Source organism: Trichosurus vulpecula, chromosome 1 (assembly GCF_011100635.1).
Source record: "Trichosurus vulpecula isolate mTriVul1 chromosome 1, mTriVul1.pri, whole genome shotgun sequence".
Lineage (NCBI taxonomy): Eukaryota > Metazoa > Chordata > Mammalia > Diprotodontia > Phalangeridae > Trichosurus > Trichosurus vulpecula.
The window spans coordinates 539,406,609-539,667,675 of record NC_050573.1 but is presented as its reverse complement, the minus strand read 5'-3'; the positions used below and the strand labels follow the sequence as shown (position 1 = coordinate 539,667,675).

Below are 261,067 nucleotides of genomic sequence, written 5' to 3'. Positions count from 1 at the left end.
GGAGGCAATAGAGGGCCACTGACTATTTTTGAGCATAGTGTTTCAACAATTTGACTAATAGCTACTTTGGGAGTGAAAGACCAACACAAGCTCAACAACAAGAATGCTGCCAGCACAGGATCTTTTGATCTGCTTTACCAGGGAAAGTAGCATTAGGGGGTTAACAATCTTATTTAAACCAACATACAAATATCATTCACTTAGTTCAGGGGAAAAAGCCAGCACCTTGAACTTCAGAGCCAAAACAAACAAATTAGAAAGATACATTATAAACAGACCAAATACAATTCATAGTTACCAAGAAACCATCAACATCTGAGTTCAGGAGCCGGGGGGCTCATAACAACAGCTGGCCCAGAGTCACTCACCACTCCTCCTGTGGCTCAGAGCCCCAGCAAATAGCTCTGCTCTCTTTTTTTATACACTCTTTAGCCATCATCAAATGTCATCTGAGTGACCAGAACTTAGGCTCCTACTATTGGCTCCGGTCTTAGCCACTGCCCTATAGGACCCTGAGGGCTTCATGACCACATAGGCTTAGCACCTAGTAGATAGGGGTTTGGGCCTGGGGCCTTGCACCTAGTAAGGCTCAATCAAAGACAATTAATTTTTTTATATATTTTTTATTTTTTTCTCTTTCTTTTTTTTCCTTTTTTAAAAAATTTATTTAGTTTTCAGCATTGATTTTCACAAGAGTTTGAATTACAAATTTTCTCCCCATTTCTACCCTCCCCCCCACTCCAAGATGGTGTATATTCTGGTTGCCCCGTTCCCCAGTCAGCCCTCCCTTCTGTCACCCCACTCCCCTCAAATCCCCTTTTCCCTTCCTTTCTTGTAGGGCAAGATAAATTTCTACACCCCATTGCCTGTGTATCTTATTTCCTAGTTGCATGCAAAAACTTTTTTTTGTTTGTTTTTTGAACATTTGTTTTTAAAACTTTGAGTTCCAAATTCTCTCCCTTCTTCCCTCCCCACCCACCCTCCCTAAGAAGGCAAGCATAGGCCACATGCATATCATTATGTAAAACCCTTCCACAATACTCATGGTGTGAAAGACTAACTATATTTTGCTCCTTCCTAACCTATCCCCCTTTATTAAATTTTCTCCCTTGACCCTGTCCCTTTTCGAAAGGGTTTGTTTTTTGATTACCTCCTCCCCCTATCTGCCCTCTCTTTTATCATCCCCCCCTTTTTTATCTTCTTCCTCCTTCTTTCCTGTGGGGTAAGATACCCAGTTGAGTGTGTATGGTATTCCCTCCTCAGGTCAAATCTGATGAGAACAAGATTCACTCATTCCCCCTCACCTGCCTTCTCTTCTCTTCCTACAGAACTGCTTTTTCTTGCCACTTTTATGAGAGATAATTTACCCCATTCTATCTCTCCCTTTCTCCCTCTCTCAATATATTCCTCTCTCATCCCTTAATTTGATTTTATTTTTTTAGATATCATCCCTTCATATTCAACTCGCCCTGTGCCCTCTGTCTAAATATATATACACATATATACATACATACATACATACATGCATACACACACACACACACACATACATATATATATATATATATATACACACATATATATGCATATTCCCTTCAGCTACCCTAATACTGAGGTCTCATGAATCATACACATCATCTTTCCAAGTAGGAATGTAAACAAAACAGTTCAACTTTAGTAAGTCCCTTGGGATTTCTCTTTCTTGTTTACCTTTTCATGCTTCTCTTGAATCTTGTATTTGAAAGTCAAATTTTCTGTTTAGCTCTGGTCTTTTCACTGAGAAAGCTTGAAAGTCCTCTATTTTGTTGAAAATCCATATTTTGCCTTGGAACATGATACTCAGTTTTGCTGGGTAGGTGATTCTTGGTTTTAATCCTAGCTCCATTGACCTCTGGAATATCGTATTCCAAGCCCTTCGATGCCTTAAGTTAGAAGCTGCTAGATCTTGTATTATTCTGATTGTGTTGTCACAATACTCAAAATGTTTCTTTCTGGCTGCTTGCAGTATTTTCTCCTTGATCTGGGAGCTCTGGAATTTGGCAACAATATTCCTAGGAGTTTTCTTTTTGGGATCTATTTGAGGAGGCAATCTGTGGATTCTTTCCATTTCTATTTTACCCTCTGGCTCTAGAATATCAGGGCAGTTCTCCTTGATAATTTCTTGAAAGATGATGTCTAGGCTCTGTTTTTGATCATGGCTTTCAGGTAGTCCAATAATTTTTAAATTATTTCTCCTGGATCTATTTTCCAGGTCAGCGGTTTTTCCAATGAGATATTTCACATTGTCTTCCACTTTTTTATTCCTTTGGTTCTGTTTTATAATGTCTTGATTTCTCATCAACTCACTAGCTTCCACTTGCTCCAATCTAATTTTTACGGTAGTATTTTCTTCAGTGGTCTTTTGGACCTCCTTTTCCATTTGGCTAATTCTGCCTTTCAAGGCATTCTTCTCCTCATTGGCTTTTTGCAGCTCTTTTGCCATTTGAGTTAGTCTGTTTTTTAAGTTGTTGTTTTCTTCAGTATTTTTTTCAGTATTTTTTGATTCTCCTTCAGCAAGTCATTGACTTGTTTTTCATGGTTTCCTTGCATCCTTCTCATTTCTCTTCCCAATTTTTCCTCTACTTCTCTAACTTGCTTTTCCAAATCCTTTTTGAGCTCTTCCATGGCCTGAGACCAGTTCATGTTTTTCTTGGAGGCTTTTGATATAGGCTCTTTGACTTTGTTGACTTCTTTTGGCTGTATGTTTAGGTCTTCTTTGTCACCAAAGAAAGATTCCAAAGTCTGAGACTGAATCTCAGTGCGTTTTCACTGCCTGTTCTTGTTCCCAGCCAACTACTTGATCCTTGAGGTTTTTGTCAGGTATGACTGCTTGTAGAGTAGAGAGTACTTTGCTCCAAGCTTGAGAGGATGCGCTGTTGTCTTCAGAGTTATTTCTACACAGCCAGCTCTGCCACACCAGCACTCCTCCTTCCCCAAGAACTGCCAACCCAGACCTGACAAAAATCTTAAGCAGGCTCTGCACTCCTGCCCTGATCTGCCATTTTATTCCTCCCACCAGGTGGGCCTGGGACTGGAAGCAACTGCAGCTGTAGTTCTGTAGCTGCACCACCTCTGCTACCCCAGGGGCAGTGGCCCGACCACGAACTCCTTCCACTCTGTCCCCACAGCTTTTCCCACTAACCTTCTCTGTTGTCTTTGGTGTTTGTGGGTTGAGAAGTCTGGTAACTGCCACAGTTCACTGATTCAGGGAGCTAGGGCTTATTCGGCCCAGCTCCTGGTCTGGTTGGTCTGCGGGGCCCACGCTGGGCTCTGCTCCCCTCCACTCCCCTCCACTCCCAGCTCTGTGCATGATAGACCTCATCCAGCGACCATCCAGGTTGTCCTGGGCTGGAGCCCTGCCTCCCTCTGCTATTTTGTGGGTTCTGCAGTTCTAGAATTTGTTCATAGCCATTTTTTGTAGGTTTTTGGAGGGACCTGGCAGGGAGCTCACGCAAGTCCCTACTTTCCCACCGCCATCTTCCAAAGACAATTAATTTATCATTCTAAAACAGTAAAAAAGTCCCAACTTAATTGATATTACACACAGTAATGACAGGACTAGATACAGGCATAAGAAGTATTGTTCTAGTAGCAGTACGAAGGATAAGTTTTAGAGGAGCAAAGAGTAGAATTTGGAGAACCTGTGAGCAATATATTGCAATAGAAAGGGGATGGGGGAGCGGCATGGAGAGGCAACGAAGGCCTAAGTATGAATGATGTCAGTGGGAGTGGAGAGAAAGGGAAGAATTCAGAAAATGTTGCAGAAGATAAATAAGCAGTTTGGGATACTGGCTGGACATCCATGTGGTAATGTCCTGTAGGCAGTCAAATATTAGAATCTGGAGCTCAAAGGAGAGGCCAGTACAGAAGAAGTCATCTGCCCAGAGTTGGTATTTAAAGCTGCAGGAATGAATAAGGCTCCCAAGGCCGAAAGTGTGGAAAAATAGCAGGCCAAGGACAGATCCTTGGTAAGCACTCACCTTTTCAAAGGTGGGAAGAAGGTGAGAAAAGCCAGTGAAGGAAGAAACACACAAAATGTTAAGGTGCCAAAGCCTAGACTAAACCAAGCAGCATCGTTTACATGGAAAAGCTGAGAGAAATGTTTAGAAGTGTTATAAACAGGGGCAGCTAGGTGGCACAGTGAGTAGAGCAGTGACCCTGCAGTTCAAATCTGGCCTCAGACACTTGACACACTTATTAGCTGTGTGACCTTGGGCAAGTCCCTTAACCCCAATTGCCCTGCCTTCTCCCCTCCAAAAGAGAGAAGTGTTATAAGCCTGGGATGAATTTATTGGTTGGCTGACTACATGTTCTGTAGTGAATCTGAAGGTTCCAAGAAGGAGATCCACATAATGGAAAGACCTCTGGATTTAGCATCGGAAAACATGGATCCAAACTCTGGGTGACTTTGTGTAAGTGGTTTCATCTCTCCTTGACTCAGCTACTGAGTTTCCTCTACTATGTAAAAGGAGGGTATGATCTTTGAGGTCTTGTCCAGCTCGAAACTCTGATTTATCTCAAGTTATGAGATGTAAACAGGCCAAGTCTTGACAAATTTTAAATTGTCAAAAACATTTTTTCTCTATCATGACAATTTCAAGTTCTTGAAATTTTGGCTTCGCAGTTTCAAAATAGGGGGTTTGAAAAGTTGTCTCACTTATTTTTAGGGAGATAATCTAGTAACTTCCTGGGGATGAGGAGAACAGAGAAGATTTGTCTGAATTTTAGAATACAGTTGAAAAGATTCAATGTTCTGAACTGATTTTTTGAGAACTGTTATGGCATACTATCTTTTTTTCCTTTTTTAAAATAATAGGCTTCCGGAGAGAGTATAACTCAGTAGGAATGAGTCAGATAGAGTCAGAAGGGCAGTTGCCCAAGAAGAAGCAGGAATATGGAAGAGGGGGAGAGAGATTAGTTGATGGGCCTTCATGCCTCTCCTGACTGATCTCTAAGGATCATTTCCAAGGGAACCAGGAAGTGTTGATAAGTCAGTTACACTCAGCAGCTGATTGTTGTTATTCAGTCATGTCTGACTCTTTGTGACCCCATTTGGGGTTTTCTTGGCAAACATTGAAGTGGTTTGTTATTTCCTTCTCCAGCTCATTTTACAAATGAGGAAACAGAGGCAAACAGGGCTAAGGGACATAGCTAGTGAGTGTCTGAGACTGCATTTGAATTCAGGTCTTCCTGGCTCCAGGCCCGGTAATTTATCAACTGTGCCACCCAGGTGGATGATGATAGATGGAGGGGGAGGAGGAAAAGAAGGAAATGAAGGAGTAGGAGAAGAATAATCAGAAGAAGAATAAAAGAAGATGTTAGATAGAACAGGGTGTAGGGGGAGTGATTGTGATGGTGTTGTCTGCTTATGTTCGTGAGCATATGTACACTGGTGGAGTCCAAAGTCCTAGTACGCTTCTCCGAAGTAATAGTCACTATCCTATATCTTATTCATTTGCCAAAAACACTCTGTTCCTCAAGAGGCAAAACCATGTACATGTGAATACTTCTTCATATGAACCAATGGCTGGGTTGAGGAGGCAGTCGCTATATATGTCAAAGCCAAGTTATTTTAAGAATAGGGACTTTTAGGTTTCTCTGTTTTACTGTTAGTTTCCAAGAATCCTCAGGTTGACAACAAAGAATTTTCAGGTTCAGTTAGATTATGAGGCAGCATTCTATGCACTACAGTCCCTGCTGGCCCCTCTCCCAACCTCTCCTTAGTCCCTCATCTGCCATGGGCTTCTCACTAGTTCTCTAATTTACTGCTTTTGCTTCTGACCTTCATATATGTCACAGCCTGCCTTCTGCTGGATCTTGAGGGCGCTTTTCACAATAGCATCCTTTTGTTGCTTTCCACAGCGGATAAGAGTCACATCTGAAGTTACAAATGTCCACAGTACAAGCATCAGGTAAGCTTGGTGTTTCAACAATCCAGCTAGCAGCTTCTGTGGGGGTGTAAGATCCACCCACAACCAGCACCCAGAAGGCTGCCAACACACTGCAAAAGTACAGGTTCTTTTGATCTGCTTAACTAAGGAAAGCTACGTTAAGGGGCTTGACAAGCTTACTTTAATTCAGCATACAAATATCATTCATTTAGTTCAGGGGAAAAAGCCAGCACACTAAACTTCAGAACAAATACAAACAAATTACAAACATCGACAGACAGACCCAATACAATTCATAGTTACCAACATCTAGGTTCAGCCTGGGAGCTCAGAACAAGGGCTGGCCCAGAGTCACACGTGCCACCACTGCTGTGGGTAAGCTCCAAAGAAGAGAAGGCCAACCCCTGGTTTTATATCTTTTTCAGGGTCAGGGGTGAGTCACACATGCGACTCAACCACGTGACCTGGAATGGTCACAAAGAAGCGACTTAAACCCACGTGGTCTAAAAGCCTCTGCTGTCCCAGACATGTAAACTAGGCCCTCCCTGGAGTTAGCCCCACCTTAGTTGCCAATCCACACCCACATACGTTTTACACCTAATAGGGGTTTGGGTCTGGGGCTTAGCACTTAGTAAGACTCAACGGAATACACTGAATTACTCAAAGCAAACAAAAGCCAAATTCTTCAAGGGCACTTGGTTGAACTAAGTGCTAAGGAGCCCATTTTGCTTACCAACACACTTGGAAAGAGAGAAGAGATGAAGAGAAGGAGATTGAGGGCCCAAAAAAAGTTTTTAAGGAACTTGGAATAGGAGAAGGAAATTAGGGAAGGAGAAAATTAGAGCTGATAATGACCATTCTGGGAGGATAGAGCAGTATAGACAAGAGTAAATTCGGAAGTTTCCAGTGTCCTACTCGTTTTCTAGTTCTCTCAATCCCTTGCTCTCTTTGTTATCCTGCTTCCTTCTTTTTTCAGGTTATTTTCCCTGAAGGCTCTCCCCATATTTCTACTCCAACCCTAGTTCCAAGCTTTTTGAACTATTCATAAAATAAAAGTGTGATAAGATCGGGTCATTGTTCATTTTTTGATGTTGGGGTCAAAGTACAGTGTGTTCACTGTGGTTTATCAGTCCAAAATGAGCTAGGAAGACTAATAGACTGTGCACAAATAGTCTGTTTGAACATTTGGGATGGAGATGTCTCTAGATTTGCACATCACACTTTTCCTTTGTGCACAGCAATTCTGCTTTGGTCATAGAGCACAGAGCTGTCTTTGATGCTAGCATGCCATTCTGGGTGGCGCTGTGCAGTTGCCTCCCATGTTTCACAATCAATATTAAAGTTCTTCATTGAGACCTTGAGAGTGTCTTTGTCTTCTTCTGATCTTGTGTGAGCACTTATCTTGTGCAATTTCTCCTAAAATAGTCTTGTAGGTAAATGTACATTTGGCATTGCAGCTACAGGGTCAGCCCATTGGAGTTGTGCTCTCTCTGCAGTAGAGTTTGAATGCTTGGCAATTCAGCTCAAGAAAGGACCTCAGTGTCTGGTACCTTATCTTGCCAGGTAATCTACAGAATCTTCCTAAGACAATTCAAATGGAAGCAGTTCAATCTTCTGGCATGGCACTGGTGGCTGTTCAGGCTTCACAGGCATATAACAATGAAATCAGACACAATGGCTCTGTAAACCTTCAGTTTAGTGGGCAGCCTAATACCTCTTATCTTGAACACTTTCTTTTGGAGCCTCTCAAATGCAGAGTTAACTGTCAATGATTTTGTCAACCTCATCATGTGTGTGTACAGCTCTGGAAAGTAAGATGCCAAAGTAAATGAACTTATCCACAGTATTCAAGATTTCTCCATTTGCTGTAACCATTGGTTATAGGTATGGATGCTGTGGTGCTAGCTGGTAGAGAACTTCTATTTTCTTGGTGTTGATTGTCAGGCCAAAATTAACACAAGTGGCAGAGAATTGATCCATACTTTGTTACATCTCAGCCTCAGAGACTCCGTTGAGTGCATCTTTGAATTAAAAAGTTGCGCATCAACTCTCCCTTCACTTTAGTCTTGGCATGTAGCCTTTTTCAAGTTAAATAATTTACCATTAGTGTAGTAGCTGATCTTGATGCCATTTTCATCCTCACTGAAGGCATCTGACAACATTGAGGAAAACACCATTCTTAAAAGCATGGGAGTAAGCACACAGTCCTCCTTCACTCCATTGATGACTTGGAAAGTGTGAGAACATCATCTATTATCCAGAACTCATGCAAGCATACCATCATGGAGCTGGCATGAACTTCTGATGAACTTCTCCGGGCAACCAAATTTTGCCATGATCTTCCACAAGTCCTCAGGGCTGACAGTATCAAAGGCTTTGGTCAGGTCCTCAAAAGCTATATACAGACCTCTGTTCTGCTTCTGGCATTTCTCCTGGAGTTGTGAAACAGCAAACCCCATGTTGGCTGTTCCTCAGCCTTTTCTGAAGTTACACTGGCTTTCCGGTAGATGACCATCTTCCAGTTGAAGGATCAGCATATTAAGGAGGACTCTGGCCAGAATGTTGCCAGCAATGACTAAGAGAGAGGCCCCCATTTCCTGTTTCCTTTTTAGAAATGGACAATGGAGGCATTCTTGATAACCTCCTTTCACCATATAACCTATAGTGGACAGTCTGCCTTGTAGATCTCAGCTGGGATGAAATCAGTGCCAGGCTCACAGATAAAGAGCTAGAAAGGACCTTTGAGATCATCTAATCCACCCTTCGCATTTTGTTTTTATAGATAAGAAAATTAAGGCCCAATCTAACCTGCCCAAGTTTGTTCAAGCAGGCCTTCATGAAATAATTTAACCAAAAAGGCTCTAAGTTTCTATTGTCTCACATTGCTACATGAACTGCTTGAGGCAAATCCTAAATATTATTGTTACAAATGAACACCCTGAAAAGAAAGGAAATAGAAAACACTGGATATAAAAATACATGTTATATTGTCTAACAAAATTACAAAAGTACTTTATTAAACCAAAGGGAGTGAATTCTCTTTCTTTTTGGCATTTTACTTGGGTCTAGCTCCCCCTGAAAATTTCATAAAAACTTTGGAAGCTCACTAATAAAAGGTTTCAAATTAGAGTATCTTCTGTAATTTAAATAAATTTCAATGAAATTCTATCCGTGGGTAGAATTTACAGAGGTGTAAGAATGATGGTATTAATGAGGCCTTTAGTTCATAGAACCACTAGCTAAATCTGTGGACCTTTCCTCCCACATACAGAGATTCAGCCTTTCAATTTAAATAAAGCCTTAGATGCATACATAGATCATATTGATTTCATCAGGATTTTTTTCCTCCTGTGATAGTTTAGGGGTATTTTAAATCCAAAGATAGAAACATACATTACATGATCACTTTGTTTCAATTCCATGAGTCTTTGATTCTGGGACTGGGTGGGGGATGAGGGAATGGAGAGAAGGGGAAGGGATGTGTTGTCTCCGAAAGAAGAGTTATCTTAGAGTTTCCTTTCCATTTACATTTCCTTCTTTATAATCTCAAGAGTCTAGAGAGCTAGTGCCGCATGCGATGGGAGGTCTTTCTGAGATAACACGACCGAAGTATTTAGAAATGAGGAGCATAGTTAAAATATACTATTCTACTCAGGATTACCACAAAGACCACTTATTTCCCTGGTTCAACATACTGAGTTGAGGGAAATTGGTACATCTACTATCATTGGAGTAAGCTTTTAAGATGGAGACAGTGCAGCTGCTTGAAAGTATATTTGGCTAGCAACTTAGTATTCAAAGACTTTGTTCTGAGAATTGCTGTGTGATGGAAAATGTTGGCTAAGATTGATGCTTACTGTGTTGTAGTATGGGTAAATGTGGTTGCGTAAATGCTTTATAGCTTATATAGGCAGAAGTTGTTTCGTTCATGCCTTGGATAGCGAGTGTTGCATTTTGAATAATATGGATAAAAAAAGAAACGTACAAAGCAAAACACAAGTCATGATTGATAAGGTTTATCACGTATCTATTCCACTTGGCATAAAGACAGATATTTCCTTTGTATGCATATGACCAAGTAACAAAAAATTTTTCCATAATAGACGCCTAATAAATACATCGTTGTTCGATCATTTTAATTGTGTCCAACTCTACATAACCCCATTTGGGGTTTTCTTGGCAAAGATACTGGAGTGCTTTGCCATTTCCTTCTCCAAATCATTTTGCAGATGAGGAAACTGAGGCAAACAAGGTTGTGACTTGTCCAGGGTCACATGGCTTGTAATTGTGTGAGGCCATATTTGAACTCAGGAAGATGTCTTCCTGACCTTAGGTCCTGGCACTCTATCCATTGGGTTACCATAGAAGTCAGTAGTATCAAAAATGAACAATAACTACATTAACATTTGTATGTGTAAAGCAGAGTCTGAGGGAGCCTCTGTGCCATTTGGAATGATGCAAATAATACCTCTATCTCATAAAACAAAAGTGCCTTGTGTAATAACCATAATTTAGTCATAGCCTTAGATTTTGATACAGTGGAAATAGCACTGATTTGGGAGTCAGAGGACCTGAGTTCAAATCCAATTTCTGTTATTACTTGTGTGAGCTGGTGCAAATCATTTAACTTCTCTGGGCCTCAGTTTTCTCATCTATAAAAGGAAGGAGGTTAGACCACACGTGGCCTCCAAACTCTAGATCCTGTGATTCTAGATTATATTTCCTCTGCAGCAAATACAATCACAATCATGTGATGCTAACTTCTTGATTTGTGCCCAAGAAACTCACATGATGGGTCACCAGCAATTCACAGAAGTAGGCAAAAGAAGAAATGATCCCTTTTACTTTCCCTTGGCTGAACCTAAGAAGATTCAGAACCAGTTAATATTATCTAGGGCTTGAGAATAATATCAACCTATTTCCCCATAGTTTTCGTAGCTTGAATGCAAATTGGCTGAATTTGACCAATATCAAAATTCACTATAATACCCTTATCAGCCTCACTATTGCTGGGACTTACATATAAGTGTTTCTCACACTCCTTCCTCTCCTCTCTTGCCCTTGAAGGTAATGGTTATGGTTTTCAGAGCCAGCTAAACTAGAAAGACGGCGGAATAGAAAGTAAACAAAAGCTGAACATTCTATAGGGTTTTAAATTGAAAAAGGGCGGGGGGGGGGGGGAAGAAAAGGAAATGTAACGTTATGTAGATAAAGAAATGCTAGCTTTCTAAAAAGGGAACATTTAGTAAGAAATTTAAAGTCTGCAAAACTTAGAATGGGAATGGGTCCATGACTGAAAATATTTGGGTAGCGCTGGAAAATTGGAAAAAATTAAAAAGAGCCTCTCTAAGTGGGGGTAGATAAGATAGACCTTAGGCCCCAACTCCTTAGCTTGTCAGTGAAGTGGAAACCTCAAGCACCTCCGTGACCAGTCTGTTTCCTACTGTCCCACCCTTTGAATTCTTACATTGTTAGTTCATGGAATTACATAGATTCAGACCTATTCATTTTACAAATGAGAAAACTGGAGCCCAGAGAAGTTCAGTAAATTGCCTTAAAAGAGTAAGCTGTAGTGGAAGGGGTGTGTGTGTGTTCACTGACTTCAAATGCCACATTCTTTCCATTATACTTTTGTAACAACAATGTTGCTAGCCGCTGTGGTGGAGGTGAAAGACCAATAACAACAGCACACAGGATGGCTGCTAGCACAGGTTCTTTGATCTGCTTTTCTAAGGAAAGCAACTTTAAGGGGATAACGATATTACTTTAATTAAACACACATATATCATTCACTTAGTCCAGGGGGAAAAGCCAGCACCCTGAACTTCAGAAAAAACACAAACAGAAATTACAAGCAGAAATTATGTAATTTAAAAAAATAAATTTTTTAATAAAAAAAATAAACAGCAAAATAACACAAATCAGCAGACAGGCTACTATCTGTCTGTCTAAGCAGTACATAAACAGTTACCAGAGAGAGAAACACCAATATCTAGGTTTTCAAAGCTGGGGCGGGGAGTGGTGGTTGAGGTGGGGAGGCTCCAATAGCTACTCAGAACCTTGTCTGGCCAAATCACCAACACTCTTCCAATGAGTGTGCCCCCAAAGGCAAAGCACTAACCTCTGAGTATATATACATTTCTTTGGGGTCTGAGGGCATCTCAACCGTTCCACTCAAACCCATGTGAACTAGGCCTTCCCTTGACATAAGCAGGTCACCAAAGACTCCCTATTCAATCAAAGATTCCTTAGGGCTGAGAAGCACTCCAAAACAAAGACAACAAAAAGTCCACTTTGCTTGCAATTACATTTGAAAGGCAAGACCCATCAAAGGTACTTGATTACCTGTGCTGAGAAGCACTCCAAAACAAAAAGGTCCCACTTTACTTTCCCCATTCAAAGGAAAGCAAGACTCATTAAAGGCATTACAAAAGAGAAGAGCAGCAAAAAAGCTCCACCCTAATTACCATAACAACTGTCAACCCATGATCAAGCATCAATCATTTATTAATCACTGTGGTACTGGAAAAATCAGTTATCACTAAGGAGACCCCTGAGAAACCCCAGTTTGCGTAATAAAGAATGGACTTAGACCTTTTGGCATTTAGCAAATGTCCCTGGGGCTCCGTGACTCCACTTCAGTGACTCTACCAAGGAATGTCAATAAGATTATCTCACTTAACTGATAACCTGTCAGAATCCTTGATCTATCCCTGTGTCACCCCCCACCCTGTGACCTGGCCTGTAAGTTCCAAGAGATAATTAACCTCTGTACCCTGTATTTTCTATTTAAACTACTCCACCACACCAACTCGGGGCCATTTTGATTTGGGTGGAACCCCGAATGGTCCCTGGCTAATAAATTCTCCATTTAAAACTTATACCCTGTGGCGTGTCTCACTCGCTTTTGGTACAACATCACCTAGCATGTGCCGGCCACTGGGCTAGGAGCTGGAGAGAGAAAAACTCAAATGAAACAGTTCTGGCTCTCAAAAAGCTTCAGTCTAACAGAGAAGACAATATGTATGTATATACACATACACACATACACATACATATATGTGTGTGTGTGGTAGTGGTGGGGAGGGCACTAAAACTTGGGGAAGATCAAGAATAGCTTCATGTCAAAAGAGGCACTCCAGCAGGGTTTTGAAGGAATCATAGTATTCTTAAGAGAGAGAAGAGAAGTGGGAGTGCATGCATGGCCAGTGTAAAATGGGAGATAAAAAGTGAGAAATAGGAAGAAGTCTGGTTTGGTTGGACTATAGAGTATGGGAAAGGGAATGATGAATAATGAAGTTGGAAAGGTGTGCTGGAGTGAGGTGGTGGAGGGCTTTATAAGCCAAACAGAGAAACTTATATTTGATCCTAGAGGCAATAGGGAGCCATTGGGATTTACTGAGCAGAGGAGTAACAGTCAAATTTGTACTTTAGGAAAATTATGGGTAGATCTCTGTAGGATGGATTGGAGAGGGGAGACACTTGAGGCAGAAACACTGTGATCTTGAGGCCGAATGTGGCCTTCTAGGTCCTTGGGTGAGGCCTTTTGACCGAGTCCAAGTTTTACAGAACAAATCCTCTTATTAAGGGGATTTGTTCTGTGAAGTTTGGATTCAGTCAACTGCTCTTTTGACAACTGCTGAGATATGTATCAGGAGAGTGAAGAGTCAAGAATAATGCTTGAGGTCATGAACCTGGGTGTTTAGAGGGACAGTAGTGCTCTTTTTTATGGAAATCCTTAGTGTCCCAGGTTTTAGCTTTGGCTCGTCTGTTACCATAATTCTGGGCATTTTGTAAAAAGCATCAAAACGCCAGGGGAGAAATTTTGGTATAGCAGAAAGTACATTAGCTCTGGATTCAGAGAAGCCCAGTTCAAGTCATTCCTGTGATACTGCCTGTGTGACCTTGGGCAAGTCACTTAACTTCCTTGGGTCTTACTCCTCTCATCTGTAAAAAGAGGGAGTTGGACTAGATGACCTTAGCAAAAATCAACATGCAAAAAAAGGGAAAGTGGCTGGCATAGGTCCTGAGATTTAGTGACAGAAGGAATGTTAGGATTCATCTAGTCTAACCTCCTCATTTTATAGAGGAGTATAATTGGAGAGGTTAAATTACAATTTCCCATTTAGGGTTGGAAATGCTAGGTGACAAACAACTACCCTGCAAAGGGACAAACCTGTCTCCATGAGCATGATGATGAATTTTCTTCATAGCTTATATCAGGCTAAGACTCTTTTGGGGGCAGCTCCAGAGGAAGTCCCTTCCATCTCCAGCGGTAAGTCAGTGAAGCTTTGTTGTTATTCAGTCATTTTAGTCATGTCCAGCTCTTTGTAACCCCCTTTGGGGTTTTCTTGGACAGATACTAGAATGGTTTGTCTTTCTCCAGCTCATTTATCAGATGAGGAACTGAAGCAAATAGGGTTAAATGACTTGACCAAAGTCACATAGCTGGTAATTGTCTGAGGCCAGATTTGAACTTAAGTCTTCCTGACACCAGGCCCAGCACTCTATCCACTGTACCACCTAGGTACCCAATGTCACTGGAGCTACTGGTGTACAAATCAATCAATTGATAAGCATTTATTAGGTACCCCACTATGTGTTTAATAAATGTGCTAGGTCGTGGGCAGATCAATAGCAAGAATAAAACAGTCCCTCCTCTCAAGTAGCTTATGTTCTAAATGGGATGTGGACAAGGACATATATAAGCACATACAGAATAAATATAAAGAGACTAAATACAAAGTAGTTAAATGCAAAGTACTTTGGGAGAGAGGGCACTTGAATTTGGGAGGCTTCTGGGAAGACTTCCAGTAAAAGGTAGTGTTCAAGCTGCTTCTTGTGAGGAACATAGAACAGGACAGTTTGGAGTGAGGGACAGTGTGTAGAATTCAGCAATGTTCCAAAGATAGGCTGGGGCCAGGTTGTGAAAGGCTTTAAAAAACTAAACAGAAGATAAACCCTGAGGACTGGACAGAGCCTGGGGGTAGGGGTGAGGGTGCGGGATTGCAGGGAAGGAAACACACTTGGTGTCCAGCATCAGCAACTTTTCACCCAGCTGCTTGTCTCTCTGTTCAGGCCTCAGTGGGGGGAGGGGGGGGCGGAGCCTGCCAATTCTTGAAGCCGGGGAAGAGTGCTGCCCCCACCTCCAACCTGGAAACCAGAGACCTTCCTTCCCTCCTCTCAGCTAGAGTTTAATTTTCCTTTTGGACTAGGAGGGGTTGTTTCTTTCAAAGCTTTGGAGCCCCTGGGGCTCACAGTAATTGGGCCCAGATCCTTCCAGGTTTACCTCTACCCTCACCTATTTATCCCTATCCCAGGGATGAGGGTGATTGTATGTCTTTGTGTTCCAGTTTGTATGGGAGAGTGGAGACCCTAAAACAAGGAGTCTTTACCCAGTCTATGGAGTGGGATGTGTGCACCAGTGTAGGTGCATGGACATTGGATTGTGTATACCTATTTACATGTGGCCCTGGGGCCCATGGTGAGATTGCTTATGGAGGGGGTGTGTGTGTGTGTGTGTGTGTGTGTGTGTGTGTGTGTGTGTGTGTACATTTGTGGGGTTATTTAGTATTGTATGAATCATAGACATAGAGCTGGAAGAGACCTCAGGACCCATCTCATTCAGCCCCTTCATTTTCACAGGTGATGCAATTGAGGCCCAGGCAGGTGAAATTATTTGCCCAAGGTCACACATTTAAGGGCATCTAGGGGGATTTGAACCAAGATCCTTTGAGTAGAGCTAGTAGTCTTAACACTGTATATGAGATGGAGTGTCCTAGAGAAGATAGACTTGATGCAGGTCCAGGCTCATGGTTTGGTGTTTATGGGGTGTGGGATGTACAGGAATGGAGTCAGACTCACCACAAGTCAGGGGCTGCAATGTGTTGGGTGTGTGTGTGACCTTTGCTGGGAGCCAGCCTCCCTACTGGGTGGGTACCTGCGAGCAGCCAGAATGGAGACCCTTTGAAAGGCAGCCACCACAGGAGGAGTATATGGGTGGAGGTTTCAAGCTTGCCACAGCCCTGGAGTGGGGTGTGGGGGTGTGGTTGTGTTTGTCCTTCGTTTTTGAAGAGGACCATGACATCAGGGAAATGATGACATGACTTGCAGTTGACTGATTTGAGTGAGGGAGGGCTGTACAAAGAAAGTGTACATTTGTGGGGTTACTTAGTATTGTATGAATCATAGACATAGAGCTGGAAGAGACCTCAGGACCCATCTCATTCAGCCCCTTCATTTTCACAGGTGATGCAATTGAGGCCCAGGCAGGTGAAATTATTTGCCCAAGGTCACACATTTAAGGGCATCTAGGGCCTCACTTTCTTCTCTAGAGCCATCTGGGTCCAGTGGCCTGATATTTACCAGGATGACTGGAGATGGCCCAAGATGCATTATGTAATTATGTAACTGTGTGTATATCGCGTTTGGGGTGGAATTCTTTCTATAGGAGTGAGAGGTGGCAGGTGTGTTTGAAGTATATGTACCCGGGAAACGTGGACTTTCTAGGAGTCAGCCTCAACACAGCCCTGGGGTTGTGTGAAGCATGTATTTGTACTAACCCATGTGTGGGGAGAACGAAAATGTGAACCTCCAGAGAGATAGCCTCATGGGCTTTGGGCATATTATGTGTGGGGTGGGTGGGAATGGAGATTGGGGAAGGGGTGACCGCAAAGTTTAATTGTGGGTGTAAGGTGGAGGGATTGGAGAGGGAATGGTTATTGGGAGTCAGCCACCTATTTTTTTTTGTGTGTACTTGTAAGATGTAAGAATGGAGACTCTGCGGTATGTGTGTGTGGTTTTGTGTATTGTAGTTTGTAGTGTGTGTTTAGGTCTTGTGGGTATGGGGACCTTCAGGCAGCTTCCCCCCCACCCCCCCAGTCTAGGAATGTGATTGTTCCTGGGGAGGGAATAGATTCCCACTGAGAGTCAGCCACCACGTGGGGTGTTTCTATGTGTATGTATATGGAGGGGAGACTGGGGCCTCTCAGACATCCTCTGCTCTGGCCTGGGAATGTGATTCTGTGTGTGTCTAGGTCGGGTGTGGTTGGGGGTGGGGTGCGAGTACGGGGCCCCCGAGAGAGGCAGCCTCACCCCAGGATGTCATTGTGTATGTGTGGGGAGAGAAAGGAAAGGACCCCTCTAGGAGTGGGGCCCCACGCGGGGTGCATGGGGTGCAGAATGTGGAGACAGCCTCCGCTGGCCTGGGGGTGCCCCGGACTGGGTGCAGTATTTGCTGCCACTATATGGGGGTAGCTGGAGAGGCGTGCCTGAGGACAACCGCCCCCCCCCCCCCGCCCCGGCCAGGGATCACTCAAGAAGGAAAAGGGGAGGACGGGACGGTAATCTGGGGTTTGAACTGAATGAAGGGCTCCGTGGGTCCCGCGGGAGAAGGCGAGTGAGGGTGCCTTCCCAGTGGTCTGGGTCAGGGACCTTTGGTCCCGAGGGAGAGTAGGGAGAAGACGAACCCAACCCCAGCACCCTCACTCCTATTACAGGCCGACCCAACAGGTGGAGAGAAAGAAGAGCAAGGGGCCGGCCGAGGGCGCGGCTCCTTTAAGACTCTTCTGCTTTGCTCCCGCCCCCTTTCCCCCTCCCCCGCTTCGGCGGGCGAGCCGCCGCGCCGGGGAGCAGCGCCACGTGACCCCCAGTCTTGTGACCCGCCTGGGAAGCGGGAGCTGTAGAGGCTGCCCGAGCACTTCGACTCGGGGGTGGGAGGGGTGGGAGCGAGGACCTCGCGCGCGCTCCAGCTCTGCTCTGCCCAGCCCGGCTCGCGAGGGAGAGCACGCGCTCGCGCGCGCCACTCCCCCTACTCTCCGAACCCCCTCACCCCCCGCTTCTGGAGTTCGAAGGGCTCGGGTCCTCCCCGTCCGCTCCTCCCCAGCCTCCGCGCGCCACGCCTGCCCCTGCGCGCGTGCCTGCCTAGCCGCTCGGCTTTGCCTCTGGCAGCGCCGCTTCGCTGCGGGGAGGGCGACGGGAGAGCTGGTGGAGGGAATCCCCCTTCTGGCCCGGGGGCAGGGGGCGGGGGGAGTGGCATTCGGGCTTTCCCTTTGCTCTAGCCTCTGGCCGCCGCGAAGTTGAGAGGTTCGAACCCCGGAGGAGGAAGAGGAGGAGGAGGAAGCAGCAGCGGCTGAGGGGCTAGCTGTGGGCTCCTGCACTTTCTTTTGCCGCCCCCCCTTTCATTGCTCTCCTTCCGCACCCCCTCCCCTTGCACCACCATGGATAATAAGCCTCTGCTGCAGGAGCGACCACCTGCCTACAACCTGGAGGCCGGCCAGGGCGACTACGCTTACGGGCGGCACAACTACGGGGCCATCCCGGTCGCCCCTGCCCAGCCCGGGCTCCAGCCGAGCTTCCAACCCGGCTTCCAGCCCCCGCCGCCCTACCCTTACAGCGTTGCAGGTGGGTCCTCTTTCCTACAATGCTAGCTAGGGATGCAGCCCCGGGCTCTGGGTGCAGGGCAGCAAAGTTTGCGATCCACGAATCCCCTCCCTCCCCCACTGCTCTAGAGTGGGTGGGGTCCCAGTTGGGTGTCGGGGATGAGGGTGGAGGGGGCCTTGGGAGAAGGATGGGATTTATTTTATACTGGGGTTGGGAGGCGTCTGCTGAGCTCCACAAGGACGCAGGAAAAGTCGGAAACTTTTTTTTTTTCCAGGCTAACTTCAACCCCCCACTTCTTTTCTTCCTCCCTTCGGAAATACTCAGGCTTCAAAGTTTCCTCTTTTGATGCCTCTGGAGTTGCTAGTCCTCTCTGCCTCCGAGCTGCATTTGTCCCTTCTGTCTGCAAGAACTGCAGGCATCCTGGGCGCCTGAGGCCAGAACTCCTTGCCTGGTAGCTTTCCAGGACGCCAGGGGACAGGCTGTTTAGGGAAGAAACTTTGAAACCTTTGGGGATGGTACTAACCCTTGGACTTATGACCCTTATTACTGGGTAGCTAGCTGCTGCCCAGTCTCCAGTGCCTAGAATGCACTCTAATCTCACCAAAGCTATCTTACTTTTGATTTGTAGTGTGTCCGCTCCTTTATTATGAGGTGGCAAGACAGTTTAAGGTGGTTAAGGATTGCAGACCTTATTCTGGGTTAGTAACAAGACTTCTGGGTTGCTGAAGCCACTTGTTTCAAGTGGGAATTATTTATTAGGAAGTGTGAATAACACTACTGGCTTGTAGAATATCAGCTTTTGTTGCCAGTGAAGGAATTATTCATAACAGTCCTAAAAGAAATATTGAGAAACCAATCTGGGTACTTGGGCCTAGGGTGAGGTGTTTCACTTTTGAAACACTTGGAGTAAGATTAGAGTTAACAAGTATTTCCTTAGTGTGGCTTTGGCCTTCCTTTGCCTTCTGTTTTGTTTCCCTCTTTGTCTCTGGGACTGGGAGTTAATATTCTCCGGAGCCCTTGGAAAAAAGAACTCCTGTATGGTGAACTCTCTGAGGGACAGATCCAGGTTGTGACTTATCCTTATTATTTGTTCTCACTGCTACCAATTTACTCCCACGTTGCTGCTTAGAAAAGGAGGGAAGCCCAAATCAATTTTTTGCAACTCATCTTCCTTTTCAACTCCAGAAGTCTGGTGGAGAGGAGGATGAAAATGTTTGGAGTAAGTTTTACTGGCTTCTGGGGATTTTAGTTAGCATTTGTATTGCTTCTGATCTGTGTGGTTCATTGAGAGCTGGCATTCACCAAGTACAAGGATCCCTAATATCTTTCATGAGGGTACTTGCTCCACTAACAGCAGATTTCATTATGCCCTCTTGTAGTTGATGGCCTTTATAAGTTGTTGTGGCTGGAAAAAAAAATTCACCTGGTGGCCAACCTTCGGGTGACAAGTCTTTCCAAACTTAGCTGGGCTGTTCCTTCGAGGACAGCCTGTTAACCCAGCCTTTCCAGCTTGGAAGGACCTGCCAGACAGAACTTGTGCTCTCCTGGCAGCCTTAGACAACCCAAGGTCACTACCCATGCCACACTCAGAGTAGGGCTTTAGTAGAAGCTTTGCTTAATATGGTAACTATTTGAAAGGATTAGAAAACGTACTAATTTTATTTGAGAATTGGGTTTGTAATTTCAGTATAGTTGTATCACTGAATCCAGGGTTTCTAAATTTTGATTCTGTTTCTCTGCTTGGTGATGAGGAAATAAATACTGGTCCATTTCTGGCATATACTCTCTGTAAGACTGTTTAACTTTCTACCTCTCTTTACTCTGCCTGGAGATTTTAGTTGTTTTTATGGTTCCCTTTCAAGTCCTCTAAGGAGAGAGCTAGACAGTGAAATATTAGTGTTGTCTCAGTCCATGGCTTGAAAGAGTGCTTTTTTCGAGGTGGCTGTCTTCCTCTTTCTTCACCTTGTTTTTACTACTTGGGTTACTGTTTAACTTGAAAAGTGAACCCGGAGTCACACTGCTAAGAGCTACTGACACATCCTGTCACCATTTGAATGCAAATGTAAGATAAACACTAGGCTACTGGTTAAAATAGTGATAAATTGTCTTCGAATCTAGTTAAAGTGAACCCTTTAAAACTAGTTCCTAGGGAGTCAGTTGTACTGCTGCGCTAACCTGGATACACTTTAAAAAGTAAGTTAGCCAGCTCAAATGAAGCCTATTACTGGGCAAATGCACGTGCTGGAGTGCACCTGAAACTTAGGTAATACTTATTTTGCTCATAGGCGCTAATTAGTGTTAGGATTTTTGTGCCATCTACCCCAGAATGTGAGGAAAGCTACCTCATATCTCCTAAAGGAAGATACAAATCTAAATTATTACCATCATGTTTTAAGTACTTTGCCTTGAAATTAAGTGTTGATTATCACAGACTTAAACTCTAAATCTTTAGGGTGGTGATGAATATTATACAAAGCCAGGTGATTTCCACCTCTTGTTTGTGGGCTTTTTTTTTTTTGTTATTAATGAATACAGTATGCATATTGTGAGACATCTTTCTTTAGAAACGGCCATTTTAACTTTTTTTTTTCCCTCAGATAAGTGTAAGCAGATTTATTTTTTTGGTCCTTTACAATTAAGTTTTATGAAATTTTTTTTCCCTCTTCTCTTTGCTTGGACATCATGCTTGTTCCTGACAGGTCAGTCTGCATATGCACCTGGATCCTACAGATTTCCAGCACAAACTGTGTTCCAGCCCTCCAGTGCCATAGTAGTTGTTGGAGGCTGTCCAGCCTGCAGGTATGGTAGTTCTATCTACATTGAATTGTTATTATTTTTTCAAGAGAGTGACTATCATATTTTACATAAATCTGCCCCTTCCTATTGTTCCAGTTTTCTTACACATTGCTTCCTTCTGTGTACCCTTGTGATCCAATGACACTGGCTGCCGTGTTGTTCTTTGAAAATGTTGCCCCATCTCCAGATTCCAGGTTGTCCTCCATGCCTGAAATGCTTTTCCTGCCTACCTCCAACTCTTAATTTCCTTCAGAACTCTGCTTAAGTCCCACCTTCTTCAGGACACATCCCAGTGTTGTTTTCCTACCTTTTCCCCGAGATTCCCTATCATAAATATCATATGTATCTTCATTTCGTGTGTGTGTGTGTGTGTGTGTGTGTGTGTGTTTTCTTCCCTCCCCCCTCCAACTGTGAACTCTTTGAGGGCAGAGACCACGATTTTGCCTTTATATTCTCAGTGCTTGGTATAGTGCCTGGCACATAGTTTACACTTAATAATAAATGTTTATTGACTGTTGACTGAAACCAATTTAAACACATTCACACAAAACCTAACAGGACAAATTATTTGGGGCATAGGGAGACAAAAGTATAACTGCAAATAGATATGTCTTAATTTTTGGGAAAATTATTAGTAGGAGAGGTTGATATAAGTGATTTGCAGTAATAGGAACAGTTGAGAGAGTTACTTTCCTCCATGCCTAGGCCTCTTCTCTCAATTTCAGTTGATAGATGATTTGGCCTCTTTATTTTGAGAAGATGCAGACCATCTAATGTGAGCTCCTTCAACTTCTTTCTCTCCATTTCAACGTTACATTTTCTCCACCCATCTTCTTAGAGTCACTCTTCCTTTCCAAGGTTTACTTATTTGCATGTGGTTGTAAATCCATCTTTTCTCCTCTCCTGTGGAACTTCAGTACGTTAATTTATCCCTCTTCTTTCTTGCAAAATGACTCGCCCTCACTGACTCAGCCTGACAGCTCAGGTGACCCTTATTTTCTTCCTTCTCCAAGCCTTCTTGACTTGTACACTTCCTGCTGCTGCTTCCTCAACACCCACTCAAGCAGTGGAAGGGAGTGGGTGTTGAGGAAGCAGCAGCAGGAAGTGTAGGGAGTGGGTGTTGAGGAAGCAGCAGCAGGAAGTGTACATAAGCTAAGCAATAAATGGAAAGAGAGTCAAGACCAGAGCTGAATAGATGGGGCAGATGAGGGGAAATGAGTGAATCTTGCTGACTTGAGGAGGTAATAACATACACACTCAATTGGGTATCTTACCCCATCTTCCCTTCCAATGAACTGCTTTTTTTTTTGCCACTTTTATGTGAGATAATTTACCCCCGTTCTATCTCTCCCTTTCTCCCTCTCTCATTATATTCCTCTGTCATCCCTTAATTTGATTTTATTTTTTTAGATATCAGCCCTTCATATTCAACTCACCCTGGGCCCTCTGTCTATGTATATTCCCTTCAACTACCCTAATACTGAGAAAGGTCTCATGAATTACATACATCATCTTTCCATGTAGGAATGTAAGCAAAATAGTTCCACTGTAGTAAGTCCCTTATGATTTCTCTTTCTTGTTTACCTTTTCGTGCTTCTCTTGATTCTTGTGTTTGAAAGTGAAATTTTCTATTCAGCTCTGGTCTTTTCACTGAGAAAGCTTGAAAGTCCTCTATTTTATTGAAAGTCCATATTTTGCCTTGGAGCATGATACTCAGTTTTGCTGGGTAGGGGGTTTTTTGGTTTTAATCCTAGCTCCTTTGACCTCCAGAATATCATATTCCAAGGTCTTTGATCCCTTAATGTGGAAGCTGCTAGATCTTGTGTTATCCTGATTGCGTTTCCACAATACCCAAATTGTTTCTTTCTGGCTGCTTGCAGTATTTTCTTTTTGACCTGGGAGCTCTGGAATTTGGAGACAATGTTCCTAGGAGTTTTCTTTTTGGGATCTTTTTCAAGAGGCTATCAGTGGATTCTTTCAATTTCTATTTTACTGTCTGGATCTAGAATATCAGGGCAGTTCTCCTTGATAATTTCTTGAAAGATGATATCTAGGCTCTTTTTTTTGATCATGGCTTTCAGTTAGTCCAATAATTTTTAAATTATCTCTCCTGGATCTATTCTCCAGGTCAGTGGTTTTTCCAATGATATATTTCACATTGTCTTCCATTTTTTCATTCCTTTGGTTCTGTTTGATAATATCTTGATTTCTCCTAAAGTCACTAGCTTCCACTTGCTCCAATCTAATTTTTAAGGTAGTATTTTCTTTAGTGGTCTTTTGTACCTCCTTTTCCATTTGGCTAATTCTGCCTTTCAAGGCATTCTTCTCCTCGTTGCTTTTTGGAACTCTTTTGCCATTGAGTTAGTCTATTTTTTTAAGGTGTTATTTTCTTCAGTATTTTTTTGGGTCTCCTTTAGCCAGTCATTGACTTGTTTTTCATGATTTTCTTGCATCACTCTCATTTCTCTTCCCAATTTTTCCTCTACTTCTCTAATTTGCTTTTCCAAATCCTTTTTGAGCTCTTCCATGGCCTGAGACCAGTTCATGTTTTTCTTGGAGGCTTTTGATGTAGGCTCTTTGACTTTGTTGACTTCTTCTGGCTGTATGTTTTGGTCTTCTTTGTCACCAAAGAAAGATTCCAAAGTCTGAGACTGAATATGAGTGTGTTTTCGCTGCCTGTTCTTGTTCCCAGCCAACCACTTGACCCTTGAACTTTTTGTCAAGGTATGACTGCTTGTAGAGTAGAGAGTACTTTGTCCCAAGCGTTAGGGGCTATGCTGCTGTTTTCAGAGCTACTTCTACACAGCAAGCTCTGTCACAGCAGTGCTCCTCCTCCCCCAAGAACTGCCAACCAGGATTGGGACCCAGATCCAAGCAGGCTCTGCACTCCTGCTCTGATCCGCCCCTTAATTCTTCCCACCAGGTGGTCCTGGGGCAGGAAGCAACCACAGCTAGAGCTCTGGAGGCAGCCCCAGAGCTGCACCACTTCCGCGCCTCTGGAGCTGGGGCCAACCACACATTCCTTTCCTTCCCATCCAGCAGTTTTTCCCACTAACCTTCTCTGTTGTATTTGGAGTTTGTGGGTTGAGAAGTCAGGTAACTGCCACAGCTCACTGATTCAGGGCAGTAGGGCTTGTCCTGCCCCTGGGCTCTGCTCCGCTCCCAGCTCCATGTGATAGACCCTTCCCAGTGACCATCCAGGCTTTCCTGGGTTGGAGCCCTGCTTTCCTCTGCTATTTTGTGGGTTCTGCAGGTCTAGAACTTGTCCAGAGCCATTTTTCACAGGTGTTTGGAGGGAGCTGGGGGAGAGCTTAAGCAAATTCCCGTTTTCCAGCCACCATTTTGGCTCTGCCCCCCACAGTTTGCCTGTTTTTATGCAGCTTCTCTTAACATTTATCATTTTTCTTTTATGTTACCTTTGCCAATCAGATGGGTATGTTAAGATTTTTTTCTGAATTGCTTTATATTTATTTGTGTATATATCTTGTTTCTCCCCCCCATTCTTGAAGTCAGGAACCATTGTTCCCATCTCTTATTTTTTGGTTAAGCTCAGAAAGCTTCTTAGTTCGGAATTATCGGTGTGATTCTAGTTATTTGTACTTTGTCTCAGAGAAGTTGAGAATTGTAAATATTTTAGTCAGGACTGCATCTTTCTCCCATTTTTTGGTTCACCTAGACATCTCAGAAAGCTCTAGAAAACTCTCTGGGAGTGTTTTCTCACATTATCTTAAAAACATTAGTACTTTTTTTTAATTGAAATGTTCATTCTTAGATAAAAATGAGAAAACATATTCAGGTGAGATTTGTTTAGGAAATATTCCTGACCCATTTTCAACTTAATGCAGAGGGAGAACTAAATGTGGTGGTTGTTGAAAGTTACCTGTCCATCATAATAGGTGTCAACTTTTGGAAACTGTTCCATTCATTTGGAGAAAAGGAGGAAACCCCACATCACTCTGTATTGTTACCTGTGATGTGTTTCATTGCCTTGAACAAAATCCTAAAATATATATTTGTGATTAGAAATATATATCTGGCTCTTTTTTGTAGTACTAATGATAGGTAATATTCTCCACCAGAAATCAGATGCAACACTGTATGTCAGTGAGGTTATATTAGTAAACATAGATATAGAGGTTTAAAAAAAAGTTTGTGGTAGCACCCACTGTTGAAGGGAAGTAGGTCGATTGCTTTTGATTAAAGTGATTGTATAGGTTAAGAACTTGGCTTTGTGGACCCAGAAGACTTGGTGCAGGGGATGGGTGAAATAAGGTGGACCACAGTGTGGTTCTGTTATGTGAAAAGATGTTCAACTCTTTGAGTTTTCTATATGAAAAGTGAAAAGGAGTGGAAAGGAGGCATTGAATTATTGGCAATTATATTTTAATAGACCTGTGGTCCATCAACTCAGTTACTCTCTATTGGTGCAGATCCACACCCGTCTACACCTATGTGGGTTTCGAAGCAACTGGTAGCACAGTGGGTAGAGCTCTGGGCCTGGAGTCAGGAAGACCTGAGTTCAAATTCAGCCTCAGACACTTAGAAGCTTGTTACCCTGGGCAAATTACTTAACCTCTCTCTGTTGTTGTTCTCGACCCCTCCCTGTCTCCCTCCTGCCAACCCCCCCAATATCCAGTCTGTTGCCAAGGTCTGTCAGTCTCACCTTTGCAATATCTCTCCAATTCTCTCTCTCCCATATCCTCCACACTAACACCACCTCACAGCCCAGCTGTCGCCGTACTCTGCTGGTGGGTCTGCTTGCCTCAGGTCTCTCCCCACTCCATTCCTGTCCTTCATTCAGCCACCAGAGTGATTTTCCTAAAATGCAGGTCCAACCATGTCATCCCTCCTACTAAATAAACTCCAGAGGCTCCCTTTTACCTCCAGGATCAAATACAGTATCTTCTGTATGGCATTTAAACCCTAGCCCCTTCCTACCTTGACAGCCTTATATCTTACTCCCCCACCCCCCCCAGTTCCCCCCAATATATTCTTCAGACCGGTGACTCTGGCCTTCTTGCTGTTTCATGAATGAGACCTCTATGTCTCTCAGCTCTGGGCATTTTCTCTGGCTGTCCCACATTCTTGTCATGCTCCTTATTCCTGCTTACTGGCTTCCTTTATTTGTTTTTCAGTTGTGTCTGACTCTTTCCATTTGGGGGTTTCTTGGCAAAGATACTGGAGTGGTTTATCAGTGTCCTTCTCCAGCTCATTTAACAGATGAGGAAACTGAGGCAAACAGGGTTAAGTGACTTGCCCAGGGTCACATACATAGCTGTCTGAGGTCAGATTTGAACTCAGGAAGGTCAGTCTCCCTGACTCCAGTCACTGAAGTCTCAGTTGAAATCATATCTTCTGTAGGAAGCATTTCCCAACCCCTCTTAATTCTATTGCATTCACTCTCTTACTTATTTCCTATTTTTCTTACGTTTAGCTTGTTTGTATATGCGGTATTTGTTGTGTCCTCTATTAGATTGTGAGCTGCTTGAGGGCAGGGACTGACTTTTGTCTCTGTTAGTATCGCTAGCACTTAGAATCCTGCCTAGCACATGGTAGGCACATAAATGCTTATTGACTGATAGCTACTCTTAGGGTTGTTGTGAGGATCAAATGAGATGATAATTGTAAAATGCTTAACACAGTACTTGGCACATAGTTTAATATGGTAATTTAACAAAATAAAAATAATAATTTAATGATAATGGTTTAATAAATGATTGTTCCTTTTCTCATATAAGTCTTTCAGAGATGACCTGCCTAATGTTCTGGAAATCATTCTCTAGGATTTTTAATATGTGGAGGCATAGATAGCAGTCTGACCATCTGTTCACTATAAGATTGTGCTACCTCCTTTTCCAAACCTTCATTTCCAGTATTATATCTCATATGAGTCAGTATAATTGGGAACTATACCTTTGCATTATCTAGTTACAGGTTAGTTCTGACTGTTCTTATATTATAGAGACTTTAGAAAAGTTTGAAATTGGGGTCAAGAGGAAGAGAAATACTCAGGTAAATGGGTAGTAACTGGGGAAATGGCATCTCTTGTTCTGGAAAATTTTCTGGGGAATATTTACTGTATGCTTTTAGGAGGTATGACCTTGAATGAATTGAGGGTTTATGTTAAAGACCTAGCATTTTCCCTAAGGGGGAGTACATTTACTATAAAGTACTATAAAGTTGATTGGGTATGTATGATTACATTGTGATTGTCACATCATTTATACAATAATGGAGGTGATCTGAGGTGAGGATAATTTGAAATTGCATAATCCAATTAAATTCTTGTGGCTTTGAAACTCATAGACCTTCTAGGACTCACCCATTTTTAATTTAGAGCTAGCCTGAGTTTAGTACTGGTGAGGAATCTAGGGATAGCTGAGATTGGGGGGTTGGTGATAACCTTCCATAATAAGTTTGGGAAGTTCAGAAGAGGGGATGGGGAACATCATGAACTGTTTTGGATACATTGAATTTGTGATGTCTATGGTACATTCAGTTCAAGAGATCTAAGAGGCAGTTAGTTATATGAGATTATACCTCAGGAGAGAGCCTAGGGCTGGATATATAGATCTGGGAATCATCTGCAGAGATGGTAATTGAATCCAAGGGAGCTGATGAGGTAACCAAGTGTCATAGTATAAAGTGAAAAGAGAATTGGGCTCAGGATGGGCCGGGGGTAGGGGGGGGGACGGGACGGGATGGGATGACAGCCATTGTTAGTGGGACTGATCTAGATGACGAACTGGGCAAGGAGCCTTGCTAGAGTCTGGAATAACTGGGTTCAAGTTCAGCCTTTGACATATACTCCTTTTGTAATCCTGGGCAAGTCACTTTTTGTGGAAACTAAAATTAAAACTCTTTTATATACTTGAACAGAAAATCTTTATAAATAAATATTTTTCTAACCTAAAGGCCTTTATAGATGTTTCCTTTTAGGAGGAAATATGTCAGAAGTCAAGAACCAAAGCTAAGGTCTCTGAGTAACCAGTTGCTTGTTTAGTTAAAAACATGAGAGTTCTGATCCGCCTAAGATTGTATAGTGAGTGACTAATTGAACCTTTTTCCTCATTCTATAGGGATTAGTGTATTGATCACTGGGACTGATTACTCCTGGAACTTGTTGGGAGTGGCATGAGAAGGAATTCTTAGTGCTTTATGAGATTTTCTATTAAGAGTTGAATGTCAATGCAAAACTTTGTTTTTAACTTATTTTGCTTTTTTCCTTATTTAAGATTCCTGGAGTTCAAACTATAGCTTTCAAAGTTGCCCTGTTGTCTGTGTTTCTTTCTGGCCCTCCTGTTCTCTTTTCTTCATTAAAAAAACAAAACAAAACAGATGCCTTAATGCCCCCTCCCTTCTTTTTTCTTACCTTATCCCCCTCTTCTTCCTACCCTCTTCCCTCTTTGGAGAGAAAAGAAAAAGAATGCCCTTGAAACAAATATGCATAGTCCAGCAGAACAGATCCCCACATTGGCTGTGACCAAAAGTGCATGTCTTGTTCTGCATCTTGAGTCCATCACCTCTCTGTGAAGAGGTGAGGAAGCATGCTTCTTAATTATCCTCTGCTATTGTTGACGGTCATTCCATTGATCAGAGTTCTGAAGTCTTTCCAAGTTGTTTTTCGTTATGTTGTTACTATTGTACAAAGCATTTTATTGGTTCTGCTCACTCTGCATCGGTTCATATGTCTTCTCATGTTTCTCTGAAACGGTCCCTTTTGCTATTTTGTATGATGCAGTTCTATTGCATTACATTCATATACCATAATTAGTTCAGCCATTCCCCAGTTGATGGGCACTTCTTTTAGTTTCCCAGTATTTGCTAATATGCTACAAATATTTTTGCACATCTGAGTTCTTTTCCTCTTTGATGTCTTCGGGGACATAGACCTAATAATGGTATAGCTGGGTCAAAGGCATATTTCCAAATTGCTTTTAGAATGGCTGGAGTATTTTACAACTTCACCAATGGTGGTTTAATGTTCCTGTTTTCCCAAAGCCTATCCAATAGTTCTGATTTTCCTCTTTTGATCAACTATGCCAATCTGATGTGTGTGAGATGCAATCTCAGTTCCTTTAATTTACATTTCTCTAATTGGTAGTGATCTGGAGCATTTTTTTTTTATATGGTTTTGATAGAATGGATTTGAAATTGTCTGTTCATGTCCTTTTCCCATGTATTTCCTGGAGAATGACTCATATTTTTATAAATTTATTCAGTTCCTTCCTTGGATATGAGACTATTACAAGAGAAACTTGTTGCAAATATTTCGTTTTCGCCAGTTACCTGTTTTTCTGTGCTAATTTTAACTGCATTAGTTTGAATCGCTTCTTAAAGAATTCTGAAAGCTTTGGTGGGAGGTTTGTATTGGTTAGCGCCAATATTGTTGGAAATGGAAAGCACTTCTTGTACTTTTCCTGCAGATGCATTGGATTATGTAATCTTGGAATAATGAGGGTTTATTAAGGACTTGGTTTTATTTGATGAGGGCTTAAGTTCAGTATTTCTGTAGATTATGAAGCAAGGCACAATCCATGCACATGCACTTTAGTGTGATACCTTCTAGGGAGGCATCTCAGATGCTTATACAGGGCTTATAGAGCTCACAGGATATATTTGTTCTTTTAGTCAGATGAATGTTGCATGAAGTGGTTCTTGTGAAGAGAGATTTTTATGTTGACATAGAAAATAAGTTCTATATATTTAAGGCAAAAACTGGAGATCTATGTTCTAGGCTATCAGACTCTTGAGTTGCTCTGTATTCTCATCTTAGGTAGTTAGCCCAAAGGCCAGTTTGGCAGTGGAAGGAGAAAAGTTACTCATTCCCCTCTTTCCCCCCTTTCCTTCCCTTGCTTCCTGTCATTTTTAGCAGGTTATGTCGGCTGTAGCCTAGGAACAGACTGCTGTGTCCCTTTTGGGGTCATAGCATCATTGACTCTTAAATTGACTCTTGATTAAAATATGTGAGTGTGTATGTGGAGGAGGTGACTACTATAGAAAAGAGGGTTGGTATACTAGCAGAGGACCTAAAGTATCAGGTGATTAGAAAATAATTACTTGTTTTTGGTTGTATTGTATCCCTTTTCCCATTCTGAGTATTCTTTATTTTTATGGTTTGAAGTTGTGAGGAGCACATCTAGTGTTCCAAATACTTAGACCACTGTATTGCTTGTGTGGTCGTTTTGTTTTTTTTTTTTAACCTGGAATAAGTCTCAGTTGACAGAGAAATCATCCCCCGTCTGCAAATTTTTTTTTTTTGCTTACCTTTGTCAAGTTGAAAGTAATTCTAGTAAATTCCTTAGTATAGTAATGGGGTTGAATGATAGTATTTTTGTTGTTTGATCAGTCATTTTAGTTATGTCTGACTCTTTGTGACCCCCTTTGATTGTTTTTTTTTTTTTTTTGGCAGAGATGCTAGAATAGTTTGCCATTTCCTTCTCAAGCTTATTTTACAGATGAGAAAACTGAGACAACCAAGGTTAAGTGACTTGCCCAGGGTCATACAGGTACTAAGTGTCTGAGACCAGATTTGAACTCAGGAAGATGAGTCTTCCTGATTCCATGTCCAGCACTTTATCCCCTGTACCATCTAGCTGCCCTAATAGTATTTTATATAGGGTTTTGCTATAAAAGTATTAATACATGATCTGTTTTTGGACTTCCTGTTACTTGGAAAGTTTGCTTGGTGGTGTGGGGGTGAGAACGCTGTTGGGTGGGTTTTCTTCTAACCTAATAATAAGCAGTATTAATTTTGGTTCATGTAACTATGCCTGGCCTCAAGGTTTCTCAGAGCTCTCAGACTTTTTCTTGTCACCCGTTGCTATTCAGCCTTTTTTCTTCTGACTGAATGCGTAGAGAGGATAATTGGGTGTTGCCAACCCTGCCTTGCCAACTTCTGAAACTAGCAGGACCAGTAGAATCTCTTCAGTTGAGAGGCATTACAGGGACAAGTTGCTCACTCTAGAGCTCTGAACCTGTAAGTTGGATCTGGCATTGCTTTCAGCTGTGCTTCTTCCCCCTCGCTAGGCGGTAGCCTAGGAACGGACTGCTGTGTCCCTTTTGGGGTCATAGCATCATTGACTCTTAAAATGTCAGCTGGCCTAGTGTTTGTGTGAGCCTAGGTTGTGGGTCTTTTATTTGGGTTGGGTATGGAATACATATAGATTAATACTGAGCTATTTGTGTTTGGGGTTTGAGACCATCCTCTATGCTTGACTGCTCTTAATCCAGTTGGTTCATCTGAGCCTACCTCTTTCATTACTTTGCTAGAATCCTATGCATTCTCTCTAGGACCACACCCTTGACAGTCACATCCTAAGTAAGACCCTGTTATGAGGATATTGCCGTACTAAAGACAGCCTATTGATTTAAGTCTAAATGATTTGACTCATGCATTGATTCATATAATGCTTTATGTTTTGTTTTTTAAGTAAAAATTTTGAAATAAATAGCATAACACAGCACCTTTTTATTTGCTAAGGGAAAAATATGTATATGCATATATATATGTATATGTACACATAAAATATATATACACATATGCTGGTTAGGCAGAAATGCATATTTTGAAATATTTGGCATATTAACAGACCTTAACCCCCTTGACTTCTTTTTCTGGGGTACTCTAAAGGAGAAGGTGTACTCCCTGAAAATCACAGATGCGGCACACTTGATTGAACGCATAGAGTCATTGTGCTAAAATTAATGGCAGTGTGGAGTTATCGCATCGAGTTCACATGAATCTTGCAAAGCGCATCAACCTTTGCATCACAAATGATGGAAATCGTATTGAAGATGTTATTTGTTAATATTTCAATTAAATAAAATGTTGCTGAAAATTTCATTCATTTCATTTCTTGAAAATATGCATTTTTTCCTATGTGTCCAGACTTTGGGAACACCCTGTATGATGCACAGGTACTAAAAAGTATTGCTTCCTGAATTTCATTTTACTTAGTGCTTTTTAGCACACGTATCTAAACTGTGTACTTTATAAACAGTGTTTTTGAGTTATAAAATGCTTTATAAGCTAAAGTTTTAAAAATATAATTAAAACATTTCACTGATTTGGACATTATTTGTACTTTTACCCTTTCCAAATTGAGAGATGCTTTTAATGTAATGCTAGTTGGAGGTTCTTTCTAGCATTCACAAAAACAGAATGATAGTATGCTAGGAATAGCATAGGATTCTTAACTTTGTGTATAGGATATAGGCTTTATAACCTCAGGTGTTGGTGGACAGGGAAGATTTTGAGTTTTTTTTCTTCAAATCTCTTTTATTAATTTTATCTTTAGCCTGGTAGTTATAAAAAAGATTTTTTCCCTCTGGTTTTGTTAAGTAAAATAATTAAGTAAAGGACTTAATATACAATAAGATAATAGATTTAGTGCTGGAAGGGACTCAGAGGCCGTCTAGTTAGTCTACCTCTCCTTTCTCCCCCATTTTGCAGTTGAGGAAATTAAGATCCGGAGAGTCTAAGTTACTTTCGCTTGTGTTTTGACCCAGCTAGTAAATGCCAAAGGGGACATTCCAACCCATCTTTAATGACTCCCAAGTGAGTCTCTGTTCACTACATTCTGTAGTTTTCCAATTTGTATTTGACTATTTGTTAACAGAAAGGAAGGAAGTATATTTTAACGTTAATTATTTGTTTCAGTGTTGTCAGAATTCTGAACTTAAATGACCAAAATGTATATATAAGCTCTTTTCTCAGAATTGGAATTTCATTAGTACATAGATGTGTTTGTTTGGTATTTAAATTTGTTTCCTGTTAAGGCTCATAGGAAGAGGCAGAATAAGCCCTCAATCTTTATCTCTACTACCCTAGGAAGTAGATAAGTTGGTGAGAAGTCTTGGAGACTCTCTCTTCCGTATCTCTTTCTCTCTCCTCTCCCCATCCCCTTTTCTCCTCTCTCCCTGCCCCTTAACTGAGCAAAGGTACCTTGGTTTTCAGTTGTGATTTTGAGGGTATTTGATGTTATCCTCAAAAGGTGTACTTAGAGCAAACCTTTTGGGATCAGTTTGTACTGTTTCAAGCCTCAAGCAAACGTGAGTATTTTCTTTTGCCAAATGCTTCTGAGTTTGTAATCCTTAGAGATTGTACATGTATCTGCACATTGGTAGCCTTCGGATCCCTTTGGGGTAAATAAAGGATAGTTTACTAGGATTAGCCATCATCTGAGCCACTGGATTTGTGAAAATGCAGCTCTTGTGGCTACAATGTAATGCCACTATTTCCTTTAACCTAACCAGCCTTACATGAAAATTCATTATATTGTAGTTATATCATCAAGATGTGTATCCATTTTCCTTTCTCTTTGCAGTGCTTAGATTGTAAATACTGTCTGCAGATGGCTGGGTCTGTTCTGTCCCAAATTGGGAGAAAAAGCTTCTCACCTGAATCTATTTTCTGTGGACAGGTAGAGCAGACCTACCTGTAGGTAAGCTCCTTGCTACTTTCTCCCTCTGACCCATTCAACTCAAGTCCAGGTTAAAAAGTTTTGTACTCTGTTAATAAGTTAGCCAGTTTCCTATTTTTTCCACATCCCATTATCACATGTTCATTTGACTCCTGCTGTCTGCATTGAGAAAGTGAGAAACATAGAAATTTGTCTTGTTTTTTAGTAAGATTCTGATATTTGAAGTCTCTTGGGGCTTTTTAGTTCATATAGTTAAAAAAGTTTAAAGTTATATTTTATTTTCTGTTCGTAGAAGATCTGCCTTCTCTCCCTCCAACTTCCCCCCTCTAGATTCCTAGTCTGTAAAATGGGGATAATAATAGCACCTAACAAGATTGTTCTGAGGATCAGATGAGATATTTGTATTGTGCTTAGCAGAGGATCTGGCATGTGGAGTTGCTTAAATCCATTCTTCCTTCCTTCCATCCTCCCTCCCTTCCCCTCCTTTCCCCTTCCTTTCTTCTCCCTTCCCTTCCCCTGTCCCAGAAGCCTTTTCTCTAGTGGTTGTTCTTGGGCCTCATTTTATGTATCTTCAAAGAAGAATTTTTGAGGTATTGGTGGTGGTAATGGAATGGATCTCTGACTCTACCAGTTTTAAATTTTAAAGATTTGTGATCTGTGATTTGGAGGTGTGGGGGGAGGTTCCCTGAGAAGTATAGATAAAAAATGATTTCTTTTTTGAGAATAAGTTTTGAACCTGTAAAACGTAGACCTAATAGAGGTATAGTCCATCACCTGAAAACCTGTAGGCAGCTGTCATATTAATGTCCTGAGTCATACCACAACTTTCCCTTCCTTTATTTCTCAGAGACCACCTTAAAGATGATCCAACCTATTACTTGAAAGAAAACAAACTTTTCAAAACCAATTTAATAAAGCACATATTGTCCTTTTTATTCAGTGACTCCCTAGTTTGAAATAACAAAATAATAAAAATACCACATTCCAAGAAAGCAAAATTAAATAAGTTAAAAAGAAATCCTTTTTTTCTGTAGCTCCTGCCTTAATATGTTCATGATGAAACTGCTGATTGGAAGACAAGTGAAGAGTTTGTTTTTGGCAGGTCTATCATAGTTATTTCAAAATATGCATGCCCCCCAAAATGACCAAAATAATGGTCTTCAAATCTGGGGTAGCTAGTGGGTCCAGTTGCTCACTGGGCATTTCTTTCTGAATGGGTAGTGGGGGTAAGGGAAAAGGAAAAAGAGAGTTTATGTTTGTGAATAATAGCTTCCCCAGACTTTTATGGCCCTGATGGTTCCCCATTTCTTCAGTCCTCTTGACAAATAAATACTGTCTCAAGTTCAAGCACAGTGTGATGGAGTAGTTTGCACTGTTACCTAATAAGTTGGACTCAACTTCTTCCCCTTCCTAACAAGGCCATAGACTGAAAACCAAAGCAAAAAATGAGATCCTTCACTGTTGGCTATGGCAAACTTGGCCCTTTGCCTGCTAGGATTTAAGGAGGTCAGAGACTGAAGGACTTTGAAAGGGAGATCAGAGAGAGAAGGATGATGGAGACATTTTGTTGTCCATTTGTGATAATGAGGGGGGTGGTACGAGGCCAGCTGTGCCTGTGGCTTTCCTCAGGAACAAGAAGCTCAGACTGATTCTCAGAAAACTTGGCCCTTTAAAGGCTCTAAAGACATTTAGTGCTTTGTGGAGATACAGAGATGAGCCCACCTTCTAGATCTGTTCTATTCCTGGAGATGGTAGATAAGACTTTTGTTATGAAGTAGTTCTTACTTTTGGCTGCTTGGCCACCCTTTAGAAAGCTGCCTTGACTCCTCTAGCCGTTAATTCCAGGCAGAGTAAAAGGCTTACTGTAATGAGGATAGGGCTAGACTGGCGATTCCGTTGCTCTAAGGTACTCGTGGGAAACTCTTCTTTACCAATGCATCTACAACTCTTTAAGTCTTTGAGAGGTGCCTATAATAATATTATGTATTTTAAAATTTATACAAAAGAATATTAAAATTCAGATGACTGCAAGAAAAAAGTATTTCAGGATGATTGACCCAATTTGGCCATAGGGTATAGACTAAAAGTTCTAAATTTGGTCTTGGAGTGAGGAAAGCATCGATTTATGTTAAACCGATAGAGGCTGTACTCTTGTTAATTAAGAACCAGCAGTAATATATCTTTGGAGTGGGAGTGAGTTCCTTTGTAGTTTGACACTGTTTGTCAAATATCTATACCCCCTCAGCCTGTTCCCCTATTAACTTTTCAGAATGAACATAAACCTAATCCTGCTATGTCCTACCTCCTAGCATACAAATCATCCCTGGTATTCTTTCTAGGGAAGTTCAGCCAAGAAACTCAATAGGAAAATAAAAATTTCTGAGTAGATTCAAGCTGACAATTGTTTCCTAAAATGACTCCTGGGGAATGAGGGGATGATTTTTGTATTTGATCATCTCATGAACCGTTCTAGTTACTATTTTTACATTATTTTAGCTGTTGCCACGGTCTCCTACTAAAGTTTAGGTCGAGGGTCTTGGACAGATTTGCAAGGGAGAAAGTAGCTTTTGGCTTCTGCCTGCCTCTGTGAGCTGGATGACGGCAGTGAAAATGTCTTGATATGTGATACTTTGTGTTGGTGCTAGATCTAGGAAGAAAAGAACTCCAGAAACGAGCCTGGCTCTCAATAAACCTTTAAGTTAGATTTGGAAGGATATAGAGCCAAGTAGGTGCCAATAACAAAGCCTGTCGCTTTTAAAGCTCTTCCAGGGGTGTCCTGTGATTGATTAGTTGAATTGAGAAGGATTAGGTCACCAACTTAGAGTTGTAATATTTTTTGGGAAAAAAATTACTGAATCAATAATTGGGCATATATATTCATATGAAAAAAGCCATATTTGTTTGGAAGAAATTGATTGTGCAAAAGGCAAAGTGCTTTGGAAAGAAGGAAAAAAAATGGCATGCTTTTGTATAGCCAGGTGATATGGGAAATGTTACAGCCCTTGACATCTAAGGATTTTATTTTTAGTGAGAGATGTGATTTATTTTGATGTTTGGGGTGAGAGAATGACCTAAACTCAAATAGGAACTGCTTCCTGAGGGCCAAATAGTTGACTTAGAAAACCACAAATGAACATTATCTATATTATGTCATATTTTTATTTGTTTTGTTAAACATTTCTCAGTTTCATTTTAATCTGGTAGTGGGGAATCTGTGCAGTTTGCCACGTGACCTAAAGAACTTGAGTCCTTCCCTTAGGCCCTTATGGCCTCTTAGTAAGAGACCTGGGTATGTTTTTACTTAAGTGCTTCTAGTGAGCTCTAAAATCAGGTGGTTTTTAACCTTTTTTATGTCTTGGACTCCTGTGGAAGTCTGGTGAAGTCCACGGATCTTTTCTCAGAAGAATGTTTTAAATGCATAAAATAAAAAAAATTACAAAGGAAACCAATTATATTGAAATCCAGTTATCAAAATATTGAAGGAGTGGGGGGAGAATCAAGTTCATGGATTCCAGGTTAAGAACCTTTGCTCCAAGGAAAAGTTAATAGTTAATGTGACAATTCTTCCTTTTGTGTTCTGACTCAGGGAAAGAGAGGGGTAGGTTAGGGAGGTGTTCTTTGTGTGGGAGAAGCCCTATTTTTAGTCCTCCTCTTGGGGAATAGTAGCAGCAGCATAGACTTGGTGGCAAGACTGTAAAGTAACAGAAATGTTGTCCTTATTCTCAAGATGCTTCCAGAGTATTGGGTGAGAAGGACAGACCCAGATCGAGGAAGCTCAGTGTAGTGGAAAGAACGCTTTCTTCCTTTCTGCCTGTTGAAATTATATTCTTCAGTACAAAATTCAAGTGTCAACTTTATGAAGCTGTCTCTGATCCAGTTAGAAGACATGTGTTCTTCCTATAATCTCTTTATATGTGCTATTTTAATATCTGAACTCATTCATTTCTTTCTTAATTGTGTGTGTTCTGTTGATTTCTCTAGATACTGCTCTCATTTAAAAAATTTGGATTAGTCAGTATTTTTGTTAGTTTCATTTGAATTTTTTCCCTATTATTATAAACATTAAACAAACTTGAATGTTTCATGAAAAGACATGGACATTTAATTATACAGAAGAGGATTGTCTATAAAACTTAAGTTCTGTTATGTACAGTTCCTGAGAATCTCTTGGGTTTCCCCAGGAGGCTTTTTCTTCCATCCTCTGTCCGTAGCACATTATTAATTAAAGAAAAGAAAGTGCGTGTTAAATTTGCCATAGTAACAACATGGGCAGCTAGGTGGTGCAGTGGATAGAGTGCCAAGTCTGGAGTCAGGAAGATTCATTTTTATGAGTTCAAATCTGGCCTCAGACACTTATTAGTGTGTGGTACTGGGCAAGTCACTTAACCCTGTTTGCCTTCGTTTTCTTATCTGTAAAATGAGCCGGAGAAGGAAATGGCAAAACCACTCCAGAATCTTTGCCAAGAAAATCCCAAATGTCAGGAGTCAGACAAGACTGACAACACTGAGCGACAACAGTAACAATGTTGCTCTGCTTCTTTGTATCTTCCCCTGAACTTTCTTTTACCCTTTTTCAGGTATTTTTAATGTTTCTTTATTGTTCTCCTTTTTTTGCATCACTATTACTACCTGCTAACTAGATAGAAGCTTTCCTTGGTAACAGATAAAAATCAGCTCATTGACCATGCCTGAAAATATACGTCTCATTCTAGTCTATCGTTTCTGCCAAGAGGAGAGGGGCGTGCTTCATCATCAGCCTTCCGACGTCATTGTGGATCACTGCACGGATCAGAGTTTGCAGATCTTTCCCTTGGTTTTCTTTCGAGTGGTCATTTTATAAATTGTTCTCGTACTTGCTTACTATACTCTGTATTACCAGTTTGTACATTTTCCCCTAGGTTTCTCTGATTCTTTTTACCTTGAATCATTCCTTACAGTACAATAATATTCTGTTATATTTATGTACTATGACTTGTGTCCAACCTTTTCCCCAGTTTTAGTTCCCACTTTCCATGGCAACCACTTTGTTTCTAGTTCTTTGTTACAATAAAAGTTCTGCTATGTTTTTTTTTGATTATATTTTTTTGATTTTCTTTCAAATTATTTATTTAATGTTTTTAGTTTTCAGCATTGGATTTTCACAAGAGTTTGAATTACAAATTTTCTCCCCATTTCTACCCTCCCCCCCACTCCAAGATGGCATGTATTCTGATTTCTCTGTTCCCCAGTCAGCCCTCCCTTCTGTCACCCCACTTCCCCCATCCCCTTTTCCCTTACTTTCTTGTAGAGGCAAGATTGCCTCTGCTATGTTTTTGTACAGCAGATCCTTTCCTGCTGTCTTTGACACCTTTGGCGTATGTATACTTTATGTGTATCACTTAGGTCAAGGGGGCAGGTAGGTGGGACTGTGAATATAACTCTGAATCTGGAGTCAGGAATGCATGAGTTCAAATCCTGTCTCATACATTTACTGTCATGTGACTTTAGGCAAGCCACTGTTTGCCTCAGTTTCCTCATCTGTACAGTGGGGATAATAATAGCACCTACTTCCTAAGATTGTTGTGAGAATCGATTGAGATAATGTTTTTAAAGCTCTTTGCAAACCTTAAAGCAATATATAAACACTAGCTCATCCTTGTCAACGAGTATTAGAACAGTTTAGTGAATTTTTGGGTGACTTTTGACAATTTAGTCCGAAGCCACATGATCATGCCTCACTTTCCTCTGAACTTTTTGAAGTTTGAATTTCCTGAAGTCTCAGGTGGACTAAGACATTGGAGCAGCAGTGTCCTCCTTAGTTCTCAGAAGCCCTAGTATGATATAGCCCCTTTCTTTTGAGATTCTGTGTTACTTCAACTACATCCTCAGGCTCTTCCTCATTGACTGGAATCAGATCCAAAGGAGCACTTCCCTTGTTTACTTCCTCTTCTTTCTGAGAGGTGAATTTGTCAGATTTTTCACTTGTAGCAGAATGATACTTATAGCCATTGCCTGGTAATTGAAGTTCTTCATCACTGATATATTTTGCTTCTTTCAGTGATCTCTGAGAACTCATCAACTATTTTCTCCACTGGGGCAGGTAATTTCTAATATATTCCCATACTATATCAGTTTGGTTTCCTTCTTCATGGAATCTCATCCAAAAGGTCTCCATATTTCTTCTTCTCAAGTTCATGGCTTTCCACCCAGGTACATATAACTTCCTAACTTTTTTTTTTATCATGAACTAGAAATTCATCAACAAACATGGAATTGCCATACATAGAAAGGTCAGAAAATGGAGATTATACATGAAACTGTGAGCCAACTATATACAATCTAGCCCTTTTAGTGTACATTAACTTTAACATGATTAGTCCAAATAATGTCTTGCTTCATGACTCTCTCTGAACCCCATTGTGGTTTCCATTGCATTTTAAAGATATTTCATTCATGCCCTTTGCTCTCTTTAATTTATTTTTGGCATCACTATCACTACCTCTTCCACTTTCCCTTCAGTTTCTCTTTTTTACCCTTCTGACTCCCCCAGGCTCTCCATTGTAATGAAAGTTTAGTCAAGCAGAACATTTGTGTTGTGGTTCTGGGAGGGAATGTATGTCTTGTTCCATACCTGTAGCCCATCACTTCTAGACCAAGAAGGGGGAGGGGTGTTTCATCATGAGTCTTTGGAAGTTGTGATTGTTTTTTTTCTTTACAGTGTTGTTACTGTAAAAAATAATTCTCCTGGTTCTGGTCATTTTATTCTTCATCAGTTTGTTCATATTTCTGAATTCATCCATTTCATCATTTATATATCTCCTTGATATAGACTTATAGAATGTTTGTGTCGGTCAGGTATTTTACAGATGGAATTAAAGTGTTTTTTCCTTCTGTCATCTCAATTTCTTTTGTAACTTAAAAAATACTTATAAAAGTTTTTTACTTTTGTTTTTGATTTTTGGACTGGACCTGTGACTTAACTGGTTTTTGTTTTGTCTTTTTTTGGACTGGACCTTGATTTCATTGTTATAAGGAGCTCCCTGTAAAAAAATTCTTCTATCTCTGCAGATGAGTACCTACTCTTAATTCATAGCCTTCATTGGGCCACTGAGAGATTTTGACCTTCTATGAGTCACAAGTTGAGATTTGTGGGAGTTGAGTTGAGATTAGATCAAAGAGGACTTTGGATACTAGTAGTAGGGTAAAAGCTTTATGGAAAAGGTAGGACTGAAGATGGGGGAGATTTTAACATGTGGAAAAAGGAGTGGGGGAAAAAAGGTGTTGTCGAAGTAGTGGACAGCATTAGAAAAGTCTTAGTGTTTAAAACTGAGCATGGTGTGTATGGGCATTGAGATGACCTCCTATAGCAAGGAGGTTTTTGTTGGAGAGTCAAGTTAGGTAGTTTGGAAATTGAGTTCTAAAGCTAGCAATACGGCCTTTGAGATGCTTTCATCGAGGACAGTCTATTACAGGGTAATGGTATTATTCTAGTCAAGTGTTTGGGACAGTCTTATTGGAATGTTGGACATTGTTTTAGGATACTTGGACAGCATCCCAGTGGGGGTGGAGAAGGGGTTAGTTCTTTGAGGAAAGCCTTCCTAATTGCATGTTCCTGTTGACTGCAAGTGCCCAGTCTATTATATACTACTTCTCGCCCTGCTGAATCTTACAAGCTCATAATCATGAGTCTTTAGTTCAGGGAATTAATTTGACTAAATTTTAATTGTGAAACAGCTAATATTTGTAGGGGGTTGGCCAGTCCTTTGGCTTATCTTCTAGGGCAGATTTATTTGTGCACCTCTTTTAGCTGACTGTGCAGTAGAGACTCAAATGTTTATTGAATGTGTGTTGGTCTTGTCATTGCTGACAAGTAGGGACAGACAGTGAAATTAAAGTGACATTTGGGTGTCCTGTTGTTTTCACTTAACCCTAACTATTTTGCCCCTTCAAAAGTAGTTTATACTCCAATTGAACCTTCACCCTTTGCTCATATCTATATCAGGCATGTGAAATGCTTGTCAAACATTTTTAGTTAATAAGTGCCAGTTCCTTGTTATCTATTAAAAGTACTGAATCAAATAAAGTGTACGAAAATTAGTTAATGTCTTCACTTCCCTATCCCCCCTCCTTCCCCTCCCAAAAAAACCCAAAGCACCCAACACACCTTTGACTTGGGGGAATGATTTTTAAGGGAAGGGGAAAAATGCTGAGCAGATTCTTAAGAAAGCTTTAAAAAGAAAACCTTCATGTTAAAATTGTCTTCTTAGTCAAGGGATAAATAGCTAGGACTTGCCCTGTCTTGACTTAGACTTTGTCTCCTTGCATTTGTAGGGGACAAAGAAGTAAGGCATGTAAGAACAGGTTGAGATGGAGACGAGTAGTTGCTTCTTCAGGGCAAAAGGATTCTTCATGTCCTGGTACTTTTGAATCTTTGCTCCTAAGGTTTATAGTTAAAAGTTGGTTATAATAGAAGGGGATGGCCTAAATTATTTCCAAGTTCCATTCCAGCTTTAAAATTCTGCTTATCTAGAGAGAAGAGTATTCAGATCTATTTGAATTTTGTTGTATGAATGCTAAATGGCAAAATTCATATTCTTTTACCTGTCTACTTTTCCACCTGTTTACTAGTGCCATTATAGGATTTTGTTTTAATTTGTTGTAGCAGTATTGGACCTGAGAGCTCAAAACACTTAGCCTTTTGCCTTAGGACTTATATGTCTCCAGCACATTTGTTCCCATCTTTCTCTTTGGTTTCTGAAGTTATGTTGTTGAGTCATTTCAGTCCATGACCCCATTTGGGGTTTTCTTGGCAAAGATACTGGAGTGGTTTGCCATTTTTCCAGCTCATTTTACAGATGATGAAACTGAAGCAAACAGGGTGAAGTGATTTGCCCAGGGTCACACTGCTAGTGCCTGAGGTCAAATTTGAACTCAGGTCCTCCTGATTCCACCAGGGTTGGTGCTGTATCCACTACACTATCTAGCTGCCCTTTCTGAAATTATAGGGGATTAGTAATTCTTTTTTTTTTTTTAAAGAGGTAGAATTAGATGGTCTCTAAGGTTTATTCCAACTTTAAAATTCTATTTTGCTATTATCGGTCCTCAAGTAAAAAAAAATTCTGGTGTTATAGGGGATTAGTAATTTTTTTGACTTGAGGACCAATAATAGCATCATAGAGCTTACATTCTGTTGTGAAGATTGCAAAGGAAATGCTTGAGTCAGTGTTAAGTGTTTTTTAGAATACCATGTACAGGAGAAAATATTGTTAGAAAAATCTTCCTTGATTACATGGTTAGTGGCTCAGTCATCCTAATGGAAAACCCCAAATCTCAGTTTATGTAGATAGCATAATGACTTGCTTCTTTGGAGAATCTTAAGTAATGCATATGGGGCAGTTAGGTGGCACAGTGGATAGGCTGCCAGTCCTGGAGTCAGAAAGACTCATGTTCCTGAGTTCAGATCTGGCCTCAGACACTTACTAGCTGCGTGACCCTGGGCAAGTCACTTAACCCTGTTTGCCTCAGTTGCCTCATGTGTAAAACAAGCTGAAGATGAAATGGCAAACCACTCTGGTATCTTTGCCAAAAAAACCCCAAATGGGGTCACGAAGAGTCAGACACAACTGAAAAGTGACTGAAGGAGTAGTGTATATACACCAGTTAGTAGTAAAACTTGTAGTGTAGGGTGTAGCTGGAGGCTCGCGTGTGATTACTTAAAATAATCCTCAAAGCACTCAGTGTTGGGAAAATAGAAGTAGACCGTCTAATTTATAAGCCTGTTTTTGGGTTAGGATGTTTTTTTTTTCATAAATGTGGTTTAATTTTTAAAAATGCAAGTCACAAACCTACTTCAGGGAGAACTTACAACAAAGGAGCCAGTTTTAGCATCCTTCCCCGTCCCCCTTTTTTGGTTAGTTTGTGCCCTAATTTCTGGTGGCCTCTTTTAGGTAAAGAACTAGAATGGTTGGCATTAATTGGAATTGGTCATGATGGACTCCTAAGTTTGTGGGGGAGATATCCTTGTAGTTTTAACTTGAAGTGACTAGGCAGTCTTAAGCAGTCCTTTTTTTTTTTTTTTTTTTTTTAAGACAACCTGGGATATTTTCCAGGGAGGCCTTTGTGAATCACTATCTTAGCTAAGACAGTTTGCATAATCACACTTCTTCATTAAACTTAGACTTTTTTTCTGGAGGAGGCTTGGGAAAAGTCAGCCTCTCTCTGGAACACCTTTAAGGGCTTCACTCACTGGGAACAACATAGTGAGGGACTATACTCTCCTGGCTGCATGGTTTTATTTTTATCTTTGTATTTCTAGTGCCTTGAACAGTGCCTTGCAAACAGTAGGTCCTTGATAAATGTTTGCTGTGGAAAAAAGCTTGTATTTCTGTGGGCTTTAATGTTTGCAAAGCTCTTTATCTTATTTGAGCCTTACAACAATTTTGTGAATTATGTGCTGCTGTTATCTGGAGAAATTGAGGCGTATAGGTTATCTGATTTGCTCAGGGTTGCACAGCTATTAAATATCTGAGGAAAGATTCAAACCCATGTCTCCCCACTCGATGGACTATCTCACACAGCTTCTGTCTACTGAGAAGGGAGAGTCCTGATTTGGAGTCAGGCGGTGCAGGCTTGAATTCTGTCTTTTATCCATAGGAGCTTCGTGACTGTAGAAGTCACTGAACATGTCTTTAGTCGTAGACTCTCCTTCTGTAAAACCGTGATATTACTTGGCCATTTGTATTATTGTAAACCTTAAAAGGATAGAAAAGTGAGGCAGGTTCCATCCTCTAGCCCAAAGTGGCTAGTTATAAATATTGTTATTTTGTTAAAACTTGCTCATAGGGCAAGAAGTACTTAATGCAGAGGATGCCTTACCTGGATTGAGAGTCAAAGGGAGGGAGGGTGGACCGTTTGGTTTGCCTGGGATCTTTGCCAAGTAAATGTGTACTTTGAACTTCTGTTCTGAAGAGGTGCTACCTTGATGTGAATTGGTGATGTTGAAGCTTAACATTTTAAAACAGAATATAATTCCTGCGTCTGGTAAGATAAAACTGAACTCTTCTTTTTTTTGGTAAGCTATTATAATTTGAGACCCAGCTCATGATACTAAGTTTTTAAGGCTCTTGTCAGGTCATGGCTGAATTTGTTTTCATCTTGTCGAGTAATCACAGGATGAGTCAGTTAGTAAATGTTACTAAGTGTTTACTGTATGCCAGGCCCTATGCTAAGCACTGGAGATGCAAAACGGGGCAAAAGACAGTCCCTGTTCTCAAGGAGCTCATGATGTAATGGTTTGTTACATAGATTGTATTGTAGGGGATATTACTGAGTCATCATTTGTAGAATGTGCTCTTTGAGTTCTTTTTCCTAATGGGGAGGTGAGAGGTGAGATTTGTGCTGGCACAACCTTCTCAAAAGTGCGCTCTACATCTCTTCCCCCAAACTATGGGCCATTTGAAAGATGGTCTTTTGCTATAAGACAAATTCTAAAGATGATTGACCTCTTTGGGGACCGAACCCATAAAACATTGGTTGGCTTTATCAGTTTAGTGTTTGGACCAGTAGGTCTATTGCTGGGTAGTCAGATGTTTAACTTACTTTATGAAATTTTTACAGTAGTACATAGAGAAAATCTGAGTCACTACCCTTGCTGTCATGTGGTTTTCATAATAGTTCTGAAGAGGAAGATGTACACATCCTCTTTTTCCCTGTCACCCAGGTTTCTGTAGGCAATGGTGGACAGTCTGAGATTGCACTTGTGCAATATTTCACATGTGAAGTTAGGGAGTTGTCAGAAGTGCTTTTTGCTCCTGGGCTTATCCAACCAAACTCTCCCTCCCCACCCAAAGGAGAGTTTGACCTTTGAAGTAGCCTTATTGTAGTGTTTTACTTGAGATCCAGTGTTGGTACTCTGAGATTCCATTTAGAAGTGATTCCTTTCAAAGTCTTATATCACAGCAGCTTGGGGAAAAGTTGAACGGAGGTGTTAAATGCAAACATTGTACTTTGGATCAGGAGGCCTGGGTTGACCATTTTCAGTGACCATTTTGTCAAGCTCATTTCCTGGTATGTCAATGAGTATGGTGATAACAACCATGTAGTAGACCTCATAGTCTAAATGGTATCCAAGGAGTATAGTGGAAAGCCATGGATCTTCATTCCTAGCCAAAAAAGGAATTCCGCTGCTGGGAAGCCCACATCTCTAACCCATCTCCCTATGGTGGCTATCCCATGTGGCATTCACATCCTTGTCCCAAAGTTCCCTTAAAGTAGGGAAGAGAAGCCTAGAGTCCCATATTGGGTACCATCAATAAAGTCACCAAAAAAAGTCAGTGCAAAAAAAAAAGCTAAAAAGTATCAAAAATGGAAAACCATTCATTTTCTTTCCCTCTCTCACTCTCCCTTTTTCTCCTTTATACTGTCAGGAAGTGTTGAGGAACTTTAAAATAATCCAAAAGGGAGGTGGAGAGGGGGAAAATAGCAAGGAGATGATGTAAAAGGCTTGGAGAATTCCGAATACTTTGTATTGTAGAACATACTTTGTTCCCCAGAGGGCCTTGATCAAAAAGGTTTCTAAAGGATCCAGGATCCTTTTCTAGTATGTGTGTTTCTTCAAAACATTGTTTAACTGTTAAACAGCTATTGGATAGTTAACTGTATAGGACTTTGTCTACAGCCATCCATTTTCTGAATCACGTTAAAATCTTGAGGGCAGAATGAATAGCTTTTCCACAGCCCCTTTTAGAGAGGACAAAGTGGACGTAGTATATTTGTCTGCAAGTAGATAGTGACATGTTGAGTTTTTAGCATGAACTTTTGAGGTAGAATATGGAGGGCTGGCTTCCTAGCCCCTTAAATTATGTATGTGCTTGACCATATAGATTTTGTAAAGCCTCCTTCAGAGGTGCCTAGACCCTGGATTCTACTTTCAGGTTCTTCTGGTTTCTCAGATGGCTCTTATAAATTATCTGGGTCAGGTATAGATAGAAGATCATGGAATCATACGGTTTATCTTGTCATTTTACAGATAAGGAAACTGAGACCCAGATAGATGATGTGAAGTGGCTTTTCCATGTTTATCCTTTAAGAGAAATGCAGCATGGTGCAGTGAAGGAGATGGGAAATCTCTGGTTCTTCTGATCCTGTCTCTGTTATTAACTAGCCGAAGGGCTTGGTGCTCAGCTCTATAAAATGAAGGGTTTGAACTAGATGCTTCTAAGAGATCTTTCCAGCTATGTTCTGATTCTTTTTTTTTTTTTTTTGATGGTGACTTTATGTTGCTTTTATGTTTCCTGTTTTTTTTGGAGGAGGAAGGCAGGGCACTTGGGGTTAAGTGACTTGCCCAAGGTCACACAGCTAGTAAGTGTGTCAAGCGTCTGAGGCTGGATTTGGACTCAGGTCCTCCTGACTCCAGGGCTGGTGCTCTGCTCGCTACACCACCCAGCTGCCCCCTCATGTTGCTTTTATAGCTGTTAATGTGTCAAAGAATGAATGAGTTGGAAGTTTCCAGGTCAAGGTATTACTGTACATCTACTTATGGTAGAATGGTATAAGTTAATGTTATCCTCAGCAATTCACTATCCTCCAGGGCTTGAGAAAACACTAGTAATTATCCTTATCAAGTTGGCAGGCCATTCAACTTGGCATTATCGTAGGATGGATCATTAGTTAAATCCAGTAGTAGGAAAGCTTCTCGAGGGCAGGGACAGTTCATTTTTGTATTCCCAGCACCATAGGCATAATGCCTTGCACACAATTTGTGTGAAATAAGTAGATGCTTGCTGATTGAAGTCCAAATTGAATTTTACTGTTGGCTGTGAAGGTAGAAACTATGAAGCCATTTATGGACAAACTTGGCTGGTTTGAGCACTTTGAGAGCACTACAGAATTGTGACATTCTGAGTGACATTTTGTAGTCTCCTCAATAAGGACAAATTACTTTTTCTTTATCAACCAGACATGTCCATGGAAGAAAACTGGCTTTACAGTAATTGTCTCTCAGATGTGCATAGCATTTTTTTCTTATTCAATCTATCATTCCTCTTTATCTTATTGGACTATTTAATACATTATTAAAGTTTTAAAAGTTAGGTTTGTATTTTGCTCCATTTATCTTTTGCTTTAACTGTTTTTATATTTTAAGTTCTAAATCCTCTCCCTGCTTTCCCTTCCTCCCTCTTTGAGAAGATGAGCAACTTTAAAAAACAGTTTTTCTTTTTAATATTTTATTTTTCCCAATTACATGTAAAAACAATTTTTAACATTTGTTTTCAAAAGGATTGAACTGTAGAAGCTGGAAAGCCAGGAGACAGAGATATTGGTTGTGGGGAGCGTGCGTGCATGCGTGCGTGCGTGTGTGTGTGTGTGTGTGTGTGTGTATGAATGAAGAATAGCATTCTATGCAAGAGAGATAGCCAATGAAAAATGCCCTTGGGCAGGAGATTGAGCTTCTTGTCTCACTGGAGGGACAGGGAGTGGGGGGCCAGGCAAGGAGGCTAGTTTATGGAAGGATTTTGTATTTGATCCTGGATTCACTGGAGCTTATTGAGTTAGGGGTGTGTTTGTGAATGACATGGTCAGAACTTTAGGAAGATCATTTTGACAATGAGTGGGGGATAGATGGGAGTGAAGAGAGACTTGGGGTCAATGAGAACCAACTGGAAGGCTGTTGTATTGGTTCGGGTGTGAGGTGATGAGGGCTTGCACCGGGGTGATGACAGTTTCATAGTAGAGAAGGGTGAGTATACAAGAGATATTAGAAAGGTAAACTAGTACTTGGCAACAGATTGTATATGACAGATCGAGAGTTAGGGGTTAAGGATGACATCTAGGTTTCAAGCATGGCAGTAACAGGGAAGTTTGGAAGGGGAGAGGGTTTGGAGGGTAAGATAATGAGTTCCGTTTTGGACATGTTGAATTTCAGATACACACATGTAAGGACATTCAGTTTGAGATATCTAAAAGGCAGTTGGAGATGTGAGACTGGAGGTCAGCAGAGAGGTTAGGTCTGGATAAGTAGATCTGGAGAATCACCACCATAGAGATAATTAAACCCTTGGGCTGATGAGATCACCAGGTGAAATAGTATAGAGGAGGGCCTAGGACAGCCTTATGGAACACCCATGGTTAGTGATGGAATCCTAATAAAGCTGCCCCTCCAGCCCCTGCATTCCAACTTACTTATGGGCCTCGCTGAACAGCAGGCATGTGCTGATTTAACCACACCTCAGACCCCCACACTCAATATAGCCACTGCCCCTAGATCCAATTCACATATTTGTACTCAGACATAATCACATCATCTATTACTATCCATCTTGATCAGACAGGACCACATCAGCTAGCTAAACAGAAAGAAGCACAACCAGGATATTTGACCACTAAACCATAGAAGGGACCCCTCCCCTATTACCTAATGCCTTAACAAACCCCTCCTGCCTTTTTAATATTCATAATTTCTTTTCTCAGCATCATCACACTATAAATTGCCTGTGTTGTCTTACTTGATGGTTCCTCTTGGAACCTAGCCTGATTCTGGGGGGCATCAATCCTTAATAAATGCCTATACTTGGATTAGAGGTGGTGTCAACTCTGAATTCTTTGAGAGGACCCCACAACACATCGTGAAACCACAACAGTCAGCAGGCACTGTCTGGATGAAGAATCTAGCAAAGGGGAATGAGAAGAGGTCAGATAAGTATGAGGAGAACCAGGAGAGGGGGTAGTGTCCTGAAAACCTAGAGGGAAGAGATATTAAGAAGAGGGTGATCAGCAGTGTCAGAGGCTGCAAAGAGGTCAAGAAGGATGAGGATTGAGAAAGAGCTATTGGATCGAGATCATTGGTAACTTTTGAGAGCAATTTCAGTTGAATCATTAGGTTGGAAACCAGGTTGTAGAGCATTAAGAAGGGAGTGGAAGTGTAGAGGCAGTGATGGCACCTACAAGGAATTTAGCCATAAAAGGCAGGAGATATATGTGATTATAGGTGGGGATGGATGAATGGATGAATTGAGGGTTTTTTGAGGAAGGAGAGAGATGGGCATGTTTGACATTTAAGTTAGAACAGAATTATCTGGGGGATGTAGAAATCGACAGCAGCATACATTAATCTTATTAAGTGCTCAAAAAATTACACCTGTTCCTTCTGGGATAAAAAAAGCCTTTTAAAATATTTTTTTTAAAAAAATTTCCCTTTAAAAGAAAGGCTGCATCTGAAAGCCTGTGATATGCACATGATCTGTTTCCCTGGCTCAAGGACAAGGTTTATTACACCCAGGAATCAGGGGAATATGATAATACATATTTTAAGCTCTTGTAAGGTTCCATCCAGGCCAAGTGGATTAGAATGAGGTTGCTTTTCCATCTCTTCTGAGTGGGGTCCTGCAGTAGTCCTTGAAGCTGTCAACATCAAGTCTTGTTTTGACCCAGATAAGGGAGAGTCCTTTTGCATAATTATGGCATTTTAGCTCATGAAGATAGTTAAGGTCTGACCTGGGACAAGAACCCTGGTTTCCTGACTCTGTCAGGAATGAGGCAAACTTAAACTGGGGATGAGGTGAAGATGTGAGTGATAATAAATGTAGGAAAGGGCAGGAGAAATGAATGTGATGTGAAATGGCAGTTACAGCATTTATTTCTTCAGAGATTTAACTTTGATTTTTATTTACAATTCTTCTTGTAAACAATGATAGAAGTGGTTTGTTCAGGGACTGAGGATGTCAGTTAATCTTGTTTCTCACTTTATTTCTACCTCCTTGTCTTTCTTGTCTGCCTTTTGTGTTGCCTTTTCCAGGAAGTCTGGTTGACAACTATTGGATAGCAATTAACTTGAAACGCATTTAAACAGTTTTTAAGTTTGAATCTGTCCAGAAACTGTTTGGAGGACAGCTGCAGTGTTAGTGGCATTCACCTACTCTTCCTACGGACAGAGGTGACTCTTGAGTATGTAATTCCATCACTTCACCATAGACCCAGCAAATAATTGCTCATTATGTAGGTAAAATTCTTGCAGGAAATTTCAGGGCACCATACTCATTAAAAATGGAACTAAACTGCCTTGTGAAACTGGCCCTCCAGATGTAGTGGCTGATGAAGCCTTAACATTTGACTGTGGGAAACATGTAAAATTCTTTACAAGAAACCACGCGGTTTGCAGTTATAGAAGACTTTGCATTGGCATTTCCTTGTCTGGAAGGAAAGATTTATTTAGAAGTTCCTTCGCTTTCCCTTCCCTCTTGGAAGATTGTTTTTGTATGTATGTTTCTGTATGTCCATGATCTATGTGAAATACTGAGTGTGCTTCACTCTGACTTTAATTGGTAGTCTCTGGATTTTGCGAAAGGATCATCTTTATTTTAGTACTAAAGTACGTAGAATATAGTAACTGATATTTACTTTTATGTCCAGATTCTTGCTTTTTCCCTATTCTTCTAGGTCTTGGTTTACGCAGAGGAATGAGATGACTTTTATGGCCAGTGAATTAAAAATATTTGTGGGTCCTCACTTTAAGCTCCTTCCCCCCTGCTTATGAAGTCACTGTCTTTTCAGGTGGTTTTCCTTTTGATTGAAAGATAGTTATTAAATCGAAGGCTGTAGATATTGTTTTTGCAGATAGCCTACAGTATGGTACAGTAACATGAAATTATGTCTTTGGACCAAATAAACTATTCTTAACCTTTAGTTAAATGCTTTTATTTCTCTTCCTTTGACTGACTGTGGTAGCTGTTAAATCGTAAATCATATGTCCACTTACTGTGGCAGAGAAGAGAAAGTAGGTGAAGCAGTCGAATAAGTAACCTGAGCTTTAGTTTCTCCATCTGTAAAATGGTTGTTTTTATCCAGGAAGAAGTTATAGCAAGTTCCCAACAAAAAAATAACTTTTTTTTTTCCTTCCCTCCCTCAACAGAGTTGGTGTTTTGGAAGAGTCCTTCACCTGCCTAGGCATCCTCTTGGCCATTCTCTTGTTTCCCATTGGATTTATCTGCTGTTTTGCTTTGAGAAGGCAAAAATGTCCTAACTGTGGAGTAGTTTATTTTTAAATGGAACAACACAATCCAGCTTTCCTATCCCCACTTTTCTTTTTCTAATGTAAATGTCTTGTATAATAGCTTTATTTGATCAAGTATCAGAACTGTTTTGTAAAGTGTGATGGGATAGCCAGCATTTCATGGGCTTGTGGTTTGCAGAATATGGAAAAAAAGCAAACTTGCTTTCAAGGTTAATGACAACTCTGATTTAAGACACGGCTTCTTTTTTTGCAGTTTTCACTTTGTGCAAATTGAGAAATGCTGTTTTTATAAATGAGGTTCATACTGTTTTAACTGGTCCTGCTTAATTTGATGTTTGCACATTGTCACTTCTGTATATTTTTTAAAAATAAAGTGAACTCACCTCAACTCTTTTGACTTCAGTCATTGCTGTGAAATCAGGTGTGGGGCTGTATGGTAAAACTGCCCGAATGCTGGACGTGTTTTGTTATGAAAAATGGATTTGAATTTCTTTATCTTTAAAATATATGTAACATATGTAAAAGTACAAGAGAAGTACTTGGTTACTTAGCTTGGTTTTCTAAAGACAAAAACTGTCTTTCAGTATGTTAGCCCACTTATCCAAAAACAGTATTAACTTTGAAAATACAGCTGTATCTTCTGGAACACATGAATTATGCTTCTAGTATATTGGTTGGTTTTAAAAACATATGTAACTTTTGCTAGACGTGTTATTTCACAGACTATATCACTGATGTAGAAGAAGAAATCTTAAAAGGCACATAGTTCAGTCTCACTGTGTAGATGAGAACATTAGTGTGACATTGGGCAAGTAAACAGCAGAGTAGAGTCAGGATTTGAACCTAATTCCCAAGCACAACTTATGTAACATGCATTCAGAATTCTTTTGTTAAAGTAATAATTCAGAAAATCAGCTGAACAAAAATGAATGTTTGAATTGGATTTTTTATTAAACTGCAATATCTTGAAATTTATGTGGCATATAACTTCACTCAGAATGTAATTTTCCAGATTTTTAAAATCCAAACCGAGCAAATTCCTCACAGCATCCTTGTGAGGTAGGTGGTTAAGATGACAGGCAGGCATAGGTATTTCTCTAAACTATGTATCGCAAGGATAGTGGAGTAGAGAACAGCAAAGATCACCACCTCAGCGTGCTGTACTTCTAAGATTGGTCGTAGGCACAGAGGAGAAACAAAATGACCTAATGCCGTTATTCCAGCCTATCATCTCCTCCTCCCCCCCCCCCCCCACCCTTTTCAAGTTTCTCTTGTGTGCCTGCTTGGCATGCTGTTAAACTTCTAGATAGTTTTAAAAGGGAAATCTGTTTCTTAAACGCACTTTGATTTCCTTCCATCTTGTACAGAAAGGATGTCTTCCAGAGACTTGGTGGCCACGAGGCCTCAACCCATGGTGTTGCTTATTCATGTGACAATTAACTTGTATTTAAGATAACTTTTCAAGGAAGAAACAAAGCTTCCCTTTCAGGGTAACGTACTAGAGGTCCTGAGGCTATGTTTTAACTTAAATGTGAAGTTCTTCCGTTTGGATACAACACTATCGGGGGAGTTATTCTTTGATAAGAGGTATGGGCTTAACTGCCCTGAAGCAGCTTTGTGTATATAAGCTTTACTCTAGTAGTACCAGATTACCAGAGCTACAGGATCTTACAAGCTGTTGAGAGGAAGAATGACTTTTCATAAATGCATATGAAACTGGGATCTACAGACTGAAATTTTTTACATGTACTTTTGCTTGCATTTGACCTCTAATAATTGAGCTTAAAAAAAGGGAAGGTTACAGTTGTGCTTTCTAAATTTGTCTTTACGCAACCTGGAAAAAATAAAAACAGGGACACGGCTTGGCTTAAATGTGAGTAGCAATACACGCAGGTGGTAGGCTGGGTTTAAATAGATTTATTCCTGATGCTGGCTGTCTGTCTTCTTCCCTCTATTTTCACCTTCCCCTCACTCATTCATAAGGGAAGAATGTCATTCCACAGCAGCCTCTAGAGACTCGGTTGGCTTTGGGGGAGGGAAGAAAAATGAACTCTGGCTACCTCCACCAGTTCTATCAAACCCAAATAGAAATTAACCCCATACATACCCTGTAAATAAGGATCCCTATGGGCCATGATGACATAGTGATTTATTTTTACTTACTTTGTTAAATATTTCCCAGTTAAATTTTAATCTGGTTTGGACCATACCCAGGAGTGTTGTGGGCTGCATGTGGGCCTCATGTTGTACACCTGTTTACCCTGTTGAGTTTCAGATGAAACTGAAGGCATAGAATTCTGGAGGTTCAAATTATTATCTCAGATGAAACACAGTAACACCCAGCACAACTAGATAATCTCTTTTTCGAAGACTGACCGAAGCAGTAATCTCTTCTTAATATATGCTATTTGGGGCAAGCATATTCCTCCCTTTTCAGGATGGAGAAACTGGTATTCAAACCTCAGAGTATCAGGGTGGGAGACCCAGTAGAATAGATAGCTCATTAATGAATGTCTATTTAAAAGTTTTAAACTGTGGCAGTTTTTATTGTGTGTCATTGTAGGTTTATTTGACATGATATAATACAAGAGTCCCAACGTGCATCCTATATTTTGAAATTTTATTTGTGAATTTAGGGTACAACCCAATAGTTTTTACAAATCATTTCTTAGGAAGAATGGTTCTAAAAATTGTATGTGTGATGAGGATGATTTCTCCCGAGACTGAGTATGACTATTAGGGAAGGGAGATGGGTTCCCCTTTATGGGGTATTTGGGGCTTGTCAGTTTTGATTTTAAAAAATAAAAATTTAAGTTAAAAAAACCTAACGAACTTTACAATTTGAAATGGTATCTTAACAGTCCAAGTCAGCACAAATAACTTATCTGTGCATGATGCAAATCCATGAAATATTACGGTGTTACTGCTCATGTAGCACATAAAGCAAAAGAATCATTTCTGCACCTGGATGCAGAGAGCATGAAAGCAAAGACAATTGTTCATTTCTATAAAATTATGCATTTAAAAAATAGAATGCCGCAGCCCCCAAAGAGAATCAGTGGAATAGTCTACTGGTTTGCCAAACAGATGAACAAGAAAACATTTAATTATTAATTGTGGTGGTTATTACAATATATTATGTTCACTTAAAGACAGAAGTGAGCTCACTCTCAAATCTTATGAGCAATTATGATTTCCTTAATTTAACAGATTCACTGAAAACTGGAAAAACCTTTGTTCTATTCCATTCCTATACAATGAAAGCAGATGTTAAACAAGATAATCATAATATTGACCATGTAGTTTACATGAGGAATAATGCCGGGCATTATTTTCTTGACTCATTCATCGAATTATTGGTGCTGACCTGTCATTTGTCACTGTTGGGCGGAGTTTCACAGTAGCAAAAGGATTTTCTCCACTGTGGACCAAGAAAGAAACAAACAACCAGTTATTGAAGAAAAGCTACAGAGATGTTTTATTTTTAGCTCTGCCAATTTGAACTAGTATTTCACTTTTAAGAAATTACATTTCTAACTCCCTTGCACTTAATGTAAATTCTGCATGTAATGAAAACTGAAATGGTGCATCCTGTCACATCTAATGATACACTTAATTTTAACCTCCTCAAAGAAACCACAGTTTACATTAATGTTAAGATTAAATTATTTTGACACAAATGAAACAAAAGTATATCTTGCTCTTTTTCTGTGGGTTTCACATGAAGATGTCATCCTGGAGGAAACTTGGGATAGATTCCCTAAGGGGCAAATTGTGGTACTGCAAAACCAGGAGAGCTTTCATAGACATAGAGCTGGAAGAGACCTCAGGACCCATCTCATTCAGCCCCTTCATTTTCACAGGTCCTTCCAGAACTCTCCACTATATTCCTTTTAGAATGCCTTCTTGATTAATACAAACAATACACCAGGACCATCCCTGGGTTCATACCTCAGAGGTGGAATTTCTCTATTAACAATCCTTTTAGTAGTCCTACTTTGAAGAGGTTCTAAGATGGAACTGCCTCATGCTAAATTCTGCTCTATGGAAAATACTGTCGATGTTGTTTGTTCTTCATTTTCAAAGAAGACCAATGCTATCCCAGGGTGATGTCTTGACTTGGATTTAAGTGAAGCAGAGTTGCATAAAGTCCTCAGCCTGACTCTCTCTTCCAGAGTCACTGTAGTCCATCAGTGGGATAAAAGTCAAGACGACTGACTATGGTAATGTGCCATTGTCCTTTGATGCTATATCAGTTGGAAAACATTTGTAGTGTTTTACCATATTAAGTACAAAATTCCTGCGTGGAGGGCATTTTCATTCACCCTACTGGGGAATGCCACACATACAGTGGAATAGTGGGAGAAAGCCACTGATTCACTGGTATGGCATGTGCTTTAGAGTTTTTCCAGTAGCAAGGATAGCTTTGGACTGAGCCATCCATATTCTTATGTATGTCCCCTGGTAAGTAATATTTGCAAAGCAGACGTCCAGGGCTAGGGGTATAAGTTTGCAACCACTGAATAAAGTGCCTGTGTGCACAGTGGAAAACAGTAGCACAGTGTTGAGATAAAATTAAGTACCTTAGAAAAGGAGGCTTTGCTATTCCATTTGTATCTGGCTTCTGCAAAGAAAGAAGATGAAAGTTATTAATATCATAACAATTACACAATTTTCTGAATTTAACACACACGTATGCACAAGAAACATTTTCATTTATAAAGTAGAATAGGAAGTGGATTATATGTGGAACCATAAATTTCTAAAATATATAGCTTACTTTAAAAATTTTTAGCACATTCGTTACGGAGCTGTTTGAAACTTGTCTGTTTCTGAAAAGGTGCTTCAATGACACCCTTTTCTTTCTTTTTTGGCCACTATTACTAATATGCCTCACTCCCTCAATAAAAAGGGAAAAAAACCCCCATGATCCTTCTAACAAATAAATATAGTTAAGCAAAACAAACACACATTTGCCGTGCCTAAAAAATGTTTGTCTCATTCAAGCCTAATAATTTGAGAGTAAATTAAGTTTTCCTTAAATGGAAATAAACAAAGAATTTAGAAGTTTTAAATGTTCGAAAACATGTCCCTCTCCACTGGGGGCACAAACATTCATAGCAAGATCTATTTGCAATTTTAAATTAGGATAATAATTGACATAGATTGAGAACTTGGGAGTCTGCAAGGTGATTTACATACAGTATTTTATTTGAGCCTCACAACAAACCTTTAAAGCAAGTACTAAAGGTACTAGGTCCCATTTTACAATGTTTCTGACCTTAGTTTAGTAAAGTAGCTCATCCATGATTTCATAGTGTCAGAGGTGGAATTTGAGCCCAAGTATTCCTGATTTGAAATTCCTGTGGCCATTCAAATCAAATAACTAATTTTTAAAATAAATACAGTTTGATAATAGTGATGAGGTGTGGGATCTTGATTGGGGAAAAGCCATAAAATACAGTAATAAGTGAAAAGCCATAAACACTTTAACTATGTGAAAGGTGGAAGCCTGAACATCATGACCTGTTAACAATCATAACTTAGACACTAAACCATAACTTACACACTGATTCATAACTGTGAATCTATACTATATGAATCATACTATGACCTATGAAAGTCAAAACAAGAATATTGTGACTTATATGTGACCAGGACATGATCAATACACAAACTTATATCTGGGCATAACATTGGCTTAACTTCCAAGCTCTTTACTAAGCAGAAAACCAAAAATATCCACCAATCAGTAGTCATGCACTCTCTAGCTCCTCCTGCCTTTGTTTTCTATAATTACCACAGGATTTTGGGGGTTCTTTGTGGGGATCCACTAAACTGGCTGCAGCTCCAGACTGAAGATTGCCCCTGTTTATAACAATTGATTAAACTACTACCTATAATCAATCTGGAGATACTTGGCCTTTCCCTTTAGAATACCCCACAGTTATGGGAAGGTAGAGGGTTCCCCAGCCAGGAGAATTCTGGACCTTATATGAAGTTATTTTCCTTACTTCCATAGATTCCAATGAAGATTTAATTCTATATGAGCCATAGAATTTGGGGACAACTGATCTATTTTCTTCATGGACTCTTATGGTGCAGAAAAGATTTGGCAATTGTAGATGTATATTAAAATTCTGGGGCTTAAAAAAGATCCTTATCAAAGTAAAAATTAAGCTAACAAAAACAATGACGATGGCTTTTCAAGAGGGTATAGAACTTTCAGCAGCAATTGGAATGACTAAGGCTAAGGAATAGCTTGATAAGGAGTTAGGAAGGTAGAAGATAAAACTAAATTTCCCATTTTGAAAAGACATCATCAGAGCAGAGAAGATTTGTGTTAATTCCACAGCAGGTACTGGGTACATTTTCAAATCTTCATTCCTAAGAGGACCTGGATTTGAGACCCAGCTTTGTTAATTACTAGCTAATTGGCCTTGGGAATTTGCTTCATTTCTCTGGATCCAAATTTCCTTATCTATAAAATAAGGTGATTGTATATGAATCTAATGGAACATTATGGAAGTGATTCAAGAAATCAGAGAAAATAAGATTGATACGAAATGATAGAGGGTGAATACTGCAAAACTAAGAAAATGTAAAGAATGACTACAAAAATAAGAGAAAGCATCCCTAAAAAGCATCTGAATTCAGATGAACTACAACGAATAATCTTGGTTCCAGAGAACAGAGCATGTAACACACATTCCTAGTCTTCAGTCTTTCTCTCCCTGACTGTGCCATTTTGGGGATACTTGTTCCCTAAACCTGGGGACCTTCTTAGCTTTTGGTCTCTCCACTTCAACAAATTTTTGTGAGGCTCACACCCTTGCATTTATATATAACACCTTGTAAAGGGTAAGAAGGATGGCCCAGATGAGGGGAAACACTGCCCTGTGCTTAGGAGTTTTGTCTTGTTTGTCTTTGTGGTCTAATGTGGCAGAAGGGCAGAAAGGGAGGGGATTCAGCCAGTCCCTGGGCTTGTGTTGGACATGACTTCCTGGAAATTACTCAGCCCTCCTCATCACCTAGGACTTTTTCTTTCCCAAGGATTAGCCTTTGTAATCTGCATAAACTTTCCCTGAGTGTGGGGAAAGATGGAGCGAAAAACCTAGAGGAACAGGTCTTGTTCAGCTGCAAATCTTAGACCAGGAGCTACAGCTCTGAATTCCATGGAATAGAAAGGAGCCATAAAGAGGCTTTCCTAAATAAACAATGGAAAGAAATAGAAGAAAACAACAGAATGGGAAAGGCAAGAGATCGCTTAAAAAAATTAGAGATAGTCAAGGAAAGTTTCGTGCAAAAATGGGCATGATAAAAGACAAAAATGGTAGAGACTTAACAGAAACAGAAGAGAATAAGAAGAGGTGGCAGGAATACATAAAATAATTATACAAGAAAGATCTTTACATCTCTGATAACCAAGATGTTGTGGTCACTGACATCCTGGAGAATTCAAATGGGCCATAGGAAGCACTGGTAATGGTAATGATAAGGCTAGTGGGGGTGATGGAATTCCAGCTGAACTATTTAAAATCCTGAACGATGATGCTGTTAAAGGACTGTACTAAATATACCAGGAAACTTGGAAAACTCAGTAGGGGCCAATAGTTGGAAAAGATCAGTTTATGTCCCACTCCTAAAGAAGGGCAATGCCAAATTCAAATTCCTTTTGTGCTCATTTTATATGCTAGCAAGGTTATGCTTAAGATCCTGCAAGTTAGGCTTCCAGCAACGTGTGAACCGAGAATTATCAGAAGAGCAGGCTGGTTTTCAAAGAGGCAGAGGACTTAGAGACAAAATGGCCAGCATTCACTGAATTGTGGAGAAAGCAAGGGAGTTCCAGGAAAATAACTACTGCTTCATTGGCTACACTAAATAAAGCCTTTGACTGTATGGATCACAACAAAATATGGCAAGTTCTTGAAGAGACTGAGAATATCAGATCATATTACCTGTTTCCTGAGGAACCTATATGCAGGCTAAAAAGCAACAGTTAAAACCAAACATGAAACAACTGATTGGTTTAAGATTGGAAAAGAAGTTAGACAAGGCTGTACATTGTCACCTTATTTAACTTCTATGCAGAGTACATCATGTGAAATGCCAGGCTGGATTAATCAAAAGCCACAATTAAGGTTTCCAGAAGGAACATCACCACTCTCAAGTATGCAGATGATACCACTCTGGTGGCAGAAAGTGAAAAGGAATTAAGATAGCTGGCTTGAAGCTTAACATCAAAAACACTAGGATCTTATCATCTGGTCCCATCACCTCCTAGCAAACAGAGGGAGAAGAAATGGAAGCAGTGTCAGATTTTGTATTCTTGGGTTCAAAGAGCACTGTAGACATTGACTATAGCCATGAAATTAAAAGACACTTGCTCCTTGGAAGAAAAGCTATGGCAAAACAGGACGGCATACTAAAAAGCAGAGACATCCCCTTGCTGATAAAGGTCCCTATGGCTTTTTTTAGTATCAATATATGGATTTGCTTCTCATTAAAAGGGAAGTATTCATTACTGGGGTTGAAATGATGTGAACCCTGGGGGGAAGTGGTCACTCTCTCCTCAAGCTTGTGATAGAGGGGAAGAAATCTGAGCATCATGGACCTGCAACCTAGGTATTGGGAAGTCAGATTTTTTGACTGAACTGTCACTGAACTATACTCAAAAAAGAGAAAAGGTCTTTTATGTAAAAAAATGTAGTAGCTTTTTGTGGTTGCAAAAAAAAAAAAAAAACCCAAAAAACTAAGAGGATGTCCAATAACTGAGGAGTGGCTGAATAAGTTGTGGTTATATGAATGTGGAATACTATTGTGCTATAAGAAATGAGGAAATAGATGATGTCAGAAAGACTTAGATGAATTGATGCAGAGTGAAGGCTAATTTATAACATAGAAAAGAACAACTTTGAGGACTTTTATAAACGAATGAATAATGGAATTAGAAGAACCAAGAGAACAACTTCTACAATAACAACACTAAAAACAAACAACTTCTCAAAACTTTAAGAACTATTGCCAGTACAACGACTATTCATGATTCCAGAAAATTAATAATGAAACATGCTATCTATTAGAGAGAGGTGATGGATTTAGGGTTTGGAATGAGATATATATTTTTCTGTAAAGCCACTGTTTTGCTTGACCATGCATATTTGTTACAAGAAATTTACTTTTTTTCCCTTTTCACCTCCTCTTCCCCATGGGGTGGGAGATAGGAGGGAGAGAAAATAGTTTTTGGTTAATTTTTTAAAAATGAGTGAGGGGGAAGTGCTGTAGGTATGAAGTGTTGCTTTAACATTCAGATGAGGTCACTGTTTTATCAGTTTTACTTAACTGTTTTGTTTTGTTACACTAGACTGCTCATCAAGCAGGAGTAATCTATAGATATTTGTAACATAAAAAACAAAATACATCAATACAACTGAAAATGTAAAAAAAAAAGAGAGAGAAACTGATGTGGATGCACAAGAGACTCACCAACTCAGATTTTCAAAAGCAATTCACAGAAGATGGAAATAAGGCCAGGTAAGAGGATGAATATAAAAGTGTGACATAGTCCTATAAAAATACTGTCAGGAACTCTAAAACTCAGAATGAGCTGAGGCAGATGAGAGAAGTTAAGGATAACAAAAAGTTTTATTTTGGGGCCAAAAGGGCAGAGTACAAGCAGGAACTGGCTTGAGCTCTGTCCCAAACCCCTCTAAATATCTGTAAAAAAAAAAAAAGGGATAAACAAATTCTAGAGCAGCAGAATACACAAAAACGACAGAGTGAAACAAATTTCCAGCCCAAGACAACCTGGAAGGTCAACAGGAAAGGTCTGAGAGAAGTGTGCAGTCTAGTGTGGGCCCAAACAAATCTGGAGCTGGCCTCAGGGGACTGAATCACTAGCAGCTGTGATGGTTTCCAGACTTCTCAATCCACAAACAAAACACTAAAGACAACTTAGAGGACCTGGGTGAGAGAGGAGTGCCAGTCCAGCAGCAGTAGCTGCTTCTGGAGCTCTTGGCTTGGTGGGGGGGATCAAGCAGCTGACCAGAGGGGAATTGCAGGGATCTCTTTGCTGGGGCTGAGGCAAGATTCTTTTGCTTTGCCCTTGCTTCAATCTGGGTTGCAGTCCTGGGGCAAGGAGGAGTGCTGATGTGGGAAAGCTTTTGGCAGCAGTGGAGAGGGAATCCCACTCATAGTTCCAAGAAAAGAGTGCTTGTTGTCACTCATTGACTAGAGCACAGGCCAGGAGAGGAATAAACACTTCTCTGATCATACCACCTTGGAAAAACTGAAAATTTACAGGTCCTTAGAAGTACCTCTGAAAACAGCTACACAAAACTCCTGAAGCTTGGGACAGTACACCCTACACATACCTTAAAAAAGAGCTAAGAGGTCAAATAATTGGCTGGGGAAATGAGCAAACAGTGGGGAAAAAAATCAGACTATAGAATCTTATAGTGACAAAAAAGATCAAAATATATAACCAGAAGAAGACAGCAAAGTCGAAGCTCCTACATCCAAAGTCTCTAGGAAAAATATGAATTGGTCACAGGCCATGGAAGAGCTCAAAAAGGATTTGGAAAAGCAAGTAAGAGAAGTAGAGGAAAAACTGGGAAGAGAAATGAGAGTGATGCAATGAAAAACAAGTAAGCTTGCTAAAGGACACCCCCAAAAATACTGAAGAAAATAACACCTTAAAACATAGACTAACCCAAATGGCAAAAGAGGTCCAAAAAGCCAATGAGGAGAAGAATGCCTTAAAAGGCACAATTGGCCAAATGGAAAAGGAGGTCCAAAATGTCACTGATGAAAATACTTCCTCAAAAATTAGAATGGAGCAAATGGAAGCTAATGACTATGAGAAATCAAGAAATTATAAAACAAAACCAAAAGATAAAAAAAAATAGAAGACAATGTGAAATTGGAAAAACAACTGACCTGGAAAATAGATCCAAGAGAGATAATTTAAAAATTAATGGACTACCTAAAGGCCATTTTCAAAAAAGGAGCCTTACAAATAGTCTTTCAAGAAATTATCAAGGAAAACTGCCCTTATCAGGGCAGAACCAAAGGGTAAAATAGAAATTGAAAGAATCCACTGATCACCTTCTGAAAGAGATCCCAAAAGGAAAACTCCTAGGAATATTGTACCCAAAATCCAGAGTTCCCAGGTCAAGGAGAAAACATTGCAAGCAGCCAGAAAGAAACAATTCAAGTATTGTAGAAACACAATCAGGATAACTCAAGATTTAGCGGCTTCTACATTATGGGATTGGAGGTCTTGGAATATGATATTCTGGAGGTCAAAGGAGATAGGATTAAAATCGAGAATCACCTACCCAGCAAAACTGAGTATAATCCTTCAGGGGAAAAAATGGATATTCAATGAAACAGAGGACTTTCAAGGATTCTTGATGAAAAGACAAGAAAATACAAGACTCAAGAAGCATGAAAAAGGTAAGCAGGAAAGAAATCATAAGGGACTTATTAAAGTTGAACTGTTTACATTCCTACGTGGAAAGATGACCTTTGTAACTCGTAAGACTTTTCTCAGTATTAGGGTAGTTGGAGGGAATACACACACACACAGAGCACAGGGTGAGTTGAGTATGAAGGGATGATGAATAAAAAATAAAATTAAGGGGAGAAAAAGAGGAATAAATTGGGAGAAGGAGAAAGGGAGAGGTAGAATGGGGTAAATTATCTCACACAAAGGAGGCAAGAAAAAGCTTCTGCAGTGGAGGGGAAGAGGGGGAAGGTGAGAGGGAATGAGAGGGAGAGGGAAATCCAACTCTCATTGGATTTGGCTTAAGTAGGGAATAATACACACTCAATTGGGTATTGAAATCTATCTTACCCTACAGAAAAGTGGGGGAAGGAGATAGAGAGTGGAGGATACTAGAAGGGAAGGCAGATTGGAGGAAGGGGTAATCATAAGCAAACACTTTTGAGGAGGGACAGGGTCAGAGGAGAGATTAGAATAAATGGGGGGTGGGATAGGATGGAGAGAAATATAGTTAGTCTTTCACAACATGACTATTATGGAAGTATTTTGCATGATTACATATGTATAACCTATATCAACTTGCTTGCTTTCTCAATGAGGGTGGGTGGAGAGGGAGGAAGGGAGAGAATTTGGAAGTCAAAGTTTTAAAAATTGTTTTTACATGCAACTGGGAAATAAGATACACAGGCAATGGGGTATAGAAATCTATCTTGGCTTATAGTAAAATAGAAGGGAAAGGGGATTAGAGAAAGTGGGGGGTGGGTTGATAGAAGGGAAGGCAGACTGGAGGAAGGGGTAATCAGAATGCACGCTGTCTTGAGATGGGGGGGAAGGGAGAGATAGGGAGAAAACTTGTAACTCAAAATCTTGTGGAAGTGAATGTTGAAAACTAAAAAAAAAAAAAATGTTATATTGGCAGAAGAAAGAGGATGAAACAAAAGACAGGAACTCCATAGGGATGGGAAAATGATAACTGACCACAAAGAGAAAGTCTAACTTCTTATTTTGCTTTTTCTCTCAAGAATGACCTTTGCACTGAGAATGACAGAACAGAAATGACTAATGGGTATTGATACCTAAGTTAAGTAAAGAGATTGTAAGAAAGCACTTCCTCCTTGCTCTTAATGAATTCAGGTTACTATATCTTCTGGAACCAAATGGCAGATAGGATTGCTGAGCCACTGCTGTTCACATATGAAAGATTATGGAACATGGGAGAGGTACCACAAGATTGGGAAGAACAAATGTCCTGCTTTTCAAGAAAGGGAAGAGAACAGTTGGCAAAGTCGAGGCCAGGGAGCTTGATTTGGGTCCCTGGAAAATTTTTTAGAACAGATCATTAAAAAGATGGTGAATACCTAGAAAAGAAGCAGTGATTACAGAGACCTAGCATGGCTTTCATCAAGAACAGATCATGCCAGGATAACCTCATTTTCTTTTTTGGTGGGATTACTGAATCTGCTGATGAAGGAAATGCCATGGATACAATTGACCTAGATTTTAGCAAGCCTTTTAATAAAGTATCCCATATTCTTGTGGAGTAAATTGAGAGATGTGGACTAGATGATAGTACAATTAGATGGATGCAGAATGGATTGGATAGCTGGACTTAAGAGTAGTCATTAATGGCTCAATGTCAACAGTGGAGTATTCTAGGGAACTATGCTTGATCTTGTGATGTTTAATATTTTTGTTAATGACCTGGATACAAATAGAGGCAGTGATATAGAGTGGATAGAAAGTTGGCCTTAGAGCCTGGAAGACCTGGGTTCAAGTTCTGCTTCTGACACGTACTGATTGTGTGATAATCCAGTTAATGATAATAAAGATAATTTTGACAATAGATAATTTTAAAATGTCAAATTGACAATAAAGGTCATGTAAAATTACTTTTTTGCAGGTCACTTTTAACCTCTCTGTACTTTAGAGGGTATTTCCTCATCTGGAGGGATAGCCAAATCAGGATCTCTAAAGTTCTTGACAGCCTAGAGGTTGAATTATTACTTGCTGGCCAGGTTATAGTGGAGATTCTTTTTGAGAATGGGTTGGACTAAATAGCTGTGGAAGTCCCTTCCAACTCAAGTTCTCTCTCTCTTACACACACACACACACACACACACACACACACACACACACACACACACACTCACTCCTCCCCACCAAACCAAGGGGCACGATTAGATGATCAGTAAGATACCAGATGCCTTCTGGCTCAAACATGAAGGTTTAAAAAAAAATTATTTGGTGATGGGGAGTACAAGTTTAGCTTGTACTCAAGTTCCTTAGAGGCCAAATTCCTGTGAAGAGACAGCCGGCTGGATTATTTTAATAGCATGCTATTTGGTATCTTGGTGGCTAGTCTTTTCTCCTCCCATCCATCCCTTACACACTGCCAAAATAATCATCCCAAGGTATAAATTTGCCTTATTGGTATTTCCCTATCCCAAATTCTTACATGGAAAAATGCAATATGAATACCAAAAAAGTATACAGATTAAATTCCTAAGGCACAAATCATTCTGACTTAAAAATCTTTAGTAGCTCCCTATTGTCTTTACGATAAAATAGAGCCTTCTCATAAAAATAGAAATGAATACTTAAGGTTCTTCATAATTTGTTCTTGATAACTAAGTGCCAAACTAAAGTTGTCTTAAATGGAAAGCTACCAAATATCTTCTTCTTAAAGTGTACGTGTGAGGGTGGCTTCTCCAGCCGTAGCCTTAGTGGTGTCCCGGTATCTCTGTTTTCCTCCATAGAGTGATGTTGGGGTGCCACATCTTCCCATTACATTGCACTTCCAACTAAAGGTTCTTTTTATGTCAGTTAGAGCAGGTATAAAATTCCTAGTTATAGCCCTGCAGTAATATTAAAAAACAAACAAACAAACCCAAGAGAGACATCAATTGAAAAAAAAAAGGGTACTAAATGAAATGAGGGGATTGGCTTTGATGATCTATGAAGTCTTTTTTATTCTAATTATGTGTCTATGCTAACGCACACACATATATTTTTTAAAAAACTATTTTATTTTCAGATCCAAATTCTCTCCCTCTACCACCCAAGAAAGCTAGACTATCAAAGCCCATCACAAAATGTATAGTCAAGCAAAACAAATTTCTGCATTTTATGTATGCACAATATATAAATATATATTACATTTTTTTGGTCCCCCCCAATTTTTTTTTTGCTTTTTCCTAATCAAATACTTACTCAGGATTCTTCACGCTATTTAGATAACTGTCCAAAAGATGGCAGTGTTGTACTGTCACACAGTACTCTCAGACTATAGCTACAGACAGTTTATACTCTCAAGTGACCAGAAAGTGGCTCTAACACCACGTAAATCACTTAAGTTGGAGCTTCCTATGACTTTATATGGCACAATTAACCAAAGTGAAATAATCACTTCCTTAGACTTTGGAATAGCAGGTTACTCTGGCAGGACTCAGTTTAGAAATTTCCTTTAGTTTCCCTTCTCTTTTTTCATTTTGAAACCAGTAAAATGAAAGCAAGTTTAAATGAATCCAAATGTTAATCCTTCCATAATAAGCATAGTATAGTATAAGCATAGCAGAGGTAACATGAAAACTCTGAGGTCACTAGCCTTAAGACACTGTACCCAGATATTTTAACAGTGTCTTACCCAAAACTGGGGCAGGGACTGGAGATGGTATCACAGGGCAATTCCACAACCAGGGACTTGGATTATTCCTTTTTACCAAATCTGGTTACATATTTTGGAATACAGTAATCCAGAGACAGTTAGCTGGGCAACGTTTTAACCAAAGATCCAGTGCATCTGTTTATTCATTCAAAAATTTATTGCATACTTTTGTCTCTTTTCCTCTAAGACAGCCACTCCCATGGTTTAGGTTCTGATCTCACACTCAGACTGTTGTAACAGCTTCATATTTGGTGTCTTGGTGGCTAAGTTCTTCCCTCTCCAATCCATCTTTCACATACCTGCCAAAATCGTCGTCCAAAGGAATATATTTACCCTGTTGTTATTCCCCTATTTGTAATTCTTGTGCAAAAGCATAAATGAATACTAAAAAAGTGTACAGATTTAATTCCTAAGGCACCCATCATTCTCCTACTTAAAAATCTGTAGTGGCTCCCTATTATCTCTGATAAAATACAGACTTCTCATAAAAACAGAAGCTAATATTTAAAGCTCTTCACAACTTAGCTATAATTTTATATAGTCCAGATATTTCATATTTCTGATACATACCTCCCTTTTCACCTCAGTGTCTTAGATGTCAACAAGCATTTACTAAGTGTACGTAATAATGCACCAAGCAATGTGCTAAGGGCTAGAAAGACAAAGAAAGGTAAAAATGGTCCTTGCCCTCAAGAAGCTCACAATCTAACAAGCGAGACAACGTGGGCCAAAAATTATGTACAAAAAAAAAAATTATGTACAAAGAAGACATATATGCAGGCTGAATTGGAGGTAACTTCAGAGAGAAGGCTCCAGCAGTAAGGACAACCATTCTTCAGCCTTTCCTGATTCTCCTATTTGTTAATTCTCTGTGTATTCCTCCTCAAATTATCTTATACTTAGCTATTCTATGTACACCCCACCTTTGACACTTAATAGCTGTGAGACCTTAGACATCTAAAGCCTTCTGAGCCCCAATTTCCTCATCTATAAAAGGGAAATACTATCGAGCATGTACTCACTCACAGCATTGTTGGGAGGATTAAATGAGAACCCATGGAAAGCATTTTAATGATCTTTAAAGTACTACATAAATGTTAGCAATTATTATGCTGGTTACATGTTGCATCTTGACTACATGGGCCATTTCTTTTTTGTCTTTGTATCCTTAGCACTTTGATCAAAGTATGTAGTTAAATGTTTGCTGAAATGAATACAAATGAAAGGGACAAGTTCAGGAGGGAAATTACTGATATCACTTTTAGTGGTGGAGGTCAGAGAAGGCACGAGGGCACAGGTTTAGCTGGGCTTTGACTAACTGGCAAAATTTTACCAGATGAAATGTGGGCAAAAGTTCAAAGGTGGAGGAAGCTCAGTACATTTCTACTGTATAGCTCAGGACTATTTTACTTTGGCTACAGTCTAAAGTATGTAGTGTGAGACACAGCTGTAGAGTGTGGATTGGAGCCAACCTCAGAAGTTCCTAGATGCAGGGGTCGGGAACCTGTGGCCTCGAGGCCGCATGTGGCCCTCTAGGTCCTCAAGTTCCGTCCTTGTGTGTCCTCAAGTAAAGTCCCAAACTTCACAGAACAGATATCCTTAATAAAAGGATTTGTTCAGTAAGATTTGGACTCAGTCAAAAGGCTGCACCCAAGGACCTAGAAAGCCACATGTGGCCTTGAGGCCCCAGGCTCCCCACCCCTGACCCTAGAAGGATAATACTAAGAAGATTATATTTTGTTTGGTAGGCAGCAGGGAGCCACCTGAAATTAATGAGGACCTGACTGGGTGGTGGTGAAAGAGGGGATGAATATAAGACATAAGGATGAGGAATTAAGACATAAAGACCTGGGATATAGTCAGTGTGGGAATTTCCTGTTGGGGGAACTCTCCCTCGATTGTTGCAAGTGGCTTTTGAAACTAGGTCTTCCTAATAAGTCTAGCACTCACTTCAGCTGTTATTACCTTCAGGGGTTTCTGTATTTTTTAATTCATCCCTCCAAAAGCAGGGAGGACAGAGGAAAAGTACTTCACTCACTTAACTGATTAAAGTTGAGATAACCAATAAACCAAACGAAGGAAGACTGAAGGCTCACAAATAGATCATACTTTCTATATGAGTCCCCTTATAGTTAAACTCCTTAACTTAAGAAGCTTCCTTCATTTCAGTCCCTCAGATCAGTAGGAAGTTTGCTATTGTACCCTGAGGTTTGAAAAAGCATACTCCAGGCCAAATCAAACTTTTAAAGAGCAAAGAGATTTCAAGAAGGTATGTGGTTCAGGTCATGGCAAATTTTACATCATACCCAGTCCTTCAAATAAATAATGCATTTTATTTCTGTTTGCTCTGCTCCTTACGAGAAACCAAATTCATTTCTTTTTGGAAGCCATTCAACTTTAAAAAATATCTTAGGCAATATTTCTATCCCCACATATTTACCTTAAATTTAAAGAAAGCTCTTGCCTAGGCTGAAAGTGCAAGGGACATTCATGGGCCTGATCCCAAATGCTGATAGACACTGATGCTTTTTTTTAACTACCTCCATTTTTCTGACATGATCTGGTTTGCTTCTTGTTAGGCAGCTTGGTGGCTCCCCACTTACCCCAAGGGGCTAATCATGACGCTGCTGGGCTTACTGCAAACACCTGATTAAGGTTATTCTGTCAACAGCTCAGAACTCCAGAGCTCAGTAAATCCACTAACCTCATCGAAAACATCATTTATCTAGAACACAGCTGAAAGGTAGGAGGGGAAAAAGGCCTCCAAGTAGCCAAAAAGAAATTGTGTGAGATCCAGAGTGCTTCGGGCCCTCACCTGGAGCCAATTTACTCAGTCCATGGTTTATAAAAGTAACAAGTTAGAAGAGGTGGGGCATGTGTTAAGAAATACTTGATGGCAGGGAGAAATAAAGACAGACAGTGGCCTTTGACTAAAACCTTGTAAATTTATAAACACAGCAGGGTGGGGCCACTTATCTAGTACAGAGACAAATATACCGTGACAGCCTCTTATGTCAAAAACATTATTACAGGGGCAGCTAGGTGGCACAGTGGATAGAGCACCAGCCCTAGAGTCAGGAGGACCTGAGTTCAAATCCTACCTCAGACACTAGCTGTGTGACCTTAGGCAAGTCACTTTAACCCCCATTACTTTGCAAAAAAACAAAACAAAAAAAAAACCATCCCCAAAACACTGTTACAGCACAGTAAACAAATGATACTTATGATGTCCCTTTGTCATCCATATGTGGTTAAATTATACTCAGAATCTTCTGTTCAAGAAAGCAGGGAAGTATATAATTATTAGCACATTTAAATAATTATTTTGTATACAAAATGGCTTAAAAATTAAAAAAAAAAGTTTGTGTTTAAAAGGAGAGACTTCAGTCATCTGGAAAATCTTATTTCCCATATCAGGTACTATATTGTAATCTCTCCTATCCATCATTCTCTTACATTCTTTGCAGATCTTGAGAGCTGCAAGGAGCTTCAGCGGCCATCTTTAAAGGTAGCGAGGGGGCATAGTGGACAGCCTGAAATCACGAAGACCCGAATTCAAATCCAGGCCCCAACACTTACTAGTCATCATTTAACTTCTGCCTTGGTTTTCTGAAGTGTGAAATGCTAATACTAATAGCACCCACCTCACAGGGTCGTGAGGATCAAATGTGCTGAGCGCAGTACCTGGCATATAGCAAGGCATTTAATGTTTGTTCCATTCTTCATCTAGCCCAACATATACGTGAAAAGAATCCCCACTATAAATACTTACCCAGCCTCTCTGCTCGGAGACTTCCAAGGAGGTGGAAGCTGCCCGTTCCACTTGAGGACAGATCTGATTCCACCTACTGCTCCTCATTTGGCCCTCTGAAGCCCGAACTGAACAATCCCTCTTCCCTAGGATAGCCCTTCAAATACTTGAAGAGAGCTATCACCTTCTCTCTGCAGCTCCCAAGTATTCTTTTTTTTTTTTGGCCAAGCACCTCCAGTTTCTCCAACCAAACCCCATAATACATGGGCTTAAGGCCATTTACAACGCTGGTTACCCTCCTCTGGGCATTCTCCAGATGGTCAATATCCTTCTTAAACTGTGGCACCAAAAACTGAACACAATACTCCAGATGAGGTCTGATGAGGGCAGAGTACAATGGATATGATATCATCAGTATGGCTATTCCCTTAACAAAGCATATATCACACCTGGTAGCTTCACCTCTCTCCCCCCATTCCCTCACCCCTTTCAGCTTCCTTTTGCTTGCTATCTTTCCTTATTAGAATGTAATCTCCTGAAGGGTAAATACTGCCTTTTCCCCGCCTTGCATTTGTATTCTCAGCATTTAGCCCCTGGTACCTAGTAAGCACTTAATAAATGCTTGTTTCCTTCCTTTCTTCCATAACCTATCCCAGGCTATGTCACCAGACCTCCTTAAACCAATAAATAATAATAACAGTTTGCATTTATGGAGCGTCTTTCATCTGGGCAGTCTCAAAGTATTTCACGCACATCTCACAAAATCCCCATCAGAAGGGTATCATTATATCTAAGTCTCTCAGGCAAGCCTACAAGAAGACTTGGTGATTTGCCCACATCTGTGTAGTCAGTCCCTGGAAACCATTTTTGTGCTTTATGCCAGTCACTTGCCCTTTCTATTTTTTTTTCCTGGAGGGTTTTCTAAAAATTTTTTAAAATTTTATTTATTTTTTTTGGAGGGCAGTTTTATTTTCGTTTATTTTTTTTTGGGGGGGGTGCCCTTTCTATTCTGAAGTTACTAGTATGTATAAAAAGTCTTATGTCTTGTACCCCAAGGCACTCAATGATAAAAGAAACATCCTCTGTACCAAAGTATTTCTAGCAGTGCTTTTTGTAGTACCAAAGAACAAAATAGGTGCCTGTAACTGAGTGGAGAATGCTGAAAAGAAATATGGTACATACTTTGGTACATGAATGCAATGGAGTATTACTAAGCTATAAGGAATGATAAATACGAAGAATATGGTGAAGCATGGGAACAATTATATGAATTGATGCAAAATGAAAGAAGCAGAACCAGGCAACATACACAATAACTACAACAATGTGACTGGAAAAGAGAACATAAACAAAGCAGCTGCAATGGAAAGCCATGACCCCAAAGAATAGATATGAGAAAGCACTTCCCCTTCTCCACGTTTGCAGAGGTGGGGACCACGGGTATGGATCCCTGCATATAACACTGGACTTGGATGATATGTTTTTTAGTTTTCTTGAACAATTCCCTCCACACTCTCTTTTTACTTTAAACGGTAGGGATGGCTCTCTGGGAAGGGGAGGAAGAGATTAGGACATGTAGGTGATACAAAAAACATAATAATTTTTTAAAAGTCTTATGCTTGCCTTTGTACTTCATAAAAGTGCTATTTTGAGGCAGTATTTGCTGGGGCTATACAAACTAGGTGACTCAAACAAATATTTTTTTTCATGGCACTAAGTTGTGAACATCGACTAACAGACACGTGCTGGCTGTGTGCATGGCACCAACTGATACTTAAAAAAAAAAAAAACAAAAAAAACCAAACCAAAAATGCCAAGTCTTTCACAGTCAAAGCAAACATGTCCTTTGAAATATTGACCTTCTGTAGGAGTGATGTCAGGATAATTTTTTAAGGAATAAAATACAACAAAGGGTACTGAGATGGCTGTGTAGGACTCTTATAAAGAGCACCGACTAGAGAGGCAGAGGATGTGAGTTCAATGCCTACCTCTGATGACATCAGACAAGTCACTTAAACTTCCCTGGGTTCAGTTTCCTTATCTGTAAAACAAGGTAGTCAGACTAGAGGGTTCCTAGGGTCTCTTGCTGTTCTAAAGTATGATCTTATGAACAAACTTTTTTCACTTGCAATTACTAGGGGAAAACCAGTTACCTGCCTATTTCCTCACTTCTGTTCTACTTCCTTGATTGATTCTGATGTCCCTGGTTTTCATTCCTTATACCTAACTAAAAAAGAGAGAGAGAGAATTTCTTCTAAGAACTCTTGAGATTAAGTGAGATTTTAGCCTTGGCAGTACAACTACCCTTAGGGCAGGTGACAATATTTTCCAGGTGAGCAGGTTCAAGAACAAACATTCTAACAGGTGCAGTGGAAAGAATGCTAGATTTGGAGTTGGAAGCCACTGGCTCCACCACTTCTTAACTGTGTGACCTTGGGTAGGTCTCTTAATCCTTCTGGGCCTCAGTTTCCTCAACTATAACATGAGGGGGTTGGACTAAGTGCCCTCTAAGCCCCCTTCTAGCTCTAAATTGGTAGTAGAGACTTGTAATTCATTGAGGATTTGTTTTTGTGATTCCTTCCATGTTGTAGCATTTTCTCTGAATTTAACAATTTGGATCGTTGCCTGTGTGTGCAAGGAGAAGTACATTTGTTGGATTTTTGGAGGACACAAGGCTTTGAAAGTTTTCTAGAGAACCATAAACCGTATGCTCTAGTGCTGAATTCTGACCTATCTATCTTTCCAACATCCTCAGCTGATCAATAGTTTATGGCTTAGGAAGGGCAAGATAATCATCTTCTGGGTAAATAAATGTTATAAGAACTTGCTTTTTTTTTTTTAATTTTGGCATTTCTCTCCTCCCCAACTCCACAAAGTTGAACATTTCCTCTCTCCCACTCTATTGGCTTTGGAAGACTGTTTTCCACATAATTTATGTTCTGTCTTTAGCTATAATGTGTTCCTTGACCGTTAAATTCTGGATCCAACATTTGAATGGCTCATTGTTCTACTTTGTATGATCTGTACTTTCCCTGCTTTCATTTTTTTAAGCACATCCAATTCTTCCCCAGACTTCCAGAGACAAAGATAGTTAGATCATGTGCCTCCTACTGTCTTTGCCAGAGGCTCGTTATTATAAATAGGAGCAGTTTCACCTGTTAGAGTTATTTCCTTTGGAGTAACTTGTTTTCTTTCTGTCCTCACTGCTGATGACCTATTTCTTGTTGACAGCTATATCCTTAGAATATCTCATTTGACTGGAGAGCAGTGAAATGCTGTATTAAGATTTACCTCTTGAGCATGAATTTAATAAATGAATAAGTAACAAATGTATAACTGATTCATACTTGGTTGCATTCCACAAAATTTTTTTCCAATGGATGTTTTTGTTTTCAGGACAGGAAAGATCTAAAACTTTACATCAAATGCACAAATCACTTTCGGCATTAGTGATGAAAGTTAGCTCCAAGTAATTTTTATAACCATAATGGCAAAGCATTTTTTAGTTTTATATGACTGTTTTCAATTTTTAAACACAACTATTGCTCTCCCTATCCTGGGGACAGATTAGTTATTTTCATCCTTCTGCAGATGGAGAACAACAGAATAAAAAAAAGAGGCAAGGCTACACAGTAAGTGGCCCTTAAGGAGCAGTTATTAGTATTCAGACACCATGTAATCTTGGAGAACTTGGTCCTTTTGGGCAGAAAAGGGATTGACTGGCCATGGGCAACTCTAAAGCAAGCAAAAGCATGCGAAGGAGCACAATGAAGCTCACTCTTTAATGCTAGGTTTTGAAAACTGTATGTTTTAAATGCCCCAAATTCTGCTTTCTATGCTACATATATCATTTGTGAAAAAACGATGGCTCACATTTATAGATAGCTTTAAGCTTTGCTAAGGGCTTTATATACTTTCTCTTGTTTGAGGTTCAGAATAACTCTACTCCTAATTTACAGATGAAAAAATTGAGGCTCAAAGATTTAAGTGACTTGTTTGGGATCAACACAGTTAATAAATTAACTGAGGTGAGATTTGGTCCTAGGTCTTTCTGACTTTCAGGTCCAATGTTTTATCCACGAGGCCATTCTGCCTTGTACTTCCTTATGGTACAGCGAAGGCCCAATTTTCAAGGCTTGCTAAGGACACACAAATGCCTTGTCCTGTCTCTGTTTCCAAGTTATGTCTCTAGCCTGAAGGACCCCATGCTTTCCCTCTCAAACCCTAAAACTCAGCTGATAGTTACTTGGAACATGAAGTATTTTCCTCCTCTCCATTAACTTCTAGATGAGAAAAACAAATTTTCCCATTTATGAATATGTACAAAAACAGCACATTTTCTGCCTGTCACTAGAAGAGGTAAATGAATTTCATTAAAATATAAAAAGAAATTAAGATGAACTAGTGTCTCTATAATAGACAGTATTTTGACTTTATGCAACTTATTAACTGTGTTGCGTAATCTTGGCATTTATTTTGATTCACACAGGCACAGAAATAGCACATCAATCATACATTCAAAATTTAAGCCTCTCAAAGATGCTACTGAAATTTTTTCCAAATGATGGATGTACTATATAAATTTCAGGTGGGATAGTCCTTTTCAGTGGTATCATGATAAAAAGAGAGTTTGCCTTTATCCTCAAATATCAAGAAATGTTTTGAAAAACAAGTGATCGAAGGCAATACTAAAGTTAATACGAAGACAGCAAAAAAGTAACATAAAACCAATTCTTCTAACATTCAACATAATCTGGTAAACATCTACCAAACAACCTACTATTCACAAGGAGCAGTGCCAAAGGTGAGGATGAACATGAAGTGGGGCCCGGTTCTCAAGGAGAACACTTTCTATTGGGGGATATAAATGAACAAAGATGGAAATACAAGATAATTTGAGGAGAGGAAGAATAGTAACACTTTCTCTTGGGGGATATAAGTGAACAAACGGATATAAATACAAGATAATACAAGGAGAGGAAGAATTGTAACACTAGGAAATGTCTGACAGAAGAGGAGATACATGTTGGGCCTTAAAGGAATTGAGGGACCTGAAGAGGAAGAGATGAAGATGGTAGGGGATGGAGTGCTGGGTTCAAGGAACAATAAACAGGCCAGTTTGGCGGGAATACATCATGCCCATGGGGGAGCAATGTGAAATAAATCTGGAAATGTAGGTTAAAGCTAAAGTGTGAAAAGTTTTAAAGGTCAAACCTAGGAGTTTGTATTTCATTCTAGAGGAAAGAGGGAGCCATTGAAAATTCTTGAAGAGAGAAGTGACAAGGTCAGGCTTTCGCTTGAGGAAGATTATTTTGTTTGGTTTTGTGAAGGATGGATTGGAGAAGGAGATACTGGAAACTGGGATTCTAACAAAGAAAGTGTTGCACATCAATTACAGGTGAAAGGTGATAAGGGCCTCAACTCAGGTGGCTGCTACGTGCATGGAGAGAAAGAAATAAGTGTAACTGCTGTCGTGAAGGTAGAATGAATCAGATTTAACAACTCATTAGATAGACGGCCTCACCTGAGGGGGAGGGAAGAGTCAAGGTTGACTCTGGGCTTGGGAATCCATATAAGCACACTGGCCAGACATTAAGCCAAATTTCCATTAATAGCAACAACAATAATAATAGTTAATATTTATACAGTACCTATTTATTATGTGCCAGGAACTGTGCTAAGCACTTGGCAAATATTATCTCACAACAACCCTGTAAAGTAGGTACATTATCTTTCTTTCACAGATGAGGAAACTGAAACAGAAAGGGATTAGGACTTTGCCCAGGGTCGCACAGCTAGTAAGTGTCTGAGGCTGGACTGGAACTCAAGTAACAGCTTGAAATCCCAATGAAGTATCAGGACTAGAAAAGTAAGTTTGGGATTCATCTCCTCAAAGATGATAGCTGAAGCCATGAGAGAAGGGATGAGCTCACTAAGGGAGTTCAAGTAGGGAGACAAAAGCAAAGCCGAGAGCTCGTGATTAGGGGGCAAAAGGGAGAAGAAGGCACACCTTAACTTTTCCCTTCCCTTCCCTTTCACCTCCACACCCTTCTTGGTTAACCTTGCAATAACGTACACACTTCTTTTCCTTGTTAGCACTTCTCCATTCAAAATACTTAGACACAAGGAAGTAGAGGGGAAAAAAGGAGATATATTTTTTACAGGTCTCAGTTTACTTGTTATGTAATCTCAGCACCTTTCGTGACATCCTCTTATTTACATGTACGCTCAGAAATTAAGATGCAAATTTAGATCTCAGATACCAAATAATGAATTTACAATCACTGATATATACAAATCTATGTATGTATGTGACTATTCAGGGTGTCCCTAAAGTCTGGACACATAGGCAAAAATTTTCAACAACATTTCATTTATTTAATTGGAATATTAAAAGACCTTAGGCCCCTTGACTTCTTTTTCTGGGGTGTGCTAAAGGAAAATGTGTACTGAATGAAAATCACAGAAGCAACACACTTGATTGAACGCATAAAGAGTGAAATGTGCTAAAATGGACACCAATGTGGAGTTATTGCATTGAGTTCACATGAGTCTTGCAAAGTGCATCCACCTTTGCATCGCAAACGATGGAAGTCATATTGAAGATGTTATTTGTTAATATTCCAATTAAATAAAATGTTGTTGAAAATTTCATTCATTTTATTTCTTTAAAAATGTGCATTTTTGCCTATGTGTCCAGACTTTGGGAATACCCTATGTGTGCATATGTATGTATATGTATATATAGTGAGGTGGTGCAACACAGAATGCTTGGCTTAGAGTCAAGAAGACCTGTTTTCAAATCCTGCACCAGATATTTATTAGCTCTGCGTCCCTGGGCAAGTCACCTAACCTCTCTCTGTCAGCTTCAGTTTCCTCACCTGTAAAACAGAATAATAACATCTACCTCACTGGGCTGTTGTGTGGAGGAATGAGATAATACACACAAACTGCCTGGTAACCTTCAAAGCCTTATACAAATGCTGGCTATTATTATGTATTTTTCAATCGATCAAACTCACTGTGTTTTGTATTTGTAGACAGTTTATATTTGAAACCGTCTTGTTCTAGGATTCATGAGAGGTTGTGTGGTAGAGTCGTTCAAGAGTTAGGTGGAAAGTCAGGAAAAAACTAGGTTCACACAGTGTCTCTAGCACTTACTGGCTGTGTGGCTGTGGGACATGACTTTATTTTACTTCTGCAGTTCCTCCCTGTGAAAGGAGAGTTCTGCACTAAGAAGACCTCTAAGGTTTGGTCCAACTCTAAATCTACAATCCTTGAAGGCCGGGACTGTGTTTGTTTTTTTTTTTTTTTTGTATCCCCAGTGTTTACAACAGGTGCTTAATAAACGCTCATTGAATGAATGTTTACCTTCTTGTTGAGTTTTTTTTTTCCATTTTAAAAGGTGGGGGCAGCTAGGTGGCACAGTGAGTAGAGCACTGGCTTTGGAGTCAGGAGAACCTGAGCTCAAATACGGCCTCAGACACTTGACACATTTACTAGCTGTGGGATCTTGGGCAAGTCACTTAACCCCAACTGACTTGCCTTCTTTCCTCAAAAAAAAAAAAAAGGCATCGTTAGATTGGCTAGCCCATTTATTCTTCAAAAGGAATACGCCTTTTCTAACCCTACCTTGAGTTTACTGTAAAACACACTAACTTTTAGGAAGACTATAACTTTATAAAATGCACTACAGAGGTTCTTTCATTATCTGAAAAAGTATTTTTATGCCCCAGGAAATATGTTGAGACCAGTCTCAAATTTGACACCTGGGTACTTAATAGAACTAAAATAATTTCCTTTCCCTTCCTCCCCAGTTCAGAGGAATGATAGTTCTGTTTATATCAACAGAACCTGAATTTCAATTTATATTCTTGATGGAATAAATGTATGACTAAAGTAATTTCAATTTGTTAAAAACCAAATACATATGTACATAAATGTATGTAAAAATAATTGGTATAAGCCCATACAGCATCAGGCCTAGAGTCAAGAAGACCTGAGTTCAAATCCGGTCTCAGATACTTACTAGTTCTGCGACCCTGGGCAAGACACTTAACCCTGTTTGCCTTGGTTTCCTCATCTGTAAAATGAGCTAGAGAAGGAAATGACAAACCACTCCAGTATCTCTGCCAAGAAAACCCCAAATGGGGTCAAGAAACATCAGACATGCCTGGAAACGACTAAACAACAAATACACCTTTAATTTTTCCCCCCAACAAAAACTTTTTATTTTGTCAACTGCCATGTGTATAATTGCATTCTCTTGGCTAAATGGGAAAGTCCTACTTTCTTTTTATTTTTTAAAGGTCTGCTTTCAATACTACATTAGGTTCCTATGGAGAGTTGCTTTTGACATTAGCTTTATATAGGGTTGGTATAAATATTCCAAAATATAGCCTCTTCATCTAAAGGAACATTCGTAAGAGAAATACGTTCCTCGATGTGAATCCAAGAGCTTAAACTTGTGGGGAAACACACTACAATACGGCTTAGTGCTTAGGCAGTCTGCTTGTTTTGTCAACACTCCTCAACATTAACTCTAAATGAAGGACAACCTATTTAGGATCAGAAGATTTCAAACTGGGAAGGCTTCCAGGGATCATTTAAGTAGAACCTCATCATTTTTAGAGATGAAGAAAATGAGGTTTGGTCGGGCTCTAGTTTGTACAAGTAGTAAGGAAGAGACTGAGATTCCAATTTAGGTGTGAGGACTCTGAGAATCTGTTGCTCTTTCTACCACACCAGTCACTTTCCCAATTTAATATATTAACAGAATCAGCCTCAGAGAAAGAGAAAAGGCTGCAAGCAGTGGGGGGAGTAGAATTGTGAAGAGATCTACTCTCCCCACCCCCCAAAAGGCCTAATCAGCACAGAGATTTCCCATGTCCCCGGGACAGGAAGGAATCAACAGACAGTCCTCATTCTTTTTGAAATTTTTTACTCAAATAAGGATGATCAAGATGGTTTAAAGGACCAACGTGAAGAACAATGCACACTAAGTAAGTAATAAAGGCAGTTAGGTGGCACTTGAGACAGCACCTAGCCTAGAGTCAAGATCTTCCTGAATTCAAATCTGGCCTCAGGACACGTACTGGTTGTGTGACCCCAGGCAAGCTACTTAATCCTCCTTCCCTCAACTACCTCATCTGTAAAATGAGCTGCAGAAGGAAATGGCGAACCACTCCAGCGTCTTTGCCAAGAAAACCCCAAATGGGGTCATGGGGAGTCAGACATTACTGAAAATGGCTAAACAACAATAAGTGATACAGGTAAACCTAAATTTTAACAAGATGTACAAATAAATAAAGTATCTCTACAGAAAAATAAAATTGGTAAATGAAGAAAAGCCAAAGAAAGGTAACTAGACAAAGGATTAGTGTTCATGCGTGGCTTACAACAAGCAGAGAAGAAGAGAATGATATGTTGATGTGTTTATCAAAAAAATCTGGCAAGCAGGAGAATAATGGTGTGTAAACAATTGAAAGATAACATAAGAACAAAAGAATTATTTAAGCTAAGGGCTGTATGACAAAGAAAGACCTGGCACTGAGAAAACACTCCTCACAGTATAGACACTGTCTAAAGTTCTTCAATAGAATAGATGTCTAGGGAGGAATGGCTTCAGGTCAGCTAGATGGCACAGTGCTGGGGCTGGAGTTAGGAAGACCTGAGATCAAATCCTGTCTTAGGCACTTACTAGCTTTGTGATGCTGGGTAAGTCACTTAACTCTGTCTGCCTCAGTTTCCTCATCTGTAAAATGAGCTGGAGAAGGAAATGACAAACCACTCCAATATCTCTGCCAAGAGAACCCCAAATGGGGTCACAAAGAGTCAGACATGACTGAAATGACTGCACAACAAGGAATGACCTCATTGCATCAAGAGGTGAAATATTTCTGCTTTAGAGAATAAGTTTTTGCTGTTCAGTTGAGTATCAGTCAGTTTTACTCACAGGAGATGTGATTTCTGGTTTGGGTGCAGGTGGCTTAAATGTAGAACTTTTCAAAGAAGTATCTATTCTTCTGTCTGCAGCAGCAACTCCAGACAAACATTCTAGATAATCAGGAGGCGGGATGACAACATTACTTTTCTCTGCTAAGTTCACTGTACTGATGCTTCTAACAGGTGCAGGGCTACAAACCAAAAAATGAAAGGGGGCAGGGAGGAAGAAATGTATTAGATCAAGTCTCACAGTCTATACAACAAAGCTTCTAACATCTAGTGATCAGAATCTGCACTAAATTTATATGCAAAGTAAAAGAGAAAGGGCTATAAATTGAGAGAACTTTTAACTAGACACTTGAGAAATCCTGAAAAAGGATTGCAAATAAGAGAGAACAATTTATGACATCTGGGGGCTTTCTAGATACACTGAACTTTAAAGCAGCTGACAAATAATAAATGTCAGCTGTATTTAGTACTGCTGGTATCAAATTGCCTTAATTTGTTTGTTTTTAAACCAGTATACTGTCCTTTGAAGCACAATAGTTCTATCACTTTCTATTATGCTTGTTATCCTTCTCTTTTGTTATGGGCATCTTCAGAACATGTTAGGTACTGAAGAAATATGTGAAAGAGGTCAATGATTAAGATGAATTTTTTATTTTTCATAGATATTATGCACTACCACATACCTCTTAATGTTTCAATCTGTTATTGACTTCCTCTCCTATTTAGGGAATCTGGGCTTGAAATACTATTTTCATGTTGCGGAAGATGTAAGGAGAAGAATTATGTAAAAAATGCAGAATAGTAATAACAGCTTAGAAGCTGCTTTTTATTATTCAACATGCAATGAGTCTCTAGTATGTTAATGAATAATGAATATACCTGGAGAAGTATTGGACAATAAAGCTTTCAGGCAAAGAGTGCGTTTTGCATAGAGAAATACAATTCACAACTCAAATCATTACCTGGGAGTTGGCACATTTAGTGTTTCTTCTTCATTTTCTTCTAGTGACTTTGTATATGATAATGGAAACCAGCCCCTCCTAGAGTGAAGAATAAAAAAACCAACTTATATTTTCATTTGAATTTCATTTTACCTATAATGAAATAATTTACCACAAGCCTTGACTAGTAAAAAAAAAACTTGAAGGTCTGAAGTGAAAAATAATGGGTAACATTTCTCTTTGGCCCGTAAGTGCAACAGTAACAGATTTTTAAGCAGTGTTTGAAGGTTTGCAAAGCATCATACATATATTATATTGCTTGGTCCTTATAATATCCCTATGAATTAAGTATTACAGTTATTATTGTCTCCTTTTACAGATGAGGAAAACTGAGCTTGAGAGAGGCAAGGCTGAGATAGAATCTGACCACTTCTTCCTAAATCCAAGTGTAACACTGCTGTAGTAAAACTTTTATCTCAAAAGATGAGCACAGTACTGCAGCTCTGGTTGAAATGGTAGATAGCTATGTGTTAGATAGATACATATCTTTGATCACACTCTACTCAAAAACTTGGCTGCTTATCTAATGAAATCCAAATTCCTCAATTTGGCATTCAAGGCCTTTCACAGTATGGCCTAATTTATTCTTTCAGTCTTCATCTGTCACTGTGTAATACAAGGAAAATTAGGAACCCCTGAGAAACCGCTAGCTACTGACAAGCACCCCCAGAAAGAATGGACTCAGATACTTTGGCATTTAGCAAACCCCCTGGGACTCCATGACTCCACCAACGAATGTCAATAGATAGGACCATCCCACTGAAGGATAACCTGGCAGACCCTTTCTAGCAGATATCCCTGGGGCTCCATGACTCCACCAAGGAATGTAAATGAGATTATCCCACTAGTACCATAGCCTGACTGAATCTTTTGATCAGCCAGGACCTTTGTTCCTGTTCACCCACCCTGTACCCCCACATATCCTATATAAGCCAAGCTGTCACCCCAACACATGGCCATTGATTTGTGGTGCCGTACCCCAATGGCCGCCGGCTAATAAATTCTCCACTTAAAACTTATACTCTGTGGCGTGTCTCACTCGCTTCTGGTATAACAACTGCTTCCCTGGCTTAATCTATTTTCTGGGACAACTTGACTATATTTAATATACACTGTCTTCTTCTACCTTTATGCCTCTTCTTGTGAGGTTTCTTCGTTTGCAACGTCTTCCTCCTGTATCCCTGTGAAAAAATCTACCTGCCCATCCTTCAGGGCATATTTGAAGTGCCACCTCCTCCATAAAACTCCCTGATTCCCCAACAGTGTACTAATTCTCTCTTTTTAACCCTCACAGTACCTTGTGTCACTTTTTCTGGAACTTAACATATTTTGCCTTGTACTATACTTAGAAGGTAAAATTAAGTATCCAATTTTATCTATGTATGTATGTATACATGCATGTATCTATGTATAAAATGCTTTGTCAAAACCTTAAAGTGGTAATCCATACCAGCTATTATTATTTGCCATCATTGTAAACTTGCCTTAGGGCAGCTACCTGGCGCAGTGGATAGAGTGTCCATCCTGGAGTCAGGAAGACTCCATCTTCTTGAGTTCAAACCTGACCTCAGACACTTATTAACTGTGTGACTCTGGGCAAGTCACTTAACTCTCTTTGCCTCAGTTCCCTATCTGTAAAATGAGCTGGAGAAGGAAAGGGCAAACCACTCCAATATCTTTGCCAAGAAAATCCCAAATGGGATCAACAAAGAGTCAGATACGACTGAAATGACTGAACAATAACAAACTTATCTTACTCCGAAAATAGATTGCAAACTTTTCAAAGGAAGGCACTGTCTCTTTCTCATCAATGTTGTGCTCAGCCAATGTCCTGAACACAGTAGGACTCAATAAGTATTATGAATATCAATTAAGTTCAGGTAAGTACTTTGCATACTGAACAAGGCAAAAAATACATTCTTTTCATAACAAGATACTGAAAGAAGCATGAAAGACTTAGAATAAGAAGAGCTGGGAGTATAAGTTGTACCTACTCAACTTCCTTCATTTTACAGATGAAGTCTGGCCTGGAGAGGATAAGTAATTTGCCCAAGGTCACACAGGCAGTAAATAACAAAGCTGGGATTTGAATTCAGGACCATCAGGCTCCCAAACCAGCATAATTCCCACTGCACCACACTGACTCCTAACCTGAATCTGAGTTTACTCATTTGTAAAATGGGGATAAGATTACCACCACCTAGGAGGATCAGGTCCCTGATATAATGACTCTCATGAACAAAGCTATTAAATTCCCACTGTTGGCTATAAATGCTGTCTTTGTTACACCAGAGGACACAATGACATTAGGAGAAATAATTGTTGGTATGACTGGCATTCTCATGAAGAAAAAAGAAAGAGCTTCAGAATTTAAAGAGCAGTCCCAAAGTCATCGCTTTTTTTTTTTTTTAGCCCTCTACTGTCTTAGATTAAAAATTGGGGGGGGGGGCTGCTTCTGGAGTTTACATTGAACTGTTTGCATTGCTATTATTAAAACCACTGCTTTGAACCATATGGCATCTTTGTCAGTCAGTAAGTATTTATTAAGTGCTTGCTATGTGTTAGATGGGCAGCTAGGTGGTGAGGTACTGGGCCTGGAGTCAGGAAGACTCACCTTCCTGAATTCAAATCTAGTTTCAACCACTAGCTGTGTGATCCTGGGCAAGTCACTTAACCCTGTTTGCCTTAGTATCCTCATCTATAAAAAGGAGCCAGAGAAGGAAATGATAAACCACTCCAGTATCTTTGCTAAGACCCCAAGTGGCACCACGAAGGGTCAGAAACAGCTAAAATGACTCAACGACAACAAATCTTAGTTTTGATTGCTAAATTTCTTTTTAGCAGTAATCTAATAGGACTTTTCCAAACCCCACAATTACTTTGGGTTACATGCATTCTAATTCCTGTGCACACAACTCATTGACTTACGCTTTGGTTTGGTCATGTTCTCCATAGAGCCAGCCATCTTTTTCCTCTGGGATGAGCAATGTGATGACGTCTCCCTGTGCAAAGCTAAGCAATGTCTTGTTACTTCCAGCAGTATGTGGGAAGATTGTTTTTACTTTCTGCCTTTTAATCATGTTTAATCCCGTTGCCACAGAAATAGATCGCTGTAAACTGGGATCCTCTGAATTGTCTGTTAAAATGAATGCAACATTGATGGCTAATCAATACAATAAAACATTAAATTGTTTTAAACAAAATACAGGCCAGGTTCAAATCAGTAGAATCCCCAAGTCACTTATTGTAACCCTTGCTAACAATTCCAAGCTATCCAACCAAGTTACTGGCTGGCTTTTCACAATAGTTCTGATCAGTATCAGATTAAGGGCATGAGGAAAAGAAAGAAATATTGCCAGAGGAATGTTATTTCCAAACCACAAACATTTTCCCCCAGATCATTAAAGCAAACCAAAACCTTCCTGTTCAGTTTGCCAATCTGATTCTGTTCATGGTCATTTTTTTTGTAACTCTAAAGCTACTTGACTCCCAGATGACAATAAAGTATTTTCTCATCCCATGCTCTCTACATTTTAATCATATTCACAATGCCAGATTTTAAAACTACATCCCAAATCCCAATGGCAGATCCTACTGTTCCTCTCCTCTCCCTCTAAAAAAGGAGAAAGAGAGGGAGAGAGAGAGAGAGAGAGACTGAGAGAGAGATAGTTACAGAGGGAAGGGGGAAATTTCTGATCAAAGAATCTTGCCTTCATTAGTCTGGATGGAAAATCTAAAAGTATGAAAGTTTCCTCAACTTCATCTAATGAGTTAACCCCAAAAACAAGCATATGGAAACATAAGAGTAAGAAAATACTCGAAATATTCCAATCAAAATACATTATACCACTTTGAAAAGCAAATATGAAGGGATGGAGAAATTTGCTTCTTTCCAGACATATAGTTGTTATTCTACCTTTTAAACCTGAGATGCATTTTGGTGTATTTCTTTTTTTTTTTAAATGTCTTTGTTCCTCTTTAGTACTTGTCTATTCAGTAATACTCAAATTTTTTAAAATATCAATCTTTCCAAACTCTAATTACCTAGGTAGTACTGAAACAACTACAAGTTTTCATTGAGCTTTCCACAGTGAAACTTGCCAAAACCACAAAATCAAAGTCACATGAATGTGAATCCCGTACACAATATTTTAATTATACATTCTAAACTACTACTGTTTGTAGCATTTCCCAAAAGCTAAAGAATACAGAATATTCTCTTAACCAAAGGTCCTTCTAAAGATGCCCATCTTTGTCCCAACTACTTCAAAGGTCAAATCTATTTTTAACACACAGTTGATTCTTGTCAGTTTTATTTGCAGTGAGACTCAAAACGTGCACTGAAGGCAGAGGAAAAGGAAAGGGATCGTGACCTCCCAGGGAGTTTAGTAATCTTCACGCAACAATTAATCCTTCTATGCTTAGGGCTGAAAAAGCAAGTTTATATTTTGGTTTTTAACTTTCAGAACTGTTTAATAATCTTGGCTGCATGAAGGAAATTTGGGAAAGCCACCCAATAGTATTGATTCTGCCCCTAGAGCACACATAATTCTTTGCTAGAAAAGATGAAAAACACTTCTTTGGATTCTGAGCCTACTGGCAAGGAGGAGTTATAGTCTGTGAATTTATAAACTGAAACATGTCTTAGAATGTTTCACTGAAAATGCAATTTCATGATAATGGCCATAGATATCGCTGGCTATAGCTTATATCCCCAGGATATGAGCCCCTCCAGTAGAATGTAAGTTTCTTGAGGACAGGGATCTGTTTTTGCTTTTGTCTTCCCAGACCGCAGCATAGTGTTCTGAACATGGTAGATGCGTAATGAAGATTTTGAAAATAAAGTTGCGGAACACAAGACATACAATGCAGACCATTGCACAGCACAGTACGTGCTTGGCACATAAGTGTTTATTAAATGCTTGTTCATTCCTTCCCAGGCCCTAAGCATCAATCAGGGCATAAATTCAGCATGTATCACAAAACAGCCAGCATGTTACTAATCAGAATGTTCTTATAAGAGTAATGGACCTTTGTTTTGAAGGATTAATTTCTTTAAATCTAATTCTCATTCTTGGCACTAGATATATTTCTATTTTTCACTGCAACTGCTACATGTTTTATTGAAAGTATTCAGAGTGTAATTACAAATAAAGTATTGGTTCAAAAAGACTACAACCAAATTTCTTACCAGTGGTATTATTTAACCTTTCTGAAGTCTTTGGGATGGTTGCTGGGGTATTAAACATGTCAGCCAGAGGACTGGCATATGCTCTGGCTGAAGAAACTGGGGGCATCTTCGGTAAATACTTAGGGAGAGTATCATAATCTTTCCCGACCTGTGAATAATAATTATCACATTAACAAACAAGAGTAATGATATTGAATTAATTGCCTTAAATTATAGCATGCATTTCACTTCTGTGTTATCATTAAAGTTCTATTAAATTTAGACATGACCAAATTATTTAAGGGGTGACTAGGTATCACAGCGGATAAAGTGCCAGGTCTGGAAACAGGAAGACTCATCTTCCTGAGTTCAAATCTGGCCTTAAGACACTTACTGGCTGTGTGACCCTAGGCAAGTCACTTAACTCTGTTTGCCTCAGTTTCCTTATCTATAAAATGAGCTGGATAAAGAAATGGCAAACCACTCCAGTATTTTTGTCAAGAAAACACCAAAGTGAAGAATCAGACATGACTGAAACAACTGAACAACAAAACAACAAAGTTGCTTAAGATGAAACTGCAAAACTCCTAAAGGGAATCCCCAAACTTAGGACGTGACTCCTATCTCCTGGACTCCCAATGTTCTTATTCTATGTGAGGCTGTTACCATGTGAGCAATACAGTCAAATTATTGCAAGAGTCATAAATCCTTGGGATTGTAACACAAGTAAGGCCTGAGACCTTGACATTGTAAATAGTAAAATGAAGAGTGACTGTTTCTTTCTTTATATTTCTATCTTTGGCACCTGGCATATAGCCAGAATTTAATACACACTTATTGATGGATTAAATACTTCAAAGTTTTTATTGGAAAGCCCAAACTCAACCCAGAGTATTATTATTATTAGTTTGATTTGGACCAGACAATTGTGATTTCACTGGTACAGGAAACTTAGTGAGGAAGCTCCTTTTATCACGGAAGAAATTGGCAATTCATAAGCCTAGTACATTACTTAAGAGCCTGGGATATTAACTGACTTGCTGTGGGTCACACAGTATGTGTAAGAGGCAGGATCTGAACCCACGGTTTGCAGATATGAAGGATGGAGCTCCATCCGCTATAGACCCTGCCTATTAGTATTATTCATTTCTTTTTGGCCAATGATCTTTGCATCATATTGTTGTACACAGTAATCATCCTAACAGATGTTAGAGGCATATAACATGGTAATTTTTCATATCTCTAGTTCCAGATATTTGCAAATTCTCAATAGGAATAAATATTTCAACTTTGGGATCTCCAAAGAATTAGGAACAGAAATAAAATTGTCTGTAGTAACCAGAATGTTTTTTAAGGTGATGCTGCAAACCTCTCAGAGATAATTTCAAAACCTAGGTTAGGAGGAAGGGCAGAAGAAAGGAACGAAAGGATCTTTTCAGAAAGAGTGGTTTCTTAAAAGCGTGCCGAACCTCTACTAGCCAGCACAGAAGTAGATTTAGAGTTGGAAAGGACCCGAGAGGCCATCAAGTCCAACCCCCTCATTTTACAGGTAAGGAAACTGAGATTAAGTGATTGGCACAGTATCAGAGGCAGGATCTGAACCCAGTGCTCTATTCATTATACTGGGACACCTCTTGGGTTAGATTGTCTTCTAGAAAAAGCTATGCCTAAATACACAGTAATACAGAAATGGAAATAAAAGTACCCACCATACTGCTTCTTTCTATCATTGGTGAAGGTTGAGGAGTTCCTGATACTGGAGTGGAACTTGGCGTCTTTATTTCTTCTATCATATTCATGATCTTCTCTGGCACTTTGGTGGCATCACCGCAAGTTTCCTGCCATTTAGGTAGTTTAGAACTGAGTAATTCTGCAGACTGTAAAACCAAAAGTTAAGAGTTAAAGAGGAACTTGGTGACAAATAAGACATCTTCTACAACGATGAACTATAGAGCTGGAAGGGACTCTGGAGACTGTCTAGTCCAAACCTCTCATTTTATCGACAAAGACATCGAAGCTCAGAGAAAGTAAGAGATTTGACCATCGTTGCACAGCTAGTTCAGGCTTAGGAGTGCCAGTCCTCTAGCTTCAAAGTAATCTTTTTCCCCCTATGCCCCAGATGCTGTTTTTGTCACACATGATGTCAAATATCATCACTTACTCAAAAAGACATAGGCCTTGAATTGAATTCAGTTTAACAATATTTATTGATAGTGAAGTGGATAGAGCACTGGCCCTGATCAGAGTTCAAATCCAGCCTCAGACTAGCTGTGTGATTCTAGGCAGGTCACTTAACTGTGTTTGCCTCAGTTTCCTCTTCTATGAAATGAGCTGGAGAAGGAAATGGCAAACCAAGAACACCCCAAATGGGGTCATGAAGAGTCAGACACAAGACACAACTGAAATGTATCTGACTGAACAACAGCAAATCTACTACGTGCTCAGTACTGTACCATAGGAAATATAAAAATATCTTCTAAAGTTGTTTAAGTTACCAAAATACATATTAAAGAGAAAAAAAGACCAACCTGGTTTTATACTGTGTGTGTATATGTACACATGTATACATCGTAAGCAAAATAGACATATACCATGAACTATACACACACGTATATATGTATATATGTATATGTACATGTATATGTACGTATATGTATACACACACACACACACATACATACCACATATACAGCCAGTCCTTTTTCTACTATATTGCTACATTGCCCTCTGCAAAAACATATGTTTATATTTTATATACTATATATCCTGTATATATGTACACATATGTGTATATGCAGAACACAGTATGGTGATATAGTAGAAAGAGGACTGGTTCTTGAGTCAGAGGATCGAGTTCAAATTCTGCTTCTGCCACCTATTACCTGCATGATCCCGATAAAGTCACTCAACCTCCCTAGGTTTAGTTTCCTTAGTTATAAAAAGAAGAGGTTGGACTAGACGGCCTGGCTTCTGAGGTCCCTTCCAACTCTAAACCTAGGATGTTACAATCCCCTGTAAGTGGGAATTATACTTGGAAGGAAATCGGAAATAAGACTGCTAGCACCCTTATATCTTTATTTTCCTTTTATACTTACCTGTAAGTGATAGTAATTTATGTGATTAGCAAAAGAGCAGTGTTTGTCAACGAGAAAGCAGAATCGCCTTTTCTCTTCAAGGAGAGCTTCTTTGCAGCCATCTGCAATAAATTTTTGGATGTCGCTCTGTCGTGAGGTGACGGTTTCCACATACTAAGGAAAAATGGCAATTTTACAAGTGTGACAATGCTAATAATCAAAATATACAGATCATAGAATTAGAGTTCACAGTACAAGCTTAACATTTACACTGTTTGACATTTGGTAATATTGGCTCATTTTTTAAAATTAAAGTTTGAAAATAGTGAGTGTTAAATGTAGATACCCTTGCTGCATCAGATATCGAAAAGGTCATTTAAGAGCCTATTTTAAAATGATCCATTGTCAAATTGGGCAACTGAGTGTCACACATCTTCAGTTTAATTTAGGAGAAAAATGCTAACGTTTTTAGGGTTTACATAAGTAAACTGTCCTTAACTATAGAAAACTCATCAGCCTCTAGGCTTTTGGTTACTAATTGCTCTACACTATGTCATATTAGGACATCACTCATCTTATCAGGTAGAATATTAGCAGATAAAGACTGAGATGGGCAAGCCTACCATTTACTAAGATTCATTTGCAGGCCAAAAAGCAAAGAGATCAAATCAATCCCCAAAAGTAAAATTGGAAAACTCAAATAGGAAGCTTCAATTTACCTCAATTTCTTTGTGTTCGTACTTCAGGGCATTTCTTCCACCTTGATTTTTCCTTCTAATCTTTTTCAACTCTGCCTGAGATTTCTCCAAAGAATCTAATTTACTTCTGTGTTCTGTTTGGTATCTCTTTAGAGTTGCCTGTAATTAAAACATCATGCCAAAAACACCATATAAATGGTTATCCAGTTATCGCTGTCAATTAACATTTAATGAAGGGCCAGATTCTCTACTTTGCCTCTCTGAAGCACCTTATAATTATAGTGGGGAAATAAAGAGTTGCCTTTTGGAATGGAAAAACTCTGCTCTGAGGAGACTTGGGCTCTGGTTCCACCACTTGTTAGATGACCATGAGCAAGTCAATTACCCCTTGTAAACCTCAACTTTCTCATCTATAAAATGGGTAGAATAGTATCTGCATACTCCCCTGAAGAGCTGTTGTGAAGAAAGCATTCTGTATATTATAAAGTGCTATCTACACATTGCATATAAGTTGTTCAGCAGATAAAGAATTATGTTTGTATATTTAAAAACCCCAGCTAGCTAGGAAACTCTATGAAAGAACATATTCTTTTTCATTTTTACTAGCACCCTTAACACACACAGATACAAACACAGTTTTAACACAAAAAGAGGATTGTATGTGAAATGACGAATCTCCATTTTACATTGTTTACCTTTTTTTAAGTATGCAAATGTTCCACATATTATTTTCAAAATTGCCCTGTTCGTTGTTGCTTCCTTCTGAACTTCTATTTTCTAATGTGTGTTCAAAAAAAATGTTTCATAGCCTTCTTTTTTTGGGCATCTATAGCTAACTATCCCCTCTATTGGACCCCCAATCAAAAACCAAGAAAAAGAAAAAAACTGAATTAATATTTTTAAGAAATGATGGGATCATGTCTAGTTATAATTCTGTCTTTATGTGTAGATTTATATAGATGTTTAATATTTGCATATGTCCTTGGTTTAATGGAGCTCTGATGGAGGGTAACAATTTTCAATGTTGAGTACCCTTAACATTATTTTGGATGGGAAGGGAAAGTGACTTTTAACAGCTTTCTTTACTGAAAAAAACTTTAAAAGATTACTTAAACCCAGAAGTGGGAAAAATGAAGTCAAGAGAAGTTAAATGGACAATTATTTATTGAGCACATATACATTCCAGGCACTGAGCTAAGTGTTGGAAATAAATAAAAAAAGAAGAAAGCAAGTAAGCAAGCAAACAGACAGCCCCTGCCCTCAAAGAGATTACTTACAATGAGAGAGGAATATATTGAGAGAGGGAGAAAGGGAGAGATAAAATGGGGTAAATTATCTCACATAAAAGTGGCAAGAAAAAGCAGTTCTGTTGGGAGGGAAGAGGGGGCAGGTGAGGGGGAATAAGTGAATCTTGCTCTTATCAGATTTGACTTGAGGAGGGAATAACATACACACTTAATTGGGTATCTTACCCCACAGGAAAGAAGGAGGAAGGAGATCAAAAAGGGGGGATGATAGAAGGGGGGCAGATAGGGGGAGGAGGTAATCAAAAGCAAACACTTTTGAAAAGGGACAGGGTCAAGGGAGAAAACTGGATAAAGGGGGATAGGATAGGAAGGAACAAAATATAGTTGGTCTTTCACAACATGAGTATAGTGGAAGGGTTTTGCATAATGATACACGTGGCCTATGTTGAATTGCTTGCCTTCTTAGGGAGGATGGGTGGGGAGGGAAGAGGAGAGAATTTGGAACTCAAAGTTTTAAAAGAAGATGTTAAAAAAAAAGTTGTTTTTACATGCACCTGGGAAATAAGATATACAGGCTATGGGGCATAAACATCTATCCTGCCCTACAAGAAAGTAAGGGAAAAGGGGATGGGGGAATGGGGTGACAGAAGGGAGGGCAATCAGATTATATGCCATCTTGGAGTGGGGGGAGGGTAGAAATGGGGAGAAAATTTATAATTCAAACTCTTGTGAAAATTAATGCTGAAAACTAAAAATATTAAATAAATAAATGATTTATTTAAAAAGAGACTACTTACATTCTAATGTAATGATATTAATATAATGAGACAATATGTAAACAATCTAGATAGATATAAGATATTTACAGAGGAGATGGGAAGCACTCTATGAGGGGAAGGCATTAGCAGGTAGGAGAAATGGAAATGGTCTGGAGTATTTGAGCTAAATCTTGAAGAGCATTGGGGAAATTAAGAACATTCCAGTTAATTCAAAGGCATAGAGATGGGAGATAGGGTACTATGTTTGAGGAATTATAAATTGGGCAGTGTTGCTAAAACATAGAGTGTATGGAAGACAGTAAGGTATAAAAAGTCTGGAAATGTAGGAAGAGGTCAAGTTAAGAACAGTTGTAAATGCCAAAGGCATTTATATTAGATCCTGAAGTTAAGGAGAAGCCAGTTGAGCCCATTGAGCAGGGGGTAACAATGGTCAGACCCACCCTTTAGAAAAATCACCTGAGTAGAAGGTGGATTGGAGTCAAGAGAGACATAAGGCAGGGAGACTAATTAGAACTGAAGAATGGAGAGAACAGATGTCACAGCGAATAGACAGAATAACTGTCAAAATTATAAGGCACGATGATAAGCAAGAGTATGACCATCTGTGTGCAGCTGATGTGGAGTGGAGGAACAAGTCATGGGAAGTGAGTAGATTGAGGAAAGATCATTATAGAGGTTGTGAGTACAAGGGGACAGAGGGAGGGAGGGAGGGAGAGAGGGGCAGACACACACACAGGGAGAGACAGAGAATGAGAGAAAGAGCAGCTAATACTGGAAAGGGTGGTGGAGGGAGGGACATTAGGAGGGAGTCAGCTTTCAATGAGCGCCAGAAGATGGAAGAAAGCAAGAGATTCAGTGAAAGGAATTTAAGAAACAAAAGGACTGTAAAAAGATATTTAGCAAGATAATTGAATAGGATTAAAAAAGGCTGTTCAGTAGATTAGGTGGGTGTTGGGAAAGGGAATGTCAGGGCAATGCTAGGGAAGAGCTCTGATAAGGTGATTGGGAGGAAAATGGTAGTAGCTTTTTGTACTAACAGAAAAGGGGACAGGCTAATAGGGAGGTTTGCTTAGCTGTAATAGTATAATTATAGGAGCATAAAGGACAGAAGTTTGGGATAGAATGGAAGTTCTAGGAATGCTGAAGAAAACTCTTATTGAAAGGATGGACATCAGTGAGTAGAGCACCAGACCTGGAATCAGGAGGACCTGAGTTCAAATCCAGCCACAGACACTTGACACACTTACTAGCGATGTGACCTTGGGTAAGTCACTTAACCCCAATTGCCCTGCCTTCCCCCCTCTCCCCCCAAAAAAAGAAAAAGAAAGGATGGACATGTGACCATGATAAAAGGCTAAAAGTGTTTATTTAGGTTAGTGAAAGGGAAGGGGAAAAGAAGGGAATAAGTATTTACAAAATACCTATGGGATTAGCACAGTGTTAAGCACTTAAAAAAAATACCAAACAAATATCTCATTTGATCCTAATCATAATATTAATCTCTATTTTACAGTTGAGGAAAGTGAAGCAAACATAAGTAGAGTGATTTGCCCAGGGCCACAAACCCAGATAGTGAACTCAGATCTTCCTGATTTCAGGTTTTTATCATTATCATTACTATTATTTCATTTAATCCTCATGACACCCTGTGAGGTAGGTACTATTTTCTCCATTTTTTTAGATGAGGAAATTGAGGCAAACAGGTTAAGTGACTTACCCAGGATCACCTGGCTAGTGAATGCTGAACCTAGGTCTGCCTGACTCCAGGTCTAGCACTCTACGCACCACTTAGCTGCCTAGATTGAATATTTAAATAAATCAAAGTAATTATTTAAATAGATTAAATTAATTGATTAAACAAGGTAACATTTATAAAAAGTGCTTAGCACAGTGCTTAGCAGACACTATGTAAATGTTAGCTATTAAATTTGCAAAAAGCTTTAAGGATTTCTTACAGTATTTCTTATATCCATTTTAAGTAGGGAGCTGAGTATCCTTTAAAAACAAGCTCAGAAGAAAGGAAGGAAAGAAAGAAGGGAGGGAGGAAGACAGGAAGAAAGATGAGAGAGTAAGAAAGTCAGAATGCAAGAAAAAAAAGAAAGGAAGCAACTCCATCCAGGTTTTAGGACTGGGGAAACTGGGAAGCTGGTTGGGAAGATCCCTGCAGAGCCAGCAACAAGATTCAGGTTCCAAGTTAAATTGCAAAATTGACCCAGGATTGAAAGCAGTCAGTCAGGAAGGTTACTTCCTTGGTGACATTCACCCGTAGAAATCTGGGGCTTCTTGTGATTGAAATAAACCAGTGTACTCACATTCATGTATTTGACGTCAAGTTCTGTCTTCTTCTCCAGTTCATGGATAATTTCTTTGTGGAACTTTTTGAACTATCGGAAGGAAAAATAACACACAGCATATTTAAAAATAGTTGTTGAAAATTCTAAAACAAAGTTGAATGAATTTCAAAAAGGTAAACATGAAAAAAGTTCACCTACGTTTTCATCAAGACTATCATTGAGTTTCTTGTGCGTATTTGAAATCTCTATAAGGACATGTCCTGCAAATAAAACCAAATATATTGAAAAACAGCATCTCCATTTCAAAATTTTATATAAAGTTGTCATAATTATATATCAAAACTTTACGGTCATTGTGACAGACTCTCTTTGGGGGGTCTTCATAGCTAATCTCCCCAAGATGGTGGTGGAGGGAACTTTTTAACCAACTCTTGCTCTACCAAACGGTTGGATCGAGACATTACAAGGGTATGGAACAGAAAGTGCCTTCTTAAAATGTACACTGTCCTTATCTTTTAACACAAGCTCACTATACTTTGCCCCAGCTGTTGTGCCTGAGAGTTACCTGGATGATACAATAACTAATTATAGGAGCAGATTACAGGTTTTTTAAAAAGTATAATCCTCAAAGATAATCTGATTATTTGTCAGGGTTAAAGGAAGAGATTACTTCCTCTTTCTAACATTTACAACTTCCTCATCTCGGAACAAAGTAGTGGCACTGTGGTTGGCAGCACAAACACTATTAGAATGTACATCTCATAGGACATAAGTCTAATCAATTTACTGAAACAACTGCAAAAATTCTGTCAGGGGCAGAAAGAAGAGAATGTTTAAAAACAAAGTACAGGGAGGTCCAGATTAGTACGAATAATGAATCCAATGTAGTGTATTTGAATTAGAACTATTTCAAGGTGTGATTACATAAAATATTGGTTCCAGCCCACAGAACAGAAATAAGCTGTGCAAATTTGAATAATGTGCCCATTTCACAGGATTCATTATTTTTACTATTTAAAGGCTAGCTATAGCTCATTGAATGTTGAAGTTGCAAAGAACTGCAGATATTTTGTTATCTTTTCTCCAAAAACCTGGCTATAATTTTCTGACATTATATTGAAGATATTCTGGTTTGTATAGCTCGTATATCTGTCCTGTCATTGGGATGTCTATCTCTTTTGCGGTGCTATTCTAGCACGGTTAAATATGACCAACTTTCCATCAAATGTCAGTGTGATGCTAGAAAAACATATATTCGTGATATATAACTGAAATAAAATAAAGGGAGACAAAAGAGCAGGTATCATTGATTTCCAACTCCCCTAAACAGAATGTTGACCTAGTTCATTTGGCAAATGAGCAGAACCAAGAGAACACTGTAAGACAGTAACAGCAATATTGTTTTAAGAATGACTTTGAGCGAATAAGTCACTATGATTATTATAAATACACAAATTAAAAATAAAGGACATATGAAGAAAGATGCTATTTGCATCCAGAGAAAGAACTGATACAGAAGAATGTATAGAATAAATTTAGATCTGTGTGTGTGTGTGTGTGTGTGTGTGTGTGTGTGTATGTGTACCTATTTGTGTCTAATGGTAGCCATCTCGAGCGCAGGAGGTGGGTAAGGAAAGAAAAAAGAAGAAAACTTTACATGATAACTTTATTATATATTTAAAAAGAACAGCAAGTTATTCATAATAGATTTCCAGTTTCATGGGCAATCATCTTTTTTTAAAAAAATTATACTATGTTATAGAAATGCTTGTTTTATTCCACAAATTAAAAACAAAAAAAAATTATAAAAAAAGCAACAAAGGAGTGTTAAAAGAACAATTAAAGAGGAAGAATGGTAAGCCTAAGGATAAAAATAAAAGGTAATAAGTGGCACAGCCTAGATATAGACCCACGTCCCTTAATTTTGAGCCAGCACTTTGCCTATTCATTGCAATCATGTTGAGCATGCAGCCTAGACGCACCTAGTAAGGTGTTCTCAAAAGCTTCTAGCTCCACGCTTGTGATCTGATCCCCGAACCTGAGAGTTGGAAGGGACCTCAGTGGCCATCTAGTCCAATCCATACACCAAAGGAACCCCCTCTATTACAAAGCCAAGAAGCAGTTGTGCAGATTCTTCTTGAAAATGGTAAAGGATAAGGGGAGTCCAATCTTGAGGTGGCCCATTCCACTTTCAGATAACGTTAATTGCTAGGAAGTTGTTTTTTTCTTTCTGACATTAAGCCTAAATTTACTACCTTGAAATTTCCATTCATTATTCCTGGCACCTCTGGGGTCCCACAGAAAAAATCTAATAGCTCCTACATGTGATAGGCCTTCAATGGCTTTGAAAACAGCTGTCAGTATTCCTGAGTGTTCTCTTTTCCAAGCTAAAATGCAGTTTCTTCAACTGATCCTCATGACATAGACTCAAGACCCTTCATGATATTGGTTATACTGATATTACAAAAAATTTAAAGTATAAAAAAAAGTTTGATGCCATGTCACATACAGGTAAAAAGTCGGTCATTAAAACTTCAGTAAATTTTTAGTGAAGTAGTAATTTAACTTTTAAGTATGGTATAGAGGATAGGGCATTAGATTTGGAGTCTGAAAGACCCAGGTCCAAAATCTACCCCAGACATTTATTAGCTAAGTGGCACTGTGGATAGAGCCGTGGGCTTGGAGTCAGGAAGACCTGAATTCAAAATCTGGCCCCAGACACTTACTCACTGTGTGACCCTGGGAAAGTCATTTTAACCTCTATTTGTCTCAGTTTCCTCAACTGTAAAATGGGGACAAAGACAGCATGTGTCTTACAGAGTTGTTGTGAGGATCAAATAAGATAATATTGGTAAAGCACTTAGTACAGAGCCTGGCATACAGTAGGCATTCTATAAATGCTTATTCCTTCTCTCCCTAGATTCATGATCTTGTTATTTAGTAGTTTCAGTTGTGTCTAACTCTTTGTGACTCCATTTGGGGTTTCTTGGCAGATACTAGAGTGGTTTGCTATTTCTTTCTCTAATTCATTTTATAGATGAGGAAACTGAGGCAAACAGGGTTAAGAGATTTGCTCAGGATCACACCGCTAGTTTGTGAGGCCAGATTTGAACTCAGAAAGATGAATCTTCCTGACTTCAGGCCTGGCACTCTATCCACTGTGCCACCTAGGTGCCCATTTATTATCTACAAACGTCTATTTCTTCCTTTCACACTGTGAACTACAATCTTTGGCAGAAATGGTCAGAACACATAGACTCTCAAAACCTCTGATAAAGTTATCTTCGTTGTACATGAAGTTTCTTCTACAACAACAGGTTTGTTTCTTGCCTAATTTTCACAGAACTTAGAATCAGAAGGATACTCAGAAGGCATCTAATACATCTTATCTTTTAACAGAAGCTCCTCCACAACATTCCACATGGTGCAATGGAAATGGCATTGGCTAGGGAAACTAAAATCTAGGTTTAAATCCTGACTCTTTGCTTACTACTTTGCATGACCTTGGCAAATCATTTAAATCCTGCTGGCACTCACTTTCTTTCATCTAAAAAAAAATAAGCAGGTTTGGTCTAGATGGCTTCTGAGGTTCCTTCTAAATCTCAATCTATGATCCTTGACAAATGCTTAGTCTCCATTTGAGGAGCTACTCTTGTGACTCCCTATCACTTCTAGAATTAAATATAAAATCCTCTAGTGTTCGAAGTCTTTCATAACCTGTCCCCCTCTTGCCTTAGCCGGCTTCTTATAACTTACTCACCTTCATGGACTCTGTCATGCAGTGACCCTTGCTGTTCCTATCATAGTGACACATCATTCCTGGCTCTGGGCATTTTCAATGGCTATCCCTCATACCTGGAATTCTTTCTGCCTTTTGGCTTTCTTCAAGTCTCAGCTAAAATCCTACTTTCTACAAGAAGCCTTTCTTGACTGCCCTCAATAATAGCATCTTCCCTCTGTTAATTATCTTCAATTAATCAAACATCTTTTTTGTACATGGTTATTTGCATGCTGTCTCTCCTACTAGATGAGCTCCTTGACAGCAGACTTTTTGACTTTTTCTTTGTATCACTTACACTTAACATAATACTTGGCACCTAGTTGGTACCTAATAAATGCTTGTTGATTGCCTCTGGAGCTCCACTACCTCCTTGTGTGAGAGCTAGCCCATTTTACTTTTGGATAAACAATTTTAGTGATTAGGAAGTTTCTCTCTACAGCAAGCTGAAGTCTGTCTCCCTGCAGCTTCCATCCACTGCTACAAGAGTTAGGCCCTATGAGGCCAAGCAGAACAAATGTAATCCTTCTAAATGTCAACCTTCAACTCTCTCTCATAAGTTTTCCCTTTCATTCTCCAGGATAAATACCTCTAATTCCGTCAAATGATCCTCACATGACAAGATCCCCTCACACTGGTTGCATTCCTTTGGATGCTCTGTGGTAGGTCCTAAACATAGTACTGAGAATTAAAAATACAATATTCCATATGTGTTATATCCTTAGAACTTTTCTGGGCCTTTCAATCTGCCTAGCAGTTTAACCTTCTTTTATTTGTTGACTCCTCAATTAGAGTGTAAGCTCCTTGATAGCAGGGACTGTCTGGCTTTTTGTATTTGTATTTCCAGCACTTAGCACAGTGCTTAGAACATAATAAAAACTTAGTAAATACTTTTTCATCCATTCATGCATGTATACTGTGTGTATATAGATACATATATACACACACGCATATAAACATACACTCACATGCATGCCTACATTCCTTTCTTCCTAACGATATTGTTTGAATAATGGCCATAAGTCTGGAGCAGAATAATTTTTGTTATGCAATATACAAATTGAGTGGAAAATCTGTAGCTAATTTATGGGAACACATAGACAAGAATTCACAGGACAGCCAGGCATTAATGGGTTGTGATGACAATAATAATAATATAATATCTAGAATTCATATAATGCTTTAAGGTTTGCAGAGCATTTTTCATATTATCTCACTTGATTCTGCATCACTGCAAGGAATACCCACATCACAGATCCATTTGAATGTAACACAACAAACTTTTTCCAAGTATATTCTCTTCCTTAATTGCCCTAATAGAAATATGGATGATTGAAAGAACATATTCTTTTATTACTGAACTCATACTGTTTCTCCTGACTGAATGCAAACTCCTTGAGGGTAGATAATTCCATTTTTTTTTTTATTTTAACCCCTGCACCTAGAGTAGTGCCTGATACATAGCAAGTATTTAATAAATGCTTGCTATCTGATTTATAGGCAGGTAGGTGGCACAGTGGATAAAGTGTCAGGTCTGTATTCAAGAAGTTCAAATTCAGTTTCAGATGCTTGCTAGCTGTGTGACCCTGGGCAAGTCACTTAACCCCCAGTTTCCTTATCTGTAAAATGAGCTGGAGAAGGAAATGGTGAACCACTCCAGTATCTCTGCCAAGAAAACCCCAAATAGGGTCATGAAGAGTCAGACACTACTGAAACAACTGAATGACAAAAAAATTTGATTTATATCTTGACGTATGTTAATAAGCTGTTGAACTCTACTGAAGTAGTTACTTTTATCAAAGAATTTTATGGGATCTAAAAAAAATGCATGTGTGGTTTGAATTTGTTCTGTGCTGCTATCTATGGTCATGCTCATCATGCTGCTGCTTTTGGTGGCTGTGCCGGGGATTTGCATGTGACACATGGGGTATTAAGATCATCACTGGGGATGATCCTTCCCTACACCTTCACTCTCTTCAACCTTGCCCAGCACTTTATATCAGGGGGAATATATACATACTGGGACGATTCTTTAATGTCAGGGGGAAGGCGGCCTTGCTTATAGTAGTATAAAAAAGACACAGCTAAGTGAGAATTTGTGTCAAAAGGGGTAGTGTTTTATTTTGATTTAGGATTCTTCTAATTTGATTCCTTTAACATGTTACTAATAAAGTTGATCCTAACTGCATTTTATGACCTATAGACACCTTACTGCGTGCATCTTTACCTTCAGACTTGAATTACTAGGCTGGTCTAGCTTAGGCCTGGTCTACAATATGAGATACCTGTGGTAAAGGATAGCCTTCAAAGTTTCATTTTACCTTGAGTCAAACACTTTAAAAAAAAAAAAAGAACAATCAACAGATAATTAACAAATAATAAATAGCAGGATTTTGTATTTTCAGTATCCTTTAGTCAATTACATTACTGCAAAGATATGGACTGCTATAGAGAACCATTTGCAAAATCCTGCCTGTTCCTTTGTCATATGTGCATCAAGAATGCCTTCGATGTAAGTTATTTTCAAAGACTTCATAAAAATGATAAAAATGTCCCTTCTGTGGGTAAATTAAATATACATTATGAGCCCATGGGCAACACCTTGGCAGAGACTGCAAAGAGAAACTCTTCAAATACCTAAAAATTAAGCATCTTGTTCTTGGTAAAACAAGTTTAGTTTAAAAAAAAAACTGCTTGAATTACAATATTTTAACTTAAATAACAATATATGCTAAGGACATGCCATTCACATGTTTTTTCATTAAATGTATTTCTCCAATTTCATATAATATGTCATTCTGAAACTGACAAGAAAATTATCTGCTAATGCTGGAAAGCAGTGAGGCACAAGACAGAAGAGAATATAGTTGTGTCTTTGAACTCTCTCATCACTAACACACCCTTCCTATGGTTTCTTGTTCACACCCTGGTGCAAAAGCTTAATAAAATAAGCCATTCACTCTGTGGGTCAGGAATGGAAAACTTAACCTTACAGAGCTTGTTATTCTTGTCCCTCACAGTGCATGGAATTTAAAAGTAGACCTCAAAGCATCAGACACTAAATCCTTGGTCAGAGGGATTCAGCAAGCCAACAACAAAAAACCCCCATCTTTACTATGACGTTGCCAAAGGTTTATCTTGAAATAGAAAATGAAAATATCTTGTATGTTATGTTAAGCATTTAGAGTAGCTTAATATTAGTATCAAATGTTACTTTATGTTTGAAATGTTCACACCACACGTCTAAGTTTATTTTTATTGCTGTGACCTCTTTTTATACAAATTGTTTTGAAAGGGGAAAGAAAAAATTTGGAAAAAGAGGAAAAAGACTAGCCCCAGATCACTAGAGTAGATATAAAGGCATGTCCAAGCTTGAATTAACTTGATGCTATCAGAACCTCAGAGGCAACATATGTAAAGGCTTAATCATGTCTCCTCTTTTAGATTTTGAGTCAGTATTGGGAGAATAAACCTGGAGTACATAAAGCTACTGTGATTCGGTAAGAATGAATTATATTTTCATACGGGCATACTAACGAAATGGGATTACACATACATTTAAAAAACTAAATATAATTTAAAAGTAATCTCTCTCATCAATTTCCCACTTAAATTCCTAAAAATAAAGCGGAGACACTGGGGTAACATTAAAGTGGGGCTTTCAAGCAACAATTTGCAGAAGAGTTTCTTCACTCTGTCACTAAAAGAATCTTACTATGTACCCTAGGGACCTCTAGGACTCCACAAATTCTCCACCCCTTCAGGGGTTATCTGGGCAGTGATTACACCTAAGTTGTGAGGCAAATTTAATAAAAACAATAATTCCCATTTACATAGTGTTTTAAGGTTTGCATAGAGCTTTACACAAAACTCAGTGCACTTCAGAGATTTGATTTAAAGACAAAGCTTTAAAGAGGACAAAGACTTTTGGGAGACCTTGACCAGAGTCTCTCATATAAATTATATAGGCTGTCCTGAAAGTCTTAGTGCAGGTATAGAATAACAGAACTTAATAATAACTCAATTAATTTTGGGGATGACCTGTGTAAGAAAGATTCTTACTAACTGTGTTCACAAATTTGGCTTCTCATGGCTTAAAAAGTAGTTAAAGAAACATCCAAGAATCTATTTTAATGTAATCTTTCCTAACATGTAAACAAGGTTCGACTTCATAATTTAGATGGACCATTAGCTCTTTTAAATAGAGTGGCAACTCTATAACTATTACCCCAAAGGGAAATAACAAGATCAAGACAGCAGAATATAGGCAGCAATCCAGCTCAACTCTCCCAACATCCTCCTTCAAATAACTTTAAAATAACTCCACAAAATTTTGGAGAAGCAAAGCAAACAAGAAGTCAGAGTGAGAAATTTTTTTCCAGCCAAAGACAACTTAGAGGAGATCAGCAGGAAAGATCTGTGATGCTGGGGTCTGTGCAGAGGTAACACCAATGGTGGGCTTTAGAGGTAGCCAAGAGGACAGCAGCTGCAACAGCCCAGAGATGGTAAAGGGGTCAGACAACTGGTCAGAAAGAGATTACAGGGGACCTTTTGCTGGCTCTGGATGCAGATGGCACTTATTGGCAGATGATAAAAAGGAGGGGTGGATTAAGGGAGGCAGCAGCCAGAAGCAAAACAGACTTTTTTTGGGGGGGGGGAAGGGGGAGGGAAGGAGAGAGAGGGAGGGAGGCAAGAGATATATCGAGAGAGGGAGAGAGAGAGAGAGAGAGGATAAAGAGAAGAAAATAGAAAGGAGAGAAATGCACAGCAATCATAACTGTGAATGTGAATGGGATGAGTTCACCCATAAAATGGATGCAGATAGCAGATTGCATTAAAAATCAGAATCCAGCAATGTGGTTTACAAGATATACATGAAACAGAAACACACACATTCATACACACACACAGAGTTAAAATAAAGGGCTGAAGCAGAATCTATCATGCTTCAGCTGAAGTAAAAAAGGCAGTGGTAACAATCATGATATCAAACAAAGCAAAAGCAAAAAATAATCTAATTATCAGAAATAATCAGGGAAATTACAGTTTGCTAAAAGTAACCACAGACAATGAAGCAATATCAAAAATTTTTATTGCAAGTTTCTCTGATAAAGGCTTCATTTCTCCAATATAGAGAGAACTGAGTCAAATTTATAAAAATAAGAACCATTCCCTAATTGATAAATGGTCAAAGGATATGAATAGGCAGCTTTTAGAAGAATCAAAGCTATTTATAATCATATGAAAAAATGCCCTAAATTACTATTGATTAGAGAAATACAAATTAAAACAACACTGAGATACCACTTCACATTATCAGAAATGACAAATGCTGGAGGGGATGAAGGAAAATAGGTATGCTAATTGTTGTTGTTGTTGCTGTTGGGGGTGATGCGAATTGGTCCAAACATTCTAGAGAACAATTTGGAACTATGCCCAAGGGGCTATAAAACTGTGCATACCCTTTGATCTAGCAATGCCACTACTAGATCCGTACTCCAAAGAGATTAAAAAAAAAAAGGACTTATATATGTAAAAATATTTTTGTGATAGCAAAAAATTAGAAATTAAAGGGATGCTCATCAACTGGGGAATGGCTGAACAAGTTGTAGCATATGATTGTGATAGAGTACTATTATGCTATAAGAAATGACAAGGGGAGTGGTTTTAGAAAAAAAAAACATGGCAAGAACTATATGAAGTGATGCAAAGTGAAATGAGAAGAACTAGGAGATCACTGTGCACAGTGACAGCAATGTTGTAATGATGATCAACTGTGAAAGACTTGACTACTCTGATCAATACAACGATCCAAGATAATTACAAAGTACTATTGTGAAAAAATGTTATCCACCTCCAGAGAGAGAACTGAGGAACTCTGAATGCAAATTGAAGAATAATTGTCTCACTTTCTTTATTGATTGATTGCTTTTTTTAATGGCTAATATGGAAGTATGTCTTGCATGATTTTACATGTATAATTGACATCAGATTGCTTGCCTTCTCAGTGGGTAAGGAGTGAGAGGGAAGGAGAGAATTTTGAACTCAAAATATAAATAATAAAGTTAAAAAAGGGAAATAACAAGATAAGACAAGAATCTGTCATCAAGTTTGTTAAACGTCTTCAGTGGCGTTGGGGTTTGCCCCTCATTCTTGAAGAGGACCATGGTCAGGAAGATGATGTCATGCCTTGCAAGGGAATTGGATTTAAGTGAGGGAGGGCTGTGCAAAGTCTCACTTCCTCCTCTGGAGCCATCTGGGTCCAGCGGCCAGATGTAGATCAGGACATGGCCCCCGACTGGAATCCAAAGGATTCAAATCCCACCTCTACCACGTACCAGCTGTGTCATCTTGGGCCAGTCATTTAAACTCTTTAGGCCTCAGCTCCTCATCTGTAAAATGAGGGGAGTTTAGGCTGGACAAACTCTAATGTCTCCATGATCTATTTTACTCCTTTTACTTTTATCCAATGTGACAACTGCAGAACATGACAACACTAGAATTCTAAGTATAAAAATCGCATTTTTAAAAGTTAGCATTAGTATTACCAAACAGGTTAGGTCTGACCTAACTGTTGGGAGATTTAGAGCTGAAAGGGAGTTCAGAGATCATCCAATATAACACCTTCAATTTACAGATTGGGAAACTGAGACTTGGAGAAGTTAAATGATTGTCCAGGTATACAGGTAGTATATATGAGGCAAAGGTTAGGCTGTGAACCTAGAGAGTAAGTAGCAGTGATCAGACTCTAACCCAGGTCTTCTAACTCTAAATTTAGTGCTTTTTCAAGTATACTATGATGAGTCCTTGTTTTAAATGGAAAACTTTTTGGAACTCCATTAAAGTATTTCAGTTTGAAATTTTTCATTGACTCACAGATTACTTGCCATGAAAACAAAATTACACAGTAAATAATAACAATGAATATTTAAAAGATACAGTTAAGGGCTCAAAGGAGGAGTATTTATTGCTTTTGATAATGGAAGTGAAAAGCATATACTAAAAATATAAGCAGAAATGTATCTATATGCATATAACATTTATGTTTTTATGGTACATATGCAACCTCATACTTAATATTCTAAAAATGACTGTAATTAGAGCTAAATTGCCACCTACATGTTCCTCCACTTAAAAGTGAGCAGTGAGGCCTCCTGTACCCCCAACCCTCAAAAGAATAGCAACAAAGGGAGTGGAAATATATCTTCTGTTGAAAAGAAGTCACACAGGAAGTCATGAAGTATGAAATACTTAATGTATTTTTCGTATTGTTTTTCTATGTATTTATTGGTTTTCCTTATTTTTTTCTCTTTCTCTTAAATTTTTTAAAAATATTTAATGGCTCTCTGGAAGGGGTAGGGAAGAGATACTGGGAGCATGTGGGGAGTTTGCAAACAAGATCAAAAGATAAATATTTATTTAAAAAAAAGAAAACAAGTTACTGGAGATAACCAATTATGAAACTAATAGTAAGAAAAAAAGACCCTGTCAAAAAAAGTATGTTCTACTTGACCAACAAATAACAAATGTTATACTACTGTCAAAAACTCCCAAAGGACCTAGGACAAGAAATTTAGGGAAGCCATCAAGAAAGTCAGTCCAAGAGGGTTGAAATGACTCACCCAGGATAGCCCAAGGAATAAGTAGGTAGCAGAGACTGGATTCAAACGTAGATCCTCTGACTCCAGTCCCAATGCACTTTCCTCAACACAAAGCTACCTCTTTTATATCATCTAATTGACTGGAAGTCAACATAGGGTAGAAGACAGAGTGGGAATCAAGAAGACTGACAAATACTGTGTGACCAAAGGCAAGTTCCTTAACCTCTCAGTAAATTTTCATTTTTGCAATTGTAGATGATCTGGCATTGGTACAGGGTAGTTCCTTACAGAGATGAAGAGACCACAGGTCTGGACCAGCATCACTCCACACCTTGGCACCCTCCCCTCCAGATTCATGCTAAATATTCCCTGGGCAGGGACGTATGCCTTTTTCAGCTCTTAGCACTTTTAAACAGATAAAAAGATTGTCGCCTTTCAAATGGAAGAAGAACCAAACTGTTGAGCATAATATGCACTCAGCCCTCAGAAGAAATGGAAGGGGACAGGTGGCAGGAAGACAGAGGGGATCACATTGCCTAGTTCTAATTCCCTACCCTCTTAATTTTAAATAACACTTCTGGGGCAGGGACATAACAGTGATGTTCTGAAGTTTCTTCTCAGTTTCCACATTAGGGTTATATTTGGAATAGGTTTGACCTAATCTGTTCCCAAATCAGTTGAGGGTGTCTTGTTAAGGGGCTCCCTGAACTTGTATTTTTGAATTGCCATATTTTCCGGAAACATTGGATCTAAAGTATGCAGGAGGCCCTGAACGTGTCAAGGATAAAACCCCCTCCCCCCCATTACGTAAAGTAACAAGGACAGCTATGACAGCTATCCCATCCTTTTTTTCCTCTAAAACTTGGGTTTTATTAAGTATAAACTTATTACTAGAGATTATAAGAATGTACGTTGACAAATTTTACTCATTTATTTATGAGACAGAAAATAAAATGAAAAATTAATAGAAGGGACTTATAAATATACAAAATGCGGGGTAATTTATTTTAAAATATAAACACAAAAGCTCAATTAAATCTGCTTAGAAAAGAAATAAACACTAAGTGTATGACTCTACAATGTTGGCTGATTATTGTTAATTTAGTATACTTTAAGGTTTGCAAAGTGTTTTACATAGATATGTTATCTCATCTGAGTCTCACAACAATCCTGTCAGGTAGGTGCTATTATCACTGCCATTTCATAGATGAGGAACCTAAGGACAACAGAAGTTAAATGATTTGAAGTCCAGCACTCTATCCATCATACCACCTAGATGCTTCAAGGGGAAAATGGAAAGAAACTGATAAATGATAAAGCTAGAAAGAAAAACAATATTCTAAGTTACACTTGCCTCTCCTAGCACCCTATATGTCATGCAGGTCTGTATTCTTTTTATTGGTAGATATGTCTTTCCCCCTCTGTCTTTCCATATTAGAAATGTAAGCCCTTGAGGGCAGAATCTGTATTTATTTAATCTCTCTATCCCTAGCTCCTAGGCATAGTGCTTTGAATACATACTATGCACTTAACAAATATTTGCTGAATCAAAGCAGCATCTAGGTACACCTCTCTATGTTCATTGACGTACCTGAACTTGTTTTTTTTTTAAAAATGGCAAATTTGTTAGGTCTATACAGTATTCACATTGTACGTGTAATAAGGAAAAATTGATATATCAAAAGCTTAAAACCAAATATCAAATGCAGCAAAGCAACACAATTATATATTTTTATAATATAAGGGAAAGAGGTATTTTTACACATAGATGCACACCCTATGTATACCAGATTGACAGCTGGTAGTAGTTCATTTGGGTGCAGAGCTGGTAAAGTAGGTTTTATGATCTTGCCAGGTTTTAAATACTTAAATTGCCAGACAAACTAGCCCTGTTAAGATTTCTTCACAACAGCTTTTGCACAGGCCGTCCTTATATCTGGAACAAGCTTCCTCCTCACCTCTGCCTCTTAGAATCCCTAACTTCCTTCAGTGCTAAGCTCCAGAGCTACCTCCTACACGAAGCCAGTTGGCACAGTGGATAAAGCATTAGACTTAGGAGTCAGGAAGACCTGGATTCAAATTATGTTCCAAACGTTAACTAGTTGTCTGGCCCTGGAGGCAGTTAGCCTCAATTTTGTCACCTGTATCTCACAGAGTCATTGTAAAGGATAGAGTGAGATATTTGTAAATCGCTTCATAAATTTCAAAGTATACATAAGTTATTGTTGTTATCATCCCCTCAGCTGCTAGGGGTTTCCTCCAAATTTTTGTTTCTGTTCACTCATTCCAGTCATGTCTGACTCTTTATAACCCTATTTGAGGTTTTCTTGGCAAAGATCCTGGAGTGGTCTACCATTTCCTTCTCCAGCTCATTTTATAAATGAAGAAACTGGGGCCAACAGGGTTAAGTGAATTGTCCAGGATCATACGACTAGTAAGGGTCTGAGGCCAGATTCAAATTTAGAAAGATGAGGCTACTGGCCACCTAGCTGCTGCTACTCCAAATTACTCTGTATTTACTTTGTACATATTTTGTATATATTCATATGTTTATAAGTATTGTTTCTCTCATAGAATGTAAGTTTCTCGAAGGCAGGGACTTCCATTTTTGTTTTTGAGTCCTCAACACCTCATACTGTGCCTGGCACAAAGTATAGGTTTAATAAAGGCTTGTTGGCTGACTGAATTAAATGTTAAAAGAAATAAACTTAACAACTATTGACAGAAATTACTGAGTACCCATACAAAACAATGGAAAAATCTTATCCCCAATCCTAGATTTTTAACCAGGCAGAACCAAATGAATGATCAAATAGCAAGTTAGCAAAAAAAAAAAAAAGGAAAAAAGTACATTTGCTCTGTGTCCCCTTTCAGGATCTCAGCTCTATACTTTTGGCATTATTTTCTTGCCTAACCTTTAAAAAAAGACTACCACTACCAGCAGAACCAACGTAATTGCTGTTAGTGGGTATGCAGTTCTAGTTACACTGACCTGATTTTTTTGTTGCATCACCTAAAGTTTAGGGATTGGAAGGGACTGTAGAAGTCATCCAGTCAACAATCTTAGTTTCTAGGCCATCTAGAAACATTAATTTAACTTTGGACACTTATGGTGGGAGCTTTGTCCAACCGATTTGACTTTTGGAGGTCCTGGACATACTGTGATTCTTGACATAAATGAAGACAGTCTCTAGAATGATTCCTAATTCAGACCCACGTCACTTTTTACCCACAGTGCTGCAATTGCCTCCTAATTGACTTCTGACTTCCAGCCTCCATTCTCTAACACGTCTTCACACAGCTATGAAATCCCTACTCCTTTTTCACAGGTCTGACTGTATCACTTCCTTCCTCAAGAAGATTCAATGACTCCCTATTGCTTCTGTTTGATATTTAAAGTCCTTCACTCTGGCTCTCTTTCTAGACTGCTTCCACACTAATCTTCCTACCCTCTGCATCCAGGAAAACTAACCTATTTGTTGTTCCCTCTGCATGATATTTCATCATTTGCTTTTATGACTTGACAGTCTGTTCCTCATGTCTAGTATGCTTTCCTTTCCTCACTTCTACGCCTGATCAATTGTTACTTCTTACAAGAAGCTTCTTGTGTTATTAGTTCTCTTTTCTCCCCTTTACTTTTTATTTATTATGTGTGTGTATTTAATATTTATCTATGTATGTGTTATTCTCCCCATAGTAGAATGTGAATTTGTTGTAATTTTATACCCTCAGTGATGCTCAACATGCCTTGCATATTAATTCCTTAATAAGTACCTGCTGAACTAAATAGAATAAGGTGGTTTCTAGGCTCTTTGGGTCTCCTTGCTCTGTTTTCTATTGGTTAATCTTCTGTAAGTTCACGTTGTCCATTTCTAATTTGGGGGAGTCTTTGTCTTTATTTGCCTATTTCCTATTTTTTTTGGGTAGCAACAACTTCTTTAAATAGGTCAGGTGGAGGGTATTTTAAAACTAGATACAGTATTATCTTCTCATCCCCCTCCCCCAAGTTTGGTGTTGGCTTTGCCTTTTCCTTTAACTCATTGATGGTTTCACTGCACACAGACAGCTGATTTTAAAATAATTTCTTTTTTGGTAACCAAGTGTCTTCAGTCAGCTAGTTTCTAGTCACAATGTCCAGTGCCTTCCAACTGTGTTCCATGCACTAGGCTTCTGAGTGATCCACAAATCTTTGTTTTCTTTCATTTAATTCCAAGATATATTTCTCAACATTCTTTCACTGCCCTCCTCTTTGCCTACTTTTACATTGAAGACATTTGGTGTCAAGACAGATGCCTGGCTTGGTTTTGAGGATCTTGTCAATTTTTTGATAGGATATTTACTTCATGTTCCTCACCATGTTAGTACTTAAGCTTCAGTTGTCTTTTCACTGGTATTTTTACACATGAGTGCCGCAAGACAAAAACAACCAAGTGTTCTTATTTCTTATTGCCTTTGGGCCTATGATTAAACCATTTTTGTCAACTCTTTTATTTGCCTCTGCTAGAAATTTGAATCATCCTTCCATTCAGTTGTATGTTTATGTCTTTCATTTATAGCAAGTATGCCAATCTTGATGTGGTTCAACTCTTTATATAGTATGTCAATTTGCTGGTTATTGAACAAGGACCATACACAAAATATTAAGAGTTAAATTAATATTTATAGGTGGTCTAAAAAACTGTGTGATTCTTAAGCATCCTCTTCTCTATTTTCTACCACTATCCACCACAAAAATCCTGTTACAAACCTCATTGTGGTGTGGAGGTGGCCCTGGATTCTTGAAGGTTATGTCAATGGAGAACAAGCTCGGGTGGTTTCTACCAAATTGGAAGGATTTTGACCACAACCCCAGCAATACTGTCTTCTATCCAAGGACCAGTCTAAGTACAGAGAAGTTCATCACCAATAGGGTAGCCAGTAGCTAACAGATTCTTAGCTCAGGGTAACACATAAAATAAAAATATAAAATGACTCTTGGTCCTGTGCAATCTTTTTGTTTTTGTAGTTTCTTGGGAAGCAGTATACTGTATTAGAAAGACTAGTGGACTTGGAACTAGAAGACCTGGGTTCTAATTCTAGCTTTGTTGCTTACTACTTCTATGCATGTGGGCAAATTATTTCATTGCCTGAGGCATCGGTTTCCTCATCTGTAATGAGAATGTTGTACTGAAAGTTCTCTAAGATCCCTTGCAGCTATAAATCCATGGTCCTATGATCCTAAAATTCTAGGCCAATTTTCTCAACAAATTATAGGATTGAATTTCTCTAAGTAATATCTAACAAACAAAACACAATTATTCTACTACTGGTTATTGATATCTTTCCTCTGTTTTTAAAGGAAAACATTGAAGAAGATGATTATTCATAGAACATAGTATTCATTGATGTACCATCAGATTTGGTAGACAAGAGTTATCTATGGGCCAAACTCTACAATCTTATTATGGATTCTAATCCAGCAATGGTTCTTTACAGTGTTTCTTTAGAGCAAAAGAAAGTGTCTCTTTCTTATGTGAACAGTTTGGTTGCTGAAAGAAGAAAAGAACTTTTGTGTAAGGAAAAAAGGATGCAATCAGCTTGTGAAGAAACACAGTCTCTTAGATAAAATGCGAAGAGACAACATAGACTGTTGGGATGAGCAGAGAGAGAGAAAACTACCCCTCAGATAAATGTACAGACAGGACTTATTTGAAAGAAAAGAAATGACTGAGGTAATGATGGCTGCAGGGCATTTTATTTAATCAAATCATTTGCATAGGATTGTGTTTTAGAGTTTTAAAGATTATAACTGATGCAAGTATAGGTGAATAACTGTTTCAAAGCTGTGGAAAGATTCAATAAGAACACTTAGGTTCTTACCTGGTAGAAATGTAGATTTTGTGTGTTGGACCTTATAAGGTAAAAATAAGTCACTGACCACAGGAGGCTCTGATTTGAGGCACAGTGTGCGGTGTTAAAATAAAACAAAACAAAAACAAAAGGCAAACAAATGGGGGAGTAAGCTGATAGCATGGCTTCAGCTGCTTTGCTGGGAGCCTACTATGTCTGGAAAAGAAGATGCTTTTCTGATTGGCTGGAAAAAAGGCTTGGAACTTTGCTTGAAAGCTCATTGGAAGCTAGCTGAATTATGGTGCTCTTTGAGGCTATTGACCTCCTCTACCCTTCACAGCCTGAAAAAAGGCGAAGCCTCTCAGGAGCTTCCGGGTTGCTCTGTACTAAGAGAAATAGAGGGGAAATATAGGCTTTGCATCTGCTTTACTGTAAGATGAGGCTTGACTGCATTGCCTAAAGAGCCAATCTCAGAAGGTGGGTAGTTCTATGGATTAGTGGGAACTGCTTGCCACTACAATAGCATAACACGTTCTTAGCACTCTGTAAGGGGCGGTTGTTAATTAAAAGAGCTTGTCACTTCCTCATTTCATGAGCAGAACTGGATTTGCTTAGCAGGAGAGCAGTAGTGACAAGAAGAGGAAGAGCTAGCAGAGAAGCAACTTCATATGATATCTAGTCTTTCTTCCATGTGACATCCTTTCAAATAACTGAAGACAGTGATAATATTCTGTTCTCTACCTTTTCACCACTTTTCCCCACAAACAAAAACAAATTATAACTTTTCTCCAGGTTATACATTACTAGTTTTTTTTTTTTAAACTAACTCTCATATGGCACACTTTGTCAAATATAAGCCAATGTACTTTTACTTAGATTTCTGGCAAAATTCTAGAGTGCAGTAATATTCACCAAGAGCCAGTCAGCAAGGTTTTACTGATAACAGATCATGATAGATTAACTTTATTTTCTTTTTTAAAAAAATAGTGCTATTAACCCAGGATAAAGTTAAAGATATCATATACCTAGATTTTAGTAAAGCATCTGATAAAATATTTCATGCTATTCTTATATACAAGTTGGAAAGATAGGGACTAGAAGATTGTGGAGTTAGTTTCATAACTAGAACAAAAGAATAGTCGTTGGGAAAGAAGAGCATTGCCACTAAAAACATGTATAAGGAGATGTTCACTTCTAATACTTTCATTTGATATGACATTGGAAATTAAGAAATAAAAATATCATTTGTAGTAATATTTAGAAAATCTAATTGTTTCAGCCAAAAAGGTAATAAAATAATAAATGAATTCAGTAGGAGCACAGTACAGAAATATTCATGCAAAAAAAAAAATCTGCATTCTTACTTAATGTCAATTAATCAAGCATTTATTAAGTATCCACTTTGTTAGTGTGCCTACTGTGGTAGGCACTAGGGATACAAATACCCTAAAAACAGTCCAGAACCCCAGAACCAGCCCAGATATTTCTTCTAAAAGTATGCAGAACCTGGCCCTAACATTGAGTCCAAAATCTGGAAGAAGGTGGAATGATGAATAAAGAACAACAAAAAAATCCCCCCAAGCTATTACCAAAGACAGGGATGCTTAAGATGAACCTAGAAAAAGAGAATAATTCAAAAGCATCTATAAACAAAAAACCTTCCAGGAAAACATGAGTTAGGCACAAATTCAAACAGAATTCTTGGAAGAGATGAAGAATAATAATAAAGAGTTTAAAATATTTTTATCAATGAAATGAGAGTGCTAGAGGAAAAACTATAAAAGAAATGAGTTATGAAAGAAAGAATTAGAAAGTGAATTAACAGTTTGACATAAGAGGCACAAAACCTTGCCCATACAACAAACTGAAAATTGATAATGGACAAACCTGAAACCAATGACTCCATGAAGCAGGAAGAAATATTCAAACAAAATCAAAAGACTGAAAAAAAAAATGTAAGATATGTTATAGCAAAACAATTGACCTGGAAAACAGATCAAAGAGAAAAAAAATTAAGAATCATCGGACTAGCTATAAAAGCTATGATCAGAAAAAGAGACTAACCATCATATCTTAAGAAAACTGCTTACATCTCTTAGAGGGCAAGCTGAAATGAAAAGAATCCATTGGTTACCTCCTGAAACCCCCAAATGAAAACTCCTACGAACATTATATCCAAAGTCTATAGTTTGTAGGTCAAAGAAAAAAAATACTGCTAGCAGCCACAACTGTAAAGGAGCAGAGAACTTGGAATAAGAAAAGTGAATTTTGCAAGGTCACCAAGAATAAGCATGGCCCCACAGAAGAGATAGGAGAAGAAATCCTGACTCCATTCCTTTGCAGTGTGGACCACTGCATAAGTTTCAGATTTTTTTTTGGACATATTAATTAGTTCTGATGATTTTTCTCTTCTTCCTTTTTTCCTCTTAAAAATACTACTTGTTATACAAGATAGTTTGCTGGGAGGCAGGTAGGAAGAGGGACATTAACAGAAATTCTGGCAAAAACAAAAGATATCGGTAACTATTTTTAAATGTAAGAAAATATAGCTATTATCTATGAAAATATTTCTCTTCAGGTCTCTAATCACATGTTACTTTGTCCTGGGCACAACATACAAACACATGTTAGTTGAGGGCAAAGACCGATTGAGCGAAGTAGGAAGAGGGACCTCAGAATTCACCATGTGAGGTTGGTACTGAGGGCAGTTTAAAGTAAGAACTTACCTCTAGACAATTTAGCTAATTATGCTAACTGGATGCTAAGTTCTGCTGTTTTTAAATTGAAGGACCAAAGTTCTAATGGTGTTCATTATATTCAGCACTCAGAGGAAGAGTTCTTCTTACTGCATTTAACAGTATAAAAGTCAACTATCTTGATGTGCTCATTTACCTGAACTGCCAATAGGAGGCACTTTGAACATTTTCTTTAAGGAATTGTTATTGATATGAGGTAAATACAAAATTATGATATGAATAATAGGTTCTTTTAAAAAAACCATTCTCTTAATGCAGAAATCATTTAAACAAATTATGGAACACTGCTATGTTGATGAGATAATAGGAGGATTCTGGACCTGGATAATTCGAAACAGTATGATGCTATGCCCTTACAAATTTTGATTTCTGAAGAAAACTAAAGTATATTTTTATGCTTCACTCCCAAGTGGCAACTAAGTCATTTCTAGCTAGCCTACCCATTGTGCTACAAATGTTGACAAATTAACCAATAAATGTAGTATATGTTAATAAAAAAGAATATATTTTTTAAGTTTTATTTGGATGCATTATTCTTATCTTTAAATCTCAATGAAAAATATTCATTTACATAAAGGTTTGTTCAAGTATATCAATTATGTAGATCAAAGGAATAATTTACTAATTTGAATCCATATACATAATCAAAGATTGTTTTCTTCAGGCATGAACATTTTAAAAAAACCTCACCATTAACAGATCAAGACTTAAAGGCTTATTCTATCAAGCAAGGCAAATTGACATTAAAAATTAATCTTGTTTTTTAGGCAACTGGTAAATTAAGGCACAAGAACCACCATTTAATGTTAACAACAACAAAAAGCCTAAACAGGTGTACTATAAATAATGAATGAGGACGACAAAGCTTATCTTTTTCATTTCACAGCAGCAACTAACTTTAGAAGACGCGCAGACATGTTGGTCAAGACTAAGAAATATAAACTTTAAAAGGAAAACCTCCTCTTCATATACAAAGAAATGGCTTTCAAGCATTGTGAGATAAATGCAGATCTCAACGTATCGACCAACGAAATTATTCTTAAAGTTTAAAGAGAGGGCTATGATCCAAATGTGAATGTATATTTCACTACTGCTAGTCGCAAAGCTTAAAGAAATTCCAAGAGCTTCCAGGACCCTTCAGCGCATAGATTGAGATCTAGATAGGATCCTCTAGGCCTCCTCCCTCATTTTGCAGATAAGGAAGATGAAGCAGTGAGAAGGAACTGACTCGCCTTGTCGCAGAAATAGTAAAGAGTCTGGAATTTGAACCCAGGTCCTTTGTTACACCATGTTGCTTGTTTTATTATCAGCTCACCCATTCCTGTGTCATAAACCACATCATAGTTATTGACTGATCTTATTCTTACAGGTCTAAATTTAAGGAGGTCCCACATCCTCAAGTGTCTATTTCATCACCTAGCAAACCTTATTCAACATCACCCACAGAAATAAGCAATACTAAGTACTTCTCCGTATGCTTCAGTGCTACAAAGCATAAAGGTGAGAGGGAAAATACCCATCTTTTTTTTACATTAGAATGGGAAGTATCCACACATGTGACTATAAAGTAGGAGTTTCTCGTTTCAAGCTACAAAGGAAATTTGTCGTTATTTGGAATCATACCTTACATTGCATATATTTAAACAGATACCTGGGGGCAGGTAGGTGGCACAGTGGATAGAGTGCTAGGCCTGGAGTCAGGAAGACCCGAGTTCAAATGCGGCCTCAGACACTTACTAACTGTGTGACCCTGGGCAAGTCATTTATCCCTGTTTACCTCAGTTCCTCATCTGTCAAATGAGCTGGAGAAGAAAATGGTGAACCACTCAGGAATGTTTGCCGAGGAAACCCCAAATGGGGTCACGAAGAGTCAGACACAAGAGTCTGAAACGAATGAACAACAGATACCTGACTATGCAATGCACAGCTAATTTCTTAATGTTGCTGAATAGGCACTTCCAAAGCCTCCTTTTTGTCTCTGTGAGGCTGATAGCCCAGGTGTTCTTGTCCCAGTTTTAGAGATGAGAAAACCGAGGCTTAAAAGGTAAAATGACTTTCCCACGACAAATGTCAGAACCAGGATTCAAATACAGGTTTCCTGACTCCCAGAATTTGGTACTCGTTCTATCACACCATGCTGTCAATAATATACACTGGTAACTCATTATCATGGGTATGATCATACATATCTACTCTTTTCCTCTATTTTTCCCCGTTTCCCAAAAATGGCTCCAAAAGGAACCGCTGACAATTCTGGGGTAGGGATAGCATGTTCTTAGAATCCCAAGTTAGATAATAGGTCTAATGTTCTTATAGAATCAACATCACAAGTGGTGTTAAGTTATAGATGAACCAGAATTATTTTATTGTTGTTGTGCAGTTGCTCCAGCCATGTCTGACTCTTTGTGACTCCATTTGTGGTTTTCTTGGCAAAGATCCTGGAGTGTTTTTGCCATTTCCTTCTCCAACTTATTTTACATATGAGGAAATTGAGGCAAATAGGGTTAAGTGACTTGCCTAAGGTCACACAGCTACTAAGTGCCTGAGGCCAGATTTGAACTCATAAAGATGGACCTTCCTGACTCCAGTCTCAGTATTCTATACAATGCATTACCTAGCTGCCCCTAGAATTATTAGTACTGTAATATATTTCCAGAAAATTACTAGTTAAATAGATTTTGTGGGTTAACTTAGGAATTTAACCAACATTTATGACATTATTTTTATGGAAAAATGTACTCCAATTTCCATACAACAGAGTTAATAACAAATTTTTAGAATTGACCCCTTTTGTAAGTTGGGGATTGATCAACATTTAAAAATTAAACAAAGAAAACCATTAAGAAAAGAGTGAATTGCTAACTTAGCAATGATAATTGTGTTACTCATGGCATGGAAAAAATTTTGTCTACATTAATTAATAATAGGAAACAAGGTGCTGCTTCCCAGAAGTTTCAAACCCAGAGAAAAGTGCTGCCAATTAAAACACTGGCAGTGTCTCTGAGTGCCTAGAATCCTTCTGATCACTCATCTCTTCCCTCGTAACTCAGATTAATTAAAAGTTAGGTGGCACAATGTATAGAGTGCCAGCCTGGAAGACTCATCTTCCTGAGTTCAAATTTGGCCTCAGACACCTACTAGCTGTGTGACCCCGGGCAAGTCACTTAACCCTATTTTGCCTCAGTTCCTTCACCTGTAAAATGAGCTGGAGAAAGAAACAGCAAACCACTCCAGGATCTTTGTCAAGAAAACCCCAAATGGGATCATGAAGAATTAGATACAACTAAAATGACTGAACAAGACAACAATGAAAGTTAGGTATCACAGTTAGCAAAGGAAACAGTTCTGTTCCTCTACAGTGATGGATAATTTAGATTTTCTTTAATATCAATGAATAGTAACGGAATGACCCAAACACTATTGTGTTATGAAATATCAGAAGAGATTATTTATTTCAGTTTCAACCCCTTCTACCCTCACTAAACCAAGGAGTCAGGTAGTGCAGTGGATTGGGCCAGAGTCCCGGAGTCAGGAAAACCTGAATTCAAAGCTTGCTTCAGCTACTTACTAGCTGTGTGACCCTGGGCAAGTCACTTAACTTCTGTTTGCTTTAAATTTTCTCATCTGTAAGATGGAGATAATAATAGTACCTACCTCAGAGGGTTATGTAAGGATCAAATGACATAGTAAAGGGTTATATGGATGTTAGCTACTGTTATTAATTATTATTACCATCTTCATGAGTTGCTGTGCCTAGGAAAAAAAATCACCTAATGGTCAAACTCCTTGATAATGAGCCTCTCTGGAACTTCATTAGCCTAGTCTTCCAACAAACACCTGTGCAGTTTGTTGAGGGTGGTCCTCAAAACATTTCCAGCTTGATTAAGCTCTCCAGAGCTTATGTTGCCTGGAATGGACTCTGAGAAGCCAGTTTACCTGCATACCATCATGGGGCATTAATATGGAATTTTAATGGAGATGAAGGAATAAAATTATCCTTTCTTTAGCTTTATAGACAAGTTGTTAAAAAAGCTATTTTCATTATCTCTTAGGAAAAAGGAAAACAATGACTCACTTATAGAGCTTCCTTCTTTTGTTTGTTTTTAGGGCTTACTCATTTCTGAATACAGCCCTGCCTTCAAGGGTACCCATCGAGGCTTCCCTTTTTAACAAAGATTAAAAAAGAAAAAACATTTCAGCAAAACCAGTTGATGGACTGGCCCCTTTGATATCATATGCGATATTCCATAACCATAGTCCAACTCCACAACCTCTTCAGTAAAAGGAGGGAAGTACATTTGATAGAGAGCTTTATTTACAACCTTGAGAGGTAAGTAGTGTAGACTGTATGTCCATTTCACAGATAAGGAAACTGAAGCTCAGATTGCTTAAATGATTTTCCAAAGACCCCACTGCTAATATTTGGAGTTGAGTTTTGAACCTAGGTCTTCTATCCCAAGTCCAAAGCTCTTTCTAAGATATCTAAGCCACTGTTAGCAGCACATTGATAAAGAAGGAAGGAAGGAAACACGCATTTCAGTGCCTACTATGTGCCAGGTACTGTACTGTGCACTTTACAAATATCTCATTTGATCCTTACAACAATCCTGGGAGGTAGAGGTCATTGTTATCTCCATTTTACAGATGGAGGAAACTGAGGCAAACAGAGATTTGGTTGACTTGCCCTGAGATAAGTAACTTACCTAGGTCTCACATACCTAGTGATGTCTGAGGTTGCATTTGAACTCGGGTCTTCTTGATTCCAGGTTCAGTGATCGATCTACTCTATTATCTCTCTGCCTTATTCAAAGAGAGTTACACCTCAAGATCAGATTATCAACAGGCAACCCCTGAATATTATGGCGGTACTCAGAGATTAGAAGAGCCATAGCCTGACCTTAAAATATGGGGCTTCAGTAGAAGCCCCTTACCTAGTGACTTGAGACTGCTATTTTAATAGAGAATCTTTATAGTTCCTTTACAGAAGGTTATCAAGAAGCTCCAAGACTCCATTAAACAAAACATCTACATACGATGCTTATTTGAACTTAATTTGTTTAAGATACCTTTCTGAAGATGACTGTCTAGTGTTGGGAGTGAACTATTCTATTCCATTTACTTAGTTCACATCAGGAGAATGCAAAAATCATAAAATTTACAGTGGGAAGGGGCTTTAGACTTCACCTCTTCCGACTCTCTTATTTTTACAAATGCAGAAACTGAATCCCTAAGAAGTTGAGTGATTTGCCCAAAGTTACCTAGGTAGTAAGTGACTGAGCCAGGATTCAGATACAACTCCTGGCATCTTCTGATGCCAAACCCTTCATTCCATTGCCTCTCAAGATTAGTCTGAAATTATCATATATTTATGGCAATTCTTTCAACTTAACTGTATTAAAGAAAATCTAAAACCAATTATATTTTTATGAGGGGAAATATTATTGAAAATTTTAATAGTTTGCTAAATATGCAGCTATTACAATTATCTAAACAGCACAAATTATAAAAAAAATCCCAATTACAGTTTAAAGGAAGTACTTGGTACAACACATGCAATTAAGAATGACTTGTGGCAACTGCAATATTTATCTACCCCTGGATTCAAATAAACTAATTTACTAATGTTATTTTGTAACTATGGCTACAGCAGGTTAACAACCATCAGACAAAAGTGGTTTTCTTTTCAAAAAGCACCTGCACATTCATGAGGATAGGAATGAAAGTGGGACGTGTATGTTGTCATGAATGACTGTTAAAATTATGAAACATTAATGGGCTTTGTAGGGTCACAAAATTCCAAGCTATTATGAAAAAGAACTATCAAGAATGTCTTTGTATGGTAACTACTTAGCCAGGGTATGTATTATGGTCTAACAATAGTCAAGATTTTTAAGAATAAGTTAATACATATATTCAACTGCTCTAGATACGCTGTCATAAATGGCAGGATATTTGGTTTAATTTGACCTACTCTGTGAACTGTTTCTAAAATATTAGTCAAGTTTTTTGGGGGGAGGGGGGAAGTTCTTTTTATCTTAAGTATATTCTCATAGTTTTGAGATGCATGTTTTTTTTTTTTCAGTTTTCCCTAATGAGAAACAAGCTGAAACACGTTAAATTCACGGGTCAATCAATAGGCAACCCTCAATTTACAAATATCAGACACAGGCGGCAGACAGGTGGGACACTCAGAGTCAAGAAAACATGGGTTCAAACCCTGCCTCAGACACATACTAGATGTGGGACCCTGGGTAAGTCACAATCTCTCTGTACATCTGTTTTCTCATTTGTAAAATCGGGTTGGACTTGGTCTCTAAGGTATTAAATCTATGATCCTCTGAATAGACATCTATGAAAGGCAATACCACAATCAACCATCATTTATTGAGTTCTTTCTATGTGCCAAGCCCCTTAGTTAGGTACTGAGGATAAAAAGACAAAAAGAAAAAAAAAGTCCCCACCCTCAATGAATTGGGTGAGACAACGTACAAATAACTAGATATGTAGAGTTAGATGGAAAATAGTATAAGAAGAGAAAGCACCTTTTTTTTTTATTATCAGCAACACTTATTAGTTATATAAGAAGAGATGTACAGGAGTCGAGAATGGTCTGAAGCCAGCTTGATCCAAGGGCTCAACGTCTATCATTTTGAGCTTGAAGTCACCATGATCTATCTGTTCCTTAGTTTCTCTGGCTTCCTTCAAGACTTAGATCAAAGCCCACCTTCTGCAGAAGTCTTTTCCCAGTTCCTCTAGCTGCTATATGGTGGATGGCCAATGGAAAGACATGGAGATGGAGTGTCACATTTGAGGAACAGAAAGCAAGCCAGTGTAGCTGCTGGATCTTGGAATTTGTGAAGAGGAATGATGTGTAAGAAGACTGGAAATGTAGGATGAAACCAGGTTGTAAAGACTTTTAAACGTCCAATAGAGGAGTTTATATGACCCTCCAGGCAATAGGGAGCCAGTGGAATTTGTTGGGGGTGGTGGTGACATGATCAGACCTGTGCATTAGGTGAATTACTTTGGCAGCTATGGGGAAGATATATTAAAGAGAGGCAGGGGAACTAAATAGGAAGCTATTGCAGTAGTCCAGCTGAGGGGTTTGGACTATGGTTAAGGATGGGACCAAGGTTTTAAATCTTCAACAGCAATAGGAAGTTGCAAAGAGAGCAGAGTTTGGAGTTTCCCTCCATAACCAGTTCTCAGGTGGAGGACAGCAAGGGAAGAAGTGAAGCTGTTTTGGTAGTTGTTGTTTCAAAGATGGTTTTGGTGGATTGAATGTATGCCCTGTTTCCATGATCTTTTCCCATTCCTCATGGCCACACTATTTGGGGTATAGTGAGGTGCTGATTTTTGGGCAGAATGCTCCTTGAAGAGCACCTTAGCTGTGGATATTCACTGCCAGACCACTGTACAGGCCTAGGCAAGTCGACTTTGAGCAGGAGATTGGGGCAACTCCAGCAGGTCTAGACAAATTAGTGTTCTGTGGATGATGTGAGGAGGCATTATGGCTACTGCCATGTTATGTGGGCAGAAGGTGATGATACTCTTACCTGTAAGGGGCTTTAGAATGGCTTTTCAATACTTAGGGTAGATAGGATGATTGGTGGCCAGTCTATGCTGCTGTTAGTAACTTGTTGTAAAATGTTGTAAAATCTGGAACAAGAGTAGTAAGGGTACTTCTGCTCCACCAAATTATAGGATATGCTGAAAACTACATCTGTTGGTCACCCTATCTTGATGTTCAAAGGCAGCCAAGTCTTTGTATATAGATTGGAGGGACAGTTGGAATGAGTCGCCTTAGGGTGAGGGCTGAGGTTTCCTCAAAACTCAGATTGTTCTAACTGCGGGACAATTGATGGGGAGAATGGAAGGCCATATACCAGAGGCTCTTAGCCTTTTTTGGCAGTCTGGTGAAGTCTAGGGACTCCTCAGAACAATGCTTTTAAATGCATAAAACAAAATACATAGGATCACAAAGGAAACCAATTATCAGCCAATTAACAGTTATCAAGTTATTAAATACACACACACACACACACACACACACACACACGCACACACAAAAGTTCATGGATTCTACTTGACTATTGTGTAAATAAGTTTAATAAGTATATGTAGAAGACATGTCGGATGCCATGCCATCTTGGGCAGGAGGGGAAGAAAATCTGGAACTCAAAAACTGAGTGTTGTAAACTAAAAATTAAAAAATCTTAATTAAAAAAAAAAAAAGAATCCCTATCTTATAATAACCCTGTGTGGTCAGTGATGAAGCTGGATGGTCTTTTACTTGGGAAGGTGTTCAGTATACTTTTACTATTGCCTCCCCCACACCCCGCCCCCCAACCCCTCAAACTTTTCTAGCTCTCCTTTATGTGTGGTCTTCTCCCATTAAGTAAATGTACGCTCTTTGAGGTCAGAGACTTTCTTGTTTGTTTGTATTTATATCCCCGGCACTTAACACAATGTCTAGCACAGAGTAAATGTTTAATAAATGCCTTATCTCAGAGGGAGAGAGAGAATGAATTCTGTTTTGGGAGATACAAAGGTTGGAGATTTAGGCATTTTTTGATAGGCTGAAGTAAAGAAGCCAGTAGTGAAGGAATAATTTGATGGAGCAGGGTCAGGGAGATAAGTTATCTACTGTACTGAATTGAGGGGATAGATTTGGAAAGAAGATAGGTACATCTTCCTTAAGAATGAAAGGAAGGCAAGTGATATGTAAAAAGATCACAGATTAGAGCTGGAAGGGTCATCTATCATTTCATGGATGAAGAAACTAAGGCCCAGAAAAATTAGGTGACTTACCCAAGGTAATAGGTAATAAAACTGAGGTCTGAACTCAGGTTCTCTTACTCCACATCCAACACATTTTCTACTGCACCACAAACTGTTTTCAAAAAAAGTTTTTCAAACTATAAATGGCCAAACAAAAACATGCTTTATGTCACGAAGGAAAACATAAATCAAAACAATTCTGACATTTTACCCTGCTCCATACAAGTTGGCAAAAATGGCAAAAGATGGCAACAGTTCAGTTTGAAGTGTTTTGGGAAGGCAGGCACACTGATACCTTGTTGGTAGAGCTGGGATCTACCCAGTCTGGATTTCTATTTGGGATTACTCAAGAAAAGTGACTAAATAATCCATTCTCTTTAAGATCCAGCAATTCCCAAGGAAACCAAAGACAGAAACAAAAGTCCAATATAAACCAAAATATCCACTGCAGGACTGTGGTAGCAAAGAGTTTGAAACAAATGCCCATTGATTGTGGAATGGCTGAAAAACTATGGCATATGAATAAAATAGACTATTTTGTATGGTAAGAAATGACAAATATGAAGAATTTAGTGAAACTTAGGAAAATATGTATGAACTGATAGAGAGCAAAATAAATAGAACCAAAAGAACAATGTTCATGATGTGAATAAAAAAAAATCCCCCAAAGGAAGTTGAATTTTGACCAATAGAAAAGCTGCTTTTAAATTCAAGGACTATAAGGGCTGAAGGTGTTCTTTATATTCAGTATACTGAGGAAAAGTTCTCGTTAGCCCATGCTAGTAATGGCTTTATTCATTTAACCCAAAAAAAGCCAGCTATCTTGATGTGTTCATTTACTTGAAGTGCCAACAGGAGGCACTTTGACATAAGGTAAATACAAAATTATGACTGGACTTTGGTGACTCTGGAAGAAAGAGTGAGGATAATGACTTTGTGCAACCATGCCTCACTTAAATTCAATTCATTCAAGAGCTGAGACATTGCTCCATGACGTTATTGGTCCTCTTCGAAAATGAAGGACAAATGATGATCACCACCACCACCACCACCACCATCAATGGAAAAATTAATGAAGATCCCAAAGAAGAGATATGGGCTCATATCTTCTCCCTTACAATATGGTAGAGCACTAATATGACAGAATACTGTTCACCTTTTCAGACAAGGTTTGTGTATCAGATATTTTTGCTTAAAGACAGAAAGGATTGGTAGGTATATTGTGAAATGTAAAACAAGAGTTGAGGAAGTTCACATCACACAGGGTCAATCTCAGTAAAGCAAGAAATCAGGTTATCTAAGAGGGGAGAAGGAGTTGTAAAGGGGTTGATCATAAAACAGACCCAGATTTAGAAAATACCTCAAAGCCCATTCAGTTAAACTTTTTTTTTTTTGCCTTTTTTTTTGGCAGGGCAGTTGGGGTTAAGTGACTTGCCCAAGGTCACACAGCTAGTACATGTGTCAAGTGTCTGAGGCCGGATTTGAACTCAGGTCCTCCTGACTCCAGGGCCGGTGCTCTACTCACTGTGCCACCTAGCTGCCCCTAAACTTTTACTTAAATCATGAATCCCCATCTCCAATATCTTCAACAAGTAGTCTTCTAATTAAAGACCTCTAGTCCCATGCAACTCAATACCTTTTAAGACAACATATCCCATAGTTGGATAGCTCTAATTCTTGAGCCAAAATCTTCTGTCCTGTAGCTTCTACTACTGCTCCTAATTTTACGCCACCAGGTCAAGAAGAATAATTTTCCAGAATTGATATTATAAATGATAGTTAAACATTTGTAGGCTAGAATGAGAACCTATTTATCACATAAGTATGAAAGTAGCTAAACTACAGTTTATTCCAAGAATTCTTACACACGACTACCATTCATTCTGAAGATAGCTGTCATATCAGTCAGTCAAGGCATTTAATTAAGCATCTACCAAGGAGAACAAGTTTAATAACCTTCAGATATCTGAAGACTATCTTATCCCAAGTCTCCTTTTTTTCTTCAGGCTAAATGCACCCCAATTCTCACATGGCAGCTTTCAGTTTCTCTCACCATCCTGGTCCCCTTATTTTAAATGAGCTATTAGTATCCCTTCTAAGTCTTCCTAATCTCCACAACCATCCTCCCTGAAACGAAACTTCACAGAACAGGAAAAAAAAATTGCTCTTGATACAACAATAAAGAATTTTTTAAAAAATCAAGTCAGAAATGGCAAATATTATTAAGCTGACCATTACAGATCTTTACATTAGCTAAAGCAGTATGAATAATATCATCGTTGCTTTGATACTCAGGGGATAAGCAGGTTTCCAGACTAGCCCACAGAAGCTTAACTATTACTTATAGCAATGTTTCTTTGGGAAAAACCACTCCCAGTGAAGGAAAAGAATAAAACTTCTTACATGTTGTCTATTTTTTGCTGGGGACAACTTCCCGTAAATAACAAAGCACAACCTTGACCTGAACTAATTAAGATCAAGATATGTAGAACTGCACAATTCAGAGCTTTCTCCTTTTGCCTAGAATCAGATAGGAGCTGCAGCGGAGAGATCCTGGGACTGTGTAAATTGACACAGTGAATAATGTATAAATCTCAAGGTGATTGGTATTCTAGCATGGAGGAAGGGCTTAAGCAATTTGCTGACAAAACAATCTGGACGATTAAGGGCTATGGATGAACATGGGTTAGATGAGCTTGCATTGAATAATGGTTTTGATTTATCAAGTTTAGTCCAAGCATTCAAGCCTCTCTCTTTCCTCTTAAACAGCTAAAAAAAGTAATGTAATTAGATGATAATAATTATAGCTGGCATTCATATGGAACTTTTGGATTTGTAAAGCTTACATATATTATTTCATTTGATTTTTTAAAATTTCATTTGATTCTAATGATAACCTTGTGAATTGCTATTATTATCCTTATTTTTACAGATGAGGAAACAGAGAGGTGACTTGCTCAGAGTCACAAAGCTATTACATGTTTGATGGAAGAGTCAGATCTTCCTGACTCCAAGTCCAAACCTTTATCACTGTATCACCTTGCTGCCTCATAAAAGGTATCATTGCCAAGGTAGTAATCAGACATGCATTTTTAGGTGAAGGGATCATCAAAATATGGTCTGCAACTAGTCTGGCACAATATTAATGCTAATAAATACTTGTAAATATTGCCAAAGAGAGGTTCACGAGCTTGAAAAACATATCAATATTTATGAGGATATTCATTTTAGAAAGTAAGTGGATAGAAGTTCAAAGTATTAAAACATTTTGTTCTCACTTTGCATTAGAAAAACTGTCAAATGTCAATGGGAAATATATGAAAAAAAATCTGGAATAAAGTGTCAACTCATGCTGTTGATGCTCTATAGAGTACACTGAACCTTTAATGCCCCTGAAAAATGGCAACTATAAGAGACTTAAATTTTAAAGGTAACTTAGCACCGGTTCTCAGAGACCTCAGACTCTCCAGTTATTTTATAAAATCACCCATCTTACTGAATCAGAAATGGGATGAGAGCCCCGTCTGCTGGAAGCATGTTATACTTGTATCTCATTGTATTTGGAAGAGGACCTGGATTTGAATCCTGCTACTACTTACTAGACATGGGATCTTAGGCAAGTGTCTTAACTTTTTTGGGCCCCAATTTGCTCATATGGAAAATGGGAAGGTGAATTAAATGACCTGTCTTAGACCAGAAGTTCTTAACATAGGGCTTGGGAATTAAAAAAAAAATCTATTTCGATAACTGTGTTTTAATATAATTGGTTTTCTTTGTAGTTCTATATTTATTTTATGCATTTAAAAACATTTCTCTGAGGAGTCCTGCAACATTTTTTGGGAAAGATTTTAATCTCTCTAAAATACATGCAATTGTGTTTGACAAATTACTCCTTGAACTCAAGGTAATTTTGGTTAATGAGAGAGCAGTGGGTAGAATTTTAGACCTGGAATCAAGAAGACCAGAGTTCAAATCCTGCTTCTGACACTTACTAGCTGTGTGTCCATGGGCAAGTCACCTAACCCCTAAGCCTCAATTTCCTCATCTGTAAAATGGGGATGATAATACTACCAACCTTATAGGCTTGGTATGAAGATTAAATGAGAAAATATTTGCAAAGTGCTTTGCAACTCTTAAGTGCTATATGAATGCTATCATAGTCATTATTATTAACCACATTTTTGTTACTATTCAGGGTCAAAATAATTTATGAGGCCTTAGAGATCTATTCCAAAGATGAGGAAATTGGAGCTATGAGGAGTAAGTCTCATCTCACCCAAGGTTAGATAACCAGCAAGTGGTATTGTAGGGATTTGAACCCAGTGCCCTATACTCCAAATGTAGTGCACTGTCTCTATTATAGCACTCTTGCTGATTTCAGCATAAAAGTCTTTTCTATTTTATTCAAATATTGTATAACATATAATCTGAAAGTAATTTTGAAGTCTTTTTGTACTGAGCAAACTTTCTTAGAAAGGTTATCTTATAAAAATGTCCATTCTCATTCAAAGGAAGGAACTTTTAAGATTGGCTTTGAGTACTACAAAACATACAAATATACAGAAAATTACTCAAAGAGCTCATTAGTTAAAAAATTTAAGTGACCACTTCTTCCCCTTTTAAAAATTATAAATGCATGGTATCTACAAATCTTATTTATTCTTTTCTTTCTTTTCTTGGTGGGGGGAAGGCAGGGCAATTGGGGTTAAGTGACTTGCCCAAGGTCACACAGCTAGTCAAGTGTCTGAGGTCAAATTTGAACTCAGGTCCTCCTGAATCCAGGGCCAGTGCTCTACTCACTGTGACACCTAGCTGCCCCAATAATTTATGCTTAAAAGAAGTTTGTTCTTTAAAAATCTCCTTACTGATAGATGGATAAAATTTTTGTGATCTGCGTGACTACATTTAAAACCACACAATTAGTGAACTATGGTTAACAAAATAGAGAATTCTAACACAGATAGATTTTTATAATTACCAACTGCAAGGATTTCAAAGCAATTAATAGAGTATCTGAAGAAATTACTATCCTTGTGAATTTGATGAAAGCAAGTATTATATCTAAGGTTCCCTAGGTAGAAAAACTGACATTCAGAGGTATTTTTCTTTGGAGAAAATGATTTAAAAATATGTTGTACTTTTCTCTTTAGTTTTTACACTACAATTACTTCTTCCAAAGGGAGGCTTTGGCCCCATTTGCTCTTTTCTTATAGCAAAGAATGACATAAATAAAACCAACAGATAAAGTGGTTGAATCTGATGGAGTATACTTTCACTCGGTGTGTATCATATCGTGCTTTGAGATATTAGCTAATGATAATATGAAGACATGAGAATTAACAAGAACTTTAAAAAATGAGCCTTTTGTTGCTAAACTGATGATGTCACCTACAAAGATGGTCACATCTGTATGCTTTAAAAACTTAGAAAGGAAATTCTATAACCAGCTTAAAATATTCCAAATGAATAATTTCAGTGGGCTTTGAATCCATTTGTTAAAAATACATTAAAATATACAAGTCCTCTTAGTGAGTTTGTAAGAATTGATTGGCATTAGGCAAGACGGAAATTTACTAGCCATAGTTCAACAAAAACCTTTTCATAAATGGTGGATTTGTTAAAATGAGTATTATAATTTAGTAAATGAAGTCAATGATGCGATTCTTTCTTTTGGATCTATTCCAAAAGGCTTGGTGCAGTTTTAGGGAAGGAAAAGGAATAATTATTTTTATAGTGCCAACTATATGCCAGGTACTGTCCTAAGTGCTTTACAAATATTATCTCATTGGATCTTCACAACCATCCTGCAAAGTAGGTGCTATTATTATCTCCATTTTACAGATGAGGAAACTGAGGAAGAGGTTAAATAACTTGCCCAGGGTCCTATAGCTAGGAAATATTTGAATTTGGGTCTTCCTGAATCCAGGTCCAGTGTTCTATCCTCTGTACCATCTAGTTGCCTAGTGAAGTATCTTTTTCAGGTATTATAGCCACTGAAACCAAGTATTCAAATAAATTGAATTCAGAATTAGAACTTTAACTCTGTACCACAAAATGTAAAATCAAGATTAAAAAAAAATGACACAATGATACTGCTTTTGCTAAACTATGTAATTAATAATATAGTGAGAAAAATAAGCTTTTTGTATCACTAATAAAAAGGAATTTAAAATATTTTATCTTCACCTGATGAAGATGGTATCTGAAACAGAATCTGGATTTCCAGACCCAGAGCTTAAAATACAGGGATATAATGAACCTAAATATGAAATAAAAACTTTTCTGGGACCTTGAAAATATGGGAGACTTTTAAATTGAGAAGGGAGAAAATTATATATCTATACATTTCTACTTTGTACCTACTGCTCTGCCTGGTTTCAACTCTTTAGAACACGATACCCCTCCCAGAACAAACTTATCTTGTCTAAACTTACCACCATATGGCTAACTCAAGCCTTAAGTGACTCTGTCTCCCTCAGCCTCTTCTCTTCTCTGAGTGAAGGCTGGAGAGTGGAGTACCAAACTCCGGCCAGTACCTTCCTTTATAGAGGGCAGAAACTGGATTCTCAGCTCATTCTACCCTGCAACTGCTACTCTGCCCGGTTTCAATTCCACAGAACAAGATATCCCCTGGAAGCCTCTAGTGTACCCACCCCCCCAACCTCATGTTTTTCTGCCTCCTTGTGTGTTGTCTTCCCCTTTAGTCTGTAAGCTCCTTGAGGGCAGGGATTGTCTTTCTTTTTATAAATTGTGTCTCCAGTACTTAGCACAGTAACTGGCACACTGTTGTTGTTCAGTAGATTAATTGTGTCTGACTCTTTGTGACCCCATGGATCATTGCTAATAGTATCTGTGGGTTTTTTTGGCAAAGATACTGGAGTAGTTTGCCATTTACTTCTCCAGTGGATTAAGGCAAACAGAAGTTAGGTACTTAAAGCATGTTTGTTGAATTAGACTTATTGGATATATCCACATACATGTATATATACAAATATGCATACATGTATGTATGTATGTGTACACACACACACACACACACAGAGGTATGTCATAGAAAGTTCCAGTCACAAAACAGGAATACTCAACAATTAATATCCAGGAAAGGAGCAAGCAAAGAACAAAACCAAACCCTATGCTTTCAGATATCTATAAACAAATACAGAAAGTGTGGCTAGCAAGAATGATGACAATTAAAGCCCTTAACAAAGGAGAAAATGCTAACTTCTAAAGTATCAAGTGAGATTTGGTGGGATAAGATTCAGGACTACAATATGGCTCTGAAAGGATATACTCTGTTCAAAATGAAGAGAATAGATAAAGGAGTGGGAAGGGTGTGTGTATATATATATGTGTGTGTGTGTGTGTGTGTGTGTGTGATGATGATGATGATGATAGTAGTGTTTTGATATTAAGAAGATATGCTAATGTGAGGAAAGGAAGGAACTAGAACAGGGAATCATTCTGGGGAATACTAGGGGAACAAAACAGAAGTGATATTGATATAAGAATGAATATACTATAGACCAGTTGTATAGAAGAAGGAAGTAGATAAGGAAATAGAAATCCTAAGAACTATGGGGAGTAATGAACATTCCAACTCAAAATTTGTGAGACAGGAATGAAATAGTCTTGACCTTTAGAGCAATTTTTGAGAAAGATTTCAAAGGGTTCGGAGAAAAAAAAACAGGAGAAAACAGGAAAAAAAGGAGAAAAAATAGGATTCCATGGCCTAAGATTGTATATAGGGTCAATCTAGGGCTGCAGGCACACTATTAACTTCTAGTGGATTTGAAGATGAGCTCAAATATTCTGGAAAACAATTTAGAATCATGTGAGAAAATTGACTAAATTGCTCATACTCTGTCCAAAGTTCTCACCACTTGTCATACCTGAAGGAAGTAAAAAGAAAGGAAGATCCTATACATACCAAAATATTCAAAGTAGTATTTTTTTTAGAGGCAAGGAACTTTAAATAAAATGGTTATTCATTCATTGAGCAAACTGTAGTATACGAATGTGATGGAATATTACTGTGGAATTCAGAGAAATTTTGGAAGACTTGTATGAACCAATAGGGAATGAAGTAGGCACAACCAGGAAAATAACATACAAGATGACCAAGAAAAGAACATTAACACGAAGCCAAATGCTATATAATTGTAGTGACCAACTTTGGCCTTGGAGAAGAAATGAAGAAATATAGCTCTCCCCTTCCTATCGGAAAGGTAGGGGAGCATAGGTGTGCAATATTGCAGATGCTACCAAATCTGGTTAGTTGAGTTAGTTGACTTCTTGCTTCCCCCTCCTTGTTATAAGAAAATACTTGTGAGGGGGGCTGAAAGGAGTAAATACAGCAATGATTTTGATTATAAAAACAAAAGTCATTGATATAACATAAAAAAAAAAAGAAAAGAAAGCCACCCCCAAATGGATGTGAAAATTCTTAGTACTGAGATAGAAATGATTCGGGAGAAAAGGGCTGGAATGACACTATCAGGAACACAAAGGCCAACCTAGGTTTTAAAACAACACATACAGAAAATGGAAGAAGGCCAAATAGCAAAGTATGGAGACAAAAACATGGTCCTGTTCATAAGAAGAATGTCGATAAACAGTAAGGACAACAAAATGGTGGTTCTATTTTAGTTATGCATTAGGAAAAGAGAGTGATCATAAAAGGGAAGAGACAGATTGATAATGATTGGGGAGAAAACAGATCTTAATCTCATTTTGCTCCTCTTTTCTCATTAAGGGGAATGATCTTTAGACTGGAAAGGACAGAACAAAAAATGACTAATAAGAAGTTAAAACCCAAGCTAAGAAAGGAGGGAGTAAGAGAATACCAACACACTTGATAAATTTAAATCACCGGGTCCAGATTAACTATATCTCAGTATCTTGAAAATAGGCAGAGGTGACTGTGGAGCAATCAAATCTAGGTTGGCACAGGACTGGAGAAGGGCAAATACTGTCCTGATTAAAAAAAAAGGGTGGGGGGAGAAGGAAGAGAGTAGAGTTTACAAATCACTTGCTACTAAAATTTGACTTTAATTCTTGGTAAAAACAAATCTACTCTAACAAGCAATCAATCAATTAGATTGCTTTACATTAAGAATAAATTACTTTCTAGCCTTTTAAGTTTTTCTTTTTTGCAATGCCCTGGTTTTACTTCAGAGGAATAAAAGTAACAGTGGGTTCATGTACATTACTCTCCATTAAACAGTAGAATATTAATGGTTTCCAAACCCAAAATGCTGAGAGAGGAATCCAAAGACTGATATAGGGAGCTGGCATAACTGGGAAATAGGAACACTGATTTTTTTTTTTTTGGTAATAATTTTAAACAACTTCTAGAAAGTCATCTAGGAAATTTCAGGAGGAAACCTGTTCCCAGCAGACAAATCCAAATCACCAGAAGTCCCTTAGTTTTTATTATTTGGGGACAGACTGGAATTGTTTTTTTCTTTATCATTGCTAAGGAAATACATGAATGTAGTTCACCTATTTTCCAAAGCTAAAACTTCATTCCAAACTTCTGTTAAAGCAAAGTTTCCTTCAGAGAGCATTTTCCCTACTCCCCAGATCCAAGATCTCCATGACTTATGGATACTGGCTCTTTTCAATACAGCTCACAGTAAAAAGTTTTTTCAAAAAGAGATTTTTTTCCCCGGGGGGAAATCTTGAAACACAATCTTCTCATACAATATTTTTCTTTAGTTTTTCACTGAAGATTCACTCTCACTGGGAGAGATTTAATTGTACGTTCCAAAAGATCACAGAAAGCTAGTTGACATGTTAAAAACAAGTTAGTTCTAGACACACATACACACAAAAAAGCAAAGCAGAACAGTAACTAGACCAAACACCCATGAAGCAGGAAAAAAATACAGACTTTTGAATTGTTTGCTCTTTTTTGTTTACTGTTCTTTCCATAGGGACACAGAACGTGAAAAGTCACATGATGGTGGTGTAGTTTAAGTTCAAAAAAGCCATGTAAGTAAAAGGGAATAAATATTAATCTTTCAAGGATACCTCCTATTTGAATGCTATTCCTTTATAAAAGCTGTTCTAGACCCTTGTAGGAAATTAGTTATTTTTCTGCTTTAGCCAATATGGAATTCAGGGACTATACTTCAAGGGCAAGCTTGAAGGAAAAAAAAATCAATACAGCAATATTACTATTTATATCATTTGTATCTATATAGAAGTAGGAAAGAAAGACTTCACCTTCCTAACACATTTTTTCTTAGTGGAACTGAAGTTTTAATCCAGTGTTTATAACAACATTGTTGCTGTGGAAATGGTTGATTCAGTATTATGAACTCACTGTTGTATCAAGTTAAGGTGTGGAAGAGAAAAGTCTTATTCAAACAGTGGCAAGAACTATAAAACGTAAAAATAGCAAGCTGACGACTGATGTTTAAGCATAAAGCCATATGTTTCAACAGGAAGATATTTCCTTTCTTCAGATGCCAAAGAAATAGATTTTTTTGTTCCAGTTTAGTCATATTTTGGGAACATTATCAACTCAGTTACTCCAACCCCCCAACACTTTTAGGGGCACCTCAAATTGTTACCTCCTTCCTCGTCCTTATATATTATTAACATGATAATATTTAAAATATTGTTATAATTCAGACCCTGTGAAAAACATGGAAAAACCCTGCTAAAAGATAACCAAAGGGAACACAGCATTTTGAATAACTTCTCATAATGATTAATTTTATTAAATATGGTAATGTTTATTTACTCCACCTGATCTACACTTGAATTCTATCTTTAATTCATTTAGCTCAAAATTTCTACTAAATTATAAAAGTTGATGCTGATTATAATACACTGTATTACAGACACTTCTAGTCCTTTTCCCAGGTTTGTTTGAACTGTGTGGACCATTACAATTATCATGCTTGATAAACCATAAAATAACTTACCTTGATATTTTAAAATTTTTACAAATTAAATTTAACATATTGGAATTCCCTTGCCACCGTTTTCTCTCTCCTTTCCCCCCAAAAACTTTTTCTTAAAAATGACTTTGTTTTTTTTCTGCTATGGTTCTTTCAGCTTTTCAGAATATGGCACAGGTTTCTCTCTTTGAAATGTTTGCCAATTATCATTTTCACCCAATTTAAGTTAAGTCACATTGATTAAGTTTTCTTAAGTATATATGGGGTGAGAGAATTGTTTTCAAAAAGAGAAGAGAAAAGGAATTGTCTAAGTAGAAATGGAAAAAAATTAAACTTTAGAGACAACAAAATTTCCCTTATTTTATGGTGATTTGAAATTACTTGTTATTATGAATCTATATTGCTAAAAAGGCTTTTTTTCTTTATGGATGACTCTGTAAAGTAAATCAATTTGCATAAAACTGGTAACACACAATCTAAAAGCAAAAAAGGGAGGGTCATAGAAAATAACATAAATGAGTCTCCCACTTTCAACTAGGTGAGTCACAGGAAATGTTCATACCACAGGGTAAAATCTGGAGGCCCAGTTAGCCCATCCCTTTCAGATAAAATATATGGCTCCACTAACTTCTGCTACATGAATCAGGAGTTTTAAATCTGACGTGAAAATCCTGCCTATACTATAAAAGTATCTCTCATCAAACGGGAGGTGGAAATGAGGGCATTTTCAATGCACAGAGTCCTAAGAAGGCCAGTCAGACTTACACAGCCTTCTTCTTTGGACCCTAAGCCAGGTCTACTGGTGAATCCTGTTGTCAGTTCTTTCCTGTTAAGCAATTGTTCTCTATTAGTTGTTCTTAATTACCACCTCTTTAACCAGTCTCACTTTAAGGATCACTGATTTAGAGCTGGAATGTATCTCAGAGGCTATCTAGTCCAATTAATTTTATTTATTTATTTTTAAAAGAATCAATCAATCCATTAACAAGGAAGGTAAGAAATAAATGAAGAGCCTATTATGTGATAGGCACTGGTCTAAGAGATTTATAGTATCTCATTTGATACACACAACTACCCTGGGAGGAAGGTGCTATTCTTATTTTCCAGTTAAAGAAACTGAGGCAGACAGAGTTTAAATAATTTGTTCAGGGTTACACAGTTAGTAAGTGTCTGGGAACAGATTTGGACTCAGATATTTCTGACTCCAGGACCAGCACTATATCTTTAATTAACAAGCATTCATTAAGTAATAACAATGATAGCTAGTATTTATATAGGACTTATTATGTACCAGGCACTGTGCTAAGCACTTTACAATTATGTTCTCATTTGATCTCATGAAAATCCTGGGAGGCAGATGTTATTATTATCCCCATTTTACAATAGGGATAAAAATCTATAAAGATGAAGAAACTGGGGCAAACAGGTTAAGTGACTTGCCCAGGGTCATATAACTAGGAAGTGTCTGAGGATGGATTTGAACTTAAGTCTTCCTTACTCAGTCTTGGTGCTCTATCCACTGAACCATAAGGGCTCGCTATGTGCCAAGCACTCACAAAGAAAAGCAAAAAGTCTCAAGGAGCTGGAGTTCCAATGGAAGAGCCAACAAGTACATACAAAAGATTAAAAAAAAAAGATAAATACAAGGTAGATGAATTTAGAGGAAACTTAGAAGTCATTTAGTCTAGAGGTGTTGAACTCCTGGCCTATAAAACTCCCCAGAGCCTCCTGAACCAGATGAAAATGTAAATGGGAAATGTTTAACAAAATAAATAAAAACATATTGTTAATTTGTAGTTTTCTAATTCAATATGCATGTACCAACGGAGATCTGTTTCTACTTGAGTTTGACACAACTGATCTAGTCCACGTACCTTTACTTCTCTTTCTCTGCCTGTCTCTGTCTCTTTTTCAGACTGGCCTCCCCACCTCGCCCAGGCTCCATCTCACTCTTGATTGATACAGTAAGCTTAGCCCTAGTGGTGACACCTGAATGGTGTAGCCTACGGCAACTCAGAACTTCCAAGCTCAATCGATCCACCACTCTCTTACAACAGGGATTGCAGGTGTACATCACCATGTCTGGCATAGCCTTCATTTTAAAAATAAGAAAACAGAGGCCCAGAGAAGTTAAGTAGCCCAAGGTCATATTGATAGTAAACAATTCCATCATTTTACAGATTAAGAAACTAAGGCCTGGAATGATGAACTTATTTACCCATGGTCTGATGGGTAATTAGTGAGAAAGCCAGGATTTGAACTTAGGACCTCTGACTACTGACTAGGGCCAGGGCTCCCCAGCTTCCCTGAGAAGTCATTCTGTCATGATCCGAGCATCCTCTCTAGCCACCTACATTTCCCCACCAGGGACCACTCCATTTTCTTCCAGCTATACTTACTTGCCTGGTACGCTGGGACAACTCTACCCCCAGGCTGAACCCTTTTGGACAATGATAACCTATTTAAGGGGCGGCTAGTTGGTGCAGTGAATAGAGTGCCAGGTCTGGAGTCAGGAAGACCTGGGTTCAAATCCAACTTTAGATACTTACTAGCTGTGTGACCCTGTGCAAGTCACTTAACCCTATTTGCCTTAGTTCCTCATCTGTAAAATAAGCTGGAGAAGGAAATGGCAAACGACTCTAGCATCTCTGCCAAGAAAACTCCAAGTGGGGTCACAAAAAGATACGACCGAAACAAATGACTGAAAAACAATCAATTTAAACTCATTCTTCAATGATTAACATATTCTCATTCTATATCACTCTCTTCCTATCCCAGTGATTCTGATATCCCTGCTCTGTTGTTTAAAACTCTATTCTCAGTCCCCGCTGACTATTCCTTTATTCCCATTAGCCTCAATCCAACCCGACCAATGTCCCACTCTTAAGCTACTTAGCCCTTTCATTGCGCTCTCAAATTCCTAGTCCATAGGTAACAAACTAGCTTTCAACTTAAACATTTGCTTTTCTTCTAACCTTTCATCTTCTGTACTCACTGAGACCTGGCTCCCACTGATAACATAGCTTCTACAGCCACTCTTTCTACCACTGGTGGTCCTGGTGGGGGAGCTGGAATACTCCTTGTTCCCCAATGTCACTCCCAGGCTTTCCTTCTGCTATGATCACTCAGTAACCCTGCCTCCTTTGAGGTTCATTCAGTCCATATTATCACCCAATCAAGATTTTGGTAGTTCTTTACAGACAGGATCCACTACCTCAAGTCTTTCCCCTACTCCAGTCCATCCTCCATTCAGTTGTCAAAATGATCTTCCTAAAGTGCAAGCCTGACCATGTCATCTACTCTCTTTAGTCAACTCCGGTGTCTCCCTTTTGTCTCCAGAAACAAATACAAAATCTACTGTTTGTCTTTTAAGAACCTTCATAATCTGGTACCTTTCTATTTTCCTTTTCTTCTTAGACTTTAATTACCCCCATGTATTGTGATCCAGTGACACTGCCCTCTTTGCTGCTTCTCATGCAAGGCACCATCTCTCAACTCTAGGCATTTTCATTGGCTTTCTCCTCCCTCATCTCTGCCTCCTGGTTTCCCTGGTTTTCTTCAAATTTTGTCTACAGTGTCCACCTTTTAAAGAAGCCTTTTCTGATCCCCCTTAATGTCAGTGTTTTCCCTTGTTTATTATTGATTATCCCATACATATATTGCTTATATGTTGTCCCTCCAGTTTTTGTCTTTTGTTGAATCCCCCATGTCTTTGAACAGTACCTGGCACATATAGGTGCTTAATAAATGCTTGTTGACTTGACTTTTTACACTGTACCATGTTGCCTCTCAAAAAGAACTTGGAACTTTCTCAAGGGGGCTAAAAAATGATGAGGTGTCACTACTGGTCTCCTTTTTGGCAGTATGATGATGCCGCCATACACTTCATTTGGGGGAGTTAGAAACCAAAAGGAGGATCAAAGGAAGAAAATACCTAAGGACTCCTGCTAAGTATGTAATTGGTGATTTGTTGTCCAACTTACCCAACTCTGTGGACACAGGAGAACCAGTAGCTATTTCTCCAATCTTTGCTACGCCATCATAGTAGGCTCTTCCTGCCACTATCATAGCTAGAAGAGGAAGAAATACATATTCAAAATAATTAATAGAAAGATGGAAAAAACCAACAATGCCGATTTTCCTTTAAAAACATCCATCTACTCTTTTTAGTTCCGAATAAATCAACCACCCTTTCAAGAATAGATATAACTTGAATGCAGATTTGTTTTCATAGTTCACTTGACAGGCAGTATCTGACTTCCCAGTGTCTGACTTAGGCACCATTCACATGTGTGAACACGTAGAACTCCGTGGAGGGGAATTCCTGTTACTGAAGCAAGTAGCTTTGGAGATCTCTGGAGCTGTGGCTATTAAAACCTTAGAGGCCTTGAGTCACAGAAAAAGTCTAATGTAAGGAACTGGTTAGTACAGCACTATAGTTCAGTTATTTTATGGGTCAAAATAAACTTTTGTGGGTGGACTGGGAAAGTGAGCCACTACTGGCTCACCACCAGTGAGTCACTGCTTCTATGGGGAAATGGATTCCAATTTCTAAACTATCAGTTCACAAATCGACTTTGTGGCTTTTAGACTAGTCTTGCTTTTGAATCAGTGGATAAACCATGCTCAATTGCCAAATGAAAAACCTAAGAAAGCTTTGAAAGAGTTTATCACTCCAAAAAAAGAGACCTTAACAATCAAACATCTTCTATTCAGAAAGTGAAGAAAACATCGATTATGTGGGTTATATTAAAATTTTTTCAAAATAAAATTGTCTCTCTTCTCATTCCAAAGTTTTGAATCTAGAGATTTGTTTTTATAGACTCATTCTGAAGGGTGGAAATTGGAGGGTTTTACATAGAAAGCCTTTCATCTTAATTTCCTTTCCTTGAAAAAGGGCTCACTTTAAGGACTTTAAGAGTGAATTACAGGTATTTTTTCTTTTGGGTAGCTTGTTTTGCATATAGTGATATCGTTATACAGTTCACATTTTACTGTATTTGTATTTTTTGGTGTATATGCATCCCCAAATTAAAAAAAAAATTGAAATAAGTTTATCTTGAAGCTTTGGGGATAAATTTATACTGGATGTTGTATCTGTATCTGAGACATTTTAGATATTAATAATAGGCACAGTAAGAACTTTGCGTAGGGGTAGAGATGAAGAAATTTATAGGAAAATATCTTTCGTGTTTTTCATTATGTAAATATTTTAGTTTTACTTGTTTTAGATGCAATAGAAAACAGATTAATATGTGATTTTAACCCTGTCAAAAGGGGTTATGTTAACTCTTTAAGGTTGTTACAACACAGAGGTGCATCTTTGGCAAATGCAATACTCTCAAAACGGTGCTATACAATTTATAGCCCTCTGGTAATAACTTTATAGTGCAATTATAAAAAGGAACAATAACATAATGCTCTGTGCTTATTAGCTAATTAATTTACCCATCAGTCTTCAGACATCAATAATATCATTCATATTTTATTAATGGGCAAGGAGTTAGGAGAGAAGTGGTGGATGGAGAGTTGACCTAGTTGGAGGAAGACCTGGGTTCAAGTCCTGCTTTGAACCTATACTCTCCAAGCTGCTAGGCAACCCTCTGAGACTATGAAGTTGCAAAACAGTTGACTGATAAGAGTTCCCTCACCGGGGGCTCCTTATGGCATGGGAATCCCACATCTAAACCAAGAAAGCAGGTAGATAGTTTAAGTGCAGAACAACCAGAGTAACTAACTCATTCATGACCTAAGGTTACTTCCAGCTTTAAAATGCTATGACAGTTTTGATTCCTGGGCTTGTAAACATTAAAAAATTCCTTTTGAGAATATATACACATAAGCAGGGGTGTGCTGGAACCAACTTGAACTGGCTTAAGAGCCAATTGCTAATTTTTCAGTGTGAGCATTTATGTCTCAGAAATTGACAAACATTACAAATCAGGGTTTGATTTACTGTTTGGATGATTGTCTAGACTTAGGAAAATGATGGAGAAAATGTTAATAATTCAAAAGAAATGTAAAAGTGCATACATTTTTCTGGAGAGCTTGTTGCTAAACATTTACCAGTATACCCGCTACATATAAGAACATATACATTTAAAATATATACTCATTTAAATACATACTCTACACACATAGTCTTTGTGTTTATTAAACTGTCAAGATAAAATAATATTTTACTGTGAGGATTAAATATTGATAGCTACCAATTAGCTGAAAGGCAATCTGTGGGACAAAATGACATACTAAAGGTAAATTACACAAACTATACTACAGCAGGTATTTTATATCTATAGTTGTTCTGTTGTGTCCGACTCTTTGTGACCCTATTTGGGGTTTTCTTGGCAAAGACACTTGAGTGGTTTGCCATTTCCTTCTCTAGCTCATTTTACAGATGAGGAGGAAACTGAAGGAAACAGGGTTAAGTGACTTGCCCGGGGTTACACAGCTAGTAAGTGGCTGAGGCCAGATTTGAACTCTGGAAGATGAGTCTTCCTGACTATAGGCCTGGTGCTCTGTCCACCACACCAACGAGCTGCGCTTTTATACCTATACTCCCTATATGAACATTCTATTGATTTATCTATTTATTCTCATTATATAAATTCCATTGAAAAATTTCATTATTTATTTTACCTTTACTTTATTTTTAAAATAATATTTTATTTTCCCCCCAATTACATGTTAAAACAATTTTTAACATTTAAAAAAGTTTTGAGTTCCAAATTCTATTCCTTCCTCCCTCCCCCCCTGCCCCCCCACACCATGGCAAACAATCTACGGTAGGTTATACATGTGCAATCATTTACCTTCATTTTAAAACACTGATGTTTTGTTTTCTATATTGCCTTCATTTCCAAATTTATCCCTCCCTGTCTTCCACCCAGGAAATTCTCCCTTCAAGCAAACAAGTATTTGATAATCTTTCACTCTGGGTGAAGCCCTGTACTAGGCCCTGGGTATATGAGGATGAAAATGAATAATCCTGGTCCTCAAGGCTTGCACTTTAAAGGAGGAGACAATGTGCGCGTATCCATGTGCATATCCGAATGTATACAGAGCACCTGCAAAATGAATATAAGGCTGTTTTGGGAGGAAGTGTATTAGCAGCTTGGGGTGGTGGTGTTAGAAATGCTTCATGAAGATGGCCCTAGAGCTGAGCCTTAAAGGGAACCAGGGATTCCAAAAGGCAGATGAGGAAGGAGTGAATTCCAGGCAGGGAGTGGTGCGTAGGTCAGGGCAAGGACATGAGTAAAATGGAAAACTGGAAATGTAGGTAAGGGCCAAGTTGTGGAATGATTTAAATATCAAACAGAGGAATTTATAGATGATCTTTCAGGCACCAGGGAGGCACTGGAGTTTGATAAATGGGGAGTTGGTGCAGGGAAGAGTGACATGATCACTTTTGTACTTTAGGAAAGTCCCTTTGACAGCTGATTGGAATGGAGAGAGACTTGAGGTTGGGGTGGTGGTTCTGTGAGTGGAGACAGAATACACGTGAGAGATGTGGGGGCAGCTGGTGGTCCAATAGATAGAGCAGAGCCTGGAGTCAGGAAGACTTATTTTCTGGGTTCAAATCCAGTCTCAGACACTAGTTGTGTGACCATGGGCAAGTCACTTAATCCTGTTTGCTCCTCTGTAAAATGAGCTAGAGAAGGAAATGGCAAACTACTCTAGGATCTTTGCCAAGAAAACCTCAAATAAAGAGTCACAAAGAGTTGGACATGACTAAAAACAAACAACAACAAGCAAATGACTGGATATGTGGAGTGAGATTGAGGAGTTAAGGATGACATTGAGGGTGAGAACCTGGGTGACTGAAAGGATGGTGTGGTACGGTAATAAGGAAGTTTAGAACAAGGATGGTTTTGAGGGAAGTATAATTAGTTCTATTTTTAGAGATGCTCTGTGTGAGATGGGCAGCTAGGTGGTGCTATAGTGCACAGAGTGCCAGGTCTGGAGTCAGAAAGACCCATCTTTCTGAGTTCAAAACCAGTCTCAGACACTTATTAGCTGTGTGACTCTGGGCAAGTCTCGACCCTATTTACTTCTCATCTGTAAAATGATTTGGAGAAGGCAATGGCAAACTACTCCAGTATCTTTGCCAAGAAAACCCCAAATGGGGTCACAGAGTTGGACATAACTGAAATGACTGAACAACAACAAGATGTGTGAGATGCCTTTGGGTATGTCTAGTTTGAAATTCAATAGACAATTGGTGAGGTATAACTAGAGCTCAGAAGAGAGACTCCATACATAGATCTGGGAGTCATCTGCAAAGAGATGATAATTGAACCCATGACATCTGATGAGGTACCAGGTGAGACAGTACAGAGAGGACAGAATCCAGGACATAGCCTTAGTGTAGAACCACAGTCAGTGGGAGTAACATGATGTTGATGAAACAGTAAAGGAAACTGAGAAGTGGTTGGGTAGTAGGAGGATCAGGAGAGAGTAATGTGGCAGATAAGAGAAAATATTCAGGAAGAGAGTGGTGAACTGTGTCAAATGTAGCATGAAGGTCAAGGAGGATTAGGACTGAGAAGGGACCATTAGATTTGGTGATAATGAGATCATGCATAATTTCAGAGGAAATCAGCTTTCAGTTGATGACTGATGAGGCTGCAAAGCAGACTTCTGGAGGTAAAGAGAATGAGAGGAGAGGAAGAGGAGGTAATGAGTATAATTTTTTTTAAAGGCACTTGGCTGAGAGGGAAGAAATGTAGGATGATAGCATGGTAGTATCTAGTTAGGGTTTCTGAGGATGGAGACTTGGATGTGAGATGAAGAGAAAGGAATGTTAAGTCAGGAGGGGAGAAAAGGCAATTCTTAATGGATAGCCTCAATTTTTTTGTTAATAAATATAATAACAGTGATGATAACAACTAACATTATTTATGTTGCACTTTAAGGTTTGCAAAACATTATCTTATTTGATCCTCACAACAACCCTGGGAGGGAGATGCTTTTATTATCTCTATTTTACAGATGAAGAAACTGAGGCAGAAATGAATTTCCCTAATTTCCCTTTTACCTCACCCCCTGCTGTCTCAATTTCAAATCATTCTTTAAGGCTAAAGCCAAATGCCACAATCTACATGAAACCACCCCAAGCTGCCATTGGTAATGATCCTAAGGGAGCTTAGAAAATGTCGAAGACCAAAAAAGGAGAAAGACAGAGGTCCACAGAAGCTGAATTACATCTTACTTGGGGAATAGGTATGAAAGCTGCCTGTATACTTTAGCAATTCACCTTAAACTGTTTTCTTCCCACCTAGTGAAGCAATTTAGTTGTAAAGACAAAACAAAACAACAAGAAAAAAATAACTTGGTAGGTCACTGCGACTTTTCAGCAGGGGAATTCTGAAATAATGACTTCGGGGTTAAATGATCTGGAAGGGAAGAATAACTATGTAAGGCTACTAAATGGAGATTCCTGAAGGCTGGGGAAAAACTCTGAGTGTCACTACTTGTGGACCATTGGGCAATTATTTAATTTCTCTGAGTTTCAGTTTCCTTATTTGTAAAATGTAATATTCCAAACTACTTATCTTACAGGACTGTGAGAATGAAATTAGAACAATACGGAAAAAGCTTTTTGCAAACCATAAAAAATGCTCTCTCTTCTCTCTGCTATATATAAAACTATGCTATATAGAAGTGCTACATGTAAACTATGCTACATAGCTAGGCTATATACAAAATGTACTAATGTGGATATATGGATATAGCAGATTTTATAGTTTGCTTCATCTGTAAAATTAGAGATTTGGACTAAATGATCTTTGCAAGTCCCTTTTGGCTATTAAGTTCAATGGTTATAGGGCTTCTACCAGGGCCACTCTCTGTATAACAGCTGGTAAAATGGTCCTAGTAGAAGTCACAGAACCATTAACATAGAACCATTAACTTAACAGCTAAAAGAGACCTGCAGAGATCTTCTCCCAACTCCCTAATTGTACAGATGGAACAAACTGAGACTCAGCTAAAATGAAACTAGAACCCAGATTTCTTGATACTCTTAGTGAATGATCTTGTCCACAACACAACCTTGATTATTTTGTGACAGCCAGCTGGGGCACTGAAAATTTCTGGCAAAGAACAATAGAAATCCAGAGGAAAAATTCAGTTCAATTTAACAAGCATTCGCCAAGTTACATTTTAGTATGAGCAAGGCATTGTAATATGTTAAGCATTGGAGACAAAGCTACAAAAATAAAGCAGACGCTGTCTTCAAAGATCTTTCATTCTACCAGGGAGGGAGGAGTTTAAAATATGTATATTAAATACGTACAAAGTTGGGTCTCTAGCACAATATACAAACTGTTTGGATTTTAAAGCCCTTTATAATTAACTGTAGCCTTAATATACATTACTCTTTTCCCTGCATTCTATATTCATGACATTCTATGGTCCAGCCAATCTGGACTTTTACTATGTTCCTCACACCATTCCATCTTCCAACCTCCATGCCTGGAATATATTTCTGCCTCACCTGTACCTCAGAGAATCCCTGATTTCCTTTAGGAAACATCATCAATACCATTGTGCACACAATGCCCTTTTCCTAATGCCCTAGGGTCCTCTCTCACTATCTTATATTTACTCTGTATACTTATAAAGCAAGACTTCAGGATTGACCACATTCGTGTAGCCTAGGTAGGGTATTCATTCATTCTCTCCCCCCAACACCCTAGTTTATTTTACTTATTCACTCTTATCTTAGACTTTAAGGTAATAAAGGGGCATAATCTACTGTCCACATTAATTACTAAATTTCAGCATCTTTCTCATTACATAGTTAGCCCTGAGTCCCCAAATCATAAGAGAATAACCTCTTTTCCTATAAACATTTGTTCATCTCTGTCTATCAAACCCCCTAATTGCCTCGGCTTAAATAAACATCAGGGTTACTGACTATACTATTTATTAACAGCGCTAGATACAATTAAAACAAAGACATAAATAATTATTTATAATATGTCAGCTGTGAGAAAGATCACAGGCAAAGTTATCTTTAATCATCACTACAACTGCTGACTTCTCAATTCTGGGCACACTGGCCCAACATTTGGCTCTCTCAGGATACAAATTAAAGTCTTTTTTCAACAGTTCTAACCCCATTCTCTCAGGAAATGAATCATCTTAGTCTTTTTTCTTCTGTTCTCCCTTCAGTCATTACAGTTAACAATCTCTTCAGAACAACATTTAAACTCTCAATTGCCTCACAGACTCCATATAAATGATGGCAAAATTATTCTTGTCCAAAATTTTAATGCTTCTTAATGATATAGAAACAGTATCTATAGTCTCTGTGGGAGAGGAGATTGAGGCTGGTGTTGCCCATTTATATATGTTCATCTCCTCCAATAGAATGTAAGAACAGAGATTGTTTCATTTTTCATCTTTGTCTCATACCCAGAACAGGCTTGGCATACAGAAGACACTTAATAAATGCTCATCGATTAATTGATGATTAATCAGGCATGGAGTACTGCTTGTCCGAAGATGAAATGTCTCTTGTAGGGAATGGTAAGTAGGTCAGTTTGGTTGTCACACAGAGTGCGTTACAGGGAATAATGTGAAATATGTCTGGAAACATAACCTGGAGTTAGTCTGAAAAGGGATTCAAATGCTATATAGCAGAGTTTACATTTTAGCCTGTAGGCTACAGTTCAACTTCCTCATTTTACAGAGAAGGAAACTGGGAGGTTAAGTGACTTGCCCAGGATCATAAAGATAATACGCATCAGAGACAGTATTTGAAATTAGATCTTCTGACTCCAGAGCCAGTATGCTGAAGCTCCCTGAGTGATGCAGTCAAATATATCACTTAGGAATATCACTTTGTCAGCTGTCTGGAGGTTGGATTAGAAAGGGGAGAGACTGGAGGCAGGGAGAACAATGAAGAGACTATTACAACAATGAGGAGAAGGCACTGAGATAGTGTAGCAGCTGTGTGATTGGAGAGAAGGGGATGGATGTTATAGAAGCAGATTAGATAAGGACTAGCAACTGAAAAGATGCAAGTATAGGAGAGTGAAGAGGGGAGAATGACTGAAATTGTGAACTTGAGTACCTGGAAGGTTGATGGTGCACTCCATAGAAATAAGGAAGTGAGGAGGATGGGTGGGTGTGTTTGAAGGGAAAATCAAGGACTTCTGTTTTGGATATGTTGAGTTTGAGATACTTATGGGATGTCTAGGTAGAGAAGCCATGCAGGAAATTGGAGACATGGGCCTGGAGCTTAGGAGAAGGATGAGGACTGGAATACGTAGATCTGGGAGTTGTCTGCATAGACATGACTGAACTGAAGGTAACAGATGACATCACTTAAAGCAAGGAGAGCCCAGGACAGAGTAGAACATGCATGGCAGTCCAGTAAAGGAGACTGAAGAGAAGTCATACAGGCAGAAGAACTAGTAGAGATCGGTATCACCAAAACCATGGAAAGAGAGAACTGAGGAAGTGTGTCAACAGTACCAAATCCTGCTGAGAAGTTAAGAAAGATTAGGACTGAGAAAAGGTCATTGGAGCTAGTAGGTAAGAGCTTATTAATAACCTTGGAGAGAGCAGCTTCATTCAAGTGGTGAGGTCAGAAGCCAGATTACAATGGGTTGAGAAGTGACTGGTAAGTAGAGAAGTAGAGATAACAAGTGTAGATAGCTTCTTCTAAGGGTTTGGCTGTGAAAGGGAAAAGATGTAGCATGATGTCTAGAGGGGACAGAAGGGTGAAGTAAAGGTTTTTTAAATGCTGGGGAAGATCTAGATATATTTGTAGGTAGGAGGGAAGGAGTGAGCAGATACAGAGAAAAGGAACATTAGAGGAGAGAGGGTATTTGAAGACAGAAATCTCTTTGGGGAGCCAAGAACAGCTGGGATCAAGGGCACAAGTAGAAAGCGTGGCCTTAGTAAGGAGAATAAACACTTTTTTTCTCAGGGACTAGGACAAAGGAAGACAGAATGATAATTTTGAGGGAATGTGAGGTGTAGAACTGAGAAGAGGGAGCTTTTAATGGCTAGACAAATTATTTTTTCAGCAAAATATGAGATGAACTCCTCTGACAGGGGTGGGAGGGTATGCGGGAATGAGGAACCTATGGCTACATGTGGCCTTCTAGGTCCTCAAGTGCAGCCCTTGGACTGAATCCAAACTTCACAGAAAAAATTGATTCAGTCAAAAGAACCCACTTGACGACCTAGAGGGCCACATGTGGCTCTGAGGCCACAGGTTCCCCATCCCTGAAGGGGAAATGGTACAGGTTAGGGTTGAGGAGGGAAGAAAAGATTTGGAAGAATAAAAAGATTGCAATGCAGTCAATAGTGAAGGCCCAACAGAGATATAACACAAGTTAGTAATGGTCCCAGTTGGCATGGGTTCTATCTAAGACTTTTAGTAGCATTCAGCAACATACCAGTGGAGGTAGAAAAGACAGATGTGGGTGGGGAGCTCAGGGTTGAGGTTCAATAAGGTATAGGATCAAGGGATTCTGGGATAGAGAAAAGTATAAAGTTGAACTGGTTGCCCATAGGGTCAAGATTCCAAATGGAGGAAAGTGAGGCTCAAGTAGGATTGATATTCTGAGAAAGAAGAGAGGGGTGAAGTGACTGAAGGTTAGGAAAAGGGTGAAGAATAGCTATAAGAGTGAAGCAGAGAGAGATATATGTAAAAATGAGAGGTTACAGTTTGAGAAAGGAATTGCAAAGATGGAGGCCACACAACTATGGGTGATCGTGAGATCAAGGGTATAACTATTCCTGTATGTGACTGAGACAGTTTGAGAGGAACTATGGAGGCCAAGGTGTGTGAGGGGACAACAAAATGCACAAATTAATCTCCCAAGTATGAGGACTATGACTGAATTGGAGAAGAAAACTGTAGCCAGGTGACGAATTCCTTGAGAAAGAAGGGAGAGAATTTCTGGGTCATGTGATCAGCCAGAAAGAGGACTAGACATTTTCTTTGATCCTCATAATCACTTAGAGGTCTCCAAAACAGAAATTATGCACCAAAGATAATGCGACTTTAGCTATCTGCCTGGTCTAGGCCACTAGAAACCAAAAAGAAGATTAAAAAATCTCAGCAACTTCATGACCAATGCCTACCTTGAGCTCACTCACCCTCCCCCATCTCTCATCATGCTACTGGCAGCAAAGCTGCACTAAGCGATCTGATGCATAGACTTGCAGCAAAACCTAATCACATATTCTGCTCCTTCCTCCCTCTTCACAGTGCCTTGGAGAACCAGGTTCCAGGCTGTGAAAATTTGCTGGGGCTTCAGTAACCAGCTCCCTGGAAGCAATCTGTGCAGCAAAAGATTGCTGCATGAGAGTAGAGGAACAGAGGAAATGGGGTGGATCAAGTGTCTAGTCTTGTAATAAAACTCAACCCCATCTCCTGATTCCCCCCTCAATCCCCTACAACTTCCTCCTAAAACCTTAAAGATCCAAACTCCAAGTGACTGAAATCATCTCAAGATGCAAAAGCTCACAAGGCATAGCACTTTGATTAATCAGACTGGGAAAAGAGGAAATGAGATAGGATATCATGTGTGGACTGCATGGTACTCTACCTTAAGCTTGAAGGAAAGAGTTTAGCATCTATCTGGGACCAGTTCTGTCCCCATCCTAGGCCTGGTGAATTGGGAATTACCTATTATGGGAGGATGCTGAGATGCTTTAAGGGCCAGTACCCAGGGAAACCACCTCAGAGGGGAGGGAGTCAGAAAGTGAGCAATAGAGAAAAATAATGAAAAAATGGACTGAAATTACCAAGGATCTGAGAAGGAAGAAAACCTAAGGAAGATCTGAGAAGGAAGAAAACCCATCCTTGAGCAGATAAATCAACAGGGAAAACATTAACGATAGAAGGTAATGTGGCCTTCAATAAATAAGTTCAGGCATCTATGAATAAATACAGTAAAACTAAGGAAAATGTCAACACTTGATAAGACAGAGGACCCTGTAGAGTTTAAGAACATGGAACCACACCATACTTTTCCCGAGTAGATTAAAAGGAATGAAAGTTATGAGAGCAGAATTTATGGTCTGAACAGCAGAAACGACTGGTAGAATAGAAAAGCTTGAATCCGAGATAGCAGGTCTCATCAAAGAAACAAAGAAAGGACAACTGATTAGGAATGCAAATATACAGAAGTGAAGGACAATCTAGAAGGAAAAAGCAATAAAACATGCTCTCAAATTCGAGCAAAACATATTGATTGAAGACAAGATGTTTAGAAACAAACTAAAAATTATAGGTCTCACAGAAGAACATGACAAGAAGTCAAAAAAACCTAAACACTATAATCCAAGAAATAATACCAGAAAACTTCCCAGAACTTCTGAACGGAGACAAGGAAAGAACAATAGGAAGAATACCTCCAGAAAAAACAAACAAACAAACAAAACAACAAGCAAGCTAAGGAGCCCTCCAGCTTGTAAACCCGGATGCTGAAACTTTGTTGAACTCTGGTAACTAGGTGTTGGGATTTGAATCAGACAAAGTCTGTTGATGTTTGTAATTTGTTTGCATTTTGTTTTGAAGTTCAGGGTGCTGGATTTTTCCCCTGAACTAACTGAATGATATTTGAATGCTGAATTAAAAGTAAGTTTGTCAACCCCTTCACCTTGCTTTCCTTAATTAAGCAGATCAGAAGAACCTGTGCTGTTGGCAGCTTTCTGGATGCTGGCTGTGGGTGAATCTTATACCCCCACAGAAGCTGCTAGCCAGATTGTTGAAACAGATGCAGGTCAGGTAACCTGGAAATCTGAGCTTACCCGTAAAAGGGAAAAGATGGATGTTCAGTAATAAAGAGGCATTCAAAACACTGAAAGAAAACCAGACCTGAAGAAATTGGTTGGTGGTTGTCCTTTGTTCTCAAAGAGGACCAAAATGACATCACTATGCTAGAATCAAGTTTCGATGTGTTCGACTGTGACTGATCAGAGCAGTATGAGCTTGGAATGTTCTACCACAGGTTGGGCACAAATAGTCCATGTGAACATTTGGGATGGCGTTGCAACAATCTGCTAGCAGCTGCTGTAGAGGTGTGAGACCCACCAACAACCAGCACTCAGAAAGCTGCCAACACAGGTTCTCTGTATCTGCTTTATTAAGGAAAGCAACATTAAGGGGTTAGCAATCTCAATTTAATCAAACATACAAATATCATTCACTTAATTCAGGGGAAAACGCCAGCACCCTGAACTTCAGAGCAAATACAAACAAATTACAAACATCAACAGACAGACCTTGTCTGATTCAAATCTCAACGTATAGTTACCAGGGTTTAACAAAGTCCGAACGTTCGGGTTTACAAGCTGTGGGGCTCTTAACTACAGCTGCCCAGAGTCTCCACATCAGCACACTGCCAAGAGTGAGAGCCCCCAGCAAATAGCTCTGTTATTTCTTTTTATACACTCTTTAGCCGTCATCAAATGTTATCTGAGCGACCAGAACTCAGGCTCCTACTATTGGCTCTGGTCTTGGCAACTCCTCTTAGGACCTTGAGGGCTTCAAGCTTACATAGGCTTAGCACCTAGTAGACAGGGGTTTGGGCCTGGGGTTTAGGACCTAGTAAGACTCAATTAAAGACACCCAACTTAATTGATATTACAGATGGATATTCTAAATTTGTGCATCCTGCATTTTCTTTAAGCTGTTTCAATTCTGCTTTGCTCATAGAGCATAGCACCTTCTCTGATGTGGGAACACCATGCTGAATGGTCCTGTGCCAGTGTCTCCCATGTCACACAATCAATTTCAAAGTTCTTGAGAGAGACCTTGAGAGTGTCCTTGTATTGTTTCTTCCAACCGCCATGTGAACGTTTGCCCTGTGTGAGTTCTCCATAAAATAGTCTTTTTGGCAAGTGTATGTTTTACATTCGAACAATGTGGCCAGCCCGTTGGAGTTGCACTCTCTGAAGCAGAGATTATTTGCTTCTTGAATACCCCAGGCAACACAAATTGACTTATCCATAGTCATTGATATGTATTAAGAGCCAGAGCTTGAACCCAGTTTTCCTGACTCCAAAGTTGGCCTTTGCCATCCTGGCTAAATAACCAATAGTAAATCATGTAGAAAAGAAAGAAATTGGAAATTTTATATATGAAAAAGAACACAAAAAAACCTTCTAATCTTATACCATATGAAGATGTGTCTTCCAGTTATCATTATATGTTTTCTTATAAAACTCATATGAGGGGGACGGGAAGAAGAAGGGGAAAACGGGTTCTAGATAGTTTGAGGATATATTTTCCAGGGAAGGAAAACTGCTTTGATCACATCTTAACTCAACAGCTTATTTCAAGTTAGTTTCCTTTGTTAATTTCTGAATAGAAGAAGGTAATTTTTAAAAGAAAGAATACAACTGTTCAGAAAGTTGTTGAATTCCTCAGTAAAACCTCTTTAGGGTAGGGGATTCAAATGGAGCAAACCACTTTGTTTCACACAGATAAACACATGTTATGAAACTCAAATTTACTTAAAATTAAACTTGCTTTGTTTTGATATGAAAACCTAGATTCCACTAAGTCTAGGAAATGATTTCAAGATAATGATATGAAAATGACTACTGATTCACTTGTTTTTATTATGGCTAAAAATAAAACTCAACTGGGGTTATTCCTAAAGACAAGACCTTGCTTACATAATGAGAACGGTATGTTGTAGTTGAAAGACCACTGGACTGAGAGCCAGGGAATTTGAGTCTGAGTCCCAGTTTTGACACTAAATAGTTATTTGAACAAGATATATAACCTCTCTTGACCTCAGTTTCCTCATTTGTAAAATAAAGTGAATGAGCTGGATGTCCATTAAACTTTCGTCTACTATGATCCTATAATTTTTATCCTCCAGATAGAATATAAGTTCTCAAGGGGCAAGAGCTATTTTATATTTATCTTTGAATCCCTAATGTCTAAAACATGGCTTGCATATAATTGTGATTTAAATAAATGTTACTGAATTGAAAAACGTCTTCCAGCTCCATGACTGTGAAAAATCTAATAATTTCCAAAGTGGGAAATTTTGGGAATACATAAAGATTTAAAGTGGAAAAAAAAATCTTTGGGGGCTAATATAATTACACTAGGAGGTAATCTGAAAGGTGAACATGATTTTTATGCCAAAGATATAAAAACTAGAGCCATATCAACAGAGCATTGTTATAGATCTAATTTCCTTATTTCAAAAGAATTTAGCTGCCTGTAATGTACAACTTAACAGAAACCAAACTGTTTTTTTTCAGCAGTTGTCACCAATTAAAAGATGAATATTTAAAAATACTAAATATAACCACATTACCATAATTAAATAACAAATATTTATTGCTCACCTACTATGTGCAAGGCATTGTATCTTAAATATGAAGTCAGAAAGGAATAAACACTTACCATTAACAGCCTTCTCATAGTTTTTCCCTAGGTTTATTAAGTTCCGTAGCCCAGGATTGAACTGCTCCACTACGTTCTGATAAACAAATAAATAAAAATCAGTTAAAAAGTAAACTAAGTACATCCGCAGATTTTCATGCATGAATTGACTGAATGTAACAGAGGACCCTAGACTATGTACATACAGGTGTAACTACTACCAATTAGAAAGTAAAGGATATTGGTTTAAAAATAATTAATAGCATTTACTTCCTCACCTGCTTGAATAAGCACTTCTATTTGGCATGCTGTATTATATGTAGCACTGGCACATTTCCAGGTGCCTAAGGGCTGGGTATGACCTACTACTACAAATGGTGTGCTTTGCAGATACTTAAGTCATTTATGTGAGAGTGCAACTCATATGGAGTAAAGGTCCCTAAGGTTAAGGCTCTGTCTTAGAGTTAAAGTAAGGGGTTATAATTCCAGCTTAAAAAAAAAATGACCAATCGTTACTTGTTTGGTTGTGTTTAGTTCCACTGTCATAGAAACTGCTAAATCCTTTGGCTTTTATTAGAGTGGAAAAGCTTAAAAAAAAATCCCAAAAAACTATGTCCTGTTTCACCCTTTAAAACATAGGCCATCATGAAGTGGTACCATTTTTTCCAGGTTGCCAATAGTATTTTTTGCCCTGTTCTAACACAGCCAACACAACAATCATAATTTCAAAAATGTCCACATGTACAACACAAATGGAGGTAGTGATAAGACAAGTATAATATTGATATTTTCTTAAATAACCCCAAAATGTCATTTAAATGACACTATTGTTTTGTACTCTAATTTCTTGATCAAAAACATTTAGTGCTGTTGGAACATAATTTTTCCATAGAATTTGCCTATTTAAGTAAATTTCAGACACTTTGCCTATAATTACTACATGTGCATACCCAGGATAATTAATTTCTATCACAGAAAGGTGGAAATATTTCTTAAGGTATTCTGAAGATCATCTTCCTGACTACCCTTTGTATATTTTCTCCCAACAATCCTGAGTGATTAAGAATATATGTCAATATATTAAACATTCCAAATTAAGCCATTTGATGCTATTTATTACTCTGGTTTGTATATATATAATCTTCTTAGATGTCCACACAAAGAAAAAAATGCAAGGGAGGGAGATGAATGAGAAAAATAGCCAACACTCATAGAATTAGATCTTTTATACATTTTCTTTTCAGGACAAAATGAATCCTTCAGAAGAAGCGTGAGTAAGAGATGCAGTACAACATATATTTTCATTTATTATTTTAAAATAATATATCAGTATTTCCACAAGTGACTCAAATTTCCTCAGAGGTAGTATTTAATCTTACAATATTCTTTAAAAAAATAATTTTTTTCTTCTTTTTTCTTTTCTTTTTAGTTTTCAACATTCACTTCTGTAAGTTTTAAATTTTCTCCACCTCCCTTCCCTCCAAGATAACACATAATCCGATATAGCTCTCTATGTACATTCTTATTAAACATATCTTCATCTTAGTCATGTTGTACAGAAGAATTAGAATGAATAAGAGGAATCATGAGAAAGGAAAAACTAAACTAAACAAAAAAAGAGAGCAAACAGTATGCTTCGGTTTCATTGAAACTTCTCATAATATTTTTAATAGTCAGCTAGGTGACTCAGTGGATAGAGTGCTGGGCCCAGAGTCAGGAAGACCTGAGTTCAAATCTAGCCTCAGACTAGCAGTATGATCCTGGGCAAGTCACTTAACCTGTTTGCTTAATCCATTGGAGAAGGCAATGGCAAACTACTCCAGTATCTTTGCCAAGAAACCCCCACACAGTATGGTCCATGGGGTCACAAAGAGTTGGACACAACTGAACAACAACAATAACATTCTTGCTAGGTAGGTAGCTGGAATAAGGACTTTCCTCATTTTTTGGTAGCTATGAGGCTGAGGCTCAGTTTAAGAAATATGTGCACCGTATAATTAGAAACAGAAGCTCCTTGAGGGCAGTGACCATGACTTAATAAACCTTTAGCTAGGGGTGGGAGAACATGCCTTTAATCCCTGCAACTGGGGAGGCTGAGGCTGAGAGGATGCTTGAACTTGGCAATTTGGAGCTGCAACGGGCTAAGGCAATGGGGTGTCTGCATAAGTCCGGTACCAACATGGTAAACGCCCAGGAGCAGCAGGGCTACCAGGCTGCCTTAGTAGGGGCAAACAAGCCAAGGTCAGAAAACGGAGGAGGGCAGGTCTATATTCCTATGCCAATAAATAGCGGAATTGGCCAGTGAGTGGTCCTGGGAAAGACAGGGAGACCTAGTCTCAAAGAATAGCACTACCACAACCACCACTACAATGCTCTGAATCTCCCCTAGTTCATAGCTCAGTGCTCCGCAGAGTGCTTATTATATTACATTAGTCCAATTTGTACTTTTTTCATTACATGATGTAGTCAGACTGCTCTTCAAATGACTTTCCAAATGAGGGAAAGACTGTTACTCAAAGCTTTTATAATCTTGTGAAAATAGTACTTTGGGGGCAGATTGATGCAATGGAAGAAGCATTAGCTAGATTGGGAGCCAGAAGACCTGGACTCTGATTTCCAGCTCCACTGCTAACTTATGATGTGAATTGGGCAACCCAATTCATTTTATTGGAACTCAGTTTATCTATCTATGAAATGAGACAAAATGGTTCATTCTAGTACTAAGGTTCTCTAGTTAAGTGAAATTTTGAGTGCAAGTTAAATTATTGAAAAGTTGTCCAAGTAAAGCAACTCAACTTGGATTAGATGGTTTTTTTTTTCAATAGAATTAGTCTAAATATAATCTTTCAGAATAGCAACATGATGGGCTTGAAAGAAAGCAACTCAGAAGGGCTTGAAAGTTTAATGTGTATACTTTAGGTTTTCACTATTTAAGGTCCAGTTATAGAATCAAATTCAAAAAGAAACTCAGTAATCCTGGCCTCTTTGAGAGTGGAAAATCCATTTCTCCAGCTACTCTTGGCTATTAATCCAATTATTTTGGCTGAAGCACTTGCAGTTTGAAACTCAGAAACAAACAAATGTGGCTACCTTCCTCTTGTGTGACCCATAGAACTCTGTAGTCCTAATATACTTATGTGCTGAATAGATCCCCAAATTGGAAGAGAAATAAATACAAGTTAAAATGGTATAGAGTAGAACAGGAGCTCCTATTTCGGTAGTTCGGCACCTAGGTAGTAGGTGGTGGCTTACAAAGTTTAAATTGTTGAAATTTTACAGTTCAGAGGTATATTAGTCACAGAGAACAAACTGATTTCAAGAAAGGAATTTGGCTCAAAGATTAATCATGAGATACTGGGTAAATTTAAGAGGGATTATTATTATTATTTTAAAATATAGAGGATGCCCAAATCATCATTTTGGTTCAACAAATGATTGCTATACATGCTACCATCCATTGCTTGGTGAGGAATTCCATTTGCTGTGCCAGTTTAAACCAGAATAGTTTACACACCCTCTTAGAGGGGAACATGGGCATAGTGTAGCCATGGTTACAAAACAACAAATTTGAGTGCTGGTAGATGGTGGGGAAAAGCAGGATATTCATGTACCCTACTTGGAACTTCTCACTCTACTCAAAGGATGTTTACCCCACCCCTCAAAACTTAACAGGATTTTTTTAAAAAGGGGGTGTTAGTGGAGAAACTGTTTCATTGCCTGAAATGATTCCTTCCTTTTTTGATTTTCACCTTATATTTTAAGCTTCAACTTTTCCACATCATACTTGATTTGCTCCAAAGCAAAATACTAGAGAATTAGTGGCAATCCCTTTTTTCCTCTATTATTTTCAAAATAAATGTTGATAAAAGAAGACTATTAGGAGACTGTATTTCTACTAGGTTTTTAGGCTGGTCATATGCAGCAATAGATTTTATGCTATTCTCTGTAGAGGTTAAAAGTCTTTTAAAGCAGAATAAATGCAGCCTTTTGATTTTTCTTAGCTTCATCTTTTAAAGTAAAAGCTTTCTGCTAACACAACATGAAATTACTGAAATAGAAAATACATAATTTACCACCTGAAACTATGCTTGAGAGAGTTAAACTTAGTAAGCATAGGGCTTACTTCATATGCCCTGAGGCAAGACTAACACAAACTAATATCCCTGCCAGGTACTCTAAGCCTAGACTAGTTAGCTTTTTCCTTTAAAAAAAAAAAGTGGGGAAAAGTACTAAAATTGTCCTTGAAAGTTAATTGTTCTGGGAGACTAAGGCTGTACCCATTGATGTACCTTTTGGTGGTCCAAGTACAAAAACCATTCCAAGGGGAGTCTGGAGCTCCTCTTTCTGTTTTACCAGTGTGCCAGCCTGGCCAATATAGGCAGGGAAGCTGTGGCTAACTGATGCAATTCTGTATCCTTGCTGAATATGCTCTCAATACTATAGTTAAGTAAACTTCCTTTTGTTAATTGCTGAGTGGTCTATGAATACCTTGTTGTGTTGTTTTCAGTCTTGTCTGACTTTTCACGAACCCATTTGGGGGTCTTCTTGGCAGAGATACTGGAATGGTTTGCCATTTCCTTCTCCAGCTCATTTTACAGATGAGGAAACTGAGGCAAAAGGGTGAAGTGACTTGTCCAAGGCCACACAGGTAGTGTGATTTGGCAGATTTGAACTCAGGTCTTCCTGACTCCAAGCCTAGTATTCTACGCATGGTACTTAGCTGCCCTCTATGAATATCTTGCTTCATTTCAATCCTGAACATGAACCTTCAGACTAACCTCTGTCAGTCTTGATCTACCTTTTCAATATTTGACTTCTATTTCCTTTTCTAATACCAACTCTCTATGACTAACATTTTACTTGATCTGTCAGTATTTTTCCATATGTAAAACAGGTAAAATACAGTCACATTTGAATAAAGCTATTAAAGTGACTTGGAACATTTACAATGGATTTGCATCTTTTGAACATGATTTGTGAACTTTGCTTTCCTCTTTAATTTTCTGATCAATTTATAGCTCTAATTTGCTGTTCAATTATAGTTGAGGTAATCTTCTTTAGTGGTTTTATACTAAAGCTAATTTCAGATAAAGAATCTAGAAGAAGCAGTCTCTCATTCTCTTGTTCATTCATAATCATTTATTAAACACCTACTATATGCTAGGAGCTGGAGATACAAAGACATGAAGGAAATAATCCCTGCCCTCAAGAAGTTTACTAGTGAGAAATAACATATATTTATAAGTAAATATAAAATATATATATGGAGTAATTTTTCAGGACGAGGCAGCTATGTGGTGTGGATTTAGGATACTCTTTTTCAACAGTACAAAAGATGATTCTACACGTGGACATCACCGGATGGTCAATATCGAAATCTGACCTTTGCAGCCAAAGGTGGAAAAAACTCTATATAATCAGTTCAAACAAGACATGAAGCTAACTGTGGCTCAGATCATGAACTTCTTATTGCAAAAATTTGGTCTTAAGTTGAAGAAAGTAAGGAAAACCATGAGATTGTATAGGTAAGACCTAAATAACATCCCTTATGAATATGAAGTGGAAGTGACAAATAGATTTAAGGGATTAGATTTGGTAGATATAGTATCTGAAGAACTATGGACAGGTTTGAAATACTGTACGGGAAGCAGCAACAAATAACATCTCAAAAAAAAAGAAGAAAGAGCAAGAAAGCAAAATGGCTGTTGGATGAGTTTTTACAAACAGCTGGGAAAAGAAGGAAAGCAAAAGGTAAAGGAGAATGCAGAATTCCAGAGAATAGCAAGGAGAGATAAGGTTTTCTTTCTTTTTTTTTTTTTTGAGGGGGGAGGGCAGGGCAATTGGGGTTAAGTGACTTGCCCAAGATCACACAGCTAGTAAGTGTGTCAAGTGTCTGAGGGCAAATCTGAACTCAAGTCCTCCTGATTCCAAGGCCAGTGCTCTACTTACTGCACCACCTAGCTGCCACCAGAAGGTTTTCTTAAATGAGCAATAGAAGAAATAGAAGAAAATAGAATGGGAAAGATAAGAGATAGCTTCAAGAAAACTGGAGATATTAAGGGAAAGTTTCACGCAAAATGGGAATAAAAGACAAAAATGGTATAGACTTTATAGAAGCAGAAGAAATTAAGAAGTGGTAAGAACACAGAAAAGAACTATACAAGAAAAATCTTAACATTACCAATAACCATGATGGTGCGTTTACTGAGCTAGATAGAGTCAGAAATCACGGAGAATGAAGTCAAGTGGGACTTAGGAAGCATTGCTAACAACAAGGTTAGTGGAAGTGATAGAATTCCACCTGAGCTATTTAAAATCCTAAAAGATGATGCTGTTAAAGTGCTGTTGTTAACATGCCAACAAATTTGGAAAACTCAATAGTGGACACTGGATTGGAAAAGGTCAGTCTACACCCCAATTCTAAAGGGCAATGCCAAGGAATGTTCAAATTACCGAACAACTGCCCTCATTTCACATGCCAGCAAGGTTATGCTTAAGATTCTGCAAGGCAGATTTCAGCAACATGTGAACTGAGAATTACCAGAAGAGCAGGCTGGTTTTCAGAAAGGCAGAGGAAGTAAAGATAAAATTGCCAACATTCACTGTATTATGGAGAAAGCAAGAGAGATCCAGGAAAACATCTACATCTGCTTCATTGACTACACTAAAGCCTGTGACTGTGTAGATCACAACAAAATGTCTTAAGTCCTCAAGGAGATGGCAGTACCAGATCATCTTACTTGTCTCCTGAGGATCCTATATGGGGTCAAGAAGCAACAGTTAGAACCAAACATGGAAGAACTGATTGGTTTAAGATGGGGAAAGGAATATGGCAAAGATCTATATTGTCACCTTATTTATTTAACTTGTGTGCAGAGTGCATCATGTGAAATATAAGGCTGAATGAATTAAAAGTCAGAAATAAGAAATAGCAACAATCTCAGATATGCAGATGATACCAGTCTGATGGCAGAAAACTAAGAAGAATTAAGAAGCCTCTTGATGAGGGTAAAAGAAGAGAGTATAAAAAGCTGGCTTGAAACTTAACATAAAAAACAACAACAAAAAACCCCCCCCAAACTAAGATCATGGCAACTCAGTCTATCACTTCCTGGCAAGTAGAGAGAAAAGAAATGGAAGCAGTGTCAGATTTTACATTCTTGGGCTCAAAGATCATTGTTGATAGACACTGTAGTCATGAAATTAAAAAAAAAAAACCGAACAAACTAAACTCTTGCTCCTTAGGAGGAAAGCTATGGCAAATCCTGACAGCATACTAAAAAGCAGAGACATCACCTTGTTGACAAAGTCCCTATAGTCAAAGCTATGTTTTTTGCAGTAGCAATGTATGGCTGTGAGAGTTGGACTATAAGGAATGCCAAGCACTACAAAATCAACGTTTTTGAATTGTGGTGCTAGAGAAGACTTTTGAGAGTTCCTCGGACAGCAAGGAGATCAAATCAATCAATACTTAAAGAAATTAATTCAGACTATTCATTGGAAAAACAAATACTGAAGCTGAAACTGAAATACTTTGGCCACATAATGAGAAGATGTGACTCACTGGAAAAGACCTTGATGATTGAAGGCAAAAGGAAAGGAGGGCAGAGGATGAGATGGATAGATAGCATCTATCATGGAAGCAATAAAAGGAGCTTGGACAGACTATGGAGACAGTGGAAGACAGAAGGGCCTGGCATGCTATGGTTCATGGCATCACAAAGAATCAGATATGATTGAACAATTGAACAACGACAATTTTTCAGGAACGAGAAGCTAGAGATTTTAAGAGGTGGAAAGGAGAGACTATGTCAAGCATGGAAGAAAAACCTGTGCACAGGTGTGGAGACGGATGACAGAATGCCACATACAGGAAATAAAAGTATGCTGCTTTGGCTAGAACACAGAGGATATGGGGCGATAGAGAAGTGATGTGAAATCAGTCTGTATAGATCATTTGGCCTTGAGTGCTGAACAAGATTCTGTACCTTATTCTAGAAGGAATAAATAGGCAGTATGGGCAATGGAAAGAGCACTGGATTTGGGGTCAAAAGATTTAATCTTTAATCTTAGATCTACCATTTACTTACCTATGTTATCTTGGCCAAGTTATTTAATTTCTCTTGGCCTCACTTTCCCCATTTATAAAATGAAAGGGTTGGACTATGTGACCTCTAAAGTCCCTTCAAGAGTTAAATCTATGATTTTATAAAAATGCATATTATTCTGATTCCTTAGAGTACCTCTCAATTTATGGGTCTTATTGTGTATGAGAAAGCAAGCAGTTGATTACTTAGCAATAGGGAGCTACTGAAGTTTCTTGAACAAAAGTCTGATAAGGTCAAATCTTTCCTTTAGGAATATCAGTCTGGCAGCTGTGTAAAAGATACAGTGAAGGGGAGAGAGATTTGAAGCAAGAAGACCACAATATGGGGCAAGGACACAGATGATGGTCCAGTAAAGGGAGTCATTAGGAGTTGACAATCTTTTGTGGTAGTAAAGAACCGGAAACAAAGTAGAAGTTCATTGTTTGAGGAATGGCTACTGAATCCAGGGCCATCTCCAGTTGTCCTGATCTATATCTTGTCACTGGACCCAGATGGCTCCCGAGGAGAAAGTGAGGCTGGTGACTTTGCACAGCCTTCCCTCACTAAAATCCAATTCACTTGCATGTCATACCATCACCTCCCTGATGTCATGATCCTCTTCAAGAATGAAGGACAAAGAATAACAACACCACACACATTGTGGCACCTGACTACAATGGAATATGACTCAGGTAGGAGGAGAACTAAAAGAAAGTAGTGTCAGAGGCTAAGAATCAGGGAGATCAAAGTTCAAGTCCTATCTCTGACTCATACCAAGATTGTGAGGTCCTTAAGGGCAGGTGCTGTCTTTTGCCTCTTTTTGTATCCCCAACACTTAGCACAGTTCCTGGCATATAGCAGGTGCTTAATAAATGTTTATTAACTCACTTACGGGCTATGTGACTAGGTGTAAGTTCTTTTACTCCTAAGACTACTAAGATACAGAAAAGTTACTGTAACTATCAGGGAAAGGAGTATCCACACTAGGAACTCTCTATGCCAATGATATCACATGTCTAAGCCAAAGGAATCTATTTTAAAATGACCACTAAGGATACTAGACATTTCAAAAGTTGTTCTTTAGCCAACTAGCAATATGGCTATTTTCCTAAACAAATTTTGCTCCCATCTTTTTACAAGTCAAATGTTTATTAAGCACCTACTCTGTAAAAGGTGTTATGCTAGTTGTTGTTGTATTGGTGGGTCAAAGTGTATGTGTAGTTTTCTAGCCCTTTGGGAAGAGTTCCAAATCTTTCTCCAGAATGGTTAGACTAGTTTACACTTGCACCAACAGTTATCAGTGTACTTATTTTCCCACAATCCCTCCAGCATTTGTCATTTGGTCATCTTAGCCAATCTGATGGGTGTGAGGTGATATCTCAGAGTTGTTTTAATTAGCATTTCTCTAATTATTAGTGATTTAGAGGATTTTTTCATATGACTATTGATAGCTTTGATTTCTTCCTCTGAAAACTGCCTGTTTATATTTTTTGACCATTTATCAATTGGGGAACGGCTCCTATTTTTATAAATTTGGCTCTATTCTCCATATATTTGAGAAATGAGACTTTTTTCCAGAGAAACTTGCTGCAAACCCCCAGTTTCCAACTTTTTTTCTTCTGATTTTAGCTGCATTGGTTTTGTTTGTGGAAAACCTTTTTAATTTTTTGTAATCAAAATTATATGATATTTAGAGCTGAAAGAGCCCTCAGAGATAATCTAGTCCAAACACCTCATTTTTACAGGGTAGCAACTGATCTCCTTCCCATTCTTCCTTATTCATTCACTGTCCTAAAAAAGATTAGTTTTGATTAATTGTTTCTTATGGGGCAAATGAAGGCATTTCACAATCTCTCCCTCCCCTCACTATGCTTTAAAGAGAACATTCTGGAAAGCAATTTGAAATTCTGCAAATAAAGTGACTAAAATATCATACTCTTTGATTTGGAGACTCTATTGCTACGCATGTACCCTAAGGAGATTGCTGACAAAAACAAAGGTGCTATATACACCAAAATATTTATGGTATATAGACCACTTTTTTGTGGTACTGGAAGCAGAGTAGACACCCATTGATAGGGGAACGGCTAAACTATAACCCTTGAATGTAAAGGAATAGACTGCATTTTAAGAAAAGATGATTAATCGTGAGGAATACAAATACATACAAATAGTTGCATGAACTGGGGCAAAATAGAAACAGTCAAAATTGAACGTCACAAAATTATATAGAGCAAGCTTAGCCTTAAAGAAGAAACAGGAGAGATCTTCTTCCTCAACTTTGAAGAGGTACATATACCATCAGATTTTTCCAATCTGTTGATTGATTTTGCTATATTACTTTTTATCTTTTTCCTCTCTTAGTTATTGGGATCATTTTCTCGGAGGGATAGTGTGGATGATGTAAAAACAAAAAGTAGCAAAAATCCATGTTAACAAAGAAAGATAAATGAATAAAGTGTCTAGCCAATTAAAGATTGGGGATCATCAAGCAAAAATTAGATGACTATTTGTTACTTATCGTGTAGACTAAACACTCATTCCAATACAAATTGGATAAGATGGCTTCTGAGGTCTCATCCAACCATGACATTTTGATCTAAGGGACCGTCATAATGTTATTAGAATCGCAGGACTTAGAGCAGAAAGGGATCTTAGATCATCTATATTAATCTCTCCTTTATTTTCTTTTTTTTACAGATGAGGAAACTCATCTGTACAGAGGAGTGAATCACCTTGGTCCAGGTCACAAAGACTAGCAAGATGCAAGGCTAATATTCAAAACCAGATCGCTTTGACTTCAAATCCAACATACTTTTCCACTCTACCTCCTTTGCTGCTTGTTGATATCATTATTCTGTTTATACCACTTTCCTCTAATTAATAAATTTAGGAAAAAGGAAGTTCTGCTTGTAAACAGATGTTTCTTCTGAAATGTGATCTCTGCAGCATGGAATGGGAAACACGAGAATAAGATGGAGAAGCTGGACAAAATAATTTTATCTAATGTTTTTTGAATTTTAAAATTAGAAATGTCCATATAAATATGTAAATGCTAAAATATATTCTGAAGCAGAATATGATTTCTGATTATCTAACAATCTAGACTATTTAGTATCTTTTGAGGGACAATGTTAGTTTTACATTATATATTATTTTAAGATTAAAAACTAAGATAATGAAATATCTCTAATATATTTTTCCATTGATATCCTAGGATCTAGTCAGGAGGCATTCCTCAGAAATAAGTTTAATCCCTTAATTGTCCAGATAGGGACTGAGGCTCTTCCATTCAAAAAATTAGATCTCTACCATCTATTCTACCTACCTCAAAGAATCCTCATAAACCATCAAATGAGATAATGTGAAAAGTTTCTGACCTGCACAAATTTTAACAAGATTGAAATATATTCAATAAATGTGACAAACTTTTTGATTCAGGAGAGAACACAGAATAAATTATCACAATGTTATTAAAACATATGATATTTGATCATTTGTATTTATTGATAGCTTGTAAATTTATACCAATATAGTTAACTCCCCCTTCAAAATCCCCAATGTAGTATGTTAGAATCTATTTAATAGGCTTACTGTTCAGATAAGGTGAGACACTATGGAAATACTTTGAAAAGCTGAAAGCACTATAAACATGAAAGAGAAATGTTATAGAGAAAAGAGTCTTGGACTGATTTACTAATTATGTATGTTTGGGCAAGTTAACTTTTCTAAGCCTCAGTTTCTTCATGCATACAATGGAAATAATGTTATATGAACTATGCCTCATAGAGTTACTACGGGGACTAGACTAAGCACTTTGTAAATCCTCAAGAGCCATATAAATATAAACTATTACTACTGGGTTACTTGAAACGTTTCTTTTTTCACTTGGAAGGTTTCTTCAATTGACATTTCTACTTCCATATAATTTTATTTCTTATTTTGATAGAGAACATTTTTATTTCTTTTCTTTTTTTAACAATATCACAAGAAATTCAGAAATGGATTTCATTGAAGAATGAAGGGAATTTTCCTTTACTTTCAGACAAGGCCATTTTTATTTAGACAGAGATAGTAGAAAGAAACTTTTATCTTTGTGTGTCAGCTTTTAAAAATGCATTTGATAATCTTTCATTAGGGGCTGAAAAAAATTAGTTTTTTCAAGAACTGAATGGATGATTTCATCTTTAATGTTCATTTTCACCACAGATTAATGTCATCATGGGTGATTTTTCATCATTTAAGTCAGAGAAGTGTGGTCAAGATTTATGCTTAATGCACAATGTTATATGACACTACATATCAGTAACACTTTAAAATAATGTATCTGGATCATTTTCGAGATGTAAGTCTTCACAGGTAAGTCAGCTATATTTGGCTGCTCTTTATCTTAGCTAACACATTTGAAAGCACTGCTGAAACATCCTATGGCCCAGTGGGCCAATTAGGTAAGAAAATTGAGTGTGTGGCAACAAGGCCACTGCCTCCAGCTTCATTAGATCATATTAATAACTCTCCAACCCCTAATCACTAGACTCAGCTTCTACCTAGTGAACCATAACAGGCCTTCAGAAAGAGAAATATCAGAGCTCTCCCTAAAGACTATGGATCGCCAGACCTGTTTTTTCCATGAGGTCACTTTCTTAGATCCCACCTTGTGTATTAGATTAGACATCTTCCCTTTCCACAAAAAAATTCCAAGTATGGATACCTTTCACTTCCTGGACTCCTGGGAAACATGAGGTATATATTTACGGAAATTAAAAAAAAAAAAACAAACACCTACAGAAAAATTTAATCACCCACAGAAATTAGTGATATATTTCCCTTTCTGAACACTGGAATCAGTTTGGAAAATTCAAGAAAGCATCCATACTCATCATTTTGGTGATTTTTCCTACATTAACTAGAACTCGATTAAAATGTGTGTTATAGGATTTGAAAATAGGCCATTTATAAACCAGCAAATCCAATAGCTATACTGCCCATTCTGAAGCTGTCTTAACAGCTATTCTCAGGAAAAGGAAGTTGGTTTCAAGGTAAAAATATAGGGCCACTTTCTTAGGAAGCTTCCATTAAAAATTTTCAGATGCAAACAATGAGTAGAGCTTTCTTATTGGCCTGAACATCCTCTCAAACGCTTCTTCTTTTCATCTTTTTCTACTACATGAGGGTTTCTGATTGGTAAGAAATTATTCCAGCAAAAGCTTCTCCCCACTTCAGTGTAGGAAGGTCACAGTGGAGAAAAAGTGTTGGTGGCAGATAACGTAAAGAGAAATAACGTCAGACATGGCTGGCCAGTGTGTTGGCTTGCTTTGCTGAAGCAGACTTCTTTGATATAAGTGAGGGTTCTATCGCCCAATGGTGGAGGCAGGGCTGGGGGTGAGAACTGTGAGGGTATACTGCTGTAACAAAAACATCAGTAAGTTTGGTGACATCAGACTTCCGAAACTCTTACCAGACTCTATTGCCTTGACATCTCTCAATAGCACAACGCTGGAAAAGTATCTGTACTGGAAAGTATCAGCGCAGTGCCAAAAAGGAGATGTTGCATATGTACTAAACAATTGCTTCTGTGCCCAGTTGAGATGCAAGGTCTCTTTCCCATGAGTGTGTCATCTGGATTGGTTCAAGACAGTCCTGGAAGGATTTATGTGATTTAGAGTTTCTTTGAGATGGAATATGGCTCTCAGATGTAGTTAGTCAGTCAATAAATATTTATTAAGCTTCTACTATGTGCCAGGCATTGTACCAAGTGCTAGAGACACAAATATGAAAAAAGATAGTCTTTGCCCCCAAGGGGCTTACAACGTAATGGGGGGAGATATTGCACAAAAGAAAGCTGAAAAGTTGGTGAAGGGCATTGAGGGATCAGTGGGGAAGGTATCTGACTCCAGGGACTGGTGGGAAAGTCAGAGAAGTCCCAAAGTAGTTCAGCCAGGAGAGAAATGAGAAACAATCTGGTTTGGTGTATTCCATGACAGCTAAGAGCCTCTTACAAAAAACTGGCTAAGTCACACTATTCTAGACCTTTCAAGGAGCCTGTGTCAAGGAAAAGGGTGGCCTTACTAGTCTGTGCTGTTATATCAATTCACAATAAAATATCTCCCCATATGTTTTAAGAGTAAATAGATTTTTTAAAGATTTGAATAATTTAGTAGCAAAGTTCCAAATTCCCTACTTCTTACTGCACAGGAACTTACTGTACAGTAACAGATGTTCTGAGGTTTAGAACATGTAGTTGAATAAAACAGAATCCACTAAACATCCTATTTGCCAAGAGTAGAAGGAAGAATGCTTGACGACCATTCAGGATAGCTATTTCTTACCCAGTATGAAGAAAAATGGGCAGCTAGGTGGTAAGGTGGATAGAGCACCCAGCTTAGAATCAGGAAGACTCATCTTCCTGAGTTCAAATCTGACCTCAGACACTTACTGTGTGATCCTGGGCAAGTCACTTAACCCTGTTTGTCTCAGTTTCCTCATCTGTAAAATGAGCTGGAGAAGGAAATGGCAAAAGACTTCGGTATCTTTGCCAAGAAAAGCCCTAAGGGGGTGAAGAAGAGTCAGACTCCACTAAACAACAACAACGAAGATAAATAATGTGTTTATTTGTTACAAAAGAATTGTGTTCTAGTTCTGCTAACTCTTGAGTTAATGAACACTTGACAAAATAACAGAATTAACTCACTTCAAGGCAATATCCAGTCTTGATTCTAGAATACTGACAAAAAGTCAGTAAACATTTATTAAGCACTTATTATGTGCCAGCCACTGTGCTAAACTCTAGGGATACAAAGAAAGGCCCCAAACCAAATAATAGATAACCTGGCCCCCTCCTAGGGGTTTCTAAGCTTCTTAGACCTTACTCATTCCAATGAACTCTTCAATCTAGTGACAATGGACTCCCTGTTGTCCCCCTCACACAAGACAATGCATCTCCAGTCTCTGAACACATTCCAGTGCAGAAGACAACATGTAATCAACTATGTACAATCAAGATATACACAGGATAAATTGGAGAGTCTCAGAAGGAAGGCACTAAGATTAAGGAAGGGTGAGAAAGGCTTCTCGTAGAAGGTAAGAATGTAGCTGAGGCTCGCAGGAAGCCATCGAAATAGGAAACAGAGGTGAGGGGAAGAGAAGAATTCCAAGCATGGGAAACAGACAGTCAGTGAAAAGAACCAGAATAGGGAGATAGAGTGTTGTGTCTGATGATCAACAAGTGTCACTGGAGTAGGTGGGTGGGGAGTAAGGTAGAAGAGGGCTTAAGAGATAGGAAGGGGATAGATTATGAGAGACTTTGAATGTCAAATAGAAGATTTTTTATTTCATCCAACAGTAGACTATTGGTGTAGAATGAAGCATCTTCTGTCAGACATGGTCAATATGCCAATTTATTTTTGCTTAATTGTATTTCTTTGTTACAAAGGAGGGTTCTGTGGTATGGGGAGGGGGGAAGGAAGAAGGAAAGGGGTTATGGGGAAGTGACACTGATGGAAAAAAGCATCAATAAAACATTAAAAATAAAGCAACTGAATCAAAGAAAATGCAATGGCAGTTGGAAGGATCCAATTTCACTACTGGGTTGCAAAATGTGATTCTATTTTAAATACTAGAAAAAGGTTTTACATTTGGTTATAGGGTAAGATCATTAAAATTTTTTTACCTAGAGCTTAAAGGCAGAAAATTACACTGGTTCAAGGTCCATAGGGTGCTATAGTTATGGGCCAATGCCAAAAAAGCTTTCAAGTGGTAGAAAGTGGGCATTTTTACTCTTGGCAGTTAGAAAGTTTTAGACTTTATGAGGATGTCAGACCTACACTAGTTCCTTACTTAGGCAATGATATGGAGGTATTGTTTCTTTTAGATCTTGGACTTCAGTTGAAGAGGACTAGCTATCTATAAGTGATAAATGTTCTTCACCCAACTCCCCATATTAAAAAAAATGTTTAAAAAATCCTTGTAATTAATTTTTATTTTGTCAACCTGTTTAAATTTCTGCTTCTGTAGCCTTAACTAATATTCTCAAACAAAAGGCAATAAGTTAAATATAAAATAACCATAATAGAAATTAGGATATCAATGAGATGGAGAGGCAAAAAATGTTACAAGATTGAAAATGGGAAAAATCACTCCCAGCTTTGAATGGAAGAGGAAGATTAAAGACAGCTTTGTTAAGAAGTAGTACCTGAGTTGGGCCTTAAAGAATAAACAATATTTCAACAGAGATTGATGGGGGTGTCAGGGATAAGGGTAATGGTGGTGGGGGTGGGAAATATGGTAATAGGAATTCTGGGTAAATGAAACAGTATGAATTCAGATACAAAAAAGAGTAAGAAGAATTTGAGGATTCATGAAGAGTCCTTGTAGTCACCTTGAATATCAGGTAAAGGATTCCATATTGCATTTAAGAGCTGACAGAGAGGCTATGGGGGGTTTTGAGCAGGGAAATGATAACTGGACCTGTGCATTAAGAATGTTACTCTAACATGGTTGCACAGGAAATAATGGAATCCGGAGACCCTAGAGAAGTTGGAAGGCTACTATGTAGTAGTAATGGTAGTAGCAGTAGTAGTAGTGGTAGTAGTAGTAGTAGTAGTAGTAGCAGTAGTAGTAGAAGTAGTAGCAGCAGCAGCATTAGTAGGCGACTAAACAGTTTGTTAACTGGCTGGATATAAATGGTGAGAGAGTGAGGAGTTTAAGATGATTCCAAGGTTTTGAGCTTGGATGATATGAATAAGGAGGGGCGGTGTAGTACCGTGGAAAGAGAACCGGCTTTGATGTCTGGAGGACCCGGGTTTACGTTCTGCCTGTGATACATACTGGTTGCCTGGTCCTGGGCAAGTTATTAAATCTCTAATTGTACTGAGCAACTCTCTAAGTGTGTAACCTCCAGAGTGGGTGTTGACCTGCATTACTAGAGGAAATTTGATCACTAGGAATCAGTTAAACTAGTGAAATCACAGGTCCACACCATCCTCATCCCCCGCCCTGTCCCCACCAATAAAAAGTACTGTACAAGACAAAAAAGGACTTAAGACAATCTGCTAGTCCCTAGTCTTCCAGAACCACCTTCTTAATATACAATAACGTGTGGAAAATGTTACAAGATCCATTATTAACTACTTGTAAACATTTAGTGCTCAAAATAGATTTAAAACTATGAGTTCTTCACTTAGAACACATACATCAGGAGGCCTATTTTGCTGCTTCAGTTTGATTAGAGCAAAGCTCAAAAATCTTTTAAAGACAGTGTTTTGCTATACGTAGTAGATTAGCCTTAAAAATGTCCACCATAGTCACATTTATCCAGTTATTGAAGACAGTAATCTCAATGTTTATTTGACTAAAGCTGCAATATTATTACAGAAAATAACCTTACAAATTCGAAAGTGACAAAGACCAAACTTTTTTTTTTTTTAGTATCCCATTCTTTATGTCTTCTTAGTGTCATATTCTTTATTCTTAGCAATACACATGAAATTATAATGTCAACTTTATCAGCTGAAGAAGGCTTAAACTTAGCAGGTCGCATTAATGCAGCATAATGACCAAGTATAAATGAACTTCAATAAGAGACCATAAAAAAAAGGATATAGCAGGAAGAGTGTCAGCCTGTTCAAAATAAATACAAATAGTGGCAGAAAATTAGGCTAAAAACTCATTCATTGAAGTCAACTAATATGTATGAAGAACAGTGCACTGAGTGTTGTGTTTAATGTTAGGAAAGAAGTTTAGATAAGACTTGGCCTTACAGGGGTGGGGAACTTGCCACCTCAAGGTTACATGTGGCCCTTTAGGTCCTCAAATGCGGCTCTTTGAATCCAAACTTCACAGAACAAATCCCTGAATAAAAGGACTCGACTCTAGAAGAATAAAATAGTAACAGGTATTTTATCATTCACACCTTACAGAGCAGTTGTTTTTGTAGTTCCCTAATTGTGTGTGTGTGTGGTAGCAGGACTCAAGAAAGGCTTCATAGAAGAGGTAGTAGGTGAGTTGGGCCTTAAAGGATAATTAAGAATGCAACAGGTAAAGAGGGGGAAGGAAGGCCTTTTAGACACTGGGATCAGCCTGAGGAAAACCATAGAGACATTAGAGCTAAGGACATGTTCAGGGGCAGAGAACTGTCTAATTTGGCTGAGGCATAGAGTCCATGGAAGGATAAGGAAGAGCCCATATTTATCGAGCATTTAAAGCCCACCCCCACATCTCCAACATTGTGAAGATTAAATGAGATATCTGTAAAAGTACTTAGCACAGTGGCTGGCGCATAGTAGGCATTTAGTAAATGCTTGGACTGACACCTTAGTGATTGTCTATCGAGCAGGTCTTCATCTAGGGTTCGTTAATTAAAAAAAAAATCTTTCAGAATTGCATTTTGATATAGTTTTCTTTATAATCCTATATATTTTATGCATTTTAAAAAACATACTTCTGATCAGGAACCTACAGACTTCCGCAGACTACCAAAGGGGTTCACAACACAAAAAAGGATTAGGAACCCTGGATCTACTTTAATTTTCCCATTTTGGAGATGAACAAACCAAGGGCTAGAGTTGAGCTAACACATATCCAGGGCTTTGCATATATGTGTGTATATATATATATATATATATATATATATATATATACACACACACACACACACACGTAGCTTAAAGCACTACATAAGTACTAGCTATTACTATCAAAATGACTTGTCTAAGGTAGTATTTATTGGGCCATGTAAACCTAAGTCCTTTAACACTAACCTGCCCTGCTGGGTTATTGTGGGGATAAAATAAAAGATTGTTTGTAAAAGTGTTTAGCATAGTGTCTGTGCACATAGTAGGTACAACATAAATGCTTATTCCCTCCCTCTTCTCTTGCCTCTATACTACCAATCCGATGTAATAAACATTTATTGAATTGAATTGAAGACAGAGCAACCAGATTGTAGAGGGCCCTGAATGCCAAGCAAAAGAATTCGAAATTTACTTGAGGCAATAAGGAACTACTGAAGATCCCAGAGCAGGAGTGATACAATCAGAGCTATGTGTAATCAAGATTATTCTGGCAGCAATACGAAGGGGAGATTTCGAAGGGAGAATGAGGAAGTAGAAAGACCTGTTAGAAGGCTATTTTAGGAACAGTTCAAGTACTAAGAGTCTTTATTTTCTTTTTAATTTTTTCAATTAATAAGAATTCATTTTTTTCTCCCTCTTATCCTCCCATTTGAAAGTAAAGAAAGACAAAAATCTAACAAAATACATAGTTAAGCAAAACAAATCCTCACATTGGCCATATCCAAAAATATGTCTTATTCTACAAAGTCAGTCTCTCACTTCTCTATCAGATGAGGGGTAGCATGCACCATCATCAATCTTCTAGAACTGTGGTTGGTCATTGCATTGGTCAGAGTTCTTAAGTCCTTTAAAATTATTTGTCTTTATAATATTATTGTTGTATAAATTATTCTGCTGGTTCTGCTCACTTCACTCTGTAGCAGTGTATCTTTGTAGGTTTCTCTGAAACCATCCTCTTTTCTATTTCTTATAGCAGAATTGTATTCCTTTATATTCACTACCATAATTTGTTCAGTCATTCCCCAACTGATGGGCACCTCTATTAGTATCTAGTTCTTTGCTACTACAAAAAGAGCTGCTATAAATAATTAAGGACTCTTAATTAAGGTAGAGATAGTGGGACCTAAAAGGAGGGAACAGGTCATCAGGGTTTCAGAAGTGGAATCAACTGGTTAGGAGAGATATGGGACATGAAAGAACCAAAGATAATCTCAGGGTTTCAAATATAAGAACTGGGTGAATGTGATCCCAGACAGAAACAGTGAAGAGTGAAGGAAAAACAGGACAGGGTTTAAGGAGAAAGATAATCAGCTTGGGCTACTCTGTTGAGTTTGAGATAGTGGTAGGACCAACCAGATGGAGATAACTTGTATGCAGTAGGAGACATCAGAATTGGAGATAAAGATTGGGGAGTAATCTCCATGGTAGTTGTAGTGAATATGACTGGCAAAGGAAGGGTATACAGAAAGTCAAGAAGTGGAATAAGGACAGAAATTTGGGAAATGTTCTCATTAAGAGGTCATTAGGAAATCATGGCATAAGAGAAAGAAACAGGTAAGTCAGAGGAGAATCAGGAAAGTGAGGTGTTTCTGAAACCAAGGAGGAAAGAATATCCAAGAGGAAAGGAAGCAGGCTGTGTCAGAGGTTGAAGGGAGTTCAAGGATGCTGAGTTCTGATTTCTTGACCGGGAGGTTATAGGCGACTTTGGCAGTCTCAGTAGGGTGGTAAGGTAGATGTCTGATTGCAACAAATTGAATGAAGAATTGACAGTGAGGAAGGTGGAGGCAGCTCCACCAAGAACTTTAGAAGTGGTAGAAAAAAAAAAGATGCACTGATATCTGTATGGGGTAGAAGGATCAAGTGAAAGCTCTATTATGACTGGAGAGATCTGTGTATGTTTATAGGCAAATGAGAAGAAACTCAGGAGCAAGAGGGGATGACTGCTAGATCAAGGTCCAAGAGGAGGCAGGAATGAATGGGATCAAGGGAAGAAGGTAGAAGGATTAATTTTAGTGAAAAGTAGCAATATCTCTTCTGTGACTGGAGGGAAGGAGTGAGTCAACTACCATTTATAAAGTACCTACTATGTGTCAGGCAGATATTAAAAAGTTAAAAAAAAAAAAGCAAGAACAAAAATAACAACAAAAAAAAGTCCCTGCTCTCAAGCAGCTCATGGTCTAATGGTGGAGAGAACACGCAAGCAGCTATATAAAATGAGCTATTTACAGGATAAATTGGGGCAGTCTAAGAGGGAAGGCACTAAGATTAAGGAGGACTGTGAAAGGCTTCTTGCAGAAAATGCAATATTAGCTGAGATTTGAAGGAATCCAGGGAAGCCAGGAAGCAGAGATGAATGAAGGAGGGAGAACATTCCAGGATTGTGGGAGGAACAGCCACCAAGCTGGGAGATAGAGTGTTGTGTGAGGAACAACAAGGGCAGTGTCATGGAAGGGGGTGATATGGTAAGACCTACACCTTAGGAAGATCAATTTGACAGCAGAGTAGACAATAGATTGGAGTGGGGAAGAGATCTGAGGCAGAGAAATCAACCAGTAGGCAATTTCAATGGTCCAGCTGTGAGGTGATGAAGACCTGCACTATGGAGGAGGCAGTGTCAGAACAGAGAAGGGGGGTGTATTTGAGAAATATTTCAAAGATAGAAATGACAGGTCTTGGAAACTGATTGGAGGGGATGAGGGTGGGGTTGAGACTGAGAAATCAAGGGTGACACCTAGGTGCAAGCCTGGACGACTAAGAGAATCATGGTACCCTCAACAGCAATAGATGATGAGGTTTAGATTGTGGGATCCCCCTTGAATCCCACCCTGAATCTTCCTTCTTGATCTGGCTTTTCATGCCCAAATAGTCTAGCCTAGCCTAGCCACCTCTGGATTGCCTTCTGGCTGTTTCACACCCTAGACCCTGATCAAAATATCTATACCCTAGCTCTGTTACCCCAGCTCTCTTATTGTCTGTCATCTTCAGGTAGCTTTCAGTTATTTCCCAACCTGGAGTCTGACCTCACTCCAGTCACCCCAGTCCTCCCTAAACCCCTCCTCTATTCATCCCAGACTACTCAAGACCACCTCTCAATCCCTCCCATAATCCTTCTGTACATAAGTTTCATCTTGCCTCCATGAAGGCGCTCAGTAGATTGAATCTGGCCTGCTTGTGAAAACAAGTGTCACAAATGGTGAGATTTCTTAAGACTACCTATTATGATGAAACTTTAATAAACTTTGTTTTTCTTTGGCTGGGAAGGCTTGAGTCGAATTCATTTGGCAGGACCAGGTGTGTTGATATTTTGGGGTCTTAGGCACCCCTAAAAACCTATGGTTCCCTACCTCATCTTTTTTCTTAAACCTCCTCATAGAGAAGCAAGAAAATGAGGAGATTTTCAGGTTTGGGGTGGGGTCAGAGTTCAGTTTTCCCTTTGTAACATCTCTCGAATATGTCCCCTTCTCTCCTCTGACACTGTTAACACCCTGGTGCACACCCTCATCATTTAATGCTTGGATTATTGCAATGGTCTGCTGGTTACTCTCCCTACCTCAAGTGGCTTCCCAAGCCAGCCCAACCTCTACTTTTATGATGATTACATCTTCTGGTTTTTTTTCTATTTGTCTGATAGTTTCTTCTCATTGATGGCACCTTCATCCCCCTAATTACCCAGGTTTAAAATCCAAGTTATCTTAAAGACTCTCCCTTGCTTCCTACTCTGATATTCAACCAGCTGCCAAGTCCTATTGATTTTAACCTTTTTACATCCAGAATCTACCTTCTTCTCTCCACTCCCATTGTCAATTCTTATTGTTCAGGTTTTTACCACCATTTCCTGAATTATCAAAATAACTTCCTATCTGGTCTCTCTTCTTTCCATTCTATCCTTCATAAGTGAAGCTATCTAGAATAAAATAACCTTCTCAATACACAGACATCTCCTGCTTAAAAACCTCTCTCTTGCCTATTGGATAAAATAGCAATTCCTTAGCTTGGATTTCAAGGCCCTCCACAATCTGGTTTCAGCCTTCTTTTTCATGTCTCATTTCACATTATTCCTCTTCATGCAGTCTGTGTGCCCTGGGTAAATAGGACTACTCAGTGTGCCAAAAATAATCGAGGGCATTCTGAAATAGCAAACAAAATTGTGTTTTTTTTTTTGTTTGCTCTCTTCTCTTTTCTCATTTCTATCTTTCAGAAGATTTCTCCTCTTTCCTGAGGATGCAGTGGAAAGAGTGATGGACTTGAGTTAGAATCCTGACTCTGCTACTTACTAGCAGAGTAAACTTTGATAAATCACTTACCATTAAGAGGCCTTCCAGATCTAGGTCTATCCACAATCCTATCATGGCATTTCCTTCATGAAATCTTCACTTAAGTACCCACTTGAAAATGTTCTTTTGGTTTATCTAATAGCTCTTGGCTTCCTTCAAGTCTCAGATAAAATCTCACCTTTTGGCAAGAAGTCTTTCCCAGTTCCCCTTAATGCCAATGCTTCCCTCTGAGATTATCTCCAATTTATCTCGTATTGCTTATACACTGTTGTTTGCATGCTGTCTCCCTCATTAGATGGAGAGTTCCTTGAGGAGCTATTTGCCTTTATATCTCCAGTATTTAGCACAATGCCTGGCAAATAGTAGATATTAATAAATGCTTATTGACTCAATCTCAAATATCCTAGAGAACACTGTCTGGATCTCTACTTTATCCTTCTTATATTTTACCTTGTATCATACCTGGGTATATCATATTCTTCCTAAAAGATTGCAATCTCCTAGAGGGTAGGGGGTATGTCATTTTTCATCTTGGTACGTTAGCACCTAATGGTGCCTTGTATATAGCTGTCATTTAATAAATGGGAGGAAGTATAATTTAGATTAAATAACCATGATCTGCAGCCATGGAACAAAAAGGGAGAAGACAGATGGTGAGGGTATAGGCTTGCAGGTTGGGTATGGCAAAAGGTTGGGCGTGGAGGAAACTAGGAATCTAGGCGGGTAGTCAGTTAATGAACACCTATTAAGCACCTACAATAAGTCAGGGACAGTGGTAAGAGATGCAAGTATAAAAAAGGAAAGACAATTACTGCCCTCGAGGAACTTACAATTCAATGGGGGAAGACACCTTACAAAAGGAAGCTGAAAAGGGCGGGGAAGAAAAAGTGGGGAGGGGATGGATGTGATAAAGAGCAGCCAAGTGGGAAATGGAAGAGTTGGCTGGTCTGGGGGACCTTCTTAAATGCTGGCTCTGGAATGCGGTTGTTGTTGTGTTTGTCCTTTTTCAAAGAGGACCGTGACATCAGGGAAATGATGACATGACTTGCAGTTGGCTTGGATTTGAATGAGGGAGGGCTGTGCAAGGTCACCAGCCTCACTTTCTTCTCCAGAGCCATCTAGATCCAGTGACCAGATATTCATCAAGATGACTGGAGATGACCTAGGATGCAATGGGAGACCCTGGCCCTGTTAGGCTCAGGCCTTTTCATGTACTCATTTAGAGTGAGGTAACACCCATTCAGTGAATAGGCTTCTTTAAGAAATGAGTCAAGGGAACCTCTAATCATAGAGGCCCCAAGGGCAGAGGGTGCGGATGGGACAGGAATATCAGGGCTGAATGTTGGCGAGATGAAGATGTCCTCAGGCATGATGAAGTCCAAAGTACTACAGCCAAAGTGGGAAATGAAGTAACTAGGGAAGCATTAAGGAGGCAAACTAAGGGGTTGCTATGGAGGTAAGTGAAGCCAGAATGGGGAGATCACCTGAATCAAGGAATCCATAATAATAGCTGGCCTTTATGTATCGCTTTAGTTTTGTAAAGTACTTTACATATATTCTCTTATTCAGGCCTCATAATAACCTTAGGAGGTAAATATTATTTTTGTTGTTCAGTTGTTTCAGTTGTGTTTGATTTTTCCTGACCCCATTTGGGGTTTTCTTGGCCAGGAAAATGGAGCGGTTTGCCATTTCCTTCTCTAACTTATTTTACAGATGAGGAGATAGGGTTAAGTGATTTGGCTCAGGTTCACACAGCTAGTAATTGTCTAAGGCTGGATTTGAACTCAGGTCTTCCTGACTACAGACTGGTTGCTTTATCCATTTTTCCACGTAGCTGCCCTAGTAGATACTATTAGGATCCCCATATTAGAGATGAGGTTATAGTTGAAGAGGAGAATTGTAAAGTTCTGAACCTCAGGGGTGGTATATGTCTGAGAGATGATGAAATGTAAGAGAGGCAAATCATAGGAGGCTTATGACAGAAAGGAGGGGTGGGAGGAGGCAAATGAGTACAATGCCGTAGAGGGCAGGAATTAGCAGAGTGGCCACCTACACTCTACTCCTCAATCTGCCCAAAGCTGTCTGTCCTATGGAGAGGTTGGATGTGACTCAGAGCAAAAAAGAGAAGGGAAGCTTCTTTCTCCTCTACCCCTTTAGGGCAGGTAAGGAGGGCAGAGAGTAATGGGTGGATATGGACTCAAGTTTATGCCGTTCTATTCCTTTGAATAACTGTCTGTAAGAGAGAGTGAGTACATGTATCAATGTGCAACTGAGCACATTTAAAAACAAACTGTGAAAGGACAAAAATGTACAACCATGAACATGAAAAAGAGAGGCAGTGTAGTCTCAGAGTCCTGAAGACCTGGGGTGTGCGTTCTGCCTCTGACACATACTGGTTGTGTAGCTCTGGGCAAGTTTTCTACCTCTCAGGGTGCCAGGCAACTAAGACTGTAAGTTTCATAACAGGTGTTAACCAGCATTGATACAGAGAGTTTCCTCATCAGAAATTCCTTGTACATACATGAAACTATGATGAGCGTAGAATTTCAAAGTTCTAAATCTCAAAAGTCACTCTAAAGAATGGTACATTAAAAAAAAATTATATATCCATTATAAAATTGTTAACAAAGACACTGGACAGTGTTTTACTCATTCTGTAAAGATTATGCTCAGTAATAATATAAGCCTAGAAACCACCCAGGTTGTAGCCATACCTTTCTTCTAAACACTTATATTCTTGCATTAAGCTTAGCAAAAACTGCCTTTAACCCCATTTAAATAACAGCTATGTTAAAAAAATTAAAAAGAAGAATTTTTAATAGAGAATGCGTAACGTGAAGAATTCAACTCTGTGCTTCAGCAGTAATGAAAACTGAAGGATAAAAAAAAGAAAATCAACTGAAGCACATCCCAGACACTTTTAAAATGCAAAGTATTGAAAGGAAACAGTGCTATCCACACAAGGTTTACACACAAAGAAAATACATGAGAATTATTCCAGAAATGATTATTAAGAGAAGCATTTGTGAAGAACTAGTGAACTCAAAAGAGTACAAAATCACTGTCCTTTCATCTGTTAAAGCTAGTCTCCAGTTCCTGTTACCTGTTAGGTAGTTTCAGGCTTCCAAATGAATGAGGCCCGTTTCAGGAAAAGAGTACTTTCCTGTAAACTCCCTTGATTTTTATTTCATGACACACCTTTTCAAAACAATAGACAAGGCAGGCACGAACACCTAACCAAACAATATGTATGTTCGAAGTGGCTTCAGGTTTTACGTCCTTCCGGTAGTTACTTTTAACCCAATAACTAAGAATATTAAACACTTAAAAGTAGTAACTTATGATTAACTATGAAGTTTAACATTTAAAAAAATGAATAGTAGCATAAAACTAAAGACATTCCTATTCCTTATTTTCATTAAGTCATGCTGAGTAGCACAATATTTCAAGGTACTGAATTAGTTTGTAGTTTATGTTTTATGTCCAAGGGTGTAAATGTGAAAGGAACTTCTGTACTTGTTGTCTCCTAACTGCAATAACTTCTGGTATAAATGTAGAAAAACCTCCAATGAGGAACATTTTTCAAATATTGGTTAAAATGTTACATAGTAATATAAAATATCAATTAAGAATACTGCAGGTTAATATTAAATATTTGTTACTAAAATATTACATATTAGCATCAAACATTGGCCATTAAAAATATCATGTGTTAATATTAAATTTTGGCTACTTAAAAAAATTCCTTACTCAATAGCGATTTAATGAATAGCACACTAAACTTGGAAGTAGAAGATATAGGTTCTAATGTCGTGTAACATTTTGGGTTATTCAGTAGCTCTGTAGCTGTTTTTCCTCTTGCCAAACAGATAGTACTTGTTCCTTATAAACTTCACAAAAAGTTATAGAAATGAATGCAGCATTATCTATAAGGTATTATGAAGATAGAAGCCAGGATACCTGGGTTCCAGGATTTATTGACTTTGTTCCAAACTATGTCCTTTCCAGTTCTAAATCATGAAAAGAACTTGGAAGTCTATTCAGCCTTCTGTACCTCAGTTTCCTCAGCTTTCAAATGAGGGGGTTGAAAATTTTTTTAAAAAAGTTGAATGTCTTTGTAAAAAGGAAAAAAAAAAGGTCTTTCTGCTTGATACTGAATTAACTAGTAAATTCCCAAAAGTTATGATTAAAATAACTCTTTTGTAATAAAATTAAGGATGTTTCTCCTAAAAAACAACCCAAATCTTTCCAATATTAAACAAATTTGATTCTAAAAGTCTATATTGCTTTTAGATACTGAAGTATTTGGGCACCCATTCTACAAAAACCTTGAGAACTAGGGGAAGGCCTCCAACACAGGTGGGCCCTGTGTGGAGAATCTTCTATAAAGAACGTGGACAAAAGTTACAAAGGATGGGCAGCCATGGATGGGATGTATCACTGGAGTGATATCCACATTGAGGAAATCATACATTCATTGAAGCAAAATTATTATTTTCATCTTAATGCTCCTAACAGAAGGCTGCCCTTTCAGGCTTTTTCATGATTCACAGCCAGGAACCTACCTAGCTTTTCTTCTGATTTATTTAGGGCCAATAGAGATATGGAAGCAGGGCTATTGACACAAGTAACCTCTCTCTGTAGCTTCCCTCTTTTCCTTTTACAGTCACCATGGGGCCCTCGAATGGGGGTGCCTAGGAGTGGTAAGTCCTCTTTTATCTTATGACCCAAATCCCTTTGAGTAAACCTGATGAAGGCACATATTTTTGGGGAAAACTAACTAGCTTTAAAAAAAAGAGAGAGGAATGTCAAATATTTTTTTTAGCCAGAGTAATAAGCACTGCTAGTAATAGGGGAAGGAAGGTAGAGGCAATTTGAAACTTCAAATAAATAACTTGCACCTGTATATTACAGTACTTCATGTGTTCCATGATTAATGGAAATTGGGCATTGCCTTTCACTTAACAAATCACAGAATAAGCTGCAAGGGAGAAAAAGAATCATAATAAGAAAATAATATGCCTGTTTACCCTCATTTGGGTTATAAGATAGCAAAAAAGAATCTTTAACTTAAAAAATATAACCTACATAGGTAGGTGCAAAAAATGCAGTGAAAAGATTTAAAGGTATGAATATGACACAAAATGATGATGTCTTCATAAATTACCATAATGCAGCTAGTAGTTTACTGAGTTTTTACATTAGTTAGGAGGAAGAAGTTAAATAACAAGCTGTTATTTAACAGGTAAAAGTTTGTTCCTTTAAAGTTTTCTATAGTAGGAATAATTGGTAGTTTTTCTCCTTCACTGTCATCTTATACCCATTTAAATGCCTGCATCTGCACAGCAAAAATTTGGAAAGGAAAATGACATTCCCCTGCTCTTGGTCAAATTCCTTAGTGTATGGGAGGGAACAGCATTAAAAACGGAGGCTAGATGATGTCACACCTAGGGATTATCAAAGACTTCCTCAACATCTAACTTCCAGGAAGGTTATATAGCTCTGTCTAATTATATGCTACTTCACCCTCAAGCTTTGTTTCCTATAAGTGTCACAAAGGTAAGTATATTCATCAGGAAACCATGCCATACAACAAGTGTGTGAGGGCAAATTCAGGATATGGTACAGAATTTAACTCATTAAACTCCCTTAAGCATTTGACCTGGCAAAATACTTGCATTTATTTCTAACAATACACTTCATTAACATTTTGGTGTTTATTAGTTTTCATTTGTTTAAAGTATTATCAGGCAAATTCCCCTGAGAGTGAATAAACAGTAAAGTGTATTGGTTTAGTGCTAGACTTGAAGACCTTGCTTCAAATCTTTCCTCTGAAACATATCTATGGCCCTAGTCTGGGCAGCTAGATGACACAGTGGATAGATTGAGGGACCTAGAGGCAGGAAGACTCATTTTCCTGAGTTCAAATCTAGCTTCAGGCACTAGCTGTGTGACTTTGGGTAAGTCACTTAAACTCTGTTTGCCTCAGTTTCCTCATCTGTAAAATGAACTGGAGAAGCAAATGGCAAACCACTCCAGTATCTTTACCAAGAAAACTCCAAAATGGGGTCACAAAGAGTCAGACATGACTTTAACGAGTCAACAACAAAATGGCCATAGTCAAGTCATTTTGTTTCCTAATCTGTAAAAAGAGGGAATTGGGAGAGACAGCCTTTAAGCCTCCTTCTAACCTATTTGTGAAAATGTCATCTTAAATATTTGCACAGTCATATTAAAAAAAAAACAACAAATAAATATTTAAAGATATCTGATAGCTAGACAAACAAAGAAGGGTAATTTTAATCTTCGTCTTCTTCTACAGCATTCGTTCCTTTAAAGTTAAAGAAATTAAAACCCATTTCTGCAAACCACATACTCTTCTCTGGAGCTGGCCTTTGTAAATGCACCTGGATATGCTGTGTTTTGCATAATAAAGATACTGTAGCTTGGCAGGTAATGCAAAGAACCCAGAAAACACTTAAAAAGAATTATAATTAAGCACTCCTACTGATGCTAGGCCATACGAATTTTCATTTCAATAGGGTTTAGCTTCTGATTTATAGGGAATACAGGGGATGAGTAATGGAGGTTCTCAAGGCTTCCAATCTGTACATGCAAAGAAGGTGAGGGACAGTCATGGTTTAATACAACCATGCATGATCAGCTTTAGTTTTATATTGCACAGATGATATTGTTTTGGTTTTTGACATGGTAAATTCAGACCCCCCCAATCCCAATCACTAGATAAAAATGAAGAACCAAAATATTGAGGAACAAAATGACTGAAATTCACCATTACCAAATGTTTCCTGAGCTTAAATATGTACAAGGTCCTAGAGAGATACAGCTCAATATAAAGGGACTGCATTGCATAGAGTCCTGGGCTAGGAGTAAGAAAGACCCCAGTTTAACCCTCTCACATGCTAGTTGTGTGACTCTTAATCTCTGCCTCAGTTACCTCAATTGTTAAATGGGAATAATGCTGGTACTTACTTCACAGGATTATTGTAAGAATCTAATGAAATACTATTTGTAAAATGTTTAGCATAGAGTCTGGCACATAGTAAACACTACACAAGTGTTTATTCTTTCCTTCCTTTCCTGTACCCTCAGGGAGGTTTACAACCCTTAAAAAAAAAGTGCTTAAAGCAGGATTTGAACTCAGATCTTCCTGACTTCAGGCCCAGTGCCATCTAGATGTCATTTTATGACTATGACAGAATGTCATAGAATGAGGGCATGCCAAATTTTAAAATATACTTAGTTGATATCTTTTGTTTTTTATATCACCTGGATTTCCCTGTGAATGAATAAAAAAAATCCCAATTATTAAGCGCTTCCTAGGAGCAAAGCACAGGGGATACAACATATCCCTTACCTTCCCAGAGGGCTATTCCTTATAAGAAAGAATAAAAAAATAGAGTGGAAAAAACCCAATACATAGAAAAAGTTTGACATATGTAGATTCATATTCATACTCCCCACCCCCCTCTGAACTTGTATATGGAGGGTAGCGTGTGAAGACTTTTCCTTCTTGACAATCAGTCATAAACAGGGCTGAATGGCAACTATTCCCTGCCTCCAGAAGGACAGGCATTTATTTCATAGAATCATAAAATCACAGGACTGAAAGCTGGAAGGAACTTTAGAGGTCACCTAATCTAAATCATTTTATAGATGAGGCAACTTATGCCCAAAGTGGTTAAGTGACTTGCCTAGGATGACACAAAGTGTTTAGGGTGGTATTTGAACCCAAGAGCTTTCTGATGCCAAGTTCAGCACTCTATCCACTATAACAAATGTATATGGCAGATAGTCACACCCATGTTCACATATCTATAGATTCATTGATATATTGACCTAACAAAGTATTTTTTCAATTTAAGTATAAAATATTAACATTCCAGTCTCTGGAAATTTAAAAACCTGCCAACTATGAAATGGAACATAACTATAAAGGAAGCAATCTGGTCAAGGTTAATGGGCCCCAAAGCATGACCTTGTTAAATCCATCAGCCATAGGTATTTGTCTCACACACACACACACAGTGTTTTTCTCAAGCAAGTCCTTTCATTTGATACCAACAATAGCTCAGTTAGGGACAGTGCTGTACAGAATCAATGTGTGCTAAAGGTATGTCAAAAAAAAATGAAACAATTTAAAATTAAGATAGGTACATTTTGTGCACACATATGAAAAAGCAGTTTAGTCTTTGGGATCCATGGGGTTAAATTATGGAACCATTTTTAGTCTCTCACATTACCCCAGGAAAAGGACTAAAGGTTCTACTCATTTTGAGAATACAGTTAGGCAACACAAACTAAGTTTTGGGGTCAAAAAAAAAGTTACATAGGCCTCAAAAAAAAGTTTCGGTAAGTCATATGACTTACATAAGTCTGAGTCTAATAGATACTAAAAAGTCGTTATATTTATACCCTGAACTAAAACAAAAGTTGCTTTGCAGTTATAAATAATTAAGTATATGTCTTATTTCAAAAGGAATTAATTTACAAATACTTAAACTTAAAAGTAATTACTGAATAGATCACTAATCATGTCAAAAATGTTCATACAAATGTAAAGTACATTATTGAATATTTAAAAATCCTAAGGATCCAAATGTTAGTCATGAGCAAAAAAGGAACATCCACTTTATTAAAACCTTGAGTTTTTGTTGACTCAAAATGTTTCACAATCATAATCGGCGTATATCAAAGACCAGTCTAACATGAGAGAAGGTATAAAAAGAAAAGGGTGTTTCAAGATCCACTGAAAAGTAGCCTAACTGCTACTTTAGTAAAATCCAACAAGATGAGTGTACTACAATAAAGCCTTTTCAGCTGCAGGAACTACAAATGAGCTATTGCTCACCTGGCAATTCTTAATTAAATGGGGAGTTTCTCTTTTCACATTCTTGCGAGTATTATTTTCTTAAGACTAGACACTGAATGCCTTTTTCGGCTTCTGAAAAACATGTAATAGTAATACCACTGCGACCTTTCTGTGTTTTAACTATAATTTTGGATGTGGTTTGATGAAAAAATGGGAAAATTTTCAAGGGAAGCTCCTTTTTCCAAGGTTTAAGTTTCTTACAGCAAATTCATTATTATTATTTTTAAAAAAAGACTGGCTTTATGTCCTTATAAATGTTTATGTAGAAAAAAAGAATCTTGCTGGAAAGCGCCATCCCTGCCTTGATCAATATTTGCCTCTTGGGACGATAAATCTGGCTATTTACCTCAATCCAAGTCAACCTCTGACTACTCCGACTAATGTAAGGGAGTTTGATTCTCTTGGATCGCTTCCCTCAAGTAGTAGATGTGGGAGAAATTTCTGCCACAAAACCCAGCCGTGGGGATGAAAGACAAGAGTTTTTCCTAGCAGAGCCTCCAGGAGATAGGTAAAGGCTGTTTTTCTTCACCGCCCAACAACTCCCCCTACCCCTTCCCCATTCCTTCGCTTTCAATCCCTATTACCCCCAGTCCAGACTCCAGAGGACAAACAACTCCGGGCTGGGAGGAACTGTTTCCGTTCTTCCTCACTAACCAGGAGCACAAAAGGTGGTCTTGCATCAATCTCCAAATCCCAGGACGATTCCCCGCCTTCTCCCCCGCCTCCCCCAATCTCCCCAGCAAACTCTTCTAGGCATCCCTAGAGTGCTCCAGGGTCTCTCTTCGATCCTCTACAAGAGCCCCCCGACAGTTCCCTCCTACCACTCTAGCCCCTTCCCCGGCCACTGCGGGTCCCCCAGTCCCTTACTCGGTAGGTGTTTTCGGTGAGCTTGCTCACTTCCTCCGGACCCCGAGACATGGTGCCGGTGTCTCCGCAACTCAGCCGGGAGTCTCAGTGCCTGCCTCTGGGACAGAGAGGAGGAAGGAGGAGGTGCCCTCCCCTGGTCCGGGGCCACGCCGCTCTCCCGAGGAGCTGGAGCTGAGGCCGAGGGCGCGGGGACGCTCCCGTCTCCCGGGGACGGGTGCCTCCGGGAGGCGAGCCTCGAGCCGGGGACCTGGTGAGGGTGCGGGAGAGGAGGAGGAGGAGCGAGGCTGGGTCCGTGCTGTCCGCCGCCGGCCCCAGAGCGCCCCTCCCTCCCGCCGAAGCCCCCAGCGAAACTGTCAAAACTTGGGGAGCTGCAGCTGCAGCCGCCGCCGCCAGCAGCCGGGGGGGAGGAGGAGAAGGAGGAGGAGCAGGAGCTGGAGCAGGACTGGGAGGAGGTGGGGTGGGGGGTGGGGGGAGCACCGGGGAGGGCGGAGCAGCCTGACGCGGCAGCCCGAGCGAAGGAGGGGCGGGGCGGGGCCGGGCCTGGCCCTACCTGCGCGGGGGTTGGGGCTGTGCCGAGCCCGGCCCGGGCGCCTCAGGCCCGGGAGGGGTGGCGGGCTCCGGGAGGTACCGGGTGCGCTCTGCTGGGCGCAGGGCGCCCTCTCCCGGGGCCTGCACCCCGACCCCCCCCGGCACCGGCCCGGGCTCCCCCCATTCCTTCGGCCTCAGGACCCTCGGGATCCCGAGGAGCACCTGGGGCAGGACGGCGGAGCGGAGGGACCTCGGAGGGGGGGAGCGAAGGCGGCTGGCTCGTCCCTCTTTTCCCGCTCCAACTCTGTCTGGAGGGAAGTAACTTGGAACCTGGCGGTGCCAGGGTCTCTCCAAGTTTGCCAAACTGCGGCATGCGCTTTCTTCAGACTCCTGCCCTGGGAGAGCCATTCTAGGGGGACTGAGCACGTCTTTTATTTTTTATTTTTTGGGTGGTGGTGGTGGGGAGTGTTGCACAGGCATCTTGAGTTCCTCTCATAGGGGTTCGATGTTGCTTGTTCAGAGGGTGCTGACTCACCCTTCCAACTCCCTACTACTCACTCTTCTAGCTGAAAACCCAAACGCATAGAGGGTCCGTGGAAGCCAAGATTAGGAATGTGTCTTTATTACATGCCGAAGCTATAAAGGAAAAGGTTTAAAAACTATGAATGCAATGAGGTATGACAATGTCAACCAGAGAGCGAGGCTCTTGACCAGATAATTGAACACGCGTGTTTTTGTTTTGTGTTTTTGGCTCCTGTAACTCCGGAAGACCGTGAACTAAGGCAGAGAAGGACTGTGATCTGCGTGGGTGGAGGTGTACCTGCACTAATGACATCACTTTTTCTCTTTGGAGTGGCTGTGTGGTACATTGGAAAGACCTGGGTGCAGAGTCAGAGGACCTGGGCTCAACCTTCAGCTCCTCCATTTATGACTTGTGTGACAATAGGCAATATTTTTTTTTATTTCTGGGCCTCAGTTTCCTTATCTGTAAAATGAAGAGGTTAGATTAGACGGTCTCTAAGGTTCCTATGATCTTTGAAGTGAACTTGTGATGAGACACCCTCACTAGGTATATTTCTGTTATTTTCAGTACTTATGTGTGTGTGGGGGGAGAAGGGGAGGTATGCCCTTAACAGCTACAGATGAAGTTAGACTCAATATTTTTCTGTTTGGTGACCAGATGAAGAAATTGAATACAGTAGGATTAAGGGTGGTGAGCCTTTTCTCGTCTTTTTCTAATGGTAAAATTGAAGGGAGAGGCATTTGTGAACAACATAACCTTGGCTTTAGATTTGGATAGAAATGTTTGGAGGTGGAGCGAAGAAGTAAGGGGAGGGATGGGATAAACAGCCGTTGTATTATGTTACAGTTGGAGCTGGCAAGTGCTTAACCTAGGGCAGGTAGGTACTCAGTCATTCAATAAATCTGTGCCACGTTCTGTTTTAAGCCGTGGGGTTAAAAAAGAGGCCCTTGTCCCTAAGGAACTCAGAATCTCTTGGGGGAGACAACACGTAGAAACGAGCTATATACAAGATAAATAGGAAATAAGGAAGGGAAGACACTAGAATTAAAAGGGATCGGCAAAGGCGTCTGGTAGAAGTTGGAATATTAACTGGGGTAAAGGAAGTCAGGAAACTCAGTAGGCAGCAGTAAGGAAGAAGAGCGGTTCAGACATAAACAGCCAGAGAAAATGCCTAAAATTGGGAGATTGTTAGTGGAACAGCTAGGAGGCCAGTGTTACCGGACTGAAGAGTAACTGGGGAGTAAGGTGTAAAAAGGCTGGAAAGTAGGAGGGGGCTAGGTTCTAAAGGGACTTTGAATGCCACAGGATTTTGTATTTGGTCTTGCAGGCCATAGGAGATACTACTCTTCCTTTCCCCTCTTCCCAATTAACAAAACAAACAAAAACCAATTTAAATAAAAATAGAACATTTAAAAGGAAGGAAGACAAAGAATGGTAGGAGCTCTTATTGGAGAGATTTCTTCCCAAGTTTTTTTTTTTTAATATAGCTAGCATTGAAATTACACCTAGTATTTATAGTTCACTAGGGAAAGCCACACAATGAAATCTCAGTTATTTGCTATGCTGAGGTCAGAATCTGAAAGGTGTCAGACACTGGACTTAGAACAGAAACACAGATTGGACTCTTGCATAGGAAGAACTCTGTTATCAGGTTCTGGCAGCTGTAAAATGAATTGAGCCTGGAAATGGAAAGGTGTACTTAGCACCTAGAAACAGCACTTAGTCTATTAGGTAAAACACATTATGCCTTAATGGAAAGGTGGTTTTAAGCTGTTGAAGCTACTTTTCCCCTCTTCACCAGATTTATAGTATTAAAAAACTCTAGTTACAAGTATATGCTATAGAATATAGTGGTTTATATGTGTTATATACATAGCAAGAGAAGCAGTATGGCATGCTAGAGGGTTGGTCTTGGAATCAAGAAGACTCTAATTCCTCTAACACATACTAACTCTGGGTACCATTGACAAATCATTGAACCTCTCCCAAGCAACTTTCTAAGACTACAAAGTACAAATTTTCTTTTTCTTTTTTTTAAAATTCTTTTTTATTTTTAGTTTTTGGAGGGGGGAAGGCAAGGGCAATTGGGGTTGAATGACTTGCCCAGGGTCACGCAGCTAATTAGCGTGTCAAGTGTCTGAGGTCAGATTTGAACTCAGGCCCTCCCAACTCCAGGGCCGGTGCTCTATTCACTGTGCTACCTAGCTGCCTCAAAGTACCAATTTTCATATCTCTATTGGTGCATTATCTTTTCCCTGTACCAGTGGAATCACAGGTCCATTCATTGATAGATACAGGGTGTCCCAAAAGTCTTAGCCTCAGTTCAGTTTCAATCTAATAGTCTCTCTCTTTTTCTATCATCTATACATATACAGATATCATATAGTAAAATACCATGTAATAAATGAAATATGCTATTTAGTATATCTCTTTAGTTAACATCTTAGTTGCATTTGCAATATGTAAGTTATACTTATGACTTCATAATTACTACCACCATTACAACTAATGATAATAAAAAATGGCATTCACTATACATAAGTATATAGTGCGCTCTTGCTCTCTCTTTCTCTCTCACCTTTCATCTTGGAACATCCTACAATGCCTTGTAATGAATGGGAGTCATTTCATGCACCACTGAAATGCAGCCAACTGAGTGGTGGAATAAGTGTTAGAAATTTAACCTTTAACAATTCACAGTACAACAATATTATTTAAATCCAGAAATGATAAAGATAACACACCCCAATAAAAAAACTATAGTGAGTTTCTTAGTCACTATAATGACCCTATTTGGAATTTAATTACAGGGTAAGGTTAACAAAATAACTTTGCGCAGATTCTCTTTTAATAGTATTTTGACATTGTAAACCAGAAAGAGTTTTTGCATTTCACTATGAATATTGTTCTGGGAATTCATAGTACTTATAATAAAATCACATTGTCAAGTACTAACTCAGGAGAAACTAGAGAATTGTCAGTTCTCCTTTGTTCAACATTGCTAGTTCAGAACCTTACCATCTCTTATCTGGGCAGTTGCAGTTGTCTTCTCACTGATCTTACTGTATACAATTCCCACCTCACATCAATCTAGCCTTCTCCAACAAAGTTGGAAGTGATGTTGCTAAAGCTAAGATGTGACCAGATTGCTCAGGAAACTTCTGTGGTTTCCTATTGCTGTTAGGACAAAATACAGACTCATCTGCTTGGCATTTAAAGCCCTTCAAAATCTGGCTCCAAATAATCTTCGCAGGTTTGATTATAGATTATTGCCTCTAACCCAGTTTACTTTAGCCAAAAGGGCCTATTTGCCATTTCCCCATAAAGCAAATTCCATCTCCTGGTCTTTAAATCTTTGCCCAGGCCATAACTCACTCCTGATAGGCCTGCTTCTGTTTCTCAGAACAGGTAGTGCCCTTCAAGGCTCAAGTGCTAACTCCTTCAAGAGGCCTTTCCTTATTCATAGCCTCCCTTCTCCAACAGGAGGCTCATTCCCTTTCCTCCCCTCCCCTTCCTGCATCACCTTATATCAATTTTGTATATATCTATAAATATATAGCATTGTAACTTCTGATGAAATTTAAACTCCTTGAGGGCAGACTATTTCTCTTTTTTTCTTTGTGATCCCAATGGCTATCAGAGTACCTTGCACATAGTAGTTGCTTAATATGTGTTTATGTTATTTATTGATAAATTTTGTATATATCCACAGCATTCACTTGTCTATTTACATGTTCTGTTTCCTGGTATAATGAAACCAGGGATTGATTAATTTTCTTTTAATATCACCAGTGCTTAGCACATTGCTCGACATAGAGTAGGAACTTTATATGTATGTATATCTTAGTGAATGACTAATTCCCTTTACCGCTATGCTGGGAATGGGCTGTGTCACCTCTTAGATGTAAAATATAAGTCTAAAATGAAAGAAATCTGGCTTCTTTTCCTCAATTTACTTAGGGAAAACAGGAAAGTTTCAGTTTTTGAGTCATGTCCACTCTTTGTGACTCCATTTGGGGTTTTCATGGCAGAGATATTGGGGGGGGGGTTGCCATTTCCTTGTCCAGCTCATTTTACAGATGTGGCAACTGAGGAAAATGGGGTTAAGTGACTTGCCCAGCATCACACAGCTAGTAAGTGTCTGAAGCCAGATTTGAATTCAGGAAAGATGAGTCTCCCTGACTTCAGGCCCCTTGCTCTACCACTTAGCTGCTGGAGTCAGTAAGACATGAGTTCAAACACAGCTTTTTAGACATTTTACTAGCTGTATGACCCTGGGCAAGTCACTTAACCCTGTTTACTTCAGTTTCCTCATCTTTAAAATGGGGATACTATAGTACCTTGCCCCCAGGGTTGTTGTGAAGCTCAAATGAGATAATATTTGTAAAGCATCTGGCACATAGTCACTTAACAAATATTTGTTTCTTTCCCTTCCTTCTAGACTTCTTAAGCACATGAACTTCATTATGGCAAATAGTCTCCATTTTCTCTGCTTTCATTCATTCATTAAAAAAATAGAAATCTTTGACAATCCTTCCCGTTCCATTAGACATTTACTGGCTGTGTGATCCTGGATAAATCATTTCACCTTTTCATGCTTCAGATTCTTGGTCCTTTCCAGCTCTGAATCTGGGAGCCTATGATCCTATGAAATGTTATCCAATCAATCAAACATTTATTAATCACCTACTATGTGTCAAGATCTTTGCTAGGTGGTGTGGAAATGACAAAAATGAGACCGTTCTTGCCCTTGAGGAGCTTATATTCCACCAGGAGATAAGTACGTGCACATACCTATACGAGGATGTGCTGGTAAGTGTTTAACAACCCTACTTTCTCCCCCCACAAATGTTCACACAACACACTTTCAAATTTATTCTGTGTTAACTTTTCCTCCATCATTTTCCTAAGTCTAGACAATCAACAGAACAATAAATCAAGCCAAGGTGTACATGCTCACCCTGAAAAATGAACGATCAACCCTGGCAGCCTGTTAGACTGGCTTTAGCACACTCCTTCCCCTACACATGAAATATAAACAAAATAAATACAAGGAAACTTTTTGGTGGTGGCACTAGCAGCTGGAGAGATTGCTTTACTCTTATACTGCAATTTTTTTCCTAAAATAAAAATTTAAATTTGTGTTCATAGAGACACTTAAGTTTGTCCTGAGAATATAGCTAAAGATAATGAGAGAATGTCACTATTTTCATTTGAGGCAGTTTGGTGAAATAAAAGAGAGCTTGGTATAGTGGACTTGGAATCAGGAAGGGAATGAATTCTGCCTCGATTACTTATTGTGTGACTTAGGGCAAAGCACTTAAACTCTATGGACCTCAGTTTCCTCACCTATAAAAAGAAGGGGCTGAACTCAATGACCTTTAAGGTCCCTTTCAGCTCTCAATGAAAAGGAGACCACAACAGTATTAATTCACTGGATGTTCTCATACCTCCGTTTCCTAATCTTTACAACAGGAAGTTGAATTAGATGGTCTCTAATCCTTCTAGGTACCTTCCAATTCTTTTTCAAAGTTAAGATTCTTTCAACTTAGTAACAATTGATTTTCAAGCTTTCCTTTACCTCGGTTTCTCTAACTACAGCACTGGCCCGAGGGCTCTCTCTTTATCAGTGGCTCCAGTGGGGACAGGTACTAGGAAATTCCAAGGTAAAGAAGCTCGCTCTACCAAGGCAAGTTGACACTTTCCCTCCAAGGGTGGCTAATTGACTTGTTTGGGATCACAAAGCCAGTATGTGTCAGTGGCAAAACTTGAACCCACTTTCCCCTGGCTTTAAGGCCAGCCTTCTATGGATTAAGATGTGGTCAGCAATGGGTTCTTTAGACCCAATACTTACCAAGCTGCCTCTTAATGGCTCAGGAGAGAAGCTAAATGCTTTTTACTTTTCTAGAGGGTCTGAAATAGTGGTCTGCTACTCTAGAAAGCCAGTTCTTTACCCTAGCTTGATGGACATTTGTTTAGCCTGCTTTCTGACGGTTGTCCAATCATTCCTATTACATTCATTTGTGTCAGGATTAAAAAATAACAAAAATGTCTTTGGAGTGGAGAAAAGAAGGTTTTAGTTCTTTTTCCCCTGAATAGATCAATTTTCTCCTTCCAAATAATCAAACTATTATCATGTCTGCAAAACTCTTCTCTCATCAAGGCTTTGTTCTTTAGACCCAATACTTTCTTTCCTTTTTTTGGGTGAAGTTAGTTAAGATGGGAAAAAAAAATTGTCTTTGTTTGGCATTGGTCTGGAACTAAAAGAACTGGGAGGAGAAGTATGTATTCCTTTTATGTTCATTTTAACTTACTTTACAGAGACGCATTGTGTTTGCTGACCACATCTTAAATTCCTTCTCCTAGCTGATCATATTGCTGTCACTGAACTGAAAACACGAGAACCCTCTGCATTTCTAACTTCTTTCCCACAGTGAACTGTATGGGAAGTTGGTCAAATAGAGTATAGCAGGGCATTCCTTGGCCCTAGGAAGAATCATGTCTCAATGCTTTAGTTCTTTTTCAATGTGACCCTTTCCTACCTTTTCAGTTTTCTAATATCTTCCTCCCCTCTACATATTCTGAGGTCCAGTGACACTGGCTTCCTTCCTATTCCTCACACAAGACATTCCATCTCCCAGCTCCAAACATTTTCACTAGCTGAATGTCCCTCAAGCCCGGAACTCTCTCCCTCCTCATTTCCAACTCCTGGTTTCCCTGACTTCTTTCAAATCTCATCTAAAATCCCTTCCTCTGCAAGAAGGCTTTTCCAGACCCTTTTAATCTTAGTGACTTCCCTTGGAGACAATCTCTAATTCATCCTGAGTATATCTCGTTTGTACATGGTTGTTTGCATGTTGACTCTACCATTAGACTGTGAATTCTTTGAGAGCAGGAATTTAACCTCCCCGCTTTGCATCCTCAGTGCATAGTACTGTCGTTAGCATATACTGTGTGCCATAATACTTGCTAACAGTCAAGATCATAACTCTGATTAACCCTTTTGCCCTTCAGGTATTTCACATGCCTCAAACTCTTAATGTTAAGTCACTATACTGGTCCCTTTAATATTCTTTGCTGGTATTTTTTAAAGTGAAGGTCACAGTCTCATTTGTTTCTAATACAGATATAGGCTGGAAATATAAGAATCTTCCCATCACCACTCATCACTGTTCTCCAGTTCTCATTTTTAATTTTCGTGGATTTATTAGTGTAATGAATTTTCAGAGAATGTAATTGTTTCACTAGAAGGGGAAGTATTAGTCCCATGGATTAAAAAAATCAGCATAAAAGGAAAATTTCCATTAAGGAAATGCATAAAATTATAAATAGTTGATCGATAACTTCTGTTTGTCAATAGTAATTTATGTATTTCTTTAAAAATGTCCCCAACATATTGACTTTGACCAATAAGCAGAGGTCTGCTTAAGGATCAATGGGAGCTTTGCTGAGTAAGGAGGCCTGACTTTGCCTATTAAGCTTGTTGTAATATCCCATTACTTTCTGATCACTATAAAACTTTTAGCATGTGTTTTACCAAGCCAAATTGTTCTATTGGCAATTTAAGTTGCTCTTAAGCAGTGATAAATTCACCATAGAGCTGGCCTTGCTATTTAAAGTGCATTTATCAATTAAAAACATGTATTCTATGCATTATTTGACATAACTATTCAGAGATATTCGAAGTCTGTGTTTACTCTAGCATAACTTTCTTTGGTTTGGCAATACAAGCAAATAGAACATTGATAAGGAAGTCAGCAGGATATGAGCTTTATCACCATCTTGCTGCACGACCTTGGACAACTAACATTTCAATACTCAGTTTCCTCATGTGTAAAATGAGGCAATTGGACTAAATGATGTCTGAGGTCTCTTCCAAATCTAAGATTCTATGACTCCATAACAGGATTCAAATGTTGGAAAAGTGATATTGAATTCTTAGATCAAGATGTGTAAACAAGCAAAAAAATACTGGGGTGGGGGAGATGCGTGCTTTGATAATTTTACTCCTCTATTGTTACTGGATTATATTGTTAATGTGCCCACATCTTTCTGCTGCTTTCAAAATGAGGTTACATTTCAAAATTCCGGCTTTGATTGTAAAATCAGTGGTGGGATTCAGCCGGTTCACACCAGTTTTACAGAACTGATACCTACTTTGATGTTGAGTTCTGCGAACTGGTTGTTAAAATGACACTTGTAATCAGGGTTCTCTCTAAGGTGGGCGCCTGGGCAGCTGCCCAATGTGGAAATCACAAATACATATTCCCTTCCCCGCCCTCCCTGCCCCCCCAGAAGGTGCTATGTCCCAGCCCAGGAATGGGGTCCAGGGTGGAGGCACTGGAGAAAGCGGGAATGCAGTAATAAGGTGCCAGCACAAGATGAAAGGAGGAAGGGAAGGAGAGACCCAGGCCCGGGACAGGAGGGCAGAAGCTGCTGCTGGGGGGGAGGGGGGAAATGAAGGGGGATGATAGCGGCAGCAGCAAAAGCTTCCAAGGGCTTAGACCCTCCATCCTCCCCTGCTCCCTCTCCCTCCATCTGCTCTGAACGAATCACCTGCCAAACCACGGCTCCAGGGGCCAGCAAGGAAGCTAGGAAGCTAGGGGCTGGGACCCTGTCTCTTAGCATAAAGGTGAGAAAAAGCAAGCAGTTACTTTGGGCTTCCTCCTAGGACCTTCTGCCTCCTGTCTCCTGCCTGCTTGCCACTCCCACTGTGCCTAGCGTGAGGAGGCAGAAGGCGCTGATGGTGGAAGCCACCCAATACATGACTCCCCGCCCCCCTTCCCTGATCACCATTACCCCTGGCCTTACACACCTGGACTGGCCCTTACTGACCCTGCTCCCTCCACCAGCATCCTCTCCCATTCTTATAATCAGCGTGCCCCTTTCTCCCTGGGCCTGAGCCCTGACCAGAGCTGGTCCCAACTGATCCTGATGACTGAAGGACTCTTGTGTCATGGAAATAAAGGATGCCAAGGGCTCAGAGGGAGTGTTCCCCAAAAAGTCATATTGTCCTTGGTGCCTCAGACTTGGCCTTTTAGTGTAACTAAAGCTGTTCAAGAGAAACTCTGACTTTTTTCACTGGCCCTGAGCTCACCTTAGTCCTGATGTCTCCAAATCTCAGGATGGTGTTGGCTGACTCCTGGGAGAAGTTGGGCTGTGAGTCCATGGGTACAACAACCCCTTGTATGCAACCCAACACAAGACCATTTTTCTGAGCTGATCCAGTGCCTTATCACAAACACTCGCACACGCACATTCATACACATTCACCAACATTCACTCAAACACATACACATTAATACACACTCACAAATACACATCCACACACAGTCACAGACACATATGTTCACTTACACACTCATACACATTGACACACACGCACACTCATAGACTATACATATTCTCATATACATATACACACATTCATACACATTCGCCAACATTTCATTCAATGGTCATTAGGGTCATTAATTTATTTGAATCCCACCACTGTGTAAAACATAATTATAAAGTCCTTCATGTTGGGGTTTGGGATGGTTGGGTGATGGTGGGGGCCTCTGGCCAGCTGTCAATCCTGTTTAACTTTACTGCTAGCTCATGTCATTCTGGAGGACCAGAGATCAGATGCCTTGAAGGACTTATCCCCTTTCATTGCTGGAACTTCTGCCCTGGGGCCCCAGTGTCCAGATTGGTGAGTCTCACATGGCCCATTTAATCTAAACTGGTCCTGGCCACGTTTCATTTTAATCCTCCAGCTACCTTCTTGCCGTCTGCCCTGCCACAACTTGAGTATTCTCCATGCCTCTCTCCCCATTGCTTTCTAGTTCTGCAACCATAATAAAGTATCAAAAATGCCATTTCTACTAGAAAGGCATGTGTCAACCTGCTCTCCGATAGCTCCATTTATCATTCCTGTAACTTTCCAACCAAAATATCCCCCCTGGACACCATTCCCTTTTATATGTTATCTCTCCCTATTAGAAGTTCCTTGAAGGGTATACTGCATCAGATTTTGTATTTGTATCTCCAGGGCTTAGCATAGTACTTATCTTATAGTAAGCACTTAAAAATCCTTTTTTTCACTTGTTCAGTCATTCCTTTTTCCAAGAAATAATTATTTCTGAATCATTTTTCCGAGTTGGAAAATAAAGTTTAATAAGTAATCCATCAAGCCTTTAAACCATTAATAATTATTTGTACAACACAGTGGGCACAAAAATGAGACCAACAAAAATATCCTTTGACTAGAATGAACCCTTAAAGGAGAAAACAAAATATAATTTATGCGCACATTTTGAAAACTGCCCAATAACTCTACACACTTGAAAATTTACAAAATTCTTGGTAGAATTCTGCAGAGGAGTGGATTTTTCTATAACATAGAAGGATGTTTTGGCATAAATCACAAAAATTAGTTAATTATCCTGATGTTTAGAAATTTGGATATTTGACATGAATGCAAACAAAATAGCTGTAGAATGCGAATTTTTTTTTCACTTTTAACTAAACATTTTAATATTTGATGGAGTTTTGACTCAATAGATTTTCCTTCCATTTTGGTGTATAGTCCAATTCTTCTTGTCTTTAAATCTTTCTAGGATGAAGTAAATTTGTAGTTATATTCTGTACAGTGAATCCCCTTATCTGAAGTAAACTTTGAGCTTTTTACACAAGTATACAAGTATAAATAGCATGAAAGACTATAAATGAATTATAGTTTTCTCCTGGTTCCAGGGCAACATTTTTAAAAATAAATTTTTATTTTTTGTCTTTTTTCGTAATTATAATTTGCTCCATTATCTTTTCCCTTCCTCTTCCAGAAAGCCATCCCATTTAATGTTTATTGTATTTAAAGACAAAAATTAAACAAAGAAGAGGAAGACAAATCAACTAATCAACATTAAAAAAGTCTGAAAATATGTCCAATCTATATAATACTTGTCGACCTCCTGCTTCTGCAAAGGGGTGAGGTAAGGGTCTCTTCTCATATCTCTTCTTTTGGCAATTTAAGTTGCTCTTAAGCAGCTACAAATTCGCCATAGAGCTGGCCTTGCTATTTAAAGTGTATTTATCACTTGTTTGTATGCTTGTTCTTTATAATTTTCCAGTGAGAGATTATTGCTCTTTAGGGGATCCCTTCATTCATTCACTCACTCACAAGCATTGTGAGACAAGGTTCTAAATACTGGAGATTGAAAGCAAATCAAAAGCTAGCCCCCTCGCCCCCCAGGAATTTACATTCTAATTGTAGGGGTTACACAATGTTTATACAACAAGATAATTTGAGGAGGGAGAAAGTATAACTCTAGTGTTCCATAATAAAGGCTACATGAGATGGCACCTGATTTAGGCCTTGCAGGAACCCAGGAATTGTAAGAGGCAAAGGAGAGGAAGAAGTGAATTTCAGGAAAAAGATGCAAAGGCACTGAAGGCAGGATGTGGAATGCTGAATTTGGGAAATAACAAAAAGGCTCGTTTGTCTAGATTGCAGAGTATCTGAAGGGGAGTGGTGTGAAAAAAAGCATGGAAAGATGAGTGGGGACCAGGACTTTAAATGCCAAGCTGAGGTGTTTGTGGTTTACCCTATGAGAGATTCTTAGTGAGACTTGTGCAGTTATGTGGATCATGAATTGCAGAAGGAATATAGTAGAAGCAGGAAGACCTAATGATTATAATGCTAATAATAACAATAGCTAAGATAAGGTTTGCAAAGTGCTTTACAAAAACTATCTCATTTTAACGTCATGGTTACCCTGGGAATTTGTTGTTATTTTTACCTCTATTTTATAGGTGAGGAAATTGATGCACACAGAGGTTTTTGCAATAGTTCAGATATTTATCCCTTTAATCTCTAAGCTAGTGCTCTAGTTCAGTGGGCCCTGCTAGAATTTTACTAAGGGACATATTAAAACATATGCAGTACTTAGACTGAGTGCCTCCTTACAATATTGCAATTTTCCCAACTCCAACTCCCTAGCTTCCTATGGAGCTGTGCTTCTGGGTCATGAGGAAGCATTGAGGTGGTTAAGGTTTCCTTTTTTCCTGTGTATCCCTGATATTCATTTAATCCTTTTTTGGCACCTGCATAAAAATATTGAAGTCAGGAAGACTTTGAGGGGATGAAAGAGTGTAATTTGCCCATAGTTTGCATCTCCCTAGGGATTTTGGTTTAAAACCCTGGGTATGTATTTACAAATAATTTGCATAAACATATATATTGAGCACATAATAAATACTTAATAAATGCTTTTTAATTCATTCAGTCATTTGTTCATTCATCCATTATAGGCTATGTAGTCAATTTTCAGGGAAATACAAGATATAGTGTTAATTTGATTTAAAGTATAATTTTTGGACTTGCCCCCCATTATTTTATTTCCTAAATATTATATTGGTTCAAATCTCCTAGATTACAAGCGATGGCAATGAAGGATCGGATGGTCTCTGAAAACTCTTAGAAATCTTTTAGTTAATACATTTTTAGCTTAGCATAGAATTTGGTATAAAATGGGCCTTGTTTAAGGACCCAGAAGGACTTTAGTTACTAGAAGGACTTCATTTCATAATATGGCATCACCTATATTGTAGCCTATGCCATATAGCACTTACCTATAGTAAGCACTGAATAAATGCTGTTGACTAATTGTCGACTGCCTGCCAAGTAAACATACTGGCTTGTCAAATAGGATAAGTTGGCATTGCTTAAGAATATCTGTGTAGTGATGTGTGTTGCAGTGGATGGAGCATCAGGGCCTGGAGTCAGGAAGATCTGCCTTCCAATCTGAACTCAGACACTTCCTAGCTATGTGACCTTGGGCAAGTCACTTAACCTTGTTTGCTTCAGTTTCTGGATCTGTAAAGTGAGCTGGAGGAGGAAATGGCAAACCACTCCAGTATCTCAACCAAAGAAAACCCCAAATGGGGTCATGAAGAGTCTGGTGAGACTGAAAGGACTGAACAACTATGATCTCTGAAATGAGTTGGAAGCTGTTGTCAGTAAATCAATAGTACTGACATCTGTATGGCCAAATATGGTTGCAAAAGCGGTACCAACTGGGAGAATTAGATGAAGTACTGATGCCTATAGGGACCCAGAAGCCCTTGCTTTTTGACCTTTGGGGTACAGTGCTGGGGGCTCTGAGAAAAGTTCATATTGAGATTATTCCACCCCTTTTAGTAGAATGATTATAAAATTTTGTTCTTCAGAGTTGTCACTTAAGCTTTTTTTTTTCTTTCTTTTTTTTCTTTTTGGTTACAAAGGACTAGGTCTTTTCTCTTGTGCCATTTGCTTTATTGTGTTTTGTGTTACTGGATCATAAGGGTGATTGAGTCTAAGATTCGTCATGATCCACGTCTCGTGCCTTAACTTCAGTTAGAATGGGAGGTTGAGTATAGTAATTCCTGACATTATTATGGCAGTTTAAAGTTTGCAAAGCACTTTATTTTTGGCCACAGTGACTCATAGGACCATTTACATATATTTTCCTGTTTGAGTCTTATGACAATCACGCGGGGGTAGGTTCTATTCTTTTCCTTATTTTACACAAGGAAAGGGAAACAACACTGACTCTGATGTCAGAGAACCTGAGTTCAAATCTCACCTCTAATGCTTACTACTTGTGTGACTGTGGGTAAATCATTTCATCTCCCTGGGCCTCAAGGCTTCCTCACCTGGAACAAGAGGTGACTGGACTAGATCAGGGGTGGGGAACCTGCAGCCATGTGTCACCTCCAGGCCGCAGGTTCCTCCCTTCCAGTTCTGGTTTATGATCCTGTGAGGCTTGGGACTTGCTCATGGTCTCATAGCTAGAAAATGTTGGGAGCAGGATTCAAATCCAGGTCTCTCTTGACTCTAAGTCCACTGTTCTTTTCACTGTCTCAGAATGCTGCCCCTACCATCGACTAATGCAAAAAGTAAGACGTTTTTAAGTAATAGATACTTAAATACCTATGTTCACTTTACAAGGAAAAGCTTCTTTATTCTAATGAGTACTTTTGGTGTATGAGGTGGGAGTGTTAAATTCATCATCAAACCTACGGAGGTTGTTCTTGCATCTTGATATTTATTTAGGTACAGTGTGGTTTAGTGGGAAAAGTGCTGTACTTGGAGTGAGGGAGATGGGTTCAAATTCTGCTTCTGATAGTGGCTCTGTGGCTGAGGGCAAGTTGATTAATCTCTTGGAGCTTTAATTTCCTCCTCTTTTTTCCATATGAGGAAAATACTCTGTGTAGTAAATACCACAGGATCAAATAAGCTAACATATACAAAATGCTTTGCAAACCTCAAAGTACTATACTAGGCATCCCAAAAATCTCAGTGCAGTTTAGAATTCCAATAGCTTTAAACTTCACTGATTTGGGGGCACCCTGTATATATTCTTGTTATTATCACTACTTCATAAGGCTTTCGTGAATCTCGAATGAAGTGTATATAAATTGTGTTGTAGGCCTTAAAGTGCTGTATAAATTTCTCCTCCTCAGAGCCAAAACTTATCAAATCTTATCAAGAGTAGAGAAGGTATTCTACTTGTTTTGAAACAAGATAAAAGAAAGATTATTTCCCTCCGGAAAGAATACAATATTATAATTTGTTCATTTGTTTCAGTCATGTCTGGCTCTCTCTGTGACCCTATTTGGAGTTTTCTTGGCAAGGATACTGGCATGGTTTGCCATTTCTTCCTCTGGGCCATTTTTACATTTTTCCTCACGGAAACTAAGGCAAATAGTGTAAAGTGACTTGCCCAGGGTCACACAGCTAGCAAGTGTCTGTGGCCAGATTTGAACTTAGGTGTTTTTTTTACTCCAAGCCCTGCACTCTATCCACGGTGCCACCTAGCTGCCCAGGACACTATAATAAAGGATAGCTTACTAGCTTACTACTCTGAGCCCATATTAATGTTTCCTCAAACAACTGGTTATAGACTTCAGTCAGTAATCTAATTATTAAAAAAAAACTCTTAATAACAGTAACAACAAGTAATAGGTATACTAGTAATAATAGTAATAAGCTTTTATATAGCATCTAATGTCAGCTAGGCACTGCGCTAAGCTTTTACAAATATTCTTTCATTTGACCCTCACAATACCCATGGGGGGAGGTTCTATTATGATCCCCATTTTGCAGTTGAGGAAATTGAGGCAAACCCATGTTAAAGGACTCGGCCCAAGTTACACAGCTTTTAAATTTTGCTAGTAGGTTAAGGAGTAAAAATACTCAGGAGAAATAGGATTGGTATGAAATAATACTGTACAGATTTCCCCTTTAACAAAGTAAATATTAAATGAAGAGCTTGCCTGGAAAGCCAAACTTTAAATGTTCCTTCCCTTTTCTTAGCTTTCCTGACCTTCAAAAGGCCTCAGTAAAACAGTACTTTCCAAACTTTATGTATTCATTTATGGGATTACAAAGGATATCATTGATATTAAAATCTCCCTCTCTCTCTCTCTCTCTCTCTCTCTCTCTGACTTGCTTGGATTCTATTACTCATTATTTTTTTCAGCCACATAAACTTATAGAATGGATAATGAAATTACACATTTGAGATCTTTGGAATAAAAATACCAGAGAAATATAAAGTATCATTCCAATAACATTTTTGAAGGTCCATTTTAGCCACTAGATGGCAGGCATGTTATATAGAATTGGACCCAGTAGGCTCAGTTTTATTTATTTATAAATTTTTATTTTTCAAAAAAATTTTCCTTAATACAGCAGGTAGTCCTGGGTGGGTTACTAACTTGTATGTCAGGTCTTTGGTGTGTTAGTAGCTGTGTGATATATGTAATGTTTTACAGTGTGAGATTATGTTGGTCAGGACCACACTGGAGTCCAGTGTGATGCAATAGAGGAACCACTGGACCTAGAGTCAGAAGATCTTAGTTTGAGCTTTTGCTCAACTATGTCTGGCTGAGTAATCTTGCATATGCTATTTATTCTTACTGGGCCTTAATTTACTCATCTGTAAAATGAGGAAGTTAGGCTAAAATGACCTCTGAGCCAAATCAAGCTCTCAATCTATAATTCTATGATTCTATGATCTAGCAATTTTAACTTAGGCAAGCAATTTTATCTCTCTGACTCAGTTTTACCATGTGTAAAATGAGGGTATTAATACTTAATCTATCTACCTCACAGAGGATCCAATAAAATAATGCATAGCTTGATCTTTATGACTAGAAAGTGCCATGTACATGTAGGCTATTATCATGATTATTTCTCTGTGAAATCCCTTGTCTGATGCCTTATTATAATGTGGAGATGATCTTGGCCAGTAGATCAGAAATTGTAGCAGGTCCTCCCAAATTAGAAAGGCTTCATGTATGGGCTTGGCAATGGATTGTGTGTCTGGCCCCCTGGGATCAACCTGGACAAGTTCACAGTAGAAAGTTATCTATGAGGTAATGCATATTTTTGTTCTTAGTGACTAACAAAACTACCTATTAAGGAATAGAGACTCTCTGATCTTTGTCAGTGTAGGTATTACCTACATGGATGAAAAGACATTTTTATTATTATTAATGACATTTCTTAGTGCTTACTTTTCTAGGTATTCTGTTTAATTGAACAAAACTTGCCTAGGGTCATATAGTTATATAAACCTTGTGTCAGGGGCACACTACTGATATGAAGGGCCCAAGATTATTTTGGAGATGTCTAAATTTCTTCTCCTAAACAGGAAAAACTATGTTATGATTTGATACTCCCAAATGGTAGCATGAGCTCCCCTTATAAGCACTCACACTTACAAGGCTTTAAGCATAGAATAGGTTTTATTTGCACAGTAAAGGACACAAAAAATTTCATACTTGAGTCTGTAAGGAATTGGCAGGGCCCTCATGCTGCTACCCACAAACCTGTGGAGTCCCTGTAAATGACAGTATTGCTAGGAGTGCACTTCCATTAAGGAGGAGAGGTTGAGTGGCTTCCCTCATCACTCATCATGGTTGTGAGATCTTACGCATCACAGTGGCTCAGCTTCTGGCAGATATCCATTGCTTCTTTATTCACGGTTCTCTTCTGGCCAGTAATATGTTCCTTCTCACTGTTCCATTGTGAAGCATTGTTCTTCAAGCTTCAGTGTTCTGCTGCTATATAGTCCTATGAAGGCTGACATTATGGATTCTTTTCCCCACTTGTTGGTTCTCCTTCTACAGATGTTTTCCAGCAGATATTCTCCTTTCTAGGAGCTGTTGCTAGCCCCTTGAACAGTTGGACTGTTGTGGTCTTAGCTGGAATCCTTTTCGATAATATTATAACACCTGGATTTGTCCTTGTAGGAAGATAAGGATTATGGGAGATGGAGATAAGGAAGGAGTAGATTCTGGGCATGTGGGATGTCTCTGGGCAAAGGGACAGAGATGGGACATGGAATACTGATTTTGGGGAATAGCATATGTGCTCATTTGACTGGAATATATAGTATATTCAGGGTAGTATAATACAATAAGGTAAGAATGATAGATTTGAACCAGATTATGGAGGGCTTTCAATGCCAGGATAGGAAGTTTGTATGTTACCCTAGAGGCAATGGGGAAATACTGAAGGTGTTTGAGCAGGGGAGTTAAATGGTCAGATCATTGCCTTAGGAAGACTATTTTGGCACCTGTGTACTACACTAGAAGTACACAATCCACTAGATTACTAGTAGTAGTAGTAATCCACTAGACTGTAGATTAGAAGGGGAGAGGCTGGAAACAGGGAATTTGATTGAGAGGCTGTTAAAAAAAGTCTGGATAAGAAGTGATAATCATGGCCTTTCTGAGTGGAGAGAAAGGAAAATATAAGAGCAAAGTTGGGGAGGTAGAAATGACAAGACTTGATAAACTATAGAATTTGGTTGATAGGGGAAAGGGAAGAAGCTAGGATGACTCTAAACTTTAGAACCTATATGACTGAGTGAATGGTAGTTCCCTTAACAGAAGTAGGGAAAAGTAGAGCTTTTGGAGGAAGGATCTAGTTCCATTTTGGAAGGCTGAATCGTCCAGGTGACTATGCTGTTGGTCATGTGGAACTAGAATTCAGAAGAGAAATTAGGGCTGGATATCTAGATTTGGGAGTAATCTGCAAAGAGATGGACCCATTAGAGGAGATGAGCTAACCAGGGGGGAAAGTATGAAGAAAGAAGAGAAGAGAGCCAAGACTTGGAGGACATCTATAATCAGGGGGTGGGGAAAGATGATAATCCACTGAAGGAGAGAGACTAAGAAGGAATGGCCATACGGTGGGAGAAATACATGAGAAGGCTTGTTCGAGAGTGCCCAGAGTTGCTGAGAAGTCAAGAAGGATGACTCCAGAGAAAGGTCCATCAGATTTACTAGTTAGGAAGTGATTGGTAACCCTCAAAAAAGAACTCTTATTTGAGTAGGTAGGCAGCTAGGTGGAGCAGTGGATAGAGTATAGGGCCTGGAGTCAGGAAGACTCCTTCCTGAGTTCAAATCTGGTCACAGACACTTAATAGCTCTGTGACCCTAAGCAAGTCTCTTAACCCTGTTTGCCTCAGTCTCCTCATCTGTAAAATGGGCTGGTGAAGGAAATGGCAAACCACTCCACTATCTTTGCCAAGAAAACTCCAAAAAGGTCACAAAGATTCGGTCATGACTGAAAATGACTGAACAACTGAAACCTCTCTTCTAACTTCTATTCTCTCGTTCCCAACTTTCTATTGGGCATATTGAATTAGATATCCTGTAGATATCTTAAACTCAACATATCTAAAACTGAACTCATTAATTATCCTCCCAAACCTTCTTCTCTTCCTAATTTTTCTATTTCTGCAGAGGATAGCACCATTTTCCTAGTCACCCAGGCTCACAACCTAGAAGTCATCTTTTACTCCTCTCTCTCAATCCCCCAAATTCAATTGTTGCTACATCCTATCTATTTTGCCTTTGTAACATCCCTCATCTATGTCCCCTTTTCTCCTCTGACAGTACCACCATCTTGGAGGAGGTCCTCATCACTTTCCACCTGAAACTATTGTAATAACCTCCTGGTTGGTCTTCCTGTTTCAAGCCTCTCCCCATTCTAGTCTGTCTTCCACTCGGCTGTCAAATTGTTCCTCCTAAATGCAAGTCTGACCATGTTATCTCTTCTATTCAATAAATTCATCATCCCTAGGATCAAATATAAGATCTGGTGTTTGGTGTTCAAAACCCTTCATAACCTGGTCCCCTCTTACTTTTTACTCCTTTTATTCTTGAATCTTTCTCCCCCACCCCCATACTCTTTGATCCAATGACACTGGCCTCCTTGCTGTTTTTCACACAGTTCACTCCATCTCCTGATTCCATGCATTTTCTTTGTGCATATCATCCAAGCCTAGAATTCTCTTCCTCATCCTCTCTACCTGCTAGTATCCCCATCTTCCTTTGAGTCCCAACTAAAATGCCACTTTCTACAAGAAGCCTTTCCTGTTCCCCCTTAAAGCTAATATCTTCCCTCTGATTCTCTCCAATTTATGCTATATTTATTTTGTTTGTTGTTATGTCCATGTTGTCTCTCACCTTATAGGCTGAGAGCTTTTTAAGAGCAGGAACTGTCTTTTGACTTTCTTTGTATCCCTAGCACTTAGCATAGTGTCTGGCACATAGTAGGCACTTAATAAATGCTTGTTGACTGATTGACAGCAGTGAGGGCCCAGTTCAGATTAGACAACATATATTTGTAGTAGATCCATTTGGCATGGTTTTGTGACTTCCTCCAGAGGTTCAGCTGCACAGGAGTAGGACCAGAGAAAGATTGGGGTGGGGGGTCATCTGAGGTTGATGACCAGCAGGGCATGAACAGTGGTAGGACAAGGGAGCTAGGGTTTCAAAGGTAAAGGACAGGGTATAGCTGAACAGGTTAACTATAAAGTGATAACTTTGAAGGGAGGAAATAGACTAGAATAGGAATTAGTGATAACATATCTTTGTCATGGGATCCAATTTTCTTTTTTTTTGTTTTTTTTTAATTTATTTAGTTTTCAGCATTGATTTTCACAAGAGTTTGAACTACAAATTTTCTCCCCATTTCTACCCTCCCCCCACTCCAAGATGGCATATACTCTGGTTGCCCTGTTCCCCAGTCAGCCCTCCCTTCTGTCACCCCACTCCCCTCCCATCCCCTTTTCCCTTCCTTTCTTGTAGGGCAAGATAAATTTCTATGCCCCATTGCCTGTGTATCTTAGTTTTTAGTTGCATGCAAAAACTTTTTTTTGTTTTTCAACATCTGTTTTTAAAACTTTGAGTTCCAAATTCTCTCCCCTCTTCCCTTCCCACCCACTCTCCCTAAGAAGTCAAGCAATTCAACATAGGCCACATGCATATTATTATATATAACCCTTCCACAACAGTCATGTTGTGAAAGACTAACCATATTTTGCTCCTTCCCAACCTATCCCTGTCCCCTTTCAAAAGTGTTTGTTTTTGATTACCTCCACCTCCATCTGCCCTCCCTTCTATCATTCCCCCTTTTTTATCTTCTTCCTCCTTTTTTTCCTGTGGGATAAGATACCCAAATGAGTATGTATGGTATTCCCTCCTCAGGTCAAATTTGATGAGAGCAAGATTCACTCATTCCCCCTCACCTGCCTTCTCTTCTCTTCCTACAAAACTGCTTTTTCTTGCCACTTTTATGCAAGAAAATTTACCCCGTTCTATCTCTCCCTATCGCCCTCTCTCAATATATTCCTCTTTCATCCCTTAATTTGATTTTATTTCTTTTAGATATCTTCCCTTCATCTTCAACTCACCCTGTGCCTGCGCTCTCTCTCTCTCTCTCTCTCTATATATATATATATATATATACACACACACATACATATATACATACATACACACTCACATATGCATATATATATACATAAACATATCTATATCTATATCTATATCTATGCATATTCCCTTCAGCTACCCTAATACTGAGGTCTCATGAATCATACACATCATCTTTCCATGTAGGAATGTAAACAAAACAGTTCAACTTTAGTAAGTCCCTTGCAATTTCTTTTTCTTTTTCTTGATTACCTTTTCATGCTTCTCTTGATTCTTGTATTTGAAAGTCAAATTTTCTATTCAGCTCTGGTCTTTTCACTGAGAAAGCTTGAAAGTCCTCTATTTTATTAAAAATCTATATTTTGCCTTGGAGCATGATACTCAGTTTTGCTGGGTAGGTGATTCTTGGTTTTAATCCTAGCTCCATTGATCTCCGGAATATCATATTCCAAGCCCTTTGATCTCTAAATGTAGAAGCTGCTAGATCTTGTTTTATTCTGATTGTGTTTCCACAATACTCAAATTGTTTCTTTCTGGCTACTTGTAGTATTTTCTCCTTGATCTGGGAGCTCTGGAATTTGGCGACAATATTCCTAGGAGATTTCTTTTTGGGACCTATTTGAGGAGGCAGTTGGTGGATTCTTTCAATTTCTATTTTGCCCTGTGGCTCTAGAATATCAGGGTAGTTCTCCTTGATAATTTCTTGAAAGATGATATCTAGCCTCTTTTTTTGACCATGGCTTTCAGGTAGTCCAATAATTTTTAAATTATCTCTCCTGGATCTATTTTCCAGATCAGTGGTTTTTCCAATGAGATATTTCACATTGTCTTCCATTTTTTCATTCTTTTGGTTCTGTTTTATAATATCTTGATTTCTCATAAAGTCATTAGTTTCCACTTGTTACAATCTAATTTTTAAGGTAATATTTTCTTCAGTGATCTTTTGGACCTCCTTTTCCATTTGGCTAATTCTGCCTTTCAAGGCATTCTTCTCCTCATTGGCTTTTTGGAGCTCTTTTGCCATTTGAGCTAGTCTATTTTCTAAGGTGTTGTTTTCTTCAGTATATTTTTCAGTATTTTTGTGGGTCTCCTTTAGCAAGTCATTGACTTGTTTTTCATGGTTTTCTCGCATCCTTCTCATTTCTCTTCCCAATTTTTCCTCTACTTCTCTAACTTGCTTTTCCAAATCCTTTTTGAGCTCTTCCATGGCCTGAGACCAGTTCATGTTTTCCTTGGAGGCTTTTGTTGTAGGCTCTTTGACTTTGTTGACTTCTTCTGGTTGTATGTTTTGGTTTTCTTTGTCACCAAAGAAAGATTCCAGAGTCTGAAACTTTATCTGGGTGCATTTTTGCTGCCTGGCCATATTCCCAACCAACTAGCTTGACCCTTGAGTTTTTCAGCGGGGTTTGACTGCTTTCAGAGTTAAGAGAACTGTGTTCCAAGCCTGGGGGGATGTGGCAGCTCTGCCACACCAGCACTCCTCCTTCCCCAAGAACCCCCAACCCAGACTGGACTTAGATCTTCTGCAGGCTCTTCTCTCCTGCTCTGATCTGCCACTTAATTCCTCCCACCTGGGTCCAGAAGCAACTGCAGCTGTAGTTCTGTAGCTGCCCCACCTCCTCTGCCCCTGGGGTGGTAGCCGAACTGCGAACTCCTTCCACTCCCGCAGCTTTTCCCACTAACCTTCTCTGTTGTCTTTGGTGTTTGTGGGTTGACAAGTCTGATAACTGCTGCGGCTCACTGATTCAGGGCGCTAGGGCATGCTCCACCCGGCTCCTGGTCTGGTTGGTCCACGCCGCCCATGCTGGGCTCTGCTCTGCTCTGCTTTGCTCCGCTCCCAGCTCTGTGCAGGATAGACCTCACCCAGAGACCATCCAGGCTGTCCTGGGCTGGAGCCCTGTCTCCCTCTGCCATTTTGTGGGTTCTGCAGTTTTAGAATTGGTTCAGAACCATTTTTATAGGTTTCTGGAGGGGCTCAGCGGGGGGAGCTCACGCCAGTCCCTGCCTTCCAGTTGCCATCTTGGCTCCACCCCCCGGGATCCAATTTTCATGATTTTCTAATTCAGGTGTGTTTCTCTAGTGATTCTTAACAACATAGGTCTTAAAGTTGTTCATTCATTTCAGTGGTGTATGACTCTTTGTGACCCCATTTGAGGTTTTCTTGGCAAAGATACTGGGAGTGGATTGGATTTGCCATTTCCCTTCCATCTCATTTTCAGATGAAGAAACTGAGGCAAACAGGGTTAAAGGACTTGATGAGGGTCACAAAGCTAGTAAGTGTCTAGTAAGTGACCCCTTTGGAAGTCTTGTTAAGCCATTTCTCCCTACTCAGAATAATATTTTTAAATGTATAAAGTAAGAAACAGAGATTGACAAAAAAAATCAATTTTTGAAATACTGTTACCAAAATATCAAAAGAAATCATGGATACCTTGGAATCTATCCATGGATCCCCTATAGACTGCAGGTTAAGTGCTTTTAATCTTAAAGGGATATACTACTGTTATTAAAGGCAACATATTAGATTGGATTACATTAGATACATTTTAGATGAGTATTTTATAGACATGTGGTAAAACTGTCTTTGCTTTGTTTTATTTCAGATTACTGATGTGTCGCGATACAAGCATACTTCTCTTTTTGGAAGATGTACATTCTTGAAATGTAGTCTGAAGTGAATTTTTGTTGAGTATCAAATTCCAGTTTACCATGTCTTAAATTCTAATGAACTCATTATAAAATTGAAAATGCTTTTCTCAGGAAAAATATTAGACTAGAGATGTAGTAAAATTGAAATTTAAAATGCAGCAAACCTTGCAAAATCACATTAAATGGAAGCTATAATTGACACAAGACATTCAAAATTAGCAAAAAACACAAATACAAAATAACTAGAAGGTCAATAGGTCAATCAATCAGAAGGCAAAGTGGTCTGAGAAACACCTCTCCAAATCTCCAGGTTATCAGGGAAAATGGCGTGGTCCTTAAAAAAATAGAAGAAAGCCTTCAATTCAAGAACAAAGTCAGTCAGTCACCAAATATTTATCAAGTGCTTACCAGGTGCCAGGCATTATGCTAAACACTAGCAATACAAAGGTGAAAACAGTCCTTGCCCTCAAGGAGCTCATAGTCTAGTGGGAGACACAATGTGCAAATAACAATGTCCACACAAGATATATGCAGTGTCCATGGAAAGTAATCTCAGAGGGAAGGCATTAGAGGAAAAGCCTTTTACAGAAGGTTGGATTTGTCCTGTGCAGAGGGAGGCCAGGGAGGCCAGGAGGCAGAGGTGAGGAGGAATGGGGGACAACCAATGTAAGTCATAGAGTCGGGGGATGGAATGTCCTATGCCAGGAGCAGCCTGGAGACCAGTACAGCTAGATCACAGAGTATATGGAGGGGAGAAAAGTATACAAAGACTGGAAAGGCAGAAAGGGGCCAGATTGTGAAGGGCACGTAAATGAAAAACATTTTATATTGGATGCTAGAGGTAATAGGAAGTTACTGGAGTTTATTCAAGTTTAGACAAGTAGGTGGTTGTGTTGGCAATCAAAATGGGCTCTTAGCACTCAGTTCAACCAAATGCCCTTGAAGAATTTGGCCTTTGTTTCCTTGATTAGATTGGGAATCCTTGGTGACGTACTTGCTCAGGGGAGGGCCTAATTTACATGGGTTTGAGTGGCATGTTTGGGACATCAGAGGCTTTTAGACCACTTGGGTTTAAGTCACCTCTTTGTGACGATTTCAGATCACATGGGTGAGTCCCCTGTGTGACTCACCCTTGACCCTGAAAAAGATATAAAACCAGGGGTTGGCTTTTTCTTTCTTGGAGCTCTGACTCACAGCCGTGGTGGCGCACCTGACTCTGGGCCAGCCCTTGTTATGAGCTCCTGGGCTGAACTTAGATGTTGGTAACTATGAATTGTATTTGGTCTGTCTGTCGATGTTTGTAATTTGTTTATATTATTCTGAAGTTCAGGGTGCCGGTTTTTTCCCCTGAACTAAGTGAATGGTATTTGTATGCTGGATTAAAGTGAGATTGTCAACCCCTTAACGTTGCTTTCCTTAGTAAAGCAGATCCCTGGGCTTTTGCAGTGTTCTTGTTGTTGGGCTTGCGTTGGTCTTTCATCCCCACAACAGCTGCTAGCCGGATTGTTAAAACAGTGGTGTAGTACTGGTCTTGGAGTTAGGAAGACCTGAATTCATATCCTTTCTCTTATAGCTTTGTGACCCTGGGCAAGTCAGTTAACCTCATTCGGCCTCAGTTTCTCTGCCTGTAAAATGAGGACAATAACAGTATTTATGTCACAGAGTTGTTGAGAGGATCAAATGAGATTTTTATATATATATATATATATGTGTGTGTGTGTGTGTGTGTGTGTGTGTGTGTGTGTAGTGCTTTGAAAATCTTCAAATGCTATATAAAGTCTAGTTATTATTATTGAGTTGGGTGACAACATGTACGTGTTTCAGACAAAGAAGAAAAAGGCTCTAAAGAAGAGAATCATGACCTGCTATAGGAGGTTAGAGGGTGGAAGAGTGTGACAGAAAGAAGAAAAGAGAAAAAATACCACTGAACATTTGAGACTAAGCAACAGATATGAGACTTCCTGAAAAGGGGAGAACTGAACCCTTTGAAGAGGAAGGAGCTACTTGTCCTCCAAGAAAAGATGATGTATATCCACAGGTGCTGCCAAGTGAGTGACCATCTCATAAAGGTCATAAGAATAAGAAATGCATAATGGTGATTGCCAATTCCCTGCTGAGGGCTATGGAGGCTTTTCTTTGTTGACCATGCCATCTGTTTCTGCCCAAAGCATAGCAGCTTAAAATGTCTTGACTTGACTTAACAGTAATTTCATCCTTCAAAAGGTGGAAGAAATGAACTCCTGTTCTAGACTGACTCTAAGCAATAGGAAGAAACTGATGCTGGGGAATGGAATTAATGGGACTTGGGGAGAAAGGACCACCACCAATTCTCTCCAATGATGGAGAGAAAGCACAAATGCCAAACTTTTATTTTGCTTCTGTTTTCCTCTTTGATAGAGAATGATCTTTGGACCGGAAAGAACAAAATAGCTAACAGGGAGGTAGTACCTAAAATATGGAAGAAAGCACGTGAAAGTTAGAGTGCACCTAACTGGCCTCAGTCCACCAGACTCAGAATAAATTGTATCCTGCATGTTGAAAGAACTGGCAGATGTGATTGCTGGACCACTTCAGTGATCTTTGAAAGATCATGGAGATAATATTTCACTGCAATTTACACTCCTCCATGTTGCCCTAGAAAACTCTTCAACTGGAAGATCACTTCAGCCCTAGCATTCACACCTCGGAAGCACTGGCTGCCCCTGTGATCCCTTCTTCTGATTGGATGGTTTATCCAAGAAATTCCATTTGAAGAGGGCACCCCACCTAGCCATCTCTTCCTTTCTCATCCAGTGGCACTCTAGACTCTTCCATCATGCCCAGTGCCTTACTCCTTCTCCCAGTCTTTTTCATTTTCCTTTTATGTGTTGTTTTCCCCATTAGAATGTATCTTCCTCACCCCCTCTGCCTCCACAGGGACTGTCTTTCTTTCTACTTGTATTTGAATTCCTACTGCTTAGCATAATGCCAGCATGTCATAAGCATTTAATAAATGGTTTATTGACTGACTGCCTGAATGGGACAAGTGCCTTGAGAGAGGCAAATGTTCCAGTTTTCAAAAGAGGTCAGAGAATAGAGTCTAGAAGGTATCGGCCAAGGAACTTAACTTTGATTCCTGGAAAAATTACAGATATTCACTATCCTTTCGAAAATACCATTCTTTCAATAATATGTTCTTGAAGTTTTTGAAATGTGAGCTGCACAAATTTAGAGACATCACCACTCCAAATGTTCACGTGGACTATTTGTGCCCAACCTGTGGTAGAGCCTTCTAAACTTGTATTGGTCTGACCCACCACAGCTGACACATTGTACCTTGACCCCAACATAGTGATGTCATTTTGGTTCTCTTTGAGCATGAAGAACAACAACCAATCTAGAATTTTACTATTCCAGGAAAAGGAATCTCTACCTTCTGGACCTTTTTGGCATCATTTGACATTGCTGCCCACCCCTTCATTCACTTTTTACTTTGTTTTTAATTTTTAAAGATTTTTTTCAATTAATAAATATTCATGGTCTGTCCTTCTATGACCATACTCCAATCAAAAGGAAAATAGGGCAGGTAGCTAGGTGCCACAGTGGATAGACCACTGGCCCTGGAGTTAGTAGGACCTGAGTTTAAACTGAACCTCAGACATTTACTGTGTGCCACTGGGCAAGTCACTTAACCCTAACTGCCTCTGACCCCTCCAAAAAAAGGAAAACAAAACCCTTGAAACAAATATATATTGTCAAACAAAACACATTCCCTTATTGTTCACTTCTAAAAATTCAAGTCTCATTTTGCATTCTCATATTTAGTTCATCAACCGCTTCATTGCTGGTCTCCTGCAAATATGGTTGATCATTCGGTTAGAATTCTTAAGTTTTTCCAAGTTTGTTTCAACAATGTTGTTATAGTTTAAAATATTCACTTGGTCCTGCTCACTTCTCTCTGCAGCAGCTCATCCAGATCTTTCTAGGTTTCTCTGAAAGTGTATTCATCATTTCTTATGGCACAGTAGTATTTCATTACATTCATATACCACAATTTTTTCAGTCATTTCCCAACTGATGAACATGTTTTAGTTTTTAGCTCTTTGCTGCTATGAAAAGGGGCTGCTATAAATATTTTTGTACATATAGAAACTTTTCGTAACTTCTGGGACATAGCATAAAATTGCTTTCTAGAATGGTTGAACCAGTACACAGCTGTGCATTAATGTGCCTTTTTGCTTTCAGCCAGTCCAACATCTGTCATTTTCCCTTTTTTTGTCAGCTTTGCCAATCTGATGAAGGAGGCAGAACCTCAGTTGCTTTAATGAGCATTTCTGTAATTATTAGTGATTTCCACCCTTTCCTTCTTAATACTTACCTTGGCTTCTGGAAATAATGCTCACTACTCTGCTTATATGCCCCTAACCCAGGGTGTGGTAAACTTATTTGTAAAAGGTCATTTTTGATGATATTGCTAGACCATAATATTTTGGAGAATTGTATTACATACACATATTTTATCTGTGTGTATGATGCGTGTATGTATGTTTTCAATTAATGTCAGAGGGATGTTACACTAACTTATGCCTTTTAATCATTTTATGTAATAGATAAAAACTAATACAATGTAGTTGAAACATAACATATTAGCTCCAGAAAACCCTTTTATAATGTACATACATGACTTAGGAATTAAATTGTGTGCTCTAGAAACTCCTATATTCTTGTTAATGCTGGCTCCATGCTGCCTCCCTTATCTATATGAAGAGCCAAGTGTAGCTATGTTAATAAATCCAGTCAGTCAGTCAGCAAATATTTATTAAGTGCTTACTATGTGCCAGGCACTGTGCTCATCCCGCCAAATATGTTTAAGTTAACTCAAAGTGCAATATCTGAGGTAGTCACCAGTTGGTGCTCAAAACCCATAAACACCTGAGCTTCTGGGTCTCCTGGTCTATACCCTGGCTAGTCACTTTCTGGCAGTGGTGGCAGCCTCAGCCAACTGGAGGCCATCCCCATTCTCAACACTGAAGTATCCCTCGGCTTAGAAACAGCTTTTATTTTGATCCCTGGTGGGTTGTTTCAGTTTCATCTAGGAAATGAAATGAGATATTCATGTACATATTAAAATACAAAATCTACTGTTTATTACTAGATAAGAGCCCCCATCCCTTAGAAGTTTTCAATTCTCTCAGGTCACTTTCCATAAAATTCACATATTCAAACAGTGTGTTATGTTCACATAGTTTTTAATAATGTGGAATACATTGCAAAATCATGTACACAAACTATTTACGTTGTGCCTCAAACCTCCCAGAACCTACCAGATATTCAATGTAGACGAGAAAGCCTGGATATCTGTACTTCTGGCTCATGGAAAAGGAATGGGGAGGTGGGGTGGGCAAGAGAGAAAATAATCCTGGGGAATGAATAGAAGATGGGGAAACAGAAGGAATGTGATCAATACTGGTATTCTATATCAGAGTGGTCTGCTTTCACTCTGTTGCCCCTCCTCTCTTCACTTTGCCCAGATCTGGGTCACTGGTTCTTACATTTTCTTCCTTTTCATTCTCCTCTAGCATCCACCCTTAGAAGTTGAAGTTTGTTTTATTTGTGGCTCTTTTCTCCTTGTCTCTGCTCTCCCTTTTCAAACCTTCTCTCCGCTCTTCCTGTTTCTGCCTGTGTTCTTTTTGGGTTTATTATTTCTAAACCAGTCTTTCTGGGGGCGTGTAAAGTGTATATGTGCATTCAACCCTACTTTGTTTAGTCCACGTAAGACTGAAGTTTATCTGCTCCCTTATCCTTTTGATGTTTGTATGTACCTTGAATATTAGGTGTGACAAACTTCTTCCCCTTCTTCATTTTTTCCTTGTTGTACTCCTTTTCCGGTCTCTTTTCTTTTCTCTCTTAAAACCACAAAAATAGAACTAATCTACCCCAAGACTCAGTGTTTTTCTGACTTTTTTCTCTGTGATTCTCGAAGACATTAGGATTCTGAAGGGATACGTGTCTCTTCTCTCTCTATTAAGATAAAGCATGTCATAATTGTTTAATAATAATAGTTAACATTTACATCACTGTGCTAAGCACTTTACAAATGTTATCTCATTTGAGCCTTACAACAACCCAGTGAGGTTAGTGCTTTTTTTATCCCCATTTTACAGATGCAGAAACTGAAGTTAAATGGCTTGACCAGGGTCACATAGGTAACTTGTGTGAGGCCAGATTTGAACTCAGGTCATTCTGACTCCAGGCCCAGTGTTGTATCCACTGTAACACCTAGCTGTCTCTTTTTGTTTTAGCCTCTTTTAAGGTTCAAATCTATTTACCTTTCTAGTCTTTCCTAGATTCCACTGTCTGTATTTCAAAGATTCTATTCATCTCTGGGCTTTTCATCAGGAATACTTGAAAGTCCTCTATTCCTATTAAAGGTCCGTTCTTCTCCTATCTCACTTTAGAATTAGATTTGCAGGGTACATTAGTCTTGTTTGTGAACTTTTAATCTTCTGACCTTTGGAATGTTGTATTCTAAGATTTTATCTTTTATGGTTGTTGCAACATAGTCTGTTGTGATACTGACTAGTTTTCTTGGTTCTTGAACTCTTTCTGAATACTTGCAGTATTTTTCTTTGACCTGGAAATTCTGGATGCCTAGGAATTTTCAGTTTGGGGTTAGTTTCAGGAAATGATTAGTGGCTTCTTTCTATTTTTACTTTGCCCTCTGTTTCTAATAGATTTGGGTAGTTTTAATTTATGATTTCTTATAAGATAGCATCCACTTTTTTGGGTCATAGTTTTAGAGAGTTTAATGATTTTCAAATTATCTCTTCTTGATGTGTTTTACAGGTCAGTGGTTTTTGATACTAGATACATTACATGCTCCTGTATTTTTAAAATCTTTTAATTTGGTTCTAACATTTCTTGTCTCCTGTAGTTGTTGAGTTCTCTTTGTTCCATTGTATTTTTTTAAAAAGGAATTTGCTACTTGGGTAAGTTTTTCCACTTTCCATTTCAAACTAATAATTCTCCTTCCATTTTTTCCTCAAGGAGGTCTTATTATATATTTTTAATCTTTTGCTTCATTTCACCCAGGTAGCTCTTGTGCCTGGGTCATTATTTTCTCTCAGAGACTCTGCTTGCAGTTGTGGAGTTAATCTCTTCTTTGTTTTCCTTTTGGGTGTCTCTTGACTGATTGTATTATTTCATTGTGTTCTGTGTCTTCTTCTGTTTATGCATATTTCTAGCTTCAGTTCCTAGTTTGGGACTTTGTGCCAGGGCCAAGCCCTACCCCCTCCTGTATTCTTGGATAAGGTGGTCAGGCCCTGTTTGGTCCTGATTTCTATCTTCTGGACTCTTGACTGCAATCCTCCCCCACTTCCCCAACTGGTGTGTCTTGTATTGAGAGCACTGCAAAGTTTTAGGCTCCTGCTTGATTATCCTGAGGGAAAACTTCATGGTCCTTTGTATCTTTCTGGTCAACATACTCTGGCTTTTTGCTCTAGAAGATAATTCTGTGGGCTTCAGGTATCTCTGGAAGCTTCCTTCCCAGAGACCTGGCTGGCTTTCTTATTGTTTACCTATATTTGTGCTGGCTTCTCTAGTGGGATCCCTCTCCTAAAGCCTGTAAATCGTGACTGTCTTTTTTGTGTGGTCCTGAGATGGATGAAGGTAATTACTGTTGGTTCTCTTTGGATTGCTTGACCATCATTTGATCTGTCTCCCTTTCTGACCTTTTATAGACTGTATGTGGGAGAGCTGTGTTCCTCCAAGACCCTTCATGTTGCTATCTTGACTGGATATCCCCATCTCACTTTTGTGTTATCCCCCAGTGCCTAGTGCTTAGGAACTTTTAGCTGAATTGAATTCTAGTCCAATGTTCATTCTATTATGCCGTATATAACTTAAATGTCCATCTACTCCAAAATTTCTTACCAGGTTTCTCTGAATACTTTAGTCATCAATCTTTACAGCATAGGAATATTCTCTTACATTCATACACCATAATTTATTCTGCACTCTCTAGTCAGTATGCACACATATTGTTTCTAGTTTTTTGTTATCACAAGTAATGCTGCTATGAACATTTTTATATATACGTACATGTACACATATATGAATCTATATATACATATATGAACATATGTGTGTATATGTGTATTGTGTACATATGTGTATGTATCTTCTCCTCCTTTTGCTCCTCCTCCCTCTCAATAACCTCCTTGGAGGCTAGTTCAAGGAAAGAGACCTCTTTATTAAAGGATATAAATGATTTATTAACTTTTCTTGTATAATTGCAAATTGTTTTCAGAACTGGTTGAACCAATTCACAACTCCATTGGGTTCAAGTCTTGTTTCTGTCACATACTAGCTACATGACCCTGAGCAAATTATTTAACCTCTCTGAGACTATACGTTGTAATGGAAGAGATGTTGATCTGCATTTTGAACATATTTTTTTGTATTTAGTTATGTATAATATGTATTTCTTCTTTGGAAAATTGTTTATGTCCTTTGCCATTTTTCTATCGTGGAGTACAGGGTGTTCCTAAAGTCTGGACACAGAGGCAAAAATGCCTATTTTCAAGAAATGAAATGAATGAAATTTTCAACAACATTTTATTTAATTGGAATATTAACAAATAACATCTTTAATTCATTTGTGATGCAAAGGTTGATGCACTTTGCAAGATTCATGTGAACTCAATGCAATAACTCCACATTACTGTCAATTGCCTATGTGTCCAGACTTTAGGAATACCCTGTAGTATAGTGAGAAGGATGTTGAATCTGGAGTGAAAGGACCTGGGTTCAAATTATGATTCTGCTATTTACTATCTGTGTCATTGAACCATTCTGCTCCTGTTTCTTTCTTTTTTTTTTTTTTAGCAGGGCAATTGGGGTTAAGTGACTTGGCCAAGGTCACACAGCTAGTACATGTGTCAAGTGTCTGAGGCTGGATTTGAACTCAGGTCCTCCTGACTCCAGGGCCGGTGCTCTACTCACTGCGCCACCTAGCTGCCCCTGCTCCTGTTTCTTAATAACTTTTTTCATTTATTTTTTAGGGTTCTCAAAGAGGCAGCTAGTGGCACAGTGGATAGAGCACTGGGCATAGAGTCAGGGGAACACTTGAATTCCAATATGGCCTTAGAGACTTAGTAGCTATGTGACCCTGGACAATTCACTTAACCCCTGTTTGCTTCAGTTTCCTTAAATGGAAAATGGATAAGATAATAGCATCTCTCTCACAGGGTTGTTGTGAGGATTAAATGAAATATTTGTAAAAAACATAGTGCCCACCATATTGTAGGTGCTATATAAATGTTAATTCTCCTACCATACCATAACTTTGTTTGCAAATAGGAGTTATTTTACTATATCTGTTCCCTCAATTTCTTCTTCTTATCTTATTGCTATAGCTAGCATTTCTAATTACATGTGGTGAAGACATTAGAGATACCTCAAAAGCTTGCAATGTTTCACTACTAACATAATGTTCATTTTCCTTTTTAGATAAAAACTTTTTGTTTTTGCACAAACAAAGCCAATGTAACCAAGATTAGGAGGGAAGTAGAAAACTGGGAAAGAATTTATACAACCAGCATCTCTGCTAAAGGCGTCATTTCTAAAATATACGGAGAGTTGAGTCAAATTTATAAGAATACAAGTCATTCCCCAATTGATAAATGATCAAAGGAGATGCACAATTTTCAGATAAAGAAATTAAAGCTGTCTATAGTCATATAAAAATGCTCTAAATCACTATTGGTTAAAAAAATGCAAATCAAAACAACTCTAAAGTACCATATCACAACTATCAGATTGGCTAACATGACAAAACAGGAAAATGATAAATGCTGGAGAAGATGTGGGAAAATTGAAACACTAATACATTGTTGGTAGAATTGTAAACTGATCCAACCATTGTGGAGAGCAATTTGGAATGATGCCCAAAGGGCTATAAAATGCACATACCCTTTGACCCAGCAATACCACTTCTAGGGCTATCTCCCAAAGAGATCATACAAATGGGAAAAGGACCCACATATACAAAAACATTTGTAGCAGCTCTTTTTGTGGTGGATTGAGGGGATACCCATTTGTATTGGGAATCCAGACGGGTTCTTAGCACTTATTCAACCAAGTGCCCTTGAAGAGTTTGGCCTTTGTTTCCTTGATTAAATTAGGAGTCCTTGATGACCTCCTTGCCTCAAGGGAAAGCCTAGTTTACATGAAATTGAGTGACATGTTTGTGACATCAGAGACTTTTAGACCATGTGGGTTTAAGTAGCATTTTTGTGATGATTTTAGGTCACTTCGGTGAGTCGCATGTGTGACTCACCTTTGACCCTGAACAAGATATATAAACCCAGAGGTTGGCTTTCTCTTTTGGAGCTCTGAGCCGCAGCAGGAGTGGTGCATGACTCTAGGCCAGCCGTTGTTAGCTCCTCGGCTTTGATGTTGATGCTTCTCTGGTAACTGTATATTGCGATTTTATCAGACAGAAATCTGTTGATTTGTGTTTATTTGCTCTGAAGCTCAGGGTGCTGGCTTTTCCCCCTGAGCTGAGTGGATGATATTTGCATGTTGGATTAAAGTAAGATTGTTAACCCTTTAACGTTGTTTTCCTTAGTAAAGCAGATCAAAAGAACCTGGGCTTGCAGCGTTCTGTGTGTTGGTTGTTGTTGATTTTACACCCCTACAGCAGCTGCTAGCTGAATTGTTGAAACACCATCAGTTGGGGAATGGCTGAAAAAGTTGTGCTATAAGAAATGATGAGCAGGTAGACTTCGGAAAAAGCTGGAAAGACTTATATGAACTGGTGCTGAGTGAAGTGAGCAGAACCAGGAGAACACTGAACACAGTAACAGCCACATTGTGTGAAGACTAACTTTGATAGACTTATCTTTTCTTAGCAATGCTGGGATCTAAGACAACTCCTAGGGACTCATGATGGAAAATGCTGTCCATATCCAGAAAAAGATCTATGGAGTCTGAATGCAGATGGAAGCACATTATTTGCTCTCTCTCTCTCTTCTTTTAATTTTCTCTTTCTTGTAGTTTCTACCATTGGTTCTAATTTTTCTTTACAACATGACTAATGTGAAAATAGGTTGTATATGAATGTATATGTACAGCCTACATCAAATTGTATGCCATCTTGGGGTAGGGGATGGGAGAGATGGGGAGAAAATTTGGAACTCAAAATCCTATGGAAGTGAGTGTTGAAAACTAAAAATAGATAAATTAATTAAAAAATCTTTTTGAATTTATTGAATAAAGGTCATTTATTCTTTTTAAAAAGTGTTTTGACATAAATGAGTAAAGTATCCTATCAAAGACTTTTTTCTGCATTTATTGACATAATCTCTGATTTTTACTATTGTTGTTGTTAATATGACTTGTTATATTTATAATTTTCCTAATTGTTACATTCCTGGTAAAATTTTCAACTGGTCATGGTGAATAATTAAAAAATATAAATTATTGAAGCCTTTTTGAGAGTACTTTATTTAATATTTTTTGGTCAGTGTTCATTAGGAATATTGTTTTATAGCTTCTTTTTGTGTTTTATCTTTCCTTGGTTTCATTATCAGGACTATGTTAACCTCATAGAAAGAATTTATAAGATATCTTATTTCTCTATTTCTTTGAACAGTTTATGTTACATAAGAGTTATTTATTCTTTAAATATTTGATATAATTTACTTCTAAATTCATTTGGATTTAGAATGCTCTTTTATTTTGGTGTTCATAAATGAGTTGCTGATTTTCTCTTTTTAAAATTAGGTTATTTTGATCAACTCTGTTATTTCATTAAATTAGGCATTTATGTATTTGTAAATGTTCATCCATTTAAATTTTTTTAGTTTTGATGGAATATAACTGGATTTAGTAGTTTTAAGGTTTCTATTTCTCCCTCTTTTGAGACAAATTCTCTCCTTTCTAGTTTTTATTTTGAAAATATAGTTTTCCTCTCTTTTATGTTGTACTTCTACTGCATCTGTTCTCAATTCTCACTTATAGGTTGGGTTTCCCAGGAGACAGCCACTTTGGGTTCAAGGTACACTGTGGGTCAACTATCCTAACACTATAGTTCATGGAGAGGGGTGGTTCATGAGCCCTCATAAGTGTATTGCCTTTAATGGTTAGCCAAAGCAAAGGCATTCATTACAATGGAATTGCAAGAACAATAGCTATAAAACATTCTCCCCATAAATCTAGGCATGCTTTCCCATAAATACATGCCATCAGTGGGAAGATTGAGTATATACATAAAGCACACTAGTAGAAAGGCACACACTTAGGAAATACCAATGGCTAAAGCAATTCAAACCTTTAGTACTTCAAGGTCCTGATGTCCTTTTCCTCTCAGGGAATACTTATAATGGATACTTATAATGCTTCTCCTTGATTGGAGCATCTTTGCTGAGTGGGCAACTTAACTGGTCTCTCTGGGCCCCTTTCTCTCTTCAGTTCAACTCCTGATGCCCAGGGCTGGCTCTTTTATTTATTCATTCGTGAGGTCACACTCTTCAGAGCTCTCTCTTGCCTCAATGCCCTGGGTCTGCTTTTTCCTCAGTGTGGAGTCTCCTACTGGACAAGTAGCTCTATTACAGGATATTCTCGTTTTAAGACCATTAAAACATAACAAAAATCACTCTCAAGCCCTCTATTTTATTGGGTTCCCTTTATGACCCTTGCTGACATATTTTTTTCCCTTAGGGGATGCTTGTATCATTTCCTGCCTTCCTCACTCCGCCTACCCCCATTAGAATGCAAACACTTCATCCTTGTAAAATCTTTTCTCATTGTCACTCATGCTCCTACATTAGTTCCAGACATCCCTGTTTATGGACCTAGCTTGGAGTTCTGGATTCTGAGTCCAAGTTTCTCTCTCACTGTTGGCTTGGGCCTGGATTTCAATAATCAGCTCTTGGCATATCTCAACTTCTGGAAAAGCTTAGAACTCTGCATTGTTGAATGTAGTTGAAAGTCTTTTGCACCATTTTGTATATGTTGACCATGAGAGGAACAACTCCTGATAATTTTTAAGAGAGTTCCTTTCTCTTATTTCATATTTTGTTATGGAATCCACTTCTGTAGCAATCTTTCCACCTACAAATGCAGATGAAGCATCAAAATCTTGAAGTTCTGGACAAGAAACAACAGAAACTACTGTAAACTAATGTAAAGTGGAAAAAGAGGAGGAAGGAAGGAGGGAAGAGAGGAAAGGGGACAAAAAGGAACCGAAGGGAGGGAGAGAGGAATCTTTGAATGTCTAATACATTTTTTGATGATGTTTAAGATGTCACTTTCCCATAATTATTTACCAAGAGAATAAGGATAACTTTACATCTCAAAAATCAAACCATTAGTACAATAAAGACCTCCCTAATTAACACTTCACCCATACTCACAAAAAGCCTGGCAGACTCATCCCACTTATAAACAATTATTTAACAGCAAAATGCAGAGATGAGGACTTATATTACCAAGACTTCATTACCATCACAAAGTATATACATCCCCACAGTAATATTTACTAGTTTATAGTGGAGTGCTAGTATAAATAATTAAAGCCAAATAACACTTACCATAATAAATCAACTGAGCATATTTGCTATAGTAACAGACTTCAGTCTATCTAGGTCAATTTTTTCCACTAATTTTCAAAATTTAGTTCTGTTTAGAGAAGTTCTTTGGATGTATAAAATTTTACCTTTGGAAACAGACAATGATGTGGCATCAAGAATGCTGGATTTGCAGATTGCTTACTGTTTCAGGGAGGGGGAACGAAGGGAGGGAGGGAGAGAATTTGGAACTCAATTAAAAAAAAGAATGGCAAAAATTGTTTTTACATGTAATGGAAAAAAGCCCAATTATTTAGAAAAACAAACAAGCAAATAAAGAATACTGGATATTTCTTATATTACATTGGGCAAGTCACTTTACCATTCTAGATAGAGTTGAATGGGATGATTTCTAAGTACTCTGCCAGCTCTAAATCCTATGGTCATATATAATTTAGCAGTTTTTCCTGTTATACCTTATTATATCAGATCCATCCTTCTATCCGGCCTAGAAACTTTCAGACCTTGATTCTGTTGTCCTCTGTGTTGAACTATTTCTCTCAGCTTTGAGTCATCTACACATCTGATAAGTATGCCACCAATTTCTTCATCCAAGTAACTGATAAAAACGTGGGACAGAACAGAGCAAAAGCAGAGAACTTGGACGTTCTATGAGAGCTCTCCCTTCAGGCTGACATTGATCCATTAATCACTACTCTTTTGGTTGGGTCATTCAAACAGATCCAACTACGCTTATCATTCAGCCCACATTTTTCCATCTTGTCTGACAGGATATTGTGAGATAGAGACACAAACTAAGTATTTTTACATTAGGGGCAAGAAGCAGGAAAGACACATTCATTTAATTGTTGTAAGGAGATGGGGCCTTTGTCTGTTTTCTGGTAGCTCTTAACTTGATCTAATTCAAATAAGTTTTTATTAAGTGCCTACTATATGCAAAGCACTGTCTCAAACCTCACTTTCTGCACAAGGGCTATCCTGGTCTCTTTCCTCTCCTCCTCCTTCCCCCTGAGATTACCCCCAATTTATGTATAAAAGTTTATATTTACAAAGTTTGTTTGCATGTTGGCTCTCCCTCTAGACCGTGAGTTCCTTTGGGCCAGGGACTATGTTTTGGCTTCTATTTCCTCAGAATTTAGCACAATATCTACAGTAAGCACTTAATAAATGCTTATTGACTGACTGATTAACATAGACAAGTTAATACAAATAAGCTAACAAACAAGCTCCTGCTTTCCAGGAGCTGACATTCTAGTAGGGATATACACATTTAAACTGATTATACTTTTGCATGACACAGGATAGTTTGAGGAGGGGAAAACAGCACTAACAACTAGGAAGATCAGGAAAAGCTTCCTGTAGGACAGTGGTGTCAAATTCAAATAGAAATGGGGATTGCTAAAATGTCCATAAGGATCCCTGCCAGCTGCATATTGACTTAGAAAACCACATATTAATATTGTCTGTATTTTAAAATTTTATTTTGTTAAATATTTTCCAATCACATTTTAGTCTATTTACATTTATGTATTACATACATGGGCAGCTAGGTGGAGCAGTGGATAGAGTGCTGGTCCTGGAGTCAGGAAAACCTGAGTTCAAATTCAGCCTCAGATACTTACTAGCTGTGTGACCCTGGGCAAATCAATTAACCCTGTTTGCCCCAGTTTCTTCATCTGTAAAATGGGTTGGAGAAGGAAATGGCAAACTGCTCTAGTATCTTTGCCAAGAAAACCGCAGATGGGGTCACCAAGAGTCAGACACGCTGAACAACAATACATATTTCTAGTAGTCTGTTTGACACCTCTGCTGCAGGAAGTTTCACCTCAGCTGAGAAATGAAGGAAGCCAAAGGTACTAGGAGGTGGAGGTGAGGAAATATTCTAGATATTCCTGCATTCTAGGCATGGTTAACCTCACCCATGCAAAGTCACAAGAGGATCTAGAATGCTGATTTCCAGGAATAGTAAGAAGCTAGTTTAGACAGGAATACAAAGTGTATGAGGGGGAAGTATTGTGAAATGAGGTTGGAAAGGTAATTGGAGTCACATTGTGAAATGCCAAGCAAAGAAGTTTACATTTTATCTTGGTGGCCAGAGGGACCCACTGAGGTATCTTGAGCAGGGAGCATAGGATCATAGATCTAGAACTGGAAAGCATCTCAGAGACCCTTTAGGACAATCCCTCATTCTACAGATGTGGAAACTGAGGCCCAAGGATATTTAAAGGACCTGCCTGGGATTACAGAGCTAACAAACATCACAGAACCTAGATAGTCTGCTTCTAGAATCAATACTCTTTCTACTCTAACATGCAGGGGAATGACATAGTCATATTTGTGATTCAGAAACATTCCTTTGGCAGCTATGTTTAGGATTGATTGGATTGGGGAGAGATTAAAATCTGGGAGCCAGGTAAGAGGTAAAGGTAAGAGGTCTTTACTAGGATGATAGCTACCTGACTGGAGAGAAGGGATGAAATAAAGAGACTGCGGCACTGATAAGAATCAACAACAGATGGGATGTGATGGGAGATGAAAAGAAGAATGAATTTGTGATCGTGGGTGACTAGAAGAATGGTGAGGTCTTTAATTAATTGGAGGAAGGGTTGCTTTTTGAGGAAAGGTAAAGAGTTTCATTCTGGACATGTTGAGTTTGAGATGCTTGTGGTACAACCAATTCGCAGGTAAAGTACTGAAGCTCAGGAGAGAGATTAGTGTTGGATATATAGAACAGGAAGTTGTCTTCCAAGAGATAATTGAACCCATGGGAGCTGATGAGATCAACGCTCAATTAATCAATAAGCATTTATTAAGTACCAAAGAATGTAGAGAGAGAAGAGGATCTTCTTAGGATACACCCATGTTTATGGGGTGGTTGATAATTTCACAAAGAAGACTAAGAGGGAATGTTCAGATAGGGTATGAAGAGCACAAGAAAGAAGCAGTATCACAGAAAATTAAGGAGGTGAGAATATCCAGAAAGAATGGGATGATCAACACCATCAAAAGCTGCAGAGAGATCAAAAAGGATGAGGACTGACAAAAGTCTATCAGATTTAGTAATTAAGAGATTGCTGGTACCTTTGGAGGAAAAAATGTTCAGTCAGTCGGTAGGGTCAAGGACAAGGGTTTGAGAAAAGAGTGGTAGGAGAGGAAATGGAAGCAAAGAGTGTAGACATCCCTCCACCCCCTCCTCTTTTCCTTGAGTTTGGCTGTCTCTCCCTATCTCCCTCTCTCAGTATGTTACTCTATCATCCCTTAATTTCATTTTATTTCTTTTAGATATCTTCCCTTCATCTTCAACTCACCCTGTGTCTGCTCTCTCTCTTTTACATATATATATATATATATACACACACATATACATATATATACACATACATACACATACATACATATACACATAGATATATACATACATACACATTCACTTATATATATATATATATATATACACATAAACATATATATATATGCATATTCCCTTCAACTACCCTAATACTGAGGTCTCATGAATCATACTCATCATCTTTCCATGTAGGAATGTAAACAAAACAGTTCAACTTTAGTAAGTCCCTTGCAATTTCCGTTTCTTGATTACCTTTTCATGCTTCTCTTGATTCTTGTGTTTGAAAGTCAAATTTTCTATTCAGTTCTGGTCTTTTCACTGAGAAAGCTTGAAAGTCCTCTATTTTATTGAAACTCCATATTTTGCCTTGGAACATGATACTCAGTTTTGCTGGGTAGGTGATTCTAGGTTTTAATCCTAGCTCCATTGACCTCCGGAATATCGCATTCCAAGCCCTTCGATCTCTTAATGTAGAAGCTGCCAGATCTTGGGTTATTCTGATTGGGTTTCCACAATACTCAAATTGTTTCTTTCTGGCTGCTTGCAGTATTTTCTTCTTGATCTGGCAGCTCTGGAATTTGGCAACAATATTCCTAGGAGATTTCTTTTTGGGATCTATTTGAGGAGGCGATCGATGGATTCTTTCAATTTCTATTTTGCCCTGTGGCTCTAGAATATCAGGGCAGTTCTCCTTGATAATTTCTTGAAAGATGGTATCTAGGCTCTTTTTTTGATCATGGCTTTCAGGTAGTCCAATAATTTTTAAATTATCTCTCCTGGATCTATTTTACAGGTCAGTGGTTTTTCCAAGGAGATATTTCACATTGTCTTCCATTTTTTCATTCCTTTGGTTCTGTTTTATAATATCCTGATTTCTCATAAAGTCACTAGCTTCCACTTGCTCCAATCTAATTTTTAAAGTAGTATTTTCTTCAGTGGTCTTTTGGACCTCCTTTTCCATTTGGCTAATTCTGCCTTTCAAGGCATTCTTCTCCTCATTGGCTTTTTGGAGCTCTTTTGCCATTTGAGTTAGTCTGTTTTTTAAGGTGTTGTTTTCTTCAGTGTATTTTTTAGTATTTTTTTGGGTCTCCTTTAGCAAGTCATTGACTTGTTTTTCATGGTTTTCTCCTATCCTTCTCATTTCTCTTCCCAATTTTTCCTCTACTTCTCTAACTTGCTTTTCCAAATCCTTTTTGAGTTCTTCTATGGCCTGGGGCCAGTTCATGTTTTTCTTGGAGGCTTTTGTTATAGGCTCTATGACTTTGTTGTCTTCTTTAGGCTGTATGTTTTGGTCTTCTTTGTCACCAAAGAAAGAATCCAAAGTCTGAGACTGAATCTGGGCGCGTTTTCGCTGCCTGGCCATATTCCCAACCAACTAACTTGACCCTTGAGTTTTTCAGTGGGGTATGACTGCTTGTAGACTAACGAGTTCTATGTTCTACGTTTGGGGGGGAGGTGCCAGCTCTGTCAGAGCCGCACTCCTCCTTCCCCAAGGACCCCCAGTCCAGACTGGGCTCAGATCTTCGGCAGGCTGTGCACCCCTGCTCTGATCCGCCACTTAATTCCTCCCACCAGGTGGGCCTGGAGCCGGAAGTAACAACAGCTGTAGCTGCCCCACCTCCGCTGCCCCCGGGGCTGGAAGCCGAACTGCGAACTCCTTCCACTCCCGCAGCTTTTCCCACTAACCTTCTCCGCAGTCTTTGGTGTTTGTGGGTCGAGGGGTCTGGTAACTGCCGCAGCTCACATATTCAGGGCGCTAGGGCCCCCTCCGCCTGGCTTCTGGTCTGGATCGTCCACGCCGCTCAGGCTGGACTCTGCTCCACTCCATTCCCAGCTCCCAGCTCCGTGTGGAGTAGACCTCACCCAGAGACCATCCAGGGTTTCTTGGGCTGGAGCCCTGCTTCCCTCTGCTGTTCTGTGGGTTCTGCCATTCTAGAATTGGTTCAGAGCCATTTTTATAGGTTTTTGGAGGGGCTCAGGTACAGAGCTCACTCTAGTCCGTGCTTACCAGCCGCCATCTTGGCTCCGCCCCTCCCAAATCTGATTTCTAAGGAGGTTAGTGGTGGGTGGAAGAGAAGAGGCCCCTGTAATGTTGTCAATTCTTATTCTCCTAAGTATTTCTCTTCTTCTGACCTGTGTAGTGCTCTCCCCTTACTCCCCTAGCCCTACATATACAAGCTTATGGTACCAATTTTGAGTCTTTTGGGCACAATCCTGTCTACACTCCACTGGTTATGATTCTGTTGTATGAGGCTATCAAATGCCTTACTGAAATACAGGTCCACCATGTCTGCAGCATTACCGTGACTGGATCTAGTCCAGTAGATCTGTCAAAAAAGGAGATAAAATTTGTTTGTTGTAGTCTCTTCTTGAACCTATGCTAGTTTTTTGTGACCACTGCTTCCTTTTCTATTTGTACATAAAAGATGCCTTTAATAATATATCCTAGAATTTTGTGTACTGGACTATAGTTTGAAGAATTCACCTTCTTCCCTCCCGAACCTGCCCCCCCTTTTGAAAATTGGAACTTCTTAGGATCTGCTAGCCACAGCTAGGTGACACAGTGGATAGAGCCTAGGGCCTGGAATCAGGGAGAACTGTGTTCAAATCTGGCCTCAGACACTTTTTGCTGTGTGACCCAGGGCAAGTTGCTCAACTTCTGTCTGCCTCGGTTTCCTCAGTTGTAAAATGGACATCATAATAGGACTTACCTCCCAGGGTGTTGTGAGGATCAAATGAGACAATATTTATAAAGCACATGTATAGTACATTTGGGTTTGCAGAACTGAATTCACTGCAGGCTGCTAGATACTATATTATTAACCTCTTAGCTTGAGTTTCAATTCTTGGTTAATAGGAATGCAAAAAAAAAAAAAACTAGGCTCTTTGAAGATATTACCAAATATCTTGTGCAGCTTCAGGCAATCATGAAGAGAACTACTGATTCAGGTACTAAATGTTTGAAAATCAGGAAACTTATTGCAACTTTCCAAGGTACCCAGCTTCCTCCTAAGGCGTAGTTTAACTTTATGGAAAAGCAGAGTGAAGTCTTTTTCAGGGGCATTAGAAGCCATAGAATTGATGGAGTCTTTAGAGATCGTGATGTCTCCATCACAATGGGAAAATTGAAGGCTAGAGAATCAGGTCAGCTAGATGGCACAATGGATAGAGAGATGGGCCAGGAGTCAGGAAGACTTATTTTCCTGAGTTCAAATCTGTCCTCAGACACTCACTAGCTGTGTGACCTTGGACAAGTCACTTCACCTTGTTTGCCTCAGTTTCCTCATCTGTAAAATAAGCTGGAGAAGAAAATGGCAAACCACTCTAAGCATCTTTGTCAAGAAAACCCCAAATGGAGTCATGAAAAGTTGGACACAACTGAACAATAAGAGAATCAGATGCAGAGTGGAAAGAGGTCTTTTAGTGCTAGCCTCTCATTTTACATATGAGGAAGCCCGGGTATCTTAAATGTCTTGTGCAAGGTGTCCTAGGTAGTAAGCCTCAGAGATGAGATTTGAACTGATGTTCTTCGACTGTAGAGTCAGTGCTTTTTGAAGAAGTTAGGTAGCGTAGTGGATCAAGTGCTCTCTTTGGAGTCAGGGAGACCTTAGTTCAAATCTTGCCTCAGACATTTACTAGCTGTGTGACCTTGGGTAAGTCACTTAATCTCTTTCAGCTTCAGTTTCCTCATCTCTGAAATGAGGATAATAATAGTACCTATCTCACAGGGTTGTTGTGATGATCAAATGAGATAGTGCATATAACGTGTTTTACAAGCCTTACAAAGATATATAAATGCCAGTTATTATTCTATCCTACCATACTCTCTCTTAAAATGAAGTGACTTACCCAAGGGCATACAATTAACTGGTCATAAAACTAAGAAGAGAACCCTAATCTCTTGATTCACAATCTGACTCTTTCCCCACTACTCCATGCCACCTTTCAGTGAACTACTTTATAATTTAAAAGTCAAAGGAATTTATTTTTCCTTCCAAAAGTTCTTGCAATCCTCTCTGATGCTAATGCTCATATGCCTATGTATCAGAGTGAAATTAGAAGCATTGGGATATATGAGTGTACACAGTGCCATAGCTTTCTGTTTTTTCCTAAGATGTTAAGCACCAAATATAAATATTGAATGAGCCAGGGTTGTTTTGGTTACTGTAATCTATATTCTTTATTTGCAGCAATTCATCTGATTTAAGTTGCATCCTGTAGTCTTTATGCTGGCAAATTTCCCTAGAATCAGCCCCTCTTGTACCTGCTATAAATGTTAGGAAATGAAAGAAGTTCATCAGTAAGGGAGTATATCTTGGTCTCTGTCTCTCAGACTCATAGGAAACTATTCTCATGACTCTAACCATTTTCCTAGTATAGCAATTTCCATTTAAATCAAATCTGAGAGGGGAACAGAAATGGAAGCAAGCGTAGTATCAATTCCCCTGCAAAAGATTTAGTTTTTCTTTAGTATTATAGCGAAAACCTGGGGATTCATTGAACTAAACAACTAAAATGTTGTTTAAACAGCAGGAAAAACTTTGGTTAACCATTTGATACTTTAACTCTAGTGGTTCCAGTTGGCAAATTAATCATACTTTCTCCCTGCTGAATCAAATTAAAATTTGAATATATACTCATTTTATTTGAGCGAAATAAGAGTATGCTGGCAAAACTTGTATAGTTCTTCCTATAAAGTCTGTTTTGGAAAAAAGTTACGTAAAAAGTTCCTGCAAGATATTATCTGTCTCTTACATGTGAGCTAATTGCTTTTTACCATGTGATATTTACAATGAATTGGAGAGGAGAAAATCACATAGAAGGTAGAGTCTGTTGGTTATGAAAAAGAAACTATGTATGTCAACTGAAAGAAAGCAAAAACTCTGCTTTTGAAAATAAAGGATGGTAGATGAAAAATGACTCAAACTCATGCTGACAACATCTAATTGGTCCTAGGTGATCCATATGGTTCTTTGTGGTACCTAGACCCTGCTGCTGTGTCATCACTGGACTCTCGATTCATAGATATATTTAAAAAAAATAGCCACAAAAAGTCCCTAAACACAATGTCCCCAAAAGAAGGTTTTATGAACTGATTTTTAAATTGCTTTGCTTGCTGAATGGCATTATTCAAATTCATGTTGCTCAGGAACTCTGTGGATAAAACATTTCACTCCTTGACTTGTTAAAAGAATTCAGATAAGCTCAGTCATCTACTCACAGACTATGTAAAGTAGAATACTATGTAACATGGCTGGAAAAGTAGGCTGGAACAAGATTGTAGGTTTTCTTGGATGCAGCAGGGCATCTCTGAAGGTTTTTGAGCAGGGGAGGGGTTTGGTTAAAACTGTGCCTTAGGAAGAATATTTTGGAAGCTGTGTGGAGGATGGATTGGAGAAAAGAGACTGGAAATGTGGAGACCAATTATGAGGCTGTTATAAAAATCCAATAGAGAAGTGATTAGGGCTTCCAGTTCTTGTGGGCTTAATATTCATGTTGATGGTTCAGTTAAATTCAACAAGCATTTATTAAGCACCAACTATGTGCAATGCACTGTGAGTAGAGGGAGTGTAGCTCTTAAAGGTTCTAGTTCCCCTCAAAGAAAAAGAAAGTCTGATCTCAGGGAACTTACAGTCTTCTATGGAGATATAATATTATAAATAAGTAAATACAAGATAATTTATGGAGAGAGAATGAGAGGAGGAGGAAAAGGGGAAAGAGGGAGAGAGAGAAACAGAGGGAGGGAGGGAGGGAGAGAGAGAGAGAGCACAAATAATTACAGGATTGGGAAATGATAGAGAGAGAACATGAAGCTAAGGATTCTGAGAAGTTAAGGTGAGAAGGGAATACATTGTGGGCAAATTAGAGCTTTATTATTATTTGGCACAGCAAGTAGACCAAGAAAAAAAAAGCATACACACACCATATGGCAATATAAACAGATAGAGGTTTGTCCCCATGAAGGCAAGAAACCCATTCACTATGAAGGGGGAGGTAGTCATGTCAGAGAGAGAACATGCTCATAGTTGAAGCTGGTGCCAGATGAGGGAGGGGACATTTCTAATCAGACTCAGATGTGGTGAAGAAGTTCTCAGGGTCACTTATTGATGCCAGGCTTTGGTGAGGCTGGGTAAAGGGAGTTGCTTTGTTGGGACCAGAAATTGGGAGGGAGTTTGAGTTGGCTATCTGAGGCAAGAGGAGAGGAATGACTTACAGACTGATGAAGTTGACCAGGAGTTTTATCTAATCAGAAACTTTGAGCATTAACTGTTTGACACAGGTTAGCATAGGTCAGAACAACAGAAAAGGACATACTTGTCTGTCTTTGCCTCTATGGTTTATGGGTATTAGGATCATTATGGTATGGGTATTCAAAGCCTAAGTGACTCCATATTGGAGACATATCATTATAAGCATAACATCAAATAATATAAAAATTACAATTGTCATAGGAGCAACAAGCAAACATGATTATCCTAATAGCATATTCTAATACACAACTCCCCAGAATCCTCACCTCCAATGACTATACTCTACTCCACTTCAGCCATGTCTTGGATTTCACCATCTCTCAGGATTTTACCATCTTCAAGATAAAGAAGTTGGAAATCCTATTAAGTGATTTCAACTTCTTCCACCTTTCCTACTATCTTATTCACACTAAATTTGTTCTTTTCCCTTACAGCCTGTGGTCACTAGATCCATCCTTATTCTCCCTGTCTAACTCCTCTACTCTGGCATCTATAGTCAGCCTTGACTCCATAGTCTGTCACTTTAAAGTTCATTAGCTATGAGCCTAGATTCTCTTGCTCTTTGCTGGAGAAAGTCATGAAACTGAGTTGATTTCACCCATGATAAATTCATGGTACATAATCTCATTGCTGCTCAATGATCCTTCTACTCTACTTTAATTGACTCTTTATTTAATTTCCCAAACTCTTTCTTTTTTTAACTCTTATCTTCCACTCTAACCATGCTCCCCTCACTTATAGCAGCTGATAACCTAGCTTCCTGCTTAAGATTGAGACTATATAGGTTTCTTCATTTCATTTCCTCCATTCCTCAAATAGCTATTTGGTTGCTGGGAGGATGTGACACAAAGCACCTTTCAGTCTTCTCCACCCTATCCTTATGATTTTCATAGATAAGTTATGGTAATGGGAAAGCTTGAAAGGACTTTATCCATTCTCAGTTAAATAAAAGTTTAGATTGAGAAATCATGAAAGAAGAAGAAATAAAGGAGATCAAAAGATGGACTTAAATGACTAAAGCTGGCTAGGTAAGGCTGGTAGGGATCGGAATCTTAAAAAAGCTAAAATAGCCCAAGGTAATGAGCTTTTCAGAGCTGGGACCTTAGCAGCTCAGAAAAGAAATCACACTCCAGATGAAGACCAGCAGAAGAGAGTAATGGAGAGTCGTCACCCTTTCATACCTATTTAATATCTACACACACACACACACATATAAATACCAAACAATATTCTTTCAAACATACACAGAGACAGAAAGACAGAGAGACAGAGATAGTGAGACACAAGGAGATAGATATACAGAGACAGATAAGACAAAGACATAGATAAAGAGACACAGAGATAGACAGCGATACAGAGACTGTTATGAAAAGACAATTTGTAACAGTAACACTAAATTGAGCTAGAAGTGATAGATACTATAGTTACTGTTGAGAAGTAAGTCCAACTGAAGAAAAATAGCTAGGAAGTAGAGAATCAGAGAAGTTTCCCAGTGGGTAGATTATTTTGGTTTAGAAGTCATTTCTAGTGACTTGTTATTCATACACAGCATGGATTAACCCAGTTTAGCAGTTATTAACCCAGCATGGAAGTTATGTTTCTCAAGGAACTTTTTATCAACATTTACTGAGACAGAAGGGAAATACTGAAGTCTAAAGTTCCAGAGTTTTGAATTACCTCAAACACATGGATTTTCTTCACTCAAGTTCCAGTAAGTTTCTGTAAGTGTATATCCATTCCTCCCCATAGATCCTGAGTGTATGGTGGGAGAGTATGACTCGGATTTATGTGTAGACTATGATATGTTTATTATCCTGGATTTGCTTTACTATTTTTCCTGGATTTGCTTTGCCTGTGATGATATTATTATTTATTTGCTTTATTGCTATAGAAGTGGTTATGTTTAAGATCCCAAAATGCCGTTACTGTGAATAGTTGATTTTGTGTAAATGGAAGGACATTGATGGGGCTTGAGACTCAAGTAGTGAGTAAGGGGAGGGCAATCACTATAACCTAGGAACTTGAGAGAATTTGAATGTAACTGTGGTCTTTTTCTGGGAACCTAGCCTTGCCAGTGTGAGGGCAGGTTGAGTAAGTGAGCAAATTCACAATGATTAGGTGTCTACATGTCTTGTGTGAGATATGTGATCTTCCCACTCATTTATTACACACACACACACACACACACACACACACACACACAAACATATATATATATATGCATATACATGCATATATATATATGTGTTGTTAACTCTAATAGTTGATAGATTCCTTAAGGACAAAGACTGTTTCATTTTTGTCTTTCTATCGCCCATTCTTAGCACAGTACCTGACATATAATAAGTACTTAATAAATGGGGTGCGGGTAGTATTCAGCACAGACTAGCTCCTCTGGTGTGAGGGCTTGCCAAACCCTTTTCAGGCCTGCCCATCCCCTTTTGATGTCTACCTGGCACTCAACTCTCACCTGTGGCTCCAAGAAGCTGTAACATGTGCAGTGGCCACACCCCAATACAACCATCTTGGCAGATGGGCTAAACCAGGTTGAAGGCACCTGAGGCCTCCAACTCATTGGTGAATCAGAGGGATGTTTACCCCAAGCATATGAAGACTTCCCCTGGTAGAATGGGTGGATGAGAACAATTTGTTCCAATGGCCTTGAAGGTGGCTGAAGTAGGTGCTGCGGAACACTTAGAGCTTGGTCAGACATCAAAGATGCCAAGATTATCTACTGCATCCTCGGCCATCACCAGTTGTCCTGACTTTTGTCTTGTCACTGGACTTTGATGACTGACTGCGCAACTCTGCCTCACTTAAATCTAATTCACGTGCAAGTCAAGCTGTCACCCATGATGTCATTGGTCCTCTTTGAAAATGAAGGATGAACAACAATAACTGAATAAATGCTTGTTGATGGATAGAGTATATCCAAGGTAGTGCTAACTCAGTGTTGTAGGAAAAATGGGTATGGGAGAAGATACAGTTTTCTAGCTACCGATTTTGGTGTTGAGTTTTCTTGTACTGATTATCATTGTGCTGTGTGTAGGAGTAATCATGAGTATCTATGTTGGTCTGAGTTCATAAACTGGCTGCCTTGGTAATTTCCATCACAGCACAGATTGCAAGTGATGAAGGTGTGACATCAGGACCAGTTTAATGCTACTTATCTGAATTTTATCAGCTGAGCTTGTTCCTGGTCACCATCCATAGAAACAAGCTGTTGCAGGGTGTTGGGCAACCCAACACAGTCTCACTCTTCAGAGACAAATGGTAGAGAAGAATAATAATTCACTCATATAGAGATGCACAGTTTATAAAACACTTTCCTCAAAACCACCTTGTTGCATAGATAGAATAAGTGTTAACACATGAGGAACCATGTTCGGAGAGGTTAGGTGATAGTAAGTGGCAGAGTCACAATGGGAATCTAGGTCAAGTTTAAGTTCGTTGAATTTTCTATTTATTGCGTCATATTGTCTTTTATGACTAGAGAGTGCAACTGTATTTTCTGGTTATCTTGGCTCACCCTTTGAACTGGCGTAGAAGAGAAACCTCCTCTTCTTCTCTCTTTATAGGGATCTGTGCTATAGTAAGGTTTTCCACAAATACAACAGAAGGATTTTTTTGGCCTTTCCCCCCCCTTACCTACAGAGTTCTGAAAATGAGCAATGAGTCCTAACATACAACTCTTGATTATTTAGAACTCATTATGCACACTACTTGCTTTATCTTCTCTTTTCTGCCACCAATCTTTTGATTATTTTGGGGTTCATTAGTACCTCCCTTAAAAGGGTAGGTGGAGAAATATGAAGAGATGAAATGAGGATTTGATATTAAAAAAAACCCTAATTATTAGCTCCTCTGACAAAAGGTACTGCTAGAAAAACAGTTTGAACCTCTTGCTATATTGAGCCTTAGGTATCATCAGTAGATTTCAATTCATGCTATTCTTGTCTTGAACTGGCTCAGATAATTATGACAACAACTTTCCATTGATAGATTGGGTGATAGATTGGTAAGGTAAATATGAGGAGCACTTTAGAGTTGCAATTTCAGATAAGAGGCAGTTGGTTTGGAGTGTATCCAGTGTCATCTGTAATGACTTCCTCTTCCAACTGAAGACAACTCCTCATTTTTTGCTATCAAAACACAGAAAGAAAAATTCTTCATATAGAGGAAAAATAACACCAAAAACTTTACCAAAGATCTCTTCATTCCAAGGAAATTCAAAGTTAAGAGCTGCAGGAGGAACCTGGGGGTATTTTTGGATAGGAGGAATAAGTTTCCCAACATTGTGGACAGTGAGGTCTTGGAGTCACTTGATGCTAGAAATGTTTCTGTGGAGGAAGTTTCTTTGTTTTTTCTTTTTAAAAATATCTTCTTTTCTTTTTCTTTTTTGGAGACTATTTGTTTTTATGTCAAACTTGCTTCTTAATATATCCTTCTACTCTCCCCTGCCCAGAGTGCTGTCCCTTGTAATAAAGAACAAAAAAGAGAGGGGAAAATCGATTAATCAAAATTAACTAATCTTTTCCAATAGTAGTCATCCCAATGTGATACTGAATCTGTACCCTGGTTACTTGCAGGAGGGCTACATGTGCTGGCTCAGGCTGAAAGATGTGACCCTTTGGGATGAAGCAGCAAAATCTGGGTAACCTCTTGCTCCCCATTATGGCAGCAGGTGGAAGTGGATACTTCAGAAAGGATTAGCCACTAAGCTAGAAAAAGCTGCCTTCTAAGGCGACCTTAAAGCGAATGATCCTATCCTCTAGATCTCTGTGTCTTCTCTCTTGTCAATCATAACAGGATTTTTGAACCTCTCCCTGGAAGTGTGAAGAAGTGACATGATCTCTAGTTAATTATTTAGCTTTCAAATAATAATATTGGGTTTCCATTGCAAAATTTCCAGTAATTTAGCTGTTCATATCAATGCAACATCAATAGGAAGCCTTTAATGGGACTTGGTGCAATGTCAAATCATAACTGCATTCTACTGAAGGATATTCTTTCCTGGTACTGATATTGTACTCCATTTGCTAGAAGCACATATTTATAGGTATTTAGGACATTACAAACCAATATTATAAGGTCTACTGAAGTTACATACATGGTCTCTAGTTGGTGATCTAACTTTCTAATAATAATCTTGGGTTTCTCCAGCTGAATTTCCATCATTCTAACTATTTTCATTAGTTAACCATCCACAGGGAGCCCCTGGTGGAACTAGGTGCAATGTCACACCATATATGTATGAGACATAAGTTTATTTTTCCTAGGAATAATGTTACCCTCTATTAGCTAGAAACAACTTTGTAGCAATTTCAAGCAATACAACAAACTATATAGACTGTTGACTTCAGCTCTGCTTCAGTTATCTATTTCATCTCTAGTTTGCAATCTGGCTTACTAATTACAATAACTAAATTTATCCACAATTTTTCAATATTCTAGCTATTTGCAGCATTTAACAAAGAATTTGCTAAGGGGACTTGGTAAAATGTTAGTTCATAACTGTGATCTATTCTAGATTCTTCTTTCTTGTTGATAGCATTACTCTCTCCTCCTAATAATAGATAGAAAGAAATCGTTACTGCCACTCGGATCACTACATAGCAAGTTTAAACATATTCTATGAACTACCGAGTATATGATCGTCCTGTGGTTCCACTCATGATCCCTGTGCTGCTTCAGACCAAAATTACCTTCCCCAGCTACCATGCCTCTATCTGTGTTATCTCCCACTGCTTCCAAAAAAATGTGCTTTTCAAGGGCAGAGACTTTCTAACTTTTGTATGTATATTGCCAGTTCTTAGCACACGGTCTGATACATAGGCATTTAATAATTTCATTCATTTATTCATTCATCCCTCAAATATTTCTCCCATTTAGGTGCCACAGTGTTTAAAATTCTAACATTAGAGATATACTTATTCTGCTTGAGCATATTTGAAAATGCACATACTAATGCCTTAGAGAGAAGTATTTATCAGATTAATTTGGTGACAGAAGGGACCGAGGACTGACTGATAACAATAAGAAAGTGTGAAGGGTGAAAAAGAGGCAAGGAAGTTAGAGAGAAGGGGGAAAGGAATAAGAGATAAGGAAAGAAGAGGTGGGGAGGAAGACATTTGTTACTTTTACAATTCTATCTTGGGCCAGTCCTAAGAAGAACTATTGTTACTTTCTGTAAGATTAGTGTAACTTTGCTTCTGTCTAAACATCTACCTGAGCTTTTCGTGTGTCTCTGAAATTTCTGTAACAAAGTAAAGTAAGTTCCCTTATGCAGGTACACAGTATTGTGCTCACAATCTTCTCAGCCAATCAAGTCACATTTCCTTCCCCCTTCTCTCTCCCATGGGTGGCGCAGTGGGTAGAGTACCAGGCTTGGAGTCAGGAAGACTCATCTTCTTGAGTTCAAATCTGGCCTCAGACACTAGCTGTGTGACCCTGAGCAAGAAATTTAACCCTGTTTGCCTTGGTTTCCTCATTGGTAAAACGAGCTGGAGAAGGAACTGGCAAACTACTCCAGTTATCTTTGCTAAGAAAACCTCAAATGGGGTGACAAAAAATTGAACACGCCTGAAATGACTGAACAACAAAACCTCTCTTCCATACAAAGTACAGGACTCTCCTTCCACAAGATTACGTCAGGCCTGGCTAGGAGCAGGGTTGCATAGAAAAGAAAAAACCTGAAGCTTCTCAGGAGGAGAATTTTTGGTGTTCTATTGCAACTTGGCTTCCCTCTTCCTCACACTTTCTAATACCAGTTTCTTCAAAGACTGAATCTGTAAATGCGACAATGACACATCTAATCTTCAACTGAAGGAAAAGAATTTAAGAGATTAGGTAGCTAGGTGTTGTAGTGAATAGATCTGGACCTGGAGTTAGGAACACTTAAGTTCAAATCCAGCCTCAGATACTCACTAGCTGCGTGATCCTAAGCAAATCTGTTGGTATCAGTTTCAATTACAAAATGAGAATAATAACAGATAATAATAATTAGGGATAATAATGAGGATGAATAATAATGGGGATAATACTGTGCAGGGTTGTTGTGAGGATAAAAATGAGAAGCTATTTATAAAGTGCTTTGCAGATATCGAAGCACTATATAAATACTGGCTGTTATTATTATTATTATGATTAGTGATAATAATAGCTTGTGAAATAAGTATTACATACTCCCATAGTCTATTGCTGTAATTCCAAATGAATACACACAGTATAGCTTTCTTTGAATGGAATTTGTACCAAATGTGAGGGTGGGCAAAATGAATCTTAATATTTTTTTCCTCCCAAAATCACCCTTTGAAATAAGGAATGGAAACTTTTTCAGAAGTGTTTTCATATCTTATAATTTGATAGGCATAGTGGACAGAGAGCTGGCCTTGGAACCAGGAAGACCTGGGTTCAAGTTCAGTCTCTGACATACACAAACTATGTGATCTTAGGCAAGTCATTTAAATTCTCAGTGCTTTAGACAACTGTCTAAGACTATAAGTTGAAGAGAAGGTACCAATCTGCACTGATTCTCATTTGGAAATTCCCTATCCCAGTGGAATCACAGGTACAGTTTCATGTTTGTAAAGTGCTAGCGTAACACCTTGCATAGAGTAGGTGCTTAATTAATGCTTGTTGCTTTCCCCTTGTCTCTTCCTTATAATTTGTTAATACCTCATGTGAACATAATGATTTAAATTCGGATTGTAACAGCAAGAGGAGAGACTTTAGCACACTCCAAGGAATATCTCTGCCTAGATTTGAAAGACTTCAGGAATCACTTGAGGCACCTGGTGGGATTTCTTTTGATAAAATGATATTTTGTTTAAGACAATCAAAATGCACAATACATTTCAAAAGATATCTTGCTTTCCTCAAAATTGAAGTCCGGTATCTGGAAAGCACACTATTATGAAGTCCATAAAAATGATACAATAAGAAAGAAAAGAGGCAAAGGTTAAGGCTTACTCAAGTGCACTATTTGCTAGCTGATTTTTGACATTCATAGATAATTACAATTTGCTTCAGGTTCTATTTACCCAGGGAAAGATAAAAGAAAGTTCATGTCCTCTAAAAGCAGCATTGGGTAGTTCTAAGTATTCCTACTTATAATGTAACACCCCAGTCAGATAAAATTTTGAAGACAGAAATAGGAATTTTCTTTGAAATTTTTTTTGTTTTATTATGTAATATAGGTATCTTAGCAATACAATGACTTAAAATACAAATGGTGTCAACTTTAAATTCTGTTCACTTAACATTTTAAATTTTTTTAGTAGCAAAACGGAAATCAGAGAAAGTATTCATAGGAGAATATATACCAGATAAAACAGAGTGAAGGAGTTCTCCCATTGGGAGTGAGGTAACTCAGCTCAAGCAAGACAGAGATAGTCCTATATCTTACCAAAGGGGAAGTTCCCTGAAGTCTCTAGAGCAGCAAGCTAGAGATTGAGGCATGACAGAGACTGTCAGCTTTCCTCATGTTGGCTCCTTCTCAGAGTTTAAAATTTTTTTTCCTTTAGTGACCTGGATGGGCTTGGCATCTTCCATGTTCTCTCTCAAAACTGTAAGCCAGAAATGCCTAAATTGATTATAGATGCCCCAAAACCTGAAGAAAGTAGAAGGTCTGAAAAGAGCAGAGCTCTTCGTTCTCCCACTTTCACCACCTCCATCCTACCTTCATGCAGGCACTGATCTCTGTCAAAGAGGAGAGAGTACTATACTGATGTAACCTGAGGGACTCAGGTTACATTCCTCCCCTGCACTGAAAATCTTTGCAGTCCCTTAAAAAGATCAGCTGGGCAAGTCAAAAACCTGTAGCTATACAGTATAAACACAAACATCAACACTTTAAAATGATAATTCCCACTCATTGCCAAGAGCAGTAACATCAATTGCAATCATACTTGATTGAGGCAGTGCATTAATATATATTTTAGTAGCAAGACTGTGCAGTGCACTTTTGCCATTTTTCTTTGGTAGTGTGGTTCAGTGGATTTTAATTCAGAGCAACACTAGGTAGAAAGAAATGTGGCATATTACAGCAGAAATTTTCTTTGTTGTTGTTCTTAAATTAATGTCTCTTCCACTATAGCCCTTTTCCCATTGAGCAAATTAAAAAAAAGAACAAAGAAAGAAAGCCTTTGCTATGTAGTTGCATAGTCTGGCAAAACAAATTCCCACATTAGAAAATACACATCTCTCTGCATTTATCACCTCTCTGTCAGGGGAAGAGTAGAATGTATCTTCTTCCATCTTGTGGACTCTGGTTTATCATTGCATTGCTCAGCGTTCTAAAATCTTTCAAAATTGTTTTTCTTCATGATGTTATCATTTTAAAAGGAGATTTTCTTTCAATTATTTTGTCATAATTTCTCCCATGTGTCTTCTACAAATACGTTCCTTCAACATATAATCAGCTTTATCTACTATCGATAGTTGTTTTATTAAAAAACCTTTTATAACGAATGGACATGAGCTACTGAGATACTGTTTATAACTTTTCTGAAGCAGAAATAGACCAGGCAAGCATTAGTCAAGCTATTATTCATTATCATAGGGTGCTGAATATATGACATCAACAAATCTATTCAATTCCTGGACTGTCGAACTCAAAGTCTATAAAAACTGCTGCAAATGAAAACATATTTATTAGAAAAAACTATCTAAGAACTGAAAATTTCTCTTCCCTGGGTCACACTCTGCATTCGCCCACCCCCCCCCACCTTGGATTTTGACCAAGTTGGAACATTTTTCCAGGGTATGGTTTTCTCCTTCTGGAGAACAGGTCTTTTGACTTAAAACAGACTGAGCCTAAGGTTGACTCCTCTTTATAATCTTGATATTTTAGGATAGATGAAGCATATCTTTTATAAAAGGAGGAGAATGAAATTCTCTATTTTGTAAAGCAGGTGGCTATTAAACATATATTTAGCTCTTCCACTTTTTACCTTTATGACTTTGGCCAAATCACTTTCTCTTTCTGGGGCTCATTTTCTTCACTTGGAAAATGAATGGATTGGAGTAGATGATATCTTTCAACTTTAAACCTAAGCTCCTATGATCTACAATTCCATTTCAGGGTTTTTGTTTATTTGCATTGCCTTGTTAGAACACAAGTAAAATTCAAAACTACTTCAAAAGAGATAATAAAAATTTAGAAAGATACATGTACAATTACAATAGCTCCAACCTGACCTATTAAAACAAGCTATTAACATTGAAAGATGGGAAACAGATAAAGGGAAAAACTATGTTTAGCCTTAAGGAATTGCTGCTGGGCCTGAAGGCACTATGGTATTATTCCTGTTCTTTATCCAGTCATCATTTACTCACTGGGTTCAATTCAGAGGGAACCTCTAATCAGGGGAATTAGGTTCCCCTTTTCATACTCTTCAGGTTGTTAATGCTCCCATTTCATTGTGCCAGGGGTGACTATTTATGGCTAACATCTAGAACAAAAGAGAGAAAATAGAAAAATATGCACTAATGGAAAATCCAAAAAGTGTAGATAATTTATTTGTACATATAAAAGGAATGTTAAACCCTCACAAACATGTATTAACAGAAGCAATTAAACAGGATTCAGGAACTTAAATCATAACTACTAAAACAATCTACTGGGAGGCGAATACAACCTTATTAGAACTTAAAACAGTTTGCAGCACTGATAATTTGGCATTTTACAATACTTCTCAGCCTGACATTGTCCAAATAGCTCTGCTGGTAAAATGACCAGACTAAGGGCCAATTCTCTTCTTGTTGGTGACTTCTCCAATGCAGAAGAATCCCTGCCACCAACTAGTTCTAAGCTCATGGGGCCCAAAACCATCAGACTGCTCTAACTCACCAGGTTGCTTTCTAACCCTGGTTATTTCCATTTTGGGGGTGATTACTCATTCAACGAAGATCAGGAAATAACAAAAAGAAAAAGGGCAGATGAAGTTAGGGGACTAGGAGCAAGCTCACCTAATTGCATCCCCTGGCACTGGCTGCCAGGTGAGTGAAGTTAAAATAATATGGGATGGAGAAGGACTCATCTTTCTTCACTCCTTACTGGAATTACATCGTATCACCTGGAGAATCACAGCTGAGAGAAACCTGCAAGAAACTGTCTCCACTTTTATCATGTCCAGTGAGTCACCTGCTTCTCTAGCTCTGCAGTCAATTAGGGAATTCCTCATCATCTAAGTGTGAGCTCATTATTCCTGAGTCATATGTGGCCAGAAGCTGTCTCCAAAGCTCCTCCATAGCTGATCAGAACGAGGAAGAGCAACGACTGTAAGCATGATCTGAGGAATGGCCCCTATAGGCTCATTCCATCTCTTCTACATATGAATATAGACTATATAATATCCTATGGACTCATTTAATTTAGTGCAAATTGATTAACAAAAAGAAGAGGCCAAACAAGCCTAGAAATCACCTTTGTCAGAAAACACAATCTTGTGAGGGGGAGAGATATGATATCCAAAGGAAATACCAGCTTAGTGTATAACTTATTTGCAAAATATTATTGAGGGTGGTGGTGAAAAATTATTAGCAGTATGATATCATAAGCATCAAGAATCAGGGTAGGAAAAAAAACAAATTTAGAAAAAGCCTGTCAAGGGATCTAGTTAAGCCAGATAATTCTGAGAGTATTTAAGTATAATACTGGAAGGAGAATAATAATCAGAGAAAAATATATGTAAAGATTTCTAAAACAAACTATTTTCTTCATGATGCATAGAAAGGGTTTATGTTGGAGGTCACTAGGTTATACAAGGGTTGAAGTATTGATTGTCAAGATATCTGAAAGAGGCCAAGATGGCGGCTGGTAAGCAGGGACTAGAGTGAGCTCCGTTACCGAGTCCCTCCAAAAACCTATAAAAAATGGCTCTGAACCAATTCTAGAACGGCAGAACCCACAGAACAGCAGAGGGAAGCAGGGCTCCAGCCCAGGACAGCCTGGATGGTCTCTGGATGAGGTCTATTCCACACGGAGCTGGGAGCTGGGAACGGAGTGGAGCAGAGCCCAGCCTGAGCGGCGTGGACCATCCAGACCAGAAGCCGGGCGGAGGGGGCCCTAGCGCCCTGATTCAGTGAGCTGCGGCAGTTACCAGACCCCTCGACCCACAAACACCAAAGACTGCGGAGAAGGTTAGTGGGAAAAGCTGCGGGAGTGGAAGGAGTTCTCGGTTCGGCTTCCAGCCCCTGGGGCAGCGGAGGTGGGGCAGCTACAGCTGTTGTTACTTCCGGCTCCAGGCCCACCTGGTGGGAGGAATTAAGTGGCGGATCAGAGCAGGGGTGCACAGCCTGCCGAAGATCTAAGCCCAGTTCGGGTTGGGGGTTCTTGGGGAAGGAGGAGTGTGGCTCTGACAGAGCTGGCACCTCCCCCCCAAAACGTGGAACATAGAACTCGTTAGTCTACAAGCAGTCATACTCCACTGAAAATCTCAAGGGTCAAGTTAGTTGGTTGGGAATATGGCCAGGCAGCGAAAACGCGCCCAGATTCAGTCTCAGACTTTGGATTCTTTCTTTGGTGACAAAGAAGACCAAAACATACAACCTAAAGAAGACAACAAAGTCATAGAGCCTATAACAAAAGCCTCCAAGAAAAACATGAACTGGCCCCAGGCCATAGAAGAACTCAAAAAGGATTTGGAAAAGCAAGTTAGAGAAGTAGAGGAAAAATTGGGAAGAGAAATGAGAAGGATGCGAGAAAACCATGAAAAACAAGTCAATGACTTGCTAAAGGAGACTCAAAAAATACTGAAAAATACACTGAAGAAAACAACACCTTAAAAAACAGACTAACTCAAATGGCAAAAGAGCTCCAAAAAGCCAATGAGGAGAAGAATGCCTTGAAAGGCAGAATTAGCCAAATGGAAAAGGAGATCCAAAAGACCACTGAAGAAAATACTACTTTAAAAATTAGATTGGAGCAAGTGGAAGCTAGTGACTTTATGAGGATTCAGGATATTATAAAACAGAACCAAAGGAATGAAAAAATGGAAGACAATGTGAAATATCTCATTGGAAAAACCACTGACTTGGAAAATAGATCCAGGAGAGATAATTTAAAAATTATTGGACTACCTGAAAGCCATGATCAAAAAAAGAGCCTAGATATCATCTTTCAAGAAATTATCAAGGAGAACTGCCCTGATATTCTAGAGCCACAGGGCAAAATAGAAATTGAAAGAATCCATCGATCGCCTCCTCAAATAGATCCCCAAAAGAAATCTCCTAGGAATATTGTTGCCAAATTCCAGAGCTCCCAGATCAAGGAGAAAATACTGCAAGCAGCCAGAAAGAAACAATTTGAGTATTGTGGAAACCCAATCAGAATAACCCAAGACCTGGCAGCTTCTACATTAAGAGATCGAAGGGCTTGGAATGCGATATTCCGGAGGTCAATGGAGCTAGGATTAAAACCTAGAATCACCTACCCAGCAAAACTGAGTATCATGTTCCAAGGCAAAATATGGATTTTCAATAAAATAGAGGACTTTCAAGCTTTCTCAATGAAAAGACCAGAACTGAATAGAAAATTTGACTTTCAAACACAAGAATCAAGAAAAGCATGAAAAGGTAATCAAGAAACGGAAATTGCAAGGGACTTACTAAAGTTGAACTGTTTTGTTGACATTCCTACATGGAAAGATGATGTGAATGATTCATGAGACCTCAGTATTAGGGTAGTTGAAGGAAATATGCATATATATGTATGTATATGTTTATGTATATATATAAGAGAATGTGCATGTATGTATATATCTATGTGTATATGTATGTATGTGTATGTATGTGTATATATATATATGTCTGTTTATATATGTATATATATATATATATATGTAAAAGAGAGAGAGCAGACACAGGGTGAGCTGAAGATGAAGGGAAGATATCTAAAAGAAATAAAATGAAGGTAAGGGATGAGAGAGCAACATACTGAGAGAGGGAGACAGGGAGAGATAGAATGGGGTGGATTATCTCACGTAAAGGTGGCAAAAGGAAGCAGTTCTGTGGGAGGAGGGGAGAGGGCAGGTGAGGGGGGAATGAGTGAACCTTGCTCTCATCAGATTTGGCCTGAGGGGGAATACCATACATACTCAGTTGGGTATCTTACCCCACAGGAAAGAAGAGGGAGGAAGATAAAAAAAAATAAAAGGGGGGGTGGGGATGATGGAGGGGAGGGCAGATGGGGGTGGAGGTAATCAAAACAAACACTTTGGAAAGGGGACAGGGTCAAGGGAGAAAATTCAATAAAGCGGGATGGGTTGAAAAGGAGCAAAATGTAGTTAGCCTTTCACAACATGAGTATTGTGGAAGGGTTATACATAACGATACATGTGTGGCCTAGGTTGAATTGCTCGACTTCTTAGGGAGGGTGGGTAGGAAGGGAAGAGGGGAGAGAATTTGGAACTCAAAGTTTTAAAAACAGATGTTCAAAAACAAAAAAAAAGTTTTTGTATGCAACTAAAAAATAAGATACACAGGCAATGGGGCGTAGAAATTTATCTTGCCCTACAAGAAAAGAAGGGAAAAGGGGATGAGAGGGGAGGGGGGTGATGGAGGGGAGGGCTGACTGGGGAACAGGGCAACCAGAATATAAGCCATCTTGGAGTGGGAGGGAGGGTAGAAATGGGGAAAAAATTTGTAATTCAAACTGTTGTGAAAATCAATGCTGAAAACCAAATATGTTAAATAAATAAATTTAAATTAAATTAAAAAAAAGACAAAGAAAAAAAGATATCTGAAAGAAGGAAGGATAGCAAATGTGGGAAAAATCTTGGATGTTATAATTACTAAAAAAAGGTGGCTGGGGAACTATTAACTACATGCCTATTTTCTCATCTTTATAAAATATTTATAAAAAAAGTTCTTTCCATGTATAAGTGACATTATCAGTGAAGGTTTGAGAAGAAAATCATAGATGATATTCTACTGCAGATAACATCTTTCTAATCACATAAAAAAATCACATTGTGCTTTTTTAAAAATAATAGAAATAAAACCATTTGATTTGCCAAAGGGCAAAGATGATTACAAAACAGAGATAATTTATTTTTAATTTTTTTCATATTTTATTATTTAATATTTTTAATTTTCAACATTGATTTTCACAAGATTTTGAGTTATAAATTTTCTCCCCATTTCTACCCTCCCCCACTCCAAAATGGCATATATTCTGATTGCCCCATTCCTCAGTCAGCCCTCCCTTCTGTCACCCCTCCCTTCTGTCACCCACTCCCCCCACCAATCCACTATCCCCTTACTTTCTTGTAGGGCAAGATAGATTTCTATACCCCATTGCCTGTATATCTTATTTCCCAGTTGCATGCAAAAGCAACTTTTTTTTTGAGCATCTGCTTTTAGAACTTTGAGTTCCAAATTCTCTCCCCTCTTCCCTTCCCGTCCACCCTCCCTAAGAAGGCAAGCAATTCCACATAGGCCACATGCATATCATTATGTAAAACCCTTCCACAATTCTCATGTTGTGAAAGACTAACTATATTTCTCTCCATCCTATCCTGTCCCCCTTTATTCAATTTTCTCCCTTGACCCTGTCCCTTTTCAAAAGTGTTTGCTTTTGATTACCTCTTCACCCAATTTGCCCTCCCTTCTATCATCCCCCCTCTCTTATCCCCTTCCCCCTACTTTCCTGTGGGGTAAGATAACCAACTGAGTGTGTATGCTATTCCCTCCTCAAGTCAAATCTGATGAGAGCAAGACTCACTCATTACCCCTCACCTGCCCCCCTCTTCCCTTCCAACAGAGCTACTTTTTCTTGCCACTTTTATGTGAGATAATTTACCCCATTCTATCTCTTCTTTTCTCCCTCTCTCAATATATTCCTCTCTCACCCCTTAATTTTATTTTACTTTTTAGATATCATCCCTTCATATTCAACTCACCCTGTGCCCTCTGTTTATATATATGTATATTCCCTTCAACTACCCTAATACTGAGAAAGGTCTCATGAATTACAAACATCATCTTTCTTTGTAGGAATGTAAACAAAACTGTTCAACTTTAGTAAGTCCCTTATGATTTCTCTTCCTTTTTATCTTTTCATGCTTCTTTTGATTCTTGTGTTTGAAAGTCATATTTTCTATTCAGTTCTGGTCTTTTCACTGAGAAAGCTACAAAGTCTTCTATTTAATTGAAAATCCATATTTTGCCTTGGAGCATTATACTCAGTGTTGCTGGGTAGGTGATTCTTGGTTTTAATCTTAGCTCCTTTGACCTCTGGAATATCATATTCTAAGCCCTTCAATCCCTTAATATAGAAGCTGCTAGATCTTGTATTATCCTGATTGTGTTTCCACAATACTCAAATTGTTTCTTTCTGGCTGCTTGCAGTATTTTCTCCTTGACCTGCGAACTCTGGAATTTGGTGACAATATTCCTAGGAGTTTTCTTTTTGGGATCTTTTTCAAGAGGTGACTGGTAGAATCTTTCAATTTCTATTTTACCCTCTGGTTCTAGAATATCAAGGCAGTTTTCCCTGACAATTTCTTGAAAGATGATGTCTAGGCCCTTTTTTTGATCATGGCTTTCAGGTAGTCCAATAATTTTTAAATTATGTTTCCTGGATCTATTGTCCAGGTCAATGGTTTTCCAATGAGATGTTTCACATTGTCTTCCATTTTTCATTCCTTTGGTTCTGTTTTATAATATCTTGATTTCTTATAAAGTCACTAGCTTCCACTTACTTCAATCTAATTTTTAAGGTGGTATTTTCTTCAGTGGTCTTTTGGACCTCCTTTTCCATTTGGCTGATTCTGCTTGTCAAGGCACTCTTCTCCTCTTTGGCTTTTTGGAGCTCCTTTGTCATTTGGGTTAGTCTATTTTTTAAGGTGTTGTTTTCTTCAGTATTTTTTTGGGTCTCCTTTAGCAAGTCATTGACTTGTTTTTCATGGTTTTCTCGCATCATTCTCATTTCTCTTCCTAATTTTTCCTCTACCTCTCTTATTTGCTTTTCCAAATCCTTTTTGAACTCTTCCATGGCCTGAGACCAATTCATATTTTTTTTGGAGGCTTTTGATGTAGGCTCTATGACTTTGTTGACTTCTTCTGGCTGTATGTTTTGATCTTCTTTGTCATCAAAAAAAGATTCTATAGTCTGAGTCTGAGTCCTTTTGCGCTGCCTGGTCATGTTCCCAGCCAACTACTTAACCTTTGAGCTTTTGTCAGGGTATGACTGCTTGTAGAGTAGAGAATACTTTGTCCCAAGCTTTAGGGGCTACGCTGCTGTTTCTACTCCACTGTCACTGCAAGCTCTGCCACAGTAGTGCTCCTCTTCCTGCAAGAATCACCAACCAGGACTATGACCCAGATCCAAGCAGGGCAAAGCAAGAGAACACTGCCTCTGCACCAGCAAAGCACTCCCTACACTCCCACTCTGATCTGCTGCTTGATTCCTCCCACAGCATGGGCCAGGGACTCCAGAAGCAGCTGAAGGTGGAGCTCTGGAAGCAACCGCAGGAGCTTCCTGCTGCTGTCACTGCCACCACAGTACCACCTCCACCACCCCCAGGGCTGGGGCTGGACTGTTCTCACCCCAATCCAGCAGTTTTCCCACTAATCTGCTCTGTGGTCTTTGGCGTTTGTGGGTTGAGAAGTCTGGTACCTACTACAGCTCAGTGAGTCATGACCTTAAGGCCTGCTGCTGCTGACTCCTGATCTAGCTGGTCCTGGAGTGGCCCACGCTGGGCTGTGTTCTGTTCCTAGCACAGTGTGATAGACCCTTCCCAATGACCATCCAGGCTGTACTGGGCTGGAAGCCTGCTTCCCTCTGCTATTTCGTGGGTTTAGCAGCTCTAGAATTTGTTCAGAGTCATCTTTTTAAAGTTGTTTGGAGGGATTTGGGGGAGAGCTTAAGCAAGTCCCTGCTTTCCAGCTGCCATCTTGGCTTCACCCCTCAAAGATAGATAATTTAATTACATGAAATGACAAACTTTTGCACCAGCAAAATCAGTATAATTAGGATGAGAAGGGAATACTTGAGTGGGAAAAAGTCTTCCTATTAAATATATTGATAAGGGTTAGATATCTAATATATATATCTATCATATACCTTATATCTATCATATATCATATATATATATATGAAACTAACAAACACAGGTATATGATACCATCATTACCCAATGGATAAAGTAGTCAAAGAATATGAGCAAACAGTCTCAAAAGAACAATAGCAAGCTAGGAAAGATTGCTCCTAGTCAATAAAAATAAGAAATGTAAATCAAAACAACTGTGAGGTTTAAATTCACACTCAATAAATTGGTAAAGATGACAAAATATGGCAATGGTCAATGTAGCAGGGAGTGTGGGGAAAAAAAGCATGCCAAGACATTGTTGGTGCAGCTGTGAAATGTTCCCGGCATTCTAGATAGTAATTTATTAAGAAAATGACTAACATGTCCACATTCTTTGACCCAAGATCTTACTGTTAGGCACACCCAAAGAAGTCAAATATAGAAATAAAGATATGATATACACCAAAATATTAGAGCAGTACTTTCAGTAGAAGCAAAGAACTGACAGTAAAGTAAGTCCCCATTAATTGTGGAATGCTATGCAATCTGATGGACTTCTCTCAAGCTTAATCTTTCTCAATCTTTCTGCTACAGGTAACACTATTGACTCCTCTATCCTCCTAGATATTCTTTTCTTTCTGGGGTTTCATGATATGTCCCTCTCCTGGATCACTTCCTATATGTCTGACTGCTCCTTCCTAATCTCTTTTGCTGGTATTATCCAGTTAATAACCCCAACTCTTCTCCAAGTTCCTGTCCTGGGTTCTCTTCTGCCTCTCCAATCTTTCTCGGTAACTTTTTCAGCTCCCATGGGTTTGAATGTCATATGTAGCTGTCTCTCAGATCTCTATATCTAGCTCCAGGCTCTACCCTGAGCTTCAGGCTTGGATTACCAACTGCCTATTGGACATTTCAAATTGGATGTCCAAGAGAGTTCTCAAATTCAACATGGCCAAAAGAAAAGTATCTGCACTTTCCCCTTAATCCTCCTCCCTTCCAAACTTCCCTATTTCTGTTGAAGGCACCATCATTTTTTCAGTCTTCTAGCTTTGCAACCTTAGAATTATCCTTGACTTTCTCTTCCTCACTGCACATATTCAATTAGTTGTCAAATCTTGATGTATTTACCTTGACAAAATCTCTTCCAATTTGGCCTTTTTTCCCCCCATACAGTTCCCACCTTTGTTCAGGACCCCATGAATTCTTATTTGTAATATTGCCACATCCTCCTATTTATCATTCCTGCCTCATGTCTCTCACTGCCATCTTACACATCACTGCTAAAGTAATTTTCCTTAGGCTGAGACCTCACCACGTGACTCCCCTACTCAATGAACTCCAGTGACTTCCTATTGCTTCCAGAATAAAATATAAACTCCTCTTTTTATTTTTAAAAGCCCTATATAACATGGCCTCAACCTATCTTTCTGGCTTTATTGGATCTTACTCCCTCTCCCACGTTCTGTGATCTTTTGGTCTTCTCTCTCTTCCTCACACATACCTTTCCCCCCCATCTTTTTGCTTTTTCATTAGTTATCCTATGTGCTTGGAATGCACTCCTTTCTTACACCCAAGCATCATCTTCAGCATGGCATGTTTCCTGTTACCCCATTTGCTAAGAAGTATTTCCTTTCAAAATCACCTTGTATTTGATTATTTTGTATATATTTGCTTTTATTAACTTTATATATGTGTTCTCCATTAGTATATAATAAGTTCCTTGTTAGTAGGGGCCATTTCATTCTTTATACTTGCATCCCAGGACCTACCATAGTGTTTGGCCTGGCATATAGTAAGTGTTTAATAAATGCTTATTAATTGATTGTTATTACTTGGTAGGCCTACTGAAATGACTATTGCTTTATTTTTTTCTTGCTGTTATGTACTTTTACTTGTGTTCTGTGTGTATAAATTTAAAGTATATATTATGTCCCACATATAACTTAAACCTGTAGTCACTGAAGTTGCCTGTCAAGCAATGCTCTGTACTGTGCTATGTCTGTTTTATGTATTGTTAATGAATATTTGTTGCAAATGGTAACTGTGATGATTACATGGGGTGTTGTGCTAGTTATCCTTGTTCTGTTAAGCATTTATGTTTATTTTGAATGTTTAATTCCAGATGTTAAGCATCAAACAGCTGATTTTTGGGAGGGACTACAAAATTCCTAACCCTGAGATATTGCAAGGGAAATATAACAATGGGTATCTCTCTAACATGGAGAAATTGCAAGCTGCAAGAGAGAGTTATGTGGGTAATAATGGAGTCTCTTAGCCTGTTCTCTTGTGAGAGGAGTTCATGGATATGGAGGCTGGAAAAGAGTTTACATCCAGGGAGTTTTTGAATTGACCTGTGGTGTGACAGTATGAACAGTTGGAGTTCGAAGTATGTTTTACTTACAGTTTGGTGAGTTTGTGATGAGTGGAGATAGTGAGTCAGGTTGCTGTATAAGAAGGGAGTAGAGAAGATTCTGGGAAGATGGCAGAGTAGGTCAGAAAACTTTCAGCTCTCCAAATTTCCTCCACAAAAGAAAACATAGAACACTTCAGAGTGAATGTTGAGCAGCAGAAATAAACAGGAGTCAGGTGGGGCAGTTATCCTCCTAAGACAACTTGAGAAGACCCCAAGAAAGACTTGACCTCCAGGGGTAGAGGTTTGGCCTGAGTGAAGTGCAAACACCTCTAAATTGACTCTGCAGAGTCAACAAACAGCAAGCCCTGAAAGCAGCTGGGTTGGGAGGCAGCCTCAGCTTCAGGAACACTGTCGGGGTCACATAGCTGAGTAGAAGACTGAAGGACCTTCCACTGTTGAGGGAAGCCAAGCACTGCTGTGCTGACCTGATTTGGTTTTGCACTGCAGCTGTGGGGGAGAAGGGAGTAGCATATACCTGGTGAGTATGATAGCAGAAGGGTGGAGATCCTGGTGGATGTGGGCACTTGCGGGAGAGTAGAACCCCTGGTTTCTGTTCTAAGACAGAGAGGAAAGTTGTAGTTTATAGCCATCTGAGGGACCACAGGGAGCAAGAGCATTTTCAGGACAGTGTGGCTGGGAGCCCTAGATGTGACTCAGGGATAGAGAGGAGTGCCCAAGGTTGGGCCTTGGGAAAGAGCTCAGAAAATAACAGTTAGAAGGACCTGAGGCTTGGGGCATCATTCCCCATACCTCAGGACTAGAACTGGATTATAATTATAACTGCTAAAAAACAAAATAAAAATAAAAATGAGTAAGCAAAGGAGAAAGAACCCAACCATAGATAGCTACTATGGGGACAAAAAAAGATTTGGGTTCATATTCAGAGAAAGATAGTGAAACTAAAAAAGCCACTCCTTTTTCCATTAAGAAATGTCAAATAGTCCCAAGCCCAAAAAGGGTTCTTGGAAGAACTTAAAAAAGACTTTAAAAATCAAATATGAGATATCAAGAAAAAATTAGAGAAAAATAAGAGCAATCCAAGAAAATTATAAAAAGAAAGTCAACTAACTTGAAACAGAGAATCAAAAACTCAAGGAAGAAAATAATTCCTTGAAAACTAGAATTGGGCAAGGGGAAGCTAATGACATCATAAGACACCAAAAATAATAAAACAAAATCAAAAGAATGAAAAAATAGAAGAAAATCTGAAACACCTCATCAGAAAAACACTGATCTAGAGAACGAATCAAGGAGAGACAATGTGAGAATAGTTGGACAACCTGAAAACTATGATCAAAAAAAGAATCTTGATACAATATTACAAGAAATTATCAAGGAAAATTGCCCTGAAGTTCTAGAACAAGAAGGCAAAGCAGAAATAGAAAAAAAAATCAACCAATTACCACTTGAAAGAGATCCCTGGAGGAAAACTTACAGGAATATCATTGCCAAGTTTCAAAGCTCCCAGGTTAAGGAGAAAATATTGGAAGCAACAAGAAAAAGAAATTTAACTATCATGGAGTTCCAATAAGGATAACACAAGACCTAGCAGCTACAATGTTGAAGACCCTGGGACTTGGAATACTGTATTTCATAGAGCAAAAGAGCTAGGGTTACAACCAAGGGAACTTACCTAGTAAAATTAAGTATAATCCTGAATGGTAAAAATGATCATTTAATGAACTGAAAGACTTTCCAGTATTTGTGACAAAAACAGCAGAACTTAATGGAAAATTAGACATATAAGATCCAGGAAAAATATAAGGTAAACATTAAAGACCAATTATAAGGGACTCAATAAGGTCAAATAGTTTACTTCTTATATGTGAAAATGCTATCAGTCCTCTTGTGACAGTCATCTGTATTCAGACAGTTTGAAAGAAAGGTTTGGGCTGAGCCATGTATGATGGGGTGATTCTAAAAAAAAAGTGTGTAAGGAGAGGTAAAAAGGAGTAATTATCTCATATAAATGAGGCATGAAAGGAAGAATTGATACAGAAGAAACAAGTGGGAGGGGGAGGGCAGGTAGTGCTGGAAACTTACTCTCATTGGAAATGGGTTAAAGAGGGAACAACATACAAATATAGAAGATTACAAAAGTCTTTTAAATTTAGAAAGAAATAAGAGGGCAAGGTGATAGGGTGGAGGAAGAGAATAAAGGAAGGCCCTTAGAGGGGTGGGTAGGTTAAGGAATAGGAGGGCAAGGTAGTAGATAGAAGTAAATTAGAGGAATGAAGAAAGATAGTGTAAATAGGGTGAGAAAGATAATGAGGAAAAATAGGAAGAATGGAAATCTACATTATAGCTTAGAATGTGAATGGGATGAATTTACCCACGAAATGGAAATGGATAGTAGATTAAAAAATCTGTTTGCTTTCAGGAAACAATAAAAATAAGAGATACATACAAAGATAAAATAAAGGGCTGAAGTAGAATTTATTATGCAAAAAAGCAGGGGATAGTAGTCATGATCTCAGACGAAGTTAGAGCTAAAATAGATTTAGTTAAAAGAGAAAAATAGGGAAACTAAACTATATGTCACAAATACTATTCAATATTACTTTAGACCATTTAAAATAACTAGATAGCATGAAATAACTCAGAATATACCTGCCAAAACAGATACAAGAACTACATGAACATAAACACAAAATACTAATTATACAAATGAAGTCAGATTTAAATAATTGGAGTAATATTTGTTGTTCATGAGTAGGTAAAGCCAATATAATAAAAATTGACAATTTTACCTAACTAGTCTATTTATTCAATGCTATCCCAATTAAATAACCAAAAATTATTTTACTGAGTTAGAAAAAATAATGACAAAGTTTACTTGGAAGAACAAAAGGTCCAGGTATTTCAAAGAAAATAGAGAAAAAAGATGTAAAGGAAGGAGATTCATCAGGATCAGATTTTTAAACTATATTATAGGGCAGAAGCACTGTTGAAGAGTAAAATGGACAATTTTGATTATTTTAACTTAAAATTTCTTGTATAAATAAAACTAATACATTCAAGAATGGAAGGAATCTAGAAAATTAGGAAAAAAACATTCCTAGATAAACTTTCAGACAGGCTGTGATTGTGTTGGAACACTGCTGTGGTGTAGGAAATGATGAGCTGGTTGATGTAGAAAAACAGGGAAAGATTTGGACCTATGAAGAGATGACAAGTAGAAATATGCATAGTAGGTCTTACCTATGTGTGTTTGAGTATATATGTGTACATATGGGTATTTATAGATATCCATGTATATGTATATGTATATATGTAAATGTATATCTATCTATATATGTATCCATGTTTAATTGTAGCCTTCTTCAGGGTGGGGACAGAGAGAGAGGTAGGAAAAAAAATAAAGTAATTAAGTGCACAACAGAGAACAAAAGAAAATCTAGAAGGAAGCAAAGAAAAGCTGGGTAGCTATGAAAACAATATGTAGTATTTATTAAATAGGTTTTTTTGAAATAGAAATTTATAGTTTTATATTAAATCCTCTTTAATGTTCTGCTGTTTATGGAAATGTTTGTTTTTTTCTCTTTTCTATTTTGTATTTAAGTTTAAAATAAATGAAATTTTTTTTTGGTCTTCAATCACAAAGACAGGTTTTAATAGGCAATAATCAATTCATCAATCAATAAAAATTTAAGTACCTTTTATGTACTTGGCAATGTAAAATGAAACAATGACCAAAATCAAACAGCTCCTGAACAACAGGAACTCATATTCTTTAGTGAGAGTACAAAAGATAAACAAAGGCATATAAGGTAATTTTTTTTGAGTTTAAATCATTATTCATTTAATATTTTCAGTTTTTAGCATTAATTTTCACTAGTTTGAATTACAAATTTTCTCCCCATTTCTACCCTCCCCCCCACTCCAAGATGGCCTATATTCTGATTGCCCCTTTTCCCAGTCAGCCCTCCCTTCTGTCACCCCGCTCCCCACTCCCCATCCCTTTTTCCCTTACTTTCTTGTAGGGCAAGATAAATTTCTATGTGCCTGTATTGCATGTATATCTTATTTCCTAGTTGCATGCAAAAACTTTTCTTTGAACATCTTCTTTTAAAACTTTGAGTTCCAAATTCTCTCCCCTCTTCCTTCCCCACGCACCCTCCCTAACAAGGCAAGCAATTCAACATAGGCCACATGTGTATCATTATGCAAAACCCTTTCACAATACTCATGTTGTGAAAGACTAACTGTGTTTTGCTCCTTCCTATCCTATCCCCCTTTATCCAATTTTCTCCCTTGACCCTGTCCCTTTTCAAAAGTGTTTGCTTTTGATTACCTCCTCCCCCTATCTGCCCTCCCTTCTATCAACCCCCCTTTTTTAATCTCCTCCCTCCTTCTTTCCTGTGGGGTAAGATACCCAATTGACTGTGTATGGTATTCCCTCCTCAGGTCAAATCCGATGAGAGCAAGATTCACTCATTCCTCCTCACTTGCCCCCTCTTCCCTTCCTACAGAACTGCTTTTTCTTGCCACTTTTGTGCGAGATAATTTATCCCATTCTATCTCTCTCTTTCTCCCTCTCTCAATATATTCCTCTTTCTTCCCTTAATTTAATTTTATTTTTTTTAGATAGCATCCCTTCACATTCAACTCACCCTGTGCCCTCTGTCTCTCTATATATGTGTATTCCCTTCAGCTACCCTAATATTGAGGTCGCATGAATTATACATATCATCTTTCCATGTAGGAATGTAAACAAAACAGTTCAACTTTAGTAAGTCCCTTGTGATTTCTCTTTCTTATTTACCTTTTCATGCTTCTCTTGATTCTTGTGTTTGAAAGTGAAATTTTCTATTCAGCTCTGTTCTTTCCACTGAGAAAGCTTGAAAGTCCTCTATTTTATTGAAAGTCTATATTTTGTCTTGGAGCATGATACTCAGTTTTGCTGGGTAGGTGATTCTTGGTTTTAATCTTAGCTCCATTGACCTCCAGAATATTATATTCCAAGCCCTTCAATCCCTTAATGTAGAAGCTTATAGATCTTGGATTATTCTTATTGTGTTTCCACAATACTCAAATTGTTTCTTTCTGGCTGCTTGCAGTATTTTCTCCTTGATCTGGGAGCTCTGGCATTTGGTGACAATATTCCTAGGAGTTTTCTTTTTGGGATCTTTTTCAGGAGGCGATCGATGGATTCTTTCAATTTCTATTTTACCTTCTGGCTCTAGAACATTAGGGCAGTTCTCCTTGATAGTTTCTTGAAAGATGATATCTAGGCTCTTTTTTTGATCATGGCTTTTAGGTAGTCCAGTAATTTTAAAATTATCTCTCTTGGATCTATTTGCTCGGTCAGTGGTTTTTCCAATGAGATATTTCACATTGTCTTCCATTTTGTCTTTCCTTTGGTTCTGTTTTATAATATCTTGATTTCTCATAAAGTCACTAGCTTCCACTTGCTCCAATCTAATTTTTAAGGTGGTATTTTCTTCAGTGGTCTTTTGGACTTCCCTTTCCATTTGGCTAATTCTGCCTTTCAAGTCATTCTTCTCCTCATTGGCTTTTTGGAGTTCTTTTGCCATTTGGGTTAGTCTATTTTTTAAGGTGTTGTTTTCTTCAGTATTTTTTTGGGTATCCTTTAGCAAGTCATTGACTTGTTTTTCATGGTTTTCTCGCATCATTCTTATTTTTCTTCCCAATTTTTCCTCTACTTCTCTTACTTGCTTTTCCAAATCCTTTTTGAGCTCTTCCATGGCCTGAGACCAGTTCATGGTTTTCTTGGAGGCTTTTGATGTAGGCTCTTTGACTTTGTTGACTTCTTCTGGCTGTATGTGTTGGTCTTCTTTGTCACCAAAGAAAGATTCCAAAGTCTGAGTCTGAATCTGAGTCCATTTTCGCTGCCTGTTCATGTTCCCAGCCAACTACTTGACCCTTGAGATTTTTGTTGGGGTATGACTGCTTGTAGAGTGGAGAGTACTTTGTTCTAAGCTTGAGGGGATGGGCTGTTATTTTCAGAGCTATTTCTCACAGCAAGTTCTGCCACACCTGCACTCCTCCTCCCCCAAGAACCGCCAACCTGGATCTGACTCAGATCTTAAGGAAGCTCTGCCCTCTCCTTCTGATCTGCCACTTAATTCCTCCCACCAGGTGGGCCTGGGTCCAGAAGCAACTGCAGCTGGAGTTCTGTAGCTGCACCACCCCTGCTGTTCCTGGGGTGGTGGCCAAAACTGTGAACTCTTTTCATTCTGTCCCTGCAGCTTTTCCCACTAACCTTCTCTGTTGTCTTTGGTGTTTGTGGGTTGAGAAGTCTAGTAACTGCCACAACTCACTGATTCAGGGTTCTAGGACCTGTTCCAACCGGTTCCCAGTCTGGTTGGTCTGGGCCCAGCCCACGCTTGGCTGTGCTCTGCTCCACCCCCAGCTCCTTGCATGATAGACCTTGCCCTGCGACCAGCCAGGCTGTCCTGGGCTGGAGCCTTGCCTCCCTCTACTATTTCATGGGTTCTGCAGTTCTATAATTTGTTCAGAGACATTTTTTTTATCGGTGTTTGGAGGGTCTTGGGGGAGAGCCCTAGGCAAGTCCCTGCTTTCCAGCCACCATCTTGGCTTTGCCCCCTAAAATAAACCAAAAATTAAAAAAAGAAGGGAGTAGAAGCATCTATGATTAAAGTGGTGATTAAATGGGACATACCCGGGACTGGGGCAAAAGGCAGGTCTGATTGTTTGAACTCATCCTCTCTCTTCAACAGAATTCCTGTGGATGATAATATTTTGCCTTTCTCCTACTGGGAGATTGCATGTAAAAAGCCAAAGATGTCTTGTTCCTTAAAGTTACATTTATCATTTTTTACTTAATTAGTTTTTAATTTGCCAGTTATATAAAATGATTTATCATAATTGCTCTAGTTTAAGTATTTTATTATCTATGAATTGCAAGAAAGTTGCAAGAAAGAGATGGGGAGTAAAATAAATGATATATTTCATATATGGAAAAATAAGGGCAGAGGCACAGGCCTTCTGTTTTAATTCTACCCTAGTTGGCGGTTCCTGAGCCAATTGAGAGAGAATCTTATGGATTGTGATATTTCATGAAATTCCTGTTAAATTGTCAAGAGAATTCCTCTTGACCAAAGTCTGAGTCTTGGGTAACAAAATTTAAGTGGTTGAAAAGAAGCTGTATGAATAATGAAGAAATAATTATTCTTTTGGAGGCAGATACTTCAGGAAAATTCAACCCAATTGCTTTCTACTCAGTCTACTCCTGACTGAGGGGTGCAGTGCAGGCATTGACTAAAGAAAGGTCATGTTCTCAGAGACAGTTGAAGGGAGCAATTGGGAATTGGTAGGTAGCGTTGTCTCCCTAAACGTGGGAGTCAGGTAAGATGAAGCAGCTAGTTTTCATATTAAGCTAATCACGTCCATCCTCACACACCTGCAAAGTGATCAATTCTGTTTTTTAAAGCAGTACCAGATAGTATTGAGTTTGAGATTTGGTACTACTAGGTCCCCTTCCTTCCCACTTTTTTCATTATTTCTCTTGAGATTCTTCACCTCTTGTTCTATGTGAAATGTATTTTTTCTAGTTCTGAAAAATAAAATTAATATAGGTAATATTATTTCTCTTTATTATACTGGCATAACTAAATCATGAGCA

At 38.7% G+C, this 261,067-nt stretch overlaps 2 protein-coding genes across 3 annotated transcripts; one reads left to right on the top strand and one right to left on the bottom strand.

Annotated features, from left to right (window-relative positions):
* The first annotated feature begins 17,587 nt into the window (after window positions 1–17,587).
* BRI3 (brain protein I3) lies at window positions 17,588–51,906 on the top strand. 2 transcript variants are annotated; one of them, XM_036741399.1, is made up of 4 exons: window positions 18,924–19,009; window positions 19,441–19,530; window positions 21,011–21,110; window positions 51,417–51,906. In XM_036741399.1, exons 1-4 carry the CDS (start codon window positions 18,958–18,960, stop codon window positions 51,547–51,549), a joined length of 375 nt encoding a protein of 124 aa, XP_036597294.1. In that variant the 5' UTR covers window positions 18,924–18,957; the 3' UTR covers window positions 51,550–51,906. The 2 variants fall into 2 exon arrangements, with proteins under 2 accessions (XP_036597293.1, XP_036597294.1); XM_036741398.1 differs by lacking the exons at window positions 18,924–19,009; window positions 19,441–19,530 and adding an exon at window positions 17,588–18,332.
* Window positions 51,907–54,035: 2,129 nt separating this feature from the next.
* On the bottom strand, window positions 54,036–185,785 carry BAIAP2L1 (BAR/IMD domain containing adaptor protein 2 like 1). Its single transcript, XM_036741397.1, has 14 exons — window positions 185,383–185,785; window positions 152,712–152,787; window positions 138,295–138,381; window positions 94,855–94,916; window positions 94,675–94,746; window positions 90,358–90,495; window positions 89,660–89,812; window positions 88,274–88,441; window positions 86,586–86,733; window positions 84,323–84,530; window positions 81,356–81,433; window positions 80,395–80,575; window positions 56,102–56,142; window positions 54,036–54,939 (listed from the first exon to the last, which is right to left on the bottom strand). The coding sequence occupies exons 1-14, from the start codon at window positions 185,431–185,433 to the stop codon at window positions 54,864–54,866; spliced, it is 1,539 nt and encodes a 512-aa protein (XP_036597292.1). The 5' UTR covers window positions 185,434–185,785; the 3' UTR covers window positions 54,036–54,863.
* Window positions 185,786–261,067: the final 75,282 nt, after the last annotated feature.

What these genes read in the sequence shown, in the direction of transcription:
- BAIAP2L1 (XM_036741397.1), bottom strand. Translation starts at nt 185,433, where the DNA reads ATGTCTCGGGGTCCGGAGGAAGTGAGCAAGCTCACCGAAAACACCTAC. An exon ending in TCCTGTGTCCACAGAGTTGG is followed by an intron (nt 94,917 to 138,294) that starts GTAAGTTGGACA and finishes TTTTATTTGCAG; the next exon opens with GACATGTCCTTATAGAGATT. An exon ending in GAACATGACCAAACCAAAGC is followed by an intron (nt 81,434 to 84,322) that starts GTAAGTCAATGA and finishes TCTTCACTCTAG; the next exon opens with GAGGGGCTGGTTTCCATTAT.
- BRI3 (XM_036741398.1), top strand. Translation starts at nt 18,149, where the DNA reads ATGGATAATAAGCCTCTGCTGCAGGAGCGACCACCTGCCTACAACCTG. An exon ending in CTACCCTTACAGCGTTGCAG is followed by an intron (nt 18,333 to 21,010) that starts GTGGGTCCTCTT and finishes TGTTCCTGACAG; the next exon opens with GTCAGTCTGCATATGCACCT. An exon ending in GGAGGCTGTCCAGCCTGCAG is followed by an intron (nt 21,111 to 51,416) that starts GTATGGTAGTTC and finishes CTCCCTCAACAG; the next exon opens with AGTTGGTGTTTTGGAAGAGT.